Source organism: Schistocerca piceifrons, chromosome 1 (assembly GCF_021461385.2).
Source record: "Schistocerca piceifrons isolate TAMUIC-IGC-003096 chromosome 1, iqSchPice1.1, whole genome shotgun sequence".
Lineage (NCBI taxonomy): Eukaryota > Metazoa > Arthropoda > Insecta > Orthoptera > Acrididae > Schistocerca > Schistocerca piceifrons.
Genome location: NC_060138.1, coordinates 150,218,762 through 150,507,119, shown reverse-complemented (window position 1 = coordinate 150,507,119; position 288,358 = coordinate 150,218,762). Strand labels below are relative to the sequence as shown.

At 40.8% G+C, this 288,358-nt stretch overlaps 2 protein-coding genes and 1 long non-coding RNA gene across 5 annotated transcripts; 2 read left to right on the top strand and 1 right to left on the bottom strand.

Annotated features, from left to right (window-relative positions):
• Positions 1 to 135,118: 135,118 nt before the first annotated feature.
• On the bottom strand, positions 135,119 to 136,949 carry LOC124792810 (inhibitor of growth protein 1). The gene has a single exon (XM_047257970.1). The coding sequence runs from the start codon at positions 136,859 to 136,861 to the stop codon at positions 135,908 to 135,910; it is 954 nt and encodes a 317-aa protein (XP_047113926.1). The 5' UTR covers positions 136,862 to 136,949; the 3' UTR covers positions 135,119 to 135,907.
• Positions 136,950 to 139,820: 2,871 nt separating this feature from the next.
• Positions 139,821 to 266,589, top strand: LOC124789396 (set1/Ash2 histone methyltransferase complex subunit ASH2-like). 3 transcript variants are annotated; one of them, XM_047256735.1, is made up of 11 exons: positions 139,821 to 139,936; positions 204,927 to 205,130; positions 205,214 to 205,392; positions 210,113 to 210,285; positions 214,336 to 214,513; positions 218,660 to 218,865; positions 226,526 to 226,703; positions 226,791 to 226,935; positions 235,038 to 235,173; positions 252,178 to 252,429; positions 264,257 to 266,589. In XM_047256735.1, the coding sequence occupies exons 1-11, from the start codon at positions 139,914 to 139,916 to the stop codon at positions 264,359 to 264,361; spliced, it is 1,779 nt and encodes a 592-aa protein (XP_047112691.1). In that variant the 5' UTR covers positions 139,821 to 139,913; the 3' UTR covers positions 264,362 to 266,589. The 3 variants fall into 3 exon arrangements, with proteins under 3 accessions (XP_047112691.1, XP_047112700.1, XP_047112708.1); XM_047256744.1 differs by lacking the exon at positions 139,821 to 139,936 and adding an exon at positions 140,000 to 140,326; XM_047256752.1 differs by lacking the exon at positions 139,821 to 139,936 and adding an exon at positions 140,442 to 140,535.
• Positions 266,590 to 283,669: 17,080 nt separating this feature from the next.
• Positions 283,670 to 285,347, top strand: LOC124711138. Its single transcript, XR_007005429.1, has 2 exons — positions 283,670 to 284,128; positions 285,153 to 285,347. It is a non-coding gene; the product is annotated as an uncharacterized LOC124711138 (long non-coding RNA).
• The last annotated feature ends 3,011 nt before the right edge of the window (positions 285,348 to 288,358 follow it).

Sequence of the window (288,358 nt, the reverse complement as noted above, 5' to 3'; positions counted from 1 at the left end):
GATTACCCACGAATATAAGGAATATTTTTTACATAAATGATAAGGACTTAGACTCGTTTATGACCACTCTTGATCACATTGATTTAATTGAGGCGGAAGATCAAAGGTCAAGAGAAATGTTCCATCAAATAAGACCGATTGAAGCAAATCCGAGGTACACCAGGAACGGAAATGGCAATAATAGTAACAGTAATAATAATCACGACCAACCATCTTATCCGTGAAGACTTAGAAATGGATTAAATGGAAACAACAATTATTATTATAATGGAAATTTCAGTAACAGTGCCTTGAGGGGCAGTTTCAGGAACAACAGAAATTTTAATCGATTTAATCTTATGTATGGAAATGCAAGACCTACCAACAGCCGCAGAATAATAACAATAACTACACGAACCAATCGAGGCAATACCGACCAAATTCACCTCAACAGACAGAATGGAGTCACGACTCACCACAACAACCGATCACTACTGAAATAATTGACGATACAAATAGCAATCGTAATACAAATCAGTCAAGCTAATCGTGACCGCACCGTGACCTGGAGGAGCGGTCAGGGGATCTGTTAGGGGCGAGTCAGTAAATGTGCAAATGTTACGATATAATGACGGTGAGCTATTAACTGAAGAGTTGACGAAAGATTTAACATTGTGTCAGAACGAAAGATCGAGTGTTTCTGTATCGGAGGTATTTGTCGAAATAGAGGAGAATCCAACGAATGTAATACTAGACACCGCCGCTTCCGCCAATGTCATCTCAGGCGATCTTTTTAGGAGAATTGTTAAGAAGAGGAAGATACCAATTTTACCGGTACAAAACTATAAAATCATCGCAGCTGTAGCAGCACGCTCTCCCAATGCCAAATTACAAACCCAATTTGAGATGAAGATGGGAAATGTAGCAATAAGATGGACATTCCTTGTAGTAGAGAAGTTGTTAGTGGATTGTATTCTTGGTATTGTGAGTATGCAGGAGTACGATTGTAAGATTGATTAAATTTAGAATAAATGGAGGAGAGCTAGCACTGGACTTAAATACACTCCTGGAAATGGAAAAAAGAACACATTGACACCGGTGTGTCAGACCCACCATACTTGCTCCGGACACTGCGAGAGGGCTGTACAAGCAATGATCACACGCACGGCACAGCGGACACACCAGGAACCGAGGTGTTGGCCGTCGAATGGCGCTAACTGCGCAGCATTTGTGCACCGCCGCCGTCAGTGTCAGCCAGTTTGCCGTGGCATACGGAGCTCCATCGCAGTCTTTAACACTGGTAGCATGCCGCGACAGCGTGGACGTGAACCGTATGTGCAGTTGACGGGCTTTGAGCGAGGGCGTATAGTGGGCATGCGGGAGGCCGGGTGGACGCACCGCCGAATTGCTCAACACGTGGGGCGTGAGGTCTCCACAGTACATCGATGTTGTCGCCAGTGGTCGGCGGAAGGTGCACGTGCCCGTCGACCTGGGACCGGACCGCAGCGACGCACGGATGCACGCCAAGACCGTAGGATCCTACGCAGTGCCGTAGGGGACCGCACCGCCACTTCCCAGCAAATTAGGGACACTGTTGCTCCTGGGGTATCGGCGAGGACCATTCGCAACCGTCTCCATGAAGCTGGGCTACGGTCCCGCACACCGTTAGGCCGTCTTCCGCTCACGCCCCAACATCGTGCAGCCCGCCTCCAGTGGTGTCGCAACAGGCGTGAATGGAGGGACGAATGGAGACGTGTCGTCTTCAGCGATGAGAGTCGCTTCTGCCTTGGTGCCAATGATGGTCGTATGCGTGTTTGGCGCCGTGCAGGTGAGCGCCACAATCAGGACTGCATACGACCGAGGCACACAGGGCCAACACCCGGCATCATGGTGTGGGGAGCGATCTCCTACACTGGCCGTACACCACTGGTGATCGTCGAGGGGACACTGAATAGTGCACGGTACATCCAAACCGTCATCGAACCCATCGTTCTACCATTCCTAGACCGGCAAGGGAACTTGCTGTTCCAACAGGACAATGCACGTCCGCATGTATCCCGTGCCACCCAACGTGCTCTAGAAGGTGTAAGTCAACTACCCTGGCCAGCAAGATCTCCGGATCTGTCCCCCATTGAGCATGTTTGGGACTGGATGAAGCGTCGTCTCACGCGGTCTGCACGTCCAGCACGAACGCTGGTCCAACTGAGGCGCCAGGTGGAAATGGCATGGCAAGCCGTTCCACAGGACTACATCCAGCATCTCTACGATCGTCTCCATGGGAGAATAGCAGCCCGCATTGCTGCGAAAGGTGGATATACACTGTACTAGTGCCGACATTGTGCATGCTCTGTTGCCTGTGTCTATGTGCCTGTGGTTCTGTCAGTGTGATCATGTGATGTATCTGAACCCAGGAATGTGTCAATAAAGTTTCCCCTTCCTGGGACAATGAATTCACGGTGTTCTTATTTCAATTTCCAGGAGTGTAGATAGGAGACGGTGCATAAGAAGTATTGTCGCGGTGCCACCATTCAATTAATTGATACTACAAACGGTCGTTGGAAGGATTTTTCAAATAATTCGATGCAGAATGAAGACTTTAATCAAACAGCAATACTTGAAGCCAGTGAATCAAATCAGCTTACCGTAGAACAAAGGCAGCTGCCTCATCATCTGTTAGCAGTTTATGAAGAGATTTTTGATGAGAAACCGGGAATTATCAGAGGGTATATTTGCCACCTACAAGTAAAGCCACATCAAACTTACTGTCACGCGAACTATTCGATCCCCTGGCGATTAAAACAATCTGTTCAAAAGGAGATAAATAGAATGCTAAAATGAGACCTGATTCAGCCATCAACGAGTCCATATTTTTCCCCGTTGTTAGTCGTTCCAAAACTTGGAGGCAACGTAAGATTAGTTCTTGATGCGAGAGAGATCAATAAAATAATAGTACCTGTAAGAACCCATCCGGAAAATATTGATGGGTTAATTCAAAATTTTCAAGATGTTTCGTACTTGACTATCTGTCGGAATTTGAGCAAATATTTAATAATCTGCCACATTCCTCTACTACCTTCACTCCAACAGAGCTAATGTTTAAGCAGGCTGAAACGAATTTCTGGATAAACGACTTGCCAAAGCATGAAGATCAAAAAGTAGCGTGGGAGGAAAAGATTCGACTAGCACTTGTCAGTTTGACTGAAAAGGCAGCACAACAGAAGTTGTCATATAATCAAAGGATACTCCGGATTCAGACTTTCATCTCGGAGAAAAGGTTTTATTGAGGCGACACTTGCATTCCTCGAAACTGAGAAAGAACACCAAGAAATGGAATCTTATATATACCGGACCATATGTTATTGTCAGTATACCAAATCCGGGATTATACTTGTTGGCCTATCCCGGTTCAAATGGGGTAAATGGTTTATTCCCGCATAATGATATCAAGAAATTTTTTGAAGGATCTTAGAACTTCGACACCGGACTTAAAGAAGAATCAAGAATCGATTTTTATTATTATTTGAGTGAATATATATATATATATATATATATATATATATATATATATATATATGTGTGTGTGTGTGTGTGTGTGTGTGTGTGTGTGTGTGTGTGGTTGATAGGTTAAGAGACAGTGAGTTTACTCCTGTGATGATTTAGCGTAATCTTTAGAATAGGTATCAGACTGTAGCATTTGCTAGTGTGTGTACGCATTGACTATAAGTAACAGCCATAAGGAGTGTTAATGTGTAGTAAAAGTGCACCTATATTCTCTCAAGACATAACAATCGTATGAACATGTCGTGTGAAACTTTAAACGTAGTAATTATGTATGGAAGTACGTGGAAGGCAGGACGCGCGCTGTTCGCGGTATAAACAAGTGAAGTGTGAAGTGAAACTACAGTCGATAATATCACCGCTACGAACGGTCGCGCGAGAGAAAATTTATTATATTTAAAAGTTCTCATTATGCATTTTTTTCAGTTGAATTAATTTAAGAGTTTTAATTGAACTTTTTAAGAGTTGGGTTTCTTGTGTTTTCATATTATTGACATGATTGTTGAAAATATGATTTCCATTAATGTTCATGAGAAATGACAAAGATTCTGAGAGTGGATGCTGAGCTAAATGAGCATACATCACCATTAATGCTGTTTAATTGCAGGTGGATCTGCAGATCAAATAACGATAGTAACAAAGATTAAAACTTTTCAGCGATTTGTACTGTAAGAATATAATTTTATGTGTATTCGATATCACATGCCTGTATTTTAAAATTTTCCTCGTGTATGAACTTGAATTTTATCCATAATTTCGTACTTGAAAACAAAATTCGGACAGATTCGGTGCCTTACTTCCAACTGAACTATATCAAATCGAAGATTAGAGTAAGAAAATTTTTGAGAGGAATACATTCAGTATGTGCTACAGTAAAATTAAATTGACACAGTTTGGACGATCTGCAGTTGTGATTCTGAACAACTTCAAAATGGAGGACGACAATAAAATTCGCGATTTTCAGGACTGATGAGTATTCCAGTCTAGTACAGATGGAAGAATAAATGAATCAATTCCGACTTTGAATTCAACGATGAAATATGGACTTCAATGCCTTAATCCACTCTCCTCCATGGATTTATTCAGTCAGAACCTTTTCTCATTCCACTTTTAACTTGTTCCATGTTCACGTCCCTGACCATCTGTTCCTGAGACCGTCTTGCTGTTTCTACGGCACATTACCAGCTTCTGTCCTGTACCGCTACTCATCGCCTGTCCTCCGTACCGCCTGCACCAAATGCTGTACGTCGCCTACCCGCTGTCCGTACCCAGTGTTCGTGTTTCAATGGCTCCACTACGAGATCTCCGCCTGCACCGTCGAAAGAAGAAATTTAATTTTTTTTTTTGAAACACTGTTGTAAAGATTTTTTTTTTAGCTATGAGGCACTTTTCTATTTACCTCATCTATCAAGTTTTTATGCATTTCAAAATCACTTTGTTTAGGCTTTCCTACCGTCTTTAATACCTGAGCTGGAGTCTATTCTTCCGGGTTTTCCAGGGTTTCCCTGTGAAGGCCAGCTCCAAAATGGGTAGACCTTTCGCGCGAACGTACTGATTTATATCTTCCCTGGTTATGTATGCGGGATGCGGATATACCCCGGTACATGTAAAAGTCACAGCCTAGGTATTCTGGTAACATACAGTCTTAACATGTTACCCATACACTCTATGATAAATTTCTAAAAAACTAATCTTCAAAATATTTCTCTTTTGAATAAACGAGCCAACAAAATTTACGGTTAGCTCGCAAAGTGTATTATCATTAACTTTGCTCGCTGCGAATGGCAATTGTAATATCTCTTTATATTCTACTAATTATCCCTGCACAATTCTATGAATGAATTACGTTTCCTACTTGACCATCTATATACTCGCAGAATCGATGCGCAAAGTAGTACAGTACTTTTACTATTCCATGAGCGCATAATTACTCTTTGTAATATTCTCTCTGGTGTGTGTTGAGAGGACTTCTAGGATTTTCTCCTTGCCGAATAGCCGCATTGAATAATTGTAATTTTGCTATCGAGATTACTGGAAGAAAGAGAATATATACTGAGCATTTACATAAAAGGATTGCAGATCGCTTCGAATCATCGAGACTGCGGACAACGAGAGTCATCGTCCGATTCTGATTAAACAAGTAAAGCTTAATTATAACTTTCTTGAGCGACTGTGATGACTGTGATATGGCTGCTTATGAATGAGATCATTAATAAAATACTAATAACTAAATTTTCTCCTCACCAGCAACCAGTATAAACACAATATTAATTAAAATTATATGGCATACGTTACATACCGAAGGCTCGTACCAATCCCATGTGCAGCTCATGGAACATCTACATCCAGGTGACTTAGTATGCAGACGAAAATTTGTGAGTGTTTGGCTGTACAAACAGACGTCGTGCAATACGCCTTACTTACAGATGAGGCTACATTTACATGCAGTGGTATCATGAATACCCACAATTCTCATACATGGGCGATCGACAACCCACATTACAGCAGGAAATAAAGATTCCAAGTTAGGTTCTCAGTAAACGTTCGGCGTGGTATGATTGATGTGGTAGTGTCTGTGTTCCTGCCAAGTCGCATGCCAGCCGCAGCATATAAACCTCTCCTGAGAGAAGGCCTACCTGCACTTTTGCAAGACGTGACATTACAGCAACGACGACAAATGTACCTGCGACATGATGGATCACTGCTTCGCTGTGGCAGACAAGCACCCTAATATCTGAATAACGCATTTACTCAACGGTGAATTGGCCGTGGCGGATGCATTAACTGACCTGCCAGATCATCCGACCTAACACAATTAGACTGCTGTTTATGGGGCTGGTTAAAGGAGGATGTGTGCTCGTGAAGATATTGTCGTTCGCATTAAAGCCTGCTGAGATGATAGTCGATGTGCAGCACAACACACCCTCCAAAGCACTGACAAGCACATTGAGATGGGTGGGGAAGCTTTTGAACACCTCTTGTGGGATGGATCAATCATCTATCCCACCATTATTCTGTCCAGCACAGCGCCTGGACAGTATTCCGGTAAGTAATATTCACCTTTGTCTTCATAATCTTTCATGGATGTGTGTAGTCTTCAACCCGCTCCAGTTCCAGAACGACAGAAAATGTGACACATGTTCACAGAACTTTTCCGGTTTGTTTTCTTATGTAGATTCACCTCACAAATTATGTGACATTCCTCCTGAATCACCATGTACATTAAGAAATGCATAGAGCCTCTATCGCTTCCTTGGAGAATTCAAGATATAACTTCGGTTTCAGTAGATGTCTCGCCGTCGCTTACTTTAAACTGTGACCTTTCTGACAAGACAGCACGAATATACTCGCATAACTGCGACAATAATCCATAGACATGTAAATTCAATAGAAGACGCTTGTGAATGACGACAGCCTTCAGAAAATCTGTAAATATGGAATCTAGTTGAGATTCTCTGTCGATAGCACTCATTATTTTATGTTACTAACGACTTCCAGACGGATCTGCTGTGTCTCGAGGAGGGTCGTGTTTGGGACCTGTAGACCACTGGGCTGAACCCGTGCCGAACGCCACTATGAAAAAGTTTGCGATAAGTAGCCCCCAAAAATAAGATTTTGGACCAATTTTCGAATAAAAAGTCCATGAAACACCATTTAAAACTCGTCATTTAACCGTAATTTACAATTTAGGAAACTTAACGTAACGAGTTGAAATCATTAAGGATTTCAGCTTAATTTATTAAGGTCTGAATGAACAACCATATTCTTTTTAAAAAAAAAGAACGGTAAAAGGTATTAGATTCATATTCATCTAAATATCGGTGTTTCAATTTTAAAAATAATGAAGTGTAGCTAAAAGCATACAAGGTCGTTAACCAAACGCAAGATAACAAAAGGAATGTACCATTTACTAAAATTTTTCCTATGTTTAATTTTAATACAACACTTTCCCCAAACATCAGCCTTGTAAAAAAATTTCAAATAATTTTATTGGCTACACTTCACATTAATGATGCTACTTATAATATTTCCATATCTTAGTTTTCTTAATATATCACTTTTCATAATAAGTGAAGCCAAAATGTTGAGCCTTTCTTCTAACATTGAATTTCAACGCCTGTTTTTGATCAAGTTCAGTTCTGAAACCTGTCTTTCCCATTGCTGTTCGTGAACCCAGGTGACAGATATATTCTTAGAGTGACCTCAATATCACGATATCACCTTTATCGTTTTATTGATCCTGGTTTGAGTGAAACGTGGTATGGAAGAAGTCGGTTTTTCGCTAAATCGAACGCATTTCAATCTGACAAAACTCCGTTAATTACTAGGAACTCTAACCTTTCTGACAAGAAAGCGGTTTAGCCATCTCACGTGTCATACGTTTAACTCGGTGCCACACTGAATTTCACGAAGGGAGTGTATGTTTTGAGATGTGTAGACTGACTTAATTCACGTCATCTGCCCACTGCAAAATTCAGCCGATTAAGTCCACGCGCAACACTTAAATACACGTACTTTACGATTATAAGGCGCCCCGGACTACAATACTGTCGCGTTTCTTTTTATTTAAAACTACCTGTGCCCGGAGGTATTACCCGTCGTTAAACAGTCATTTATGAACAACTGTTAATGCCGAAACTCGCTATCCACACCATAATAAGTTATGCCTCGGAGGTTTTAGGGCGTGAGCCAATTGCAGCCCAGAAAACCGATCGGCATCGGAAAAAAAAGGAAACACCAAATTTTGAGACAATGGGAGAAGCTGACACAGTACATGTCGCTCACAGCACACTCGTATAGTTACGGAAAAAAATTTAGCGCGACCGCGTAGCCAATTATAAACTGTGCCAGGAAAGTAAGTAAAATCCCGATTATATCACAATCCAATACATTACCAAAACATTCTACATGATGCGAAATGTTTTCATATGCATACATTACAGAGCTTAGTGATAATTTTATCCTGCAGGAATATTTCTGCTGTGATAGATTTATGCACATACTTATTTCATTTATCAAAACAGTTAAAAACTAATCTCTACGCCAGATTTAATGCATTCATTTAATAGTTAACTATCATGGATGACTTTTTAGTCACGTTACCCATCCCACGGGAACCATAGTCTCGTTAACCATCCCTAAGGAACAGTGATTTTTTTTGTCGGAATAAAAGGTTAAATATGTGTTAATTCAGGGTGTAGGCATCTCCATTCGAAAGTTCGTCCAAATCCATCCATCCACTTCGGTGTGAAGCACTAAACGAACAAACTAACTCGATGAAGAAAGCAAGTTCTAGTTCGGTACAGCGCATATTTTGTACGATTTGTGCGTGCAACAACATCATCTGTCCTCACGTACGTGCTTTGTTATCAGCCGATACGTTTGCATATCATAATCAAATCCAGCTTCACTAAAGAGCTACCACGTTCTACAGGTGAAGGCGTACAACATTTAAATGGCACTGTCGTGTATCTTCAAGCGTCTCAGAAGCGTTAAGGTTTTCGTGGTGCAGGCTGGAGACTATATAGCCTTCGGTAAAAGGAGCCCTTTTTACAGCTACATCTATGTCTGTGTCTACACTGAAGAGCCAAAGAAACTGGTGCGCCTGCCTAATATCGTGTAGGCTCTCTGCAAGCACGCAGAAGAGCCGCAACACAACGCCGCATGGACTCGACTTATGTCTGAAGTAGTATTGAAGGGAACTGACACCAAGAGTACGAGATGGTGGAGATCCCTTCTGAACAGCCGTTGTAAGGCATCCCAGATATGCTCAATAATGTTCACGTCTGGAGAGTTTGGTGGCCAGCAGAAGTGTTTAAACTCAAAAGAGTGCTCCTGGAGCCTTCCTGTAGCAATTCTGGAAGTGTGGGGTGTCGCATCGCCCTGCTGCAATTGCCCAAGTTCTTTGGAATGCACAATGGACACGAATGGATGCAGGTGATCAGACAGGACGCTTACGTACGTGTCACCTGTCAGAGTCGAATCTAGAGTTATCGTGGGTCCCATATCATTCCAACTGCACTTGCCCCACACCATTAGTGAGCCTCCACCAGATTTTCATGAGCTTGTGTCCATATCTGTAGACATCCATCAGCTCGATGCAATTTGAAACGAGACTCGTCCGACCAGCAACATGTTTCCAGTCATCAACAGTCCAATGTCGTTGCTGACGGGCGCAGGCGAGGCGTAAAGCTTTGTGTCGTGGAGTCATCAAGGATATACGAGTGGGCCTCCGGCTCCGAAAGCCCATATCGATGATGTTTCGTTGAGTGGTTCGCACGCTGACACTTATTGATCGTCTAGAACTGAAATTTGCAGCAATTTGCGAGAGGGTGCACTTCTGTCATGTTGAACGATTGTCTTTATTCGTTTTAGACCCCATTCTTGCAGGATCTTTTTGCATCGATGTCGGAGATTTGACGTTTTACCGGTTTCCTGATATTCACGGTACGCTCGTGAAATGGTCGTAAGAAAAATCCCCGTTTCATCGCTACCTTAGAGACGTTGTGTCCCATCGCTCGTGACCCGACTATGATATCACGTTCAAACTCACTTAAATCTTGATAAGCTGCCATTGTATCAGCAGTGTGCGATTTAACAACTGCGTCAGACACTTGTTGTCTTATATAGGCGTTGCCGACTGCATCGCTGTAATTTGAATATGCATGCCTATTCCAGTTTCTTTGGCGCCCCAGTGTATAAACCGCAAGCCAGATTATGGTGTGCGCTGGAACGGACTTCGCCTGTCGCTTCCCCTCTTACCTGTTCCAGTTGCGAATGATTAGCAAGAAGACCGACTGATGGTATGCCTCCCTGTCTTTAAGCGAGATATAAATAGAAGGAAGCGCTGTTCAAATGGTTCAAATGGCTCTGAGCACTATGGGACTCAACTGCTGAGGTCATTAGTCCCCTAGAACTTAGAACTAGTTAAACCTAACTAACCTAAGGACATCACACACACCCATGCCCGAGGCAGGATTCGAACCTGCGACCGTAGCGGTCTTTCGGTTCCAGACTGCAGCGCCTTTAACAAGGAAGCGCTGTATTCGTTGACTCTTCTCCGAATGTTCGGCACAATGCTTATCTTGTAGCATACGTTACTGGAGTGGATGGGTCATCTCCGTGTCGCCTTCACGTTTACTAAACGCATCCGTGACGAAATGCAATGCTGCTCTCTGCGGCTTCTCTATTTCCTCTAGTAATCGTATCTGAAATGGATCCCAGACAGGCGATGTATGAAACAGCATCGTTGCAGGAGGTCTCGTGGAACTTCTGACGTTATGATTTACATACATGCTGATCAAAGGCTTCCGGGCACCCCTTTGTGTTGCAGAACTGACCACCAGATGTGACGAGAGGTGAGAGTTTTGTATCAGCAGAAACAGTAACAGCAGAAAAAGACCTTCAGGAGACTTCGAACGTGGCCTTGTCATTGGTTGTCGCCTGAATAATAAATTCATCAGGGGCATTTCAACACTTGTAAAGCTGCCCCAGTTGACTATTGACAGCGTAAAGTGAAAACTCGAAGTAAAAATCACAGATAAACCAAGAAAATGCAGAACTCATATAATGACGCACACATCCCGTCGAGCATTGTGGAGGAAGGCTGTAAAAATCGTATGAAATCAGCGGAAAGAATCACCCCTGGTATCCAAAGTGCTACCAGCTATCTAGAAAGAACAGTGACTGCGCTTAGGCAGTTAAAAAGACTGGGGTGCGATGATCGAGCAGCTCGTCATAAGCTACACATTTGGAAGTCAGTGCTAAGCGACTCTGGAGGAGGTGTGAAAAGCGACGTCACTGGACAGTAGACTACTGGAAACGAGTGATTTGGAGAGACTGACCACGCTACACACTGTGCCAATCCGATGGAAATAGTTGGATTTGGCGAATTCCTAGATAGCGTTAGCGTGCGCCATTTGTGGTGCCAACAGTGAAATACGGGGGAGGTGGTGACAGGTATGGAGGCGTTTTACGTAGTTAGGGTGTGCTGCCTTTATTGCGCTTAAGAAAACGCTTAACGCATTTCGCAGCATTGTGTACTGCATACAGCAGAACAAGAGTTCGGAGGCTGTAATATTACTGGGTTTCGGATGCTCTGCATATAAAACATTTGTCATGAAAGAGAAGAACAGCCATCGAGCTGTAGTTGGTAAAATGCTACGCATTACAGCACAAATATTAGGAAAAGAAATATTTTTGTCATGTGCGTCTATACAAAGACGCGAGTCCAGCATTAACTACTTCAAATAAACACTATGACCCGCCGAGCGCAGATATTCAAATAATTGCCGCAACGCTCGATCCTAATAAGATACGAAGCATATGAATTATAACAATTTTGTTTTTTGTTATGAATAGTCCTAGAGACTTGGTTACCTTTTACGTGTTAAGAAGTGCAGTGTAGCGTTGCTACAAGCTTTATATAATATTTGTGTAAATTTTCGAACGAACGCTTCGATAAACAGTGCTACGCCATGAAATATTCACGCGCACTCAAGGATAATTAATTTTGAGAAAATATTGGACTTATAAGAAAGGACATTGTCGTAGGACTCAATGTGCTTAAGAAGTGCAAAATGTAAGTTTTATATTCCATGGTTATTTATTCATGCTTAGTGGTATAGATTATTTTAGAATATACTGATGTGTTATAATGAAATCCCTTTTTTTATTCTTTTCTTTGAGTAACGTCAGTGTTTTTCCTTAGTATGCAAACTATGTTACAGGACAGCTCTTTACAGCGGTATCTTGGTTGTTTTCGGGAGGCTACTAATATACACTCCTGGAAATGGAAAAAAGAACACATTGACACCGGTGTGTCAGACCCACCATACTTGCTCCGGACACTGCGAGAGGGCTGTACAAGCAATGATCACACGCACGGCACAGCGGACACACAAGGAACCGCGGTGTTGGCCGTCGAATGGCGCTAGCTGCGCAGCATTTGTGCACCGCCGCCGTCAGTGTCAACCAGTTTGCCGTGGCATACGGAGCTCCATCGCAGTCTTTAACACTGGTAGCATGCCGCGACAGCGTGGACGTGAACCGTATGTGCAGTTGACGGACTTTGAGCGAGGGCGTATAGTGGGCATGCGGGAGGCCGGGTGGACGTACCGCTGAATTGCTCAACACGTGGGGCGTGAGGTCTCCACAGTACATCGATGTTGTCGCCAGTGGTCGGCGGAAGGTGCACGTGCCCGTCGACCTGGGACTGGACCGCAGCGACGCACGGATGCACGCCAAGACCGTAGGATCCTACGCAGTGCCGTAGGGGACCGCACCGCCACTTCCCAGCAAATTAGGGACACTGTTGCTCCTGGGGTATCGGCGAGGACCATTCGCAACCGTCTCCATGAAGCTGGGCTACGGTCCCGCACACCGTTAGGCCGTCTTCCGCTCACGCCCCAACATCGTGCAGCCCGCCTCCAGTGGTGTCGCGACAGGCGTGAATGGAGGGACGAATGGAGACGTGTCGTCTTCAGCGATGAGAGTCGCTTCTGCCTTGGTGCCAATGATGGTCGTATGCGTGTTTGGCGCCGTGCAGGTGAGCGCCACAATCAGGACTGCATACGACCGAGGCACACAGGGCCAACACCCGGCATCATGGTGTGGGGAGCGATCTCCTACACTGGCCGTACACCACTGGTGATCGTCGAGGGGACACTGAATAGTGCACGGTACATCCAAACCGTCATCGAACCCATCGTTCTACCATTCCTAGACCGGCAAGGGAACTTGCTGTTCCAACAGGACAATGCACGTCCGCATGTATCCCGTGCCACCCAACGTGCTCTAGAAGGTGTAAGTCAACTACCCTGGCCAGCAAGATCTCCGGATCTGTCCCCCATTGAGCATGTTTGGGACTGGATGAAGCGTCGTCTCACGCGGTCTGCACGTCCAGCACGAACGCTGGTCCAACTGAGGCGCCAGGTGGAAATGGCATGGCAAGCCGTTCCACAGGACTACATCCAGCATCTCTACGATCGTCTCCATGGGAAAATAGCAGCCCGCATTGCTGCGAAAGGTGGATATACACTGTACTAGTGCCGACATTGTGCATGCTCTGTTGCCTGTGTCTATGTGCCTGTGGTTCTGTCAGTGTGATCATGTGATGTATCTGACCCCAGGAATGTGTCAATAAAGTTTCCCCTTCCTGGGACAATGAATTCACGGTGTTCTTATTTCAATTTCCAGGGGTGTATTTAATCGCAGATTTGATAACCATTACCATAACCCACTTTCCTTCATCCATTTCCCTTTCAGCATTCAGTTAGGTCGCTTAGGCATTTGTATCGAAAACTCAGATTGCGTGAAGGCAATCCGGGTTAAAGGTCAGGTTCAAACCACTTTCGCGCAATCAAACACTATTCCTCCTGGACACAATCGAGAACCGATGCAACGCAGTTCATAAAATCTACTCTCTCTCTCTCTCCAACCTGCACCTAAATCGGTAAAGAAATTATCGTGAGTGCCTAACTAGTATAATATCTAGTATAACACAATAGATATGTCACTCACGGTAATTTCTTTACCGATTTTGATATATATTAGAATGCGATGATTATACCAACGTGACAATGCATCCTGTGATAAAACTCCGTTTGTAAGGCAATGATTTAATGATAATAACAGGCCCGAAAAGGACTGACCCGCCCAGGGTGCCGACGTGACCCCAATGGAACACATCTGGGACGAGTTAGAACGTTGACATCACTCCAGCACCCCAGCATTTCGGCTCCTAAGGAAGTATGGCCTACCGTTACCTCCATACATGTTCTGACACCTCACTGGAAGTGTTCCCAGCAGAGTTCAAGCCATCGTGAAGGCAAAGGGTGAACAGTCCCCATGTTAACGTTCACTAATATGTGTCCGGATACTTTTGATCAGGTACTGTTTTGCGAGAAGTAATGGCCCTGTAACTCTCCCTTGTTGGACACCCGAAATAACTTTTGCATAACTACGGTTCCGTATTTTTGGTATAGTGCATAAACGACGTGGTAAATGGTAGGATTAAGAATGGTATAGGTAGCACTCATAGGGGAAAAAATGAATGTGTAAAAGAGAAACTGGTAGTCAATGACTTATCTTGTTTTTCTCACATAATTATAACAGCACATCATTTAGTGTTAGTTCATTGTGTAATTTATACACTTACAGAATAAAATTGCGTTTTTATAAGTAATAAAAATTACTTGATCGCCTAATTTCTGCGCTTTTATGTAACGAAGACAAATACTTTTGATGCAAGTACGTTATATATGCACAAACATAAAAAATATATGTAATTATTGTTATTTTGTATTCAATAGAACGTTCTTTGACATCATCAAAGGCAACAGGTCCCTTTTATTATTGATAAAGCGATAGTTGCTTACAGGTAATAAAACCATGTTTTATACAAAAACGACGAAGCATTTACGCGATGTTTCTACATCTACATTGATACTCTGCAAATCACATGTAAGTGCCTGGCAGAGGGTTCACCGAACCACCTTCACAATTCTCTATTATTCCAATCTCGCATAGCGCGTGGAAAGAATGAACACCTATATGTTTCTGTACGACCTCTGATTTCCCTTATTTTATAGTGGTGATCGTTCCTCCCTATGTAGATCGGTGTCAACAAACTATTTTCGCATTCGGAGGAGAAATTTTGTGATTGGAATTTGGTGAGAAGATTCCGTCGCAACGAAAAACGCCTTTCTTTTAATGATTTCCAGCCCAAATTCTGTATCACTTCTGTGACACTCTCTCCCATATTTCGCAATAATACAAAACGTGCTGCAGCCTTTGGTTAGCCTTCCCCACAACATTTTCTGTGTGTTCTTTCCAATTTAAGTTGTTCGTAACTGTAATACCTTGGTATTTACTTGAATTTACGGCTTTTAGATTAGACTGATTTATCGTGTAACCGAAGTTTTAACGAGTTCCTTTTAGCACTCAAATGGATGACCTCACGCTTCTCGTTATTTAGGGTCAACTGCCACTTTTCGCACCATTTAGATATTTTTTCGAAATCATTTTGCAGTTTATTTTGATCTTCTGATGACTTTCTTAGTCGATAAAAGACAGCGTCATCTGCAAACAACGGAAGACGGCTGCTCAGGTTGTCTCCCAAATCGTTTATATAGATAAGGAACGGCAAACGGCCTATAGCACTACCTTGAGGAAAGCCTCAAATCACTTCTGTTTTACTCGATGACTTTCCTTCAATTACTACGAACTGTGACCTCTCTGATAGGAAGTTGCAAACCCAGTCACATAGCTGAGACGATATTCCATAAGCACGCAATTTTACTGCGAGCCGCTTATCTGGTGCAGTGTCAAAAGCCTTCCGGAAATCAAGGAATGCGGAATCGATCTGAAATCCCTTGCCAATAGCACTCAGCACTTCATGTGAATAAAGAGCTGGTTGTGTTTCACAGGATTCTTTCTAAACCCATGTCGACTGTGTGTCAATAGTCCATTTTCTTCGAGGTAATTCATAATGTTCGAACACAATATAGGTTTTAAAATCCTGCTGCATATCGACGTTAACGATATGGGCCTGTAATTTAGTGGATTACTCCTACTACCCTTCTCGAATATTGGTGTGACCTGTGCATCTTTCCTGCCTTTGGGTACTGACCTTTCGCTGAGAAAACAGTTGTATATGATCGTTAAGCTAATGCATCAGCATATTCCGAAAGGAACCTAATTGGTATACAGTCTAGCCCAGAAGACTTGCTTTTATTAAGTGATTTAAGTTGCTTCACTACTCCGAGGATACTTACTTCTACGTTACTCATGTTGGCAGCTGTTTTCGATTCGAATTCTGGAATATTTACTTCGTCTTCTTTTTTGAAGGCATTTCAGAAGGCTGTGTTTAGTAACTCTGCTTTGGCAGCACTGTCTTCGATAGTATCTTCATTGCTATCGCGCAGAGAAGGCATTGATTGTTTCTTGCCGCTAACATACTTCACATACGACTAGAATCTCGTAGGATTTTCTGCCAGGTTTCGACACAAAGTTTCGTTGTGGAAACTGCAATAGGCGTCTCGCGTTGAACTCCGCGCTAAATTTCGAGCTTCTATAAAAGATCGCCAATCTTGGGGATTTTGCGTCTGTTTAAATTTGGCATGTTTGTTTCGTTGTTTCTGAAACAGTGTTCTGACTCGTGTTGATATATTGTTTCGCAGGTTTTTTTATTTTGTCTATTTTTGAGCAAACTGCGTTTTCTAGCTAAATATGCGATAAATCTGTACCCTTTTCTTTCATTTTTATTAAAGCATTCCTCTGTTTCACATTAAAAAGCAACAATTTTCGACTACAACCTGAACTAAACATTCAGTTTTGCTATAAATATTGTTTATTTTTAAGTTACACTGCTTGAATATTGCTCACCAGTGTGGGATCCGTACCAGATAGGGTTGATAGAAGAGATAGAGGAGATCCAACGGAGAGCAGCAGGATCATTTAGTAATCGCGAAAGCTTTACGGAGATGATAGATAAACTCCAGTGGAAGACTCTGCAGGAGAGACGCTCAGTAGCTCGGTACGGGCTTTTGTTGAAGTTTCGAGAACATACCTTCACCGAGGAGTCGAGCAGTATATTGCACCCTCCTACGTATATCTCGCGAAGAGACAATGAGAATAAAATCAGGGAGATTAGAGCCCACACAGAGGCATACCGACAATCTTTCTCTCCACGATCAACACGAGACTGGAACAGAAGGGAGAACCGATAGAGGTACTCAAAGTACCTCCGCCACACACCGTCAGGTGGCTTGCGGAGTATGGATGTAGATGTAGATACACACAGAAAAAAAATGTTCTGCGGGTTGTACAGCCCTTTATATATACTAGGTTTCTAAACGGTTCCGATTTCTAGAGGAATCAGGTAAGACACTGGTGGCATACATACAGAAAGCGACCCTTATGAGGTAACGCCCGACAGGTGTGCAACACACCTAATGTACAGGTAACGCGGTTGTGACCTTAACTGACCAAAACTACTAGGAAAACTATCGTAGTCTACCCTTACTTAAGTAGTGTTATAACTCTGGCTAGAATACAGTCCAGGACACGAAGTTAAACAGAAATAAGGTGGCAGTAAAGGTCGCAGTACCTCACAAAAAGTTTCAAGGACGGTCGCGGGTTATGACGGGGGCCATAATTTCGTGGCACTCGAGGTGTGTGATCGATGAACGACACGTTCGCGTGCAGGCGTTCCCCTGGGGCCGGCGCATTATTTTGCTGTTAGTCGGACGACGGGGGCCTAATGTTCCGGGGTGCACGTAGGCGCACGTGAGTGGGGTCGATCACGTGGAAGGCCCAGTGCGGTGGCTTAGGGAGAAAGGCCGGTGCGTGCGGGGACTGCCGAGAGCGCGCGCCAGCTGTGCGCGGGTCAGGCCGCCGTTGCCGTGGCAACCGACGCCAGTGCGGCCGCGCCGTGTGTAGCGCCGGCGGAGCCGACCCGCCGCGCCGCGCCGCGCTGCGCCGGTCGATGCAGCGGTGGCGCGAGACGCGCTGTCTGGGCTGCAGTGCTCGCGCTCGAGCCGCTACCACAACACCGGCACGCTAGGGGGCGCCCCGCTGGAGCCGCCGCGGTAAAATACGCGCTGCTTTCAGCGCACTGAAACCTGAGATACCTCGGTAGTCAGAGGAACTAACAGTTTCACGTCTTCAGTCCTGGCGCTAAAATAAATAAAGAAAAATGTTTTCATGGTTTCTTGTGTCGTTGTTCCACATTCTGCCGGCCACTGTGCCCGAGCGGCTCTAGGCGCCGCAGTCTGGAACCGCGCGACCGCTACGATCGCAGGTTCGAATCCTGCCTCGGGCATGGATGTGTGTGATGTCCTTAGGTTAGTTAGGTTTAAGTACACTACTAGCCATTAAAATAGCTACACCAAGAAGAAATGCAGATGATAAACGGATGTTTATTGGACAAATATATTATACTAGATTGACATGTTATTACATTTTCACGCAATTTGCATGCATAGACCCTGAGAAATCAGTACTCAGAACAACCACCTCTGGCCGTAATATCTGCCTTGATGCGCCTGGACATTGAGTCAAACAGAGCTTAGATGGCGTGTACAGGTACAGCTGCCCATGCAGCTTCAACACGATACCACAGTTTATCAAGAGTAGTGACTGGCGTATTGTGAAGAGCCAGTTGCTAGGCCACCATTGACCAGACGTTTTCAGTTGGTGAGAGATCTGGAGAATGTGCTGGCCACTGCAGCAGTCGAACATTTTCTGTATCCAGAAAGGCCCGTACAGGACCTACAACATACGGTCGTGTATTATCCTGCTGAAATGTAGGGTTTCGCAGGGATCGAATGAAGGGTAGAGCCAAGGGTCGTAACACATCTGAAATGTAACGTCCACTGTTCAAAGTGCCGTCAATGCGAACAAGAGGTGACCGAGACTTGTAACCAATGGCACTCCATACCATCACGCCTTGTGATACGCTAGTATGGCGATGACGAATACACCCTTCCAATGTGCGTTCACCGCGATGTCGGCAAACACGGATGCGACCATCATGATGCTGTAAACAGAACCTGGATTCATCCGAAAAAATGACGTTTTGCCATTCGTGCACCCAGGTTCGTCGTTGAGTACACCATCGCAGGCGCTCCTGTCTGTGATGCAGCGTCAAGGGTAACCGCAGCCATGGTCTCCGAGCTGATAGCCCATGCTGCTGCAAACGTCGTTGAAATGTTCGTGCAGATGGTTATTGTCTTGCAAACGTCCCCGTCTGTTGACTCGGGGATCGAGACGTTGCTGCACGATCCGTTACAGCCATGCGGATAAGACGCTTGTCATCTCTACTGATAGTGATACGAGGCCGTTGGGATCCAGCACGGCGTTCCGTATTACCCACCTGAACCCACCGATTCCATATTCTGCTAACAGTCATTGGATCTAGACCAACGCGAGCAGTAATGTCGCGGTACGATAAACCGCAATCGCGATAGGCTACAATCCGACCTTTATCAAAGTCGGAAACGTGATGGTACGTATTTCTCCTCCTTACACGAGGCATCACAACAACGTTTCACCAGGCAACGCCGGTCAACTGCTGTTTGTGTATGAGAAATCGGTGGGAAACTTTCCTCATGTCAGCACGTTGTAGGTGTCGCCACCGGCGCCAACCTTGTGTGAATGCTCTGAAAAGCTTATCATTGCATATCACAGAATCTTCTTCCTGTCGGTTAAATTTCGCGACTGTAGAGCGTCATCTTCGTGGTGTAGCAATTTTAAAGGCCAATAGTGTAGTTCTAAGTTCTAGGGGACTGTCCCATAGTGCTTAGAGCCATTTGAACCATTTAACTTACATTCTAAATTACATTTTTTGATTTCTATTTTTTTTCTAAGGGGTGTTTATACACACCTACGGGAAACAAAATCGTAACACTAAAAATTAAGTTAGAGTAATGAATTTTCCGAAATACATTTGTCTAGGTAACATATTTAAGTGATTAATGTTCCAAGATCATGGGCTAATGCAAGCGCGAGGTAAATCATTGCAGATGTGAAATGCTGGTATGCTAATAACCGATGTAACCGCCATTATGTTGAATGCAAGCGTGCATGCATTGTGTTGCACAGCTTACGGATTTCAGTTTAAGGGCTGGGGTTGCGTGCCTGTTGAACTTGGTCGATCAACGCAGGGACGATTACTACTGTTTGTGGATAATGCTGGAGTTGTCGTCCAATTATGTCCCATGCGTGCTCGATTGGAAATGGATCTGTAGATCGAGCAGTCCAAGGCAACATGTCGAAACTCTTCAGAGCATGTTGTGTTACAACAGCGGTATGTGGGAGAGCATTATCCTTTTGCAAAACATGCTCTAGAATGCTGTTCATGAATGGTGGCCAACACATCGAATTACGAGAATGACGTACGAATCTGTGGTCAGGGTGCGTGGGATAACCTCGAGAGTGCTCCTGTTGTCATACGAAATAGCACACCAGACCACAACTCCAGGTGTAGATCCAGTGTGTCTAGGCCGCGAACAGGTTGGCTGCAGGCCCTCCACTGGCCGCCTCCTAATCAATACGTCGCCATCAATGCCACTGAGGCAGAGCCAGCTTTCATCATAAAACAGAACAGACTTCCATCCTGTCCTCCAATGAGCTTGACGGAGCTGAAATTGCAAATGGTGGTGGTTTGGGGCTAGAGTAATGCACGGTACAGGGCGTCTATCTCCTAGCTGTCCTTGAACAAACCGATTTGTAACAATTGTATCACTGGTCCCAGCTGCTGCTCAGATTACTGATTAGGTTCGAATCCTGCCTCGGGCATGGATGTCCTTAGGTTAGTTAGGTTTAAGTAGTTCTAGGGGACTGATGACCTCAGAAGTTAAGTCCCATAGTGCTCAGAGCCATTTGAACCATTTTGCAGAACGGTGTGCTCTAAATCAACACTGTGCAGTGATTAGTAAGTTGCGAGACTCAAGCAACAATACTAGCTGGACATAAATCACACGTTCCATCACCTTTCCAACACAGAAATGGGGCGATAACTAGAAGGAAGGTGTATGTCATTACTGGGCTTAGGTATGGGTATGACAGCGTCGGGGAAACGCGCCCTGTGCCCAGATACGATTGTATGTAAGAAGGAGAAAGTGCTTGCCCACAAGAGAAAGGATCTGCAACATCTGAATGTAAACATCGTCTGGCCCTGGGGCGGAGGGCTGGGGTGAAGTGAGAGCATGATCTAGCTCCGTCATAGTGAAGGCGACATTTTTTCACGAGTCTGAGAAGAGAAGGGCATCGCCTGAGCCTCATCCTTCCAATGGAGGAAGGCAGGGTGATAGTGGGAGGTGCTCGGAATATCCGCAAGAAAGAGACCCAAGATGCTGAAGATTGCAATAGGGTTCACTGTGACTTCATCTGCTACGGTCAGGCCAGAAATTGGGCGATGGATCTTGGTCCCAGAGAGCCGTCCGAGGTTCACCCACAAGATGGAAGAGGGAGTGGAACTGCTAAAAGATCTAGTAAATGAGATCCAGCTGGCTTTTTTGCTATCCCAAAGAACTCGACTACACTGTGCACGCATCTGTTTATAGTGAATGCAGTTTGCCGCCATCGTAAGGTGTCGATTAAAAATGCGGAAAGCATGTCTCCGTGCGCGCACTGCATCGCGGCATGCCTCACTCCACCAAGGGACCGGAACACGACGCAGTAAAGATGAAGTGCGAGGAATGGAACGTTCTACGTCCTTAAGGATAACGTTCATAAGATATTCTATCTGGACATCACAATTGAGGAAAAGTTGTTTGTCGAAGATCGCCAAGGAGTGGTAAAGTCTCAAGTCGGCCTTAGAAAGCTGCCTTTTGGGTGCGCACGTAGGTGGGGTAGGAGTCAGCAAACTGATAGCGTATGTGAAGTAGTCGCTCAAGTACGTGTGAGAGAGAACGCACCACTCGAGACGATGGGCGAGCTGGGCAATAAAGAAGGAGAAGTCCAAATGGGAATAGGTGTGCGTGGAGTGTGAGAGGAACGTGGGTGCTCCTGTGTTACAATCAGATGAGGTGAAGGTGATTGAGAAGGTCAGCCAAGATGGCACCTCTCTGACAGGTTCTGGGGGAGCCCCAAAGAGGAGCGTGTGCATTAAAGTCACCGAGGTGCAGAAAGATGTGAGGCAGTTTCCCAATCAAATGGCTCTGAGCACTATGGGACTTAACATCTGTGGTCATCAGTCCCCTAGAACTTAGAACTAATTAAACCTAACTAACCTAAGGACATCACACACATCCATGCCCGAGGCAGGATTCGAACCTGCGACCGTAGCGGTCGTGCAGTTCCAGACTGAAGCGCCTAGAACCGCTCGGCCACACCGGCCGGCTTTCCTAAACAGCTGGAGGTGGTCCGCCCTGGTGACACCGGGTGATAGAAGCATGTAAACCATACAAAGTATAAAGGTGAAGTGAGGAACGACTGCAACAGCTTGAAGCCAGGTAGTGAGGGAGATGGTTTGACTATGAACGGTAGTCAAGGAAATGCTTTGACTATGAACATCATCCAGATGAGCATCACGACTCCCCCATGAGAGGGGGGGAGGGGGGAGGTCAAAGCGGACTGGAAAGAAATACGAGATCTCAAAGCGGTCGTGAGGACGCAATTTGTTTCCTGAGGGTAGAGAACAAGTGGACGCTGCGATTCCAAGAGCAGCCATACGCCTCCTTTGTGGGATCCACGAATGTTTCACTGAAGGAGAGTCAAGGTGAGGAAAGGTGAGGAGAGAAAAAAATGAAAGGGATAAGGAAAAAATGAATTGGTGTCACTGCAGTGGTTGCTGAATGCCAGCCTTAAAACACTCACTGTTACAGAGTGCAGAGGCTGGGGGATCCTGCTCCATGAGATCGACAGAGGAATGAGTTTTCTCCTTCTGTCGGTCTGTGAAGTCCGGGACAGAAAAACGGTTGGCAGGTCGCACCGACAACACGGAGGTTGGCCAGCTGAGCGTATCACGTGGCGACACCGTTGTAGAGGCTCTCCGAGATGGCGAAGGAGCACATCGTTTTCCTTTGTTTGATTTCTTGGAGCCTTTCCAGTTGGCAGAGGAAGACTCAGATGTTTGTTGGTTGGAGTGACGTAAGAAGTCTTTGTGGGAGTATCCCTTCTGTCTTTTCCAGCATACCAGTTGTGTAGCAGGTGACTTTGCCCCTTGAGGCGAAAGTTTGGTGGCTTGTTGCACTCCTGGAGGAGTAGATGGGGATGCCACTGTGACACAGGGTGATTTTATAATCATGGTGCTGCATTTGAGGATCTCATGTCTTCATGGCCATGTCCTCCATGGAGCTATATGTAGCAAGAATAGTACTGTAAATGTCGGATGGTAGACACAGGGTTTCCAACTAGCCAACAACTTGCGAGCGACTGGTTAAGTCATGTTTTCCTTCATCTGGATCTCCTGGATGACCCGCTGATCGATATACACTGCCATTGATACAATGGGGAAAAGGAGACACACAATCGCCCTCGTGAGCATCCCTACCACAGTTTACACATTGGGCAGGATGTCGACAGGTTGTAGTGATGACACTGGCAGCGTTGCATCGGGTTCGGAATGTATGGTCAGACTGTGATAACTTCAATAGCCTGTTTTGACCTTTGACGGAAGCACTACTCTATCAAACATGAGAAAAACAGTGTGTGCAGGCACTAAGGATCCATCTACTTTCTTCGTCACCTGATGCATTACAACGACTTCCTCATCAGAGGGGTAGGTTTGCATTTCCGGCTCAGTCAGACCATCGAGCAGCCTAGTATAAATATCACAATGGGATGAATTCAGCGTTTGATGAGCCTCGACAGAACTGGTTATGCATTGAGGAGCAAAGTTGCCAGCAGTTGTGCTTGAAAATCAGATGTAGTCTCCAAAGGCAAAGTGCAATTGCCTAAACGAGAGCAGGATTTCACAGGGCCGGAAATTGCATCAATACCTTACCGAAAAATGGCGGGATGTACCATAAGAACGGTCTTTAGTTTATGAAACCACGGGCAACCATAGAGCAGCTTGGAGTGTCTTTGAATCGTGAGCTTCATTCTTTTTACGTTTAGTAGACGTTGACTGTGAGGAAGATGATTGGTTCATTGTAAGAGAGTCCCACATGATTGTCAGTGTCTCTGATGGCGCGCTCCTTCCAAGTGAGGACCGCCCTCAGAGGAGGGGGGGGGGGGGGGGGGGTGCAGCCGCCTTAGGTGACTGTTCACGCCTCACGTTACACCTCCCGAACGTGTGACGGAGGGACAAATCGGCGATTTGGGAAGGTAGCAGCTCAAGCAATCGCTCCTCCCTGGTCCTGGCCTGTACCAGGAAGTACGTGCGAACCCTATCTGTAGACCCGGGCCGGCCGAAGTGGCCGTGCGGTTAAAGGCGCTGCAGTCTGGAACCGCAAGACCGCTACGGTCGCAGGTTCGAATCCTGCCTCGGGCATGGATGTTTGTGATGTCCTTAGGTTAGTTAGGTTTAACTTGTTCTAAGTTCTAGGGGACTAATGACCTCAGCAGTTGAGTCCCATAGTGCTCAGAGCCATTTGAGCCATTTGTAGACCCGGGGCTGGGAATTACGAGTTACCCAGTTACCTGTTACGCGTCAGACGCGTAGACCCGCCTTCATGAGGGCACAGGGAAGAAAAAAAAGAGGAACCTCAAACGCCGAAGCGGAGGAAGGATAGGAGAAGGTGAACGAAGAAAGAGTAAAGGAACGAAAAACAGTGAAGAAACTGTTCTGACGTCGGTTACTGAAAATGCAGAACACAGTCCCAAAAAATACCAGACTTGTTCCCCAGGGGAGGGGAAACAGAACAGAAAGAGGATAGACATGGAGCACGGAAGGGAAAAGATGCTGCAAAGGCTGGGGCCGTATGGTAGCCAAGAACGAACTCGCCAACGAGCGGCGAGCCCCATGGAGGGATCAGTTAACACGAGCAGCTGCCGCGATACATCAAGATGTAGGATGTGGCACGAAACAGATTTCAGATAGAACATTCGTCGTGTTACAAGAGGTAGCCGCAATGAACAGTCGTAAATAAAAGTCAAAGATATACATTTCTGTACCTTATTTACCTTTTCCACAATTCACAATACAAAGTTACTTTTGTATAATTTATAAACACCCTGTTTTAAGGTATTCATACGTGTACTTCAGATCTTAACCATTAGAAGCACAAATATTTTACAGCACATTGAAATTTTTTGTTCGTGAAATTTTAAAAAGCAGTCGGTTTTAAGTACACACAAATACATACTTCATTTCTTGTATACCATTCTTGTGCATGAAGTACACCCTTCACAGCTACATCTGGAGGCATTCTTCGCCATTCTGCTGAGTCATATCTTCAAAATTCGTAACTTGCACTGCAAGTGGAGTGTGGTGCTAGGTAGCGGCAAATACTAAACCTACTCAGCCTACAAAAACGTGTGATACAGTCTTGAGTCGGTAAAAACCGTTTATTCATTTTACGTCGTTTATTATCGAAGTCCATATATGTGTACCCACGGACTGAAGAGGTTAATACATTCAACAAATACAGGGTGTATAAAAGTCTTCCATATTCTTATAGAAGAGGATACTGGTCAAAACTAAAAAAACTACTTACATATACCGATGTGCCAAAACATTATGACCGCTGTTTAATAGCGTGTTGGTCCACGTTTCGAAAGCAATACGGAAGTGATTCTGCGTGGCATAGATTCAACAAATCTTACGTAGGTTTGTGGAGCTATGTGACACCAGGTGTTGTCTACGTATAAGTCATGCAATTCACGTAAATTTCGAGCAGGAGGTTTGTGAGCACAGACCTGACACCACATAATATCACACATGTGTTCTGTAACGTTCAGATCAAGCAAAGTTGGTGGCCAAGACATCAGTGTTATTTAGTTAGTATACTCGTCAAACCACTGTAGCACGATTCTGGTGGCGTGACACGACTAAAATTGTCAGTCTAGCTTAGGCGACAGAAGACTTTCGTTAATAAGTGAAGTGTTGGCAGAAGAGCCAACACGGTGTTGCTAGAGGAGGCCGAAATGCACGCGTTTAATTACACGCTGACTGGCGTGAGGTCTGGAACAGTTAAGGGAATTAATAGTAGCAAATAAAGTACGTAGTTGATATAATACTTAACTTTAATCCACAATTGGTGTACATCGCTCTTGACGGTACATATTATAATCCCAATATCAAATGCTATGGCGCCTTGCTAGGTCGTAGCAAATGACGTAGCTGAAGGCTATGCTAACTATCGTCTCGGCAAATGAGAGCGAAGTTGTCAGTGATCCATCTCTGGCTAAGTCGGCTGTACAACTGGGCCGAGTGCTAGGAAGTCTCTCTAGACCTGCCGTGTGGTGGCGCTCGGTCTGCAATCACTGACAGTGGCGACACGCGGGTCCGACGTATACTACCGGACCGCGGCCGATTTAAAGGCTACCATCTAGCAAGTGTGGTGTCTGGCGGTGACACCACAATAAGTGTAGACTTGGTTGCTATCTTAGAGATCGAACCGCGTTACCTCTATGTTTGTTGCATACCAATCGGGCATAACCTCCTTTCGATCGCCGTGTTTGCGTTTGTGATAAATCTCTTACTAAGTAGCCCTATAAACAAGCACCAGTGACCCGTTTAGGAACTGAGTAAGGACATATAAAGGTTCACATAACTTATGAAAGAGTTTTGTTCTACATTGTTGTGCTCCTATCTGTTACTTAAAAAACTGTGTAGGAAAAAGTGTAAATATTGACACCCTCTTTTGTTTTTTGACTTAACAGTGCCGTAAACGCGGGCTACTTGAGCCCAGATTTCGAAACTTCTCACATTATATTTAAAAATGGACACAGCAGATTGTTTTCATGGACATACTCACATTATATTATTCAACTATCGTTTATTATGAATACTTTAACATGCAGTACGCATTGTTTGTGACGTAGTAAATATTTTTATTTTTCTATTTTACTTGGGCTCAAGTTAACCTTACGGTTGGGTTACTTGAACCCAGACTGTAATTCTCATAGATACTACCATTTGAAGGCAGTTTGGGTCCGAGTAGGTAGATGGTTATTTGAATAACATAATTTCTGAACATCCAATGAACTTCCAAACGTTTATTTTAAAGACAAATATTAATCTTGAACATTAATTTTAAACAACACTTTTTAGATATTGTACAAACAATAGAATGTAGGGATATAACGATGTTTAGAGTCCAGTTAAAGAAAACAAACTTCTTTTTATTAATTTTGGGGGTTCAATTGTCATTACCACATCTTCAAATTTATACAACAAGACATCCTTATTTTTGGGCCACCTCCAGGCTTTTAGTGTAGGATCCATGCAGTCGACTCTAACGCCTTCTGCTTCTATAGCGAGGATAACTCCTGGGTATTCCTTCTCATTCCATTTTACCAGAACAAACTTGCCTATTTTCAGGTCATCTTTCGTTGCAGGCGCCGGTGATGGTATTGATTTGCCTTTGGTTTGGCAAGAAGTCATAGACAAGTGTCCTATATGTTCCTCATCACTATTGTGGAGGCTGCTGTCGCTGTCACCTCCTGATCTCAAACTGAATGCATCATCTTCTTCTGAGGTGGAGATTTCCAATTTTTGTTTTCTTTTTCGTATGGTGGTCTTGGTTGATTTTGAAGATGCTTTCATTTTTGGACTTTTCTCCTGGTGTTGGGTGTTTTTATGGAGGCAGAAATCAGACACACTTACACTCTGTCCAGGGGGCCCTTGGAGTTTTTTCCTCTTAGTAGAGCGAGGTGTAACAAACTCGACCCTCGTCTCTTGAAGTCGTTGAAGAAATGCATCCCCAATCATAGACAAGTCTACATTTGCCTTGGATTTGTCTTGATTTGGCAAACGGCGTATGATCTGATTTTCATCTAGAGGCTTCCTTGAAACCTGCCTTTAGGTTGCTGTTAATGTTTGGACCAATTTCTTCTAAAACAGTTCGCAACAGCATTGGGAACTGACCCTTTGGAAGCACACCGATTCTTTTACTTGTATCTGATTGCTTCCAACGGTCAAGAACATCCTTCCACCTAGTTTTGGGAGGCCTTAAATATGCCACATCCAGTGGCTGAGTGAGGTGGGAAGAATTAGGTGGAAAACAAACAAAGTGCACATTGTTTTCTTCACAGAGCTGAATCACATTGAGACTGAGGTGTGAAGTAAGATTGTCACCAATTACAACCTTCTTACCTTTTTGTTTCTTAAGAATTGGAAGCAGATGACTGGTAAACCAGTCCTCAAAAATTGCTAGATCGATCCACCCATGCTTACTGCGGTTATATCTAGCCCCAGGTGGGCCACCTTCCGACCAAGTTGACCACAGATTTTCGGCCTTATATATGATATAAGGTGGAATGGACTGTCCAGCTGCATTGCCACAAAACATTGCACTTATGCTGGATTTTGTTGTGTTCATAATCCGCTCGGGGTATTTAGTACCCCTTCGGCAAATTACTTTTTTCCTACCCGAATCATCACTCATATTGGTTTCGCCATAGTTGTAGTCATTTTCAGGGGGTGTGTCCTTGAGCAGTTTTCCCACATTTTGAATGTATTCAGCGATGATCTTTACATCGACAGCTGCTATTGTTCTTTTTATGTTAGCTGCAAATCGAACTGAAAGACTGGGATGCCTATGCAGGAAGAACTTAACCCAATCTCTTCCAGGCAAGTTATTCTTAAGACAACGAATGGTACGTCCCTGTGGACCTAAGTAAACTTTTATGACAAATCTAAAATCAAGTTCGTCACAAGGAAACCCAAAGTCACACAGCATGTGGAGGTGGGTAACAAACGTAAGCTCCTCTTCATCCGTAAAAACTCTCAGGTGCCCCGGTGTCCCTGGATGTTGATTTTTTAGTTTCCTCTTGATAGTGGCTCTGCAGATATTATAAAAACTCTCTGCTTCTCGCTGTGTCATCCTCCTACTCCTTACAGCTTCGAGGCATTCTTCCAACTTTTCTGGAGTAAAGTCAGCGTATGTCCAGTTTCCAGGTAGTCTTATATATTTATAAGGCATTGCGTCAGATAATCCTGAAAGAAAATAACCACAAAATTAGGATTTCCAGTGTGGAACCTTAATTGTTCTGGGTAACTTGAGCTCAAACTTATTAATACAATGAACAGCAAGAAATGTGGTTAGGGGTTACTTGAGCCCATGGGTGCAAGTAACACGTATTTGCAGGTAACGTATACCAGTTGCACTTAACCACATATTGTACAATTAATGAGTTACTCAGGACATGAACTGCCCTCGGTTGGCTTTGATGATAAACTAAATATGAAATATATACACTTACCTCCAGTTTAGGCTATTCCTGATATCTCTACAGACTAAAGTTTGCAGAGTGAAATAAACAACAAACACGTGTCTAGGTAGCATAGCCAGTGCTGCTACTAGTAGTGACTTCCCAAACCTCCTAGACCTACACTAAGGTCTGCTTAGTGCTGGCTACCAGCGAAGCAGTAAACTACGTCGTTATACTGATGTTAAGAGTGCGCAGAGAACCAAACAACATTTTTCTGTTTTGGGCTCAAGTTAGCCTCCAGGGCTCAAGTAGCCCGCGTTTACGGTACCTCATTTTGTAAAAATTCTAGATTTTATACCTTCATTAACAACCATAACAAGTTTAAGAACTGGTGAGAGGCCAAACAATGATTAGTATCCACAAAAAGGTGCAAGAAATCTTTTGAAATATTTTAATGGAATGGTAGACTAGTCTACAATAAGCAGGTTTGGTACATTTATGCATGAAATCTGAAACTATTTACAGCAATCGCAAAATTACATAGCTGCTGCAGCGTCAGCACAATCTAAGTGTGCCTACATTTAGCACATAACACATTTAATCCACACCTCTCCTCTCTTGAGAGAACTTTTCATCACAAAAGATGCAACTTGCATCGCTTGTATCTGGGGTATCCCAAACGTTCACTACAAGGTCATTATCGCTACCCACAAGGTGAGGGCTGCAGGAGCCTGAAGAGTCTGATTATGAATAAGACAGTTTTGTGGAACAAATTTTCTTTTTTTGAAGACCTTGCGATTTTGCACCTCTGTCGGCAGGGCAGTCTCTAACCCCAGAGAAACTCAAGAACCTCTTGTCAAGCGACATTGTCAACTGATCTTTGTATGGCGTTGCAGTGACGTAGCAGGCGGTTGCTGCTTTTCGTCCTTGTATTGTGGTTCTCTTCTTAATGTTTTAGAAGGAGATATGTCGAATGGTGAAACCGCATTTGTTGAAGTCCCTTGAGAAATTCCCAGTGTTTCAGTGGTTTCATCAACTGGCAAGCTAGAGCTTGATGTGACTGTACATCAGGATAACTCGAAGAAGAAGCGGATGATGTCGATGGTCCAGAGATAGCAAGGAGAGGAGCTTGTGATTCAGAAACATTAGGTCTGTGTTCCACTGTGGAGCAAGTTTTTCCTGTAGCCAACTCAGCAGCTACGAAATCAGCGTCGGTGAAGATGTAACGGTTGATAGGGTATAGCCCAGTTACTTTGAATCCGTTTATTGCTATCTCAGCTGATTGGGCATGAAGGTAGGTTTGGCCTAAACCTCCACAATGTCGTAAGGTGTGAGACGACGCCCATTGCGACGCAACAAAACGCTCACTGCCTCGGAGTCGTACGTGTTCAGAGGTCCCATGAACGTCTTATCTAGTTAGTGGCTGCAGTTTGTGGGTGGAATGTGGAGGAAGTAAGATGATAGTCACGTGGTGTTCTTGGTGAGTCAGTCACATCTGGTTTACGAACGTGTCTATAATGACCATCCAAGATGAGGAGAACAGGCCTTTGTTCAGTCGTAGATGTTTTCTCAATGAAGTGAACGAACTATTTGGCGAACAAATTGTTTTGAACCCGTCCTGAAGGATGTGGTCTACCAACTGCAGCAGGGGGCAGCCTCTCATTAGAGCTTGGGACATGTTGGTTCTAGGGAAATTTATCACTGGCGGGACATAATGTCCCGAAACGCTCATGCATGTGATAATTGTCATTGTAGCCCCTCTTTCTGCAGACGTTAGAGCTGCAATTTGTTTCTTTCAGGCCTGTCTTGTCCAAGTTATACACTCGGTCTGCTGGATATGAGTGTTTTTTGAAAGGATCTGTCAATAAATCAAAGAAAACCATCACATTCTCTTTATTGAAGCCTAAGTTCAACAACGTTTGCGAATTGACAGCTGATCCTTGTGTCTCTCAAGAAAAAGATCAGCCCAAGCTCGTCCTTGCCTCTGAGCAAGTAAAAATGCCATTTTTCTCAGATGTACCAAAGTGCACCCAAAGAATTTTTGCTCCATCTCAAGGAGATAAGAAACTAGCTGTTTTTCGAGGTCTGGATTTAAAAGTCGGTTTCCTTCCAAGCTTTGTCTCTTGAACCGCTTGCTCAGGGATTTTATCAAGTTTAAGAAATCTCTCCAAAGTGGTACGAGGCATCCGAATGCCCTTGCAGCATCTTTCACAGAAGCCTCCTTTGCTTTCACAGCTGCTATGGCACAGCTGCTATGGCACAGCTGCTATGGCGCGTACTATCTGAGATTTATCCCACTGATGCCTCTGGTGCTTACATTCATAGCACTTCTTCGTTCTCGGCGTTTTGCAAGGACGAACAAAAGCAATAGGGTCTATTATCGCAATTTAAAAATTCTATTTGTTTCTTTGTTGCAGTGCGAGTTGTACGCATGAACTTTAAACAAAATTTGACTAACCATATCCTCATTAAATTATTTAAATATTTTACATTGTTTAAGATAAGAGATGGTGTAGACACGTCGGTGGGGTAGGAGTCAGCAAACGGATAGCACACAGGAAATGGGAGCTCGAGTATGCGTCAGAGAGAACAGACCACTCGAGGCGGTGGGCAGGCTGGGCAGTGCAGATGGATAGGTCCAAATGGGAATAGATGTGCGTGGAGTCTGAAAGGGATGTGGGTGTCCCTGTTAAAGCAAAACAGTTAAGTTGATTGAGTAGGTCAGCAAGAGAGCACCTCTCTGGCAGGTTCTCGGAAACATCAAAGGGGATGGTGTGCATTATAGTTACTGAGGAGCAGAAAGGGGTAGGTAGCTGCCCAATAAACTTGATGAAATCCGCCCTGGTGACACCAGATGATGGAGGTATGTAAACAGTGCAAAGTGAAAAGGTGAAGTGAGGAAGCAAAATGCAGACTGCAACAGCTTGGAGCCAGGTAGTCAGGGAGACGGTCTGACTATGAATGGTAGTCAGGGAAATGGTCTGACTACGAACATCATCCTTGATGAGCAGCACAAGTATCCCATGAGATGGAATGCCATGCTTGGGGGCAACGTCAAAACGGACTGGGAAGAAATGCGAGAGCTCAAAGTGGTCATGAGGACACAATTTTGTTTCTTGAAGGCAGAGATCAAGTCGACGTTGCGATTCTAAGAGCAGCCATAAACCCTCTTTCTTGGATAGCAGACCGTGGACGTTCCATTAGAGAAGAACCATGACGAGGAAAAAAATCTACATCTACGGGATTACTCTACTATTCACGATAAAGTGCCTGGAAGAGGGTTCAATAAACCACCTTCAAGCTGTCTCTCTACCGTTTCACTGTCGAGGGCGCACGGAAAAAACGAGCACTTAATTTTTTCTGCTCGAGCCCTGATGTCTCTTATATTATCGTGATGATTATTTCTTCCAATGTCGGTGGGTGCCAACAGAGGATTTTCACAATCGGAGGAGAAAACTGGTGATTAAAATTTCGTGAGACGATCCCGCCGCAACGAAAAGCGCCTTTGTTTTAATGATTGCCACTCCATTCACGTATCATGTCTGTGGCACCATCTCCCCTATTTCGCGCTAGTACAAAACGAGTCGCCCTTCTTTGAACTTTTTCGATGAAAATGAAGTAGTGTCACGTCGGTGGCTGCCGAGTGTCTGTCTTTGAAGACTCGCTGCTACAGGCCACAGCGGCAGAAGGATCCTTCCCTATGAGGTCGACGGAAGCATCGGCATTCTTCTTCTGTCGGCCTGTGGAGTCCAGGGCAGAAAAATGGTGGTGGTGCACACCAGCGACATGGAGGTTGGCTGGGCGACAGTATCGCGTGGCGACACCACAGAATAGATCAAGTCTGTAAAGGAGAAGACCCTTTGCCTTTGACTTCTTGGTGCCTTTCCAGTTGGTAGAGGAAGACTCGGATGTTGGTTGGCTGGAAGGATGTCGGACGTCTTCACTGAAGTATTCTGTCCTTCTCGGACTGCTGGTTGTGTACCTGGCGACTTAGCCCCATGAGACGAAAGCTTGGTGGCGTGTTGCGCTGCTGGATTAGCAGAAAGGGACGCTACCATGGCTCCGGGAGATTTCACAACCGTGGTGTTGAATTTGAGTCATATGTCTGCAAGGTTATGTCCTTCGTGGAGTGAGCTGTAGCAAGAACAGTAGGTGCCACATGGTAGGACGCAGGGTTTCCAACTAGCCAACAACTTGTGAACGACTGGTTAAGGCAGTTTTACCTTCACCCAGATCTCCTGGACAGCCCGCTCATCGAGATACACGGGACAATCGCGGGAGACGGCGGCATGGTGGCCATTGCAGTTAATGCATTGGGGAGATGGAGGTGGACAATCGCCCTTATGAGCATCCCTACCACAGGTTACACATTGGCTGGGTGGCGACAGGACTCTAGAGTTTGGATGCAATGATGACACCGGTAGCAGCGCATTGGGTTCAGAATATATGATCTGACTGTGATGACTTCATTACCTGCTCTGAATTTTGGCAGAAGAACCACTCTATGAAAAGTGAGAAAGAGGGAGTGTGCGGGCACGAAGGAGGCATCTAATTTTCTCATCACCTAATGGACCGCAATAATACCCTGATCAGAGAGGTACATTTGGGTTTCTGCCTCAGTCAGACCATCGAGCAGCCTAGTGTAAATAGCACCACAGGAAGAAATCAGCATTGAATGGGCCTCCACACGAACACGATAGCCATGGAGAAATGAAGCTGCTAGCAGTTGTTGTGCTTGAGAATCAGAAGTAGTCTATAAAAGCAAATTGCCATTGTGTAAACGAAAGCAGGATTTCACAGAGCCAGCAATTGCATCAACACCTTTCCAATTAATAAAGGGACTTACCATAGTGAATGACAGACTGTCTTCGGTACATTAATCCATGAGGAATGATGCTGCAACTGGGAGGGTGTTCGAATCGTGAGCTTTATTCTGTTTACGTTTCATACCCATTGACTTTGTAGACGACTGGCTCATTGCGAAAAAATTCCCCATGATTGCCAGTGTCTCCAATGACATGTTTCTTCCAAATGGGGCCTCCCTTCAGAAGGGGGGACATCCGCCTTAGGTGATGGTTCACACCTTACATCACACCTCCCAAGCACCTGACAGAGGGACCAATCGGTAATTTGGGAACGTAGCAGCTCAGGCAATCACCCCTCCCTGGGCCTCACCTGTAGACGTGAGTATGTGTAAACACTACCTGTCGATCTGGGGCTGGGAATTACGCGTTACCCAGTCACTTGTTACGCCTCAGACACTTGGGACAGCCTTCAGGAGTACACAGGAAGGAAGAAGATAAAGAGGAACCTCAAACACCGAAGCAGAGGAAGGATAGGATAAAGTGAACGAAGAAAGAAAAAAAGAATGAATAACAGTGGAGAGGATTATGATATTGACTACCGAAAATGCAGAATGTATTTCTAGAAACAGGCCATTTATGTTCCACAAGGGAGGGGAAAAACAATAGCAAGAGGATAGGCATGCAGCATGGAAGAGAAAAGATAGTCCAAAGGCTGAGGCCCCATGTGGCGAAGCACAAACCCACTGAAGAGCAGCGAACCCACTGGGGGAAATACATATGTGTATGACAGTTTGTTTAGACACTGATTTGAACGTGAGAGAGGCTCTGAGATCATGTAATGTGCCATCAAGCTAAAAAAATTGCTGGACATATATCTTTCTCTTTGGAGTTTAAATGTTTTAGCAGCAAAATAGTGGAAGTTTTTTTTCCCAGTCTTACGCATGGTGGATGTGTATAGGGGGTGCATAGTCTGATCATTTGTAATTGGTTGTGGTGCACTTCGTTGGAGGTCGCAAAATAATGTAATGCGAATTGTATCCTGCAGCTGAACATAAAACTGTATCGATTTTTCTCATAAACTAAAAGAAAATGGACCTAGCCTATTTTCGTAGAAAGAGAACATTTATTATTGTCGCCATTTGTTTTCCGTTTTAAAAGAATCTTGATTATAAGAGATGCACTTCCATTAAATACTATTGTTCTCCATTGCTGAACTGCGATTGCTTGTGGTGGGGCAGTTTGGAGGATGGTCCAGTGCATGTCAGCTGGCTGATGCAATTGCGCACGACCAGGGGGCTGGCATGTGGGGGGTGGGGCTGTGTCGTAAACAAGTTGCACTTGGGGTGGCCCTCCATTTATCTCTATTGTTTAGTTGACTGTACATGCTTTTGTGTTAGCGAAGGACTTGCTACAAGAAGGAGGAAGGGTGGTAGACTGTACAAAAACTGTGAAGCGCTCTACAGTCGCAGTTGACCATTTGAAAAACTTATGTCCCCTGTAGATGTAGGGAGGGTGGGAGGAAGGCGTATGGAGGGATAAGGGGAGGTAATAGGGCTTCTAATATTCGGCAGTTTGTGATCATACATCAAGCAGAATGCAAGTTCAACCATCGCCCTCTCAGCAATCTTTTAGGACGACGATTTTCCCCAGTACATGTGTTGCATTGTGACCCATTCATTACGAGTTCTGTTTTTTTCCGATGTGTAATTAAAACAGTGATGCTTATTGTATCAGTTATGCTAGCGTGTATTGGCGTCGATTACCTGCAGGGTGATTGTTGAACAGGCGTCTGTAACGAACTCTGTATCAAACAGCAATAGATACAGTCCTGAGCTGTATGCTTACACTGGCATCTTGTCAGTTGAATATATTTCCCACCAAAAAGAATAAAGATAGTACCTTACATCCCAGCCTTTTTCACCACCAGCTTGTAGGTGAAAGGTAGAGTTTGAGTGCATCTGTTACTAGTTTTGAGTGGTACTGTGAAATTTTTTCCACCAGGATAACACCAGTTGCACAGCGTCGTCAATTTTTTAGCTGTACTGCGATTTCAGGCAGTCCTTGTGTAGCACTACGCATATAGTTATGTAATTAGGACCGATCTGTATGATTAATTACGTAATTAGGACCAATCTTTACACCAGTTTCCCAATCAACCTTCCTCTCCTGCATCTGGGCAGTTTCCCTGTGCTGGAGGTCGCACTTGGGGTTTCCATCCAGAAGAACCGAGTCCCAGGAAGAGCACCGCCATTTTTAATTTCTCACTAAGTCCTGGCGGGGGCGGGGGGGGGGGGGGGGGGGGGGGGGGCGTCAGCATAGCCCTGCAACTCACAAATTGAGATGTACTGTGGGTCGACAACAAAAATGCATAATCCGCGCTTTGCAGGGAGAAAACTGGAAGCCATGGGAGATGGCCCATGCTAAGGCCCGTCAAATGGCGCCCTGTAGCCGCCACTCAGCAGATGCTATAGAGTGGGAGCAGTACCAGATGTAAAAGTCGTCGACATACAATGCTGGGGTAACCACAGGCCTAATGGACGTTACAGTCCCATTGATGGCTATGAGAAAGAGTGTAACACTTAACCAACACGAACCCAGAAGAGCCACTGGGATAAAAAACTCCCAGATAGAAATCGGAAGGCGACTGAAAAAGCATCAGTCATGGAAGTTGATTAAAATGTGCGCTCCAAGCTGTCGTATGCCTTATGTAGATCAAATAAGACCGTGACAAGGTACTGACAGTTAGAAAAAGCATGTCGGATTGATGTTTACAGTCTGAGCGAATGGTCACTTGGAGATCATCCTTCGCAGAAGTCACTGATACAGAGGCAAAAGGTCCCAAAATTCGACTACCCAATGTAATGGGAAGCTAACCATCCTTTCAAGCAGTTTACAAAGTATGATCGTCAGACTAACTGAGCGTTAGTTGTCGAGAGACGTCGGGTTTTTCCAGGGCTTAAGTTCTGGGATAAATATACTGTCTCGCCATTGTGGCAGTAAAGCACCCGGGAGCCAAATGTGGCTGAAGACCCTGAGTAGATGTTGCCTCTGGATAAAATCCAAGTGTTGGATCATCTGGTTGTGGCTGGAATCCAGGCCTGGGGCCGTGTCATGTGAAGACGTAAGAGCCTGCAAGAATTCTCATTCAGTGAAGGGCTCATTATAGGGTTCAGTGTGGTGCGGGTGAAACAGTTTGTTCAACTCAGCGTTTCTGCCAGAGAAAGGTAGCGGGATAGGAACAGGACGCCGATACCATTGCAAACTGTGTCGCGAGGCGTTCTGCAAGGACCAATGGATCAGTATACAGAGCACCTTGGAGGATAAGACCTTTGACAGTTGACTGTCGCTGGCAGCCCAGAAGGTTACAGAGCTTGGACCAAACCTGCGAGGAAGAGTCATATATCCCCAGGTAGGAAACATAGCGCTCCCAGCATTCCTTTTTACTCTTATTGATATCAGTCTCTTGACACACTTATCAGCAGATATTTTTCTTCTGGAACCTTCTTCCATAACCAGTAGCACAAAAACGCTTCGCCCCTTGCAGTTCCATTGCTCCAACTCTACAGTTTTTGAAGCAATTATAACTGGGGAGAGTCGGCATAGTTGTGCCTCACGAGATCTACAGCGAACGTATTTTCCAAGAATGAAAATGAAGGTTTAAGTACCTTCAAATAACTAAATTTGCCGTTTATTTCTTTAGCAAGGTCAGACATTGTGCATAAATAATCTTCTGTTTCCACTTTAACTTCTCGAAGGGTTTCTGTAATTTTCATCAGACATTTGAAATGAGCGAATCTCTTAGTTTCAAGGCTCTTTTTAAAGCACTCTCAATTTGTTACGAAGCTAATCGTACTCTTCACTGAATCTTCTTCCAGAAATTGTTTGATTGGATTCAGTAACTGGAAAACTTTGCGTACACCATTTCTTCTTAATAGCCATCTCACTAAGCAGCGCCGTGAAACATCAGAAATTCGCCATGGTTAATTTCTTCTTTTAAAGATTAGATCTCTCGGTGAGTTTTTGTGTTTGAGCAGATGTAACTAACAACTTTTAGAACTACTCGCATACCATGTTGGTACTGAAAATAAACTAAGTGGTCAATAGTCAAGGGAACTGTTGTACCGTTTAAAGATGAGCGACTGTAGACACGATATCTGATCGGTCTGTTACAAAGAGCACGGAGTATAAATATCTATGCAGCGAGCGTTCGGATGTGCAGAATAAGAATTCTGTCCGGAGCATCTGCTGCAGTTCAAGTAAAGTGATTTTAGGACGTCACATTTTAGTCCGTATAGCTATTGGCGTATTGTGGGTGTTGTTATTTCGCTGCTAGAAATAGATCACTTTCATAAGTGCAGTGAAACTATGTATGCACGTTTTACAGATATCTTAACACTTTGATAGCAGCAACTGAAGCTTGCTTCAAGATGTGAAGAGCAATGGTATTATACTTTGTCGCCACAGTGTCGTAACTCAGATTCCGCTTTATTCACTTTTTTCGGTAACGTGGTAAGAAGTGACAGCCAACAATACAAGGTGATTCAAAAAGAATACCACAACTTTAGGAATTTAAAACTCTGCAACGACAAAAGGCAGAGCTAAGCACTATCTGTCGGCGAATTAAGGGAGCTATAAAGTTTCATCTAGTTGTACATTTGTTCGCTTGAGGCGCTGTTGACTAGGCGTCAGCGTCAGTTGATGCTAAGATGGCGACCGCTCAACAGAAAGCTTTTTGTGTTATTGAGTACGGCAGAAGTGAATCGACAACAGTTGTTCAGCGTGCATTTCGAACGAAGTATGGTGTTAAACCTCCTGATAGGTGGTGCATTAAACGTTGGTATAAACAGTTTACAGAGAACGGGTGTTTGTGCAAAGGGAAAAATTCTGGACTGCCGAGAACGAGTGATGAAAATGTAGCACGCATCCAGCAAGCGTTTGTGTCTGGAGGGGGCCATATTGAACATCTCTGAACTTGTTTTTGAGTGAAAAAAAACCTTTTTAAATACTCTTTGTAATGATGTATAACAGAAGGTTATATTATGTTTCTTTCATTAAATACACATTCTTAAAGTTGTGGTATTCTTTTTGAATCACCCTCTATATTTTAGGTTTTCTATTGCACTTATTCATATTCTCGGATCTCTGTTCTAATTAATTACGTTGTAATGTCACTGTAGACGGCGCCAAAGTGTCACTAAAAAACGCATTTGGTACCATGAAATTAATACAGGAAACACGGTAAACGATTCGCGCTACCTGCTTGTCAATTGTTAATTTCAAATTTTTTTTATTCGACCTTTTTTTTATAGAAAATTAAAATATCTATGACATTCCTTCGCCATCTCATCAGGAAATAAAACCATACACTATGCTAAAAAAATAAAGAATACGAAACTAATGCTCGAATTTTCGAGTAATAAAAGAAGTGACAACCAACAATGTATTTTTTGCGTTTTCTATTGCACTGCTTCGTATTGTCGAATCTGTACTCAGTTACGTTACAATGAACTGTCTCTTGCAGAAGTAGTTAGATACATACAAAAATTTGACAACTGCATAAATTTGAGGAAATTAATCAGGCTCTCGTGTATAAGTTTCATCTCCATATGTATACACTGGCGCAGTTTACTTAAACACACTTGCATTTCTTCTAGCACTTGTCTCGTAAACACATGGCCATAAAATCGCAGAAATTATTCCTATAATACAAGACTTTGTAATAGTGAATCTCTTTTTCAACATATAAGTGCTCATATTAATATGGCATTTACAAGTGTACACTAGTTGTACGTACCTACGAAAAGTAACTGGTCCTCCTTCCGCATGCTTCTCTTTACATCCGTAGCAAAGACAATACTGCACCATGGCAGTTACTGCAACTCAAGCGTTGGATAAAGGGGGGGGGGGGGGCGGGGGGAGGCTGAGCCATGGTGCGCCTTTCTGGCACACCAGCTCTTTAGCACGACTACCGATTACCCAACTGTACTACGATTTTTGCCCCTGTTGTGATCTGGCGGCGGGTATTTGCGGTGGGGAGTTGGTCGTGGGACTCGCTACGAGGCGCTAGGACGTGCTTGAGGGGACGAAGGAGCAAAACACGCGGTCTCGGCCAGCAGCGGCGCGGCCTGTCTACCTTGCAGGACGGTCGCGAGTTTGTGTGCACCGGCCTGATGTCAACTCCGGGCGCTGCTCGTCGCCTTGCTTTGGTACCTGTTTTCTCGGACAAGACCATTTCCTCGAGACTATCTCGGACAACGCTTTCCATCGGAGGTGTAAGTGGTTTTGGTGCCTTCGTTTCGTGGAACAATTTGCGTTGTAGCGACTGTTCTAAGCACTTCAGTCTGGAACCGCGCTGCTGCTTCGGTCGCAGGTTCGAATCCTGCCTCGGGCATGGATGTGTGTGATGTCCTTAGGTTAGTTAGGTTTAACTAGTTCTAAGTCTAGGGGACTGATGACCTCAGATGTTAAGTCCCATAGTGCTTAGAGCCATTTGAACCATTTATTTCCCAAAATAGGTGAGACTCTGAGCACAAAACACACATTTCATTACTGTTGTAACTTATTTGTTCTATAATATTTTTAAAAAAATAGCTTGCATGTGGGCACTGTAAAACTTTCAAGTAAAGCACTATTTGTTGATGACTAAATCGTTGTACCTGACTTTGCAAACAAAGGATCATAAAATTAAATATTTTAACATCTGAATTCTCTGTATTACTTTTTAAAACATACAGATCTTGTTTATTGACACTACTGAAATAATCCACAATTAATAGATGAGCATAGTTCGATCTTAATACAATGCATTAAATTCGCCAAAATAAAAAAGAATTGACTCCATAACACTTATAGGCGCTGCTGCTGATCCAACATAAGCTTATACTGTATTGCACTTCTCAACTAGAATTACTGAAGTAAGCAATGTTATTCCCATGACACAGGCACTGAAAACATCTTATGCAGACACAGTCATTTCAGATAGCTCACCATTCATCTGTACATTTTCCCAAGTTTGGAATACTTTTAGCATAGCAGTATGATTAGGTTGCCTCTCACCAGCAAATGTTTTTTTGTTGATTCATCAAATGGTGATTGTCTACACCAGTAACAAAAACCTCTAGGAAGATGGAGTTGTTGCAACATGTTTCCCAAATAGCATACTAAGTGGTTCAAATGGCTCTGAGCACTATGGGACTTAACTGCTGAGGTCATCAGTCCCCTAGAATTTAGAACTACTTAAACCTAAATAACCTAAGGACATCACACACATCAATGCCCGAGGCAGGATTCGAACCTGCGGCTGTAGCGCCTAGAACCGCTCGGCCACTCCGAATACTGAACAGTAATAATACACATTCACACAGATATGAAACAAGGGTTTATTTTCTTTCAGCTACCCTCTTTCAAAGTCACCAGGCACCATATAGTGGCTTGCGTTTATAAGTAGATGTAAATGTAGAAAGTCAGATACTATGAAGACTGTGATAGGGCATTAACTTCATGTTGCAGTACAAACATACTGCTGACAATTCTAAATGATGCTGACACACAATGGATCGTACCAACGACGAATTAGCATACTAATCAGTAAATGGTGAATGACATTAACCCTATCATTGTGACTATCAGTGCAACTGGTTCTCAGTGTGACTGCTCTCCAATGTGACTGTTATCCAATGTGACCATTTTTGAGTGTTATTTCGCAGTGTGGCCGTTTTACAATGTAACCGTTTTGTCGAAATACGTTCCAAGAAGTAAAACGCTTAGTCAAGTTCATGACATCACGTGTTTCGTTCAGTCATGTCATCACAAGCTACACCCCATTCCATTAGGACCAAAACAGCCAGTCTCTGTCACCAGATGTTTGAGATAATGGTAGTCACAGTGATTGGGGTGATGGTACTCGCCAGGTAAACTGACCTTCATAATCCACAATAGGTTCCATCACGCTTTCTGGTAGTCATTTGGGTAATGGCAGTCACCTCGTCTAGTGACCCCCATTGTCCCCCAATAGTACCAACCATGTGTCTGGAGTAAAGATAATCACCATGATTGGGATAATGGCGGTCACCATCTACAGTTATGTGTACTATTTCATCAAAGCGTCATGTAGTTTCCACTGTGTGACAGCACGATTTAGCATTGTCAGCAGAAGATGCAAGGCTGTCCCGAGAACATTTTTCCACTCACCTTCCCTCCCTCCCCCTTTTCCCTCATACAGTTTTACCCATGTTAGTTTTTGCTACTATCTGCGATATGCAATTTATACATATTTTGCACTTGTGTGATCTTGGCGCACCTCTCAGCTTGGTGTCCCATATGACTGCTGCTATATGTGATAAATGCTGTACAGAAATCTCACAGTTATGGTTCCTCTGGCATCCTTCTCAGCTTAGCGTACCAAGCGCAGCTTGTGTTGCTTGAGCCTCAAACTAACCCTGAGTAAATGACAAACGCTTTATACTGTGAAATTAAGTTAATACCCCAGCATGGGATTACTATAATGTTGAAAGTGGTTAGCTGAAAGCATAGAAACCAATAAAATTTGTATTACTACTGCAATGTGCACAATATGTGTCAATAGCTTCATCTTCCTAGCTGTTTGTGTTACTGGTATGGATAGTCACAATCTGCTATATCAAAGAAAAAAAATTGCGGATAGTAGACAATCTAGAAGGCAATCTAATCATACTGCTATGATAAATGCGTTCCAAGCCTGGGAAATTGTGCAGATAAATGGTGAGCTACCAGAAAATACTTTACGCGAGCGTGAGATATTGTCAATGCCAACATCATTAGAACAACATTGTTTACTTTAGTAGGTCTCGTTGACAATGCACTCTAAGATGTATGTTAGATCGGTAGTAGTGCCCGTGTGTATATTTCGATGTTACAGAATCAATTCTTATGTACTAATTTCGATGAATACAGTGCGTGATAGTAAAATATAACGATGCTCAGCTACTAACTTACAACTTACTTCAGTAGTGCCAATAAGCAAGCTTCGCATGTTTTCAAAAATCAAACACAACTGAAATACGGAAATATTTAATTTGTAAGTCCATCGTGCTTGAAAAGTGTGATACAACAATCGAAATTTAATCACAGCAAGTGCTGCTTAACCTATTAAGTTTATCAAATGTACCAATATACGAGACATGTATTTTTTAAATTTTGTGGAACAAATAAGTTATGGTAGTGTCAAATGTGTTTTGTGCTTGAAGTCTTACCTATTTTGGGAAATAATTTTATTTTGGGGCAACCAACCAGAGATCTGTAATGATATTCGTTATCACAAGTAACGAGTGTACGTGTGTGTTTGTGTGTATGTACTTGTGCGTGTGCGTGTGCGTGCGCGTAACATTGTGATACTTGACATACATTGCATTTTTTGTAACGTTATGCGTAAGAAGACGTGCTAATCGGTCGCCTACAATTGACGAGTGGTGATGTGAATTCGTTTGCGAAGATGTGTGGCACCAGGGCCTTGAGCTTGTCGCGGCGGGGTAGGGCCAGCGGTCACTGCAGTCTCGCCTCCTCCGTGCCCGGACCACCTTACTCCCAAAAACGGCTGTACCCGCATCCCCAGCTGACTTTCGTCCCGTCACAGTATGCTCGGTGCTGGCGAGGACCTTCCATAAGATTCTGGCGCCACGCTTGATGCGTCTGTGTGCTGGGGACGAACGTCCCTTCGGGTGGGATGCTGGAAAACACTTTCATCTTGGACCAGGCTCTCGTCGACGCAGTCCGCTCCTGCCGTTCTGTCTTCCATGCGTCTCTCGACGTGTCTATTAAGGCGTTCGACTCGCTAGACCATGCTGCCTACGCTCCGTGCTGAAAGCGCATGACCTCCCGAGCGCTACCAAGGCACCAAGATTAAACTACTGAAGACAACAGAGTGTATAAAATTTAATAAGAAACGTAAAGCAAACGATGTAACTCCTAATTATATCAATTTCAAAATAAAGACGACATCTACGGCATCAATGCGAGCTAAAAAGGTATGTCAAAAATTGTGGCTTAAAGAACAGATTAGAGACAGCTTTAAACGTAATAAGTGGCTTGGTGTAAAGTTATATTTAGCCCATTTGCAGTTAGTAAAAGTTAACTCCCCATTACAATTTTACCACGTGATGCGACTAGTGAACGATAACACTCATTATGTCAGTAAACAGATCAGGATAACGCATTCTAAGAAAATACTAAATTTAGTTACAAAACAACATGGGGATAATCGTCTAAGGTCTACGAAAAAATTTCATAGTAATTTTAAATTTTTAAAAGAGTTGAAAATTTAACAGGTATCGTTTTTACCGAGAAAGAGTTAGGTGTTTTAAACAAAGGATTGAAGTTTAACGTTAAAAGTAAGCTCCCAGGAAGTGCTATCAAGAATCGGATAGCAAATACTAAAGTAGCGTTAGATATAGCAAAACTCCCAGTAGATGAACCAAATTTAATTACATGTAAAATCGCCAACATTATACAGAACCAAATACGTAATCAGGATCATTTTAGCCATTCAGAACGTGAAGACCAGTTAACTATTAGGAGTATTAGCGAAAAACTTAGGACACAAAAGCCGATAAAACGAATACAGTCATTATTATGGATGAATCTTGCTATAATGACAAATTTTTACAGTTTTTTGCTAACAATGCAAATACCAAGATAGATACAAAAAATGGTTCAAATGGCTCTGAGCACTATGGGACTTAACTTCTGAGGTCCTCAGTCCCCTAGAACTTAGAACTAGTTAAACCTAACTAACCTAAGGACATCACACACTTCCATTCCCGAGGCAGGATTCGAACCTGCGACCGTAGCGGTCGCGCGGTTCCAGACTGTAGCGCCTAGAACCGCTCGGCCACCCCTGCCGGCAAGATAGATACAGATCTCACTGAAATATTCAACGATAATTTATAGAAAAGCTTAATTTCTGTAACTACCTTTTTACCGGTGCTCAAATAAAGGAATGTATTAACATGAATCCTAGCGCTCCTAAATTGAGGGCCCAACCTAAAGTGCATAAACATCTGATCCCGATCCGTCCAGTTTGTAACTGTATCGATAGCCCAGCCTACAAGGTTAGCAAATAATTCGATGTCTTGCTTAAAGAATTTTATACATTCGAAAAACGGTACACTGTATGCAACTCATACGAAGTTGCACATGACATTAAGTATGTGCCCATACCAGAGGACGGGATATTTGTATTACTTGACATCACAAATATGTACACAAATGTCCCAGTTAAGGAGATGATAGAAATAATAAGGAATAATTTAATTAAAAATAAAAAATTGACTATGGGCGAGATTTGCGATCTTGTTGACTTACTGGAGTTAGTCACTTCCCAGAATTACTCCACATTCCAGGGCTCCATTTATAAACAACTGTTTGGTGGGAACTAGCTGACATCTTCATAAACACATTAGAGACACGTTTTTTCGCTAATTATGAACAGACAACCAAGAAAATTCGGCACTTTAAACGTTATGTGGATGACACTTTAGTACTTCGTGAGGGATCTGTTACCGACATAGATATAATGCATGACCAACTTAGGTTAAGTAACCTTCCGCTAGACGATGACGAAATAAACAAGGAGCTAGATATCTTGCAGGAAATAGCGATTCAGAGAGGAAATGGTTACAGAACTATTTGAACGGAAAGTTAGAAAAGGCAGGGCAGGTATAAAAGATAAAATCACACTTCAAAGAGATGATGTTAACTATAAAAAACTAAGTTTGCCAAATTACCATATTTAGGAGTAGTGTCAGATAAAACTGCACAGGTGTTTAGGAAAACCATCGTAGGGATCAGCTTTCACACAGACAATACATTAAGTAAAAAGATCAGGCATGGAACAGGTAGAACAAACCAGTTTGCAAGATCAGGGGTTTACAGAATGGAATGTGGCTCATACACAAAGTGTTATATTGGCCAAACTGGGCGGGCATTTAACGACAGGTTTAAAGAACACATCAGGCAGACAGAGAGACATACCTCTGCCTTTAGCAAACATTTAATTGAGAATAAACAAATGGTAAACAACGTAGATTCATCCCTTAAAATACTGCATACTGTGCCTAAAAGCAGAATTTTGCTACGTGCACAGGCAGTATATTTAGTAAACGTATTTTCGCGCCAACAGACTTAGCTCTACATGTTGTCAGTGCACCTGAGGTTTTATTTGTGATAGATTATTAGAACGATGGTAACATTGACAATGCAGCACATATTTAACAACATTTTACGATGTACGTCGTACTCATCGGATCTTGTGGGACTCTCGCAGTCAAAAGGCTGCATTTTGAGTCAGTCTTATATTCTGACAGAATGTAAGTTATGTACATTTCTCAACAATTTTTATAATTACGCTACCATCTTACTTAAATGTTTGTTTAAATATGTATATACAGCCTGTGCTTCATTTTTGTATTTTTTGTGTCACTTGAAAATGGCCCTAAGGCCGAAATTGCATTCGTAATAATAAATATTTCATAGTCAATGACGACTATGATGTCTCTTAAGTAATTCCAACACTTTACAGCATTCTATGATCCAAGTCCCAGATCGACGGGGTTATAGGCAATTTGTGTGGGGGCTCCGACCATAAGAGTTTGTGGCAGTTGCTGGCATGAGTATCGGTAACAGAAGTTAGGTATGGGGAAGATGGAACTTCAAGAAAGAATAAGGCTACACAAAGGCTTGCTAAGTTCGAGTCTGCAGGCGCCAGTGACAATGAGATTTCGACGGCGTGTGAGCAGCAGCGGCGTTAACGGCAGCTCAGGCCACGGGCAGCAACTATGAGTTCATCAGCATCAACACAGGAGTACAGCAGAAGCGCCCAGGTTGACACAGTTAATCTGTGTGAACCCGCAGAGTTACTGTCAGTGATGGAGCTCCCAACAATTAAGCAATTACCCACCATCTGCAGCTCAGATAATGTTAGTAGGTCAGTTAGTCCAAAATCTGAACGTAGTGATACTGATAGGGACGGTGGGCTGATAGTCCAAAATCAGGGAGTGGAAGCAAGCTTCCAGACAATATATTGTCACAATTAATGAAAATTTTGCTAGAAATGCAGTCTAATATGGGGGCGTTGAGTACAGAGCTAAGTTCTGTAATAACAATGCTAGGGAGAAAAATTGAGAACATAGAGACACGTGTAGCGGAAAATGTAAAATCTGAGGTGTACAAAATTAAATCTGATATAGAAGGGATGACTGGTTCAAAGCTATAAGTTATAAGGGCAGATGTGGGCAAAATTCCTAAGGAGGTTGGCCTGGTTAACACCAGAGTCGATAGAGCGGAAAAAAAATTGGGGGACAAGTTGGAGAAGATGCATGGTGACCTGGGTGGTGATGTTAAGAACTGTATGCTGAGGCAAAAGGCACTTGAAGTGACCACTATGTCTATCAACAATCTGTCCGGTAGAGTGTGAAAGGGAGGTGGTGAAAAATTGACAACAATCGGAAGCAGAGATTTATAACGTAGTTGTGGAACAGAACAGCAGCTCGACGATGTACGGGAAGAATTGAATTTCTTACAAGGGAACCTCCCCATCGCACCCCCCTCAGATTTAGTTATAAGTTGGCACAGTGGATAGGCCTTGATAAACTGAACACAGATCAATTGAGAAAACAGGAAGAAGTTGTGTGGAACTGTGAAAAAATAAGCAAAATATACAAACTGGGCCAAATAGGCAACATCATGGTCGATGTGAGCTCAGGAGCGCTGTGGTCCCGTGGTAGCGTGAGCGGCTGCTGAACGAGAGAGCCTTGGATCTAATCTTCCCCCGAGTGAAAATTTTACTTTCTTTATTTTTGCATAGTTATTATCTGTCTGTTCGTTCATTGACGTCGCTGTTCACTATAATAAGTTTAGTGTCTGTGTTTTGCGACCGCATCGCAAAACCGTGCGATTAGTAGACGAAAGGACGTGCTTCTCCAATGGGAACCGAAAACATTTGATCGCACGGTCATAGGTCAACCGATTCCTCCACAGGAAAACACATCTGATATATTCTATACGACACTGGTGACGACATGTGCGTCACATGACAGGAATATGTTGTCGACCAACCTAACTTGTACACTTGGCGAATGGGTAAAAAGATTCTTCTACCTTGCCCCATTTAGGTTTTCTTGTGGATGTGATAATCACTCCCAAAAAAGTGATGAAAACATAAGAGTTTGTCACATAAACTGAAAATAAAAAATTAAACTTTTCACTCGATGTACGATTTGAACCAAGGACCTTTCGTTCCGCAGCTGCTCAAGTTACCACGAGACCACGGCGCTCCTGCAGTCTTACTGTCCATGATGTTGCCTATCTTCCCATGAACTACTCAGTTTGTACATTTTGCTTATTTTTTCACAGTTCCACACAACTTCTTCCTGTTTTCTCAATTGATCTGTTTTCAGTTTTTCAAGGCCTATCCATTGTGCCAACTTATAACTAAATCTGAGGGGGGTGCGATGGAGAGGTTCCCTTATTAGCAGCGAATCAGGTTACTATTTTGATAGGTGTTCTATGGGTTAATTAAGGAACGAAAAAGTGTTTTGAAAACGTTGGAAATACCATCCAATTGATTTTCTTGCTCCGTATAGAGATGGTTTTATGAGAGGAATGTTGGAAGAGAGAAAAATTAATTTCAATGAAAGACGTTTTGAGGACAGTACAGTCACAGCAAATTTAATCAGTGCTTCATTTACTAGTTATCAAGAGTTTGAGCCTTGTTTCCTGAACGAATTATAGAGTGAAGTGAAACAAACAAGTTCAGAATGAGATCCTTAACGGACCAAGTTTCAATTACGGAAGTGGGTCGATGCGGGATTTTTGAGTGCGTGAATTGTCTATGTGTACATGGTCCACTGGGAGTGTTAACAGAGATTGTGACGCTCAAGAGACGATTGCTGGAATTTTTAGAATGGGATATTGTCCACAGTCCGACAAATTTCATTGACGGGTTTTTGGATTCTATTGAGAAATTTGAATAGGTGCTGAAATTCAAGCCAAATAATTGGAACAGAGGACGGGGGAAACGGGTAGAACAGGAACAATAATAAACAATAATAATATCCACAATAATCAGAATTATCACCAAACTGGCTATCACCTCAGTGGTAACTACAATTTTCAAAGAGGACATCGAAGTGGCAGTTCTCATAACGGAAATGAAAACCAGGAATGAAGATCTGAAGAGCAGGAACCTCACGAAATGCACTGCCAGAATAGGAGGTCTGAAAATTAGTTATCGCCTCATCTCAAGTCCGGAGATGGCAAACTAAACCGGCACCGAAAAGTGAAATGTCACATTTTCGACTGCGGCTTAACCAAAATCAAACATGAGAAAGAACTGGGCCGGTGTTTTTAAGTACTCATCATTCACCGTTTGACAACAGTTATTACTATTAGAAGGAACACTACGTATACTAAGAGAAACAATTTCTGAGATTAGCAACGATTACATTAAACAGCAATTAAAAAAGGAACCAGCAGTTTGGATACCAGCAACAGTTTTAAAATGAAACAGAGCCTTTTATCAAATTATAGCTCTTTATAGACAAGTCCATAAACTGGAAACCTTTCATGTCAAATTATGACCAAATGTTATCATTTAAAGCACAAACTGTACATATTTTAACAAAGGGCAGAACTGTAAAAGATGCAATTAATCTTAATACAATCTTCCGTTACCTTCGACAAGAACATTAGAAATGCGCCACACAGCGATGACTCAACATTTAAAAAACCATGAAACTAACCCGCAACGGCCTGAATTTTAGAATTAAAAAATAACAAATACGAAATATCAGGACTAGGTGCTGCCTCTATATCTCTCGCGAGAACCCAATTCCGGCGCGGTAGCTAACCTTGGAATTCAATGAGTGAAGAAACAAATTTAATATTTGGCTCTGCGGCCTTTCCTTGTTCCCTGTCTTTTTAAATTTTTAATCAAGGAACTCCACCCCGCGAAAGGACCGGTCACAGTTAACAACATGCGGGCAGAGTGTTCGGCAGAGATACAGGGTGTTTCAAAAATGACCGGTATATTTGAAACGGCAATAAAAACTAAACGAGCAGCGATAGAAATACACCGTTTGTTGCAATATGCTTGGGACAACAGTACATTTACAGGAGGACAAACTTTCGAAATTACAGTAGTTACAATTTTCAACAACAGATGGCCCTGCAAGTGATGTGAAAGATATAGAAGACAACGCAGTCTGTGGGTGCGCCATTCTGTACGTCGTCTTTCTGCTGTAAGCGTGTGCTGTTCACAACGTGCAAGTGTGCTGTAGACAACATGGTTTATTCCTTAGAACAGAGGATTTTTCTGGTGTTGGAATTCCACCGCCTAGAACACAGTGTTGTTGCAACAAGACGAAGTTTTCAACGGAGGTTTAATGTAACCAAAGGACCGAAAAGCGATACAATAAAGGATCTGTTTGAAAAATTTCAACGTACTGGGAACGTGACGGATGAACGTGCTGGAAAGGTAGGGCGACCGCATACGGCAACCACAGAGGGCAACGCGCAGCTAGTGCAGCAGGTGATCCAACAGCGGCCTCGAGTTTCCGTTCGCCGTGTTGCAGCTGTGGTCCAAATGACGCCAACGTCCACGTATCGTCTCATGCGCCAGAGTTTACACCTCTATCCATACAAAATTCAAACGCGGCAACCCCTCAGCGCCGCTACCATTGCTGCACGAGAGACATTCGCTAACGATATAGTGCACAGGATTGATGACGGCGATATGCATGTGGGCAGCATTTGGTTTACTGACGAAGCTTATTTTTACCTGGACAGCTTCGTCAATAAACAGAACTGGTGCATATGGGGAACCGAAAAGCCCCATGTTGCAGTCCCATCGTCCCTGCATCCTCAAAAAGTACTGGTCTGGGCCGCCATTTCTTCCAAAGGAATCATTGGCCCATTTTTCAGATCCGAAACGATTACTGCATCACGCTATCTGGACATTCTTCGTGAATTTGTGGCGGTACAAACTGCCTTAGACGACACTGCGAACACCTCGTGGTTTATGCAAGATGGTGCCCGGCCACATCGCACGGCCGACGTCTTTAATTTCCTGAATGAATATTTCGATGATCGTGTGATTGCTTTGGGCTATCCGAAACATACAGGAGGCGGCGTGGATTGGCCTCCCTATTCGCCAGACATGAACCCCTGTGACTTCTTTCTGTGGGGACACTTGAAAGACCAGGTGTACCGCCAGAATCCAGAAACAATTGAACAGCTGAAGCAGTACATCTCATCTGCATGTGAAGCCATTCCGCCAGACACGTTGTCAAAGGTTTCGGGTAATTTCATTCAGAGACTACGCCATATTATTGCTACGCATGGTGGATATGTGGAAAATATCGTACTATAGAGTTTCCCAGACTGCAGCGCCATCTGTTGTTGAAAATTGTAACTACTGTAATTTCGAAAGTTTGTCTGCCTGAAAATGTACTGTTGTCCCAAGCATATTGCAACAAACGGTATATTTCTATCGCTGCTCGTTTAGTTTTTATTGCCGTTTCAAATATACTGGTCATTTTTTAAACACCCTGTAAATACCGAGGGTTTATCCACGCAATGCAGATTATAAACTTTTCCTCTTACAAGATTTGACTGGCAACACCGAACAATAAATAGAACGCATTAGGGCGATGACCTGAAAAAATAAGGAAGAACTAAAAACAATCTGTTTGCATCAAGGCACCATGCCTACGAAATACAGTCAACTGTCGCCAAATCAAGTGCGAGGTCCCCAGAGCCAGCGCTGTTACAGCTCTCGACCACCATTGCACGATCAACATTGAGGCAGTTACGGCGCTCAGCGGGAAGGCATATTGAATAAACATTATAGTACACAAGCACAGTGGGTATCACAAAAGATGGTAGAATAGAAAAATTATACGAGAAGAACTGGCAAGCATGGGCCTCTCAACAGGACGAGACATTAGATAATGATGGTATGGAGCTGGAGAATTTACTTTGCGAAAAGGAAGTGAATGACAGAATGAATGTGTGTTTGTTGAAAGACGGGACGAAAGTCAGCCGTTTTTGGGAGTAAGGTGGTCCGGGCACGGAGGAGGCGAGACTGCAAATGCCGCTGTGGCCCTCCCCCGCCGCGACACGCTCAAGGCCCTGGTGCCACGCATCTTCGCAAACCAATTCACATCACAACGTGTCATTTCTAGGCCTCCAAAGAAATGTCTGATAATGCACATTTGGAGCACAGCATTATGTGGCATTGTGACATGTACTGTGGGAAAACAGGAACAGAAGAGAATCGATGCATTTGAGGTGTGATGCTACGGAAGAATGTTGAAAATTAGATGGACTGATAAGGTAAGGAATGAGCACGTTCTCCAGAGAACCGGCGAGGAAAAGAATATACGGAAGACACTAACAAGAAAGAAACAGGATGGTAGGACCTGTTAAGAAATAAGGAAATAATTTTCCATGGTTCTACAGAAAGCCTTAGAGGGAAGAAACTGTAGGGAAGACAGAATGGTTCAAATGGCTCTGAGCACTATGGGACTTCTGAGGTCATCAGTCCCCTAGAACTTAGAACTACTTAAACCTAACTAACCGCAGGACATCACACACATCCATGCCCGAGTCAGGATTCGAACCTGTGACTGTAGCAGTCGCGCGGTTCCGGACTGAAGCGCCTAGAACCGCTCGACCACCACGGCCGGCAGGGAAGACATAGATTGGAATACATCCACCAAATAATTGAGAACCTAAGTTGTAGGTGCTGCTCAGAGATGAAGACGTTGGCACAGGAGAGGAATTCATGGCAGATCGCATCAAACCAGTCTTCTGACTGATCACTCATAAAGATTGGGGGGGGCGGGGGGGGGGGGGGGGAGGGGGAGGTGGTTAAGTGTTGCGCAGACCCCACGAAGCCATGAACCCAAGTTGCCAACAAGGCACTGTGCGAGGTCGTGGTGGCGGCTCCGTAACAGTTTGGACTGCGTTTTCGTGGAATGGACTGGTTCCTGGCTATTTTCGGCTACTTGGAGACCATTTTCAGCCATTCATGGACTTCATCTTCCCGAATAACGAGGCAATTTTCATGGATGACAACGTGCTATGTTATTGGGCCACAGTTGTTTGTGATTCATTTGAAGAACATTCTGGACAAAACGAGACAGTGATTTGGCCACCCAGGTCGCCCGCCAGGAATCCCGTCGAACTTTTAATGGACATAATCGAAAAGTCAGTTTGTGCACAAAATGCTGCACCGGCAACATTTTCGCAATTATGGAGGGGTATGGTAGCTCAATATTTCTGCAGGGGACTTCCAACGACATGTTGATTCCATGCCACGTTGAGTTGCTGTACTACACCGGGCAAAAAGAGGTCCGGCACGATATTACGAGGCATCACATGACTTTTGTCACCTCTACATCTACATTTATACCCCGCAAGCCACCCAACGGCGTGTGGCGGAGGGCACTTTACGTTCCACTGTCATTACCTCCCTTTCCTGCTCCAGTCGCGTATTGTTCGCGGGAAGAACGACTGCAGGAAAGCCTCCGTGCACACTCGAATCTCTCTAATTTTACGTTCGTGATCTCCTCGGGAGGTATAAGTATGGGGAAGCAATATATTCGATACCTCATCCAGAAACGTACCCTCTCGAAACCTGGACAGCAAGCCACACCGCGATCCAGAGCGCCTCTCTGGCAGAGTCTGCCACTTGAGTTTGGTTAACATCTCCGTAATGCTATCACGCTTACCAAATAACCCTGTGACGGAACGCGCCGCTCTTCTTTGGATCTTCTTTACCTCCTCCGTCAACCCGACCTGGTACGGTCCCACACTGATGAGTAATACTCAAGTATAGGTCGAACGAGAGTTTTGTAAGCCAACTCCTTTGTTGATGGACTACATTTTCTAAGGACTCTCCCAATGAATCTCAACCAGGCACCCGCCTTACCAACAATTAGTTTTATATGATCATTCCACTTCAAATCGTTCCCAGATATTTTACAGACGTAACTGCTACCAGTGTTTTTTCCGCTATCATATAATCGTACAGTAAGGGATCCTTCTTTCTGTGTATTCGCAATACATTACATTTGTCTACGTTAAGGGTCAGTTGCCACTCCCTGCACCAAGTGCCTATCCGCTGCATATCTTCCTGCATTTCGCTGCAATTTTCTAATGCTGTAACTTCTCTGTATACTACAGCACCATCCGCGAAAAGCCGCATGGAACTTCCGACACTATCTACCAGGTCTCTCTGTGTAAAGGCAAGCTAAGTAATTGCAAATTTAAATAAATTTGTGGAGCATCTTTTCGGGATGAAATACTTTGTGATGCCATTGGCCAAATTGTAACAGGCAACAGAATTTGAGCAGAAGTTTTAAAGCATCGCAGTAACTGTCTGAGCGACGTCCTGCAAGTGACTGGAGCTCAGAAAGTACTGTAGTCTCTAAGTGTTCTACAAAGGAACACAAGCCGCGAACAATTCATGTTGCTCAGCCCCCGCCCCTAACACAAACAATACACAGAGCGTCAAAGCCAGCACACCAGTCTGCACGCACCAAAGTCATTTGCTACAGTTTGGTAACACACAACTGAAAAAGTTATTTTTTTCCGCCAATTCTCAATGACGAAACTGTTGTAAAATCAGACACACTCAGCAGCTGTGCTTACGGAAGAACAGCAAAGTGAATTCAGTTCCACGTAGCCATCAACTGCAGAAAATGGAAATAAACATAATTTCGTATTCCGAATTCGAGGGCACTCCTAGCAGAATTCAGGCAAAACGAAAGGGAAATCTCACGCGATGCAAATAAAAAGCGAAAAGCAAAACTCCGACACTGAAATGTCACATCAGCTCTCCCCAAACAGACTAAAATCACATCGAGCACTTTACCAAGAGGCGACGCGACGCACAGATTCACAGGAAAAACCGCAAATTGTTCATTACTTTGAAAATTCTGAATCGAAATGTGCAGTACCAGTTAAATACTAGTGCTTCAGTTAAATCACTTAATCAGCAAACAAACGAATAATTAGGACGCCCAGGCCTTCATAAATCAAATCTATACCTTACACATACTGGTGGAAGAAATTCTGTTCTTGGGACATCTACGCTAAGAGCAAAATACAAAAATATGGCTAATGCAGTGATATTCACCATAGTTCAGTCCAGCACTAGTCCAAACCATTTTTGGAAGGGTGCATTCGATGTTCGGTCTGGGAATTCAAGTTAATTTACACGCAGACAGATACTTCACACGAAAGCAATAAACAGATATGTGACAGAAATTAAGATTTGTTCAATTACATACGATGTTACGAAAAGTATTTCAAAGTGCACCTTACGCTTATATATATCACACCCAGTGCTTCATTTGTGTAAAAAAAAAAGTTCTTTTTTTTCTTTACGTCAGAGGTACCGCTATGGCGTATTGGGTACTGGGGTTCACTGTCACAAATCAAGCATTGGTCAAACCTAAATTTTACAGAACACATCTGATACCGCACATTTTTCGAAATGAAGTAGCTACTCAGCTGAAACGACTGGTACAAACTGGCGCCCTGAAATATATTCCAACAAGCCTCTTGTAATAACTACGCAATCAAATGGGAAAATTATACTCTGTGTAAATCCCAGAACCACTGTAAATGGTAAAACAATGATGGATTCATTCCCACCACCACGAGCTGAGGAATTTATGGACAGATTAGTAGGAGGAAGATTTTTCTCGAAAACAGATTTAGCGGGTGGTTAGGTGAAACTTCCTCCTGACGACAAAACAAGGAAATTTCTGGTAATTAGTACACATTAAGGCTTTTATCCCTTCAGAATCTCCTCAGCTCCAGCTTTGTTTCGACGTTTTCCTTAGAACGAATTACGACTAAGGTTCCGTCATGTTCGTATTATTTGCAGGTGCAATGGTTGTCGAAAAGACACTGGAAGAACATCTCAGTAACATGGAGTGCCTTTTTCAGTTCTTAAAAGATACAGAAATTAAATGCAATCTGATAAAATGCCCAATCTTTAACACGGAAATTGAATATTTCGGAAATACTATTGATTCAAAGCGCTTTTCGCACTACTAGATTTATACAGACTATCCGAAGACCACCTTTTCCTAAAACTATTCAGAAATTAAAAGCAGTTCTTGGGAACGTTAATTATTATGTAAGATGTATCCCAAAAGCAGTTCAAACTGCAGCACCACTGCATCGCCTCAAGCATCAAATGTTCTTTTCAAATGGACTCCAGAATGCAACAATCATTTCAGCAATTAAAGTGTAAGTAGGCTGTTAAGGTTTTTATATTGGCAACGCCACGTAGCGCTCTGTATGAAAATCACTGGCTGTGCTGTGTGCAGTCTGAGGCTGGTTTGCATTGTTGTTTGCTATTGTAGTGTTGGGCAGTTGGCTGTTGACAGCGCGTAGCGTTGCGCAGTTGGAGGTGAGCCGCCAACAGTGGTGGATGTGGGGAGAGAAATGGCGGAATTTTGAGAGCGGATGATCTGGACGTGTGTCCATCAGAGACAGTAAATTTGTAAGACTGGATGTCATGAACTGCTATGTATATTATGACTGTTGAACACTATTAAGGTAAATACATTGTTTGTTCTCTATCAAAATCTTTCATTTGCTAACTATGCCTATCAGTAGTTAGTGCCTTCAGTAGTTTGAATCTTTTATTTAGCTAGCAGTAGTGGCGCTCGCTGTATTGCAGCAGTTCCAGTAACGAAGATATTTGTGAGGTAAGTGATTTGTGAAAGGTATAGGTTAATGTTAGTCAGGGTCATTCTTTTGTAGGGATTATTGAAAGTCAGATTGCGTTGCGCTAAAAATATTGTTTGTCAGTTTAGTGATGATCAGAATCAGTAAAGAGAGAAATGTCTAAGTACGTTCAGTTTTGCTCAGCTGTTTGAAAATCAAAAAATGTAAGGGGTTGACCAGTACAGTAATTCATAAATTTTTCTATGGGGACGTTTCAAAAGGATGCCTTGCATAGTCAAACTTATCTTACACACTTAGAGCTGAATACACCACTAGTAGCACTGCCAAATAACATGGCTCGATGGAACTTGGACCATGCATAGAAAGATCTGCAACAATATAATACAGAAGGTAAGTGACAGAAATACACAATGAAACGAACAGAAATGACAGTGTTTATTCAAAGACAATAATTACGCTGAAGGCACAACCACTCATAATGATCCACTGGACATAGCAAAAGGCGTTAATATATACACTGCAACGTACTCCCGTTTGGTCACAAGGCTAGTAAGACGTTCTTGAGATAGAGCGTTCCATACATCCACCAGCGCGCCGCGCGGTATGAGGCGTCTTGCACCGTCCACGCGGCTCCCCCCCCCCCCCCCCCCCCTCGGAGGTCCGAGTCCTTCCTCGGGCATGGGTATGTGTGTTGTTCTTAGCGTAAGTTACTTTAGGTTGGATTAACCCTTTCGCTCACGAATTATTTTTTTCCCGAACTTTGCTGTCCAGTTCTTCGAATTAAATTATGATTTTTCAGATGTATAAAATATTCCGAGGTGTCCACCCAAGGGGGGATACAACACGTCCCCAAATGAGGACGTTGTGTTCAATTGGGTGCAGTATAAGTCGAAAAGTCAAAGTATTTTATTTCACCAAAATACATAAATTACACAAAGCTTACTTACATACATAAACTATGTTTTTACACCTGTGAAGAATGATAATCAAAGAAAAATGTTTTTCTATCCAACATAAGTGCTTGTTACATTTTACACAATAAAATGTGGTTTTGCCTTTGCAACCGGTTTCTTGCACCTGTCAAATGATTTTTTGTCACTGACCAGTGGAAGATGCCCAACGTTGTCGAAAGAAACATCAGCTTCTGGACGAACTTCCGCATTGGCTCGTTTTGAAGTTCTTGGAGATGGCATTGGACTCACAAGTGAGACGCTTCCTTCTCCTGGCAGCTGGATTATCTATTTTTGTCAGTAGTTTGGCCACACATGCCCTAAAGTGAAGCAAATAAAGGGTCTTATTTTTAGGAACACCTAATTCTGATGCATTTTTCTTGTATTCAATCCATGCATTTAGCGTGCACTTTCGCGATCTGATGAATGTGCGATAAATTGTGATCAGAAAATCCATCTTGTCGGCCCCTCCCATACGTTGAGGTGGGCACACGGCTGTATAGATTTTTTCAGCATCTAAGTGATGGAATATGTTTAAAGTTGCAAAACTGGCTATAAATCGTCGAAAATAGCTGTCGAAAATCGTGTTCGGTTTCAACAGCAGCTAACTGCTGTCTTTGGATGCAAAGCCCGCTAAATGCCCAATTGGCATGGCTGCCGCCCTGCCAGGTCCGGATGCAAAGCACGAGTATTTCGTGATTATCTCAGCGTCACTTATCATGCAGTTAGCGGGCTTTGCGTCTAGGCTACTCAGCTTACAATATACCGTATGATATAAAACGTCTAACATTACCTCTATCATTGTCCTATTGTTCAAAATTATCGCCAGGGTCATCGGATAGATCGTCTATTTCAGATGAATTAAGGAGCTCTGTAATTTCTTCTTCTGTAAGTGGCCTTCGTCTATCTTGGACTCGGGGGATTGTAAAATCATCGTAAGATGACTAAAAAGACAGCAAAATAATGTCCTAAATTTCTGTGTTATTACAACCTTTCAGTCACAATGTCCTCATTTGAAGACATGTATAAAGTTATAAATATGTCACTTTCAGGAGGGGTGGCATGGGGGGGGGGGGGGGGGGGCTATGGGAGCTATAGCCACTCCCCACCATGGAGTATCATATTACACTGGATAAAATGACTTCAGATATCAACGAATATATTACTTCAACAGATTCAATCCTTTTTTTATAATTATGTAGCAATATGGGTTGCAATGTATTTCAAACACGTTTTAACAAAAGAATAAGAGCGGTAAATAGCTTACTACCTAAACCAATAAATATCATTTAACTTAAAATGGTCGTCTTATTATTTATTAATGTACACTGGATATACAGGGTTATTACAAATGATTGGTGCGATTTCACAGCTCTACAATAACTTTATTATTTGATATATTTTCACAATGCTTTGCACACACATACAGAAACTCAAAAAGTTTTTTTAGGCATTCACAAATGTACGATATGTGCCCCTTTAGTGATTCGGCAGACATCAAGCCGATAATCAAGTTCCTCCCACACTCGACGCAGCATGTCCCCATCAATGAGTTCGAAAGCATCGTTGATGCGAGCTCGTAGTTCTGGCACGTTTCTTGGTAGAGGACGTTTAAACACTGAATCTTTCACATAACCCCACAGAAAGAAATCGCATGGGGTTAAGTCGGGAGAGCGTGGAGGCCATGACATGAATTGCTGATCCTGATCTCCACCACGACCGATCCATCGGTTTTCCAATCTCCTGTATAAGAAATGCCGAATATCGTGATGGAAGTGCGGTGGAGCACCATCCTGTTGAAAGATGAAGTCGGTGCAGTCGGTCTCCAGTTGTGGCATGAGCCAATTTTCCAGCATGTCCAGATACACGTGTCCTGTAACGTTTTTTTCGCAGAAGACAAAGGGGCCGTCAACTTCAAACCGTGAGATTGCACAAAACACGTTAACTTTTGGTGAATTGCGAATTTGCTGCATGAATGCGTGAGGATTCTCTACCGCCCAGATTCGCACATTGTGTCTGTTCACTTCACCATTAAGAAAAAACGTTGCTTCATCACTGAAAACAGGTTTCGCACTGAACGCATTCTCTTCCATGAGCTGTTGCAACCGCGCCGAAAATTCATAGCGTTTGACTTTGTCATCGGGTGTCATGGCTTGCAGTAATTGTAAACGGTAAGGCTTTTGCTTTAGCCTTTTCCGTAAGATTTTCCAAACCGTCGGCTGTGGTACGTTTAGCTCCCTGCTTGCTTTATTCGTCGACTTCCGCGGGCTATGCGTGAAACTTGCCCGCACGCGTTCAACCGTTTCTTCGCTCACTGCAGGCCGACCCGTTGATTTCCCCTTACAGAGGCATCCAGAAGCTTTAAACTGCGCATACCATCGCCGAATGGAGTTAGCAGTTGGTGGATCTTTGTTGAACTTCGTCCTGAAGTGTCGTTGCACTGTTATGACTGACTGATGTGAGTGCATTTCAAGCACGACATATGCTTTCTCGGCTCCTGTCGCCATTTTGTCTCACTGCTCACTCGAGCGCTCTGGCAGCAGAAACCTGAAGTGCGGCTTCAGCCAAACAAAACTTTATGAGTTTTTCTACGTATCTGTGGTGTGTCGTGACCATATGTCAATGAATCGAGCTACAGTGAATTTATGAAATCGCTTCAATCATTTGTAATAGCCCTGTATATAAATGTAAGAGTACTACTAACAATAATCATGAAAGCTAAATATGTCGGGTATGTCTACCAACACTTAAATTGCTGACCCCAGACAAAAAAATCGAAATCGCCGGACATCTGGGTCAAATCGCACTATTTTCCCAGGCACACACATTCTGTAGACACGTTTCTAAATGGCTCTGAGCACTATGGGACTCAACTGCTGTGGTCACAAGTCCCCTATAACTTAGAACTACTTAAACCTAACTAACCTAAGGACATCACACACATCCATGCCCGAGGCAGGATTCGAACCTGCGATCGTAGCAGTCGTGCGGTTCCAGACTGTAGCGCCTTTAACCGCTCGGCCACTCCGGCCAGCAGACACGTTTCTACCCTGAACTCCAAAACAGTTACCAAAAACAACTTTAAGCAACACCAAATTTTGCCAATTTGTCGGTAGAGGATCCCAACTCTTTTTGTTAGGCGATATTCCATTCCCTCAAACAAACACTCCTCTCCCCCCCCCACCCCCCCTTGACCGACTTCTAGAACCGCCCCTGGTCACTTACGTTCTGAAAGACACCTGTAGTTTTCACCTTCAAGAATGCGCCTTTCTACGCAGAAATAATTTTTTTTACCTAAACTCAGAAGATATTAACCGGCTGATGGGAGGTGCAAAGATTACTGGGAAGCACCCCTGTGACTGTGCAAATTCAGTTTTGTCGGATTGACAGGAGGCGTCGACGCTGTTTTCAAATAAACTCTCTGCTTGTGACAATATGAGGAAAACAATCACAAATGGTAAAATTTAACGAATTTTAATATGCTAAACATTTATTTAGTATGTCCTTATATGAGGACGTCATGACCGAAAGGGTTAAGCAGTGCGTAAGCTTAGGGACCGACGACCTCAGCAGTTTGGTTCCATAAGACCTTACCATAAATTTCCAAATTTTTTCCACCAGCACTGTTGCCAACTGCTGGACGGTCAGTGGTGCATGTGGAATTGCTGCAGTCACAAGCGCCGACTCCATGCGGCCTGAGGGGGCCCGAGCCCCTCAAAAATTTGTTTGGGTGGGCAGAGACCCCCAAATAATTTAAGAAAATTATTATTTATATTATGCTTTGTAAAATCACAAAATTGTGTTGGAATTTTTTATTTTTCTTGTTTGACGATAAATAATTTTTAAAATATTGAGTAGTGAGTTAAAACAAATAATTATTACGGTAGTAAGCAGGTTAACTGAAAACGAGTGGTGTGACTCTTGATAGTGTCACGGTGCTGCGGGCACACTTAGAATTGGTCCCGGTGCGCGAACCTTCGGGTAAAGTCTGGCGCCGGTGAGTTAGCGCTGCGGCCGCGGCGACATCAAAAAGGCTGGAACCCTCCGCCTCGCGTCTCTTCGAGACATTACGACGCCGCGGCTATATAAAGCCCACCCTGCTGTCACAGTCATTCAGTGTGGATAGTTCCGTTCAGTGCATGCTGCACACGTGTTTAGTGTTCCGACTTCAGTGTCTACTGGACTATTTTATATTACTATATTTTATTCATTTACTTTAGTCTCTTACTGTATTGTGAATTAAGTTTGCAATGAATAAATTTGTTACCAAAAAGGCGCGCTTGGAAGTTGTTGATACTGCAAGTCAACCTCCAACAATTACTGGTTTGTAAATTACTTTGTCGTCTTCAGGCGAGAACCGTTCACAGCCGAAATCTTGACAATCCGGTAAGGAAAGATCATTTCAGAAGTCTTGGTTGATCAAATATACATGGCTAGAAGCATCTACGGAAAAAGTTTTTTGCTAAACCTGCAAAGAGGCAGATGTTAAAAATCTATTACAATTTTCTTCAAAAAAAGAAGATGCATTTACTTCCGTACGGTTTTCTAACTGGAAAAAGGCTTTGGAAAAATTCCATCTTCATGAAAATACCTTTACTCATAAAGAAGGTGTTCTGAAACTAAATTCTATCACTAACAGAAGTGTGGCCTCCCAATTGAATGAACAGTTAGATTGTGATATGAAGAAAGGCCGTTTAGCTCATGAGACAACTTTTACTATCCCGCAATTTCTATGCCGACAAGGACTAGCAATTAGAGGGCACGAAGATGTAAGCTCAAATTTTTTTTCAAGTGTTCGAACTCCGAAAGAATGACATACCTGAGCTTAAATATTGGTTAGTGCGTTAGGGGTATAAGTTGACGTTCCACGATTTCAAAACGAGATCATTGATCTACTAAGAAAGTCTGTGTAGAGAAAGGTATTGGCTTCAATCAAGAAGACTGAACATTTTTCTATTATGGTTGGTGAAACAAGTGATTCTTCGATTCAAACAACTGCCATTTTGTATTCGTGCTGTCCATGATTCCTTTAGCATCAACGAAGACTTTATTGGCTTATACGTGACCCCCCAACACTGAATCACAAACTCTGTTTAGCATTTTAAAAGACTTTTTGCTCGTCTTGATTTTTCAATGATAGTGCTATGATGGTGCCTCGAATATGAGAGGTATGATCAAAGGACTAAAAAAAGTTTTAGGTACACAACCAAAAGCACGTCATGTGCACTACACTGCTCATAGTTTAGACCTGGCAGTTGTAGACAGTCTACCCCATCTTATGTCTATGAGGCATATTATGGCTTTAGCCAAGAACTTAATAAACACCGTAAGTCAATCCAACAAAAGGATGGGACTTTTCAGAAGCATACGCTGTGAGAGCGCCAACGACCAAGCTGGTCTATGACCCCTTTGCCCGACTCGATGGACTATGCGAGCTTCTACCATCTTGTGTTTTGTGGCGGTGTTCGTAGCAACAAGCAATTCGCTGTAGAAACGGCTTACGAAGTCACCGCCACACTTTTAATAGCGGGCCGACCGGTCCGCTGGAACAGTGAACAGAAAGATGAAAACCCAAACACTCTGATTAAATAAAAGTCGGTACTTATCTTTATTAAACGAAGATACAGAACACAGTAGTGAACTCGGTGTCTACAGAAATCTGTCTAGTTCGAGTCGGAGCGGCTAGGTCAGCGTCGGCTGACGACAAACAATAACTCTGCTGCGATGAACGCACAACTGACTAGCAAGTACACAATTCGGTGGCGAGTATACAACTGAGCGGCGAGTACAGAACTGTCCTAGCGCTCGCGACTCCAGCGCTTAAGAAGCCAGAAGCCAGCGGTGGCGCGCGCAGACTTGCGGCGATTTCCTGTATCGCTGGCGCTGCTTATGCGGACGGCGTCCGGACTTTGATGCTGCCAACCTTTTGGCAGCGGGCTCGGTTGGCATTACTGGTTTGGATATAACACTCCTCCCCCCCAAATCGCCGCACCGTCGTTGAATAATGACGTGGCGAGCGTCGACGGCGGGGGAGGGGTCTGGCCGCAGGCGTAGCAGAAGAGACCGGGGCGGAGACTGTTGTCGGTGGCAGTCCCCGGTCCGCACCCCAGCATTGGCCGCGCGGGGCCTCGGGAAACACCGACTGAAAACCGAGGTCAGGGTGCACGCCTGTGACCACGGGCGCAGCTTCCGGTACTGGACGCGACGGGGCGTCGGGACCCACGAAGAGAGGCAGCGTCTCCTGACGCTGCGTCGACGGCTGCTGAGTGGGCGCCGGACAAGGTGCTGCGGTGTCAGACTCCTTGGGGGGTGCCCAAGGAAAGCGGCTGCAGGACAGGCTGCACAGCCACCGCTTGGGAAGGCGGCCCGGCTGAGGGATCGACGTCCATCAGCTCCGAAGGCAGTGGCGACTGAAGAGGGACCGCAGGCGCTGGAGCGACCACCTGGGGCGCTCCCGGATGAAGCTGCGCGGGAGGCATCAACGGGACGGGATGTCGGCGTGGTAGCGGCGACGGCTGCTGCTGCTGCCCTGGGGGCGGCAGCAAAGTCGGAAGGCGCGGCTGGAACCCGCCACGGACCAAATCTGTGGACAAAGAACGAGCGGCAGAATCCGGGCGGCCAGCGCGGCGCAACTGGTTCTGATGCCTCCTGTGCACCCCAGTAGCACCTTGAACAGTATAAAAACCGCGACCCTGGACACTTATCACGGTACCACGTTCCCAACGACGGCGACCGTGATATACTCTGAAAAAAAAACGGCGTCGTTGCGCTGAAAATGCGTGCGATGCTCAGAAGCGGCGGGTCGATCCGGGGGGTGCAACAACCGTAGTGGGGTGCGATGACGACGGCCGTGGAGAAGCTCCGCAGGCGAAGGGCCGTCGCGTGGCGTGGTCCGGTACGACGACAGGAACGTGATGAGGGCCTGCTGACGAGAGCGCGTAGCACGAAGGCGGTCCATATGATCCTTGAATGTGCGTACAAAACGTTCCGCTGCACCATTCGATTGAGGGTGGAACGGCGGAGTAAGAACATGGCGAATGCCATTGGCAGAACAAAAACTTTCAAATTCAGCAGAGGTAAATTGTGGACCATTGTCAGACACTAAAACTTCTGGAAGACCCTCAATACAAAAAATTGAAGTCAACGCCTGTATAGTTTGTGCAGACGTTGTAGACTGCATGGGCACAACAAACGGAAAATTACTAAATGCATCTATCACGATGAGCCAACGAGAATTCCAATATGGACCAGCGAAATCAATATGTACTCGCTGCCAGGGACCGGCAGGGCGTGCCCACTCAAAATAGCGTTGAGGCGGAGCAGCTTGGTGTTCGGCACACGTCGAACAATCGGTAGACATCTGCGTAATCTGCATATCAATGCCGATCCATGTACAATGACGGCGGGCAAGCTGCTTGGTGCGGACCACTCCCCAATGACCTTGATGCAACAAGTCGAGGACCTTGGATTGGAGCACTTGGGGAACCACTACACGAAGCTGGTCATTCTCGGTGCGTAACAGCAAAACGCCGTGCGAAACAGACAACAGATGACGTCGCGGATAATAGCGACGAACCACAGGATCCGATATGTCCTTTGCCTTGGACGGCCAACCACGTTGAACAAAACGTAATAGTAAACTCAGATGAGGATCCGTAGCTGTCTCACGTGCCACCTGACGATAATCAATCGGAAAATCCCGGAGGGATTGATGCTCATCGGCGTCAATCTGATGGCAAGAGTCGTCAGAGGAATTGAAGACATCATCCGCAGCAATCGGCAATCTAGAAAGCGCGTCAGCGTTTGCATGCTGAGCTGTAGGGCGATACAGTATCTCATACTGGTATTGTGATAACAAAAGAGCCCAACGTTGTAGTCTCTGAGCTGTCCGCTGAGGAACTGGTTTAGACGGATGAAACAGTGACGTCAGGGGCTTGTGATCTGTGACTAAATAGAATGGTCTATCATAGAGGTAGTGATGGAATTTTGTGACACCGAACACAATAGCCAACGCTTCCTTGTCCAATTGGCTATAATTACACTGAGCTTTGTTTAGCAATTTAGATGCGAACGCAATAGGACGTTCGGTGTTACCGACTCGGTGAGGCAACACAGCACCGAGGCCGAAAGAAGAGGTGTCACAAGCTAACACCAGAGGCTTGTTAGGGTCGTAATGGACCAGACAACGATCATTCAATAAAGCCTCTTTAAGCTGCTGAAAGGCTGATTGGCAATCAGCTGACCACACAAACGGAACATTCTTATGGCGGAGACGATTCAACGGTGCAGCAATCTGTGATGCATTAGGTATAAACCTGATATAATATGTCAATTTGCCAAGAACTGCTTGCAATTCCTGCAGATTGCGAGGGGCGGGCAAATCACGAATAGCTGCTAAATGTGACTGGGAGGGATGAATGCCTTGAGCATTAATAACATGTCCCAGATACTCCAACTCCGTAAGGAAAAATGAACATTTATCGATGTTGCAACGTAGGCCCGCCTGAGACAACACTTTAAACAAACACTCCAAATTACGGAAATGTTCAGCAGGCGTCCGACCGGACACAACAATATCGTCTAAATAGTTGCAACACGATGGCACATTAGCCAGAAGTTGTGACAAAAAATGCTGAAAAACAGCTGGAGCTGACGCACAACCAAAAGGCAAACGCAGAAAACGGAACAACCCCAACGACGTGTTTATGACAAAAGACTGTTGTGACTGCTCGTCGAGGGGCAATTGCAAATATGCTTCACGGAGATCAATTTTGGAAAAGAAACGAGCGTCCCCTAACTTATCCATCAGCTCGTCCGGTCTAGGCAAAGGAAAAGAATCAATGACAGTCTGAGGATTAACTGTCGACTTAAAATCAGCACACAAACGTAACTTGCCAGACGGTTTCTTTATAATAACTAAGGGAAAAGCCCACTGGCTCGCTGAAACGGGTTGAATAACACCGTTGTTTTGCCAACGACGAAGTTCATCTTCTACAGGTGCCCGGAGGGCGTGAGGCACTGGACGAGCACGACAAAATCGAGGCTGAGCATTATCTTTTAACGTAATATGAGCGGCAAAGTTCGCAGCACAACCTAGTTCGTCTTTAAATATGTCACTGTATTGTTTACACAAATCGGTTATGCTGTCTTGAGGAACAACAACAGAATTAATTTGCAACACATTGTCTTGGATAGACAGGCCAAACAAGTCAAAACAGTCTAATCCGAAAATGTTTACACTGTCTGGAGCGCGGAGCACTGTGAATGAAACTGTTTTTGTATTGCCACGGAATGTGGCTGGCACGCTACATACACCTAACACAGGAATTTGTTCTCCACTATAAGTAGCCAAAGAATGTTTTGCCACTGAAAGTTTAGGGCGGCCGATAGCCACATACGTAGCACTATTTATGAGAGTCACAGACGCACCAGTGTCTAATTGAAAATTGAAGGTCTTATCCTGGATGCGTAGCTTCACAAATAGTTTATTACTCTGTCTCTGGATAGGTGCAGTGGAGGCGGAAGACACAAAATCAGCGCGTTTAGCGCGTGTTCGCTGCTTACGACAACTCGTGGGTTGGGCGGGTGGAACAACAACTCCCGCTTCACTTGCAGTCTGTACATTACTTTTTACAGCGTTTGAATTACGCCTGGGTCGCATAGCAGAGGGCTGGGTGGGTGGCTTATTGCGAACAAGTTTACTACCCACACGAACCGTGGAAGAGTCTTTAAACGCGACCTTCTGGGCGGGCTGGCTTTGAAGAACATGAATATCCATGGGCTGGGCAGCACTAGAATTGTTCTTGCGTTTACGCAAACAAACAGTCTGGATGTGTCCTTTCCTTTGACAAAAGTGACAAACCGCGTTTCTTAACAGGCAACGTTCACGAGGATGAGCAAGAACACACTTAGGGCAAGACTTAACTCTATCATTTTGCACACGCGGCTGACGAATGTGTTTAACATGACGCGGCCGGCTAGTGTTTACAGTCTGACTCTGCCGGTGGGCCGCGGGCATGACAGAACTTGCTTAGCACAGGCAATTTGAGAAATACATGGCTGATCTAACTCACACTCAGCATAGTCAAAAGTATCTTGGGCTTCAATGATGTTCATCACAGTCTCTAATGACGGATCAGGCAACTTTAAGATAGCAGCACGAATACGAGAATCTGCAATGTTTTGAGTAATAGCGTCTCGTAACATGACATCACTGTAGGAAGCTCCACACACACACAATTAAATCGGCACTGACGGGTGAGGCCCCGTAAATCTGTTAACCACTGTTTATTAGATTGATGTGGCAGTTTCTTTAATCTGAAGAAGTTGAATCTGGCTGCTGCCACATGAACTCGCGACTCGAAATACTCAGCAAGCTTGTTAACAACAACGTCATAGTCTAAAGCTTCTGGCTGGGATTCAGGGAACAACTTACAAAGTAGTCGATAGATTTCCACGCCTGCAGTGGAAATTAAATAAAGCTGCCGCTCAGTACCTGTGATTTTGTAGACTGTCATGTGCGCCTGCAACTGCACGAAATATTCTCGCCATTCTTCTCTGGATGCATCAAAAGCACGGAAATGTGGTGCTGCCTGTGCTTGTTCCTTTTGTGTTGGAGGATTAGCCGCTTGTTTGGCGATTGCTTCCACCAGACTTTGTATTTGCTGACTCTGTAACAAGATCAACTGTTGTAATTCGGCAGACATAGTGAACACAAATTAAACCAGCCCCCAAAATTTTATCGCTATAATTAGTATAACCAGAAACAAGTTGAACCAGCCCTGCACACGAGTTCGGAAGTCCTCGTCGCCAGTTTTGTGGCGGTGTTCGTAGCAACAAGCAATTCGCTGCAGAAACGGCTTACGAAGTCACCGCCACACTTTTAATAGCGGGCCGACTGGTCCGCTGGAACAGTGAACAGAAAGATGAAAACCCAAACACTCTGATTAAATAAAAGTCGGTACTTATCTTTATTAAACGAAGATACAGAACACAGTAGTGAACTCGGTGTCTACAGAAATCTGTCTAGTTCGAGTCGGAGCGGCTAGGTCAGCGTCGGCTGACGACAAACAATAACTCTGCTGCGATGAACACACAACTGACTAGCAAGTACACAATTCGGTGGCGAGTATACAACTGAGCGGCGAGTACAGAACTGTCCTAGCGCTCGCGACTCCAGCGCTTAAGAAGCCAGAAGCCAGCGGTGGCGTGCGCAGACTTGCGGCGATTTCCTGTATCGCTGGCGCTGCTTATGCGGACGGCGTCCGGACTTTGATGCTGCCAACCTTTTGGCAGCGGGCTCGGTTGGCATTACTGGCTAGGATATAACATTGAGGATATTGAAAAACTTTGAAGAACTTCTAAAGTTTTTGAAACATTTTCTGCAGAGGACAAAACGTCTTTATTGCCATGCAGTGAACGAAGTAGTGGATGTCAATGAAAAAATTCAACACCCTCATCTAAGTGTTCCTGATCTGGAAAAAATATATGAGGGCTCAATTTGTATATTTAACGGAAGGCGTGATAGTTTTGAGCACTTTTGGGGATCGTGTTTAAAAGAAAAACCATCACAAGTTGATGATCCTTCGCTTCCTCGGAATCGAAGTATACCGAAGGTGTATGAAAACATCGAAGCCAGCTCACTGTACACTTTCAAAACCCCAAAGGAATACAACAAAGCTGTTTACATTGAAGTTTGTGAAACGGTGCAATCTTGCACTACTGAGCAGTTTGCTTTAACTGGACTCACACAGGGCATTGCAGTTGAACAAGAGTGCTTGTTTTTAGGAAACAGAGGTGAAACAAATTTGGAAAAATCAACTGAGTTTTTCAGAAATGACCTAGACATTGAGGGACAGCACTTACACTTGAAAATGTTAGCCGATATAAAAAAAACTCGTCTTAAAAAACATGCGTGATGTAAGAAAGTACATTACACAAGAGCTTGCAGTTGGAGAAATTTTATGTGAAGTAGTGAAGTGCATTGAGCTTCTCCAAGTAGTTCCAATCACGACAGAAACAGCAGAACGGTCATTTAGCGCCCTTAGACGTCTAAAGCCATACCTCCGATCAACAATGGGACATAAGCGATTGAACAGCTTGGCTGTTCTTCATGCTCACCGAGATGTTTTGGATGAACTGGATATCCGACCAGTCATCAACGACTTCATATTCAGTAATCCTGTCAGACGGTCAACATTTGCACCTTTCTAAGGACACTCTAGCCCTAGTAATGGCATTTAGAACAATATTAAAAATCTTTATAAAATAGAGAATTAAATACATTCATGACGTTAAATTTTCAGTTTCGAAATATTAGTACTACTTTAGTACTGTATTACTATAGTACTGTATTAGTTATTTTCAAATACTTAAATATTTTTGGGGTGTAAGACCACTATTTACGTACTTTTTGACTGAAAGTATTAGGCATACTGCATTAACTTTATTAACTGTATTAAAGCATTAACTTTTGAGATATTGTTTTTATTTAATGAACCCTGAGCCTCGTTCCAAGTAAGCTTAAATTAGCTATTTCACTTATTAATGGAAGTGCTATTACTGTGCGAGAGCATTATTTATGTTTTATTCTTTTAATGATAGATTTGGACTTATTTAAATAAAATTTCAGCATTTTCAGAGCTATATATTCAATCTTCTGTAATAGTCTATAAGCATGATTATTACTGTAAATTAAATTAGCTTTTTACGAGAATACCATGCATGTTTATGTTTTGTTTCTTTTTTCAAAGCCAAAAAATGTATCAGGTTTGTCCAGTTTCCCAGAGTATAGAGTTATTGAGAGTCCAGTTCTCGGGGTTCTAATGTTGATCACATGACTCTAAAATGCTTAAACAAACTTTGAAACTCACTATTTTTCATCTAAAATTTAGAAAATTTGCTGGGGCAAGACCCCCAGTATGCCGCCCCCTCCCCCCCAAATATTTTTTGTAAGTCGGCGTCCATGGCTGCAATACATCTATCTACTGCATCCAACATGTGCTTGGTGCGATTTAACTCTGTGGAACGAGCAGACCAGCCCAATTAGCCGGCATGTTCGACAATTCTGGATGTAACCTCATATGGCGACGGGTAGGAACACGTAATGCACCCAGAAACATTGTCAAACACAATCCTTTTGGTGGTCCAGGTGTTATAATGTGGGGAAACATAATGTTGTGTGTGTTCAAGTGTGTGTGAAATCTTATGGGACTTAACTGCTAAGGTCATCAGTCCCTAAGCTTACACACTACTTAACCTAAATTATCCTAAGGACAAATACACACACCCATGCCCGAGGGAGGACTCGAACCTCCGCCGGGACCAGCTGCACAGTCCCTGACTGCAGCGCCAAGACCGCTCGGCTAATCCCGCGCGGCCATAATGTTGCGTGGGCATCTGATCCCCAAAGATTTGGACATATGACACTTATCCGTAAACGTTATTGTGACACTTTTCTCTTTTACCATATGTGTTTCTTCAGGGGTGCATTTGGCGCTGACTACATTTTTATCGATGACAGTGCATTACCACACTGAACAGTGGAGGTGGAAGAGCTCTTGGAATGAGAGAATGTTCGACAAATGAACTGGCCTGCTCATACTCCCGACTGACATCACATTGAGCACATGTGGGGTGTATTGGAGAGACATACTGCGGCATGTATACATGCACCAACTACCACCCAGAAGTTGTTAAATGTGCTGGTAGAGGAACGGAATGCCCTCTCAAAATGGAGCATATTAAAGGGCACGCATTGCCATTCATAGTGATCACACACTCTATTAAGAATTATGTCCTGTCTTTTGTAATGTCTAGGGAACCATCATTAACCGCAGTGACTGCAGTGTATTTTTATCTTTGAATAAAAGATTAATTTCTGTTCACCTGATTGTGTATGTCTTTCAGTTGCTTTCTTTGCTATACAGCAGCAGTTATTTCTATGTGTGGTCCAAGTTTCATCAAGCTGTGATACTTGGCAATGACACATTATAAAAAAGTTACTTTTGAGCTTAAGTTTTACATACTAGTGTATTTACTGTCCCTCTTCAAATCATGCAAACGCAACACTACATCTCTCTTACGATTTAGCAATGATCCAGAAGCATCTTGTCATCAACTGCATCAGACTGAATTATAAGCCCTCCAAGCCCATTGATCATTGGCGCATTGTTCAAGCAATAGCACTATGTTTGCTCAAATATTACATTCGGAATGGTTGGCATCATAACAAGAACTCAATCTCATATTCAGTGGTTCAATGACACTCTCCACAACGCAACACTGTTTCTCCCAAAAATAATTTAATTTTGTTACACACATTGAACAAACAAATTAGTGTCCTTATTCCTGCAGCTTTATAATCTTATACTTTACGTCTTTAGAGGACACTGGAGAATGGTCAAAAGAACTAGTGCACCCACATAGCATCTTGTAGACGGGGGGGCGGGGGGGGGGGGGGGGGGGCAAACAAACTGAACTGACGATTTCGCACTGCCGCATTTGAACTTTTCAATTGCACATGATCACATGGTAACTGACATCATCTTCAAGAGATTTTGCTGGGCCCTTTCGGAATACAAGTTGGGAAACATCGCCACTTTCAGTAAGTATCCTTTTGTTAACCCAAGACTTCTACAAGTACCACTAACACTATCAGTCCAGAAGCTTCTGTTTTCGGTAGCGAAAGATTGTTTCATGTCAATGGTTCAGACAATGGTTTTCAGCTATCATCCGTGGAATTTCAGAGATTATATCTGAAAATCAGAAAACCTACACTGTCTAACTGCAAAGGTGAGAAGATCGATACAAGCAAAAAATCTCTATTATTATTCCTTAGATGGGGGGACTGGGGAAGCAGAACCACCCTCAGTAATCGCACAACCCCAGTTTTATAAGTAATTGTTGGCAGTATGAGTACACATACCAGTGCTGAGCTCCTATGGCCTACCACGAACAAATTCCTGTCGTTGGCATCCGTGTTTCTTGACAGGTGTTTAGTTTGAAAGGAATGGTCGGTTTCAATGTTTTTGAGCCGGTATTTTGTTGAAATAAATGACTCTATGTGCTATTCTTGTCTTGGGGCCTTTGTCCCACTCCAACGCGGGGTCAGCTTTGTTATTACACATTTGGCAGTGTTAGTTGCAGAGGGTGGCCGGATGCCCTTCCCGACGCCACCCCGAACCCCCCGGGGTGGAATTAGTGTACCCCAGCTGTCTGCATCTAGTGTAAGTCATGAAATAGTGCGAACATTTTCAAATGTCTGTGAATCGTGTAACTGAGGCGGACCTTGGGGACCAGCCCGGTATGCACCTAGCGGGATGTGGAAAACCGTCTAAAAACCACATCTAGGCTGACCAGCATACCGGCCCTCATTGTTAATCTGCCGGGCGGATTCGATCCAGGACCGGTGCACCTACCCGAGTTCAGGAAGCAGCGCATTAGCGCTCTCGGCTACCCCGGCGGGTCAAATGTCTCTATGTGCTATTTGTCCTTTTAATTAATCATGTTAACTTTTTACGTAATCTATAGCTTTTTAGCTATGATTTCGAGCCTCTAAACCAATTGTTTGAAGAGCGCTTATGCTTTAAATTGACATTGTTAGCAATATTGTACAACTGGGCCTACGACGCCATGGTGGGGTGTAAGGAAAGTGTTTTAACATGACCGAAACTTGTTCTAATTTTTAGATGGTTCATGCAAAAAAGTTACAGAAAAGCTTAATGAAGCACTGCGTCAGCTTTCAGAGAGCAGATCTGTCAAAAGTGTTTCAAATCAATTTGGCATTCCCAGGATGACTCTGCAAGACCAACTTGTAAATAATTACGGGAGTAGCCCTTCTAAGAAATAAATATAGTGTTTAACAAAGAACAAGAAAAACAGTTAGATGCAAGAGTTCTTAATCTAGCTAATGTCTTTAATGGACTAGTGTTGATTGAATTTAGGGGAGCAGCACACCATCTTTCAGAGAAGCTTAAAATTAAGCACAATTTTAACAGAGAAATGGAATTGGCAAATGAAAACTGGGGAACAGCATTCTGCAAAAGCAACACTATTACCTTGAGAAAGCTGTCACAGACAAGTATTGGACGAATAGTAGGGTTCAACATGGACAGAGCTAATGTAACTTCTGTGATTGGCCAGTTTAAGTTTCCAGTTAATTTACAATGTGGATGAGACAGGTATCTCAACTGTTCAAAAACTTGTACAGGTTCCAGATTCGAAGGGCCAAAAACAAGTTTGGGGTGCAATAAGTTGGGAGAGAAAGAAACATAACTGTGATTTGATGCATCACATTCTCACGTTCAATCGATGATAATCTATTCCAGGAAGAGTATGACACCTCTTCTGGGGTCCTAGTCTGTATCTTTCCGCCATTTTGCCGAACGGTTCGGTACGCGAATGCATTGAATGGTCTTGTTTTGGAAGGAGAGCCCCTAAGCACATCGGAAGCGATGCCAAAAGGTTCCAGCTAAACGAAACGCTGTTTTCAATTCTCCTTGTGCCAACCAATCAAAAGCAATCTGCCTTAGATTCGCGCATGCGCACTGCAGCACCACGAACCCGAAAAGGCTAGCAGCCGACACAGGCACGCTATTCTTCATAGTACCAAGAAGCGTGGTTATAGTACGTAAAGCTGTTCAAATTACGCTGACCACGAACTTCTATGAACGCACGATAACGATAGAATATTGACTGTGTTCTGGAAACTGTCATAAATGTCATTTTATTCTCATTCACATCGACGTCTTGTTTTGGATTTTACGTTTCGGAATATGAGTTAGGAATGGTGTGAAGTACCTCATTGTACAAATACATGTATAGAAACAACCTAAAAATTCGTTTTTTGTTTTTGTTTTCCGTCGTTCCTTAGTTGCTTCAAAGTTCAGGGAGGTACATTCCCCTATGCAACTAATTGAAAGCAGTTTGTTTAAATAAAAGAAGCGAAACGTTTATGACAATAAATAAACTGCCCTCAATTAATTGCATACACGGAACACATCTCCACGAACCCGAAAAATTGTTTAAGAGAGTGCCAAATAATTAGAATATGTATAGAATGTGGCTGTAACTCGCTCCTAGAGATCCCAATGATGAAGCAGCATACTTCCCTGCATGACACATCTACTATTTTGTTCATAAAAACAAAATTTTAAAAAACGCTTTTTCGAGAGCGTGTGGCGAGTGCAGCTCTAGAAGTTTTTGTAGTTTATTACATGCATCTGATATCAAAATGTTTCATATGTGGTAGTACAGTCTAAAAATAATGTGACAGGAATATTTCATCTCTGTCTACTGTTGTTCCGGATTCGATCGCAGATAGATACGTACTCGTGGCAAGCTAAAGTATAAAGACGATTGGTGCTAGTTTCATTTGCAGTAATTTAAGTTATGCTCTTGGATTCCTGTGTGACCACACACTCGGAAATCGGTACGTATTCTAACAAGAAAAAGTATAAATGTCACCATCAGTTGTTTCATGCATAACAATTTCATCTTTCATTTCTTAAACAAATGGAAGTCACGAAATCGAAGATACTCATTACTTAGAAAGCGCCCTCTTACACGTAAACAACAACCAATATATCCGAAAAATGCCTAACTTTGCGATTAATGCAGTCTCAGAATGTGTTACAAACACGAGTGGTATGCGAACCTACGATCTTTGACATGGCAGTTCGTTGCGTTACCCACTGTGCTACCATAACTCGCTTACCTGCAGTGCTTTAATCCACATAATTCCATTCCCTACTTTCGTTGAAACTGAATGAAACCTTCCAGGACAATCTGGACAAAATTTTGCAAAAGCTTTGAACAAAATTTCACCTGTTCCGAAGACTGTAAAACAGCAAATGGAAAGAAACTTCTTTTGTAAAGGACATTTGATGGTACTCACAGGAATGCCAATGAAAAGACTCCTTAAAGATGCCAAGATGAAGGAGAAAGTTGTAATAAAAAATATTGAAAGGGGAAAAAATGAACAAGAAGAAAATAAAAGAATTAAAACAAAACAAATGCAAAAAGAAAAAAAAGACATGCACACACCTAATCAGTTCTCAATCTCCACCATCTGATGGTTATCCTAATGGAGATTTGTATGATGGTAAGAAATATATCTTCAATATTCTTGATGACAATATTGAAATATGCCTAGTTTTTGCAGACTTAGGACTGAGTGAAATCTCTCTCTCTCTCTTTCTTTTCTTAGCACTCCTCAGTCTTCTGACTGGTTTGACATGGACCATCACGAGTTCCTCTCCTGTGTCAACCTTTTCATCTCAGAGCATTTCTTGCAACCTAAAATTTCAGTTATTTGCTGGATGTATTCCAATCTCTGTCTTCCCGTCTGTCTTCCCCTGCTGTTCTTACTCTCTACAGTTACCTCTAGTAGCATGGGAGTTATTCCCTGAGATCTTAGCAGATGTCCTTCCATCCTGTCCCTTCTTCTTGCCAGTGTTTTCCATACATTCCTTTCCTCACCAATACTGCAGAGAACTTCCACATTTCTTAACTTATCAGTCCACCTAATTTTCAACATCCTTCTGTAGCACCACATTTCAGATGCTTTGATTCTCTTCCGTTCCAGTTTTCCCATAGTCCATGTTTCACTACCACACAATTCTGCACTCCAAATGTACATTGTCAGAAACTTCTTCCACCATTTGAGGCCAATGTTTTATTCTATTAGACTTCCCTTGCCCAGGCATCCCCTTTTTGCCAGTGCTAGTCTGCTTTTTATGTCCTCCTTGTTCCATCTGTCATGGGTTACTTTGCTGGCCAGCTGGCAGAATTCCTTGACTTCATCTACTTTGTGATCCCCAATTCTGATGTAAAGTTTCTCGTTGTTCTCATTACTTTCTTCTTTCTTTGATTTATTCTCGGTCCATATTTTGTACCTATTAGAGTGTTCATTCCATTCAACAGCTCCCATAATTCTTCTTTGCTTTCACTGAGAATAGCAGTGTCATCAGTCAATCTTATTATTGATATTCTTTTACCTTGAATTTTAACCCCACACTTTAAGCTTTTTCTCTCATTGCTTCTTCGATTATAGTTTGAACACTACAGGTGAAAAGACTGTCTTACAAACTTTTTAATCTGAGCACTTTGTTCTTTATCTCTCACTCTTATGGTTCCCTTTTGGTTCCTGTACATATTATATATTAAACACCTTATCCCTACAGCTTACCCAACTTTTCTCAGAATTTCAAACATCTTGCACCATTTTACATAGTCAAATGCTTTTTTTCAGATCGACAGATCCTATGAACATGTCTTGATTTTTCTTCAGTCTCACTTCCATTATCAACTGCAGTCAGAGCCACCTCTGTGGAGCCTTTGTCATTCCTAAATACAAACTTGTCGTCATATAATAGATCCTAAATTCTCTTTTTCATTCTTTTGTATATTATTCTTGTCAGCAACTTGGATGCATGAGTTCTTAAACTGATTGTGCGATAATTCTTGCACTTGTCAGCTCTTGCTATCTTTAGAACTGTGTGGATAATGTTTTTCTGAAAGTCTAGTGGTATATCGCCAATCACATACATTCTACATACGAATGTAAATAGTTGCTTTGTTGCCATTTCTCCCAGTGATTGTAGAAATTCCAATGAAATGTTATCTATCCCTTCTGCCTTCTGTGATATTATGTCATCCAAAGCAGTTTTAAATTCTGATTGTAATAGAGAATCCCGTCTCGTTTCTTCTTCTATCGCGTCATCAGACAAGTCCCCCCCCCCCCCCCCCCCCCCCCGTTTTTCAAAAGCAATCAGTGTACTCTTTTCATCTGTCCACACTCTTCTTCGCATTTAACAATGGAATTCCTATTGCACTTTTAATGTTACCGCCCTTACTTTCAATTTCATTGAAGGTTGTTTTGACTTTTCTATATGCTGAGTCAGTCCTCCTTTTTCGATTTCTTCACATTTTTCATGCCGCCATTTCACCTTAGTTTCGCTGCATTGCTTATCTGGTTCATTGCTAAGTGACTTGTACCTGTGTATTTTTTAATTTCCCTGAACAGTTTTGTACTTCCTTCTTTCATTGATCAGCTGAAGTATTTCTTCTGTTACCCATGGTTCCCTTGCAGTTACCTTTCTTATACCTATATTCCTCATTTCAACATCTGTGATTGCCCTTTTTTAGAGATGTCCATTCCTCTTCAGCTGAACAGCCAGTGGCGCTAATGATTATTGCAATATGTATAACCTCAGAGATCTTCAAGCCTCTCTCTTCACTTTTTGTATTCCCATACCCCACTACATTGCACATTGTTCCCTCCTGGACTAGTGTTTTAAACTTCATCCTACTTCTCATCATTACTTCTTTTTGTGAATAATGTGAGATTTTGTGAGGAAAGACTTCATATGCTCGTAAATGAGTGCAAGGGTATTGTCTGGTGTGGTGTTGGTGTTTTGGGTTTTCCTGCATTTATCAACAAGTGTGATTCCCTTAAGCAGCAATTCACAGATTCGAAACACGTGCAAATTCGTCACTGCACGTACATTCAGGAAAGCTGTCTTGCAAACCAGTTTCCTTTCACTTCCAAGCATTACACTGTAAAGAAACATTGCATCCCTACAGTTTTCACAACATTCTGGAACAGATTTTCAAGGACGCCTCTACTGTACTTCCTTTGCTTCCATAAGGCACTGTAGATGTAAGTCCTGGGCATCTTTGGTAGGAAGATAAAGAAATTTTGCCAAAATATTATTAAGCCAAATTACATCACTGGAGTTCATAACATTTCATTCTGCATCTGAAAGAAAATTAATAATATGAGATTAGTACTGCTGGTAATATTGATATTCATATCTATACAGTTTCCTAGTTGTTTCAAGAAAGATTGATATTTACCTGCAAGATTCTCTAACTGCTTGATATTTACCTGCAAGATTCTCTGACTGCTTTCCATGGAACATAATCTCCTGTGTAATTTCAAAAAACGCAGTCCTTTGGTACAAGCTGTCTTTACCTTATTTCTATCACAATCTGAACTACTCTTCTTCCTTTTTGGAGTCTCAGTAATACAATCAACAGCCACTCAATGAACGTTAACAGTGACTGTTAGTGCCACAACACAGGAAGTGGATAATTTTATCAACAATGTAGTGTTGGAGGAAAACAGATTCTGCGTGGGAATGAGCAGCATTGTTGAAATGAAATAAGTCAGTTACTTATTTCGTTTCAACAACAAACAGCATAAAGTGCACCACCTTTTCCACCATTTGTAGGGGCACGACACATTTCATTTCAACAGCAAATGATAGGCTATACTCTTAAATGTACTATGCAGTCAAAAAACTGAAATTGAAAATTTTGACTTATTTGGTTTCAACAATTTGCAATTTATTTGTTTTTGCAACACTGGATATGGTGTATATGAAATGATTACATTTGTGGTTCAATAGGACATGAGGTTCTTAGCTAGCAAGTACCAAGTTATATTAGTAGGTGGTGTAGCCTCCATGGGCAGCAATGCAGGTTCTGACTCTGGCATTTAGGCAATTATGCAGATGGCAAATACTGTCCTAGGAAATGTTATGCCACACTTGCTCAACCTGTTCACATAATTCTGTAACAGTTGTTGGTTGATGAGTCACATAAGTCACTTTTCGTCCCATCATATCCCACGCATGCTCGATTGGAGGCAAATCCAGAGATCATGCTGTCCAGGGAAATTGTTGCACATCTTGCAGAGCACTGTGCTATTGAAACAACACATCATCTTTCTTACAAAAGTGAACGAGAGTTGTAGTTTATCACACCCCAGACCATAAGGCCTGGTACATGGCCAGTGTGTCTTGGATGAATGCACTTCACGAGACGCACTCACCAGGTCTATGTTGTATATGCAAATGACCATCACTTGTGTGCAGTTACAATCTGCTTTCATCGCTGAAGACCATAGCACATCATTCCATCTTCCAAGTGATCCTCTGACGGCATCAGCCGCATCATGCATGTTGTTGCTCTGGTGTGAGTGGAAGATGGGCTAGAGATGTGCATGCCCATAGTCCCACTGCTAACAACCAGTTTGCAATAGTTCGTGTTAACACGTCAGGGCTCACAAACCCTCTTATCTGTGCTGTGGTTTCTGGACAATCTTCCACTACTGCCGTTACAATACGATGATCCTAGTGGGTGTCAGTGCTGTGTGGACCTCCAGAACTTCATCTACAGGGGTGAGAATATTCACATGACTACTGATACTAGCATTGTTGCACAACTGACACAGCACATCCAATTGTGTGGCAGTTCTCCAAAAGGCCATCCCACCACTTGGAAGGTCATAATTTTCCCCCTTTCAAACACATTCAATAGGCTGTAGGAAGCACCGTGACATAGTTGCCTGCTTGCTTCACATGTCTGCACCAACTGAGTCGTTTGGCTGTGAGCATTCCTTAATAAAGGACAGACACTGATGGTGTACTGGTAACTATGCCACTATGCTATCTGTTGGCTGACGACGTTAAAACCATTATCAGTACATCTAGCATCCCAAAAATTGCGTATACTGTCTTTGGATCAAAGTCGATGTCAACTTTCCAAGTGTACTGTTTTTTTTTTTTTTTTTTTTTTTTCTCCAGTAGTTTGTATTTGTGATTTTACCAACTGCCTGAATCAAGTCAAAGCTATATTCAGGTTTTACATTGACAAGTATCATTAAGCCTTTTTACTGTCACCTAAAAAAGGATAACTGTAATTTATATCATTTATAATATCTATTAACTAATACTCTTTCAGTGTGTACCTTTTTCTTTACTTTCTGAGGTATGCCTGGTATCCAGGGCAATGCTACCACTGTGTATACTTTTACAATATATTTTTTAACTACAAATCTTAGAAAGATGTATGGCTAAAAATTTTATAAAAATCTAGTATTAGTTGGTGAAGCTAAGAATTGATCTGTAAGAAGATGGCACACTTTCAATAAGGTAAGAAAATCAATTTTCCCCTAACGTGGCATCATTACCCCAGTCTCCCCTACTTATCGTACTATGCCTACTGGAGACAAGTCCTCTGCAGAATTATTGCATGATCATCCTCATCGCACTTTAATGCATGTACTACATCCTCAGAATGCTACTTTAGAGGTAAATGTCACAAACTGATAAAGTCTTTTATTGATTAACTTTGATTTTCTGAATACATTGCTCCTGCTGTAGATTTCCTTTTTTCGAAGATGCTGCCCAAAAATTACTCCATTGTCAATGCCAATGTCCAGTTGCATGGGTTATTACATTTCTGGTTTTGGAAGCTATAACATTTGCTCCCAAACCTTAGACTGCAATTGAGAAAGGAAATGTTAGCTGAAGTATGACATAACAGGAGGGGTTAGGTGCAAAGACATTTTCATTTACTAACATTTCCTTGAGATAAGTAATGCAGATTTTTATTGACAATTATAGCAGCAATCCTCAAGAGTAAGCTGCCATACCCAATATTCAGTTTCATTTCATTATCTATATCCTTTGGCGACTTTAGTATTATGCATTGTAGATGAAGCACTTCGTACATTTTCGGCTCACACTACAAAGTGCACTGAGTGACATATTTCGGGCTGAATGTAGTAGTTGAGTTGAGAGAGTGGAGTGAGCATGCCGCTGTAGAGTGGCAGCGTTATATGGTTGCAGGCAGACAGCCACACATTTAAGGTCTTTCTTGGGCACCATGAATTCAATTATTTTAATTAATTGGATTAGTAGTTTATTTCATGCATGAGTGTGATTCATATAAAGTATTTTATGTACCAGGTGGTTTTAATTAAAGTGCAGCTACTCACAGAGGTCCTGTGGATTAAAATTATTGAATTGCAGTGAAACTTGGTAGATATTTGTTGCTTTAATGTGGAACTGCCTTATGATGAAAAACAGATCAGTTCCAATTTTGGCCTTCAGGAGAAAATCTGGCACTGGGAATGCAAGGAAGACTTATAGAAATGATTCCATGTGTAATGGATTCGGAACAGGAGGTCAAACAACTGAGACAGGCATAGTGTTGATTTTATTATTAACCACTGCTTACACTGTTTGTTCAATATGAGCACTGGAGACTTCAGCAAGATGCTGCATTCATAAAATGAATTGATCAATGCCTGCAACTGCTCATATGGAATCTGAGCAATTTGCTCTTGTGTAATGGTCTTCAGATCAGGTAGAGATTGAACTTGTCCCTGGTAAACGCATTCTTTTAGATATCCCAAGAACCAAACGTCACATGGATTCAGATCTGGTGATGATGTAGGTCATGCATCTGGAAACCTCTGGAGATGAAATGAAATGCCGTGTGGCTGAGGCATTTGTCGGATAGACCAATCGCCTGGTGCAAGTCTTTTTAGTTGATTACAGTTCGGTGACTTGTGTGTCGATGAGGATGAGATGATGATGATGAAGACAACATAAAACCCAGTCCTCGAACAGAGAAAGTCTCTGATCCAGCTGGGAATCGAACCTGGGTCCCTCACACAGAATTCTGCTGCGCTGACCACTCAGCTATGGAGGTAAACTCCTCCACAGATTTTGGAAGTTTGCATTAAGCAGATCTTTCACTGGACGAATTACATGAGGTGTTGCCCCATCTTGCATCTGAGGTTTTGCTCTTTCAAAGCAGAAATCACATGCTGTGCAAGGAGGTCTCGATGACATGCACGCATCACGCTACAACTGACCTTTCTGGGTGTATTCTCCTCAAAGAAGAAAAGAATGAGAATAAAGGTACTTGAGAGTCCACTTCACACAGTCACTTATGGCGAGTGCAATGGCTCTTCATGAATAACACAGTTTAAAAGTACATCAAATTTGGCAGTTCTGTGTGTTCACTGCACCCTGCAGTGTAAAATGTGGCTCGTTGGTCGATAGATATTGCCTGGTCACATGTCATCAACTTCAATCCAGGTCAGAAACTGAAGAGCAAAATTCAGAATGTTGATCATGGGGTTTCAGTTGCTGATATGGGTACCAGTGTAAAATAGACCAAACAACTTTCCATACTGTTGAGCATGGGACTGACGTTTCTTGTGGCTGCACAAGCACTAGAACTACCTCAGCCACATGCTGTATGATCAGGTACAGCAACAGCAAATCATCAGTAACTATCACCTGGATACTAACTTCCACCAGGATAGGACACCTACCTCTTCCGAGTCCCACCTCAAGCTCATCCATGTTTTCAAATTTCATTATCATCTTCTTTAAACTATTTAATGTAATCAGGCCTCTCCTCAGACCTTTCAGTAGCCTATAATCTCTTTCTCCTTGATAGCCAGACTGTTATGGATTGTCAAACAACAGCGATTACATCATACTGTCATGCAAACAGTGTAGAGTGTCATTATTCCACCAGGTGGCCACAACTGGGACTAATTTGTTTTCCTGTATAACTTTGGTACTGTATTAACACATTAGCACATCTACCAAGTTTTGCTGGCATATGATAATTATAGCTCACTATGGACTTCCATGAGTAGCTGCAATCTATTTATAACCAACCAACACATCGTATACAGGGGGTTTCAAAAAGGATTTTACAACTTCAAAAATTCATATAAATTAACTCGTATTACCTACAGAGGTGATTGTAGTGTTAACTTTTAGGGAAATATATCACGTTTTGTCACACATAGTTTGCTAGTGTGGAATCGCATTGTATGGAGCGCTAGCAGCAGTTGCGTTACAGATGGCTGCCTTCACTGGACCACAGTGTGCTAGCTGTGTGATTTGCTTTGAAGAATCAGAGTCATCGACAACAGTTCAGCGTCATTTCCATACAAAGTATGCTAAAGACCCTCCCAGTAGGCCTAGAGTTTATGAGTGGCATAAATGTTTTATAGAAACAGGGTGCTCAGTAAGACATGGGAAATCATCAGGTTGTCCAAGCACATCTGATGACGTCATTGAGCGAGTGAGATAACGTTTTGTCAACAACCGTATGAAATCACCCCTGTGTGCATCTCGTGAACTGCAAATCCCACATACAACTGTTGGGTGTGAGATGAGGAACCATTTGCATTTGAAACCATGCAGATTGACGGTCGTACAGGCAAAGATAAAATTGCTCACAAGAACTTCTGTGTTGATATGTTAAATTCGATTACATGAGGATGAACACTTCTTGGACAAAATTATCTTTTCTGATGAGTTGACTTTTCAAGGTGGCAAGGGGTAAGGTGGCAAGTGGCAAGATTAACACATATAACTGTGGGATTTGGGGCAGTGAAAATCCACATCAAACACTGAAAAATGTTTGTGATAGCCCTGAACTGAATGTTTTTTGTGTGTTGAGCAAGAACAATGTGTACAGCCCCCCTTCTTTTTCCATGATAGAACTATCAACAGGATAGTGTTTCTGGATATGTTATAACAACTTTTGGTACCACAGATCAATGAGGATGACCAAGAATGAAATGTTTACTTCAAGCAAGATGGTGCATCACCCTACTAACTGGCTGACATCCAGGATTTTCTCAGTGACTGATTTCGAGGTCAATGGATTGGTTGTGATCTGCCAATTGCATGGTCCCCACGTTCTCCATACCTGACACCACTCAATTTTTTTTTATGGGGATTCATCAAGGATATCGTATTTGTACCTACTGTGCCAGCTTCTCTACCCAAATTTAGAGCAAGAATTTATGCCACCACTGAGCAAGTTACACCTGCAATGCTACAGTGAGTTTGGAGAGAAACTGACTTCTGATGGAATGTGTGCAGGATAACCAACAAAAGCCACATACAACATCTTTAGTTTAAGGGGAAAAATATTGATGTGTTTCCCAACAAAATAACACAAATCCCATGCCTATGCCTTCTTTCAATACATTAATATGATTTTTTAAAGTTGTAAAGCCCTTTTTGAAACACCCTGTACGTTAAGAACTGTGTTACATCTGATATTGTAGTATAGCATTCACTGGTATTTTACAGACTTTACAGCTTTGTCTGCTACATTGTATGTATATTAAAAAAAGCTGTTAGCATTCTCTGTGGAATCTAGATTTTCATTCTGTAGCATTGATAGCCTTAGACCACTTACATCAATAAACAGGAAGCCATGACCTAAATATGCTGCTTCTGTGCAAGGACATTTATAGAAGAAACCAGGTGGGTGGACAATCAGAAAATGTGTGTTCCACTTTGATGTGGCAGAATACAACTATGCCCCTTGCATGTACAAATGTGGAAGGTGCACATTATCCGTAATAATACAAAGGAGGAAATACACAGGATGCAGGTTGCACTGAACATTGACTCTTGTTTCAGAACAGTACTCCCTGTCGTATTGTACCACCACAGGGTCACCCAAAGGTGCAAAGCCCATGGAAGTCAACATCTGACTGCCTGTACCGCAGTCATCTACTCAGCAGCCATCGCAGCTGCTGCCGCAGCATTCAGCTCTCCCATCAGTGACACCCTGCAGGGAGACTGAGTTACTGGCATCACTGTCAGCATCATCATCATCTGCAGCAGCAGCAGCATCAATGTTGCAGTCTCCTGCGATTGTGAGTGTGTATCCTATTTCCAGTTCTTCGGTAACTGTTTCTGAAAATTCAGAAGGCAAATGTCACAACTTGGGTTGGACAGCACCTGTAACAAAGCATGTGGATCCCTTACAGCTATTATGTTTCTCTTCCCCACAAAATTAGTAATAATTTTTTTCCAAATTGTGGTATCTTAAATATGCTCATCTATATGCCATGTGAAAAGTACCTAAAATCTTGAATATTAACCCACAGCAAAATCAACTTAATTTTACTGTCTATTATATATCGTTGGTTATCGGGAGTAACTGAGCCAGCTAGTTTGCCTGAAGACATTAGTAATTTCAAATTTCTTCATCATCGTTCATATATAAATATATACTTGATAACTGACTTCCTCAAGAAGTAAGTGAAAAAGGCATATATGTAACTATAGCATTATACAGCTACTGTCAGAAATATGTTAGCATCTTATGCACTCATTTACTTTCGGAGTAATTAACATCCTTGATTTAAAAAATTGTTACTGAAATTGAGTGCCACATTTAGGCAAACTAGCCAGCATTATTCAATGTAAATTATTTCTTTTCAGCAGAAGCTCTTACTCGAACAAATATTCTTCCATTATTCACTTACTCAGAAATGTAAATTTGTAATTGTAATTTTTGAAAGTTTAGCAAACAACAATAGCTAAAGTCAGGTGTAATTATTCTAAATACACTACTGGCCATTAAAATTACTAGACCAAGAAGAAATGCAGATGATAAACGGGTATTCATTGGACAAATATATTATACTAGAACTGACATGTGATTACATTTTCATGCAATTTGGTTGCATAGATCCTGAGAAATTCGTACCCAGAACCACCACCTCTGGCTGTAATAATGGCCTTGATACGCCTGGGCATTGAGTCAAACAGAGCTTGGATGGCGTGTACAGGTACAGCTGCCCATGCAGCTTCAACATGATACCACAGTTCATCAACAGTAGTGACTGGCGTATTGTGACGAGCCAGTTGCTCGGCCACCATTGACCAGACATTTTCAATTGGTGAGAGATCTGGAGAATGTGCTGGCCAGGGCAGCAGTCAAACATTTTCTGTATCCAGAAAGGCCCGTACAGGACCTGCAACATGCGGTTGTGCATTATCCTGCTGAAATGTGGGGTTTTGCAGGGATCGAATGAAGGATAGAGCCACGGGCCGTAACACATCTGAAATGTAATGTTCATTGTTCAAAGTGCCGTCAATGCACAGAAGAGGTGACCGAGACGTGTAACCAATAGCACCCCATACCATCACACCGGGTGATACATCAGTGTGGCGATGACGAATACACGCTTCCAATGTGCGTTCACCGCAATGTTGCCAAACACGGATGCAACCATCATGCTGCTGTAAACAGAAACTGCATTCATCCGAAAAAATGACGTTTTGCCATTCATGCACCCAGGTTCGTCATTGAGTACACCATCGCAGGCGCTCCTGTCTGTGATGCAGCATCAAGGGCAACCGCAGTCATGGTCTCCGAAGCTTAAAGTCCATGCTGCTGCAAACGTTGTCGAACTGTTTGCGCAGATGGTTGTTCTCTTGCAAACATCCCCATCTGTTGACTCAGGGATCGAGACGTGGCTCCACAATCCATTACAGCTGTGCGGATAAGATGCCTGTCATCTTGACTGCTAGTGATACGAGGCCGTTGGGATCCAGCATGGCATTCCATATTACCCTCCTGAATGCACCGACTCCATATTCTGGTAACAGTCATTGGATCTCGACCGATGCGAGCAGCAATGTCGCGATACGATAAACCGCAATCGCGATAGGCTACAATCCGACCTTTATCAAAGTCGGAAGCGTGATAGTATGCATTTCTCCTCCTTACACGAGGCATCACCACAACGATATGCCGCAATCACAGTGTAGCCACTTTTATTGTTTCGAGGTGATCAGTCTTAAGTGTTATGCTGCCATCCTCTCATCTTATGGAACTTGTTATCAACTGCCATGTTACATTATATGAATTCAAAGGCATTCCACATATATACATACATGGCAGCATAGTGCTATGTGGTAAGCTTGGGAGAGTCATGTTCACCACCAATATGTATGGGTAGTACAAGGATTTCACCACCTGTGTGCATTTTATGAACTGGGTTTTCATTAAGATTTGTATACATGTAGAGTGCCTTTTATGCTTTGATTTCATGTAATGTAGCATATCAGTTTTATAACATGTTCCCTTCAAATTAATGATATGAATATAATAGAGGGAAACATTCCACGTGGGAAAAATATATCTAAAAAGAAAGATGATGAAACTTACCAAACAAAAGCGCTGGCAGGTCGATAGACACACAAACAAACACAAACATACACACAAAATTCTAGCTTTCGCAACCAATGGTTGCCTCGTCAGGAAAGAGGGAAGGAGAAGGAAAGACAAAAGGATATGGGTTTTAAGGGAGAGGGTAAGGAGTCATTCCAATCCCGGGAGCGGAAAGACTTACCTTAGGGGGAAAAAAGGACAGGTATACACTCGCACACACACACATATCCATCCACACATACACAGACACAAGCTGTCTGCTTGTGTCTGTGTATGTGTGGATGGATATGTGTGTGTGTGTGTGCGAGTGTATACCTGTCCTTTTTTCCCCCTAAGGTAAGTCTTTCCGCTCCCGGGATTGGAATGACTCCTTACCCTCTCCCTTAAAACCCATATCCTTTTGTCTTTCCTTCTCCTTCCCTCTTTCCTGACGAGGCAACCATTGGTTGCGAAAGCTAGAATTTTGTGTGTATGTTTGTGTTTGTTTGTGTGTCTATCGACCTGCCAGCGCTTTTGTTTGGTAAGTTTCATCATCTTTCTTTTTATAACATGTTCCATAAGATTAGATGATGGCAGCATAAGACTGTAGAAATTTCGTCTTGGAACAATAAACATGTCTACACTGTGAGTGTGGTGTACAAAATGTGTTCTTCATTTCCAAGCATACAGAGTGCCCCACAACACAGCAGGTGCACTTTACTATACAGGGTGTATCAAAAAGAATCATCTGATTTTTGCAGTTGTATATTTCTGAAACTAATAAATTTCATACCTTTTCATTGGTGTTCAATATGCTCTTCTTGAGAGCAAGGCATATGTCAATGTGGTATTTAAAGCGTCCCCACACTGCAGCAAGCATGTCCTCCATAGCTGCTGTTATGCGATGTCTCAGTTCACTAATTTTTGTTGGTAACAGAGGCACATAAACAGTGTCTTTTATAAACGGCCACAAGAAATAATAACATACAGTCAGATCTGGTGGCGTTAGAGGCCAGTAATGTAAGGCTGAATTATTTGATCCAGTGCAGCTGATCCATCTTCAGTAATCCTTTCATTTAAAAATTCCCGCACTTCTGGATGCCAGTGCGGCAGTGCCCCATCCTGGCAGTAAATGAAGATATTCAAATCAGTCTCCAACTGTGGGAAAAGAAATTTCTCAAGCATATCGAGATATATGCTTCCTGTAACAGTGTTACTGGCAAAGAAAAATGGACCATACACCTTTTTTGTGAAACTGCACAAATCACATTAAATTTTGAAGACTCTCTCTCATGTTGTACAACTTCATGTGGTTGTTCCATACCCCATATTCTAACACTGGGACAGTTCACCTTTCCATTTAAATGGAATGTTGTCTCGTCACTAAACACTAAGTGTGGAAGAAAACTGTCATCCTCCGTCTTGCCAAGAACAAAATTACAGAACTCCAAATGTTGCTGTTTGTCACCTTCACGAAGAGCTTGCTGTAGCTGAATTTTGTATGGTAGCATGTGTAAATGTCAATGCAACAGATGCCAGATGGACATTGGTGGCATGTTGAGCTGTCGAGCAGCACAGTAAATGGATTTCTGTGGAGTCCTTGTAAAACTATCGTGGATGCATTCGAAGTCTGTGTCAGACATTCATGGATGGCCCAGCTATTTGCCTTTACACAGATAATCTGTTTCTCGGAATTGTTCATGCCATCGTCTAATGCACTAGTATGAAAGTCACACAGAACAGTTATTACTGACCCGCACTGTGCAAAACATAGAACATAAAACGCTTTCTGTTGTCCTGACATGAACTGAAATGGGCACACACTGCTGCTACCTCGCAGGAAGCATGTAAAACTCAAGAGTTTGCTCTTTCCAACAGTACGTTGTTCATTCAAATATCTCAAATAACATAATAGTTATGATTTTTTAAAATCAGATGATTCTTTTTGATACACCCTGTATAAGACACATGCTGGAAGCCAATTTAGTCTATCTGTGGAAGATTATGAAATGAGCAAGATCTATATAAAAAAATAAAGGATATGTATCACAGAAGATTTAGTATAAGCCACAAGTAAGAAAGTCTTTCAGAATTTATCACAAGTTCATGTCCAGGAGTTTACTTAATAATCCAGTGACTGTTTGAAATGATTAACTGGACATTGACTGTGTAATTATTATTATTATTATTATTATGAACTGTGCCAAATTTCAATAATGCTCACTGTGAAAATAGGGTGAGATTGTGAACTGTTGTTTCACACAGTGCACACTGTTTTCATATTGGTTTAACTGTCAGATTTCAAGGCCAGTTATCTGAGGACTTTAATCAATGACTGTGTTTATTACATGTTTGCCACACATGAACTTTTGTGAATAAATAAATATGCCAGTGTTAGTTTACTGCACTAGAACAATCACATTATAGAACACCAGTTGAGTGATATGTAACTAGCAGTTACCTGTGCATAAATTATAATAGAGGAGACTCTATCTGCCCATAAACATTAGTTCATTCAGCAATCAAAGTGCAATTGAAGTGATTGAACTGCGAATTTCTGGTGTGGACAACATGAATGCTACATAGTATATTGTCCCTGTCACCAACTTTTCAGCCAGAATCGATGAAGACACAGCTACTGAGGGCATATTTGTACATCAATGGTTATGCAACAAACCATCTGCCGTAGTCACCCATCTACCTCCATCACTTTCACCACAGAACATGCCTTTCCTCGCATTATTGCCCCTGTCTCTTGGCACAAGCACACAAGTGGCACTACACATTCATATTCAGATAGAGGTTGCAGGTGATGGACACACTCTCAACAGAGAAAATTATATCCCTCTGTGCCTCTTTATAAGTCAGTACGCACACAGATTCAGGAGAATACAGGCTGAACCTTGTAAGCCTGCCATTGATGCCTCTGCCACAATCATCAGTTACTAGAAGCAACTACTCACAACCCAGGACAGTATTTAGTGTGACAAAATGTCGTAAATCCAACGGAAGATGTAATTTTTTTTTCTTTGCTAGCCTTGGCTGCATGTAAGTATGTCTTTGTCTTTCCACTACAAATGTCTACTTTGTAACTGCTGTGTACAACTGCAGACATAACACAACTGAAAATTACAACCTTCTCCCTAAAGGCTTCATAAACAATTGCAACTTTCAAAACAATACTGACAGTGTGTGAATCTAATGTTCAGAAACTGGGTTCTTGATACTACTACATATTTCACACTGCTTCATAGCAATTTTTAATTACAGCAAATGTGTAATATTCACTGACTTATACTAAATATATTTCTTTTCCGATGACTTTGACTTCTAAATTTGCCATAACTGTCCCTGAAGAACAATCAATGTAATGCTGGTAATTAACAAATGAAGACAATGGTAGTCAAACATACATGAAAATACAATACACACAATTATCTCAGGCTAACAGCTGCATCAGGCAGTCAAAAATCCAAGAGCTTTCAATAAAGTTTTCCTTAACCATGCCAAGTGATGACTGTCGCCATTCGACAATGACTAAGGAATAAGCAGTCAAAACCTCATGGATCTTAAACCAATTCATGTGGCTGGAAGCCTAAAAGGATTTCATCACTACATACCACCATGAAATCATGTATTCTTAGACCACAATATGCAAATAAATAAATATAACTTTTGAATTAGTTTCATTTGGATTATCACCTAGCATAGCCCTGTTAAGCAGTTTTGTCATGGACAGTGTAATTGGTAAGCAAGTTATTAGAGACATGAATCAATATGAGTTACCTTTACTGCTGGGTCATTGCAACCTCCTTGCCTCATGGCTCACATCCCTGCAATAGACCTAGAAGCAAAGATCTGTACCATGCATCCTTCCACCATCACCCATTCCAGTCTGATGACAGGAATCACCTATCCCATCAAAGGCAGGGCTACCTGTGAATGCAGTAATGTGACCTATAAACTAAGCTGCAACCACTGTGGGGCCTTCTACATGAGAGTGGCAATCAACAAGATATCTGTTCACATGAATGTATGACTGGCCACTGACAAACTGTGGGCAAGAGACAGTTGGACCACCCAGTTGCTGAACACACTGCCCAACACAATGTGTTTCACTTAATGGCTGCTTCATCCTGGTGTGTGTGTTTTCTACTTTAGAAGATGTCCTTTTGGCTGGATTCTCAAATGTACAGAGTCTTTTTGTTGTGCCTCTCTGTAACTTAACATCTTCTCTACACAGTGTTGTTCAGAGTTGAACATTATAGAAGAGAAGACATTTCAACTACAGATTTACTGTCTAGAGTGTTGTCATATAATTGGATGGCTTGCTATCTACATTCTTATTCCCCAAAACAATTTAAGCCGTGCGGCGGAGAGTATTTTGTGTACCACTGTAACATACTCTCTTTCCTGTAGCAGTCGAGGAAAAAATAGCATTCTTTTCAAGTTGCAAATAAGTTAGATACATACTATGTATGATGGAATCTTATCAGGGTCATAAAGGTATTTTGTGAATACCCATCAATAAAATCTTGGTGAAGCTCAAAAATAATTATGTCACTATGGGCCAAATAACCATCACAGATTACTACTGTAAATCAGTTCCCCTTGGAAAATAGCCCAGAAAGTAAACAAAACTGGTGCAGTCAGTGAAGCAGTGTTAGAATTTCCCATGAATTATTAAGAGTAGCATATAAATGGAGAGATACTGCATAAAGAGCCTTCCAATAGCATAGTTATTGGGAAATATGACGAAACAGACTGATATGTGTCTTTTTTTTTCATTTCACATTTTAGATACCATCTTGAAATTAAGCCACCAGGAATTCTTCATCACAACAAACAAAAAGCAACAGGTAGACAGAATGTGCAGTTGCTTTTCACTCTTATAAAATCCATCTGACAGTATCATGTAAACTATCTTTGAATTGCTCTTGAAAACAGGGATGCTAAGAATGGCTCAACATAAAATATGATACCGACACTAAACAATCTAGACACAGAGCTTGAGGCTGACATTGTAAACTGTTTACTTTATTGAACAAGAGTTACAGCAAGAATATAGGAAGTAGCAAATATTATCGCACTCTCACAGCTAAATATCAAAAAAATATGCATCGGCACCATAGGCTGATAGTGGTTGGGTGGGCAAAAGGAAACAGGAAAACAAAGATGAGAGGGGTGTGTTCTGAAGATTGATGAAATTCATGGAAGGTGTGAAACTTCGAAGCAAGCAACAAATAGACACTTTGTTTTTCACAAATTTATTAACTGTTGTGTATGTGAAACTGTAACCTTACTAGCTGACTCCTTAACTTGTATCCATGTTTTTACCCCCTTTCATTTATTGTTTACTTAATTTCTTTCAATTCTTCTTGTAAACGAATTAGACAGGGCAACCAATTTTAAATATTGTCATCTAATGAGCATGTCCAATTGAGACACTATTTGAGTGAAAAGTAGCACCTCCAGGGTCAGGGAAGCTGACAAACAGCCATGTGAGCATTGTGCTGACCCCAAGCCCTCAGCACTGCATCTGTATACAGAGATGCCTTTGGAAGAGGATGTCACACAAACTGGCTAGCAATGAACAAAGAGCTGGTCTGTTCTAAATAATGAGCACGTATGAGGGGCGTTCAATACGTAACGCAACATATTTTTTTCTGAAAGCAGGTTGGTTTCATTCTGGATTCCAATACAACATATTATTCCCCAATCTTTTGGCTACAAAACCCTATTTTTCAACATATTCTCTTTTCAATGTGATGGCCTTACTGCACTTTACTGGGAGGGTCTGTATGTCCACATGGTACCACTCTACTGGTTGATGACAAACCCACTGTCTTGCAGCATCAATAACCTCCCCATCATTCTCATATTGATTCCCAATGAATGCATCCTGCATTGGGCCAAACAAATGAAAGTTGGAAGGTGGGTGATATGTGCTGTAGGTTGGATGAGGAAGAAGAGTTCAATAGTTTTGTGAGCTCCTCTCAGGTGCACAGACTTGTGTGAGGCCTTGCATTGCCATGTAGACAGAGAAGCTTATTTGCTTTTTAATGGCAATGAACATACTGAACTTGTTTCTTTTATTTCCTGAGAGTAGCACAATGCACATCAGAGTTGATCATTTCACCACAAGAGAGAGTTGATCATTTCGCCACGAGAGGGGACATCAAACAGAATAACCTCTTGACAGAAGAAGACTATCACCGTGACTTTACTGGCTGACGATACAGTTTTGGACTTTTTCTTTGGAGGAGAGGTGGTTCTACTCAATGGATTGCAGTTTTCTTTGCGGTTTGAAGTGATGAGGCCATGTTTCATCCACTGTGATGATGTTAAAAAAAATTGTCACAATCAGCCCTGTAACACACAAGCAATTCCACACAGATGGCCTTTTGTTGCTCTTTATGGTATTCTGTAAAGCAGTGAGGAACCCAGTGGGAACACACCACTGAGTACCCCAACAGGTGGACGAGTGTGTCGACACTACCAACAGAGACATCCAGTTGTGTAGCAAGGTGTTGATTGTGATTGGTTGATCACCGTCAACAAGAGCCCGTACATGTTCCAACATTACGAGTCATAGCCAGCGAGCAGAAGATGGGACGGGTTCGTGTGACCTTGTTGTGATGACAGATGACTCACCCAACAACTCTCTGTCCGTTTGTTCACTGCCAGGCATCTGTAGACATTATGCAAACACCTATGAGTATCAGCCATGCTTTGGTTTTCTGACAAAAGAAACTCAGTGACAGCTCTGTGCTTGGAACTCACGTATGTTATGAATGCCAATTTCAAGGCTACGTATAGTGCTGCCACTTATCAGAATTTCATGAAACTATAGGGGCTAAAGTGGTGATACTCCATAAAGCCCACAACAAATTTCACATTTTTCCATCAAAAATTGGCATTACTTGTTGAAACCCCCTTGTATTACATGAGCAAAATATTATCAAATGATCTTTCACCAAATCTAAAGAAATTCTGATCATATGTAAAGGCCGACAGTGGTACCAAACTTTGTGTCCCGTCACTTGAGAGGCAGTAGCAAAACAAAGGCTGAAAAGTTTAACTCTGTTTTCAAATGTTTTTTTACAAAGAAAAACCCAAGAGAATCGCCCCAATTTAATCATCATACCACTGAAAATATGAGTGAAATAAGTGTTAGTGTCAGTCATGCTGATAAACAGCTGAACTCATTAAAACTGAACAAAGCTTCCAGACCTGATGGAATCCCTATCAGATTCCGTACTGAATTTGCAGCTGTGTTAGCCCCTCTGTTAACTAATTTATCGTGTAGATCCTTCGAACAAAAAACTGTGTCCAGGAGTTGGATGAAAGCACAGGTCACATCTGTTTACAAGAACAGTAGTAGAAGTGATCCACAAAGCTACCATCCAATATCCTTGACACTGGTTTGTTGTAGAATTAAGAACATATTTTGAGCTCAAATGTAATGATATATTAAGAACAAAATTACCCCATCCATGCCAATCAGCATGGATTCCGAAAACATCAATCATATGAAGCCCAACTCACACTTTTCTCATCTGACATACTGATAGCTTTAGTTCAATGCCACCAGGTAGATGCAGTATTTCTTGATTTCCAAAAAACATTTGACTCAGTACCACACCTACACATATTAGTATGATCTTATGGGGGATCAACCAAAATTTGTGACTCAACTGAGAATTTTTTAATAGAGAGGATGCAGCATGTTATCTTAGATGGAGAGTCATTGTCATACATACACCGCTGTCCAAAATTAGAGCAACAAACAGAAGTTTTGCAAGGTTGCACTTACTTTGCCACAAAACAGTATAAACAAGTGATAGTAAAGTAGAAACAATTGAAAGAATAAGAAATGCAACATGCAAAACGATAGACAAAAATGTTCTTCATTTTTTCAAACTTAACGAATTCGCATACACATTCAGACAACTGGTTAATGTGCTCAGTTTGGGGTGTTGTACATCCTCTGGTACCAATACAGGCCTGATAACAATAGGGCATGCTGTGAATGATGTCGTCAGTCTCATGTTGAGGCAATAACACCAATTGTTTCTGCAGAGCTGCTCATCAAGTCTTGGAGAGTGGTTGCTGGATGCTGATGTGATGCAAGCCATCTCCCTAGTGCATACCAGACAGACTCTATGGGATTTAAATAAAAAAAGCTAGCAGGCCACACAATGCATGCAGTACCTTCCATTTCCAAGAAAACATCCATCATCCATGCTCTATGAAGTAAAGCATTACCATCCATCAATATGATGTCTGGGCCCACAGCACCTCGCAACAACCACAGATGAGGTCCCATGATCTCGTCACGATACCTGACAGCAGTTAAACTTTGCCGAGTCACCCATAACATTTCATGAATAGGGGTTTGAGTGGTAAACATAACCCCTGCCCACACCATTAGGGATCCTCCTCAATATCGGTCACTTTCCACAATGTTTGGGTCCTGAAATCATGTTCCACATCCCCTCCAAATACAAATCCATTGAGAACTACCCTCCAGGCTAAATCAGGACTGATCTGTGAAAACAGCATTGGCCCAATGTTAGACCGTCCAAGTGGCATGTTGATGACCCCACTCCAGACGTTTCCTCTGCGAAGACGCATCAGAGATAGACACACAGGTCTCCAACAATAAAGGCCACTGTGACTGTGAACATGGGACTACCCGGCAAACACTACCTCGTTTCATAGGTGCCCTGATGTCATCATTGGCATGGTTGTCCATTGACTGGAATGCCATCTTCCACACAGAATACGATAGTATGGACATCTGGTTTGTATGACTATATCATGTTCCTTTAATTTTGGACACCTGTGTAGAAGTAACTTCAGGTGTGTCCCTTGCACACAATATTAATAGCAATTTCAGACTTTTTGAACATGATGCAATTATCTATAATGAAGTGCTATCTGAAAGGAACTGCATAAATGTTCAATCAGATCTTATAAGATTTCAAAGTGATGCAGAGATTGGCAACTTGTTTCAAATGTTCAGAAATGTAGAATTGTGCTCTTTACAAAATGAGTGACAGTTGAAATTGGCCAACTCCTACAAGTACCTGGGCATAATACACAGTAGAGATATTAAATAGAATGATCATATAGGCTCAGTCATATGTGAAACATGTGGTATATCTCAGTTTTTTGGTAATTTACTGGGGAAATACAATCAGTCTACAATGGAGATTGCTTACAAATCACTCATGTGATCTGTTCTAGAGTACTGCTCAATCCATTACATATGGAAATATTTCCATATGTTTCTCTTGCATTTAAACTGCTACATTTTGCACCTGGTGATCAAAGTTGGAACTAACTTTTTTTCCAGTGTAAATTGATTCTGTATTAACCACATTAGAATATCTATCAACTTTCAGTGCCATACAAAAATTACAGCCCTACTGGACCACTGTGAGTAGCTGCACTTTAATTATAACCACCTGGTATTTGTCCTAATACATTTAACTGAGAAACAACTAACAGAAAACAATTAGAACCAAAAATGAATACATACATGACAATAAGCTCAACACAATGTTGCAGTTGTATACAATCTGTAGCATAAAGAACAAAGTTATGTGAAGACTTAAAATATGTTTAAACTTAACAAGAGTTCAAAACATGGTTATGCTTTCTCATCCACCTTACTTTTAATTTATGTCTCATAAACATAACTAAAAAAATCTGTGAAATGATGGTTTTTAAAAAATATATCTATTCACACTCTTGTTCATGGAGAATCACGTCACACTGTCTCATATGAAGATGCAAGCTATATTACATTAAAACTAGTCAAAATGGGATAAAGTAATGAAACTCAGAAGAACAGTATATTTAAAAGTTGGTGGAAACAATGCAGATGTACAACTAAAAAACACTACTACTAAAGGCTGTACATCCTTTGGATGCTAGACATCAGAACATGGACAGAAAAACTATAGTGCTGATTAGTACCAATAGTGCAGTGAATTGGTTACTGAAAAACGGAGGTGGTGGTGGGAAATAGGGGTGGAGGTGGGGGGAGGCACGACACGGTCATCACTGGAAATGGAATCCCTTAGAGAAACATTACACCAGTTTAAATGCAAACCCAAATTTTATAAAAGCAATTACAGTGGTAGGAACTTGTTATGACAATGGAGAGAACAGGAAATTTTTCTGACAATGGAGAGATAACAGGAACTTTTTATGACAATTGAGAGAGAACATAGTGATGGAACAACTGACTGCTTTTAACAACTGACTGATCAGTCAATTGCCTTTCTGGTCAGTAATTTTTTTTTAATGAAAAAACCAAATGAAACCAATCTTTATGGCTAATTCAGCAATATGAACATTTTCCCACTTATCCTCTGGGTTTGAGAGGTTTCACGTAATGCGAGACAGCTGACTGACAGAAGTCTCTGACTCAGATCTGTTATGAGACTGTTTTCCTCAGTCTCCGAGTTAGAGTGACTACATTCTTCTTCGGTCGTTTTGATTGTACATAAACTGCAACTAGGGTTGCCAAATTTTTGAGACAAATAATGCATCTTATTTCAAGGACAAGAGGGTAAGACATATATATCTAAAAATATAAATCTGTTTGGGAAAATGTCATTTCGTGTGCTTCACATTAATCCTTTATTCACCAATGTTCCTCTCAAGAAACATCAAAATGTCACACTGTTTTCTGCAACGTTTGAAATTTTGGCCTTGATCAGTGCTAGAAAGCAACACATAAGCTCTCATATACAGCAATATGCTGTAGTCTCTGGTGAAACTAACATAGTGTACATCTCTAGCATGCATCTTCCAACATTATGTAACCAACACTTTCATTCAATTTTGTGGCTCTGTTCTTTACTGTGCAACAAAAACTGCTTATAAACAGAAAGAGGAAGTCTTGAAGGTGAGCTGTTATACAAATGTGTTAGCGAATTCTTGCCGGGGACATTGCAAACAGACTTATATTTCCTGGGAAGAGAAAGCATGGTTTTGAGTGTTGGATGGACAACAAGACAAGAAGGAGAAGTAAACAGCAGCTCCTGTGCCAGTGTATGCCCTCAGGGACATAAAATGTGGAAAATATGGAATTGTTCTGTGCTTTGTAGCAAAACAGAATTCTTTTAAAACATTTCACATCCAATAGTGTAAAATACATTCAGTTTTTACAACCACAGGAGCAACATTGTTTTACTTTTATTGTAGCACCCACACGCTTTTTGTGGACAATGATACTTACAGGTTGTTGTTGTTGTGTTCTTCAGTCCTGAGACTGGTTTGATGCAGTTCCCCATGTTACTCTATCCTGTGCAAGCTTCTTCATCTCCCAGTACCTTCCTGCAACCTACATCCTTCTGAATCTGTTTAGTGTATTCATCTCTTGCATACTATATTTTGAAACATTGCACATAAAATTGATCATATTACCATAGATATCTAATTAGAGTAACTTAATAGTTTTTCTTCACAATATTTCTGTGTGTTCCAAATGAAGGGTTACAGAATACTTAGCAGACCATTACTGGATGTTGTAGAAGCTGTAAAAGTGAACAATTGTGCTTAGAACCATTTCAAATGAGCACGTTATCCCTACCCCCTCCTCCCCCAGCGATTTATGTGCTTGCTGTGCAAGACAGAGCACAGCCAGCCTCCTTTTGTTGGGAGAGCAGGCAAACTCAGAAGGTAATGAGAGCCTGCTGCTATAAAAATAGCGCATGGCTGCAGCCAGTGAACAATATGTGCAACCTCTCCACTGCTTCTACTACCCTGGGTTGCAGCACAGGTGACATTAAGATGTCACTCCCAGCAGTTCGGAGGGGTGTGAACATTGTGTCAGACTGTTTACAGTAATGGCTATATACAGACTAAACTAGAAATTGAAATACCAATAAATGAATGTGAATAGTATAAGGGCCGCAGTCAAATGAAAGCAAGATAGACTATATAACAAACATAGTGTGGATGTTGGTGATGCAGTTAGGGTGTGTGTGTGTGTGTGTGTGTGTGTGTGTGTGTGTGTGTGTGTGTGTGTGTGTGTGTGTGTGTGTGTGTGTGTGTGTGTGTGTGTGTACAGAAGTGCCCTCTATTGGGAATCAGGAAAAAAATGAGCACACTTTCACCAAAGTGCCATTCATCTGTTAGATGTGTTTGACAGGTCCTGTATGTGTTCGACTCCACTATGAAAACAGGGAAAGAGGAACAGCGAGGTGCAATGCAATTTTTGACTGTGTAAGGAGTGTCAGAACAATCTGCTAGGACAACTCATCATGTCATTATCCCCTCCTGTCGCTGCTGTCAGAAATGACCAATGGAAAATGACATTTGGCTCAAGTTGGGCATCGGTCATGGTACCACTCATGCCATCATGACAGAGTATGTGAAGTTCCGAAAAATCTATGCTCAGTGGGTTACGCACAGCATGAAGGAGGAGCAGAAGTTGAACAGAATGTTGTCATCTCTAGCACCTGGAACTGTATCACAATGAAGAATATTGTTTCCTGCCCCATACTCTCACAGGAAGTGAAACGTAGTGCCAGTCCCCAACAATCAGTCTTTTCTTCTCATCCCATTCAGTAAGTCACCCCTGACCCGGATTTCTTTTCTGAACTATATCCCTTTCCCTAAAACTCTCCAGTCCTTCCCTTTTTGTCTCCCTTCCCCTTCAACTCTTCTGCCAGGAGGAGGCACTACTGGCTCCAGAAGCTTGTAAAAGTTAAACCTTTTTGTGTGTGTGTTCTCCTGCCACTGTTTTTTATCTATCCATTTACATGACATTGTCAATAACTGATTATTTTTTGTTGTTATATTAAAACATTATGTTCATAATGTCTAAGTTAATGAATATTGTTATAGAAACCATGTTACATTCAAAGCACATTTGATGGAATTGGACCAGACAAGAGTTGTTTTACAAGTTATTGTACTGGCAACAGTATGTCAAAAGCAACAGAAATCTTTCTTCTTTAAATTGTCTTCTCTCATAAGTTTCACATAAGAATACGCTGTAATTTACTCAGTTTGGTGTTAGAACTAATAAAATTTTGATGGGATAATGTAATGATGTGGGAAATTTGTTTTATATTTGTTTTCAGGGGAAATGTTGTACTCATATGCAATTTAGGAGGGGTGTAATCATAACTAGGTCATTAATGTGTCTGTTGGGATCAACCCATAGTAGCTGGATCCCAATTATTTTCAAACAGTTCCCAAATTTTGGAACATCTCGTGGTCACCTGCTCATTAAGCAGTGTCCTACAAGACATCTGATGGCAAAAGATTTCAAGCTCATGCAACAGGTCCGTACATCTATTCTTGCATGGATGAGGACAAAACTGGTGCACTATATTCACTTTCAAGAAGGTGGGCAGTGAAGTTAGAGTTTCCTAGCGCATTTTTTTCCAATCTAATGCGGCATATTCACTAAGCCTGGTTTCCAGCCATCTGTCAGTTTGTCCCACATAACAAGCATCGTAGTCAGGACATTCCAATCTGTTGATGCTTGAGCTATGGAAAAAGATTTCTTTTTTTCAATACCATTTATCTTTTTTATTCCACCCAAGTTTTGTGAAGTAGAAAATATCGCATTTAGTTTTTGTTTTCTAAAAATTGATGTCACCCTGTCACTTATTTTGTCACAGTACAGTAAACAAATGTACTTATTGTTGCCATCAACTACATTGAAACTATTTTATTTCTTCCTTTGGTTCACAATATTTTTATTCATGTTGTCAATGTAATTGTGCAGGATATATATTAGCAATATATTTTATTGTAGTCAGCTCAGTTTCGTGGCCTGTACTTGAAAATCGAATTTTTAACAGATTTACAGTGATATTACAGTATGCTTTTTACTGCAGACTGGAGTGATTTGAGGTGTACAGCTTGATACAGGCAGTACAAATGCTTTTTCTGTAAATCACAAATGCACATTTGTCAGTTAAAATAAAGATGTTGAAATTTAAAAAAGTTAATTGATCTATTTGACTCCATCTCACATGTGAATTCGATTTTACCATGTGGGTCACTGAACTTGTTGACAATTGTTTTACACCTTTGTCATTGCCTCTAATTAATAGCAAAGCACCATCAACATATCTGAAATAGTACAAGGTGCTTTTTTCCCAACATTTGAGGCTTCAATGAAACAAATTGGTTACACATGTATCATTCAAAGTATTTTCCATCATTGGCCACTACTTTCTCCCTTATTTCGGGCAGTGTACGAATCCCGTGTCAAAACAATTGTTCATGTTTTGAAGCAATACACAAATTGATCCAATATGTGACTTCTTCATGAGATCGGAAGACTTGGTCAGCCAGGCCATGCGCCACTGATCTAAACAGGTGATAGTCAGAGGGAACAATGTCTGGAGAATATGGCGGGTAGGGTAGGACTTCCCATTTTAATGTCCCCAAGTACATTTTGACGTCTTTTGCAACATAGGATTGAGTGGTGTCGTGCTGCAAAATCACTTTATTGTGCCTCTCACTGTATTGTCTTTTAATGCTCTGCTCAAACGCATTTGTGTTCCATAATGAGCAACTATGATTGTTTCACTTGGTTTTAACATCTCATAGTATATGAAGCCGAGCTGGTCCCACTAAATGCAGAGCATGACCTTGGAGCCGTGAATATTCGGTTTGGCCATCAACGTGGAAGCATGCCCAGGACATCCCCATGTTTTTTTGCATTTAGGGTTATTGTAATGAACCCATTTTTCATCCCCAGTCACAATGCGATGCAGAAATCCCTTGCATTTTTGCCTCTGAAGCAACTGTTCACAAACACACAAACGCCATTCAACGTCTCTTGGTTTCAGCTCACACAGGACCCAAGTTCCTTGTTTCTGAATCATGCCCGTAGCCTTTTCAAATGGCTTGCTGCCTCACTCGCACTAGTCATGCCAATTCTTCTTGAGTTTGATGCGAGTCTTCACTCAGCAATGTCTTCAATTCTGCATCTTCTTGAAGCGTTGAAACCACTCACGACACGTTCTTTCACTAATACCCAGCTAGCACTCAAGCTTATTTCAAGGTGGATATTGAGTTTAGGTTCAGTTGAAAATTCAAGATTGAAAAATCAACCTGTTACACAGTTTACATCAAGCTGTAAAAATTTAACTTGAATTAAAATAATTTTCCCAAGCTTGAAATAAACTGTAATTTCCCTGGAAGGCTGTACAGCAGATGCGCATGCAGCATAGCTTCCATAGATGACCACGGGAAGCGCCACAAGCGTTTATAAGCCTTGCACTGACTCTGCTCGGTTTACGGCCATTTTACCTTTGTGACACGCGTTAATGACTGTTGACCGTTGTGAAGTTTGTTTTATACTGGAAAATAGTTCGGTAAGTGTGTGGCGTCTCGTGCCTTACTGCTACACCAGGTCTGAAGAGGATATATAGTGTATTACAGGTATGTTGGTGCATTTTTCTCTAGTGGTACATTAATATTACAAATGTTAAATACTATTACGTAACACAAAGAAATATCATATTCTTTTACGTAGAAAAATTGAGACTGGATGAAAGTGAAATGGATTACCAGCTAAGAATACATATTACAAGTTGTTCAGCAAAAAGAGATCATTTTAAACTAGCTCTCTAGTACGTGGCACCAATAAATTAAAACTTAATGTTATTTTTAAAATCTCGCCTTTTTATATATATCGCCCTATTACATTTGTTTACTTGTAAGTACTCGCGTGTGTCACACCGTGAATGAATAATCGTGAAGTGCTTTAAGTTTCTTTGTGAATACAAATAGTAATGACATGGTGAATGGGGAAAAGTACATAAAGAACCAGTCACTACATAGGTGTCAGTCTTTTATATTTACGTAGCTTTGACTGCTCTTCAATTGCGGTAATATGAAATTTCTTCCCGTTAGTATGACACTCTTGCACAAAGTAAACATGCTCGAAAAATTCACGTCAGAGAAGTCTTAAAGTTGGGGCAACAGTAAAATCAGAGTTGCAGTCTGTTATTACACCATCAGTCTTGAGAGATTTTGTTGAAGCTGTTAATTCTTTCTGTGGTGATGGACACAAAATTTCTTGTGACTCATGCTTGGCAAAAGTTAAGCATATTCATAATAAGCGTAACATTACTTTTCATATTTAGGTTGATCAGTTTCAGCTTTTTACATTTGTTATGTTTAGGTGTGGCTAACGTTTTCTTTTACCTGTTACAGGATGATTATACCAGCAGAAGTCAGCGAAATTTGATCCTGCTCTGGTCTGTGTGCTGGGGCCGAAGAGGCATCAGAATAATTAAATTTTGAAATAAAACAATTTTAAACACTTTGAAAATAAAAAATTTTAAACATAAATGTCTTGATAATTTTTTCATACCATTTCCATTCTGATATTTATTTAATTAATTAGGTTCAATAAATTCAGATCAATAATTACATAGCTTAAAACAAGCTGTAAATACCAGGCTGTATTCCACGTGTGTAGCTACAGCTGGAGCCAAACTTGATAAGTCAAGCTTGAAATATAGCTTGAACTCTGCCAACTTTGATGTTTGTTTCAAGCTTGAATCCAACTAACAGGCCTGAATATTCCAGCTTTGATCAAGCTTATATACTTGAACTTTACATCTGGAAACAAGTTTGAAACCGGCTTACTGTGCTATTTGGGTAGCGTCCTTACCATACATACTTGAGAGCATTTAATGAGACTCAGCCGCTGTTTCCTTCATATTGTAACAAAACAGTAACATCTCCCGCAAATGACGAGAACTAGGCTCGTAAACTGACATTTTCTATCAAGAACAACTTTATGATGCAGAAATAAATTTACTTATGTTCGAATGAGTTTATGTTGACCGAGGTCCAAGCTAACTGCCCGATGTCTGTGATCTGTTTCTTTCGACCGCTACTTACCATCATCGCCACCTATCGGCAAATGGCGGAAACAAAGTTGTGCACCTTGTATATTGATCTGTTTGATCCATATGGCTTGTCCTGAAAATATTTCACGGTTCAAAACAAATTATACAATAATGAAATCAGTGAGTACATAATGCTGCTTGCATTAATTTTTGAGTATAGTTACTTTCTATTCAATGGTGATATATTTTTTACAATAATATGGTTTAAGTATGGGTAGCTCGATTTTATCAACCATTTTGTTTTCTTTTCACAACGTTCTAGGCATGACAAGTAGACTAATATAATACTTCACATACACTGATGACACTTTGCTGTTAATAAGAGGTAATGACAAAGATGTTAAAACAATTGTCAGTAAGTTCAATGGTCTACACATTAAAATCAGATTCACAAGTGAAAGGAAGGTAAACAGATAAATTAACTTATTCACTTTTAATTTACTATTTTAAATGGGAAACATACATCTGGAATTTACTGAAAACCATCTGTCACAACTGCATCACAAATTACATCTAAAACCACCCCATTCAGCACAATAAAGCATACTTTAACTTTGCATCAATTGTTGTTGTTGTTGTCTTCAGTCCTGAGACTGGTTTGATGCAGCTCTCCACGTTACTCGATCCTGTCCAAGCTTCTTCATCTCCCAGTACCTACTGCCACCTACATCCTTCTGAATCTGCTTAGTGTATTCATCTCTTGGTCTCCCTCTACGATTTTTACCCTCCAATGCTAAATTTGTGATTCCTTGATGTCTCAGAACATGTCCTACAACCGGTCCCTTCTTCTTCTCAAGTTGTGCCACAAACTCCTCTTCTCCCCAATTCTATTCAATACCTCCTCATTAGTTATGTGATCTACCCACCTAATCTTCAGCATTCTTCTGTAGCACCACATTTCAAAAGCTTCTATTCTCTTCTTGTCCAAACTATTTATTGTCCATGTTTCACTTCCATACATGGCTACACTCCATACAAATACTTTCAGAAACGACTTTCTGACACTTAAATCTATACTCAATGTTAACAAATTTCTCTTCTTCAGAAACGCTTTCCTTGTCATTGCCAGTCTACATTTTATATCCTCTCTACTTCAACCATCATCAGTTATTTTGCTCCCCAAATAGCAAAACTCCTTTACTACTTTAAGTGTCTCATTTCCTAATCTAATTCCCTCAGCATCACCCGACTTAATTCAACTACATTCCATTATCCTCGTTTTGCTTTTGTTGATGTTCATCTTATATCCTCGTTTCAAGATGCTATCCATTCCATTCAACTGCTCTTCCAAGTCCTTTGCTGTCTCTAACAGAATTACAATGTCATCTACGAACCTCAAAGTTTTTATTTCTCCTCCATGGATTTTAATACCTACTCCAAATTTTTCTTTTGTTTCCTTTACTGCTTGCTCAATATACAGATTGAATAACATCAGGGAGAGGCTACAACCCTGTCTCATTCCCTTCCCAACCACTGCTTCCCTTTCATGCCCCTCAACTCTTATAACTGCCATCTGGTTTCTGTACAAATTGTAAATAGCCTTTCGCTCCCGGTGTTTTAGCCCTGCCACCTTTAGAATTTGATAGTATTCCAGTCAACATTGCCAAAAGCTTTCTCTAAGTCTACAAATGCTAGAAATGTAGGTTTGCCTTTCCTTAATCTTTCTTCTAAGATAAGTCGTAGGGTCAGTATTGCCTCACATGTTCCAACATTTCTGCGGAATCCAAACTGATCTTCGCCGAGGTCGGCTTCTACCAGTTTTTCCATTCATCTGTAAAGAATTCGCGTTAGTATTTTGCAGCCGTGACATATTAAACTGATAGTTCGGTAATTTTCACATTTGTCAACACCTGCTTTCTTTGGGATTGGAATTATTATATTCTTCTTAAAGTCTGAGGGTATTTCGCCTGTTTCATGCATCTTGCTCACCAGATGGTAGAGTTTTGTCAGGACTGGCTCTCCCAAGGCCGTCAGTAGTTCCAATGGAATGTTGTCTACTCCCGGGGCCTTGTTTTGACTCATGTGTTTCAGTGCTCTGTCAAACTCTTCACGCAGTATCGTATCTCCCATTTCATCTTCATCTACATCCTCTTCCATTTCCATAATATTGTCCTCAAGTACATCGCCATTGTATAGACCCTCTATATACTCCTTCCATCTTTCTGCTTTCCCTTCTTTGCTTAGAACTGGGTTTCCATCTGAGCTCTTGATATTCATACAAGTGGCTCTCTTTTCTCCAAAGGTCTCTTTAATTTTCCTGTAGGCAGTATCTATCTTACCCCTAGTGAGATAAGCCTCTACATCCTTACATTTGTCCCCTAGCCATCCCTGCTTAGCCATTTTGCACTTCCTGTCGATCTCATTTTTGAGATGTTTGTATTCCTTTTTCCCTGCCTCATTTACTGCATTTTTATATTTTCTCCTTTCATCAATTAAATTCAATATTTCTTCTGTTACCCAAGGATTTCTACTAGCCCTCGTCATTTTACCTACTTGATCCCCTGCTGCCTTCACTACTTCATCCCTCAGAGCTACCCATTCTTCTTCTACTGTATTTCTTTCCCCCACCCTCAGAGCTACCCATTCTTCTTCTACTGTATTTCTTTCCCCCATTCCTGTCAATTGTTCCCTAATGCTCTCCCTGAAACTCTGTACAACCTCTGGTTTAGTCAGTTTATCCAGGTCCCATCCCATCTCCTTAAATTCCCACCTTTTTGCAGTTTCTTCAGTTTTAATCTACAGTTCATAACCAATAGATTGTGGTCAGAGTCCACATCTGCCACTGGAAATGTATTACAATTTAAAACCTGATTCCTAAAACTCTGTCTTACCATTATATAATCTATCTGATACCTTCTAGTATCTCCAGGATTCTTCCATATATACAACCTTCTTTTATGATTCTTGAACCAAGTGTTAGCTATGATTAAGTTATGCTCTGTGCAAAATTCTATCAGACGGCTTCCTCTTTCATTTGTCCCCCCCCAATCCATATTCACCCACTATGTTTCCTTCAGTCCCTTTTCCTACTCTCGAATTCCAGTCACCCATGACTATTAAATTTTCATCCCCCTTCACTACCCGAATAATTTCTTTTATCTCATCATATATTTCATCAATTTCTTCATCATCTGCAGGGCTAGTTGGCATATAAACTTGTACTACTGTAGTAGGCATGGGCTCTTTCAATTCTCCCCTCCCAATCCATATTCACCCACTATGTTTCCTTCAGTCCCTTTTACTACTCTCGAATTCCAGTCACCCATGACTATTAAATTTTCATCCCCCTTCACTACCTGAATAATTTCTTTTATCTCATCATATTTTCATCAATTTCTTCATCATCTGCAGAGCTAGTTGGCATATAAACTTGTACTACTGTAGTAGGCATGGGCTTCGTGTCTATCTTGACCACAATAATGCGTTCACTATGCTGTTGGTAGTAGCTTACCTGCACTCCTATTTTTTTTATTCATTATTAAACCTACTCCTGCATTACCCCTATTTGATTATGTATTTATGACCCTGTATTCACCTGACCAAAAGTCTTGTTCCTCCTGCCACCGAACTTCACTAATTCCCACTATATCAAACTTCAACCTTTCCATTTCCCTTTTTAAATTTTCTAGCCTACCTGCCCGATTAAGGGATCTGACATTCCACACTCCGATCCGTAGAACGCCAGTTTTCTTTCTCCTGATAACGACATCCTCCTGAGTAGTCCCCACCCGGAGATCCGAATGGGGGACTATTTTACCTCCGGAATATTTTACCCAAGAGGACGCCATCATCATTTAACCATACAGTAAAGCTGCATGCCCTCGGGAAAAATTACGGCTGCAGTTTCCCCTTGCTTTCAGCCGTTCGCAGTACCAGCACAGCAAGGCCGTTTTGGTTAGTGTTGCAAGGCCAGATCAGTCAATCATCCAGACTGTTGCCCCTGCAACTACTGAAAAGGCTGCTACCCCTCTTCAGGAACCACACGTTTGTCGGGCCTCTCAACAGATACCCCTCCGTTGTGGTTGCACCTACGGTACGGCTCTCTGTATCGCTGAGGCACGCAAGCCTCCCCACCAATGGCAAGGTCCATGGTTCATGGGGGTAGGTTGCATCAATCAGTTGTTAAAAATTTCCTCACAAGTACAAGGCATGAAGCTGAGCTGAATAAAGTAAAACATATTGCTAACGACCTGCATAATTACATCGGCAACATGCATAGCAAAAAATGAACTGAATGGCCTGACTGCGATGCTTGTTATGTGAGACAAACAGGTAGGTGGCAGGAAACCATGTTTAGTGAACATCTCACATTAGATCAGAAAAACCCAACTTTGTAGCCCATCTTCTTGAAAATACGCAGGATACGCTAGTTTTGTCATCACAGATGAGGAAGTGCCATTCATGCAAGAAGAGGAGAGGTATGGACCTGTTGGACGAGTCTGAAAGCTTTTGCCATCAGACATCATCTCACAGGACACTGCCTAACGAACAGGTGGCCACGAGAAATTCCAAAATCTGGGCACTGTTTAAAAATAATTGGGATTCGGCTACTATGGGCTGATCCCAATAGAAACATTAACAACCTAGTTACAATTGCACTCCTCCTATATTGCATACAAGTACAAAATTTCTGGAGACAAATGTAATGTATTTCCAACATTATTACAAGATGTAGTCAAAAGTTTATTAGTTTCAACACCAAACTGCTTAAATTACCATGTATTTTTATGTGAAACTTATGAGAGAGGATGTTTTAAAGCAGTAAAATTTCTGGTACAATGCTGCTGGTACAATAATTTTTAATATCACTCTTGTGTGGTGCAATTCCTTGAACTGTGGAACTGTGCTTTGCATGTAACATGGTTTTATTTTTTTAACTGAGGTATTTTGAACATGATGTTCAGTTGTAAAGTGTGCAGCAATAACCAATGTCACAGGATAATTCACACAATTATCACCATTTATATCTGTAAAAAATTAGTCACTGTTTTTAGTTGCAACCACCTGATTTTTTTTTATGTAACAAGCTTTTTATGAAATATAAAATAATAAATAAAATGATTAAACACATGAATTATAAAATGAAGGTAATACACCGTGGACATGCATCATACATGTAAAGAGGGCACTGTAGACTGGTATGATGTACACTGAAGCCAGCTGTATTGTAACAGTAAACAGCGGTCTTAGTAGAAACTCTGCCTTTGACATGTGACATGAATAGTCCGGTTGGGACTGTGTGCATGTTTCACTGTTTTTTAATGTTTTAACTTACACTTTTATGTTTTTATGACCGAGTCACATTTAAAGCTTACGTAAGTGTACACATGGAGTGTTAGGAAATTCCTGTTACAAACTTCTGGGACTTGTAGAGGGGACTGAGAAGATAATATTTTGAATTGGAACCCATGTATAGAAACAAACCATTTCCATGCTACAATGCTACATTCGAAAACATGCTGGTAATGCAACCACTTTTATAAGCAATTTATTAGGTGTGGTCCTACATCACTTGTTCTACGGTTCCACCCATTCATAACCAAAGAAACAAAAAGGAAACTTAATCAGTTTTCACAAACACTGTTGCTCTGTTGCTTACAGTATGGCTTCTTCCAATTCCGGTGTGCCGAGTCTCCTTGGAACACCACAGTCATGCCTGCTGACGATGAAGTTACCTCTTTCTTGAAGCCATTGCATAATTGTGGCAAAAGGGTATGTGATGGAATCGGATGTTGCGGAAAACAATCTTGATAAACGCAATGAGCAGCTCTTCCATTACTGTGAGCTTCGTCATACAGAAGAATTATGTCCATGTATTCTGCAAATGTGTACTCTATTATGTAGCTCTAACACTCACAGTCACACAAATGAAGCTCTAACCAGGTCAGATAAGTAGGACAGATGTCAAATGACATCAGCCGATCAGATGTAAGCACCCCCCCCCCCCTCCCCAACATAATTACATTGCTGTATACTTACCAAGCAAGCATGATTTCAAATGGCTGTAGCACAGAAACACTATGTTTCCAGACTTGGGTTCCAATTCAAAATATTGTCTACTCAGTTCCCTCTAGCAGTCCTAGAAGTTTGTAATGGGAATTTATGAACATTCTGTATAATAAGGCAAGCATGTTTTCTTACTGTAACTGGTTCTTAATATGTCCTTTAGTACCGAAGATGACCACACAGCGGCCAAATGTGAATATACAGTAAACATTATTTGTGACTGATTGATGTACCCTTTACTACTTGAAATAAATGCAGTTTATGGGCACAACTGCTTTCCCGTGGAATCAAACCTGACAATGTACAGAAATAATTAGATATTTACTTCTGTTTCGAAAGGAAGAATTTTCACTGGCCCAAACAAAAGGAGACATACAAAAGGTAAATGTAATTTCACATTATTTACAGCACATATCAGCCTGTCCATGAGTGACAGACGGGAAATTTGGAGTTAGGGAAATCAAAATAAAATGTTTATTTTTTATTTAAGTCCTTGGTTTCTTCCTGGAATCCAGAATTTCATTAGTTGGTAAACAAGATTAATGGGCACTTTTAGTAATTACCATTATTTTTGCCTGCAATGCAAAGAAATAATGGTGTGATGGACAAGACAAAAATTGAGCCTCAGATGTTGCAGACTGTAGAACACTGCATTATATCTGTGATTTAGATATACATTTAAATATAAATGTAGCTTTCAGATGACCTTGAATCTCCAAGAATCGTACATAGCATACATTAATGTAGGATCATTAATAAATTGAAGTTTTTGAAGCAGTAAGTGTTACATGATAGACAGGACAGGTAATGTGATGGAATGAATATGGGCACTGACTGGTCCTCCAAAATCATATCCAACACTTTTTGAGACAAATAACACTAAATAAAATGACAGTCGTAACAGAAATACACTGAGGTGACAAAAGTCATGGAATAGCAAATGCACATATACAGATGGCGCTAGTATCATGTACACAAGGTGTAAAAGGGCAATGCATTGGCAGAGCTGCCATTTGCACTCAGATGATTCATGTGAATAGCTTTCCAATGTGATTATAGCCACAAAATAGGAATTAACAGATTCTGAACGCAGAATGGTAGTTGGAGCTAGATGCTTGGGACATTTGTTTCAGAAAATGTTAGGGAATTCAATATTCTGACATCCACAGTGTCAAGAGTGTGCCGAAAATATCAAATTTAAGGCATTACCTCTCACCACAGACAACAGAGTGGCTGATGACCTTCATTTAATGACCAATAGCAATGGCATAGTTGTCAGAGCTAACAGACACCAGCAACATGTCAAATAACAGCAGAAATCAATGTGGGATGTACAACAAACATGTCCATTACACCACTGCAATGAAATTTGGTGTTAATGAGTTATGGCAACAGCCGGCTAGTGTGGCCGTGTGGTTCTAGGTGCTTCAGTCTGGAACCGCGTGATCGCTACGGTCGCAGGTTCGAATCCTGCCTCGGGCATGGATGTGTGTGATGTCCTTAGGTTAGTTAGGTTTAAGTAGTTCTAAGTTCTAGGGGACTGATGACCACAGATGTTAAGTCCCATAGTGCTCAGAGCCATTTGAACCATTTTGAAGTTATGGCAACAGACAACCAATGCAAGTACCATTGTTAACAGAACATCACCTTCAGTGCCTCTCCTTGGTTTGGGACCATATCGTTTGGACCTTAGATGACTGGAAAACTGTGGCCTGGTCAAACGAGTCACAATTTCAGTTGGTAAGAGCTGATGGTAGGGTTCGAGTGTGGCACAGACCACACAAGGCAAGAATGGACTGGGTCCTCTCGTCCAACTGAACCAACCATTGACAGCCATTCGAGGACTTCATGTTCCCAAACAATGATGGAATTTTTATGGATGACAATGAGCCATTTCACGAGGCATCAATAGTTCATGACTGGTTTGAAGAACATTCTGGACAGTTCAAGTGAATTGTTTGGTCACTCAGATTGCCTAACATTAATCTCATTGAACATTTATGGGATATAATTGAGAGAGCAGTTTGTGCACAAAATCCTGCACTGGCAATTATGAATGGTTGTAGAGGCAGCGTGGCTCCATATTTCTGCAGGGGCCTTCCAACAACTTGTTCAGTCCATGCCACATCAAGTTACTATACTACGTCTGGAGAAAGAGGGTCAACATGATTTTGAAAGGTATCCCATGATTTTTGTCATCTCCGTGAAAGAATAGAAAAACAGTTCATGGACTAAATTATACAACAGAACAACAAAATTTGTTTTAAAAGTCATTGAACCCTCCTACTATTTACTACAACAGGAGGATAAATAATTTTCAAGACTTCATCTTGGTTACAGCATATCCGATTGACCTATAGACTGAATCAGTTTATAATGGCCTGGTACACAAGGCTCTACTGTCAATGATACTTCAAATTTATTTGGAGAAATCACTCTAATCATTTTACCAAGATGATGTGTTCCTTTTGTATCTCACAGCAACCCATTTCCCAGGTGCATCTGTTTATCTTTTTTGCAAGCAGTTAATGATCCATGTCATGTGGTCTGAAAAAGTGGCTGGAATGAATTACAGGTGCATCTGCCACCATCAGCCACCAGTTAGAAAAAATCTGTTCATTTCAGAGTACTGATTCGGTACTTATGAAAAGAACCAAGATACTTTTTATTTCTTCTCTTACATAATCAAAGAATTCCTGTGGATTATACACTATGTACAACAGATGAGCCTTCACACACCAATTTCATCAAATGCCATGGGATGTTGCAAAAAAGGACCAGTGGAGCCCTACCCCAATGTCATATTTTGAATAATATAAGGAGCTCATCATAAATTTACTTTTAAACTGGGCTGCTCCTCTAACAAAGAAACAAAGACTGATTTTAGTGTAGGCAGTGTTTCTTTTAGCTCCTGTGTCATACTGTGCAAGAAGGTCGAGACTGCATAGTTGTCATGCACGATCACTAACTATTGCAAAGGCTGGCTTTTTGTTTCTGATCTTCCACTGCTTCTCCTTCACACATTCTTGTCAACATCTTGAGGGAGAAACTGATGAAGATCACAGACATTATCACAAGCATCACAGTCTCCTAACATTGAGTTCTTTCTCCATGTCAGAAAACAAGAGGAAGTAAATCTTTTCCCTACTAGGGAAGTTCATGTACACATTATTTACAGCCTGCAGCAGGTAATTAAAGTTAACATGATATTAGCAAACACAAACATTATGACGAGTATAGGAAACAGGCAGAACATACTTGGGTAAAGCCAGTAAAAGAGACTTCTGTACGACAATCCCAGTTTCTTGTTTAAAGACCTCACAAGCCTCTTTAACGATAAGTATCACATAACTCTTCTGGTGAAACTCGCACTTCCATGTTTAAAAGTTATTTACAGACTTCACCTCTTGCTTTCCTGCTCATTGCACGCTAATATTATTTTGATGACAGAAATGCTTTATTTATTCAGTGATCTTGGGCTTGCTCTGTTTCATTTCTTTGACAGTTGGCTCAGCAAACAGTTTATTTGCTAATTCTGGCATTTGATTTTGGACGACTTTTTTCAGAATTACTCTCTATTTTGTAGACTCATTGGCAACCCTGACTGTATCTTTTTTACTGCAATCTGCAGGCTTTGATGACACTTATACAATCTAAACTTGAAGTGGGTGAGGTACCATTTCTAGTGGAATTTTCTTATTTTTCTTCTGGTATTTCTGATTTCTTATTCTTTCTTTCTTTCTCCCTTTTCACTTTCAAAGCTATCTTGTTCTTTAATAGAGAAGATTTTTCTTAATTCTTGCTGATTTCTTTCTTTCTTTATAAATACTCTCTTTGCCTGACCTCAACTGGTTTCAGACGATCAAAAGACCGCTATATCACCTTGTCCTCCATTTCCTTCACTTACATAAGGTCAATTATAGCATTGTTAAAAAACAATCAAGCTTAATAATTAACTTATAAGTCAGAAACCTACTAAACATTTTGGCTAATGTTTTACACATCATTGTGCATTAACACAATAAATGAAGAGCGAAAAATTAAAAATGTAATGTTGAATTAAGCTTAATGCAATTTGGACACTCCAGAAAACATTCCTCAATGTTAGCAATGGAGAAAGGATGTGTGAAGCGTTGATGCTCAAGACTCAGGTTTTAATTTAATTATATCATATAAATTGTCCCATCTGCCACAATTACTATGTCCCATCCATCACAATCTTTTTGCATATATAAACAATTAGAATCAAAATATAATTTACGTAGTTCAGTAGTTACTGAGCATGACTAAGTGAGATTAAAGTGTTACTTTACTATCCAAAAAATTAAGATTACAAACAAAATGAATACGCAATTTTAGTGACGGACTGGACAGATTCCACTGCAGAAGAGAATGTTATGCAAAAAGGACTTAGAAATACTTGCCAATTTTCAGATTTTTATAGAGGCTCAATAGAAAAACTGATCTACTGAAAGGAAGCCCAACAATGAACTCTTTTCAATAAACTCACTGCCAACTTGACAACCTTTTTCTAACACTATCATCCATGAGTGTAATTTCACTACATTAATGGTAATAAAAAAAGTTGCAGAATGTTCCTATCCTCCACACATAATTTCAGTGCCTTCTGATTTCATTCAAACTGCTCCTAGCCATGGCTTTCAATTTTCAAATTTCACTCATAAACTCACTGACTCATGAAATTCCCAACATTATGAACACAATGGATTGGTCTTTTTCTAAGGGCAAAGAAATCGGTGGAAGTCAGATGACTTCAGACTTGTACACAATGTTTCTGCCCATTTACAGCCTTAGTTACTAAACAATACAACACCCTCTAACATAGTAGTATGTGGGATACCTCTGCTTAATCTAAATTGATTCCTACCGGTTGTGGCACGTATCAAGGCTCAGTTCTTGTGCCACTGTTGTTTTGTTTTTTATAAATGATCTATGATTGTGTGCAAGTCTACCTATTTGTTGCTGATACCATCATCTTCATGTGAGGATAATCTGATGACTGTTTTGAGGAGTCCCTAAACAACGAACTCTCTGAAGTGATTAATTGGTTAAGTACAAATGATCTTTCACTAAATTCAGGTAGATCAATTTTATTTTATTCAATTCTACCAAAAAAAAAAGTAAAATGAAAGAACAGACACTTCTAAATTTCTTTGAAGTGCATACTGATATCAAAAGGAACTGGTCCTGTCCGCAGCTCGTGGTCGTGCGGTAGCATTCTCGCTTCCCACGCCCAGGTTCGATTCCTGGCAGGGTCAGGGATTTTCTCTGCCTCGTGATGACTCGGTGTTGTGTGCTGTCCTTAGGTTACTTAGGTTTAAGTAGTTCTAAGTTCTAGGGGACTGATGACCATAGATGTTAAGTCCCATAGTGCTCAGAGCCATTTGAACTGGTCCTCTCATATCCAACACAACCTAAAAAGACTGAGCTCAGCTACATATGCGATCATACTGATCTCTGACATTGGAGACTTAACAAGTATTAAGTCCATTGTGTTATGGAACCGTCATCTGAGGAAATCCTGCCTTGACAAATAAGATTTTTGGGCCCCAGAAAAGGCTACTAGAATTATGTGTAGAGTACTCCCTGATCCCTCTACCCTCCCTCCCAACAAAACTTCAAGCTGTAACTTTTCCAGCAAGCTTCAAATAATGACCAGTACATCCAAGTACATATATTCACTTACATGTTTTGTAATCAAGAGCTCGGCCCAGTACAGCGATAATAGAAACTGTCATAGCTATGACACAAGAAAATATTCATTGTTAAGGACCGGACACTGGTGCAATGAAGTGCCAAATGGTCTGGCACCAAAATTTTTAACTCCCACAACTGATAAGATGTTTAAGAAACAATAAATCTCTATTTAAAGCTAAATTAAAGAAATATTTTTTACATATATCCATTTACCCATTAGAAAAAAGGGAACTTGTATTTAAAAAGACTTAAATAATTGCCTATGATAAATTATTCAACTATAATATATGAAAAGCTTCCTTTCTTATCTGAGGGTTGCATTTCATAGATATGCAATAAACTTTTTTTTTGGGAAACTACTATAAATATTTATCTTGTAAAAATCTTGTTAATGTGGTTCATCAGGTAAGGTCAGGAATGGTAATTGGAAATGATTTTCAGAAGTTTTCACTTTGATTTGAAGTAATTACTAGCTTGCTACATTCACGACTTAGTTTTGTAGTTTTAAGACATAGTAGGCCTGAAACACAAACTGTGCTCTTGGATTCCTTAATCTGTTGATTCTAATTGACAACTTTATGAGTTTACATTTACACCATTAGGTCAGGGGCAAATGGAAACTGCTATATGAAAGTGTGGATTGGTTACTGATTTGCTAGCTGAGGTAACTCTAGACCAACTTTGTTCCAAGAAATGAACATTTTCCTGAATGATTATAACAGTGTTTACAATTACTCTAGCCAACATGCATTAAAAGTTCCAAAATAAGCAATTGTTGAAAAGAATTTATCAAGTAACATGAAAAATGAGGCAGTAAGTAACATATTCCTTGTTAGCACACATAAACAGAACATACAAACACAAAAATATATGGCTAAGCTTTTCTCCCCGTTTGGGTTTAACAGGGCCAAACATGAATTTTTGTCAAGTGGTTGTGGTCTTATCATGTAAATGATGCAGTAAGCACACTAAATCAATGTTGTGTCATCTGAAACAACAGAGGCCAAAACAGTTGCCAATTCTATACATGATCCATTAAAAGAAAATATTTTCTGGCTTTCCCTCTTCCCCAAGAGCTCTTAGCTTAATTGGGTCACTGTCAATCCCCAGATGCATCACAACTGTTAGCAAAGCATGATTTCTCATTGTCTTTTGTCTTTCATGTTTAACACAAATTATTCCGTTCACTGCAGAAGGTATAAACTACAAATGGATCTCTAGCATTCTTTTGGGACTTTTGAAGGTGTTTGGGTTTCTTCAAAGAAATACAGATATTATGTTTTGTAAAGGCACATACCTATCCTCACAAGGATGGCCATTTTAAAACGGAGTCTTCGATGAATTCTGTTTAACATATTTTAAACCAATGACCCACGTTTTTCTTTGTCACATTCCGTTTCTGCGTGAGCAAATAAACAGTTGGCCACTGTAGCTTCAATATATAGAAGAAGAGTTTGAAAATGCCCAACGCCTAATTTATCCTGTGTTACACTCTCACCTAAAGAAGAAAGTATAATAAAATTGTACAGAAACTGTATAAATGGGCAGATTTAACTTCCTTTTATTCTTTAATTATGGACCCTCAGAAAAATGTTACTTCCAACCCGTAATTCAGTGGTTTGTGACACATTTTGGAACACCATAACCTGCTTCCTCCCCCCATGAACCATGGACCTTGCCGTTGGTGGGGAGGCTTGCGTGCCTCAGCGATACAGATAGCCGTACCGTAGGTGTAACCACAACAGAGGAGTATCTGTTGAGAGGCCAGACAAACGTGTGGTTCCTCAAGAGGGGCAGCAGCCTTTTCAGTAGTTGCAGGGCCAACAGTCTGGATGATTGACTGATCTGGCCTTGTAACAATAACCAAAACGGCCTTGCTGTGTTGGTACTGCGAACGGCTGAAAGCAAGGGGAAACTACGGCCGTAATTTTTCCCGAGGGCATACAGCTTTACTGTATGATTAAATGATGATGCCGTCCTCTTGGATAAAATATTCCGGAGGTAAAATAGTCCCCCATTCGGATCTCCGGGTGGGGACTACTCAAGAGGATGTCGTTATCAGGAGAAAGAAAACTGGCGTTCTACGGATCGGAGTGTGGAATGTCAGATCACTTAATCGAGCAGGTAGGCTAGAAAATTTACAAAGAGAAATGGATAAGTTAAAGTTAGATATAGTGGGAATTAGTGAAGTTCGGTGGCAGGAGGAACAAGACTTCTGGTCAGGTGACTACAGGGTTATAAACACAAAATCAAATAGGGGTAATGCAGGAGTAGGTTTAATAATGAATAGGAAAATAGGAATGCGGGTAAGCTACTACAAACAGCATAGTGAACGCATTATTGTGGCCAAGATAGACACGAAGCCCGCAACTACTACAGTAGTACAAGTTTATATGCAAACTAGCTCTGCAGATGACGAAGAAATTGAAGAAATGTATGATGAAATAAAAGAAATTAATCAGATAGTGAAGGGTGACAAAAATTTAATAGTCATGGGTGACTGGAAATCGATAGTAGGAAAAGGGAGAGAAGGAAACGTAGTAGGTGAATATGGATTGGGGCTAAGAAATGAAAGAGGAAGCCGCCTGGTAGAATTTTGCACGGAGCACAACTTAATCATAGCTAACACTTGGTTTAAGAATCATGAAAGAAGGTTGTATACATGGAAGAACCCTGGAGATACTAAAATGTATCAGATAGATTACATAATGGTAAGACAGGATTTAGGAACCTGGTTTTAAACTGTAATACATTTCCAGGGGCAGATGTGGACTCTGACCACAGTCTATTGGTTATGACCTGTAGATTAAAACTAAAGAAACTGCAAAAAGATGGGAATTTAAGGAGATGGGACCTGGATAAACTGAAAGAACCAGAGGTTGTACAGAGTTTCAGGGAGAGCATTAGGGAACAATTGACAGGAATGGGGGAAAGAAATACAGTAGAACAAGAATGGGTAGCTTTGAGGGATGAAGTAGTGAAGGCAGCAGAGGATCAAGTAGGTAAAAAGACGAGGACTAGTAGAAATCCTTGGGTAACAGAAGAAATATTGAATTTAATTGATGAAAGGAGAATATATAAAAATGCAGTAAATGAAGCAGGGAAAAAGGAATACAAACGTCTCAAAAATGAGATCGACAGGAAATGCAAAATGGCTAAGCATGGCTGGCTAGAGGACAAATGTAAGGATGTAGAGGCTTATCTCACTAGGGGTAAGATAGATACTGCCTACAGGAAAATTAAAGAGACCTTTGGAGATAAGAGAACCACTTGTATGAATATCAAGAGCTCTGATGGAAACCCAGTTCTAAGCAAAGAAGGGGAAGCAGAAAGGTGGAAGGAGTATATAGAGGGTTTATACAACGGCGATGTACTTGAGGACAATATTATGGAAATGGAAGAGGATGTAGATGAAGATGAAATGGGAGATACGATACTGCGTGAAGAGTTTGACAGAGCACTGAAACACATGAGTCGAAACAAGGCCCCCGGAGTAGACAACATTCCATTGGAACTACTGACGGCCTTGGGAGAGCCAGTCCTGACAAAACTCTACCATCTGGTGAGCAAGATGTATGAAACAGGCGAAATACCCTCAGACTTTAAGAAGAATATAATAATTCCAATCCCAAAGAAAGCAGGTGTTGACAGATGTGAAAATTACCGAACAATCAGTTTAATAAGCCAGAGCTGCAAAATACTAACACGAATTCTTTACAGACGAATGGAAAAACTGGTAGAAGCCGACCTTGGGGAAGATCAGTTTGGATTCCGTAGAAATACTGGAACACGTGAGGCAATACTGACCTTACGACTTATCTTAGAAGAAAGATTAAGGAAAGGCAAACCTACGTTTCTAGTATTTGTAGACTTAGAGAAAGCTTTTGACAATGTTGACTGGAATACTCTCTTTCAAATTCTGAAGGTGACAGGAGTAAAATGCAGGGAGCGAAAGGCTATTTACAATTTGTACAGAAACCAGATGGTAGTTATAAGAGTCGAGGGACACGAAAGGGAAGCAGTGGTTGGGAAGGGAGTGAGACAGGGTTGTAGCCTCTCCTCGGTGTTATTCAATCTGTATATTGAGCAAGCAGTAAAGGAAACAAAAGAAAAATTCAGAGTAGGTATTAAAATCCATGGAGGAGAAATAAAAACTTTGAGGTTCGCTGATGAGATTGTAATTCTGTCGGAGACAGCAAATGACTTGGAAGAGCAGTTGAATGGAATGGATAGCATCTTGAAAGGAGGATATAAGATGAACATCAACAAAAGCAAAACGAGGATAATGGAATGTAGTCGAATTAAATGTAGTCGAATTAAGTCGGGTGATGCTGAGGGAATTAGATTAGGAAATGAGACACTTAAAGTAGTAAAGGAGTTTTGCTATTTGGGGAGCAAAATAACTGATGATGGTCGAAGTAGAGAGGATATAAAATGTAGACTGGCAATGGCAAGGAAAGCGTTTTTGAAGAAGAGAAATTTGTTAACATTGAGTATAGATTTAAGTGTCAGAAAGTCGTTTCTGAAAGTATTTGTATGGAGTGTGGCCATGTATGGAAGTGAAACATGGACGAGAAATAGTTTGGACAAGAAGAGAATAGAAGCTTTCGAAATGTGGTGCTACAGAAGAATGTTGAAGGTTAGATGGGTAGATCACGTAACTAATGAGGAAGTATTGAATAGGATTGGGGAGAAGAGAAGTTTGTGGCACAGCTTGACCAGAAGAAGGGATCGGTTGGTAGGACATGTTCTGAGGCATCAAGTGATCACAAATTTAGTATTGGAGGGCAGCGTGGAGGGTAAAAATCGTAGAGGGAGACCAAGAGATGAATACACTAAGCAGATTCAGAAGGATGTAGGTTGCAGTAGGTACTGGGAGATGAAGAAGCTTGCACGGGATAGAGTGGCAAGGAGAGCTGCATCAAACCAGTCTCAGGACTGAAGACCACAACAACAACAACAATCCTGCTTTTTGCTTCCCTAAATGTTTTAACTTTAGTTATTACATCATCCACAGCCCTTGACACATGAGTCACAGTGTAACTACAATATGAACATTTTAATGTAAGTTCTTTGCATTTTTCAAAACCTGATATGGAATATCACCAACCTATACACTTGCAACATCCATGCAGTATCTGTTCCCAATTAACCTTCTTTGTAATTTTTTAGAGGGAAATGTAAACACACGATAGTTCTTATTTAGCCCGATATTAAGTAATTTCATTATTATAACCTCAGTTAGGAATGAAAAATAACTTAATAAACCATAAACATGTTCAACTTATTAACAAATAAAGGAAAAAATACAATTTTCTTTCTTCCAAAATTAAAGCTAATGAACAGCTAGACACAACATAAGAAGCTCAACAACTAACAAATTTTGACAATAAAAAAGAGAGGGGAATGATGCCAAACTAAAAAACAACAGCTGAAAACAATCCTACCTACAATTACACCAAATATCAATCCAGCAAGATTTTATACATTTTATCTCCAATTGCCCCCAGTTTACAAATACCTCACCTCACCTTAATTCCTTGCCGATACCAAAACATATTTTTGCTCTTTTCCAAATTATAACATATAATCAAAGGAACATGCCACTATAAGAACATTACCTAGTTTTTTTAAATTTTGTATTAACGAAGTAAAATAATGTAAAATATTATCTTTTTGAAATATGTCTGCTTGTGTCTGTATGTGTGGATGGATATGTGCGTGTGTGCGAGTGTATACCTGTCCTTTTTTCCCCCTAAGGTAAGTCTTTCCGCTCTCGGGATTGGAATGACTCCTTACCCTCTCCCTTAAAACCCACTTCCTTCCGTCTTCCCCTCTCCTTCCCTCTTTCCTGATGAGGCAACAGTTTGTTGCGAGAGTTTGAATTTTGTGTGTGTGTTTGTGTGTCTATCGACCTGCCAGCGCTTTCGTTCGGTAAGTCACCTCATCTTTGTTTTTATATATAATATTATCTTTTTGTAACATTTAAAGAAGGCTAAAGGTACATGTACTGTATCTAGTGTTCTTTTTAATTTTTTAATAAGTATAATAATGTGAAACATGGTTGTTTTATAAACATAGAAGAGAAAACATGTTAATATTTAGTAATAAGCTAAAAAAGAGTAAATGGTGACCCTGCAGCAACAAATTGACCTATGAGTTAAAGTGGATCACCCATGACATAAAAATTTCCATTGTAAAGAAACGCAGCTGCACAAAGAATTGAAATGTAATAAAGATACTGATTTCATTGAAGAAGCTACCCTCTATAATACTCTATTTCAAATAGTTGTCAAGGCTACTTTCAAGGAAACACTATTGCATGTCCAACTCAAATGACAAAGTGCTTCAATGAATAATTTATAAATGTGGCAAAGTTTGAAATCGATGTTACTGATTATCACGACCACATAAATCCCTTTGGGCTTGATGAAAACTCTGAACACCTAAAAAAATTTCTAAGGATGTAGAAAATGCACTCCTAGCATTAAAAAGCAACAGTTTGGAATGGAGCACTCACTAAAGTTAGTAGTGCATAGCATAATGGCAAACCCACTAGTCCAAATAATAAACCAATGTTTTGAAGAGGGCTACTTCTCAAAGGTACTGAAATATGCCCAAGTAAAACCACTTTCAAAAAAAAAGAGATAATTATCCCACTATCTCAATTCTCCCAGTCACATGTAAAATATCTGAAAAGTTTCTGTTGGCCAAATCCAAAACTTCATTTCAAAATATTATATTATTCTAAACAAACAATTTGGTTTTCAACAAGAGATGCAGTGTACAGCTTCAGTGAGGACATAAGAACATCATTACAAGTCCAATAATGTGACAGGAATTTTCTGTGACCTCACAAAGGCATTTGATTCTGTAAACCAAGCACTGCTTATTTACAAACTTTAAACAGTGCAGCATTTGAGATAGAGCACTACACTGTCATAAATCCACTTATCGAACAGAAAGCGAAGCATAACATTTCTGTAAGTGGGTCAAATTATTATTTGACCAGGTAGGGAATTTGGGGAGGGGGGGCAGACATATCTCAGGGTTTCCACAAGGCTCCATACTAAGCCCAATGTTGTTTCTCTTTTATGTCAATGACTTACGATTAAATACCAGCTCCCCACCATTTCTGATTGCAGATGATACTTCTGTGTTAGTTGTAAATAAGGATTCATAAAAAAATTCACAAATCTTTGATCAGAACACTCAGTACCTTCAAAACTTGGTTTCAGCTGAACAGGTTCAATCTAAACATATAAAAGACTTATACAACCCCACTCAAAATCAACAAGTGAAAATGTGAGCAGATTAAGATTATCCGTAATTGTGTAGATATAGCAGACACTGAGTTGGTCAAATTATTAGAATTAAATATGGATAAAAATTTGAGTTGGCAGGCATGCACTGGGTATCTAGCAAACAGATTGAGCAGCTTTGCATTTGCAGTACACATACTGTCAACTACAACTTACAGCCACGCACAAAATGTCGAATATAAAAACTACTCTGAACCCATTATTGGGTGTGGAATCATTTTTTGTGGTAACTGACAAACATAGTGTAGATACTAAAAATACAAAAAAAATTGAAATATGTGTACCATAAATCATCAAGAACTGTGTTTTCCACTATTTAGTAAACTTAAACTATTAACTCTGCTGTCCCTTTATAGATGCACGAGATTATTATCTTCTTGCATACCAAGCATAGATTATTTGAGGGAAACCATTTTCTTCACTGAGATGATACATGAAACAAAGAGAATTTTATGCTTCCCACCCACTGCCTCAAACTGCATGCTCAAGGCCCTCAACACACGGAAATGAAAATTTATAATGAATTAAAAGGAAACAAGTAAATACAGATTTAGATCTACTTGAAAGAAAGCTATATGAGGCACTGACACTGAAATATTGCTATGCAGTAAATGAATTCATTCAGGACAAACTGGAAATTTGAGGTGGATACAATGCATGACGTATCCCAAGAAATATCATTTTATTGTTTTATATGTTTTAGTATTACTATTTATTAGTGTAAAAATCACTGTAACTGTACTGCAAATTTTCAACATGGATTGCAAATGTATGTCATGAGATGAATAAATCATAATTCTGCAATATCTTTGTATCTGACTCATTCCACAGCTTACATGATGTGCTAACAATTTGAGATCATTGGAACATTAAATTAATAAATAAAATAAATAAGGTGCTTGTGGGCAAGACGAAAATCTGGTATGGCTTAAAGTTCTTGTACATCACGCAGAAAAAAATAATACACCCGATTATAATCATGAATTTATGTTTACTTGTCATACATCACATGGACTAGTGTGTTGACCATGACATAACTTGGAGAAAAATTGCTAATAATCTCTCTGCTGAATGGAAAAATGTGTGATTTACAGTCCATCATTCACATGACCCGTAGTAGCACCTGTTAACAAAAATAAATATTTTATTGAAATGTAGCTTGATTTTGTATTGACCAAGAATGTCTACTGGCGAGACACAAATTCTCACTGTCACTATTTTCCTTCCTATAGCCTAATAGTTTAAATTGCTTTTACTGCGCCGAAACATCATGAATACTTATTTTAACAGAAATTAATAATGTTGCTCTACAATGTTTGACTTAGTTTAATCAACCCATCGTGTACAAGAACATTTTATCAAATAACTCAATTTTTGCACACTATGCACACATGCATCTACAGAACTGCCATTGCTGTACGACCTCGTGATTGGTACCAGTTTTGTTGTCTTGTGTATGAATCCACCGCATTGTAACACCACCCAGCAAGTAAAGCTTCCTGCGTAACAGGCTGCCTCTCATGGACACTTTCTCAGTGCACTCCACGTTAATAGACTGCAGTGAGCACCTCTCATGGTAGTTGTTACTGAATAGTTTTTGAATGTGCAGCCTCATAACTTTCATATAATCCTTTCTAGTTAGTTAAGAAGATTATAAAATCTTTTACTATACACGCATAAACATCCAAACAAAAAATGAGTTTTTGTTTTTGTGGAGTCCCTTATATTTCCACAAAAAAAGGCTAGTATGATGAAAACACTATGATGAGCTAATGTTTTTATATACTTCCCACTCCGTTGGTTAGAGACTCCACCTCAAGTGTGAAATCAGAGGCAGATCACAAATTAATTGTTGATAGGACTAGTGCAGATGAAAGAACTAGACTATGTAACGGAACTGCCATAGCATTCACTTGAGGAATTAAGGGGAAACTAACGCAACCCTTCAGTCAAAATAACTTTGTCACATTTAAGTTTGCTTCATCCATGTATATTTCCGTTGTCATTTAACCCACTGTTTTCATCAGCACCTAAATAATTCCTTTTATGGTTTCAATTTTTTTGTGTGTAAGGTTTAATTTGATTTTTGGTCACTTAGAATGAATCACAGGATTGTCATACAGCTTCTAATATAAAAAGTGCATCAAGAATATCATTATTTAATAAGTGTAACTGCAAGTTTGCTCAGTGGCCTATTAATTTTAAATACTAGACTGTCAAGTAGAAACACAATGGTTAGACCTAAATGAGGAAAATTCCAAAGGAAGTTTAAAATGTCTTCCATTGCTACAAACTCACAATTTGTTTTCTTCACGTATTTGCTTAAATGAAGTCCACAAATGCAAATAGATGATATACACAGCAAATGCCCAACAGATGAACTTACCAAATTACACACACTGCAAATATTGATACTAACCCGATGTGATAACTTTTTAAACTTTGAAGTGCATGAAAATTTACCAACCCTCAGAAATGATTACCAAAAACTTGGTGCAATTGTCAAAAAAATTCCTATAATGCCTTTCCTATGGGTGGCTTTTTTTTCTCAACTAACAGCAAAAAGCACAAAAATCTTTTACGTCTATACCCCAATATTCTGGTTCATGGGAAATAAACTGCAAAAAATAAACTAATCAAAATTATACGTTATTAATAAAACTGCCTTGTATTTAATGTGATAAAAGCAGAAACACTAGTCAAAAATTTATGACTAGCTAACAGAATAATAATAAAATTGTACCATTTAGCCATCTTCACCAATACACTAACCGCTTCTCTCCAAAACAACAAAATTCTGCATGCATTAAATAATGAAATTGCACCAGTTTATATTTTCTGTGATCTGTCTAACACATTTGACTTTGTGGACCAATATCCTTCTAAATACAGTTATGTTTTATGCAACTGATGGTGCAGTCAACCAATGGATAATGTCAGATCTAACTAAAAGAATTCAGAAAGTTGTTCTTAGTAATCCAACCAATGCAGGAAGAGTAATATACAGTGAAACAAAAACAACATTTCAGATGATTTTTGAAGAAATCATTTCTTATAGAACAAAATGTTTGTAACTTTTTAGAAGAACAATTCAATACCCACATTATGGACTGAAACAAAAATAATTTAACAGCTAGTTGAGCTTGCAGTTTTAAAAGGATGCTGCAAATGTGTCACTGTGTACAACGTATAATACACAGCAAAACTGTTATGATTTTTTACATTGTTAATACATGGATGACTGAAGTCATACATCAAACATAAATGGACATGTTAAATACAATTATAAACATTAAGATACAATAGGTTTTGCTCACTAAATATCTTTCTTCAATAGCCTCTTTTTCTCAGATGTTGAAGTCACGAAACTGCACATGGCTGTTACAGCATTTGGCTCGCATAATCCGCATCACTTCAAGCAGGGGGGGGGGGGGGGGGGGGTTACCTTCATAGTCTGTGACGTTATTGAATTTAGTGTATGTTAAAATTCAGGAGTAAGTAAGAAACACACTGCGAACACCATTCTTAAGATGTGAATTTCAGAAAAAGATTTAAAATGCTGTATCTTTATAACAGTTCTAGATACTATGTCAGAGATAATTGCTTTATGATTACAATGGTATCCTCCGTTTGGACATCTGTCAAAGTTCTTTTACTGTCACCTTTTGAATTTTTTTTATAATTTACAGATTTTTTTTTCCAAAAAATGCCAATCTAGATTGTTGATTAGTACCATGTAGTACTATATTCTCTGTAAAGGAGAGCTTCCAGTTTTAAGTTGGACTGGTTATATTTTAATAAATCATTTTTTTAACTTTCAAGGGCAATGTATGTCTTCACTGAAGTTGTTTCTTACTGATTTCATTGTTACAATGATTATTTCTATTGTCTTTGTTGCAATTATTTCTTATCATTTTGTTTGTTGCAGTTATTTCTTTTCACTTTCATGTTGCATACATTTCTTACACTTTGTTGTAGTTTCTTGTCAGATTCTTTGTCGTGGTTCTTCACTGCAGGTTTCGGTATTGTAGTTGTTTAGTGCTAATTTGTTTACTGAAGAGGCTTCTAAGAAATCTGAGACCATCCAGTGAGTTCTGTGTTTTCGTGAGGAATTTGCCATTGACACAGTTGCAGTGTGTTTTGTGAAGAGGACTGTTTGAAATATCATCTGACTGGGGCTGCGCAGGAGAGTGAAGTGTGCTGCCTATTTGCATATCCGTAAAAGAGTGATTCATAAGACAAACAAAAATAAAACAGACTTTGTCCACATTGTGAATAAGTGTTCTCATTTGTGGACTCTGTTTCAAAGTGAAGATGTTTCCAGTGATGACTTTTTGTGTTCAACGTTTTGACAGAACAACAACAGTGATAGTATCTAAACAAGGCGAAGCCTTCCATGGCGCAGATTTTGCATCAACAGAGGAAGAATTAAATACCCTGAATCAGTCAACTACAGAGGTAGGTGTTAGTCCTGTTAAGAAACCGTGGTCAATGAAGTCCAGTCATAAGCTCTATGTATCAAGAAAGCACAGAGAAATTACTAAAGCTATGGATGAATATACTACAGCAAAACTGACCACACTCTTCAAAGCAGAAATTCCATCTTCAGAGGAAACTGAACCAAAGCACTCTTGCACATTTTGCGAGAAATTTTTCACAAACATCAATTCAGCTGTTGAATATTATGCACCCTACAGTGAAAAGGTGCAGGTTTTAACTATTATTCCAGAGACATTTTCAAAGGAAACAATTTTGAACCACATTCAACCAGTATCAAAGTACATGGTAGACAAATCAAGAAATGTGAGGTCTGTAAAAAGAGTCTTTGGAAGATCAGATCCCTATTACGGTCATCCTGTAGAAGCAGCTCGCGTTCAAATAGTGCAGTCATTTTATCTGGAAGATAAATGGAACTGCTCTCACAAGAGTGCCAACAAAAAAGACTCTATAACTGTAACAGTTGAAGGTAAAAAAGTTGTGAAAGTGAAGAGGTACATGACGCGCAGTATTAAAGAAACTTTTGCAATTTATAAGAGCAATTATACAACTTCACATATTGGAAGGTCAAAATTTAATGCACTACGACCTAAGTGGGTAGTTCCACACCCACCTAGAGATGTCTGCTTATATGTGTACTGTGTAAATTTTGAACTTTGTGTGGTAACTTTGAAGAATTTACTGGAGCGTGTGACATATGAGACCCTGGTTGGGCATGTGAAGTCATTAGTAGGCTGTCCCATAAAGTGAGACACTTGTTTGTTTCACGAATGTGGTGACTGCCCTGGAAAGGGAGCATTGTCTTTACAAACACTTGGCCTGGAAGACGTAGCAGATAACTATGCAGAAATTACATATGGGGCATGGGAGTAAAATAAACTAATTAAGAAAACTGTTGCCTTTGAAGGTTTCACTGATGTACTTGGTAAATGGTCAGTGAAAGTAGTAACACACCAGCATCTGAAGAAATTGCAACAACAACACATCGCAGAAGTGAAAGGGTGTGTACAGACTGAAGAACTATTTTTAGTGTTTCACTGTGATTTTGCTGAGAACTGGTCTGCAATTCTCCCACAAGAAGTACAAGGGTATCATTGGAGTAAGGACCAGGTTTCAATTATTACAGGAGTGACATATTTTCAAAACAAGACCACTAGTGTTGCAGTTAACAGGACATGACTCAGCACATGCTTTGCTAGCAAGGCACAAAATTCTTCAACTGCAAACAGGGGCAGAGATCATCATCATTATTTTTGATAGTGCTCCTAGTTATTTTAAAAATCAATACCAGCTGTTTGAAATGAGCAAGTTGCTTGTGCCAACTAACTAGGTATACATTACTACTGGTCACGGGGAGGGTCCTTGTGATGGTGCAGGAGGCCTGCTGAAGCACCATGCTACAAAACGTAATCTTTCTGGACGAAATACAGCTGCAATTCAGAATTCTGAGGATTTTAGGAGAGTCATGAAATCTTACACATCGCCCTCATTCTTTTGACCAAAGAGGAAATCGAAGAATTCTGTGAGCAGAAGAAAGAAGAATGGTCCAAACAAACCACCTGTGAAAGGAATTCAGAAGACACATTTTTGGACTCAAAGTGAGGGAAAACCTATATCGCACACACTCTAAATAGCAAAGAAGAAGAAATTTCATTTGTTCGGCCAACACCTCAGAAACAGTAGGATAACATTCAGATTCACAACCTGAGAAGGGGTGTGTGTGTGTGTGTGTGTGTGTGTGTGTGTGTGTGTGTGTGTGTGTGTGTGTGTCTGGTGGAAGATTATAGACACCAGTTATGAGTTAAACAAAATTGTAGTGAACTTTATGCTACCATATGGATCAGCTGCTAGATATAGGTTTCCAGCTGAAAGACAGAAACACCACCATCAGTGTTCACTTCTTGTTCACAATGTTTTGAAGATCGTAAATCCTCCAGTTCCTATTGGTTCAACAGGAAGGCATCACCCAATATCAAAGGAAGATACTGAAGCAGTAGAACACATTTTTAGTTCACTGACTAGCTAATGCCAATATAAAACAGAGTGCACAGAAGTTGTATAAATTGAAACCTCTAAGTCTTTGGACCTTCCACATACATTTTGAAACCATTTAAGACACTTGAAAAATGAGTCTCTTACTCATCTTTCAAAACTAAAATTATGTTAAATAAGGTTAGGTTTTGATTTTTATGGGCCTGTTACGTGATAATGTGGTAATAAAACAAGTTTTATGTATGGCAAAAATTTCATTGTTTATAAAACCTGTTCAACCTAAAAGTGGAAGCTCTCCTTTTCAGGGAATTCAGAACTATATGAAAAATTTCATTGTTTACAAAACCTGTTCAACCTAAAAGTGGAAGCTCTCTTTTTCAGAGAACGTAGAACTATACGGTACTAACCAATGGGGACGATATCAAAATTTTATGGATTGGCATTTTTGAAGAAAATTTTTTTTTCCATAAATCATAAAAAATGTTCACAACACTACAGCAAAATAACTTTGACAGATAAGTCCAAATGGACGATTTCTTTGTAATCATAAAGCAATTCTCTTTCAAAAAAACACAAAATATCTGGAACTGTTCCAGAGATACCTCATGTTAAAATTTTTCCAAAATTAGCATCGTCAAACTGGTATGTGCAGTGTCATCTTTGGAGGGCTGTATCTCTGAGTAGAAATTTTTTTTGAGAAAACAAAAAAATGTGTGTTTCTTACTTAGTACTTCATTTTAATGTATGCTAAATTCAACATACCTGAATTGATATGGACTATGCCTGCTTATTATTTCACAAAGTGTTTGAAAGTGATCTACTGTGTTATGCACACCATCAAAATTACGATGTGGTATGAAACTGCAGACACAAGGAAATCTGACTCATTAGAGATAATGACCCTTGACATTAGGAAGATAAATTCCACATTTTCGAAACCCAGAAATTACATCTGTGTGTCACTGCCTCAAGAAAACTTTCCCTAACACACTTTGCAAACTGATACACTGTCATAGGCTTGAATGTCTCCGCATTCAAGAGTCTACAATGTCTCACTATGTACAGTACACAAGAGTTTCACTGTGTAAACAAACACATCCACTACATTGTTAACATTCATAATCTACATGTCTACCACATCCAAACTGTACAGTTGATCACGAGAAGAAAATTACTCTTATCTTTATGTATTGTGGGATATTTAACTTCTACATATATATGTTAATTGTAATTTCTGACTCTCAAAAAGATACAATAATATATGAGGAAGGATACAACTGACCAGATTTTCTGTCATTACAGTCAAAGAGGTCTTTGATACAGGACAACATATAGTGATATCAACATGAACAAATAATATTATTATGAAGAGCTGAAATGGACTGTTTCACTGTGTACCACATTTCACTGTGTACTACTATTCCCTAATCATCAGGGAATCCTCTGACGGGAGAAATCACATAAGCAGTTCCCAAACTTCAAATGCCACTGTTCCTCACATAAGTAAATGGTCTTTCATCTAATTACAGAAAGCAGAATTAGTTCTTTTTGAAGATGACACTAATATTATTATCAAACCAGACATACATACAGCAACAAAATAAATAGTAGACAATGTTCTTAAAAGTATAACTGATTGGTTTTCTGGAATGATCTGACTGTTTCAAAATGAAAGAACGTATACAGTTCTGTACATCTAGAGTTGTCCATACTGATGAGAATTTAAATTGGAAAAAGCTCATTTTGGAACTCCTGTAACAACTTAGTTCAGCCATATTTTCACTTACATTTATTGCAAATCTTGGGGAGAGAGAAATCAATAAGCTGACATATTTTGCATTGCTCATTCCTACAATGTCATATGGAATAATGTTCTGGGGTAATTTATCTTAAGTCTTCATTGGTCAAAAACGTGCAGTAAGAATAATATGTGTTCGGCCACGATCTCTCGTAGACGTCTAGTTAAGGAGTTAGATCTTCTGACCAATTCTTCACAGTAAATTTATTCTCTCATGGAGTTTGTTGTAAAAAGGCCACTTCAGTTCAAAAGGAAGTATGACATACCAGTACAATAACAATACCAGAAGGGAAAATTGACACTCATTAAGGTTGTCTTTTGCACAACACACGTTGCACAGTGCTGTAACAAAAATTTTTATTCCCATGAGTAACAGAAATTTTTGCCCCCATGATATAAAATGTGACAGATACAAAGTAAGTTTTGAAAAGAAACTGAAAAAGTTTCTCCCTGACAACTCCTTCCACTCAGCACAAAAAATGTCTATTACTGTAAAGAGTGAAAGATGGTGGGTACAAATAACTAACTCACACCTGTGTCTCTTAATAATAAATAAATAAAAGACTCAAATGCCCAGCATGTAGCCATATTTACAAACTAACCTGCAATGTGAAAGTAAAATTACTTCTTTCACACCATTACAGGTAAAAGTTACAAATTGGAGACCCCCCCCCCCCTTAGGTTTTTCAACATGCCTCAAACTTGAACATTAGTCTGTGGTACCTGTTAATTTGGTAAAACTACCTTTATTATGCTTTCACATTCATTGGCTTTGCCAGCTCATGAAGTCTCCTCATAAAGAAACCTAGACCTCAGGCTGTGCTACAGATCAGTGTGTCACCACAACCAAGACTTCAGAGGGGGATCCATATTTTAACCTCATTTACGATTTATCATGTAAATGAAACTAATCATTTCACAGGCTCAGTCACAGCTCAACATAAAAGGAAAAGTCTTATTTAAATCAATGGTCCCACTCAGACTATCAAACTGAGTGCATTCTCCCAAAATGTTTTACTGACCATGTCTTGTCTCTAACTTTCAGCCACTCCTCGCCCACTATGAGGCATGACCCAGCTATCCAACAATAATAGAGAATGTAGAGGGGTTTTACATGTAGTATACAACTGGTATTGTACAGGAAGTCTTGGCTGATATATCCCTCAGTTCATTATTCTCGATACCCACGCGGCCTGGTACTCACCAAAATTTCATCCCCATGCCTTGACGATGTAGGAAAAAAGGTGCAAACTCCAATGGACTGAACTTTTCTCTCAGATGGATAAAATAAATTTACCAATACACCTACGCGCAACATCACCACAACAGTAAAATACACTGCACTGAATTTGATACTACAATGTCACTATCAATCAAAACATATTAAAGCCTTATTAGGAATATCATGTTACCAATGATTGCTAGGAAGTCAATTCTGCAGCACTTTAGAACAACTCCAGTGTGCAGTATCTTTTTTATCCAATTAGTGAGGCTGTCCCCATACTGACACCAAAAATAGCATTACTTAACCTGAACATTTCAAATCTCTTATTTTCCTTTTGTCTTTATCCTGTGTCTATACTGGGTCAGCAAGGTTATATCATAATTGGCATTGTTAATGTTAGAGGGAGGCCGGGCACCATTCCTGTCACCACTCCTTCACCAGCTGGGGACTGAATTGATGTACACCAAGTGTGTGTGTGTGTGATGTGTTATCCATCCAAAAGTGTGCCAACATTTGAGGTTTTCCAACTGTGTAACTGTTGCAGGACATGGGTACCAGCTCAGTGCTCACCTAGACATATGTGAGAAAACAACTAAAAAACCACATCCAGGCTGGCCAGTAAAGTGGCCCTCATCATCAGCTGAGAGGCGGATTAGATCTAGGCTTGGTGCACATGCCAGAGTCCTGGGAGACTTGCTTCCATATGCAGCTATTCAAGCAGGTTGGATATAAGAATAAAATCAAGTTATTTTTACCTGAACACAGGCTGTAAACTGCTCAAAAATACTGCAGTAGGGAAGTTACGAACATCCTGTTGTTCAAAATTCCATGGAGCGATATTAACATTTCTGAGTGAAACTGAGCAACAATAGTTACTAACAGGTTCTGTAGGATGGAACACTTTGTCTCACATTGACCTACACTATATTCCTATTGCTAGGTAGAAGTCTCAAATTAAACTACTGTAATGGAAGTCAAACTTTTTGCAACACAATGTATTCTTGGACTAAACACTGAAACCTATGTTCTTGCAAAATAATGTGTGACACTGTATGGTTGACATTCCTAAATTTCCCTCACACACTTTTACACTTCGTAGTGAAAAAGAAGGGCTGCAGCAACTAGCAGCCAGGTTTCAACTGTGTAGCACAAAAGGCTGCTGGCTGCATCAAACCTACAAGACATAAAACAATCGTCATCGACAGAGATGAGGCAACATCTGTTCTTTGTCATAGACACAAATACAAACTGGGGTTATGTGACTGATTGTGAAACATATGACTGCTGCAATAGAAACACCAGCATCTAAAATATGTTCCCCTCTCTCATTACTTCTGGGGATACAAGGTACACTAATTTCATGAAACTCTGATATTTTTAGACTATACAGTATATGTATTTCTTTTTTTTTCTTTTTTTTTTCCTTCAAAATATATCCCTTGCTCACCACTGTTATTGAAATGTAATGATGACCCTCAGCGGAGAAAGCAAATGTAGTAACTAACAATTTCACAGTAAATAGCTACTCCACCTTCACAGAATATGTGGGAGAAAAACATATTATCTAAAATAGTTATTATTATTATAGCAAAGATATGGGTGGCCCACTGTAAACTTGAGGTCTTATAAAAGTGTTTTTCACTTTGTGCCCATTACAAAACCTGAATTCACAAAATTAATTTTGAAACACTTTGCAAAACATGTACTACAGACCCTTTTCTGAATGAATCTTAAAATAATTGTTATTCTCCCTTTTACTCCATGTTAAAATGTACATCCACACAAAGTAAACTTCCCAGAACAACAAATGCAGAGAATAAATGTCAAATGTGTGGAAGATAATAATTCATACTTTGATTCCCTAACATTAGCATATACAAGACACCAATGTATTTCATACAATGACACCTCTCAAACATCATCTTCACATCCACAACTCCCACACATCTTTTAGTCATGGGCCTATATAACTTTACCGCAAATGCTGGTCACCATACAACAACACAAAATTTAACAGTGGATAAAGTTTTCATTTTGAATCAGTTAAAAGCATGATACAGTTGTTCACCGATAAATTTATTTAACATATAAAAAGTTGCATATAAACTATTAGGCGCAAATGAGAACACAAACAGCATTTTTTGCTTGGGGGAAAATACTGATAGTCATCATTTCTCAATCTATTTATTTTTATGTACGGCAGGAACTACAGAGTTCAGCTTTTAATAATATAAGCTTTGTACAAAGTGAACTCTGTATTTACCTTTAATTTACTGCACTTTTTCACAAAGAAGGAAAAAAATAGGCATAGTTTCATGTTTACATGCAAATAAAACTTTAATCCCAGTGTGGGAAAAATAAATAAATAAACAGATTTTAAATATAATTCTGATTCAGACCATTTAAACAAACATGTCACACAACAGAAGAATGTTTGCTATTGAGAATGTTTGTACGGCTGCACAAAGGATCACTGCTATGGCCACAAATTATTGTTACCTAAGCATCTTTGTGTACCAGATGTGAGAAAACGTTAGTGTACAGAACAAGGCAATAAGTAAAAATCTTGTCTGTAATGTTCTTCACAATGAGAAAATATATTCAGAAGTGTGTACAGTACATGTTTGACAGTACCGTAATAAAAACAGACGCTTACTTTTGTATGCACATGAACCTGTTAAACTCTCAACCAAAAACGGCAAAAGCAATGAAGAGATTTTAGTACTATCTTCTACACCAGTATATATACAGACTGACTGAATAATTCCACAGTACAGTACTAAAAAGAAAAAAAAAACACACAAACGCTGTGATTCACTGCACAGAGTGCATGCCACCCATTCATTACGCTTTTTCTTCTTTCTCTTTATTGTATCGTTCAAGCTCTTTTAGAAATTGTGCTTTCGGCTTCATTACATTCGGTCTATCACCACGACATTTGGGGCAAAACCATTTACCTTTGGGCTTTGTAGCAAGAGCAACACAAGAGAAATGAAACCACTCTATCGGACAGAGGTCATTATCACAGAGGATCATCTCACCATACGATATTTGGTCACACAAACAATATGTTGGTTCATCGGGGTCGATGGCCAGTTCATCATCTTGGGGCGGGGTATCTTCACGCTGTTGTTGTACTTGCTGTTGGGACTGTCGCGATTTACGTTTTTTCTTTTTGCTTGTACTGTTACCTTTTTTACTGTTGCAAGTTGCGTTGCTAGACGTATTTCCACCACCCGTACTGCTTCGCGTTGCTGCAGGTTCCGGGACAGAAACTTCTGATGTGTTAACAATATCCAAACCTGTGACACTTTCAGTTAACGTACGTCTAGCGCGTTTAGACTGTCGTTCCCCAGTCCCTGTACTTGTGCTACCACCGCCTGCCACACTGCTGGAACTACCATGATGATTGTGAGTTTCGCGATTAGGCTCATGATTTTCCTGATCTTTCCGAAAATCTAGATTTCTATAGTCCAGATCTAACTGTCGAGATTTATTTTCAATTAGATCTTGTATTTGTTGGACTATCTGTAATTTTTCATCGCCCACTTCCTGAGCAGCAATTAAGGACTGTTGTATCCTAAGCAAATTACGCCGCCTGGCACTGGAATCTCCTTCCGAACGCGAGGATTCCTGATGTTGTTCCACTTCTTTCAAATAAGCCTGATACGTTACATCCAGCTCTCTCATACGAGAAATCAGCCTCTGTAAATCGTCCGGAAGGTTTTCCACACAATCGAGGTAATTCTCTACGTAAGTAGCGGAGTATAATGCTTCAACAGCAGCTTGATTCAACATACTTACTAAACTAACTACCACTAACACCGCTGTCTTAATACGACACAACCATTGACTGCCATCAATGACAACAACCACATTCAAGAACAAGAATAGACTGTACCAAAGATCCCACTGTAAAGATGGCACCAAATCCTGAACAGTAAACGAAATGTCGTAAATGTTTACGTCGTAGATACTAGAAATACATGTATATTACGTTTGTGATTTGACAAAATAACGCACATATGACACAACATTTTCTTATACTCACTACTATGAATTAAAAATAATTTTATTGTGAAAAAATGAGAAAAGCCTCTTGTTATATCGTTGGCTCTCTCTGTCATAATTTCTGAAAAGTCAAAGTAATACCGCAAAATAGCAACAAAGTACGGTGAGCGGGAGAATTGAATGTAGGTCGAGTTATTACAGTTTGCATTTCGATATGTAAATGTTTTAAAAGAGAAAGCATGCCTATTGGTCGCTTTTAAAGATATTAAAAGATACGTTTTCACTGTATAAAACATTATCAATTCATAGCAACAAGCTATAAGTATAGACTTCTACATTTACACTCCGCAAACCACTTTGAGGCACGTGGTGAAGGGTTCCTCCCATTGCACTCTAACGAAAACCGAGATAAAAAGGACTAAGAAATGTACCGCTGTCCTATTACGAGTATTAAGACAACGGCTGCTCAACGGAGCCAACATTCACTTGAATTCGTATAGGACCAATGTCAACATGTCTGGCGTACAGATCGCGGTCATTGAGCATGAATAATTACATTTACCCATTACAAAACAAAAAAAGGAAATCACACAAAAAATTCTATAGCTATATCACTTCACACATACTGAAATCACCAAGTTTTAAATATGGTATAAGCTATCATATGCTATAAATAAAATTCTACCGGCTTGATTTTATTTATCATTTTTGGGACAGGTATGACGGACGTAAGTTATTAGACCACTATAATCGTGAATCCTCTGGGCAATTCCATAGCTTTTGTCGTAGGTAAATGACAGATTTTGAGCCGCTTCTTCAAACGATTGAACCCAAAATAAAAAAAAAAGAGAGAGACGTTTTGGATGGAGGCTATACCTGCTGAAGTTTTTTTGGCAGTGGCACTTCTACTTCTTGCTGCAGGAAACAGTTTCAAAAGCTTGATTTTGCTGTTCAAAATATTCACTCAAGTGAACGAACGAGCGAAATAAATGACTTCTACGCCGAAGCTACGATGATGGAAAGCAATCACAGTTCACGCCAATGTGTGGTTAGCGTATCGATATTGCCTCAAGGTTCTTCAACGTCGAAATACCGACAAGCGACGGATTCGCGCCTAGATTGGGGCCAACATTGCTTCCATTACTATTTCATCGATCCACATATTCGGTCAGCTCTGTTGTCTCCGTTGTGTGGATTCGGCCTAAGTATAAGCGATTTATACAGGAAGTTACTAAACTCTACTTTAAAGTAGTCCGTCATCTTGGCGAAATACTTGGTGTTCAATAGGAAAACAAAGCACTACGCCGTGAAGTATGTCAATTTATGTGAGAATTTACCGTCATTTCGTTTAAGTGTAAGTTACATAACGCCAATAAAAATAATCAAATACCAGCGCTGCAGAGTGTTTTTTGTGAAATTTTGTACTATATAACACAATATACCCTCTGCTATGCGTCTCCCGCTGGTTTGCAAAGTATAGATGTAAATATTAATAACGATGATGTCGAAAAAGAAAATACTGGATAGAGGGAAGTGACGGTTTACCTTATATGCACAAGGCACAGACGAAAGAGTGATTTCACTAACCGGTATTATAGTTATGAATTACTGTACCTACACAATAACTGTTTTTAACACAAATTTGCAATTCTCCACAAATAAGTACTTATTTTAGAGAAATTTAGAAATAAGAAATTTATGTTATTGAAAGAGACATTTATGTCAAATTTGGACACCAAAGGGCAAAATTAACAGACAAACAATATATGCCACAACAGTAACTTAATTAACTCTGTCAGTGAGTGGTAGCTGTGAGGTCTTAGGCGTCTTATCACGGTTAGCACGGCTCCCACTGTCGGAGGCTCGAGTCCTACCTCGGGCATGGGTGATTGTGTTGTCTTAAGCGTAAGTTGGTTTAAGTAATGCGTAAGCCTAAGGACCGATGGCCACAGAAGTTTGGTCCCATAGTCCTTACCACAAATTTCTGATTAACTCTGGTGGACAGCAAATAGTTAGCAATAAGACTTAAAAAAAAAATGTCTGATGGGTATTGCGTGGTTGGTCGTACAGGACTGTTTATTCAACTAGAACATCAAGATTTTTATTTTAGCTCTATAATAATATTAGATGTCTAATTCTTTAATAATATGTGCGCCTTACAGCTCTATAAATATGCTTTTCCATTTTGTGCCTAAACGCATTTTGTTCGTGGACTAATATCTACACTTACTGCCTATCTACTTAAGGGAAACGATAGTAGAGAAATTACGGAAATCACGAATGAGAAGTCGGAATTTTGATCTTCCCCTCCACTTCTACTATTTACTGACATAAGTCCAGAGATACGATGGTGCGCACAGCCCACTCACCGAGTGCGTTGCGTTGCATCAGGTGACGCACCAGGTAAAACAAAGGACTACTAGCATTCCAGAGGAACGGGATTCAAATCCCCATTTGCCCATCCACATTTTCCAAGTTTCTTTTTTTTTTAAGGACAGAATATCCATCTTTTATAACCACTCGGCGACGTGAAGCTAAACCCTAATTTTGGTACCTGTCGAATACGTTGCGTTCTTAGGATTCACTCCTCACTTCTTCGTAGCCTACATGGCGCAAAACATTTCAATTACTGTTATCGGCGCTTACTTCTTTCCGATCGTGAGAACATTTCATTTCGCGTATGGTTCTTCATTTGTTTTCTAACTGTATGCCAATACTATGTATTGACAATTTGACTACATTGATTTCGTCGTAATCGAAGAACTGAATAAAACATTGAACAATAAAATTTGTTAACATCATCTCTGGCGCACTGAAGTGTGTCTATTTTGCTTTGGAAATGGAAGACGTAAACAAGGCTGCGTGAGTATCAAATAAGAATTTCGCTGGTTTGCTAAGGTCATTGTAGTCAGTGCTGAGTGCTAATAGATGTTGAATTGTTGCGAATGTTGAAAATGTGATAAGTACTGCATTTTATGAATGGCAGTCACAGTGTCCAAATTGCGACTGCTCGCAATGGAAATGATTTTTAATAAAAGGAACACTGCTTGCCTTACGTATTGTGAGGTGTAAATTACATGTACCTCATCAACAACAAATAAAACTTGACCTTTAAAAACTGATCCCAGACGTTTAGTTCGTCGCATTATATTCCACCTAACCAGTATCATATTGTGATGCAACACGAATTAGCCTCCGAACTTTTCAGTGACATTTTTACGCCCAGAATAAATCGTACTGCAGGACACGTCGGTAAAACCATTTAAACATCTCAGTTTTTATGCTTTTTAGAGGTGCTTTCAGTAATTTTTAGGCGTGGTACGACACGTTTTAGTATGATATAATCAAAACAAACAAATCGTTACAAGGAGCTTACCGATGTCATTTCCACAGTCTGTATCGTTACGAGAAAACTTAACGTGACTTTACTGAGAAATCGGTCGTACGGTTATTTCACCTCAGTAAGTTAAAAGTTTGGAGCGGCGCTAGTTAAGCTTCTTTATTCTCAGCCATATTGACACGTTAGAAATAAGCACCGTCATTTCTTATGAACTATACCAAATTTATGCTATTTATTTTTATAATATCTGAAGAGAATTACGCATTTTTACTTTATTTTTATTTTATCCATATTCTAAACCTATGCAGTAGATGTTATATAGTGAGCATACACACGTGAATACGTACATGTATAATGTGTAAGCTATTGTATGTTTTTACTGCTTAATCTATTATATGTATATTGTCTAGATGTAATCAAAATGACGTGTCCTATATTACAAGAACATACCTATAGGAAAGGAAGTTTACTGGACAAACAAAAGTCACGGTGACAAGTACATGCAGAATTTAATTATAAAAAATTTCGTAAATAACATTTGTTTATTTGCCCTTGGACTCATTTTTGTACAACATACACACATTTAAATCAAAACACACAGTTGGCATGGTTGAAGATGTTGTAGAAATGAAACGTTTTTACATGTGCGTGGTTTCATGTTCCACGGATGATTCGCACAAGAAATCATAATGATGTAGCCCTACAATGATTCATTTTACATTTAAATAGCAAATTAATTTGTTAATGTGGCTGTATGCAGACTTTTTTAACATAAAGTGTGAGTTAGTAATTCTATCCTTCACCTTTATGCATTATAATAACAGTAATTTTTTCTGTGGAGTAGGAGGAATTGTCAGGGAGAAACTGTTTCAATTTGTTTCAAATTTTACTTTGCTGTTGTTAGACATGTTATATCATGGGAGTAAAATTTTTTGTTACAGCATTGTGCACCCAATGTTGTGCAAAATACAACCTTAATGAGGAGTACTGAATGTCATTTTTTTCATATGGTGTTGTAATTCTACTGGTATATCATTGTTGCCTTTTAATTGCCGTACATTATTTACTGCAAACTTCATGCAGAAATAAATATTCTGAGAAGTAGTAGTCAGAAGGCCTAACTCTTTAAACAGATGTCTACAAGATGACCATGTGAGAGCACCATGTATTATTCTTACAGCATGTTCCTGAACAATGAAGACTCTCTTAAAGATAATTACCTCAGAACATAATTCCATTTGACATTATTGAATGAACATACTCAAAGTACGTCAACTTACTGCTTTGTCTTTCCCCAGGATTTACAGTGATTATAAGTGAAAATGTGGATGAATGTTGTTGTTTTAGGAATTTCAGAGCGTGTTTTTTCCAGTTTAAATCCTCATCAATCTGGATACCTCCAAATTTTAAGTTTTCACTCTATGTATTATTTCCTCAGCATTTGTTAGTGTTATCATTGGTGTAGTGCTTACAGATATGCAGAAGTGAATATGTTGTCTCTTTCTGAAATTGAGAGTGAGACCATTTGCACAAAACCAGTCAATTATACTTTTAATAACACTGTTTTCCATTCCTTCTGTTGCTGTATGTATGTTTGGATTGATTACAATACTAGTGTCGCCCACAAAAAGAACATTTTCTGCTTATTGTATATTAGGAGAAAGATCATTTACACGTGCAAGGAACAGTGATGGACCTAAGATTGAGCGTTTGGGAACCTCATACATGATTTCTCCTGAGTCACAAGAATATCCCTCATTACATTGGTTGAATTACTAAGTACAACTTTCTGCATATTTTAGTTAAGTATGATGTTATCTGTTGGATGGTTACACCTACGGTTGCATAAAACATCAATTTATCTAGGAGATTATTGTGATTTGCAGAATAAAATTCCTTAGATAGAACATAGAAAAGATATTATTGTTGCTCAGGTGGGATGCTACTCTAGAATACATCACCCTCTCGAAAATTTTCGAAAATGATGTCACTAGTGAAACAGTTCGGTAGTTATTGACATCTCTTCTGTCATCTTCTTCTTCTTTTTTTTTCCCCATGCAATACTTTAATCTCTCTTGTGATACATGGTTTTTTACACCGCTGTTCAATGTCCTTTTTGATTAGCTGTATGTCAGCCTTTGGTTCACTACAAATTTCATCCCAGGTCGTCTCTTGTAACCTGTTCTTAAAAAAAAAAATCTGTTCTGGAGTCTAATTATTTTAACTGATTTCCTCGAGGAGTATCTATACTGTAAGGCACTATCTTATTTACTCTAACTAATTGTGCATCATGATCAGAAAGAGTATTTGTCAGTTGGTATACAGCTATTTGAGTTTCATCAAAGAAAACATTATCAATAAGAGTCCTGCTGTCTATATCTACCAGTGTTCAAAAGTTAATTGCTGATATCAAATTATAGGATCCAAGCAAGGTTCCCAGATTGTTTTTCCTATCAGAATACCATAGAAAGTGTATGCTGCAAGCAGCACAGACTGTTAACTGCTGGTTGCTGTCTGACAGATAGGACAGTGAGGACTCTGTATTCCTCATAAAAAGCTCAAAATTTTCCAGTGATGATCTGTGTGTAGTTACAATTAAAAGTGAACAATTTTTCAGTATTAATTATCAAGCACATACCTCTATGGCTGATCACTACACAATCTACTTGCCTTGATGTTTTTGAATTTGTGTTCTCTCTTAATATAGGTAACAATTCCTTCTTTTCCCATTGAATAAGTTCTGCTTGAGAAAGATGCTAGAGTGTAACCTTTCAAACAGTGGAAAATACAGGTTGGATTGTAGTAATACTATGAAAAGAAAACTTTCTACTTGCCATATAGTGGAGATGGTGAGTTGGAGATAGGCACAACAAAAAGTCTGTCAGAAAGTGAGCTTTCGGCCAACTAGGAATTCATCATAAATAGACAACATACACACACATACTCACACAAATGCAACACATGCACATGGCCACAGTCTCTGGCTATAGAAGCTAGACACTGTAATCTTTTATATTCAGCTGTTCTAACACTCTGGTTACATGATGCTCTGATATGCACAGGACCTCTATCTTTTCAGAGCTCTAAATTTTCCAAAAAGCCAAGAAGCCCCTTGTCTAACTATGATCTATCGTAGAGTCCTCGAACAATAAACTTTGTCCAGTTCTTGCAAAACTCACTGGTCACACCCGTCTACAAAAGGGGTAGTAGAAAGAATCCACAAAACTGCAATCCAGTATCCTTGACAGTGATTTGCTGTAGAATCTTAGAACATATTCTGAGCTCAAACATAATGAGATAGCTTGAACAGAATGATCTCTTCAATGTCAATCAGCACGGATTTTGAAAATATCGATCATGTGAAAACCTACTCGTACTTTTCTCACATGACATACTGAAGGCTTTGGATCAAGGCAACTAGGTAGATGCAGTGTGTCTTGATTCTTGAAAAGAATTTGACTCAGTACCACACCAGTGCTTATTGTCAAAAGTATGATAATATGGATTATCAAGTGAAATATATGACTGGACTGAGGACTTTTTTGTAGGGAGGGTACAGCATGTTGTCTTGGATGGAGAGTCATTGTCAGATGTAGCAATAACTTCAGGTGTGTCCCAGTGAAGAGTGTTGGGACCCTCACCATTCATGTTGTATATTAATGACCTTGCAAACAATATTTATAGTACCCTCAGACGATGCAGATATCTATAATGAAGTACTATCTGAAAGAAGTTGATAAGATTTCACAGTGGTGCAGAGATTGGCAGCTTGATTTAAATGTTCAGATATGTAAGATTGTGCACTTTACAACATGAGAAAAATGTAGTACTATATCCTATGACTATAATATCAATGAGTCAGTGTTGGAATCAGCCAGCTCATACAAATATCTGGGTATAACACTTTGAATGGATATGAAATGGAATGATCACATAAATTCAGTCATGGGTACGGTGGGTGGTAGACTTCAGTTTATTGGTAGAATACTAGGGAAGTGCATCAGTCTACAAAAGAGATTGCTTGCAAATCACTCATGTGACTGATTCTAGAATATTGCTCAAGTGTGTGGGACCCATAACAAATAGAACTAACAGGGTATATGGAACGTACACAGGAAGAACAACATGAATGGCAACAGGTTTCTCTGATCCATGGGAGAGTGTCTCAGAGATACTGAAGGAACTGAATTGGAAGACACTTGAAGATAGATGTAAACTATCCTGAGAAAATCAATTAACAAAGTTTCAAGAACCGGTTTTAAATGATGACTCTAGGAATATACTACAGTCCCCTATTTATTGCTGACATAGGGATTGTGAGGATAAGATTAGAATAATTACTGCACACATAGGGGCATACAGTTAGTTATTCTTCCCGCACTCCATATGTGAATGGAATAGGTAGACACCCTAATAAATGGTACAGTGGGACGTACCCTGTGCCATGCGCCTCATGGTGGTTTGCAGAGTACACATGTAGATGTAGAAGCTGTTCTGCCTTATTACTGAGTTCTCTAATATTTTGATGAAATAAGCGAACCTTACTTTTCTGTGTATTCTTAAGCATTTTGTGGGGCACTTGGGTCATTTTAACTTCTTCCACAACATCGTGCCTAAATCCTGATTCTAATATAAAGAAAGAACCCCACATACACCAGTAACCATAGAGATCTTATTTTGTTTTATGTGCTCCCCCCTCCACCCCCCCCTTTTTCTACAAGAGCCTACCTATCTTTCCTTCCCCTCTCGTATTCGGGCATAGTTCGTGTCTCGTATACCCCATCTCCCAATTGTAGTGACAGGCATTGCAGTCATATAAGATTTCATTTCAGCCAGCAGCAGCCTGTTCAACTCAGTATTCACATAGCTCACAGCAGTGTTAATCTAGGCCTGGGATTGGTACTGTAAGAGCTCCACAAAATTCACACTACTACTCCTGTTTCATCCAGGTCACTCCAAATGCTGTAATTTCTGTCTCTAACTGGACAGTTCCCTGCTATACTCACTGTAATAACCTGCCCCTCTTTGTCAAAATCTTTACACAAATTAAGTATGTTCTCTATCACCTGGCCAAGACTAGCACTTGCCTTCACAATACTTGTGACTTGGTACCCTGTTCCTAAGTTGTTCTTCACCATCTTGAGATGTGGCTGTCCACATAGCACACTCATCACATTCCTTGTTAACAAATTGGAATTATGAAGGAAAGAAATACTCAGGTAGAATCATTTAGGGTTTGCAAATCAATTATTTTCTCCTGTTGTCAATTGGTGTGTTGTGTTTCATTTGACTCTAAAAGGTCCAAGTAAAATTAATGTAAAACATGAGAGGAAGTAGCAGAGAATATTTCAGTCTGGCCTACAGCTCTGCCGTGGCTACTATATATCAGCAAGACTGTTCTCTTTTACTCCCTTTTGGTACTGAACGGCATTTAGTTTCTTTGCTAGAAGTCTGCTGCACTGTACTGTGATCTGCAGCTGGATAAAGCTCTTCTTCTCCTGCTTCAGGGAGCAAATCAGGCTTGTTAGGTATTGCGAGCTCAAATGTGGGTGAAGAAGTTAAATAACTATCCCCCTTTTGCCCATTACTTGCTATCTTTACTGAGTTCTCACAATCTTTTTACTTCTTCAGTCTGTCTGGTTGAGATTTTGCATAATGTAATTCAGCCTGAAGGGCACAGATCTTTGCCTGCTATTCAACTATTCTCTTTTCTTTAATGCACAGCCTACAGTTCCATGGGAGAGCCTTGTTGAGTTCCCCATTCAATTCCCTGTTACAGACACCCCAGTGGACTTCTAATTCACAATCTACACATACCACTCCCTGGTTGACTATTCTACAGCAACACCCACATTTAACATCCATTGCAACACAGATTAAACACTTAAAAATAGAGTTAAATTACTTAACACATTTTACACTACACAAAGTGTCATTATTTGCAAGCCGCAAAAACTAGGCCTACAGTTAGTGTTTCCATTGTATGATGTAATGTAATAGTTATTTATTTCTGTTTTAAATAAGAACTCAGCACTCACTTTTATAGTAGGGTTTATTTCTTTTACAACATTCATTCCACCAATTTATTTCATATGTAAGACAATTAACCAAAAACAAAAGTGCTGTGTCATTGATAGATACACAAACATCCCTCACCTCACACAACAGCACTCCACCCACCTACCTCACCCCAGTACACTCACCGTGGGGCAGGAAAGAGCTGGCAGTTGACTGAGCACAGTGGAGGGAGACAGACATATGCATGTGAGTGAATGTGTGTGTCTTTGTGTGCATGTTTTTCCTACAAGCTTGAAAATGGAAGTGCATTCTGAAAGTTGGCCAAGCTCTGTGCCTTTTGTTTGTGTACCTATTGACAAGCACTTCTATTTCAGTGAGTCAGCTCTTTTATTCCTAAATAATTCATTGTTCTCAACCAGTACTTTCCATACATTATGATTTCATATTGATTTACACACATACGGATAAAAAATTCAGATCCAATGTAAAAATAACGATCAGGCAAGAAGGTTGTCAGATTCCTGTTAAAGACAGAAAGAGGCTTCATATTTGTGATTTATAACACAGGGAGTTGCAAAGTTGAAAGACTTGTTTAAACGATGAGATTTTTGAGAGAGTTGTACACATCCTTTAACTTGGAGTTTCATTATCTGTCTTGTACCATGATCATGGAAATTCACATTTTTGCTGAATTTTGCACTGATAGTTTTTACAAACTTACACATTTCTAATGCACTGATGGGGCAAAAGTCATGGGACACTTCCTAATATCTTGTTGGACCTCATTTTACATGGCATAGTATGGCAACTAGCTGTAGCATGGACTCAAAAAGTCGATGGAAGTCCCCTGCAGAAATACTGAGCCATGCTGTCTATAGCCATCTATAATTGCGAAAATGTTGCCACTGACCTCTTGATTATGTCCTGTACTGTCATACATATTCAATGACATTCATGTCGGGTGATCTGGGCGGACAAATCATTCACTTGAATTGTCCAGAATGTTATTCAAACCAGTTGCGAACAGTTGTGGCCTGGGGACATGGTACATTGTCATACATAAAAATGCCACTGTTGTTTGGGAACATGCTCCAACAAACATTCCGTGTTCAAAGTGTGCTAATTCCCGTTGTGTGGCCACAATCATGTGGGAAACCTTTTCACTTGAATCACCTGAGTATAAATGACAACTGTGCCAATGCACTGCCCTTGTGTATGTGATACTGCTGCCATATGTATATCTGCATATAGCTATACTATGACATGTCACCTTAGTGTATGTAGAGGCTACCAAAAGGTAACATGAATGCTTTTTGGTACAAAGGTCTGTACTGTCAGTTGGTTTTGTATTGTTCATAACTCTCATCTTACTCTTCCAAATGAGGAGAATATCTAACCTATATGGGGAGTTTCCCCGGAATATGATACCATACTGTGTTACTCTATGAAGCTGTGCATAGTGAACAGTCTCTTGGCGTGTGCAGCACACAAGGATGCATAAGGCATAGCACACTTTATTCAGTTATTTTAAGTTATCTGTGGTCCATAGGACTAAAAATCTTGTTTCTAACATAGGATGTTTCACAGCCACACGTGTTCATACAAGAAATAAACTTCGTAGTACTCAGATGAAAGGTCGGGAAGCTGGTTTTCTTTGTGCTGACTGTCAGGTTATTTCTTTCAAATTAATCATTCAACTTACATATACTCTCAGTTATGGTCTCTTGGAGCCTAAGGCCATTTCTAATGCCAAGGATGGTAACTGATACCATCTGCAAATAATGTACTGCTAGTGGCACTGAAGTTGAACGGTAAGTTGTTTACGTACAAAAGGAACAGAATTGGTCCAAGTATTGAACTTTGGGGCATGTCTTATGCCATAGCTCAATAATCAGAGCAGTGACTTCAGATTGTATTCTTGGTCTTTGTGTTTCATTATTACTGTTTTCTGTTTGCCAGGTAAGAGCTGAATCAGTTCACAGGGATGCCTCTGATGCCATAGGACTGCAGTTTGTCTAGTATAATTTTGTTGCCTATGAAATCAAATGCCTTCGACAAATCTAGGAAGAGCCCAACTACTTATATGTAGCAGTTGTCATGGATTTATTCTTCTTGAAACCATGCTGAGCAACATAGAGAATTTTGTTCTTTACACAAAATTAATTACTCTGTGATTAACTAATCTCTACAGAAGTATACCAAACATGAATAAAATTATATGGGTGTGTAATTTTCCACATTATTTTTTACCTTTCTTAAAGACTGGGATAACTTTTACAATCAGGCAATGCGCCTGTCACAAAGATATACTGTACACAATAGAGTGGGGCAGCTATTGTGTTTGGCTAAATGGCTCTGAGCACTATGGGACTTAACATCTATGGTCATCAGTCCCCTAGAACTTAGAACTACTTAAACCTAACTAATCTAAGGACATCACACAACACCCAGTCATCACGAGGCAGAGAAAATCCCTGACCCCGCCAGGAATCGAACCCAGGAACCTGGGCGTGGGAAGCGAGAACACTACCGCACGACCACGAGCTGCGGACAGCTATTGTGTTTATGTAGTTCTTAATGATAAAATGTGAGACGTCATTGATTTCAAATAGTGTTTGCTCTTAAGGTTTGTCTTAATATAATTTCACCAACAGTGGTTTCCCAGAAGAACGTGGAGGCTATAGAAATTTTTATTTTATTTTGTGTATTGTCTGTGGGTTTTTTAATACTTTGTGGTAGTTTCTTTACAGTACTTCCACAGTAGTTGTTGGATATATTTGCAATTCCTTGTGGATTAGTGACTCTGGAGTTGCTGCAAATCACAGTTGTGTTTCAATAGGCCTTTGCTTTGTTTTTATCCTTGTTGTTGTTGTCACTGCATTCTCTTTGTTTGAGAAGTTGTCATTAGCTATTCTCTTGGTTTATGCTATAACTTTTTAACGAAGTTTGACAAATTCCTTAACATATTTACCTTTGGGGGGGAGTGATTGTTATTTTTTTAAGCACTTCAGCAATCTCCCAACCTTTTGCAGGAAATCTTTGTCAGTTGTTATCTGTGCCTTCCTTTTAGATTCTTTTGATTTAACATGTTTCAGATTGAGAGTAAAAGCAATATTGAAGTACAAGAGAAGTTTATTTAAGGAGGACTCCATTTTTATGTCTGTATAATCAGCTTCTTATATTTCGTACCATTTCTCTGATGCTAGGAAATTGTTGAAGGTTTTCATATATTTGCTGTAGTAATGTCTTACTTCAGCTATGTGTCTTTTGTTGCAGCTTGAAAGGAGGACATTTGCAATGTACAGGACTCGGGCGCAGAGGTCACTGTAGCCTGTACCCACATGTTATATAGGCTGATGGAAACAGTTTGTAAATGTCTTATCTAGAGTTGTTTTGGTATGGTTTTTTGCATCTTTAGGAGAAGGTCATAGTAGCTTTCAGACAGAGTGAGCCTGTGAGATACAATGTAGATTCTCCCACCTGACCTGAAGTTTAAAAATCAACATTAAAGTTCCCATGAAAAATTAGTGCACATCCTTTTTTTTCTTTTTTTTGGGAGAAGTTTTCTTAGGAGTATTGAAAGATTTTGAGAAAGATATTTACATTACCCATTGGGTAACAATAAAAACAAGCCATAATTATATTTGTGTCAAAAATTCTGATGGCACATAGCTCAAATCCTTATTTTTTATTTAGGTAAGCAAACTGGTCAAAATTTTTATATTTTACAGATTTTTTTACGTAAATATGTCAACACCTCCACCTCCTCACTTTTCCTGCAATGAGGGGATGCTAGTGTATAGTTAGGTATGTTATTTAAGCAAATTTGGTCTGATTTCAGGCAGTGTTCTGTAATGCATAGAACATTTACATATTTCAAGTCTAATCAGTGTCTGCAAGTGTATTTGTGGTTGACTGCTCATTCTCACAGTATACAGTAGAGTTATTTCTTTACTTTTGGGCAGGAGTATTGGGATTTGTTGTATGCCTTCTGCAACACTGCTACACACAAATAATTAGAACAAGTATGTAATCATTTGTTTATTGCAACACTCGCTCAGACGTGCATCCAGTTCATATAAAACATTAATGAATTTATCCAGGCTGAAACTTAAGTTCCATAATGGACAGCCACTCACAGAAATAAAAAAAACTGTCCAGTTGTGGTGGTCTCAAACGTTGTCAGCAGTAGACTCCAGGCCAGTTGCTAATGTGAGCTAATGTGAGTTTCAGCCTGTGTAGCTCACTGGGTCGTGAATTATAAAGCCACATGGCTTGATGATGATGATGATGATGAGTCCCATACTTCTTTTACAGAGCGTAGGGGAGCGACTCGGGAGAACCGCGCCGCCTTACTAGGCAAGGTCCTAGTGGAGGTGGTTTGCCATTGCCTTCCTCCGACCGTAATGGGGATGAATGATAATGATGAAGACGACACAATAACACCCAGTCATCTCGAGGCAGGAAAAATTCCTGACCCCGCCGGGAATCGAACCCGGGACCCCGTGCTCGGGAAGCGAGAACGCTACTGCGAGACCACGAGGGGCGGACCCACATGGCTTACTGTACTGAATCTGCACAATAGACTAGTGCTGCAGGCAATAACATGTTCTCCGGTCATTGTCTCTGCAAACGGGGTGATGCCACTGTTGTGCGTAATTGGCGCACGTGACGGGATGAGGCTAAATAGAGCAGTCTCCAGTGGTGTCATCTGGGAACAACCACTGAAATCCTCACTGTTCTTGGCATTTTCTTGATATGTACATGCTGACATGCTGCTACGTCAGAGGGGTGGACTACCTGGCAGGGGTAACAATGTGGGATGCAACACTTCTCCCTTTCCTCCCCCCCCCTCCCCTCCCGCCAAAAATAGAGACTCTAATCCTCTTCTGTGGTGCGGTGGATGAAGTACACCTCCGTCCTGGCCTCTGTGCTGACTCTGCTGGGGTCTGTGTCCAGTCACCCAGGTGACAAGTGGTAATTGGCGTCGGTAGGCTCCTGCAGTACTGGAGCTCCATATTCCCCTTCCAGAGCAGATGCATTGCCCACACCTAGAACCAAAACTTGACTATACTCTTGGAAGGAAGACATTTATCAACATGCAGTCATAGTTGATCAAGATGTTTCCACTGTGTCTTCATCTGCCATCAATATGGTGTATGTGGTGTTGCCCAATGACAAACCATTGTCCTCAGCCACCGTTCCTTCTTTCCTACAACTGTACTTCTGAATATGAGGCCTAGGCATTGACCTCACCCTGCCGATGGCTGTTGTCCTATCTTCAGGTGATGGTGTTGCCCTGTTGGGTACCCTGAGAGACAGAAAGGTCCTCTTCATTTGACTGTATAACATCTCCTCTGGAGATGCATGCTAGTGGGTTGAACTGCTGTAAGAAGAAATAAAGAAACAATAGTAAAGTGTCCTCCAATCAGTAGTCAGCACTGAGTTTCTTCATTTGCTCCATCCAAATGAAGCGTTTAGGGATCCCGTTCGGCTCTGATTGGAACAGCAAGCTGCAGAGGTGCTCTATCCCATGGGTCATGCGTAATGATTGCTGTAGGGAGACCCTCTGTGGTGAAAATCTTTTCCATAGTGTGGACTTTTGAGATGTCCCAATAATGTACATTCTGACTATATAGGGATAGCTGGTGTAGGTGTTCACAAGAATGAGTCATTTTATGCTCACAAAGAGTCTGATGTAACGGAGGTGGAACTGACTCCAAGGCTCTGTTACCTCAGGCCAAGACAAAGAAGAGTACAGTGGTGCACTGACCACATTCTCATTGTGACCTGGATGTGTTTGCCAAGATCTTGAAATGTGAAACGCAGCTGCTGGAAAAGATCAGTCCATGAGGTTAGCCATGGTATGTGATTTTGTTACTTGATGCAGGGCATTCACTTTTTATACTTGACACTCATCAAATTATGTTCTTTGATTTGAATTTTCTGCTCGCTATAATTTGTTAGCTCACCATGACAGTTTTATAACTGTGGAGCACCAACAAAAGTACCGTCAAACTGGTTTTGTCGTTATTTTGATTGTAACTTTTGTATATATTGTTAGATTAAATTTATTTTTATGGAAGTGGTATGGTATATGAGTAACAAATAAAATATTCCAGAACCAGAATGTGTATGTGTAGGTATATTTATCTAAGGCAGTTAAATAAAGTGTCCGAAGTCACCCCATGGATTGGGGTGATTTGCACCCATTCTTCTCCTGGCAAATTATTATGAAATTTCTTCTCTTTTCAGCCAGATTTATCAAGGTAGCCTTTAAGTAAATATCTAATATCCAATTTAGTGAAGGGAATCCCCAATCCTGTGAATATCACGAACAGCTTTATCTAAAAGTTCCGGGTCATAATTATACCATACTGTAGCACTTCTCCTGCTCTTATACGTTCTTGGCATTGTCTGAAATCCCCAATGTGCAGCCTTCAAGATACCTCGCTTCAACATTTCTTCTTCTTCTTCTTTATTTAGCACTGGCTGCCCTCCCATTTATTTAGGATGTGCTTTCTGCAATTTATTTTGTAGGATTGATTTAGGTATACCATACAAATCTCATGCTTTTCTGTACGATAATTTACCACTGTGAATATCATGAACAGCTTTATCTAAAAGTTTCGGGTCATAATTACACCGTCCTGTAGCACCTCTCCTGCTCTTATATGTTCTTGGCATTGTCCAAAATCACTCCACACAGTACACAGTTTTACAAAAACCGTCATTATTTTATAACCTTCGACAAGAAACTTGACAAACTTGTACAGAAGTTGTCTCAATGCTGTTAGCTACTGAGCCCATCGACAATTGTGGTTACAGTAACATCCCACTCGGCGCAACAATCGAAAGTTTCCACTTTATGATAATGCATGGATTTTTAACACTGAGACTGTTCATCAATTATTCACCTAGGGAAACAATTGATGCAAAATAAAAGTTGTGGAAATAGATATATGCAATCTTGCGCTTAAAATAACTGGCGCACGGATGTTAAAATAAGTAACTCTTTGTTTCTATGCAGTGGCAAAGAACAAATAAGCCATACTGTCCGAATTCGCCCCTTTGTCCAAAATCACCCCGTTTGGCGGTACCTGTAACACTGTTTATGGTAGTCGTTGAGGAGCCAGTGTCAAATTAAAATTGAATGCTGTGTTGATTTAGCTCAACATCTCCAAATATTACTTTATCACCTTGAGAAAGATTACTGTAAACCTTATTTTCAAAATCATCAACATTAGATGCAAACTTATCCACCATACATTCAGTGTCACCTAATCAAGCACTGTACTTGGCAGTGCAGTATTGCTTCTGTAAACAAACCCTTCCATTATGACCTTGTTTCTAATAGTATAAGCATTTCATGTTTTTGTTAAGCTCTGAACAGAAGATTTAACTGTAGAAGACTGATGTCAAGTGGATCTTGATCTGCCCCCATTTTGAGGAGCGGAACTATTCCGAGACCTATAGTAGGTTTTATCAACCCTTGACCTTTCTGACTGAAAGGTGTGTCGCTACAGCGAAATTCTGTCTGAAAACCCTATATTCCTTTGTGTTTGAGAACCTGTTCAATTTGCTTAATCTTTTTACAGACTTTAATAACCAATAAACACTCTGCTAAAGTGGGATTATTTAAGCTAATAAGATCATTATGCAATCCTGTGTGTGAAGCATGAATGATAAGGATATCTCTAACTGCTGTATTGGCATATGGAAGATTGCAGTGCTGGTTTACACACTTGAATTTACAACTCTGAGTGAGACCTTGCAACATGGCAATCCATTCTTTGAATCAGACATGGGTGATCTTTGGTGACCTGCAGGCCTGAGTCACACCCTTACTTAAACATGCGGGCCGCTTCGTCGCGTGACATTATAGCAATGTTTATGGGGTAATGCATAAATTTGAATGGCACCCCTGTACCAACAAGCCACACCAACAAATTTCAATATTGGCAATGTAAACACAATTTGTTGCACCATCAAGAACATATAACAACAAATTATTGTTCTCAGCCAGCTCAAAAGTGTAATGAGATGAGGCACCACCAACAGTTCCAACGAGAGAAATGACCAACAAGAATGTTTCAACAAGAAAATTTCAGCAAGAGACATCTCCAATTAGAATGTTTCCACAAGAAAATTTACAAATTCCAGAGCATAGAATGGTTATTAAGTCTGCCGAGACCCCTGTCCATCATGAAGTCAACATCGCAAAGCAGCAAAACATAGAAATAGCTGATTGGAACACCAACTACAAGCACTTTTTTTGTAATGCTGGATAGTGTGTTTATTAAACCATTCATTAAGTCCTAGCTGTTGTGAGATCATTTGTTCCTGCTGTTATTATCACAACATTGGAATCAGATATTGTACTGCAGCTGCTGCACACTTTCTGTAAAATATCCGTAGTTTCTGTTTGCTGTTATACACATCCTACAAATGACATATTCATTACCTACACCCAGACATGCACAGTTTAAATGAAATGACATCAGTACTTTAAGATCATTTTCAGAATACCTTTTGAATTTCTCTATTGAATAAAATGCCTTATATCCAATTCACTTTTGTGTATGGTTTCTCAACACACAGCGTGATACACCCCATGTTTCTGCTGGCACCCTGTTAAAATAACTTTAAACCCAAGATGTTTATCTGTCTTGTGGTGTTTTAAGTCACAGTGGGGATATCAATTTGCTGTTTTGCGTTGCATCATGTTGATGAATTCAGTGACCCAGTTTATGGTTGTTTTGTTTTTCCTTTATATGTAGCTTTTGGTATTTTTAGTCTTTTGAACTATGCTCTGCAAGACTCATTTATTACCTTTGACTCCACAGATGCATCTGATTGCAACTTTTTACAAAGTAAGATTTTTTTCTTCTATGAGAAAACTCTGTATGTTAAATAGTTGGTTAGTTGATTGAAAAAAGTAATTATATACATTGAGTAACAGGTAGGTACTAATGCATGACCTAAGTTTACTTAATAAAAGTGTTAAGCATGCCAACTTTGTACATCTTTATTTGGTGTGAGTTTTCTATCCTAATTTTGAGTCAGGATGAACCCCAAGAAGCTTAGTAGAAGCTCAGACATTCCCATCATCTCTAATACTTGAGCTGAAGATAATATTTATAGTTTTTGTATGATTAGAATGCAGGTCATTGATTCGCAAGCAATATGTTGGCCTCACTGAGATAGCCTTTACATTGATCATTTATTGCTGCTAAGTTTTTTTTTGTGTTTTTTTTTTTTTTTTTTTTTTTTTGTTTTTTTAAACTCTAACAAATATGGTGTCATTCTATGACTCTTGTCCATTGGCAGTTACATTTTCACAAACATATAAAGGTAATGTGGGACTGTTGTCCTACCTAATTTACTAAACTGAATGTCATGTAGTGGGGTGCAGCATGATAGGAGCTGTATAAAAAACAGTTTCACATGCATTTAGAAATAACAATACTTCTATTTGAGCACTGAACTGCTACACAAAAAGAACATGAATTAGTCTCAAAAATTAACGGTCCTTGGAGAAAGTCACTGGCTAAATTTTATAACGCTAAATATAGGAGCGCATGGTAAGAGTAGGGGTCACTTCATAAAGTTGCTACTTTGACTCAAGGTATCCACCAGTGAAACACTGAATTTCTTCTGGCATGAGATGCAGGATGAATGTCTCTTGTGAGAAATATTGATGGCAAGATCAAGAACAAAAGCAACACACCTATCACACACACTTTAACAGCGGTGACGGGCAGACTCAGACAGTACCCATGTGTGTACGAAACGCATGCCGGGAATGTTTTCGATGCAAACTTTCAGCTACTCACTGGGCTCCATAATGAGCGTGGAGATGGTGTGGCACTCGAGAACCTTTAAACTTAATGGCAAGTGTATCAATATCAAGCGCCTTGCCACGTGATGTGTCCATGACGATGCGGGTGTGGGACTGAACCACTGCTGACACCACGAAGAGAAGAGCTGGACTGTGTGAAGCTAGACTGGTGGATGCCTTACCAGAACTGAAGCTACCTTCTTTGAACCGTAGCCACTGACTGTAGTATCCAGGTATCTGGTCCCATGGCAGAATCAACAGTTTGTGGCGGAAGTCAGCGTGTGAAAAATAACCTCCATGCCTTAACAGCCGGCTGTAGTGATCTAGGATTGCTTGGGATGCTGGGACTGATGTGCAACTAAGGGCTGCCACACAGTCCCTACCCCGTCCCCCTATGCCCCCCTCCTGAGAGCAGAGTGCAGGTGATGAGTGAGGTGGCAGTGATGAAAGCTGGTATCAATGAATTGGTGTCTTGTAGTCTTCCAGTGGTGAGGCAGTGGCCGGTGGTGTCAATGCTGCAGGTGCTGGTCATGCGATGGAGGTGAATGCTGGATGTTGGAGCACCACATGTGAGGTGGGCAGGGTGACTGGCTTTCAGGAGTACTGGCTGACTGTTTGGTAGCGAGTTCCAGTGTGGTGCATGTGACAAACGTGAGCGATGAATAAGTTGGTGGCACAAAGGGCGGGGTTACACCAAACATGTTTGGCTTGGGGCTGTGTCCAGTGCCGTGCACACAGCTGTGAGCAGGCACTGGGCACGTTTGCGCCACTGCGGGACAACAGAGACAGGGTTGCGTTGGCATTGCCAGGTGGCTGTGAATACAGGCTAACAGCTAGTTGGCCATGTTTGACAGCTGAAAATGCACATGCTGGGTACTGCAAGCATATGATCCCAGTGTCTCCAGTGTGAGGGCAAGTGATGGTAGATATGCACTGAGCATGTGAAATAATACTGATGTGGGAGAGGTGGGGGTGGCGATGCAGCATCGGTGGCGCAATCAGATGCTAACGGTGGCAGAGGTGGAGTTGTTGCATCAGGTGTAGGCTACAGGGTAGATGGAGGAGCAGGCATATAAGTGTATTTGGCATTGTGGATACTGATGCCTGCATTGTCAATGGCTGGTGGGTCAGAGGTGGCACCAGTGTTGCAAGGTTGGTTTTCTGCAGTGTCCCTGGCCATGTTGTGATAGATGGATGTCTCGGTGGCATCAGTGGCAGAGGCTCTTGACTTGATGTATGAGACAAGGCTGGCATCATCATGGGCCTGCACCTGTGGGGCATTGACAAACATGACATTTCGGTTGAGTTGTGACGGATCGGGCAGTATATAGCCGGGCTTCAGCCTATGAATGTAAATGCTGGTAGGGTTGCTGTGGAGATGCACAGTAAATGTCTTGGAGTCCTACTTCAGGACCGGTTGGTGATTGGAGTAGTGTGGGCAAAGCGGGAGCTGGTGAGCATTGATGTGCAGCATAATGTGGGCTTATGAGGCAAGGTCACTGTGAATGAATGTCATGCATATGCAGTGGCAGTAGGGAGGGGTGAACAGCAGACTTACAAACCAGTGATGAATTCAGGCAGGACGTCATCTGTGGGCAGGTCGGCATGCTCAAGGAAGCCACCCAACATGGGGGAGCGGCTGGCTGTAAACAAGGTCAGTGGCTGACTGGGAAGGCAGTGATGGGCACACATATGTTGCAGCTGACTTTGGCATGCTGGCAGGCAAGGAAGATGCGGGGCCAGGTTCTGCAGCCCTCTGAATACCTGGCCACACAAAATGCTGCATCACCAGAGTGGTGGACGTGCACATGCTAGTGTGTGCCAGGCTGCTCATATGTGGCTTTACGAAAGGCAGCGGGATGAATGGGTGCAGTGAGCCAGTGGACACATTTCACTAGATACTGCTGTTTGAGCTGGAACCTGATGTATGTTGAAGGTGGAATCCAGCAGTGGCATCCATGCGAAGGCAAGGGAGTTCTGGGTCATGCTCCTGAGTGATGCTAAGTACATTGTAGTTCAGGGAAGAGGAAATGGGACAGGTGCAGCTGAGGCAGTCAACAACGATGACGATGTTGTGAATTCCGGTGATGTGACATGTGTCAGTAGTAAACATCAGCTGCCGGAATTAATGTGAGGAGCACTGGTCAGAGTGTTTTGTGATGGCAAAAGTGTGATATGCTTGTGGTTGGTGAAGACCATGGAGTGATGGGCTTCCACCAATGGCCGAAAGTATTTGATTGCTGTGTTGATGATGAGGAGCTGTCTGTTATTTTAACTCAGGCATTGTTGAGCGGCAGAGAGTTTGCTGGAGAAGAAAGAGAGCAGCTGCAGGTTTTGCTGGCATGTTGCTGCAGGAAAGTGCCAATGGCCGCATGGCTGGGGTCAACCATGATGGCAAGCAGGGTGGTCAGTGGGGATGGGCAAGCACAGTAACATCTGCCAAGTCACACTTTGCAGCAGAGAATCTGTCTTCCATTTGTGATGTACACAGCACTGGCTTGTTGCGCTTGGTTCTGGCGCCATAAAGGCAATGGTGAGTGCCTCCTGTGTAGCAGTGGCACTCCTCAGATGGCGGCAGAAAAAGCTTAACATGCTGAAGAGGTGGCTGAAATCCTTGAGTGTCTCTGAGCATGGGAATTCAAAAATAGCTTGCAATTTGTGAGGCTGGGGATGTGAACTGGCAGTGGAGGTGACGTGGACCAGGAATACCACTTCACTGGCACTGAGAACACACTTTGCTATGTTGATAATGATGCCAGTGTCCTGAAGGCGTTCAAAAATATTGATGAGGTGCTCGTGGTGTTCCTCAGGTATTGCAGAAGAAACGAATATGTCCCCCAAGTAGGCAAAACAGCAGGGCAGGTGCTACAAGATGTCGTCCAAGAAAAGCTGCCACATTTGGGCCACAGTATGTAGGCCGAAGATCATGAAGGCACTGTCATACAAGCCAAACGGCACGATGATGGCAGTCTTTTGGATACCCTTGGCTGTGACTGGAATATGGGTGAAAGTCTTGGCACAGCTGTTTTGTGCTGAAAATTGTAGCCCCCAGACAACACGTTGTAGCTGCATAGGAGTGGCGCCAGTTACAGGTCAGAGATGGTATGGCCATTTAGCTTCTGGTAATTGCCACATGGGCGCCAGGAGCCATTCTTCTCCTTGGTAAGGTGAGGGATGGACACCCATGAGCCCTTTGAAGGATGCAGCATGCTGGCGGCAAGCAGCTCGTCACACTCGGCCTTGGCGATACTGAGTGTGGCACAGCAAGCGTCATGGATGAAAAGGCACTGGTAGACTGAGGAACAGCCAAGCACGACTAATCCTAATGGCTGCTTGCATTTGGGTGCCAAGGGCAAGGTTCCCTGCTGTTTGCAGTATCCAGGTTGAAGCGCTCATGGGACCAGCAGCGGCCAGCCGTGTCATGTTAGGTATCAGCAGGCTAGTTAGAGCAGCGGTGGGGGCAGTAGCTGTCATTGCGCTGGCAAGTGGTGCTGTGTGGAGTGCAGCAGTTGGAACTGAGGCAGTCCACAGTTGGCGGCAGCGTTGCCATGCCGTCTCAGGGGCAGGCAAGCATGTCTTATACTCCTGGCTGCTGGGCACTGTACTGTGGGCCAATGAAGGGGAGGGGCGGGAAGTGCCAGTGACATCATTAATAGTGTGCCGAGCGGTTGGAGTGAGCTCATAGTGAGGAGGGTGGCATGAAGGTCAGCTGATTGTGGCAGGTGGGGGTGGAGCTGGGACACAGCAGCGTCAATGGTAGACGGGGCGGCCAGCATCTCATGCACCCTTTTAGTGAGGCTTGTGGTGTCCATGAGGGAGACATCAGCATGTGACATCCCAGGTGTCAGTATTGGGGCCAGGAGGCAAGCCAACCAGATGTTGTATAGTAAACCACCGGAGACTGTGTATGTCTTTATCGGGCTTTGGAGATGAGCAGGAGTTGCAAGAGTTGCCGGTCCTTGCAGTGCTTGAGGGAAAGGAGGACCCAGAAGCACTGCATCTCAGATGATGAGTTGGGTCACAAGGTGGCACCAGAGTGTCTTGTAGCAGGTGGATTGACGTCAGATCTCTATTGCATATGGCTGATCATGATAGCAAACTTGGTGTCATCCTGGGTGACGTTGCAGCCAGCAAAGGTGGTGGCCACAGAGGAAAACCACAGGCGCTGGTCTTGAGGATTGAAGTGTGGTAAGCGAACTGCGGTACGAGCGGATGGAATGATGGCAGCAGGTTGGGGGATCAGACGTCAATGTATCACGGTTCACAGGTCCAGCGGCAGTGGTAGCAGATGCCTAGGCTGTTCGAGTGTTGGTGGGGTGTCTGGCTCTGAGATTTGGGGCACTGGCAGTCATGTCACTACGAGTTGTGGGTGTTGCAGCGTTCCAGCTCCTCAAAGCACATGGTCATGGAGGAAATGATGCCTAGTGCAATAGTGTCTGTAGCATGTTAATGAAGTTGACAGTGGAATGGACACGTGTGGGGAAGTGACTGTGCACCTAATGGGATGAGGTGCCAGATTTGCAAATTGAGTCATCAGATTTTATCCCCTGGTCATCAGTGTGGAGATGTTTTCCTATCTAATGCACTACACAGAGTACAGTGTAGTGGAGTTCAGCAGATAGGAGCTGTATAAAGGTCAGTTCTACCCGTGTCTGGAAAAAATGACACTTTTATTTAAACACTGAATTTCTACACAAAAGGAACATGAATTAGTATTACAAATTAACAGTTCTTGAATAAAGTCACTTGCTAAATTTTACAGCACTAAATAAAGGAGTGCACAGTAAGAGTAGTAGTCACTGCAAAAAGTCGCTACCTTGACACAGAGTCTCCACCAGTACAACACTAAATTTCTATCAGTGTGAGGTGCTGGGTTGATTGTCTCTCACATGAAATATTGACCACAAGATCAAGAATAAAGGTCACACAGCTATCACACTTGCATTAAGAACAGTGACGGGCTGACTTGGACAGTACCCTTGTGGGCACAAAATGCAAGCCAGTTGGAATGTTTGTGAGGTGAACTTGCAGTTACTCACCAGGCTCCGTAACAGGTGTGGGGACGGTGCGGTATGAGAATATCTTTAAACTCAATGGCAAGTGTCTTGATATCAAACAAGGTATGAGCTGCCACATGCTATGTCCTTCACGACACAGACACAGGACGGAACCAATGCTGAGACCACAAGGAAAAGAGCCGGGCTGGGTGAAGCTTGGCTGGTGCAAGCCTCATCAGAACCTTTGAACTGGTAGCCAGTGAACATAGTATTTAGGATTCTGTAGTATGGCAAAATTGACAAACAGACAGCTCTAGCAATCTAGGAATGTATGGGACTGCAGGGTTGATTTGGCAGCTAAGGGCTGCCACAGCAGAATTGAAAATGTATTTCTGTCCAAGGGCATAATATTTACCAAGTATGCTGTACAAATATATAGAATTTACAAATTGTGCATAATCATATTAAGTACAGGGGAAAAAATCACCAGCAGTAATCCACCACAACATTCACAGTCAAGACACATACATGCATCAGATGAATTTTTTTCATTACTTACCTGAAAAAAATCTTAAACAATTATGATAAAAACCTCTGTAACACTACCCTTGTTGTTGTTGTGGTGGTCTTCAGTCCTGAGATTGGCTTGATGCAGCTCTCCATGCTACTCTATCCTGTGCAAGCTTCTTCATCTCCCAGTACCTACTGCAACCTACATCCTTCTCAATCTATTTAGTGTATTCATCTCTTGGTCTCCCTCTATGATTTTTACCCTCCACGCTGCCCTCCAATACTAAATTGGTGATCCCTTGATGCCTGGGAACATGCCCTACCAACCGATCCCTTCTTCTAGTCAAGTTGTGCCGCAAACTTCTCTTCTCCCCAATCCTATTCAATACCTCCTCATTAGTTATGTAATCTATGCATCTAATCTTCAGCATTCTTCTGTAGCACCACATTTCAAAAGCTTCTATTCTCTTCTTGTCCAAACTATTTATCATCCATGTTTTACTTCCATACATGGCTACACTCCATACAAATACTTTCAGAAACGAATTCCTGACACTTAAATCTATATTCGATGTTAACAAATTTCTCTTCTTCAGAAACACTTTCTTGCCATTGCCAGTCTACATTTTATATCGTCTCTAATTCGACCATCATCAGTTATTTTGTTTCCCAAATAGCAAAACTCCTTTACTACTTTAAGTGTCTCATTTCCTAATCTACACTCCTGGAAATTGAAATAAGAACACCGTGAATTCATTGTCCCAGGAAGGGGAAACTTGATTGACACATTCCTGGGGTCAGATACATCACACGATCACAGTGACAGAACCACAGGCACATAGACACAGGCAACAGAGCATGCACAATGTCGGCACTAGTACTGTGTATATCCACCTTTCGCAGCAATGCAGGCTGCTATTCTCCCATGGAGACGATCGTAGAGATGCTGGATGTAGTCCTGTGGAATGGCTTGCCATGCCATTTCCACCTGGCGCCTCAGGTGGACCAGTGTTCGTGCTGGACGTGCAGACCGCGTGAGACGACGCTTCATCCAGTCCCAAACATGCTTAATGGGGGACAGATCCGGAGATCTTGCTGGCCAGGGTAGTTGACTTACACCTTCTAGAGCACGTTGGGTGGCACGGGATACATGCGGATGTGCATTGTCCTGTTGGAACAGCAAGTTCCCTTGTCGGTCTAGGAATGGTAGAACGATGGGTTCGATGACGGTTTGGATGTACCGTGCACTATTCAGTGTCCCCTCGACGATCACCAGTGGTGTACGGCCAGTGTAGGAGATCGCTCCCCACACCATGATGCCGGGTGTTGGCCCTGTGTGCCTCGGTCGTATGCAGTCCTGATTGTGGCGCTCACCTGCACGGCGCCAAACACGCATACGACCATCATTGGCACCAAAGCAGAAGCGACTCTCATCGCTGAAGACGACACGTCTCCATTCGTCCCTCCATTCACGCCTGTCGCGACACCACTGGAGGCAGGCTGCACGATGTTGGGGCGTGAGCGGAAGACGGCCTAACGGTGTGCGGGACCATAGCCCAGCTTCATGGAGACGGTTGCGAATGGTCCTCGCCGATACCCCAGGAGCAACAGTGTCCCTAATTTGCTGGGAAGTGGCGGTGCGGTCCCCTACGGCACTGCGTAGGATCCTACGGTCTTGGCGTGCATCCGTGCGTCGCTGCGGTCCGGTCCAAGGTCGACTGGCACGTGCACCTTCCGCCGACCATTGGCGACAACATCGATGTACTGTGAAGACCTCACGCCCCACGTGTTCAGCAATTCGGCAGTACGTCCACCCGGCCTCCCGCATGCCCACTATACGCCATCGCTAAAAGTCCGTCAACTGCACATACAGTTCACGTCCTCGCTGTCGCGGCATGCTACCAGTGTTAAAGACTGCGATGGAGCTCCGTATGCCACGGCAAACTGGCTGACACTGACGGCGGCGGTGCACAAATGCTGCGCAGCTAGCGCCATTCAACGGCCAACACCGCGGTTCCTGGTGTGTCCGCTGTGCCGTGCGTGTGATCATTGCTTGTACAGCCCTCTCGCAGTGTCCGGAGCAAGTATGGTGGGTCTGACACACTGGTGTCAATGTGTTCTTTTTTCCATTTCCAGGAGTGTAATTCCCTCAGCATCTCCCGACTTAATTCGACTATATTCCATTATCCCCGTTTTGCTTTTGTTGATGTTCATCTTATATCCTCCTTTCAAGACACTATGCATTCCGTTCTACTGCTCTTCCAAGTCCTTTGCTGTCTCTGACAGAATTTCATTGTCATCGGCAAACCACAAAGTTTTTATTTCTTCTCCATAGATTTTAATACCTACTCCAAATTTTTCTTTTGTTTCCTTCACTGCTTGCTCAATATACAGATTGAATAACACCGAGGAGAGGCTACAACCCTGTCTCACTCCCTTCCCAACCACTGCTTCCCTTTTGTGTCCCTCGACTCTTATAACTACCATCTGGTTTCTGTACAAATTGTAAATAGCCTTTCGCTCCCTGCATTTTACTCCTGTCACCTTCAGAATTTGAAAGAGAGTATTCCAGTCAACATTGTCAAAAGCTTTCTCCAAGTCTACAAATTCTAGAAACATAGGTTTGCCTTTCCTTAATCTATCTTCTAAGATAAGTCATAAGGTCAGTATTGCCTCACGTGTTCCAATATTTCTTCGGAATCCAAACTGATCTTCCCTGAGGTCGGCTTCTACTACTTTTTCCATTCGTCTGTAAAGAATTCACATTAGTATTTTGCAGCTGTGACTTATTAAACTGATAGTTCGGTAATTTTCGCATCTGTCAGCACCTGCTTTCTTTGGGATTGGAATTATTATATTCTTCTTGAAGTCTGAGGGTATTTCGCCTGACCCATATATCTTGCTCACCAGATGGTAGAGTTTAGTCAGGACTGGCTCTCCCAAGGCTGTCAGTAGTTCTAATGGAATGTTGTCTACTCCCGGTGCCTTGTTTCGACTCATGTGTTTCAGTGCTCTGTCAAACTCTTCATGCAGTATCATATCTCACATTTCATCTTCATCTACATCCTCTTCCATTTCCATAATATTGTCCTCAAGTACATCGCCGTTGTATAGACCCTCTATATACTCCTTCCACCTTTCTACTTTCCCTTCTTTGCTTAGAACTGGGTTTCCATCTGAGCTCTTGATATTCATACAAGTGGTTCTCTTCTCTCCAAAGGTCTCTTTAATTTTCCTGTAGACAGTATCTATCCTACCTCTGGTGAGATAAGCCCCTATATCCTGACATTTGTCCTTTAGCCATCCGTGCTTAGCCATTTTGCACATCCTGTCGATCTCATTTTTGAGACGTTTGTATTCCTTTTTGCCTGCTTCATTTACTGCATTTTTATATTTTCTCCTTTCATCAATTAAGTTCAATATTTCTTCTGTTACCCAAGGATATCTACTAGCCCTCATCTTTTTATCTACTTTATCCTCTGCTGCCTTCACTACTTCATCCCTCAAAGCTACCCATTCTTCTTCTACTGTATTTCTTCCCCCCATTCCTGTCAATTGTTCCCTTATGCTCTCCCCGAAACTCTGTACAACCTCTGGTTCTTTCAATTTATCCAGGTCCCATGTCCTTAAATTCCCACCTGTTTGCAGTTTCTTCAGTTTTAATCTACAGTTCATAACCAATAGATTGTGGTCAGAGTCCACATCTGTCCCTGGAAATGCCTTACAATTTGAAACCTGGTTCCTAAATCTCTGTCTTACCATTATATAATCTATCTGAAACCTGTCAGTATCTCCAGGCTTCTTCCATGTATACAACCTTCTTTTATGATTCTTGAACCAAGTGTTAGCTATGATTAAGTTGTGCTCTGTGCAAAATTCTACGAGGCGGCTTCCTCTTACATTTCTTCCCCTCAATCCATATTCACCTACTACATTTCCTTCTCTCCCTTTTCCTACTACCAAAATGCAGTCATCCATGACTATTAAATTTTCGTCTCTCTTCACTATCTGAATAATTTCTTTTATGTCATCATACATTTCTTCAATTTCTTCATCGTCTGCTAGTTGGCACATAAATTTGTACTACTGTGGTAGGCGTGGGCTTCATGTCTATCTTGGCCACAATAATGCATTCACTATGCTGTTTGTAGTAGCTTACCCACACTCCTATTTTTGTATTCATTATTAAACCTACTCCTGCATTACCCCTATTTGATTTTGTATTTATAACCCTATATTCACCTGACCAAAAGTCTTGTTCCTCCTGCCACCGAACTTCACTAATTCCCACTATATCTAAATTTAACCTTTCCATTTCCCTTTGTAAATTTTCTAACCTACCTGCTCGATTAAGGGATCTGACATTCCGCACTCCGATCCGTAGAACTCCAGTTTTCTTTCTCCTGATAATGACGTCCTCCTGAGTAGTCCCCGCCCAGAGATCCGAATGGGAGACTATTTTAGCTCCAGAATATTTTACACAAGAGGATGCCATCGTCATTTAACCATATAGTAAAGCTGCATGCCCTCGGGAAAAATTTTGGCTGTAGTTTCCCCTTGCTTTCAGCCGTTCGCAATACCAGCACAGCAAGGCTGTTTTGGTTAGTGTTACAAGGCCAGATCAGTCAATCATCCAGACTGTTGCCCCTGCAACTACTGAAAAGGCCGCTGCCCCTCTTCAGGAACCGTACGTTTGTCTGGCCTCTCGACGGATACCCCTCCGTTTTGGTGGCACCTATGGTACGGCCATCTGTATCGCTGAGGCACGCAAGTCTCCCCTTCAATGGCAAGGTCCACGGTTCATGGGGAAGGGGACAGCACCCTTATGGAAACAAATTCTTCTCATGCTTACATCAAAGAAAACTATTTTGTAATATGTTGACCATCATAGTGGATTTCTTGATATTCACTAACACCAGATACACAAACAGAAATTAAAAATTGTTTCAGTTTATTTAAAAATCATGTATTTTCTCTAATTGTAAGCTCTTCAGACAATAGGTAGCTTGATGAACAGAATTCTACTAACATTTACAGGATCTTTGTCGATTAGTTTTATGCATTTGCTGCAAAAATCTTAATCATTTCTTTTCCATGTATTATAGACATGCACATCATGCCTGATAATGCTTTGAAATTTATTTTCAGAAACCTAACTGGTTGACATATAAAATGAGGGTATTGTCAGTACACTAAGTTCTTTGAATTTATCCCTGCAGGACTGTCTTGAAGAGTAGCTATTACACATTTAATGCCCTTCCTTCTGAAATAAAGATACTCTGTGTGTGAATATTTGTAGCACCAGCTCACAACACAGTAAAGTGAAAGTGTAGGCAGAGCCACCCAGAATTCATTTTTGATAATATGTCTTCGTTTACTATAGTGGACATTTTCTTATCAGAAATACATTATAGTTTATTTTGAAGGGAATGTTTGAGGGAATGTTTTCTATATGTGGTCTCCATGTCGTATATAGATGTACAGTGACACCTAGGTTCTTGTAACCATTTATTTTCTTTAGAAATGAATTGTCTAGCCTGAGATTAATTTTGGTTGGAACTACTTATACAATGTCATAATGCTACTAGTAAACATGTTATTCCCACTCTGGTATACTGCCAGACACAGCCATGTCAGAAGAGAAGTTCATGGTGAAGAATCAGAATGATCCACAGCATGAGTTTTGCATACATCGGGCAGTGCTTGTGGAATAGTAACTTCCCTAGTTCAGCAATGCAGAGTCTGGAGTCAGTTGCATACTAACCTTTAGCCCAGGTTCTTCTTTATTAGGCTTATGCTCACTTGCAGTCTGTGTTGTGATTTTTTTCACACGGTCACACTTCATTAACTCCTTGTTTGTTCTTGACCATGCTTTCGACTGTTTTTTCACTAGGTAGGTTGACTCTTGGTGTTTATCATGGGCTCATTTTGAGCATTATCCTGAATGCAATCATTTTGCTACAAGAGATATAACAGTTGAGGATAAGTATTTTCTCTCGCGTGTATGTTTGTTATCATGTGTGACCATTGTGGAACTGTGCTAGAGGCAACAAATCCAGCTGCAGGAGGACAACTGAAACATCATCATCAACAACAACAGGACACAGTGCTGCCAGGAGCATGAGCACGGGTGACACAGCCACAACTGCCAACCCCACCTGCAGGTTTGATGAGACAATAGAAAGATAAAAAATTATTTATGTCATTTTAAGCTTTACTGCCAGATTAGGAGCTTCACCTAGCTGGAAGATAAGAGCGCTTTGTTGCTATTGAGTAACAGTGGTTTGTATGACGTAGTACAGTAACTGTGGCCCCTTGCACACCTTGAAAAGTTGAATTTTCAGAGTTGTGTCAATTACTAAGGCACTGCTGTGGTCAGCAGCTGCACGTGGTGGCTACCCACTTACAGTTTAATCAAATCAGAACCGTCCAGGTGAGTCATTGTAGCATGGTTGACAGAATTGCAGGGGTTACCACATAGACATTTTGAGTGTGAACACTGTAGCACTTCCTATTTGGGCTCCCTAATTCATGATTTGTGGTGTGGCTGGTGCCAGATGGGGCTGTACATAGTAAAGTGTTAGTTCACTCATATCTAACCTTAAATGATGTAACTTAACTACTGTGGCATAAAATTCGTTTTCAGATGATTGGTAGGTGGCAAAACTTCACAAGCCACAGCAGTGTGATGAGTCCCCATTGGGAGATATTCTGACTCCAGTGACCACTTTGTCTAGGTGGGCTGGCAGGCTTAGCACTCAAATGGGTATTCCGAAGTTTTATCACAGGTCTGCTACAAAGGTGTGCACAGCACCAGACAACTCTTGGTCTCAGTTGTGTGAGTCTTCCACTTAGTTCACAGTGGGCACAGAGCACCATTCTTGTCCCCACGGCCGAAGCAGTCGTATCGAGATTGCTGGTCATTATGCAAGAGGAGAGAATTCCTGTGTTTCTCTGCAGCTTGTTGCACCTGTCTTACACCAGGAGAGCTAGCAACTGTTTGTGGGAAACACCACAGGATAACATCCCCGTGTTTGCAGTCAAGTCTACAAGCACCTCAGCAGGCCCACAGCTACAGCTTATTATGATGAAACTTCCTGGCAGATTAAAATTGTGTGCCGGACCAAGACTCGAACTCGGTCCCGAGTTTGAGGCTCGGTCCGGCACACAGTTTTAATCTGCCAGGAAGTTTCATATCAGCGCCCACTCCACTGCAGAGTGAAAATCTCATTCCAGCTTATTATGATAAAACTTCATACAGTGTTATGAAATGGTAAGTTGTCACTCACCATATAGTGGAGATTCTGAGTTGCAGATAGGCCAGCAGGGCTTTCATCAAAAATAGATCTCTCTCTCTCTCTCTCTCTCTCTCTCTCTCTCTCTCTCTCACACACACACACACACACACACACACACACACACGCGTACACAAATGCAACTCACACACTCATGACTGCAGTCTGTGGCAACAGTTGCCAGAGGCTGCGGTCATGTGTATGTGAGTTACGTTTATTTGTGTGTGTGTGTGTGTGTGTGTGTGTGTGTGTGTGTGTGGGTGGGTGGAAAAGGGCACAGGTCATCCCCGTTTTCAAGAAGGGATGTCGAACAGATGTGCAGAACTATAGACCTATATCTCTAATGTTGATCAGTTGTAGAATTTTGGAACACATATTATGTTCGAGTATAATGACTTTTCTGGAGACCAGAAATCTACTCTGTAGGAATCAGCATGGGTTTCCCACCCGGGGGCTCCACAACTCTTTTGTGGATATGTGCGTAGCGAGCACGGGACCCCGAGCTAATGTGGCCCTTCTTCCTTTCCGGACTGCATACCTTACTTTTCCGCATCCTTCCCTATCCCCCATCTTCGCCCCCCCTCCCCTCACCTCTGGCTCTTTCCTTCCCTTTCTCCCCCTCTGGGAGTATGGTTTGTGCCTACGTCCGGAGACGGATGCTCGTAAATGTAACGCATTCTTCGCCTTCTCTGCTTGTATGTCTTCATCCATCCTTTGTCCTTCTCTTTTCCTTACCTCTTCTCTTTACCCTTTTCTCCGCTGTGGCGTTTGAGACCTCTCTTCTTTCCTTTCCCTTTCTTTGTTTTTCCCTTTCTCTTTCTTCCTCCCTGTGCGTGTCTGAAGGCCGACCCACGCATTTTTGTGCGTAATTCCCCGCCTCGGGTAGACAGGTAGGACACATACGTACCCCCTGGTAACGGCCAGGCCCAGGGAGGGGTGATTACCCGAGCTGATACCTTCCGAAACTGCCGATTGGTCCCTCCGTCCGTTTGTCGGGAGGTGTGACCTGAGGTGTGAACAATCACCTAAGGCGGGAGTGCCCTCAGAGAGGGCCCCCACAAGGGAGGAGCGCACCATCGGAGATGCCGGTAATCATGGGGGATTCTTCCGCAATGGTTTCCTCACCTTCCACTATGTCTGCTCACAAGCGTAAGTTCACTGAGTCTCAGCCACAGACAGTTCTTCCATCGTTGCCACAGTTCCTTGTTGTTTCTCGGTCTGACGAAGGCCACGACTTCTCCACGGTCAACCCTTTCATTATTCAGAAAGGTGTCGACGCAATTGCAGGTCCTGTAAAGTCTTGTTCCAGACTACGGAATGGCACCTTGTTGTTAGAAACAGTCAGTGCCCTCCAGGCACAAAAATTGCTGCGTACTTCACTGCTACACACCTTTCCTGTCCGGGTTGAAGCGCACCGCACTTTAAATTCCTCGCGTGGAGTCATTTATACACGCTCCCTCGATGGATTGTCTGACGAAGAAATTCAGCACTACCTGTCTGACCAGGGCGTAACGGCTGTTCATAGAGTTATGAAAAGGGTTGACACGAACATCATTCCAACCCGCACTGTCTTCTTGACATTTGACAAAGTTCAACTCCCATCGAAAATCAAAGCAGGCTATGAGATAAAGATAATTCCCGTTTGCCCTTACGTCCCAAACCCTACGCGTTGCTATCAGTGTCAGCGGTTCAATCACACCAGCCAGTCCTGTTCCAATCTGGCCAAATGTGTTACATGTGGCAAGGATGCCCGTGAGGATGCTTGTCCACCTCCATCCCCTCGCTGCATCAACTGTATGGGTGACCACGCTGCTTCCTCTCGAGATTTCCCCGTTTTTAAAGACAAAAAGCTCATCCAGGAAATCAGAGTCAAGGAAAAGGTGTCGACCTTTGCTGCTCGAAAATTATTCCCCAGTCGACAGCCCACTGTGCCTCAGACAGGAAAATACAGCACTGTCCTTGCTTCTCCTCGGCCAACAAAGGAGGCGGCCACACAGACTTGCGACCTCACCTTTAGTGCCACGGTCGTCAGATCGGCCAGCGCAAAGATCGCCCGTTCAACCTCACCACTTTCGCCTGCCCACTCTATGGCTCACCCTTCATCGGGTTCTGCTAAATCTCGAGCCCAAAAGTCAGACACCAAGATTTCGAAAAAAGAGCATACTCGTGAAGATTTTTTACATACCCCAACTTCACAACCATCAGTTCCTCCTCCATGTAAACATCATATTTCCAAGAAGGCTACTAAAAAACCCAGTTCATCTCCTTCTCCGCCAAGGCGTGTCCCATCTACAGCACCACCTGGCGGGAATCGCCCTCGGCCGTCTTCTGTGTCGCCGAGGCGCACTGCTGGCGGCCGATCAACTGGCCAATTGCTGGTGGCAGGAGCTGCTCCAGAACAACCTATGGATCAGGATCTTCTGCCTTCGGCTGAATGCCATTCCATGCTGTTGTCGCAAGCTCTGAGCAGTCGATGAGTTGACAGCAACCTTGGTCACATTCCTCCATTTTCTGTTCACCCTATGTCCATTATCCACTGGAATATCCATGGCATTCGAGCCAATCGGGATGAATTGTTGATCCTCTTACGATCCTACTCGCCGGTCATCTTCTGTCTTCAGGAAACAAAGCTGCGTCCCCATGACCGCTTTGTTCTCCCCCATTTTCAGCCCGTCCCATTTGATCTCCCTTCTGTTGAAGGCACTCCAGCCCATGGAGGACTCATGATTCTTCTCCATGATACTCTCCATTATCACCCAATCCACTTAAACACTTCCTTCCAAGCTGTCACTGTCCATCTTTCCCTTTCTGGATATACCTTTTCTCTTTGTACTGTATACATTCCATCGTCCACACCAATGGCACAAGCTGATCTCCTTCATCTTCTTGGTCAGCTTCCACCCCCCTATTTGCTGGTTGGGGACTTCAATGCCCACCGCCCGCTTTGGGGATCTCCACATCCTTGTCCACGTGGCTCACTATTGCTAGACATCTTCCACCAAGCGGATCTAGTTTGCCTCAACACTGGGGTCCCTACGTTTTTGTCTGCCTCCACGACAAATTTCTCTCACTTGGACCTTTCGCTCGGTACTGTTCCGCTAGCTCGGCGCTTCGAATGGTTCACCCTTGACGTTACACACTCGAGTGACCACTTTCCATGTGTCCTTAGACTGCAGCCTCAACAGCCATATATGCGCCCGCGACGCAGGAAGTTTGCTCAAGCCGATTGGACACTTTTTTCGTCTCTAGCGACATTCGATGACCGTCCCTTTCCCACCGTCGACGATGAGGTCACACATATTACCGACGTTATTCTTACAGCTGCGGAACGTTCAATACCATGCACCTCCGAATTGCCCCGGCGCCCCCCAGTTCCTTGGTGGAACGAGGCGTGCCGTGACGCAATACGTGAGCGGCGACGTGCTCTTCGCGTTTTCCGCCACCATCCTTCTTTGGCCAACTGTATCCGCTATAAGCAGTTCCGTGCGCGATGCCATCGCGTCATCTGCGATATCACGAAGGCAAGCTGGAAATTCTTTATTAGCTCATTTAACACCTTCACTGCCTCCTCGGAAGTTTGGAGTCGGCTTCGACGGTTATCAGGCGCGCCTAGTTTCTCCCCGGTCTCAGGGCTCACTGTCGCGCATGATACATTAGTGGACCCCGTCGCAATTTCTAACTCATTGGGTTAGCACTTTGCTGAGATTTTGAGCTCTTCAAATTACTCGCCAGCGTTTCTCCTGAAGAAACGTGCAGCGGAAGTGCGACCTCTTGTTTTCTCCTCTCAAAATCGCAAAAGCTACAATACTGTTTTCTCCATGCGGGAACTCCAACATGCACTCTCTTCTTCTCGCTCCTCTGCCCCAGGACCGGATGGTATCCACGTCCAAATGTTGCTGCATTTACAAACCCATAGTCTGCGTTACCTCCTTCACCTTTATAATCGAATTTGGACGTGGTAACGCAGACGATGGCGGGAAGCTATCATCATTCCTGTTCCGAAACCTGGAAAGGACAAACATCTCCCCTCTAGCTGTCGCCCCATTTCTCTCACGAGTAGTGTATGTAAGGTTTTGGAGCGTATGGTGAATTGCCGTTTAGCTTGGTGGCTGGAGTCCCGAAGTCTTTTAACACCTGCCCAATGCAGATTCCGAAAGCATCGTTCTGCAGTTGACCATCTTGTTGCTCTCTCCACTTATATCATGAACAATTTTCTCCGGAAATGCCAAGCAGTAGCAATATTTTTTGATCTGGAGAGAGCATACGATACCTGTTGGAGGACAGGCATCCTCTGCACACTGTTCTCTTGGGGCTTTCGAGGTCGGCTGCCCCTTTTTCTTCGCGAATTTATGGCAGAGCGCACATTTAGAGTGCGGGTGAACACTACTCTCTCCCGTACTTACTCCCAAGAAAACGGGGTACCCCAGGGCTCCGTGCTGAGTGTTGTACTGTTTGCCATTGCCATAAATCCAATTATGGTTTGTCTCCTTCCTGATATCTCGGGCTCCCTCTTTGTGGATGATTTTGCAATCTACTACAGTTCTCAACGGACCAGCCTTCTTGAACGACGTCTTCAAGGATGTCTCGATCGCCTCCACTCTTGGAGCATCGAAACCGGCTTCCGTTTTTCTCCCAGTAAGACCGTTTGTGTTAATTTTTGGTGACATAAGGAGTTTGTTCCACCCTCCTTACATCTAGGACCTGTCAACCTTCCGTTTCCGGACGTCGCTAAATTCTTGGGTCTTATGTTTGACAGAAAACTGTTCCGGTCCTCCCACGTTTCCTATCTTTCGGCTCGCTGTCTGCGATCCCTCAACACCCTCCGTGTCCTGAATGGTACCTCCTGGAGAGCGGACCGTGTGGTCCTTCTCCACCTCTATCGCGCCTTAGTGTGCTCGAAATTGGACTATGGAAGCATAGTTTACTCCTCTGCTTGGCCGTCTATTCTTCGGCGTCTCGACTCTATCCACCACCGTGGATTACGTTTAGTGTCTGGAGCTTTTTACACCAGCCCTGTGGAAAGCCTTTATGCTGAGACTGCTGAACCTCCGCTGTCCAATTGGCGAGCAGTCCTTCTGAGTCGTTATGCTAGCCATCTGTCTTCCATGCCTGCTAATCCAGCCCATGACATTTTTTTCGACGCCTCCTTTGATGTAGGGTATGCAGGCCGCCCCTCCTCCCTACTACCACCGGGAGTCCGCTTCCGTCAACTGCTCCATTCTCTTTCCTTCCGCTTTCCTAAAACCTTCTTGACAACTTGGGGTACAGCACCACCTTGGCTCCATCCCGGACCTTTGTCAGTTTCCCAAGGATGGTACCCCTTCACTTGTTTATCGTCGGGCATTTTCTGCTCTATGTGCACAAATGACGGAAGCCACATTTATTTACACTGAGGGGTCAAAAACATCGTTTGGTGTAGGGAGTGCCTATATTGTTGGCGACACCCCAAATCAATTTCGGCTTCCCGACCAGTGTTCGGTGTATACTGCGGAGCTTTACGCTGTTCTCCAGGCTGTCCACTACATCGGCCGCCATCAGCAGATACAGTATGTTATCTGCTCAGATTCTCTCAGCTCTCTCCTCAGTCTCCAAGCTCTTTACCCTGTCCACCCTCTGGTCCACCGGATTCAGGACTGTCTGCGCTTGCTCCACCTGGGGGTCGTCTCGGTGGCGTTCCTCTGGCTCCCGGGACACGTTGGTATATGTGGAAATGAGGCGGCCGATATAGCGGCCAAGGCTGCAGTCTCTCTTCTTCGGCCAGCTATTCAATCGATTCCCTTCGCCGATCTACGGAGCGTTTTATGTCGTCGTGTTGTTCTTTTATGGCACGCATATTGGTCGACACTTCCCCATAATAAATTGCGGGATGTGAAAGCTCTTCCTTGTGCTTGGACCTCTTCCTCCCAAACGCGTCGTCGGGAGGAGGTAATTTTAACTCGACTCCGGATAGGGCACTGTCTTTTTAGCCATCGACATCTTTTAAGCGGCGATCCTCCCCCACTCTGTCCCCACTGCTCTCAGCTGTGGACGGTAAGACACCTTTTAATTGAGTGCCCCTATTTTACTCCGTTACGCCCCCGTCTACAGCTGGGGGACAACCAACCCCTTTCTGTAGTGGAATTTTAAGCTTTCCTTCTGCTTTTAGTTTCTCCGATTTTTTTGAGTTTCGTTCCCATTGCTGCTGGTTTCCATCTTCGTTTTTTACTGTTTCCTAAGTAACAGACCGGGCGCTAATGACCATAGCAGTTTTGCGCCCTAAAACAAAACAAAAAAAAAAAAAAAAAAAAGTATGGGTTTCGAAAAAGACGGTCGTGTGAAACCCAGCTCACGCTATTTGTCCACGAGACTCAGAGGGCCATAGACACGGGTTCACAGGTAGATGCCATGTTTCTTGACTTCCGCAAGGCATTCAATACAGTTCCCCACAGACGTTTAATGACAAAGTAAGAGCATATGGACTATCAGACCAGTTGTGTGATTGGATTGAAGAGTTCCTAGATAACAGAACGCAGCATGTCATTCTCAATGGAGAGAAGTCTTCCGAAGTAAGAGTGATTTCAGGTGTGCCACAGGGGAGTGTTGTAGGACCGTTGCTGTTCACAATATACATAAATGACCTTGTGGATGACATCGGAAGTTCACTGAGGCTTTTTGCGGATGATGCTGTAGTATATCGAGAGGTTGTAACAATGGGAAATTGTACTGAAATGCAGGAGGATCTGCAGCGAATTGACGCATGGTGCAGGGAATGGCAATTGAATCTCAATGTAGACAAGTGTAATGTGCTGCGAATACATAGAAAGAAAGATCCCTTATCATTTAGCTACAATATAGCAGGTCAGCAACTGGAAGCAGTTAATTCCATAAATTATCTGGGAGTACGCATTAGGAGTGATTTAAAATGGAATGATCATATAAAGTTGATCGTCGGTAAAGCAGATGCCAGACTGAGTTTCATTGGAAGAATCCTAAGGAAATGCAATCCAAAAACAAAGGAAGTAGGTTACAGTACGCTTGTTCGCCCACTGCTTGAATACTGCTCAGCAGTATGGGATCCGTGCCAGGTAGGATTGATAGGAGAGATAGAGAAGATCCAACGGAGAGCAGCGCGCTTCGTTACAGGATCATTTAGTAATCACGAAAGCGTTACGGAGATGATAGATAAACTCCAGTGGAAGAATCTGCAGGAGAGATGCTCAGTAGCTCGGTACGGGCTTTTGTTGAAGTTTCGAGAACATACCTTCACCGAAGAGTCAAGCAGTATATTGCTCCCTCCTACGTACATCTCGCGAAGAGACCATGAGTATAAAATCAGAGATTAGAGCCCACACAGAGGCATACCGACAATCCTCCTTTCCATGAACAATACGAGACTGGAATAGAAGGGAGAACCGATAGAGGTACTCAAGGTACCCTCCGCCACACACCATCAGGTGGTTTGCGCAGTATGGATGTAGATGTAGATGTGTGTGTGTGTGTGTGTGTGTGTGTGTGTGTGTGTGTGTGTGTGTGTGTGTTTGTCTGTTTTTGATGAAGGCCTTGCTGGCTTAAAGCTTATTGTGACAGGTCTTGTTTAGTGCCTATCTGTGACTCAGCATTTGCCCTGTACGGTGAGTGGCAACTTTCCATCTCATAATATTGTTACAGTCCATCCTGGACATTCCATTGTTTGATAAAACTTCATAGATAGCTAGGTGTTGTACTGAGTTTCAGTTAGATGGAATGGCTGTGGCCAGTCTAATCTATTTGGATACTTAGATAGCCTGCCCCTGCCCACCACACCCTCCTTACAGCACATCAAGCAGTACTTTATAGCAGGCAGAGGGTTCCCTTGTGGGGACAACTACTTCTTGCAGCCAAATCCAAAACTGTAGAATGGCAGCTCACGCTTTTGGTTGTCAATACACAGTTGGCAGAAAATATTTTCAGGCTTGATGCTTTCACTATTTTGCGGTTTGAGATGGTTGATAAAATTAGACTGCTCTCTCAGATAGTACCATTTCAGAACTTGGAGGTATTGCTGCAATTGACTGATTGACTATTTATTAATAAAAAGGCATTTCTGAAGCCACCTGTTTTGAGGTCCACATTACACTGACTGTCAGTGGTTCCTAAGTTCTGTTGAGCCTGCCTCATGTCCTTTGTTATGCGAGATGAAGTGAAGGCTGAACTTTACAGATGGCAGAATCTTAGGACGGTGTCACCGTTTACCAGTGGACGACACCGATGGTCACAATACTGAAACCCAAAGACAGTGTTAGACTTTGTGGTAATTTCAAGAACTTGATTGACTTACAAAGTGAAATAGATGTTTATCTCATACCATGACCTGATAGTTGTTGACTAAATTGGCCGGGGTCAGTGTTTTGCCAAAATTGACCTCAGAGATACATACTTGCTGTTGCCATTGGACACCGAGCCTCAGTGGATTTTAGTACTGAATTCTCCTTTTGGCATGTAGCACTTTAAAACAGTTGCTGCTTGGAGTATACCAACATTTTCTTGAGCAACTCATTAAAGACATTCTATGCCGTGTCAACTGTTTGGAAGACATAAGGATTACTGGCTCCATGAGAGAGCAGCATTTGCAAAATTTGCCATCTGTTGAGTCAACTTTGTAATAAATGAGTTAAGTTTGAGTTGTTGGAGGCATGTCAGTCACCATTCCAGAAAATGAGGCAGTATCTCTGCTCGACTCTGCTTTTAGCTGTATTCATCTCCAGTAAGACTTTGACTCTGGCTGCAGATGGGTCCCCATATGACGTTGGTGCTGTTCTGTCGCAGAGAAATCTCAGTGGTTTGGAGCAGCCTGCTGTGTTTGTCTCAAAGCCTCTGTTGTCAACACAAGGAAATTATTCGCAGATTGAGGAGGAGAAGGCACTCGTGCTCATGTATGGCTAAAAGCTCCATGTGCTCTTCCATGGCACTAAGTTTCACCTCCTTACAGATATAAGCAACTCATCTCTCTGTTTGGTCCTCAGTCCAAGCTCCTGGTTAGAACAGCACAGTGTTTACAGTTTTAGCCCTTGCTTCTGAGTAATTATTCTTATGATATTCACTGCCAAATGGTTAAGGAAAGTAGTAATTTTTACCACAGGTTTTTCTGTTGCTATAATAGAAATTTTGTTATGTGTTGTTGCGAATTAGTAATTTTTTAGCTCAACAGAATTAAAAGATAATTAGGAGGCTTAGTTTAAAATTAGTTGTTCACTCTCCCACAGTACATAGCACCAGGCAAAATGCAGCCGCACTGTGTATGTGTTTTTGAACGCTGGATGAGTTGGTTGACGTTCGTAAGCAGCAGAAAATCACCCTGACTGCTGTCAAATGACTGGCAGCTCCTACAAATTGGTCTGTTGGAAGAACTCCTGAGAGTTTTGTACCTGTGGTGCCTGTACCAGATGTACCTCAAGTACTAACCTCTCCTATTTGTCCTCTCTCCTCTGTAGACAGTATGGGATCTGATTGCAGACAATGTTGAGAAGACCAGTCTTGCGCATAGAATTTCACTGTTGTACCCGGAACTGATTGTGGCCCTTTGGTTCTGAGTTGAGTGGAAGGACTGAGCTACTGTGACAAGCTAGGCTGTGACTTCCTGGACTTGTGCCATAGTGTTGACAGCTGTATGGTCCCCCTAAGTAGGTCAGGTGTGAACTACACATCAGAGGCTGCTACCTAGGTAGCTGACTATGTGGGTTGCACACAACGGATATTTAAGATTAGGCAACTCTCCATCCAATCCAAATAACGATAGCTGTAGGAAACCCAGAAGTATCTGTGTAAGATCAAAAGAAATGTGCCCCACAGTTGTGAATATTAAAATCCTAATGGTTAGCTGCCAAAGCATTCACAGCAAAGTGCCATAGTTAAAAGTGCTCCTGAAAAGCAGTGAAGATCACATAATACTAGTTACAGAAAGCTGGTTGAAGTCTGAAATTGTTAGTAGTGAGATTTTTGGGGAAAATTTTAATGTGTATCAGAGGGATAGGCTAATGGGAAATGGAGGTGGCGTGTTTATCACAGTAGACAAGAAACTCAAACCCACTGAGACAGAAATTGAAGCTTGCTGAAGATCTAGGTGTCCTGCACAAGGTGGACGGGGACGAGGAAGGACTCAGGGTGTTATACTGATTCCCCAAATCAACAAGATCGAGGTGTTGTTTTTCATTGAAAATGAAACTGAGCCAGTGGAGCTCACTTCACCTATGTTGGATAAACCTGTTTTGTCACGAGGAGGCAAACACAAAAGGGTAGGGGTCTAGTACTCATCAGCAGTTCAAACATAGGGTGAATGATGGTACCCCTTTGAGAAATGGTAGCAAGTGGCAGGAAAGGATGCCAGGTGCACTTGGTGTGTATGCCTGGGGACCTCATTCAACATGTTGAAGATGCTATTCTGGGTACCATTGAGGGAACAGGATGCAATGAACTGTAGACTGTGGCAGATGCTGGAACAAAGTGGTGTCTGAGATTGTTTGGACAAGAGTCAGTATCAGCAGTGGGCATAAAATGGTAATTCGGATCCATCTATCACCCACCAGACCCTTCTCCTGATGTGACCAAAACTTTAGATAAAAGTGCTTTTTGCTTGTTAATATGTTCCTCAGTCATACTGTAATCATCATTGTAGACTTTAATCATCTAGCAATCAATTGTGAAAATTACAGTTTTGTTAGTGGTGGACATGATAAGAAATCCTACAAAACATTACTATACACATTCTCCAAAAACTTCCTAGAACAGATAGATAGTAATCCCACCCATGATGGAAATTATTGGACTAATGGCAACAAATGGACCTGACCTCTGGGAGGATGTCTACATCAAAACTGGTACCACCATGTGTATTGCAACAATGATTTCCAAAGTACAAAGGACAACTAAAACAAGCAGAAAGATATACATGTTCAGTAAACTAGATAACAAGTCAACAGTGTCTTATATCAGTGAGGAACCTGAAACTTTCAGCACAGGGTGGGAGGTTTATAATGAGAGGGAACGTCCATGGTATACAATCACTCTAAAGAAACTTCTATAGAAAAAGATATTACTGCACAACAGGTGTAAACAAAGCATAGGGCTATCGATAGACAGATCGTGAATGAAACATGTTTGGCTGTCAAGAGAGCAATGTGTGATGCATAACAGAATATTGTCAAATGATATTTCACAAAATTCAGTGAATTTCTTTTCATATAGAAAGGCTGTTAGTAGCTCCACAGTTAGTGTCTAGTCTCTAGCGAATGAGACAGGAACTGAAATTGAGGGTAGCGGAGCAAAAGCTGAAATACTTAACTCCATTTTCAAAAATACCTTTACAATGGAAAACCCAGGAGACTTGCCTAATTTAATCCTATTACCACTGAAAAGATAATGAAATACGTATTAGTCTCAGTGGTGTTTGTCAGTGGTGTTGAGGAACATCTGAAATCGTTAAAAACTCAACAAATCTCCAGGCTCCACTGGAATCCCTATCTGAATTTATAATGAATTTGCAGCTGAGTTAGTCCCTCTTCTAACTATGATCTATTGTAGATCCCTCAAACAAAAAATAATGTCCAATAGTTGGGAGAAAGTGCAGGTCATTACTGTCTACAAGAAGGATAGTAGAAGTGATCCATAAAACTACCCTCCAATATCGTTGACATCTATTTGTTGTAGAATCTTAGAACATATTCTAAGCTAAAACATATTCTGAGCTCAAACATAATGAGGTATCTTGAACAGAATGACCTCCTCCATGGCAACAACCATGGATTCCAAAAACATCCATCATGTGAAACCCAACTAACACTTTTGTCACATGACATACTGATAGCTTTGGATAAAGGCAGTCTGGTAGATGCAGTATTTCTTGATTTCTGAAAATCATTTGACGCAGTACCACACCTATGTTTATTGTGAAGAGTGTGATCATATGTGGTATCAAGTGAAATTTGTGACTGGATTAAGAACTTGTTGGTAGGGAGGACCCAGCATATTGTCTTGGATGGAAACTCATTGTCAGATGTAGAAGTAACTTTTGGCGTGCCCCAAGGATGTGTGTTGCGACCCTTGCTATTAATGTTGTATATTAATGAACTTGCAGGCAATATTAATAACAACATCAGGCTTTTTGCAGGTGATGCAGTTATCTGTAATGAAGTACTATCTGAAAGAAGCTGCCTAAAAATTCAGTCAGATCTCAATAAGATTTCAAAGCAGTGCAAAGATTGGTAACTTGCTTTAAATGTTCGGAAATGTAAAACTGTGCACTTCACAAAATGAAAAAAACGTGGTGTCCTATAATATCAGTGACTCACAGTTGGAATTGTACAGCAAATACAAATACCTGAGTGTAACACGTCATAGGGATATGAAATGGAATGATCACATAGGTTCAGTCATGGCTAAAGCAAGTGGTAGACTTGGTTTATTGGTAAGATACTGGGGAAGTACAATTAGTCTATTAAGGAGATTGCTTACAAATCGCTCATGTGACTGATTCAAGGATATTGCTCAAGTGTGTGGGACCCATACCAAATAGAACTAACAGGAGTTATGGAACATATACAGAGAAGGACAGCATGAATGGTCACAGGTTTCTCTGATCTGTGGGAGAGTGTCACAGAGATACTGAAGGAACTGAACTGGAAGACAATTGCAGATAGACATAGACTATCCAGAGAAGTCTACCAACAAAATTTCAAGAACCAGCTTTAAATGATGACTTTAGTAATATACTACAATCCCCTATATATATGCTCACAAAGGGATCATGAGGACGAGATTAGAATAATTACAGCATACACAGAGGCATTCAATCAATCATTATTCCCACAGTCTATATGTGAATAGAGCCATAAAACAGTAATAACTGACGGAATGGGATGAGCGCTCTGCAGTGCACTTGACAGTATAGATATTATGTAGATGTACATACCAACCTGTCTTCCAGCATCCCAATGTTGACTTTGACATGCAGGAAGCGACTTGTTATGCGCTGTACCAGAATCTTCAGGGTACCCTAAACAGATTTCCGTTGTTTGTGTAGGAAGTCACATAGCTACGAGTGAGGCACTTTTCCTACACAGAGTGTTTCCGCTGTGGAGTCAGATCCAGTGCTGTCAGATGTATTTCAAACTTCATGATAGGCTCTATGTTCTCAATAGTGTCCTACCGCTAGCTACAGAAGACCAGAATTGCTCCATTATTATTCTACCATTGTTTTGACAATGCATTCTGCAGATGTTGCATTTATCTCATTGGGTGGTGTCCCAAATGATAGTGCTGGTATGGGGACACATCAATGGCCAGTAATTAATTTTGCCACAGAGCATGCAATGTGAACCTGTTCAGCTATGCCACAAAAATTTTTGTCACAGTCCACACCAGAACACACATGATCCTGGGTGCATTCTGATTTTGCTGGTCCTTTTTATGGGCCATGTGGCTATTAATGTGGCCTGGGTAATTTCCCAAATGTTGCTAACTTGTCATTTACAATGATGCATGCCACAATTCATGAATTAGCTACCATTTTTTGCTTTTGAGGGTGTGCCCACACCCTTGTCTCGGACAATGGTTGCCAGTTAAATAGACGTCCCTAAAGAGAAGGATGTTGTGCCCAGTTGTTTGGCATTTCATCAAGCCACGCCAATCAGTAGGCGCAGTCTATTCAAGGCACTGTAAAGCCATCAGGCTCACAGTCTCTCTTTAGCATACTGAGCTCGACACCACATGCCCCTAGCCTAAAGGCCATGCCACAATATCAGTGGTGTTCCACTGTCTAAGTATGCATGTTTGGTTGGACACCACCCAGTGGTTAGCACACTGGATTCGTATTCAGTTGAATGATGGTTCAAACCCTTTTTTGTTCCATCTGTAATGGAACTCATTGCCAACAGGATGTTGAACACTAATCTCCTCCTCTCCAGTGCGCGGACACCAGAGTAGGTGCAAAGCTTCGTGTGAAGGGGAGACAATTTTATATTGTTACAGTGGGTCATCAGCAGTGCCTGATTTGCTGTGCTAACTAGCAACACTGTCTCACACTGAGTGACGGGATCCTCAACTCGCTCGTACAGGCAACATCTGTGCAAGTGGGAGGGACCAACCAGCCCCAATTCAAGCTCCAAGTGGCACCTGCCAGTGTTCTCAACACCTGCGTGCTTATCATGACATATTAGGTTGCTGCATAAGTTCGTAACATTTTCCATAAGTTTAATACACACAACAGATACACGTAATGAAGACTTTGGTCATCAACAATATATTCTCCTTCACTATTTACAACAGTCTCCCAATGCTGGAGTAACTTTTTGATTCCGTGACTCTAGATATTATGTGGTTTTGAGGTGAAGAACTCATCGAGCCATGTTTCGGAGCACATTTTCATCCAGAAAGGAAGTTTCTTTAAGGTTGTTTGATATAGAGTGTGAAAATTTGAAACTCTGAGTATGCCAGATTAGGTGAATATGGTGGATGCACAATGAATTTCCAACCCAACTCTTGTATAGTGATTTTTGTCAGTCTAGCAGAACACAGAATGGCATTATTTTGGAGCAGTATCACTTCACAGTCTTCCTGGTTGTTGTTCTTGGATTAAGTCTGGAAGATTTCTTTGTTGTTGTTGAAAATAAATGTCAGCAATGATTTTTACATCTCTGGGAAACAATTTGAAGCACACCATGTCATCACTGCTCCACCAGATGTGTAACATATCTTCTGTGGATGCTTGCAGGTGTTTGTACGGGGAGTTCATGCCTTGTCTGGAATCAACCATTCCTTTCTTTTCCCTATTTTCACATAAAGATATATTTTTTATCACCAGTGACAATACAGGATAGGAATGGTTGGTGTTGTTCATAAGCCAATTGATGATGAGCAAGCAGAGATGCACATATGCCTATTTTGACTTAGAGCATGCGGTACCTGTACTCCCTAATTTTTGAACCTTCCTCACTGTGTGCAATTGTTGCATTATGGTGAAATGATCACAGTTCATCACATGTGTTGGTTCTTGAGCACACTGACATGGATCATAGTGGATTAATGCATTTTAATGATCCTCATCAAACACAAAGATCTTTCTGAATGTGAAGAGTCACTAATACCAAAACAATCCTCCTTAATATGAGAAAACCATTATCTTGCAGTGCTCTGTCCAGTAGATTATCTTCATACATGGTGCAAATGTTGCTGGCTGCCTCTGCTGTTGTCACTCCTCTAATGAACTCAAACAGAAGAATATGTCAGAAATGTCCCAATTTCTCCATTTGGCATTCCATTTTCTACCATCCACAACTCCACTCACTATCTCCAAATGGCAATATGTAAACTCAGATAATAACAGTGACTACAAATAAAAAATGGCAACCAATAAATAAACCCATAGCAACCAGAAAACAAACATGCAAAACAAAATGCTACAGACCTGTGCACCAACCGAATATTTTGCTCTCTCACTCTGTGAAATCAACCACCCCAAAGAACTGTTCATCAGAAAGGCATCTATTGGTAATGGAGTTCATCCTTCCACCACTGCAGCAGCCAGCAGATGTTGCTCCCCAATCATCATTGGTCCTTGACCACCAGCCTCGGGAGGAACATCAGCTCATCATCACCCAAATGTTGCCCTTGATGTGCTGGAAGAGAGGGCCTTGGGGGATCCCCTGGTGGAGATCCCTTTCATCACTCATCCCTTGACTCAGCAACTCTTGCACAGGCCTGGACAATTTTGTCCGTACATGTGTCTTGAAAGAGGGGAGATGCAGTTCTGTCAGATGGGAAGTTGTACATTTGGCAATGTGTGTGAAATCATAACTTTCCTGGTTTAGCCATGCACTGTCCAGAGTCAGTCGCATGCTAGCCTTTAGCCCAGATTCTTGTTTACTAGGGTTGTGGTTGCATTCATTCCTGTTGCATTTCAGCAATTCCTTGTTTGTTCCTGACCAAACTTTCGGACCATCTTTTCACTGGTAAAGTTGACTCGCAGTGCTTACCATGGGCATCAGGTACTGTGAGCCTCTGAATTCATTCTGAACAGTGTCCTGAATGTAGCCATCTTGCTACACGAGATATAACACCCAGTGAAATAGTTAGCTAACTGCATTTTATGTATTGTGTTACATTTTTGCTCTCAGTTCTTCCACCAGTGTGCCAGTTGCTACTTAGATGTATCACCAGCCTATATAATTATCTTGTCTCCTGGTAGCCCAGGCATGTTATACAAAATGAATAGTAATGGGCCCAACATTGACCTCTACTTCACACATCATTCTTAACGTCTTGAAAGTCAAAGGAAATGTTAATAAGTCTGTGTTTTGTGGTGACACTCTCCACCATATTAAAAAAAAAAAAATCTTCTCTCCTTATCCCACAGCACTGAAATTTCTCTAACGGGATATTGTGAGATACACTACAAAAAATTTCAGAAAGCTGTAAGAAAAGTCAACAGACTTTATTCTTCTGTTTTTGTGCCCTTATCACATGTGTTACCAAATCTGCTGTTGCTGTCGTAGTTGACCTGTCCCTTCTAAATCAGTGCTTCCTGTTGCATAATTTGTTGTTTCTGTCAGTGAAATTCATGATCTTATTTTTATGGCATATCTCTATGGCTTATGATAAAACAGATGTAGTAATGACTGATCAGTAATTAAAAGGACTGTTATTCTCATATCCCTTATTTATGGGAATTGCCTTACTCTATTTCAGACATTATAGAAATATTCCCTATTTCACTGTCAGATTTATTAATATGTTCATTGGCTGTACCACATATTGGGCACAGTTTTGTAAGTATCTTGGTGTGTATACTACGTAACACTTCTGAATTTTTTGTTTTGTTTGTACATTGTTATTGGTGCTATTTCTTTTTCACTTGCTGGAAACAAGAATAAACGATTAGTCACTACTAAAGTGGCGAAGTGGTGTTTCTGGGCTCTTTTTTGTGGTAGTTTGCTTTATTACCCTAATCTTTATTAAATATCTTGCTAACTCCATGTTGTATTCCTTCTTTTCTGTTATTATGTTTTCAGATGCTGTCCAAGGTGAACATTGTCTTTCAGCATTTGTATGTGGCCAGGCAGTCTCTGTTGTGTTTGTGTGATAAATTCTCATACACCAATTTTAATTCTTTTCTCACCAACAAAAATCCTTTTTGGTTCTCTTTTTGTCCCTTTGATTAATTGTTGTGTAATACACTGGATAGAAAATTTCTACCCAGTAATTAAGAACAGAATAGAAAGAACCCACTTCTTCACCTATAGACTCTACTCTCAGCCCTGTACGCTTACTCCCAGTTCTGTGGTTTTAGCACGTCATTCAGTACATTTAACTGTTTTATTTGACAAAGTTCTACAGCTATCTTATCCTTACCTTTGTCATGGCCTGATATTTCAATTATTTGTCTGTAATTGCCCAAAACTGTTGTATGTATGATGTAAACTGTGAGAGGTTACATGATCTATTCGTTTTTCTGATTTACTATGGCATATGGTAGGGCAGTTTATTTCTAATTTAAGATTACAGATGCTAATCAGACCACATAGGCTCATTGTATAATAACTGTCCTTAAGGATATTTATAACTTACTGCACTATCCTGTAAGTGAATTCACTGAATGCTTCATCTAACATAACATTTAATTCCACATTGAAACTCTACAGTTGACTACTAGGAGATCTGTATATTTGTATAAAACTTTTTTTCTGTACTGGAGTTGCCATGGTAAACATATCAGAAAGGCTATGATGTGCTGCTATCTTTTATTTATTTATGTATACAAGGTGTATCTTTTCACCACTGGAAATGTCACAATTAATGAAATGTTCTGGGCTGTTGTGCCATGGTCGAATGGATTTCACATTTAAATCCAACATTTCATCCCCATTTGCGGAGGTTCGTCCCCATTTGTGGAGGACATTTCAAGGGGGTCGTAGCTTCTTTGAGTGTGTAATTCACACCCTGACTCATTATTGGCTGCAGAAAAATTTCATTCACATGTGCTTCTGTGCAGCCCGGAGCATTTTATTAATTGTGATAACTAAATTTCATTTACAGATTTTGAGAGCAATTTCCTTACACAAAAACAAGAAAAATATGTCTAATAAACATGGACTCTAAAATGCATAACTTAAGAACTATGAACACTTGTTCATTTGAAACTGCAGAACACATCACTTCTACTGCAAGCTCTTTGCTTTCCACATTTTGGGAGGAGGTGGTGCGGACAAAAACAAATAGATAATGTCCACTAAACATGGGGTCTAAAATGCAAGCCTTAAGAACTATTAGCACTTGTTCATCTTTGCTACTGTGAAGTACATCTCTGCTGTTGATTAAGTGATCATAGCTCTTAAGGTAAGCATTTTAAAGCCCATGTGTACTGGACTTTTTTTTTTTCTTGTTTTGGTGTATGGAACCCGTCTTCAGAGTCTGTAAACAGAATTAAGTTACACCCTGTATTTGGGGTGATTCCGTGATGATGTTACAAACTTTCAGGGATGGAGAAGGGTAAATGTATCAATATGAGTTAAGAGACCCTGATCCAAAAGAGACTGAGTTGAAGTTACAAGTGAAAATCATTCTGATAATCTGACTGTGGAATGCATGTACTAGTACTGTTGTTAATAAAACTGTAGGATAGGCAATTTTCAGAGGTGGTAGTATGGGCAGAAAAAAAAAGTCTAGTAAACTTGGGCTCTAAACTGCTTGCCTTAAGAACTATGCAGCCATGCACCAGTAGTCTAGAGGTACTGTCTTTGACTAGTAATCAAAATGTTCTTGGTCCCACATTTGAATGACACCACTGCTTAAATATTTCATCAGCAATTGTGGCTGAAGATTTCTGGCAAAAGAATTCACTCTCACTCAACCAGCGGCCTTGTCAGAGATGGCAGAGAAGTAGAACGAGGTTCAGGGCACTCTCTTACTCTTGGAGTGGAAAACTGCCCCTAAAAAGTGGAAGAATCAGCAATCGTCAAAGGCTGAGGATGCTGAAGGCACTGGAAACCCATTGTATTAAAGACATAATATGTATCCATAGGATGTGTGGCCCGCATTTAAAAAAATTTAATGATGATCTCCCCATTCGCAAACGATTCTGGATTAGTCCCACATTTGGATCTCCAGGGGGGGGGGGGGGGGGAGGGGGCTGCAAAGGGGGAAGTGACCATGAGAAAAAGACTGAACAACAAACGAAGGTATAACTTTCCGTGAGTCAGAGCATGGAGTGTGAGAAGTTTGAACATGGTAGGAAAGCTAGGAACTCTTAAAAAGGGAAATGCTGAGGTTCAATCTTGATATAATTGGGGTCAGTGAAGTGAAATGGAAAGATGACAAGGATTTCTGGTCAGATGAATATCAACAGCAGCAGAGAATCATGTAATGGAAGCAGGATTCATTATGAATTGAAAGGTAGGGCAGAGAGTGATTTACTGTTGACAGTTCAGTGATAGGGTTGTTTTCATCAGAAACAACAGCAAACCAACAATGACAACAGTAGTACAAGTATATACATGCTGAAGAGAAGACAAAGATATAGACAAAGTATATAAGGATATCGATTGAGTAATTCAGTACGTGGAGGGGGATGAAAAGCTAATAGTTATGGGGGCTGGAAAGTGGTTGTAGTGAAACAGTTAGAAGAAAGGGTTATTTGGAATATGGGCTTGGTACTAGGAATAAGAGTGGAGAAAAAACTAATTGAATTCTACAATAAATTTCAGCTAGTTATACTAAATACAAGAGGAGGAGCTATACTTGGGAAAGGCCACGAGATATGGGATATTTCAGTTAAATTACATCATGGTCAGACAAAGATTCCAGAAACAGATATTGGATTGTAAGGCTTCCCCAGGAGCAGATATAGACTCAGATCACAGTTTAGTAATGATGAAGAGTAGGCTGAAATTCAAGCAACTAATCCAGAAGAACCAATGCATAAAAAACTGGGATACAGCGATACAAAGGATTGAAGAGGTATGGCTGAAGTTCTCTGAGGCTGTAGATACTGTGATAATGAAGAGCTCAGTCAGCAGTTCTGTTGAGAGGAATGGACATCTCTCAAAAACAATCACAAGTTGGAAGGAAAAACATAGGTACAAGTCAGGCAACTGTGAGAAAACTGTGGGTAACAGAAAAAAATACTTCAGTTGACCGACAAGAGAAGGACGCACAAAAATGTTCAGGGAAGTTCAGGAATACAGAGATACAAATAACTCAGGGATGAAATAAACAGGAAGTGCAGAGAGGGTAAGGCAAAATGGGTGCATGAAAAATGTGAAGGAATTGAAAAATAAATGGTTGTCAGAAGGACTGACTCAGCTTGTAGAAAACTCAAAGCACCCATCAGTGAAGTTAAAAGCAAGTATGGTGACACTAAGAGTGCAATGGGGATTCCACTGTTAAATTTAGAAGAGGGAGCAGATTGGTGGGCGGTGTACACTTAAGGTGTCTATGAGGGGGAGGCCTTCTCTGATGAAATCATAGAAGAAGAAGTGGGAGTTGATAGGGAAGAGGTAAGGGATTCAGTATTAGAAACATAATTGAAAAGTGCTTTGGAAGACTTAAGAGCAAATAAGGCAGAAGGGATAGATGACGTTTCATCAGAATGTCTAAAATCATTGAGGGAAATGGTAAGAATGGCAAAGAAAATTGAGGATCTATTAGATGATGATCAGTTTGAGTTCAGGAAAGGTAAAGGCACCAAATAGGCAGTTATGACATTCCAGATGATAATGAAAAAACTAGTAGAAGCCGACCTAGGGGAAGATCAGTTTGGATTCCATAGAAATATTGGAACACGTGAGGCAATACTGACCCTATGACTTATCTTAGAAGCTAGATTAAGGAAAGGCAAACCTACGTTTCTAGCATTTGTAGACTTAGAGAAAGCTTTTGACAATGTTGACTGGAATACTCTCTTTCAAATTCTGAAGGTGGCAGGGGTAAAATACAGGGAGTGAAAGGCTATTTACAATTTGTACAGAAACCAAATGGCAGTTATAAGAGTTGAGGGGCATGAAAGGGAAGCAGTGGTTGGGAAGGGAGTGAGACAGGGTTGTAGCCTCTCCCCGATGTTATTCAATCTGTATATTGAGCAAGCAGTGAAGGAAACAAAAGAAAAATTCGGAGTAGGAATTAAAATCCATGGAGAAGAAATAAAAACTTTGAGGTTCGCCGATGACATTGTAATTCTGTCAGAGACAGCAAAGGACTTGGAAGAGCAGTTGAACGGAATGGATAGTGTCTTGAAAGAAGGATATAAGATGAACATCAACAAAAGCAAAACGAGCATAATGGAATGTAGTCGAATTAAGTCAGGTGATGCTGAGGGTATTAGATTAGGAAATGAGAGACTTAAAGTAGTAAAGGAGTTTTGCTATTTGGGGAGCAAAATAACTGATGATGGTCGAAGTAGAGAGGATATAAAATGTAGACTGGCAGTGGCAAGGAAAGCGTTTCTGAAGAAGAGAAATTTGTTAACATCAAGTATAGATTTAAGTGTCTGGAAGTCGTTTCTGAAAGTATTTGTATGAAATGTAGCCATGTATGGAAGTGAAACATGGACGATAAATAGTTTAGACAAGAAGAGAATAGAAGCTTTTGAAATGTGGTGCTACAGAAGAATGCTGAAGATTAGTTGGGTAGATCACATAACTACTGAGGAGGTATTGAATAGAATTGGGGAGTAGAGGAGTTTGTGGCACAACGTGAAAAGAAGAAGTGACCCGTTGGTAGGACATGTTCTGAGGCACCAAGGGATCACCAATTTAGTACTGGAGGGCAGTGTGGAGGGTAAAAATCATAGAGGGAGACCAAGAGATGAATACACCAAGCAGATTCAGAAGGATATAGGTTGCAGTAGGTACTGGGAGATGAAGAAGCTTGCACAGGATAGAGTGGCATGGAGAGGTGCATCAAACCAGTCTCAGGACTGAAGACCACAACAACAACAACAATGGAAGCAAAACTGAAGATAAATCAAACCTATTCAGAGGCTCCTGAAAAAAGTGCTTGACATTGTAAGATGGTGCAAAAGGTCCGAAATTCTGAGAAGAATAGTTGTAAGGTATAGAGAAAGATGGGTAATACACAATATGTATAAGAACCAAGAGGGACCAGTAAGAATGGAAGACCAAGAACGAAGTGCTCAGATTAAAAAGGGTGCAAGGCAGGGACATATTCTTTCACCACTAGTGTTCAGTATATACATCAAAGGAGTAATGACAGAAATAAAGCAAAGGTTCAAGAGAGAGATTAAAATTCAAGGTAGAAGAATATCCATGAAAAGATTTGCTGGTGACATTGCTACCCTGAGCGAAAGTGAAGAAGAATTACAAGATCTGTTGAATGGAGTGAGAGTCTAATGAGTACAGAATATGAACTGATTATAAATCAAAGAAAGATGAAACTAATGAGAAGTAGTAGAAAGGAGAAAAAGATTATACTTGGTGATCACAAATTAGATGTAGTGAAGGAACTGTGCTATCTAGGCAGCAAAATAACCCATGACAGACAGAGCAAGGAGGACATAATAAGCAGACTAGCACAGGCAAAAAAGGCATTCCTTGCTGAGAAGTGTACTAGTATCAAATGTAGGCCTTAATTTGAGGAAGAAATTTCTAAGAATGTGGGTTTGGAGCACACCATTGCATAGTAGTGAAACATGGACTGTGGGAAAACCATAACAGAAAAGAATCAAAGCATTTCAAATGTGGCACTGCAGGAAAATGTTGAAAATTAGGTGGACTGGTATGTTAAGAAATGAGGAGTTTCTCTGCAGAATCGGTGAGTAAAGGAATGTATGGAAAACACTGACAAGAAGAAGGGTCTGGATGATATGACATCTGTTAAAAATATCAGAGAATTATTTCCATGGTACTAGAGGAAGCTGTAGGTGGTAGAAATTATAGAAGAAGACAGAGATTGGAATACATCCAGAAAATAATGAGGACATAGGTTGCAAGTTCTACTCTGAGATGAAATGGTTAGCACAAGTAAATAAATAAATAAATAAATAAATACACTAAAGAGCCAAAGAAACTGGCATACCTGCCTAATATCATGTAGAGCTCCCGCGAGCATGCAGAAGTGCCACAACATGTTGTGGCATGGATTCGACTAATGTCTGAAGTAGTGCTGGAGGGATTTGACACCATAAATCCTGCAGGGCTGTCCATAAATGTGTAAGAGTACGAGGGGGTGGAGATATCTTCTGAACTGTACATTGCAAGACATCCCAGATATGTTCAATAATGTTCGTGTCTGAGGAGTTTGGTGGCCAGTAATGTTGTGTCTGGGAAGTTTGGTGGCCAGTGGAAGTGTTTCAACTCGGAATAGTGTTGCTGACGCCACTCTGTAGCAGTTCTGGACATGTTGGGAGTAACATTGTCCTGCTGGAATTGCCCAGGTCTGTCGGAATGCACAGCGGGCATGAATGGATGCAGGTGATCTGACAGATGTTTACATATGTGCCACCTGTCAGAGTCATATCTACACATATCAGCGGTTCTATATCACTCCATCTGTTCATACCTCACATCGCTACAGAGTCTTCACCAGCTTTAATGGTCCCCTGCTGATATTCAGGGTCCATGGTTTCATGAGGTTGTCCCCATACGCGTACACACCCATCCACTTGATGCTATTTGAAATGACCAGGCAACATGTTTTCAGTCATCAACAGTCCAATGTCAGTGTTGACAGGCCCAGGCGAGGCATAAAGCTTTGTGTCGTGCAGTTGTCAAGGTTTTGGGCCTTCAGCTCCAAAAGCCCATATCGTTGATGTTTCGTTGAATGTTTTGCATGCTGCCACTTGTTGATGGCGCAGCAATCAAATCTACAGTAGTTTGCAGAAGTGTTACACTTCTGTCCCATTGAATGATTCTCTTCAGTCGTCGTTCATCCCATTCTTGCAGGATCTATTTCCAGGTGCAGCAAAGTTGGAGATTTGATGTTTTACTGGATGCCTGATATTCACGGTGCACTCGTAAAATGGTGGTATGAGAAAATCCCCACTTCATTGCTACCTCAGAGATGCTGTGTCCTATCACTCACTGACTATAACACCCCCTTCAAACTCACTTAAATCTTGATAACCTGCCATTGTAGAAGCAATAACTGACCTAACAACTGCACTAGGCACTTTTTGTCTTATATAGGCAATATCGACCACAGTGTCGTATTCTGCCTGTGTACATATCTCTGTATTTGAATACAAGTGCCTATACCAGTTTCTTTGGCACTTCAGTGTATATATATGGTCAGCTCTTGTTCCTATTCAATACTGTGAAACACATCTCTTTTACTTTAGGCTCTTTGATTTCTGTGTTTTTGGGAAGGTAGTATGGACCAAAACAAGAAAAAAATCTCCAGTAAATATGCACTTTAAAAAGCATGCCTTAAGAGTTATGAATACATGTTGGGTCTGATGTGTATGGTATCAGAAATGGAGCCACCTTGAGACCATTCTTAAGCTGCTGAAAAGCCTGTTGACAGGCAGCCGACCACACAAATTTGACGCCCTTCTCACACAGTTGATTGAAGGTATGTGCAATCTGCACCACTTGAAGAATAGACTTGGTATAGTATGTTATTTTACACAGAAATGACAGCACCTGGTTTGTAGCAACCAACATCTTTATGATTGCATCGATTTGGTCAGGCGTGGATATGTGATGCATATTTGCCCCCACTAGGAATTTGCCCCTACATATTTGATGATAGGGAGGAAAAAACTGCACTTCTCCAACTACAGTGTAAACCATTTTTGTGGAATTATTTAAAAAGAGATTCAAAATATATGTGATGTTCCACATGCATCAAGTATGCAACATTAATGTCATCCCAATAATTAACAAAGTAAGGAAGGCCTTGAATCAGTTGTCCCAAGTACTTCTGAAAAATCGTTGGTGCATTTCCAACCACAAATAATAGACGATTGACCTGCTACAAGCAGAACAGCATATTTAAAAATAACAACAAATGTGAAGCATCAATGAACAGCAGTTGGAGATAAGCATCCTTTAAATCTGTCTTCAAAAAATGATGGCCTCCTGATGGTTTAATTAAGAAATCCACTTCACATGACAGTGGATAGGGATGTGTCAGACTGGGGATCTATAGTGAAGTTAAAATCACCCCACATACATAACAAACTGTTTGATGACCTTGGTGGTCATTAAAAAACCAATCATTGACTGGTGGAACTGGGGAGATAATGCCATGGTCCTGAAACTGTGTGAGTTCCCCCTCAACAGCCTCATGCACCACAAATGGAAGCAGACAAGCTGTGAAACATTTTGGCATAGCAGAAGGATTCAGAGAAATCCACCAATACATATCCTCATTGATTAAAGATATGGCAGCACTGGTGTACATGTGGAATTCCACAGATTGGCCAAAGAGCCTAAGTTCAAAGTGAACTTTTGCAGCAGCAAGGAAGCTGCGTGCTATGCAGAGGTAACATTATCGACTGCTGTACCGTCATCATGTCCTGGGTACGTGGTCAGTGGGCTGCTTATTGGCATGCTACCGTGATGTGTCCCTGTTTGCTACAGACCCTAAAGTCCACTGCACGATACAGGCATCTGCTTCTGGATGCCCATTGCCACAGTCAGAATAGTACTGAAGGTGCTTGGACTTGCATGAAATACATTGCAACACTGAGGACGCAGCATGTTTCCAACATACCCAATTATCGTAACAAAAAAAGTCACTCAGTGCTAGGAAGGGGGGGGGGGGGGGGGAGGCAGTAGAATGGTGTATTTAAGTTCTTACAAGACAGTGGCGATCTGGATACCCATAAACCCAGGTGAGACTTTAGAGGCAGAAACACAGGATGGTGGGTTGGAATTATCAGGTGACCACTGCTTGTGACAGCAGCTAACTATGTGAGCAACTTGAACCTCATTTGTAAAGGCATGCTCAACTTAAACTTAGCAATTTTAAGCACAGCACCAAAACTAGGATTAGACGTGGCTAAAGCTTCAGCTCTGACCTCCATGTCAGGGGCAAGGAATAAAGTCCCATTTCAAATCAGTGACTCCACATATATAAAATTGCACTTGAATGTGAGATCTTGCAAGTCAGCAGCCCAAGCTGTGTAAGACTGTTCATGTTGTTTACAACACTGATTAATCTGTAGCCTAACTGCAACAAGATGCATCTGCTGACCATAGTATTTGGTTAATAGAGCTCAGAATTCATTGAAAGACAATTCACTGTGGTTCTTGAGGGGTTAAAATTTCTGCACCACTTTGTGTAAATGACAACTATAAGGTGTGCAATGCACTTTGGTGCCCATCAGAAATGCAATAAGCAAAACAGTACAGTTCAAAATGGCAGAGGTAGACTTTCCTCCCTTCTGAAGGCTCTTGAAGGGAGCTGTGTCTATGAAATCGTGTTATTGATGCTGCTGTGTTACAATCTGCATGAGTGCGTCCTGATGTTGTGTGTGCTGTTGCAATGACATCAGAGGTTTGTACTTCTCCTCTTGAGCTGCAGACTGTTGCTGTTGTGAGTGGAGCTGCTGCTTCCCAAATTCCAGAAACTTAGGATCCATAACACTGGCACTGTGTGTGAATGTGCCACTGTAAACATGATGGGGTAAGACCTAATCACCACTTTTATCTTTTATGTCCACTCCTAATATGAACATGTAATCCATAAACAAAGCCAAATTTGTTGTAAGCTGAACACAGAAGGAATGCCAGTAATGGTAACCAGGTAGTCGAAGCCTACAGCCAGGACAATATCCAGGTAGCACCAAGGCAAAATTTTTAAGTGCTTATGTTCTATACTATTAAAGACTGGCTTGCAGCCACTGGCAAAACCTCATGCTGCTAGCAGCCGGGTCCATGTGACACATCGCTCATGCCTCTGGTGGCACCTATCAGTTGCTAACTGTAACTTGGCAAGTATATTAAAACAAGCATATCTCTTTTTTGTTGTAAATATATACGTGGGGAAGTTGGAAAATAAGTTTCCTTTGTTGACTGTGGTCAGAGTTGTGTGTGAAAGAAAAAAAAAAAGGATGAGACATTAAAGATAAGACATATCTTTATTTTTCTACATAATTTCCAAGTACATTGAGACATTTCTCATACCACTTTATAAGCTTCAAAAAGCATTCCAGGAAAAAATCAAGGCGTTGCGTACAGAAAAATTGTTGAACGGCTTGTTTGACGTCACCACTGCTGCCAAAGCGCCTTCCGCTGAGAGTCTTCTTCGAAGCAGGAAACAGATGGAAGTCACTTGGTGTGAGATCCGGACTGTAAGGCAGGTGGCGTAGGCTCTCCCAACCAAGAATTGCCACATGGTTTTGTGTTGCCGTCACCGTGTGTAGTCTCGCATTGTCATCTAACAGCAAAACTCCAGATCTGAGAAGGCCAGGCTGCTTTTTCTGAATCACCTCTTTTAGTTTCGACAGAGTGGCACAGTACTGTACAGCATTGATGGTTGCATCCTCCAGAAATTCCAGCAGCAAAACTCCTTTGGCGTCCCAGAAAACGGTGAGTAGCACTTTACCTGCAGACGGAGGGCTTTTGAACTTCTTTTGGACAGGTGATGACGGATGTTTCCACTCCATGGATGCGGCCTTTGATTTGGGTGTGTAATGGTGGACCCACATTTCATCCCCTGTCACAATCCGAAGCAGAAGGTCATTGCTAGATGGTAACGCACAAGCTGTTCCAGGCTGAATGCCATGCGTTGTTCCATGTGTGTTGGGGTCAGTTGGTGGGGCACCTATCGTGCTGACACCTTCCTGTATTGAAGAATGTCATGGATGATCTTGTGAGCTTGCTCATGTCCAATTCCAAGTTCTACCGCTACTCCATCGATAGCGGTACGCCATTTCGCTTTAGTCATGTCATCCACCTTCCTGACATGTGCATCTGTAGTGGCCGTATGTGTCCATCCAGGTCTCGGTATGTCCTGTACTTGGTGATGTCCATCGCTGAATTGCTGGCACCATCTCCACACCATTTTCCTCAACATCACACCTGACCCAGACGCCTCAACAAGGTGGTTATGAATTTCTGTGCCTGATACTCCAAGTGCCCATTCATAGCGGATAACAGCTTTCACTTCTACCTTTGACCACAACTCCGCTCCAGGAAAAGACTGAGTGGCTGGCCTCTGCTTTGCGCAGGCACTGCGACAGCGCCATCTGCTTAATCGCGGTCGACCTCTACCCAATGGTGTATCGGTGCATGTTCACCTGCTGTATCATCTTTTGCCCGTATCACACAACTCTGCCCACAGTTGACAAGGGAAACTTATTTTCCAACTCCCTTTCCTATATTGTATATTCTTGTTTTATGATGTGCTCTATGTCCTTGAGAATCTCCTCACTAGAGATCTGTGAGCTAAAAGTAAATTTAATCTAATCTGGACTTTCTTCTTTTTCCTTTCACCTTTATTCCCTATTGCTACTTCTTTCTGTTCATATGTATGCTTTTTTTCTTATTCTAATACTGCCTCAGCTTATCTTCTGTATTATGAAAATGATAAGATTTCTGCTCACTGTAAACAGGACATGTTAAGTCAGAGAGAAGACCAGTGACTGGCAGAGTTTGCAGTATCTAGTAGGGGTGGGAGAGGAGTGGGGAATGGGGAGAAAAATGTAGAGGAGCAGGGAAGGGAAAAAGAATGGTTGGTTGCATTTGCAGAGAACTGTGCACAGTAAGGGTGAGGGGATGTGAGTTGGGTGGAGGTAATAGGATGGAGGGGGCAGAACCTATTGGGTGGAAGGTGTGGAAACAGTATATTATCACAGGTTGAGGCCAGTATGATTTCAGGAGTGGAGAATGTGCTGTAATAACACCTATCTGCACAATTTAAAAAAAAAAAGCTGGTGGTAGAGGGGGAGGGGGTGGGGCTCTAGATCCAGCATAAACTCCTGCATAAAGCCTTAGGCCCTTCCCAGAACCTCTCCCCTGAATCCATTTTCCTCCTCATCCCTATGATACCCCACCTTCTATATGTTTCCCAAAATCCACAAATTCAACAATCCTGGATGCCCCATTGTTGGTGGTTATTTTGTTCCTGCTAAAAGAATTTCAGCTGTCATTGACCAACACCTCCAACCTATTGCCTGAAATTTAACCTCCCACACCAAAGATACAAACCACCTCCTTCACCGACTTTCCACCATCCCCATCTCTTTACCTCCTGGATCCTGTTCGTCACTGTTGACCCCACTACCCTACACATGGACAGTTCTCATGCCCTTGGCATTGCTGCTGTTGAACAGTATCTCTCTGTGTCCTTCAAACTCCAAACCCACCACCTCTTTTCTCATACACCTTACTAACTATATCCTAACACACAATTACTACTTCTTTGAAGGGCAGGTATACAAACAAATCTGAGGCACCACCAAGGACACCCGCATGGCACTCTCCTATGCCAGTCTGTTTAGGGGCTATATAAAGGAAGCCTTCCTAGCCTCCCTAAACCCCCAAACCCCTGGTCTGTTTTTGGGTTCACTGATGATATCTTCCTGATGTGGACTCAGGGCCAGGACATCCTATCCTCATTCCTTCACAACTTCATCACCTCTCTCCCATCTACTTCACTTGGTTTGCCTTCCTGGATGTTAACTCCCCCTCTCTGATGGATGCATCCATACCTTTCTGTCCACTTTAAACCCACCAACCTCTAACAGTACCGGCATTTTGACAGCTGCCATCCCAGCGACAGCAAAAAGTCCCATCATACATTGTATCTGTAGTGATGGGAGCTCCCTTGCCCAGCATGCTGAAGGTCTCACAAAGGCCTTCATGGATAGGCACTCCCCCTCCCTCCCCCCCAAGACCTAATTGACAAACAGACTTCCCATACCATATCCCTACACCCCTCCCTCCCCAGTCCTCCCACCACCACCACCACCACCACCACCAAGAACCAACTACAGAGGAGCAACCCCTTTGTCATCCTTTACCAACCTGGACTGGAACAGCTGAACCACATCCTTCACAAGGGCTTTAGTTATCTATCATCATGCCTTGAAATTAGGGAAGTTGTACCAAAGATCCTTCCCACCTCTCCTAAAATGGTGTTTCATTGCCCATCCAACCCCCACAATATAGTATCCCATCACTTTGCAACTCCCAGTCCCATTTCCACTCCAAATCACAACCATTTGCCATAGGGATCATATCCCTGTGGAAGATCCAGGGCCTGCCCAGTCCACTCATCTAGCACCTGCTATTCCAGTCCTGTCACAGGCTTATCCTACTTGATCAGAGGCCAGGCCACCAGTGAAAACAACCATGTTGTATACCAGTTCTGCTGAAATCATTGCTCGGCTTTGGATATTGGTACAGCTGCCAACCAGCTGTCCACCAGGATGAATGGCCACTGCCAGACTGTGGCCGAGAGCAAAGTGAACCACTCCATGGCACAACAAGCAGTTGAACAAATCATACTTGATGTCAGTGGCAGCTTCACAATCCAGGCCTCATGGATCCTACCCACTATCACCATGTTTTCTGCACTGCACAGTTGGGAGGGTTATCCTTATAACACATTCTCTGCTCCCAAAATCATCGCGTCTTCAATTTATGGTAACTGACTGCCTCCACACCTTCCACCTAACAATTTTTGGCCCCTCTGCCTATCACCTCCTCCCAGTTCACATCACCTCTGTTGTGCTGTGCTTTCATAAAGCGTGGTCGCTGCACGTAAGACACGGCCACCGCCTACTTGAACACCATGTGTGAACTCTCCAGTGGCAGCAGTGCAGCATGCTTCAAAGTGATCACAGTGGGGGACTGCAAGATAGGCAGCAGTCGTACCTTTGGAGTCAATCAGGATGCAGCCCCACATGATTAAGACACATTGTCATGGCCCAGAAAGGGAGTCGTATGGTGGGCCTCCTGGAGTATGGAGCAAGTCTCCTCTCAGTCGTGACTATGTTACTGTGATAGTGTTTACCAGAGATGAAATTTGGCTACAGACATCAACACGAGTGATTACGCTTGATTTCAGAATAAATTTTCTAAGTTGTAATTAATTACGACTTTCAATTTGGCTGTTTGTACCTGGGACACAATACCATCACCTTCATTGTGCGCTGCTCTCTGCCAGTGCACCCACTGGTCTTTCTCCTTTTCTGATCTCCTTTCCACTCCTCATTCCCTGTCCACTCCTCCATCCCCCACAGTCTCCCAGTACTGCACCTGGCAGCTCTGTCCTGCTACCTCTACTCCGTCCATGCTCTGCCAGGCAGTGCTGATTCCTTTTTCCTCATCCATAACCTGCTGCCCTTCCCCCTCAATGACCCAGTTTGGATTGTTGTCCCTGTCAGTTGCGCTCCGGGTGGAGTGATCAGAGATGGTGGTTTTGTCTGTCTCTCTGTGTGTGTGTGTGTGTGTGTGTGTGTGTGTGTGTGTGTGTGTGTGTGAAGAAGGCTATGGCTGAAAGCTCATGTGTAACAGTCTTTTCATTGTGCATGTCTGCATCGCATCATGTCATCTGTACAGTTAGTAGTAATCTACCCTTTTCATAATATTGTCACGTAGAAGAAGGTGTAATTAGCTGAATGCCTAACACTAATTTCACTTAACAAAGGTTTATCCAGCACTTGCACATACAGGAGCGTGGAGCGAACTGCCTCCGACCAGAACACATACGGTATATATACAGTTATAGAACATTCCAGTACAACGATTCTTGATGTTTGTGGATACTTCTAGAATGTACTTGAAACAAATATAGAAATGAAAATTGTACAGTCCAGGTGAGAAATTAAAATTTTACAGTTCAGGTGAGTTTTGAACTCGTGACCCTCAATGCAACAGTCTGCTATCATAACCACTACACTACAGTGACTGTGCTACTCTGCTGCTTCTGTGACATTGCTCCCTCCGTAAGAGAACAGCATCTCGGTGTACATCCTCGTAGTTCGGGAACGAGTCATCGGTCCTGTGTGCTCCAACTCCCGATGACTAATGTTCGCCCTGGCGGTGATCTTCTTAGAACTTTCCTTGCCGCTACACTCTTCATCACCTTTCTGCTTGTTGCCTGTCACTGGAGCTTCAAATTTACCCTGGGTTGCAGGATCATTATAGGGCTTCATTCGAAGGACATGGACCATATCTCTGATCTTTCGTCGTCTAGTGTCAGGGTCGAAATCTGCAACTTCATAAGTAACATTAGGCAACTGTCTTACAACCTTATAAGGTCCAAAGTAGTGCCTGAGGAGATTCTCAGAGAGACCAACCTTCCAAACATGAGTGAAGATCCAGACGAGGTCACCAGGCTGGTAGACAACAGGACGGTGGCTCGCGTCATATCTTCGGCGACCGTATTCTTGAGCCCGCAGTGTGTGGAGTCGAGCTAACTGCCGAGCTTCCTCAGCTCTGGTTATGAGAGGGATAGTGCACAGATGATTTAATTCATATGTAACTGAAAGAAGGCAGAAGGTTGAAATTAACAGTCCTCTAACTGTGGAGGTATTAAGAATGGTATCCCACAGGGTTCAGTCTTGGACCCCTTACTGTTGTAATACATATCAATGACTTGCCACTCTATATTCATATGGTGCAAAGTTAGTTAATTTTTGCTGATGATACAAGTATAGTAACCAGACACAACAAACAAGAATCAGCTGAGGAAATTGTAAATAATGTCTTTCAGAAAATTATTAGGTGCTTCTCTGTAAATGGATTCGTGGATTCTCACTAAATTTTGAGAAAATACAGCATATACAATTCTGTACAGTAAATGGCATAACACTATTGACAAATATAGACTATGAACTGAAGTCTGTTGCTAAGGCAGAATATTCAAAATTTCTGCATGTGTGTTGATGAGGAACTGAATTGGAAGAAACACATCAATGATCTGCTGCTAGGTCCAGCTACTTATGCTGTTAGGGTTATTGCAAATTTTGGTGCTAAACATATCAATAAATTAGCCTACTATGCCTATTTTCATTCACTGCTTTCATACAACATCATATTTTGGGGTAATTCATCATTAAGAGGAAAAGTATTCATTGCACATAAGCATGTAATCAGAATAATAGCTGGAGGCCACCCATGATCACCTTGCAGACATTTATTTAAGGAACTCGAGATATTCACACTATCTTTGCAATACATGTATTCACTTATGAAATTTGTTACTAATAATCCACCCCACTTCAAAAATAACAGCAAAATGCATAGCTACAACTCTAGAAGAAAGATGATCTTCACTATTCTGGGTTAAATCTGACTTTGGCACAGAAAGGGCTGAATTATGTGCCACAAAAATCTTTGGTCATTTCTGACATAGAGCCAACCTACATTTAAAAGCAAATTTGTTAAAAGAATTTGTGAATGATGAATCCTTCTATTCAACAGATGAATTTTTAGATATGAAAAAGTAACTGTAAAAAAAAAAAAAAAAAAAAAAAAAAACCCTAACTATTTTGTATAAAGAAAACTCATATTAAAGTGACACATTCCACATCATTACAAAACATCATATTCATGATCTATGGAACATATGTTTATGTATGCATGTAAGTATGAATGAATGAAAATTTGTATTTGGCTTCTCTTTTAGAAGTAAAACAAAATACTCATCGTACTGTTTTTGGAAATTCAGCCCCTAAGGGGGTGAAATATATGATGAAATTTATAATGAAAATATTCAATTGTGAAAGCGTTTTAAAGCTAAATTTATGAAAATTGGTAGTTGGCTTCTTGGTTAGAAATTAAAAAAAAAAAAACATTTGTTTCGTTGTTTCAACCCCTAAGAGGCTAAATAAGGACTAGACTGATTCACTGACTCATCATCATTCAGCCCAAACAGCTAAGTGGGTGAAACCGGAGATGAAAGATTTTTTTAAAAATGTTGCTACTAAGATAGTTTTGAAGCTGTAACTATGACAATTGGTGTTTGGTTTCTCAGTCAGAAAAAAAAAGTTTCAGCATTTTTGTAAATTCAACCACGAAGAGGGGTAAAAAAATATTGGGCAAAAGTTTTTAAAAAAATAAATCATTGTTAAAGGACTACTAAAGCATTTTTAAAGCTATATATATGAAAATTGGTATTTGACTTCTCTGTTAGAAATAGAATAATACACATTTCAGTGTTTTTGGAAATTGAACCCTGTAAGGAAGCAAAATAAAGCCTGAAAAGTTTCATGAAATCATTTCATTATGAACACATTTTCAAAGCTAAATTTGTGAAAATTTGTATTTTGCTCCTCTGTTAGAAGTAAAAAAAAATTAAAAAAATACTTGTTTCTTTGTTTTTGGAAATTCAGCCCCTAAGGGCATGTATTAGGGGATGAAAATATTTAAGAAAATATTTCCTTATATTAAAAAAATTTTATAGCTAAATCTGTGAAAACTGGTATTTTACTGCTCGTTTAGATATAATGCATATGTGTTAGGGAATGAAAGTTTCTATGGAAATATCAACAAAAGAATGCAAAAGGTGTGATTAACAAAAACCTTAGACTCCAGCCACTAGAATCACTTTTTGGTCAGGCGTGCATTCCGAAAAGACCATGCTTATATGGCCTTAATTGGTGTGGAATGTTCAGAAGTTTCTGCAATTTGTGAACAAGATAAAAATTCAATTAAGGAAACAAAATGGAAGGAGAGACAGGTTGAGGAAGATTAGAAAAGAAGAGGCAGTTCACTAAATTCCATTTTGAAAGGGACACATATGCTGTGAAATCTCCCTTCATCATCTTCACATGGGAGTGACTAATCTGGCTCTCCTGTTTAATCTCCCCTGATTTCATTTCTCCCTTAAGTAGGAATGAACAGTTCCAAAAGCTAGGAGAGTTTTTCCTAATTTTGTGTGTGTTTATTGACAGTACTGGTTCTTCACCACTGTACTGACACCCATTGTCTGCTTGTAATTTCACTATTTACCAAAGAGATCATGGTATAAGTTTTCATTTACATACCTGCCACGTATTGTATATATTAACTAAGAAGTGTCATTTGTGGCTGCAAGTTCTGACTTCTGCTTGTGGCTGCTAGTTCCAGCCATATGCAGTTTCCAAAGACTACTCGAATAAACAAAAGCTTTGACATTAATTAGTGATTAAACTGTTGGCCAAACAGAAAAACAATTTCATTCAAATTTACGTTGCACAAGGTTTCCCTAAATCATCCTTCAGCACAGTCATGACATATTGTTGTTTACACCTGTATTCAACATGAAATCTATTACATTGACAATATATTAATAACCTAAATGCAGTCATGTAATTCATACACTGTACATTGCGTTCTGTATCTTCAGGAAAGTGGTTCCATCATCTTCTCATCCATTTAGAAAGATATGAGCTCTTGCCCTTTTAGTGTACTAATGGTACTAAAGAAATGAGACTGCTCACATTACTAATTAATTATTTCTTATATCCTAATAAAGGAACTATTTCTTACGTCCTCCTAGTGTGCCGTTGTTTTGACATTGCAGTGTATCCATGCATTAAGACAAGTTTCATCACAATCTAGGTGGCAGTGAACAAGTAGTTTACTTTGTACATGTTCATGTGATTCATCAGAAGGCAAAAACAACAGGGCTTCTGTGCAGCCTAATGGAAAATGATGCACATAGATTTTTTGAGTCATGGAAGTAGTGAATGCAGGTGTGTGTGTGTGTGTGTGTGTGTGACAGACAAACAGTCATTTATTAATATGTCACAACAAGAAATTTCTTAGTAATGTGAGCTGTCCTTTTTTTATTGGGACAGTATAGTATTATTTCCATTATGTGTAACTTTGCAAATGAGGTGAATGGTTTTGATGTAAGTTTCCTGGAACTGTTGTCTCCTAGCTACAAATTTCTATTGTTACTAGCTAAAGTTGTTCCATAGTCAAATATTTTGTTTTCAAACTTGTAGTGAATCAAATAAAGAAGAAAGCACTAACGCTAAGGAGAATGGTCCTCCCCAAGAGGAAATGGCACAGAAAAATAAACAGATGACTGTGGGAACTGGGGACAGTGATGCTGCACGAACAACAATATTGAAACCTGTAGGGGAGGGGAAGAATGGAAATAAAACAGCCTCCAAGCAGCGGCCAGAGAGGAAAGGTTGTTGTTACTGGTAGGTCACTGGATCAAATAGAACATGTGGAACTTTTAAAACGTTTCAAAACATTGTTATGTTTCTTTTGTCTTTCTGTAAAGTGGCAAGGAGCGTAACCTAAACATTGTAGAACTGCTGTGTGCCAGCTGCTTACATTGGTACCACGAGTCATGTATAGGTCTTCAGCTTGGAAAGCTTGTGCCTTTCATGATGAACTACGTATTTGTGTGCAAAAACTGTTCTCCTACAGGACTGGAAAGTTTCAAGAAAAACCAGGCTGGTAAGTTGCATGCAGTTTTTGTGTGTGTGTCTATTTAAAATGTAAATTAGGCCTTAACATTAAAATACATAACTGTTCTAATACTTATTGGAGTCATTTGAATTATTTTTAGTCTAGCATTAAATACATTTTATTGGAATAATTACTAATTTCTCTTTCTAGAAACCTCAAAACTTAATTGTGGTAATATTTTGCAAATTATTTTCAAAACTGTTAGCCATAAATTTCAGCTTAATATTTTTTAACCTTCGTGCACTGGGATAACAGAATAATGCTTAAAGCATTTGGAAAAGTTGTCCTAACTTTGAAATTATGCTTGTTTTGGTTATTAATAGATGTTTCATCATTTCTTGCAGATTATGTTTTTTAGTTGCTGTAATAGTTACACAGCTAATTTGTTATTAATTTTCATGTCCTGGAGGCCTTATTTTAACCATTTTGATTTTGTGAAACTTATCAGGCATGTAACATGCATCTCTAAGTGTCCATTGATGTTGTGGTGCTCACATGTTCATCCCTCTACATGTTTGATTGAAATTTGTGTAGTCATACTTTTTTCTTCACACTGATTACTGTTGTCATTGTTAAAATTAATGTGTTTTTATGTTCAAAGATGTGTAATTACCTTTGATAAGGATTCATTACCAAATGATAGTTCTGCTCCAATAACTCATAAAATCTTTGTTCTTGTGCTGTACTATTTCTTAATATAATGAACAACTTCTTTAGAAACCTAAACTTGGCAGTGCTGCACAGAAAACTTAAAGAGATTGAATGGTTAAATGCTTTTTCATTGTGGAGTAATGATAGTGGATCCAGAAATTGGTATGTTGCACATCTGATGGAATTGTCTTGCTGGTATCGTGCTTCAGCAACTAAGTTCAACTTGCTTTTCATTTTGTTGATAATCATTCACCATAAAATAACATACATGGGATGTGGGTAAAACATTTGTTTTAGAAAATATTATTGTGAAAAATTTGGCACTGCTAAGAACAAAATATTTTCCAGAAATTTCCTTGGGAGATTTCATTTTTTTCTTAAATGCAATTGTATCCAATTTTTGATATTGTCCAAGTTCAAGATCCAGCAAATGACAGGTCTGACTATTTGAAATTCATGTTGTTGTTGTTATGGTCTTCAGTCTAATTAGTGGTTCGCTGCAGCTTTACATGTTACAGTACCCTGTGCAAGCCTCACCATCTCCGAATAGCTACTGCAACCTACGTCCATTTGAATCTGCTTACAGCATTTATCTTGTGCTCGCCCTCTACAACTCTTACAAGTTTAACCCTCCACCTACACTTCCCTCCAGTACTAAATTGATGCATCCGTGATGCCCCAGATTGTGTCCTATAATCTGATCCCTTATGCGTCAAATTTCGTTCCTCCTCAATTCTACTCAGTACTTCCACATTTTCTACATGATCTACCCATCTAATCTACAGAATTCTTCTGTAGCACCACATTTCAAAGACCTCTTTTCTATTCTTGCCTGAACTTCTTATCATCCATGTTTCACTTCCATACAAAGCTACACTCCAGACAAATATCTGTAGAAAAGACCTTCTAACAGTTAAATTTATGTTGCTACTAACAAATTTCTCTTCTTCAAAAATACTTTTCTTACCATTGCCAGTCTACATTTTATATCCTCTCCACTTTAGCTGTCATCAGTTATTTTACTGCTGAAATAGCAGAACTCGTCTATTACTTTTAGTTTCTCATTTCCTAATCTAATTTCCTCACAATAACTTGATTTAATTTCATTACATTCCATTACTTTTGTTTTGCTCTTCTTGATGTTCATCTTATATCGTCTTTTCAAGACACTGTCAGTTCCATTCAACTGATCTTCTAAATCCTTTGCTGTCTTTGACACAATTACATTGTCCTTGGAAACCTCAAAGTTTTTATTACTTCTCTCTGAACACAAATTCCTTCTCCAATGCTTTCTTTGATTTCTTTTACTACTCACTTGATTTACAGATTTAATAACATTGGGAATAGGCTACAATCCTGTGTCACTTATTTTTTACTATATTTGATGGTAGTATCTGTTCCCGAAAGAACAGTTACCATAGATGACCATGCAGCTTTGCTAGAAATGAAATGATAATTAAATGGACACCCTAGTTGCAAACAGGCGTTAATGTACATTAATCTACCACGAGTAATGAGTATGATGGGCAAACATCTATTAGGCGCACTACGAATGTAGTGGTGTGGACATGTTGGGAATGTGGGTCTCACGGGGAGCGTGCAAGGGATAAGTCCCTGCAGGTGCACTATCCTCTGTGCCCGAATGTGAGTCTCACGGGGAGCGTGCAAGGGATAAGTCCCTGCAGGTGCACTATCCTCTGTGCCCTCGGTGGCTCAGATGGATAGAGCGTCTGCCATGTAAGTAGGAGATCCCAGGTTCGAGTCCCAGTCAGGGCACACATTTTCAACATATCCCCAATGAAGTACATCAACGCCTGTTTGCAGCTAGAGTGTCCATTTAATTATCACTTATTTTTGAATCACTGTTTCTCTTTGATGCCCTTCTAATCTTAAAATTGTCATTTGGTTTCTATTCAAACTGTGTATATTATTTCATTATCTGTATTTTACCCTTACTGCCTTCAGAATTTCAAAATATTCCCGGTAATATTGCCAAAAAAATTTTTATATAAAAACAAAGATGAGGTGACTTACCGAACAAAAGCGCTGGCAGGTCGATAGACACACAAACAAACACAAACATACACACAAAATTCAAGCTTTCGCAACAAACTGTTGCCTCATCAGGAAAGAGGGAAGGAGAGGGGAAGACGAAAGGAAGTGGGTTTTAAGGGAGAGGGTAAGGAGTCATTCCAATCCCGGGAGTGGAAAGACTTACCTTAGGGGGAAAAAAGGACAGGTATACACTCGCACACACGCACATATCCATCTACACATACAGACACAAGCAGAAATATATCTGCTTGTGTCTGTATGTGTGGATGGATATGTGCGTGTGTGCGAGTGTATACCTGTCCTTTTTTCCCCCTAAGGTAAGTCTTTCCGCTCCCGGGATTGGAATGACTCCTTACCCTCTCCCTTAAAACCCACTTCCTTTCGTCTTCCCCTCTCCTTCCCTCTTTCCTGATGAGGCAACAGTTTGTTGCGAAAGCTTGAATTTTGTGTGTATGTTTGTGTGTCTATCGACCTGCCAGCACTTTCGTTCGGTAAGTCACCTCATCTTTGTTTTTATATATAATTTTTCCCACTTGGAATGTTTCCTTCTATTATATTGATATCAAAAAAAATTTTAAGTTTACAAATGCTGTAAATATAAGTTTTCCTTTCTTTAACTTACCTTTTAAAGTGTGTTATGAGGTCAATATCACCACATGAGTTCCTACCTTTTTCTGGAATCCAAACTGATTGTCCTTGAGAGCAGCTTCTGCTAGTTTGTTTCCATTCATCTGTGAATAATTCATTTCAATATTTTGCATCCATGACTTACTGAACTTATAGGTAATATTTACAGCTGTCAGCATCTACCTTTATTGAAATTGTAATTATTACATTCTTCTTGAAGTCTGAGGTTGTTTCCCATGTCTCATACATCTTTCACACCAGGTGGAATAATTATGTCATGGGTGGCTTTTCCAAGGATATTAGTAGTTCTGAGGTAATATTGCCTAGTTCATGGGCATTCGTTTGAATTAAATCTTTCAGTCTACTGTCAAATTCTTCTTGAAGTACCATATACCCATCTACTTCCTCTTCCCTTTCTGTAATATTGCATTCAAGTTCATTTCCCTTGTGTATCCCCTCTTTACATTCTTTGTACCTTCCAGCGTCCCCTTCTTTGCTTAGCACAGGTTTTTCAGTTGAGCTCTTGATATTCATACAGTAACTTCTCTTTTCTCAAAAGGCCACTTTAATTTTCCTATCGGCAGTCTCCATCTTTCCTCGTGTCATACATGTTTCTGCAGTCTTGTGTTTGTTCTCTAGCCATTTCTGCATAGCCGTTTTGCACTTTCTCGCCAGTCTCATTTTTAGATATCTGTATTTACTTTACCTGCTTCATTTTCTGTATTTTTATATTTTCTCCTTTCATCAATTAAATTCAATATCTTCTTTAATATCCAAGGATTTCTACTAGGCCTTGTCTTTTTACTTGTCTGATCCTTTGCTGCCTTCACTGTTTCATCTCTTAAAGCTATCCATTCAGCTTCTACTATATTCTTTCCTCCTGTTTCAGTCAATTGCTGCCTAATGCACCCTTTGAAACTCTTAACAACCACTGGTTCTTGCAAGTTATCAATGTCTCTTCTCCTTGATACCCTATATTTTTTTGCAATTAATTATGGTCAAATTCCACATCTGCCCTTGGAAATGTCTTCAGTTTAAAATGTATATGTTTGCAGCCTTATTTCATGGTTCTTAACCCAACTGTTACCAATGGATGAATTATGCTTTGTGCAAAATTCTACAAAGCAGCATTGTCTCTCAATCCTTTCCTCTTACCCACATTCTCATATGATTTTTCTCTAACACAGCACATTGATATCAGATTGTAATAAGTATTTTATGAACATATAACTGGGACATTCCACATCAGTGAAGGTTGCACTGAATACTGGAATTAATAGTGCATGAGTGTATGATGTGTGTGTGTGTAATCTTATATTTCTAATTTTCTACTGTAATTACTTGTACTTGCCACTTAAACAAATCTTTATTACAGCATTTACACAGATGTGTGTAACTGCCTTAGGAAACTTAAAACATGCAAGTGCAAAAGAGGGCACACCCAGGACAATGTTTTCTAAAGATAAAGAAATTGTTCCATTTATTGATCTTCATTGGGAAGGCATGACAACAATGCCACGCCGTGTTACTCAGTCATGGCATTCAACGGTAAGTTTATTATATTCTATGTATGACAAAACACTGAAAAATTATAAAACACTGTGTAATTCTGTTCTATGGCTCAGACACGGTAAACTATTAATTAAGTGGTGCCTTTTTTACCATCTCATTGCCTTGTTTATCAATATTATATTCGTCATTGCAATAGACCTGTGAACTATCTCATCCAAACATTTGTCACAGAACTTTTTTTAAATGTAATGTGAAGATCGCAATAAAGCTTTTATTTATTTATTTATTTATTTTTTATGTGAACATATCATCACCAAGTATGAAAGTCAATTTATGAGTACAAATTGTAGGGCTGCCCTTGGAATTTGTAATTGAAAACCTGTCTACTTTGAGCTCATAATATGTAATAAAATATGGTTTGTTCATTGCAAATAATTAGAGCAAGCATAATATTGCTCACAGTTATTCTGATACTTTTCTCTTTCAGAGTTGCAATTTTCTTGATGCCAGAAAAAAGGATTAGTGGTGAAAATTACAGTTATGAGAACTGTCTTCAATAATTTCAGCAGTTGTAGCAGTAGACATTGAAACAGTTTTTGTTTTATTTTCATTGCCCCTCTTCAGTTCTTGTTTTCATTTCACACAGATTGTGGGAATGAGCATAGAAGGAAACATCGACAGTTAGTAAGGCCGATGATGAATCACAGTGCTAGGAAAAATGTAGAGGGAGAATGCAAATCTAGTAGTAGATGGTAAGCTGCTAACCACAGTTAGAAAAATAAGTAAAGCATGAGTATTAATGAGTAGAGACTTCAACAGTAATTAAAGAGGTTGAGAAAGGGGAAGGACGCTTTGCAGAAATGAAAACATAATGTGCAGAATTAATAAATTATCGATTAGATAACACACAAATAAAAAAGCTGGAAATGTCTTAGAATGAAAGTTAATGTGCACAGACTACATTGGAAACTACTGATGTAAGAGAACAGACTATGAGAAGTGAAAAATGTGCCTTCTGTTTGAGAGACTACTGTAGCTTTAATCAAATGTCAACAAGTTTCAGAACCTTTCTTCTAATGTCTTTTTCAACATTGGTGCTTATTATATAGGTATGGCGTCTCCTCTTTCAGACATGCATACCCAAAAGAATGGACACCATACCTATGTCGTACACGCATGTGGTGGCGATCAATCTTTCAGTGCAGGTCCTCAGTAGTATCTGACCAATGGTAATACTGTATGGTTGGAAGGGAAGGGGGATAATGGACAGGGGACACTACTCTGTAATGGGTGGTGTATGAAGACTTGGCAATATTATGAAAAGGAAAGACTGCTACTCACCATATAATGGAGATGTTGAGTCACAGACAGGCACAACAAAAAGATTACTAAACAAATAAGCTTTCGGCCAGAAGACCGTGGTGGAGAGAGGGCAGGGCAGTTAGATGCAGTCAGGAAGTAAGATGGCAAGGGGGAGGGGGGGGGTTGTGAAAAGACTGTGGGTGCACTTGTGGAATAGGTGTCTGAGGAGTGGGGATTGGGAAAGGGGATAGGTTAGTGAAGAAGAGTGACTAATGGAGGTTGAGGCCAGGAGGGTTACAGGAACATAGGACATGGTGCAGGGAGAGTACCCACCTGCGCAATTCAGAAAAGCTGGTCTTAATAGGAAGAATCCAGATGGCACAGGCTGTGAAGCAATCATTAAAATGAAGAATGTTGTGTTGGGCTGCGTGCTTAGTAATTGGGTGTTCCAACTGTTTCTTGGCCACAGTTTGTCAGTGGCCACTGATGTGGAAAGACAGCATGTTGGTTCTCATGTCCACGTAGAATGAAGCACAATGGTTGCAGCTTGGCTTACAGATCACATGACTAGTTTCACAGGTAGCCCTGTGTTAGAAGTATGAGACAGGTCTTGCATCTAGATTTATTACAGGGATATGAACCTTGAGGCAAGGGATTGGGAGCATGGGTTGTGTAGGGATGGACAAGGATATTGTGTAGGTTCAGTGGGCGGCAGAATACCACTGTGTGATGGTTGGGGAGGATAGTAGGTAGGACATTCCTCATTTAAGGGCATGATGAGATGAGTCAAAACCCAGATGGAGAAAGTGAGCCAGTGGCTCCTGTGGATATTGTGTCACACGGGAGTGCCCCTCTGTGGCCGGACAGTGGGACTTTTGGAGGTGGAGAGTGACTGGAGAGATAAGGCCCAGGAGATTTGTTTATGCACAAGGCTGGGAGGGTAATTACAGTCTGTGAAGGCCTCAGTGAGAGCCTTGGCATATTTTGAGCAGGACTTCTTGTCACTATAGGTGGGATAGCCATGGGTGACTATTCTGTATGGGAGGGAGTCTGGGGTTTGTAATGGATGGCAGCTTTCAAACTGGAGGTATTGTTAATGGTTGGTAGGTTTGATACTGACAGAGGTAGCCATGTTTGATGTGGAGGCCAGCATCAAGAAAGGTGGCTAGTTGGGTTGAGGAGGACCAGATGAAGCAAATATAGGAGAAGATGTTAAGGATCTGGACAGACGTAGATAGGGTGTCCTCATCCACAATCCAGATCATGAAGATGTTATCATCAGTGAATCTGAACCAGGTGAGGGATAAGGGATTCTGAGCAGTTAGGTAGGATTCCTCTATATGGTCCATGAATAGGTTGGTGTAGGAAGGTGCCATGCAGGTGCCCATTGCCGTACTCTGGATTTGTTTGAAAATGATGCCTTCGAAGGAGAAGAAATTGTGATTGAGGATGTAGTTGGTTATGGTGATTAGGAAGGAGGTTGTAGATTTGTAATACAGTTTGTAATACATAGTGCATTTGGAATGGCAGTGTTGAATATCAGCTAGGCCATCAGCATTTGGGATGTTACTGTAAAGAGAGGTGACATTAATAGTGATGAGCAGGGCACTGCGTGGTAAAGGAACAGGAACTTTGGAGAGTCATTGGAGGAAATTTGTTAGCATCTTTTGTAAAGGAGGGTAAGTTGTGGACAATAGGCTGAAGGTGTAGGTCTAAAGAGTAGAGATTCTCTCATTGGGGGTACTGCAACCAGCCACAATGGGAACTCCCCCTGCAGTATGTCTTATGTTCCTATAACCCTCCTGGGTTCAACCTTCAACAATCTACAGTACCTCCATTGAAACAGCTTTCACCCCTTCCACACTAAACGGTTGCTCCCATATAACCTGGCTACCCATGGACAGTATATCCTTTCACCACCCCAAGAACCAACTGCAAAGAAGCATGTGCACCTCAGGAACCAATATAATCCCAGGCCAGAGCAAGTGAACCATGCCCTTTTCCAGGAGTTACGTGCATGGAACTTATCCTAGCAACACATCCTCCGTTTCCATAGTCCTTCTGGCTTCAATCTCGGCTAACCCATCGCAACCACAACATTTACTCAATAGCCATCCTTTTCCTTGTTCTGTTGCCTCCTCCCAGTCCACACAACCACATAATTGCCATCATGTGCTGCATGAACCCACTGGCTATTGTGCCTGTGTGTCGCATTCATATCCCATGCACCTGCTACCCCTCTCTCCCATATTCATATCTTCAGTTCTGTTGCCTCCATCCAAGCCAATCACCTACCACTTCCTCCTGGTCCCCACCTTTTTTTCTCCCTTCACCCACCTCACACCAACTGACACAACTGCTCATCTCAGTCTACCCAATCTGGGAATTACATGTTCAACAACTGACTGGCATAATGTAGCTGTACAGAGTGTGTGTGTGTGTGTGTGTGTGTGTGTGTGTGTGTGTGTGTGTGTGTGTGTGTGTGTAGTGTAAAGTCTCTTAGTGGTAAATTTCTTTTAATTTTTATGAAGTGCTATGCCATCTAAGTATATAAGAGGATTGCTGTTGTGTGAGCATAACACTAACAACAATAGCAGCATTATTACATAGCTATCTAGGCTGAGAGTCAATAAATATTGCAGTCTTTCTATATTTATAGGTCTACTTGTAATTTTTGACTTGGTATCCATCGTATGCTTTTATCTTTAGAATACTGTGTGTACAGTCAATTAGCCAAGCTCTGATATGGTCATTTTCTTAGCTTCATGTTTTTGCCTGTTTCAGATCCATCGTGCCTTAATGAAAGATACAGGAACATTATTTGTATGTGATGACACTGGGAAGACTGATGCCCATCCATTATATGGTCTTCAAGGCCTTGAACTAGTTGACATAAGGCCAAATTATGAGGCAATGATTCGTGGAGGTCATTTGAAAATTACAGACATGGGAGTTCAACATGGTATTATCTTTTTGGTTAACTAGTTGCTAATTATAGAATTTTGATATGGTACATTGTGAAATGGAAAATAGAACACTTCTCAGTATGATAATCTCAAAGTTTAGTTTGTTTTGGATACAAAACTGCAGAAGTTAGTGAAACATTCTTCTTCATTGGTGTACCACGTCATCATTTATTACTTATCTTTCAGATAGATCTTTCTGTGTTGAGTGCAATAAAATAAAGATAATCTAAAAGTCTTTGTCTGCATTCTCTGTGGCCAAACCATCTATTAGGAAAGTTCTCACTTTTTGATGTTATAAAAGTATAACCTGGTGCAAAATCTTATCAATATGAATTGGTTAGTTTGGCCATTAGCTACCTACAGTTCCTAAAAATACATTCCATCTTCCGAGACGATGAGGTATTTTATGTTTCTGACAAGAGAAAAATGAGAAAATTATCCATCCATTTTGGATTCTGTAACATATTTCGATTCAATGTAATTTTTCTTGTATCCACAATGTGAAGATAGATGATTGGTCTTGAACATCCTATCTGTACATTTAAGTTGACCTTACTGATTTATTTCAGATACTTTCTTAAGATTTTCAGCGTACTAAATTCCTAGCGTGTTAAGAAAGTCCATTTTTATGTTGTCAAGCATGTTTCACAGTCTCTTTTGAGATGATTTACTAAGATGTGTTTGCTCAGTTGGTTCACAGTACCAGACTTGAAGTATAAAGGAGCATTCCCACTTGATATTCAACCAACATCATTTGGCATGAAATCTTTTAATTATTTGATGTCTATGTTCATTCAGAATAGATATCCAGTCACTTATTTGAATAGTTTATTAATTATTTGCTTGATTTATCATGCTAGATCTGCCATGGTGTTAAATAATTAACCACAGTACTGTACAGCTTAGCAAAATGATTTATATTTATCATTTACATTTTATTGTGATTACTTTTCATGCTCATAGAGCAAAATATTCTCAATACAATTCTCTTGTGTCTAATGACTTACTGGGATAAAATAAGAATAAACATTGACCTTGTGTAAGCTACAGTGCAGAACTTTTTGTACATACCATATCCGAATATAGACAGTGTATACGTAAGAGGAAGAGTACCAGTTAGAATTAACAAACAGGTTTAAAGTTCTGGAGGATGAAGAAACTGTAAATTTAAGTATGAGAAATGATGTTTTCACAAACATTATACTGGAAACATTGAAATACATTGCAGAAGCAAAGAAGCACATACAAATCAAAATTTCAGAGCACACAAGACAGTAGAACAATGTAAAAGAATCGAAAGTAAGTGGAACAGAAATATGGAGTTAACTGATCCAAAGAAAACTATTCACTAAAGTTTACAAGAGGATGACAGAAAGTATAATTAGAGAATTACAAGGGAGACAATGCAGAACAACCAGAGTCATAAGAAATTGAAAGAGGCACTTATCCTTGGTAGACACCAAAGCGTATCAGTCTGGATGCCAGTTGACTGTTGCAGCAAAGTGGGAGACCATACTGAAGATGTCTGAAGCTTTCTGCAGAAATCTGTTAAGTGCACCTAAGGAAATGAACACTTAGGCCGCATGTTTCTTGAAGTTTTCCCAGCAGGCTGAGAAATGATGGAATACTTAGGCAGTGTACTATGAGAATGATTACATTACAGAAGAACTGTCCGAAGAAGTAGGGAAAGCACTTAGGCACATTAAATACTTCCACAGTTATTCACATGTTTGCATATGAGAATGATACCAGATAGTTGGAACAACATTGTATTTGTTGTAATTCACAAGAAAGTGTGCAAGGACAATGTGAAGAACTATAGGCCCATCAATCTTGTGTCAATAATGCGCAATTTGTTTTTACAAATCGTCCAGAAAACACTTTAGTGTTTAACCAGGGAAAAGAACGAGCTTGCTTTAGAATTGGGTGAAGCACAATGGGCCATCTACAGGTGGTCAAGAAAGTTATAAAAAGAAGCAGTGTATATCAGTTACCACTCCGTGTAGTGTGTATTGACCATGATAAAGCATTTGACTCTATCACAATACAATCTATGCTAATAGAACCTGAGAACTGAGGAATAAAAACTACTTACATCAATTTGTTTAAGGATATATATACAACAAGGCTACAGCTTCCATTTGATTGTGTCATGTGAGTGAAAACTTCAGACTTGTGGCAGGAGTTAATCAGTGGGATTCCATTTTACCAAAATATTTTCTGCAGCCATGGAAAAGGTCTTCACATCATTCAACTGGGTTAAAGAAAGGATTGCTTTCATTTTGTTGTGACATTGTTTTGTTTCCTTTAAATCCAGAGAAGTTTCAGCAAAAGATGGAAGAACTTAAAAGAGCAAATATGATACAGGCTTGAGGAATAATTACAGTAATATGAAAATAATGGAGCTCATTCAGGAAAATGAATATTGTATTCAGAAGTAAAATCCCAATGTGCCTTAAACAGATGGTCTGTGCTTTGAGCTGAAGGTCAATAGTCAGTGTATACTACCAGTACCAATTTGTGAATGTGTAAAATGGACTTTTAGTGCTCATATTGTTTAAAATTTGAGGCTTGTGAATCAATCAATGGAAAGATATACATTGGGATGAGAAGAAGTGACAGAAACACAAGAAATGGATAAGAGAAAAGACGGAAGTCATGCGTGATTGTTAGATATAAAACTTAAATGGAGATGTGCTGATCATACAGGATGTAACATAATGATGTTTTAAAAAATTTTCAAGATTGTAGAGGATGAAACTGTGTGTGTTTTGATATTAGGAACCTACAGTCACAGAAGTGAAATGAAGTTTTCTCATTCACCACTGGCCTATTGAAAATCCATGCACGACCTGTATGAGAAGTTACAAGATGAGATTGTCAGTGAACATTTGGGGTGGAATTCTTGGAGATCACTTTATTGGACCTCATATCTTACCAGATTATTTGAATAGTGCTTGGTATATGAACTTTCTGGACAAGGCATTGCATGAACTTCTACAGGACTTTCCGTTGCAACTGCACATTAGTTTGTGGTTTCAGAATAGTGGTGCTCCAGTGCACATCATCAGGCCACAGCATAACTCATGGAAAACTTCAATCAGATAGCAATGAGGAGGAGATTTCTAGTCCCTTGGACTATGCACTCCCCTAACCTCACCCCTCTTGACATTTTCCTCTGGTGTTATTTAAAGTCTTTTGTGTACTCAAAGCCAGGAGGAACACTACCTGAGCTTATTGAACACATCTTTACAGTGTTTGATGCCATTGGAGGGAGCATGGAATCTTACAAAGAATCAGTGAAAGCATTGTTCATTGTTGCACATTATGTAATGAAGTTGATTATCATCACAGTGAACATGTACTTTACAGTAATGAAGCCATAGATTCCCTACTATCAATAAATGTTTTCCAGATTACAGTAGGTTCCTTTTATTAAAACGTTCAAAATATCATTCTCTACAATCTCCCAAATTTTCAAAATGTCATTCTGTTACACCCTGTATAGGGAGACAAATAGATGGGACATGGATGGAGAAGATCCTGTCTAGGATTTTCCATGATAAGAAAAGCCTGCCTAATGGAAGATGGATTCACAACATAAAGAAAAAAGCAGGACAGAATTGTATGTGAAAAGCTGAAGATGGTAACAATATGGAGGAGTCTGGAAGAAGCCTATATCCAGCAGTGGATGTTAAATGGCTGATGGTGGCAATGATGTTATTACATAAATGTTTAGGACTGAAACTCAATACAGCATCCATCAAATGTATTGGACATTAAAAAATTGAATTTAAATAATGCATTTAAAAAGGGTTTGTGGAATATATCATTGGAGTTGTCTAAGAAATCCAAATTGAAACTTAAAGTGATCCTGGATGAGCAGTTTCATTATTCACTGTAGTTTTACTCATAACTGATTCTAAGAATGTGTGTGCCTGTTTAAAGAATTAAAAATTTGTTGTAATATTTGTAAATGGATCATACGGCATCTGTTATTTTTTCCGTAAATTTGTTCACAGCTACTAATAAAATGTGCTTATCAGTGTAACTATGCATAGCTCTCATAATCCTTTGACATGCTGTACTCTCTCTGCATGAGTGATATTATTTATGATTTCTGTCTTTTGTCACATGTGTAGTACAACCATCAAGTACCGTAAAAGGTCGAAGTACAAAAAGGAAGATAGCATCTGATCAGGGAGGTGGTGGTAGACAGAGGGGTCGAGTAACTGAAGCAACTGCACCAAAATTGTCAGCCCATGGCTATCCTTTGGAACATCCATTCAATAAGGATGGGTATCGTTATTTCCTTGCAGAGCCTGATCCACATGCTCCATTTAGGCAGGTGAGTATGTCACATTGCTATTTTGCAAGAGAAGATTCATAACTGGTGTTTATAGTTAAGAGCTGGTGGTGTTGGTGTGGATTTATATAAGGATTATAATTACTCAGAAGTATTAGGCAATGGCAATGGGAAATTACCATCTTGATATAGCATTTGCTGTCATTTCCAAGCTTTTATAACTCTTCACAAGGGTTGTGCTTCCTCACTAGAATGTGAACACAATGAATAATATCCATTAAATATCTTTTGTTTGCGTTTAGGTCTTGCTATTCTGTCTGAGATTCCTTAAATTTTTGTAGTATTTTTTTCTTTAGTTTTTGCCTGTTGCAGGCCTCATTGTTTCAATATTGCCTTTGTTTCAACTTTAACTAGCACCCAATACCTTACTGTGGGCCTTCTTTCTTTCTTCAGTTCAGGTTTTCTTCAGTTTTAACCTTTGAATTTGTTTGGAAATGCTGGTGTGTATGAAGCCTCTTCTTGAACAGATCACAACTCTATATATCTTCATTTGTCATCACTGCTACTTGAAGATCCAACTCAACCAAGCAGTTGTCTTGTGTGTCTGTAGAAAGCGATCTTCCTGTTTCATATGGTGTCCATCACCTTTTACACATGTGAGTAGAATTTGTTGCTATGCTCCCTTCTAAACTCACTATTCTCTCTTATTAGGCCCAAGATCTTCCTTAAGATAATTCTTTCCTTGGCATCTAACTTCTCATTCAAATCTTTCCTGTTCATCATGAGGCACTTTTTCGTGTACAGTGCCTCTGGTCAGAAGCCTGCACATTGGTGTTTGAGCTTGATGTTAAACGACACTGTTTGCTGTGGCACCTCTAGCCAGCTGACTTGGCACTTCCATCTTGTTGACCGTAAACATGAGGACTTCTTTCTCAGTGGTATTGTTTACTATCCAGTCTCCTAGGTGGCCAGATGTTTGTAATCTGTATTTAGCTTTCTGGATGCCATCTTTGTGTTAATTATAAATTACATTTTCCTTCAAAGTAGATCTGGAGGCCCAACTTGGCTGCCAGGGTTTCAACTTCATTGATATTTATAATCATTATGCTAGGGAATGAGGAAAGAGTGCAAGATGATCTGGAAAAGCTAATAAGTGAGTTCTCAGATCTAAACTCATGCAGCCCATTGTGTTTCCATTTTGACCTTTTTATTGTATGTATCTTTGGTCTACTCACAAATAATTTTCTCCAGCATACAGTTGTAAAGATGAGAGCTTGTCTCCTTGCCTAACACTCTTCCTGACCCTGAATCTTTTCTTCAAATTTCACTTTGGTGAAAGTGTCACCTCTTGTATGTTGTCAAAGTGAATGAAATGGCACAGCAGGCAGATTTGGTGCCATTCTTATGAAGTGATTGTATCAGGACAGTTATTGTGTTTCCGAAATCTCTTGGATGATGTCCAGTAGGTTTTTCTCACCTGGTGCTGTGTTTGCGCCTTAGGAACTGAGTGATCTGCCTGTAAGCTCTTTTGTGGGTAGAAGTGAATCGGTATTGAACTGCATGGGCTCTTCAAAAGCAAATTTTGACAATTAAAAGGGACTTAATATATATTGAAAGAATCAGATACTGCCCTCATTGTTGTAAGCCAGTTTTTGTTTGGGAGCTCTGAAGTACATACTTGAAGAGATATATTTACTGAGGTTATGTGTGAAGATTCTGGAGAAATTCCTTGTGTTGTTTTTTCCTGAATTCATGCTCAATCTGTGTCCTGTTGGTTTTTGTAGGAAGTACTCTTTACCCCGTGAACAAATCACTGTTCCTCCAAATTTTTTGCAGTAAGAAAGTCTTTCCATCTATCATTAGCCTTCTGTGAGTTCCATCTTTGCCAGATTAGTGGCTTCATGGGTTCTTTGAGACACTCCCTGTTCTCTTCATAAAGAAACAGTAATTTACTAGTAAACTTCTGGTTGTTTTTTTTCTGTCTCCTAACATTTATTATCATGACTCTTCTGACATAAGATGATATGGACCTTTTATCTGTCATAAGAAATGGTTCAGAGTGTCTGTAATATTGTTTTTATTTTTGTTATCTATGCTAAAAGCTACACTTGAATTTTCTCCTTGGTCTGTTTCTTTATAATAAAACCTATGCTCTTATTTCAATTCTTTCCTAGAATTCTGTTTATTATCTCTAAATAGGAAGTAGTAGAAAGTCTATATTATTATTGTTTATTTATGACGTTGTATTTTACTTAATTTGTTCATAAATCATTTGATACACTGAAGATTAAGTGTTATGTAGAACAAGTCAAATGCAACATTAGGCATTGATATACTGAGTAGGTGCAAGAAATAAATAGAAGGTGAGTACATAACTCTGGCAGATTAAATAATGAATGCAGCTGATGAATAATTAAGCAAAAAGACATAGTCTAGGAGAAATCCTTGACTAACATATGAGATATTAAATTTAGTTGATGAAAGGACAACATGTATAAATGCAGCAACTAAAGTAGGCAGAAGTGAATATAAACATTTAAAAAATGAGATTGACAGAAAGTGCAAAATGACAAAGCTGGAATGGCTCATAGATAAATACAAAACTGTAGAAGCATGACTATGTGAAAGATAGAGGACACTCTTGGAGGAAATAAGTTGCTGTATGAGCATCAAGAGTTTGTTGACTCATTCCACTTCCCAGAGGTTCTCTTCCTCACGGGAGCTATGAAACATAATGAATGAATGAATGAAGTGAAATAATACTTCTATAGGACATAATTTTGAAAAATATTCGTATCATTCTGTGTTAATAAACTAACAGCAAAGTGTAAACTATGTCTACATATACGAGGGCTATCCACAAAGTACATTATGTTTTGGAATTAAAAATAAATAAAGTATTGGAAATTTTTTTTATTATATACAGATGAAAGCCACACTTAAATACTACTTTTCTACATAGTTGCCATTTAAATTAAGGCACTTATCGTAGCGATGGACGAGCTTGGAAATTACTTCGTCGTAAAATTCGGCCGCCTGCGCCTTCAACCACGTGGTTACCTCTTTTGGAACAGAAAAGGTGTGATTTTTGCGGATTTCCTGGAAAGAGGCACTACAATAAACTCTCAAAGGTATTGCCAAACTCTGCACAACCTCAGAAGAGCAATACAAAACAAGCGCAGGGGAAAGTTGGGCTCAAAGATCTTGCTGATTGACGACAACACCCGGGCCCACACGGCAAATGCCACTCGTGAAGTTCTCGAATCTTTTTAGTGGGAGTTGTTTTCTCATCCGCCGTACAGTCCCGACCTGGCACCGAGCGACTTCTGCTTATTCCCAGCAATGAAGAAGTGGTTGGCTATGCAGCGTTTTGATGACGACGCACAGCTTCTAGAAGAGATAACCACGTGGTTGAAGGCGCAGGCGGCCGAATTTTACGACGAAGGAATTTCCAAGCTCGTCCATCGCTACGATAAGTGCCTTAATTTAAATGGCAACTATGTAGAAAAGTAGTATTTAAGTGTGGCTTTCATCTGTATGTAATAAAAAAAAAATTCCAATATTTTATTTATTTTTAATTCCAAAACGTAATGTACTTTGTGGATAGCCCTCGTAGTAATATTATTCACACTTTCCATACAGAAACATTATACTGTCAGTTCATTTCTACAAAATATGTCCACATCTATTTTACAGTATCAAATTTTTATTATGTTCTACAGTGCCCCAATTTGCTTAAGCATAATTTACCAAAATATAAATTTTATATTTATGTTGCAAGCTACTGTGTAGCTCTGTACTGCAAAAGCATTTTGCAGCAGATAATTTTAGAAAGATACTTCAAATTTTAGAATGTTCTATTTTTTAACTTCAACGCTGTGGCAATTTAGTACATGGAGTTCTCAAGTTTCCTTTAGTAACTGGAAGTTGACCACTTGCATCTAAACTATTTATTTTCATGAATAATATGAATCTGTGAATATACAAACAGGTCAGTGATATAATTTGCAGTTTTCTAATCAAAAGTGTGCAAGAGGTTTCTGAACTAGTACTTAATTTACAATATATATGTTCTACATAGTTATTTGATCATAGATGTTTGTGGATCCTTATTCTAATGATATTCTTCAATAAAATTCTTCAGGGTATCAGACCGCATCGTCATAATTTAAAATGCGCCAACGTTTCGGCCAGCGTTGCAGCTAGCCTTCATCAGGGCCTTACGTTAACTGCTAAATGAACACACTTGATTCCTTAAATAGCTGCACGTGACTCTGCATCTCTTCAAAAAAGCAAGGTCATTCAGCAGTTTACATCTTTTTAAACGCAGTGCTTCTAACTTCTTGATGTTTCCGTGGATTTCCTGCCCATACAGGTTGGTTAAATGTAAGCGTAGGCTTCCGCGGCCGTTGTCTTCTTCAATAAAATTCTTCAGGGTATCAGACCGCATCGTCATAATTTAAAATGCGCCAACGTTTCGGCCAGCGTTGCTGCTAGCCTTCATCAGGGCCTTACGTTAACTGCTAAATGAACACACTTGATTCCTTAAATAGCTGCACGTGACTCTGCATCTCTTCAAAAAAGCAAGGTCATTCAGCAGTTTACATCTTTTTAAACGCAGTGCTTCTAACTTCTTGATGTTTCCGTGGATTTCCTGCCCATACAGGTTGGTTAAATGTAAGCGTAGGCTTCCGCGGCCGTTGTCTTCTTCAATAAAATTCTTCAGGGTATCAGACCGCATCGTCATAATTTAAAATGCGCCAACGTTTCGGCCAGCGTTGCAGCTAGCCTTCATCAGGGCCTTACGTTAACTGCTAAATGAACACACTTGATTCCTTAAATAGCTGCACGTGACTCTGCATCTCTTCAAAAAAGCAAGGTCATTCAGCAGTTTACATCTTTTTAAACGCAGTGCTTCTAACTTCTTGATGTTTCCGTGGATTTCCTGCCCATACAGGTTGGTTAAATGTAAGCGTAGGCTTCCGCGGCCGTTGTCTTCTTCAATAAAATTCTTCAGGGTATCAGACCGCATCGTCATAATTTAAAATGCGCCAACGTTTCGGCCAGCGTTGCAGCTAGCCTTCATCAGGGCCTTACGTTAACTGCTAAATGAACACACTTGATTCCTTAAATAGCTGCACGTGACTCTGCATCTCTTCAAAAAAGCAAGGTCATTCAGCAGTTTACATCTTTTTAAACGCAGTGCTTCTAACTTCTTGATGTTTCCGTGGATTTCCTGCCCATACAGGTTGGTTAAATGTAAGCGTAGGCTTCCGCGGCCGTTGTCTTCTTCAATAAAATTCTTCAGGGTATCAGACCTGTATGGGCAGGAAATCCACGGAAACATCAAGAAGTTAGAAGCACTGCGTTTAAAAAGATGTAAACTGCTGAATGACCTTGCTTTTTTGAAGAGATGCAGAGTCACGTGCAGCTATTTAAGGAATCAAGTGTGTTCATTTAGCAGTTAACGTAAGGCCCTGATGAAGGCTAGCTGCAACGCTGGCCGAAACGTTGGCGCATTTTAAATTATGACGATGCGGTCTGATACCCTGAAGAATTTTATTGAAGAAGACAACGGCCGCGGAAGCCTACGCTTACATTTAACCAACCTGTATGGGCAGGAAATCCACGGAAACATCAAGAAGTTAGAAGCACTGCGTTTAAAAAGATGTAAACTGCTGAATGACCTTGCTTTTTTGAAGAGATGCAGAGTCACGTGCAGCTATTTAAGGAATCAAGTGTGTTCATTTAGCAGTTAACGTAAGGCCCTGATGAAGGCTAGCTGCAACGCTGGCCGAAACGTTGGCGCATTTTAAATTATGACGATGCGGTCTGATACCCTGAAGAATTTTATTGAAGAAGACAACGGCCGCGGAAGCCTACGCTTACATTTAACCAACCTGTATGGGCAGGAAATCCACGGAAACATCAAGAAGTTAGAAGCACTGCGTTTAAAAAGATGTAAACTGCTGAATGACCTTGCTTTTTTGAAGAGATGCAGAGTCACGTGCAGCTATTTAAGGAATCAAGTGTGTTCATTTAGCAGTTAACGTAAGGCCCTGATGAAGGCTAGCTGCAACGCTGGCCGAAATGTTGGCGCATTTTAAATTATGACGATGCGGTCTGATACCCTGAAGAATTTTATTGAAGAAGACAACGGCCGCGGAAGCCTACGCTTACATTTAACCAACCTGTATGGGCAGGAAATCCACGGAAACATCAAGAAGTTAGAAGCACTGCGTTTAAAAAGATGTAAACTGCTGAATGACCTTGCTTTTTTGAAGAGATGCAGAGTCACGTGCAGCTATTTAAGGAATCAAGTGTGTTCATTTAGCAGTTAACGTAAGGCCCTGATGAAGGCTAGCTGCAACGCTGGCCGAAACGTTGGCGCATTTTAAATTATGACGATGCGGTCTGATACCCTGAAGAATTTTATTGAAGAAGACAACGGCCGCGGAAGCCTACGCTTACATCTAATGATATTATTAGCAATCAACTTCTCAAGGATGTTATGAAATAAGTCTGCAATTGATACTAGTAGGTAGTTATTGTTATTATGTGTAATTTATGTTATACTTATTCTTCAGTACTGAAATTTTGTTGGAGGCAGAGTGTGTACCGAATTTATTTAACTATGTATCATATCAGAGTAGTGCAGAATGAAAGTGTAAACCTGTGCACACTAGGAAATATTAGAATAATAATTTGTCATTTTGTCTGTGTAATTTGTATTTGTGGTTTCTTTTTCATAGTTTAGCAACTAGCTGAGAGTTTGAGCTAGGTATAATAAAACTAACAAGAAAAAGTAATGTAACTGAATAGACAGAAAATCTACTCACCAAGCCATGGCAGGAAGAAACACAAATGTTAAGGAAATGTGCAAGCTTTTAGAGCCAGTGAAGGGGAAGGAAGACAGGTGAAGGAAAAAGACTAACAAGGTGTAGGATGGGGAGAGTTACAGAAAAGTTGCCTAGGATTTTGGTTCAGGGGACACTTACTTGGCAGTATGAGAGGGAAAGACTGATCATTGAGGACTGCACCAGATGAGATTTTTAGCTCTCAGCTATAAGCTCTCAGAGCCTCAGACCTCATCTACTGCAGTCCTTCTCATCTGGTCCCATAAGTCTCTCATGACCCAAGATTTTGGATGATTTTTGCACAATTCTCCCCATTTCCCAAACCTTGCCGATCCTTTTCCTTCATCCCTCTTCCTTCCTCTTCATACCTTCTGATAGAAAAAGGAGCCACTGGCTCCGAAAGATTACACATTTTCTTAACTCTGATATGTGTTTTCTCCTGCAACTGTTTGCTGAATAGATTTTTTATTAACAAGAAAAATGAATGTTCCTGAAACACAAATTTAGTATTATGATTATTGTTTTCCACATAAATAGTTTCTAGTTCCTAATGAATATCTTGTATCGCTCTTTCTCACAACTTTTTCGACTCCAAAACAATTTGTTTGTTTTAATTATTTCACATATAAATATGTTAAAATGTGCCTATCGCAAGTTATCATGGACTTGTGGTGCTGCAACTGAATGGCTATGTAATACTTGTCAACATACTAAAATCACTACCGGTACTCCATCTGTTATCACTGAAATTATGATGCAACACTCTCCCCTTATCTTTTATGCATATCAACTTAAATCTATAGTATACATAATTAAGAGAAATGTGGATCTCTTTGTTATAACAGGAATTTGATGAGAGCCCTGACTGGGCAGGTAGACCAATACCTGGCTGGTTGTACCGCAGGCTGTGTCCAAGTACAGTCTTACTTGCACTTCATGATCGTGCTCCACAGTTGCATATTTCTGAAGACAGACTTTCTGTCACTGGTGAGAAGGGATACTCCATGGTTCGTGCCACTCACTGTGAGTTGTTGAGACAATTTACACATTAATTACATTTCTTTTTGACTATATTTGGTAAGATATTCCTTTCATTTTCTGTGATTGAAGCGGTGAGTCGTGGCACATGGTACTGGGAAGCCACTGTGGAGGAAATGCCTGATGGCTCAGCAACACGTCTGGGGTGGGGACAGGAGTATGGAAATCTGCAAGCACCTTTAGGTTATGACAAATTTGGATATTCCTGGCGGTCAAGGTATGTAGTTAATTTTGATCTGTCCCAGAAAGATTTTCTGCTAATTTTGTTGGAAAGTTCTCATAGAATGTAAACCATAAAATTTAGATTTTCTGCTAAGATGTCTTTTATTGTGCAATCTTAATTATTATGCACTGGAGAGTTACTATGGTAATACTTTACAAGCTGTTTTTGTTTTTATGTTTACAAGTAGTAAGCACTTTGTACTGATCTCTGATACCATATTCTATTTTTACCTGATGCCTTTTTATTCATAGTTTTATGACAGTTCATTGAGAGGGAGTGAGTGAGTGAGTGTGTGTGTGTGTGTGTGTGTGTGTGTGTGTGTGAGAGAGAGAGAGAGAGAGAGAGAGAGAGAGAGAGAGAGAGAGAGAGAGAATTTCATCATATTTCTACCTGGTGCCTATTTATTCATAGTTTTATGACAGTTCATTTACATCTTTAGTTTGTTTTATTATTCTCCTTCTTCATTGCCTTATTTCTCTTTTCCTGCATTTAAGGTATTTTACAGACATGCAATAGTAATAGCACAATCAAGCAAGCCTAAAACTATTGTAAATAAACCGTACTGTCTGCTGATCCATTTATTTCAGTGAATTATATTCTCATCACATAATTAAGTTCACATAAGTGTTTATCAGGGAACAGAAGGTGCTTGCAAGCAGTCTAATGTTTTTGATTGCTAAGAGTGTGTGAAGTGTGTGTGTAAACTCCCCACTTCTCTTACACAAGTTGACTTACTTGGGAACGTGCAGCCGATCTTCTCTGGATAGCTGGCTTCTGGAATCCCTACAAACTTCTTCTCTGAAGAATGATGCTAATCACAGGAGCCTTTAAGACTCTCTCTCTCTTTCTGAAATAATGAGGTACGCGAAGAATACTTTTCAACAACTATTGATATATTTGAACTTCCCCAAAGAACAAAATTCACACTTCTCACATAAACAATTGACTTCTAGTGAGTCAGCCGTGTTGTCTCACATTAGGAACAATTAAGTTAGATTTACAACAGAGTTGGCTTCATAACCACGAGTCTATTATACAGGAATCATATACATGTCTTGCCTGTAGCAAGTTCAAGTTAAAAGTTACTAAAAATCTTTTTTCACTCAAATGTTCATTAGTCGCTAACAATAGTCACAGTTACAAAACACGACAGAATAACACAGAAGTTCCTTGGTGCTGCTGTGTGCTTTCATTACGACTTCCATGGACCAACCGACAAGTACTTGTTGGTGCTGTTCGACCGCCTTGTCTACCGTCTCCATACAACAAACTTCAAACCTGCACAAACAGACAGGTGACGCGCATTACATAGGGTTCCTTTCTTCCACTCATATCTAAAATATCATGTGTTAGAGATGGTGGAAGGCTGAGTGATTCTAGAATTTGTGCGGAAATTCTCGAAACACTGCAGCAGAAACTTCAACTTGAGTTTGAAATATTTTGGTGTACCTCTGACAGCTTTTAACTTTTATGGGAGCCTAATGGAAACGAATGTTGCAAATTTCTTCATAGTTTCTCGAATAGTAGTTAAAGATGCGTTTACAGCATGATGATTATTCCTCCAACTTGTGCTCACTGAATGGACACTGCTGTTCCTTTTTAACAAGTTGCTGTCCTGTGAGGAAGTAGATGTGATTTAAGGACTTCCAACTTATTAAATAGAAGCTTACATTGTGTGATGACATTTCAGTGCTTATGATACTGAGTCAAATTTACGAAGACCTGAGATCACCTATCAGTATCATGTTGCTACCCACTTTGATATGGGTATATGCACAGATTTGGTTGCAACTTCTTCTGGCAGAAAGGTTGAAGGGGAAGGATGAGGGGTGAAGGGAAAGGACTAGAGAAGTTTAGGAAAAGGGGTAGATTTTGGAAAAGTCAGCAAGAACTGCAGGTCAGGGGAGACTTATCAGATGGGATGAGAGGGGAAAACTGATTGTTGGGGACTGCACCAGACAAGATTTGAAAACCAGGTTGTCAAATCTCATCCGGTGCAGTCTGCGACAAGGCCCCAGAAGTAGACAATATTCCATTAGAACTACTGATAGCCATGGGAGAGCCAGCCCTGACAAAACTCTACCACCTGGTTAGCAAGATGTATGAGACGAGCAGAATACCCTCAGACTTCTAGAAGAATATAATAATTCCAATCACAAAGAAAGCAGGTGTTAACAGGTGTGAAAATTACTGAACTATCAGTATAATAAGTCACAACTGCAAAATACTAACACAAATTCTTTACAGATAAATGGAAAAACTGTTAGAAGCCAACCTTGGGGAAGATCAATTTGGATTCCATAGAAAAGTCGGAACACGTGAGGCAATACTGACCCTGCGACTTATCTTAGAATATAGATTAAGGAAAGGCAAATCTACGTTTCTAGCATTTGTAAATGTAGAGAAAGCTTTTGTCAGTGTTGACTGGAATACTCTCTTTCAAATTCTGAAGGTGGCAGGGGTAAAATACAGGGAGCAAAAGGCTATTTACAATTTGTACAGAAACCAGATGACAGTTATAAGAGTCGAGGGGCATGAAAGGGAAGCAGTTGTTGGAAGGGAGTGAGACAGGGTTCTGAGGTTTGCCGATGACACTGTAATTCCGTCAGAGACAAAAAAGGACCTGGAAGAGCAGTTGAATGGATTGGACAGTGTCTTGAAAGGAGGATATAAGATGAACATCAACAAAAGCAAAATGAGGATACTGGAATGTAGTCAAATTAAATCATGTGATGCTGAGGGAATTAGATTAGGAAATGAGACACTGAAAGTAGTAGATGAGTTTTGCTATTTTGGGGAGCAAAATAACTGATGAGGGTCAAAATAGAGAGGATATAAAATGTAGGCTGGCTGTGGCAAGGAAAGCATTTCTGAAGAAGAGAAATTTGTTAACATCGAGTATAGATTTAAGTATCAGGAAATCTTTTCTGAAAGTATTTGTGTGAAGTGTAGCCATGAATGGAAGTGAAACCTGGATGATAAATAGTTTAGACGAGAAGAGAGTAGAAGCTTTTGGATTGCAGTGCTACAGAAGAATGCTGAAGATTAGATGGGTAGAGCACGAAATGAATGAGGAAGTGCTGAATAGAATTGGGGAGAAGAGGAATTTGTGGCACAATTTGACTAGAAGAAGGGATCAGTTGGTAGGCCACTTTCTGAGGCATCAAGGGATCACTAATTTAGTATTGGAGAGCAGCATGGAGGATAAAAATAGTAGAGGGAGACCAAGAGATGAATACTCTAAGCAGATTCAGAAGGATGTAGGTTGCAGTATTACTTGGAGATGAAGAAGCTTGCACAGAATAGAGTAGCATGGAGAGCTGCATCAAACCAGTCTCTGGACTGAAGTCCACAACAACAACAACAACAACAACAGAAAACAGTTAATTAATAAGCAGTCAACCCTGAATATTCAACAGGGCACACATATAGCATTGTTAAATACAAAAAAATTTGTTCACCAGCATTCCAGTCAACACTATGCAGGACACGATTGTTCATAACTTGATAAATTATAGTGGATGTCCTGCAGATGAGATTGATGACATCCTCAAGCTCCTCAGTACTGTACTCAGCTAAAAGTATTGTACTGACATTCAGAAGCATGGCCTGGCCATGGGCTTCCCATTGTAATATTATGTTTCTAATATATTTTGACTGTGCCTGAAAGTGATATTGGTACGCTGGTCCCACCTATGGTAGTAAAATTGTACTATGGTGCAGATCTGTTGATGACCTGTTTCTACTGTACAATGGTTCTCAGGTGGAATGCTATGATTTTATTGATAAATTAATGCCATACATGAAAAGGTGCAATTTACCATAGAGCACAATGAGAGAGTATGGCTACCTTACTCAAATTTAAAAATTTCTGTACAGGATACACGGATTGAGTATGACATTTTTAGAAAGGTTGCAAAGACAGATACTGCTATACACTACCATTCTGATCACCCCCTTGCGTACAAGATGGCAACTTTAGGTCAATGTTGTATCGCCTTCACAGTGTAGCCTTGTTGAAGGAGGCACATTATCAAGAATTTCAGTATATTTTACAAATTGCACATGTAATGGATAAGACTCCAATGATACAATGGATATTAACAATGGTACTGTGTAAAAAAGAAATCACTAGGAATATACAGAGGTCAAATGGTAATGAAATCACACTACAGAGGGTGGACGAAGGGGAAGACGAGTGCCCGAGTTACCATAAGATACCATACTTTGGCACAATTTCACAAAAAGTAGGCAAAAAAATTAAGGACAAAAAGATGAAGTCAGCATTTCTTATCCCAAGGAATCTTGGTCAAAAACCTGTAAATACAGAAAGGTAGCCTGTGAAAAGTACGATGCTACTGGTTTATATTGCACTAGTTGCAAAAATTTCCCGGCTTGATATGCGGGGCAGTGGAACACCAGAATCTGAGGAATTCAAAGTCTACTTTAAGTAGCCACTTACATGATTCTGGCTATCCCATAGCAGGCTAATAATTTAAAAGTCCTACACAGAGAAGTAAAGGGCCGGACCTTAAACATTCTGGAAGGGACTGAAATTATGCAGAATGCCCCTAACACACCTTTAACAATCACATGGTGTTAACACATTACAATATACAGTTGAACTCGATTGCTTTTCAAGGACATAATGTCATAGTTATTTGACTGCTTGGTTAGTGATCCTGGCCTTGTTGTTGTATGCTCGTGTTTCTTGTCTATTTGCTTTTAATGATTTTTACACTGAAATATTTTATAGTTTATATAATTATGCTGTGCAATGGGTGCTCAATCATTCCCATGATATTTTGATTTGTGCCAAAATACTTGTAACTTTCATTGTTTCCTGCATGGTGATACTAACGCCCTCTGTGACATGCGTGAGGACACTGACTATCAGTATAGCCCAGTACGGCAAGGCAGATGGAGGGTTGCTGACCACCACTTCCTTATATGAAGTGACTTTTCTTAACCATTGGTTTTCAACTTTGAAAGCTGCTAGCTGTTTTCTCTTGTTTTCTTATTTTGCTATTTTTGTTGTAAGTAAATGTGCATTAAACATGCCAGTTTTTCAGCTGGTCAGTTTGAACTATGACATCCTGCTTATTGCAGGTAGCAGTATTTAATTTTGAGAAGTTTGAGTCCCTCTCCTTCAGTGCTTAATTGTTTTACTGACATCTGTACAACTGAAGATGTGATATGAAATCACGAATTTGGTTGTGTTCCTGTAAAGATTCGTATACAGCTAAAAGGAGTTCATTTCAGAAACTGATTAATGTTTGTAGATCATGGTTTAATAGAATTGATAGCCTCCCAAAGTTCTCCAGAGATTATCCAAAAATATGTTTTCATCTTTTTCATTTTTTTAAATTTTTAATAAAAGTTGAAAACAATATAAAACTAGTATTTGCCCCATTTAGAACACCTCTTATGTATTTTAATGGGTTCCAACAACATTATGAAATATATTACTACACAAACAATCACAGCTTTTTAAATAACAGTCAGCCATGGACAGAATAAGATTTGACAATAGTGAAGAGGATAAAAAGCTAAAAATGTTTGTAGACCTCAGAAACATATAATCAGTTCCTGTCATTGCTCCATATTACTAGACACATTTATTTTTTTCCCTCTGTCATATGGCAGCTTTCCACTTATGCAGAATTGTTATTTAATTTGCTCCCATATTTTAATATTCCATGTTACTGATATTTTCTCTTTTCTGCTGTCTTTCACCAGTGATTTTTATTCATACAGTCTCATCTAAATCCTACAGTACCTATTCTGCTCTGGTTTTTGCCATTACATTTCCGATTTCAACACTGTTTGCTGCAGATGCGATAAATGAGTTTATTGAAAAAATTACTTCATCACTAGATAGGAAAGCTAAGGTCGCAGGAATATTCTGTGTTCTTACAAAAGCATTTGACTCTGTAAATCATGATCTGATGCTTTTCAAACTCAACAGGTATGGAACAACGGATATGGCTTTGAAATGGTTTGAATCATACCTCTTGGAGAGGAAACAAAGGCCAGTAATAACTTCAAATTGAACAGATTACTTCTCAGAGTGTAAAACTGTATCACAAGGTGTGCGTTGGACCCATTTTATTCATGTTCTATGCATGACTGGCCTCTTGATGTAAATATTCATTTAATTTTGTTTGCAGATGATACTTTTGCACTAATTGAAAATGAAAATTTTGACAATATACCCCAGAGATTCACAAATACGTTAAGTAGCTTGGAAACACGGTTCAGTCTAAATGGCTTAAGGCTAAACATTTCAAAAACCCACATGATGAGTTTTAAAACCAAACAGTTAAAAACTGGAGAAATCTGTATCACTCACAACAATCAAAAAATGGAAGAACTTTACTCAGTCAGGTTCCTGGGTATAAACTTAGATAGAACTTTGAGTTGGAAATCTCATATAGAATATCTAGCGAATAAATTAAACAGCCTTGCATTTGCAATGGAAATTTTAGCCTGTGCCACTGATGTGGTCACCAGGAAAATAAATAACAATAGCTACTTTGAATCTGTTATTCAATATGGCATAATTTTTTGGAGAAACTCGGGAAACGTTACACGGATTTTAAAGTTGCATAAAAGAATCATTCGCAACATGTGCTCTGCACAGCTGAGGGTATCATGTCAATCATTATTTAAAGACCTAAAAATATTAACTGTACCCTCTTTATACATCTTTGAGGTGGTTCTTTTCCTATGCAGCAGAGGTGATCTTTAAAAAAAAAATCATTTTGAACCCTCATACAACGAAAGACATCTTTATGCTCACCCCACATCACTTAAAACTGTGTGCTCAGGCTGCTCAGTATATAACCATGAAAATTCACAACACAATAAAAGGGTGTGACATAATGAATAGTTACATGATTTTCTAATCGAACGATGTCACTACTCAGTGGAAGATTTCATGAAGGATGAAGTGATGCTTTGAGCTGGATTCCTGAAATGGAATAAAAATTTATGATAGTTATAGTAAATGTAAGTATTATAAGTTTGACAAATTTTAAATAAGTAAATTCTCCACAAAGTATTATTGCAAGTGTGACAAATTTTCAATTAAGCAATTGTAACCTTGACATGTCTCCTGTACATTAGACATATGTTCTGAAATTGTACACATTATGAGATGAATAAAACACATTTCACATTTTCTGTATGCCTACTTAATTAGAAATTTTCATAAGACTTCACAGGATCTGTCTTTTATTCTCAGTTTCTTGCACACTCTGTGGAAACATACGCAGCAGAGAAAGTAGTCTGTAAAATACAGATCTTCTCCACCTGCAGAGGCAGGACAGGTGTACTTGTTCTTGTGAGGAGTCACCCAGTAACTGCAACATGTAAAAGAAGTGTACAACGTATATAAGACACACCCTAGCACAATGTGCTGTTTACTTGCATTGAATTGTATTGCTGTTGACGTAGGTGTGTCATGTTAGATGTGTTAAATGGACGGTGACTGGGAGGAAATGAACGACAAGAAGCAACAGCCTGTCCAAGGGGCACTCCTGTTTGGGCATTGCATTTCACATTTTACCTGTATGTCTTTCATTCTTAGGGAAGGTGGCATTTATGCTCTATTTCAACTGTTGTCATTATTTAAGTGAGATTTGTCAGATCTTCTATCCAAATAGCTAAGCGGGAGATTTAGGTGTTCAATTGTTGCTGGTTCATAATGTTTTTCTGTAAAGCATTCAGCCAGTCAATTATGTCTGATGTATATCTCAGTCTTTTGTTTACTTTTGTTACCATCCATGTTTATTCAACAATAGCACTATCAGTTTTGAAGTTCAGAAGACTCTGCATGAGTGAACTGGATGTAACAGTGGAAGTAGGAGAGGGAGTTCGTCACTTTTGTTGAAAGTGATTCTCAATTATTACTATATATATAGTTTTTAATTATTTCAACTACATTTATTTCAATGTTTTTAACATAGGCCCCAATACAGTCCTTCTCATTGGTGTGTATAATATGTAATGTGTGTGTTACAATTAAAACGATAAATTGAAACACTTTTGGTGTATTAGCAATGCCTTATTTAAGTTTTTGCAAATCTTGACAGGAAGGGTACACGATTTCATGAGTGTCGTGGTAAACACTACAGTCCTGCTTATGGAGAAGGTGATGTGCTTGGATTCATGATTGTTTTACCCGACTCAAATGAAGTAAATCATTTACCTCAGCCCTACAAAGATAGAGTGAGTAACAGAAATTCTTTTGTATTGAAAAATTAATGTTTTCTACATATGGTACCTCGTTCATGAGACATATGGTACCTTTTTCATGAGTAACATCTAATGAAAAATTGATTTTATCAATAAAAGAATGTTACGTTCAACTTTGTGATTGATAATAAAAAACCTGAAGATGTAGGATCACGTCATTAGCAAGTGATAACATTACTGTGACAGCTCTAGCAATTCATGTTTAATTTTGTAGATTTAGTTTTTAATCTTTATATTTGTTATGGATCATTTCAGATTGTCATAATGTTTGGCTTACCACAGTGTGATACAGTTACAATCTTAAAGCGATTAACCCTCAGCATGGCATATGTAGGCCAAGTAATGCTACATTTCTGTATACCATACCATTTTTGTTTAGCATGTGTAGCATTCATCATGTTACTTTTTAGGGCAAAAGAAGGAAGAGGAATGTTCAGCAGCTCATTCCATTCCTATGGAGTTTTTACCATTTGTCATTTTGGAAATTGCAATCACTGTTCTTCAGTGTAGTGAAACAGTTCCCACGGATGAGTCACAATACCTTTACTGTATTGGAAATAATTTCTTCTGGGCTAGAAATCTGTTCAAATGACTTGGCATTTTTTTGTTCACTTAAATCACTGCAGGAAATATCAGGACAAGTCTTCAGATAATTTTGTTAAAAGTCATTTTCAGATCAAGATAAATGTGTTCTCTCCAATGACATTGTTTTTAATTATGTGTAATATTAATACCATGTTTGTTGTTAGTGAACTGTGATCTTCATTGATTTGTCAATACCTTATATAATTCTGATTAAGCTGAGTGGCGTTTGCAGTGTCTTCATAAAATACACTAAATAATAATTGTCTGGTTCGCATGAAAGGATTGAAAGTGTCTTTCTAGCACAAATTTTTTGTACTAAACCAATCTCGGCTTAAATTTACGATAACAGTTTGATAATGTTAATAATTGAAAAGAACAAAAAGAGTTAGAACAAGAGAAAGTATCAAAGCTTGCTAGATTTGTCCCCCCTAAACTCACAGAATTGCTTCATCTTTCAAAACTCCTTATCAAACAGTGTTTCCAAGTATCTTAAGCAAATAGGTACATTCGTAATCATATGCCTTCAGCTGTGTCTTAGTAGAAAATTGTAATTTTCTGACAGAAAATAAATAGAAATAAAAGAAGGATACAATATGTAAAATCTGTGTGTAAATATGAAGAACTCTTATTTTTTCCATAATTGACAATGCTGATATACAAAGTGCAAATGAAAAACTAAACATTTAATCTAAACATTTAGTCAATGATTAATTTCTAATATTAATGTTGATGGCCTGTATTGTGAATTGTGGTTTATTTGTCTCATAACATATATAATCTAAATAATTTAGTTCAAGTACAGGAGACACATCAAACTGTGGTAAAATTTCACCATAAACAAAGAGCTGCTAATGTTAACAAACAGCATCACAATAATAATAATACGGTATTGTTATACACACATGCAATAAAACTAACACTTAATTACCCCTTGCTCAAATTATCATTTCATCCTCTATGAATTCTTCTGTTGAATTGTAGCATTTCTCTCACAGAATCTTGTTTTTAAAATTTCTGGCTTCATATTAAATATATTTTTGCCCGTTAACTAATTGTATATTGTCATTCTCATATCTGCGGAGTCCGTGCTTTTAATTTCAACCAGTGTGTGGTTAGCATAAAATTATTTTTATTTCTTGTGTTATATGTTTGGTTGAAATTATTCTCCTCAAATAATTTTTGTTTGCTATGTAGGAAGATTATAATTTCATAAATGTATATGGAGGGAATGGTTAGGATATATAGTTTCTGAAATAATGGGTGACAAGACTTGTTTACTGTGTAGTATACCAAGCAAAGTGGCGCAGTGATTAGCACACTGGATGATTGTTCAGTCCAGCATCCAGCCATCCTCATTTAGGTTTTCCGTGATTTCCCTAAATTGCTTCAGGCAAATGCCAGGATGTTTCCTTTGAAAGGGCATGGCCGGCTTCCTTCCTGGATCTGACGATACCAGTGATTTCACAGTTTGGTCGCCTCCCCCCAAATCAACCTGACCCAACCCTGTGTAGTATACATGTATCAGATAGTTTTCTTTTGCAGTTTCAGTATTTGAAATGCACTACTTGAACGTCCCCAGAATATTATCCTGTATCTAATGGCAGATTCAAATAACTATGATAAGCAATTTTACATATACTCAAGTCAGTGGAATTTGCTAGTATTTGCATTACAAATGCAAAACTGCTTAGTTTATTTGATAGGAAGTCAATATGTGTATTCCAGCTTAAGTTCTTGTGTACATTTCGTCCCAGGAATTTGACCATGTCAACTTCTTTCATAGTTTGGTTGTTATATTGTATTTTAAGTTCCTTATTTGTATGAAATGCAATTAAAGCTAAAGGAAGAGGAAGTTGATTTTGCAGAAAAATATATACAATACAAAAATGAAACAGATGTGAAGAGCTGCTTGAAAAGAGATTATCAGACAAAGAATTGGTAAAGAGCAAAAAATTAATGTAGATTATTAAAAGACAGATAGAAAGCAGTGGTAGTAGTCAAAGTAGAGGAGTCCGCAAAACAAAAAAGAAGTGATTGTAAACCAGCGACTGTTGTAAGAACCTATTATTAACTTTTCAGTATGAAATTTATCAGTAAATGGAACTGTTCATAGATCCTGACTGGGAACATGTCTGCAGTTAATCTGTCGGTAATGGACAGAATGACAAAACTGTTCAAAAATAATATAAAAGCCTGCATCAAGTACTGCACAGAAAAGAACCCATACATAATTGTTTCAGTAACTACTTCTAAAACACAGAAGGTGAACTAAGTAAACACTAAACAGGAAAGAAAGAGAGAAGACTGGAATCTGCATTAGTTTCACTACTTCTACACTGCTGAGATAAAATAACTTTGTAATGATAGACATCACTGGAAGGGGGAAGTTTTGTGGCGGTGTTCGTAGCGACAAACAATTCGCGGTAGAAACGGCTTACGAAGTCACCGCCACACTTTTAATAGCGGGCCGACCGGTCCGCTGGAACAGTGAACAGAAAGATGAAAACCCAAACACTCTGATTAAATAAAAGTCGGTACTTATCTTTATTGACGAAGATACAGAAACACAATAGTGAACTCCGTGTCTACAGAAATCTGTCTAGTTCGAGTCGGAGCGGCTAGGTCAGCGTCGGCTGACAACAAACAACAACTCTGCTGCGATGAACACACAACTGACTAGCAAGTACACAATTCGGTAGCGAGTATACAACTGAGCGGCGAATACAGAACTGTCCTAGCGCTCGCGACTCCAGCACTTAAGAAGCCAGAAGCCAGCGGTGGCGCGCGCAGACTTGCGGCGATTTCCTGTCTCGCTGGCGCTGCTTATGCGGACGGCGTCCGGACTTTGATGCTGCCAACCTTTTGGCAGCGGGCTCGGGTGGCATTACTGGCTAGGATATAACACTCCTCCCCCCCAAATCGCCGCACCGTCATTGAATAATGACGTGGCGAGCGTCGACGGCGGGGGAGGGGTCTGGCCGCAGGCGTAGCAGAAGAGACCGGGGTGGAGACTGTTGTCGGTGGCAGTCCCCGGTCCCCACCCCAGCATTGGCTGCGCGGGGCCTCGGGAAACACCGACTGAAAACCGAGGTCAGGGTGCACGCCTGTGACCACGGGCACAGCTTCTGGTACTGGACGCGACGGGGCGTCGGGACCCACGAAGAGAGGCAGCGTCTCCTGACGCTGCGTCGACGGCTGCTGAGTGGGCGCCGGACAAGACGCTGCGGTGTCAGACTCCTTGGGGGTGCCCAAGGAAAGCGGCTGCAGGACAGGCTGCACAGCCACCGCTTGGGAAGGCGGCCCGACTGAGGGGTCGACGTCCATCAGCTCCGAAGGCGGTGGCGACTGAAGAGGGACCGCAGGCGCCGGAGCGACCACCTGGGGCGCTCCCGGATGAAGCTGCGCGGGAGGCATCAACGGGACGGGCTGTCGGCGTGGAAGCGGCGACGGCTGCTGCTGCTGCTGCTGCCCTGGGGGCGGCAGCGAAGTCGGAAGGCGCGGCTGGAACCCGCCGCGGACCAAATCTGTGGACAAAGAACGAGCGGCAGAATCCGGGCGGCCAGCACGACGCAACTGGTTCTGATGCCTCCTGTGCACCCCAGTAGCACCTTGAACAGTATAAAAACCGCGACCCTGGACACTTATCACGATACCACGTTCCCAACGACGGCGACCGTGATAAACTCTGAAAAAAAAGGCGTCGTTGCGCTGAAAACGCGTGCGATGCTCGGAAGCGGCGGGTCGATCTGGGGGGTGCAACAACCGTAGTAGGGTGCGATGACGACGGCCATGGAGAAGCTTCGCAGGCGAAGGGCCGTCGCGTGGCGTGGTCCGGTACGACGACAGGAACGTGATGAGGGCCTGCTGACGAGAGTGCGTAGCATGGAGGCGGTCCATATGATCCTTGAATGTGCGTACAAAACGTTCCACTGCACCATTCGATTGAGGGTGGAACGGCGGAGTAAGAACATGGCGAATGCCATTGGCAGAACAAAAACTTTCAAATTCAGCAGAGGTAAATTGTGGACCATTGTCAGACACTAAAACTTCTGGAAGACCCTCAATACAAAAAATTGAAGTCAACGCCTGTATAGTTTGTGCAGACGTTGTAGACTGCATGGGCACAACAAACGGAAAATTACTAAATGCATCTATCACGATGAGCCAACGAGAATTCCAATATGGACCAGCGAAATCAATATGTACTCGCTGCCAGGGACTGGCAGGGCGTGCCCACTCAAAATAGCGTTGAGGCGGAGCAGCTTGGTGTTCGGCACACGTCGAACAATCTGTAGACATTTGCGTAATCTGCTTATCAATGCCAATCCATGTACAATGACGGCGGGCAAGCTGCTTGGTGCGTACCACTCCCCAATGACCTTGATGCAACAAGTCGAGGACCTTGGATTGGAGCACTTGGGGAACCACTACACGAAGCTGGTCATTCTCGGTGCGTAACAGCAAAACTCCGTGCGAAACAGACAACAGATGACGTTGCGGATAATAGCAACGAACCACAGGATCCGATATGTCCTTTGCCTTGGACGGCCAACCACGTTGAACAAAACGTAATAGTAAACTCAGATGAGGATCCGTAGCTGTCTCACGTGCCACCTGATGATAATCAATCGGAAAATCCCGGAGGGATTGATGCTCATTGGCGTCAATCTGATGGCAAGAGTCTTCAGAGGAATCGAGGACATCATCCGCAGCAATCGGCAATCGAGAAAGCGCGTCAGCGTTTGCATGCTGAGCTGTAGGGCGATACAGTATCTCATACTGGTATTGTGATAACAAAAGAGCCCAACGTTGTAGTCTCTCAGCTGTCCGCTGAGGAACTGGTTTAGACGGATGAAACAGTGACGTCAGGGGCTTGTGATCTGTCACTAAGTAGAATGGTCTACCATAGAGGTAGTGATGGAATTTTGTGACACCGAACACAATAGCCAACGCTTCCTTGTCCAATTGGTTATAATTACACTGAGCTTTGTTTAGCAATTTAGATGCGAACGCAATAGGACGTTCGGTGTTACCGACGCGGTGAGACAACACAGCACCGAGGCCGTAAGAAGAGGCATCACAAGCTAATACCAGAGGCTTGTTAGGGTCGTAATGGACCAGACCATGATCATTCAATAAAGCCTCTTTAAGCTGCTGAAAGGCTGATTGGCAATCAGCTGACCACACAAACGGAACATTCTTACGGCGGAGACGATGCAACGGTGCAGCAATCTGTGATGCATTAGGTATAAACCTAATATAATACGTCAATTTGCCAAGAACTGCTTGCAATTCATGCAGATTGCGAGGGGCGGGCAAATCACGAATAGCTGCTAAATGTGACTGGGAGGGATGAATGCCTTGAGCATTAATAACATGTCCCAGATACTCCATCTCTGTAAGGAAAAATGAACATTTATCGATGTTGCAACATAGGCCTGCCTGAGACAACACTTTAAACAAACACTCCAAATTACGGAAATGTTCAGCAGGCGTCCGACCGGACACAACAATATCGTCTAAATAGTTGCAACACGATGGCACATTCGCCAGAAGTTGTGACAAAAAACGCTGAAAAACAGCTGGAGCTGACGCACAACCAAAAGGCAAACGCAGAAAACGGAACAACCCCAACGACGTGTTTATGACAAAATACTGTTGTGATTGCTCGTCGAGGGGCAATTGCAAATATGCTTCACGGAGATCAATTTTGGAAAAGAAACGAGCTTCCCCTAACTTATCCATCAGCTCGTCCGGTCTAGGCAAAGGAAAAGAATCAATGACAGTCTGAGGATTAACTGTCGACTTAAAATCAGCACACAAACGTAACTTGCCAGACGGTTTCTTTATAATAACTAAGGGAGAAGCCCACTGGCTCGCTGAAACGGGTTGAATAACACCGTTGTTTTGCCAACGACGAAGTTCATCTTCTACAGGTGCCCGGAGGGCGTGAGGCACTGGACGAGCACGACAAAATCGAGGCTGAGCATTATCTTTTAACGTAATATGAGCGGCAAAGTTCGCAGCACAACCTAGTTCGTCCTTAAATATGTCACTGTATCGTTTACACACATCGGTTATGCTATCTTGAGGAACAACAACAGAATTAATTTGCAACACATTGTCTTGGATAGACAGGCCAAACAAGTCAAAACAGTCTAATCCGAAAATGTTTACACTGTCTGGAGCGCGGAGCACTGTGAATGAAACTGTTTTTGTATTGCCACGAAATGTGGCTGGCATGCTACATACACCTAACACAGGAATTTGTTCTCCACTATAAGTAGCCAAAGAATGTTTTGCCGCTGAAAGTTTAGGGCGGCCGATAGCCGCATACGTAGCACTATTTATGAGAGTCACAGACGCACCAGTGTCTGAAAATTGAAGGTCTTATCCTGGATGCGTAGTTTCACAAATAGTTTATTACACTGTCTCTGGATCGGTGCAGTGGAGGCGGAAGACACAAAATCAGCGCGTTTAGCGCGTGTTCGCTGCTTACGACAACTCGTGGGTTGGGCGGGTTGAACAACAACTCCTGCTTCACTTGCAGTCTGTACATTACTTTTTACAGCGTTTGAATTACGCCTGGGTCGCATGGCAGAGGGCTGGGTGGGTGGCTTATTGCGAACAAGTTTATTACCCACACGAACCGTGGAAGAGTCTTTAAACGCGACCTTCTGGGCGGGCTGGCTTTGAAGAACATGAATATCCATGGGCTGGGCAGCACTAGAATTGTTCTTGCGTTTACGCAAACAAACAGTCTGGATGTGTCCTTTCCTTTGACAAAAGTGACAAACCGCGGTTCTTAACGGACAACGTTCACGAGGATGAGCAAGAACACACTTAGGGCAAGACTTAACTCTATCATTTTGCACACGCGGCTGATGAATGTGTTTAACATGACGCGGCCGGCTAGTGTTTACAGTCTGACTCTGCCGGTGGGCCGCGGGCGTGACAGAACTTGCTTAGCACAGGCAATTTGAGAAATACATGGCTGATCTAACTCACACTCAGCATAGTCAAAAGTATCTTGGGCTTCAATGATGTTCATCACAGTCTCTAATGACGGATCAGGCAACTTTAAGATAGCAGCACGAATACGAGAATCTGCAATGTTTTGAGTAATAGCGTCTCGTAACATGACATCACTGTAGGAAGCTCCACACACACACAATTAAATCGGCACTGACGGGTGAGGCCCCGTAAATCTGTTAACCGCTGTTTATTAGATTGATGTGGCAGTTTCTTTAATCTGAAGAACTTGAATCTGGCTGCTGCCACATGAACTCGCGACTCGAAATACTCAGCAAGCTTGTTAACAACAACGTCATAGTCTAAAGCTTCTGGCTTGGATTCCGGGAACAACTTACAATGTAGTCGATAGACTTCCACGCCTGCAGTGGAAATTAAATAAAGCAGCCGCTCAGTACCTGTGATTTTGTAGACTGTCATGTGTGCCTGCAACTGCGCGAAATATTCTCGCCATTCTTCTCTTGATGCATCAAAAGCACGGAAATGTGGTGCTGCCTGTGCTTGTTCCTTTTGTGTTGGAGGATTAGCCGCTTGTTTGGCGATTGCTTCCACCAGACTTTGTATTTGCTGACTCTGTAACAAGATCAACTGTTGTAATTCGGCAGACATAGTGAACACAAATTAAACCAGCCCCCAAAATTTTATCTCTATAATTAGTATAACAAGAACAAGTTGAACTAGCCCTGCACATGAGTTCGGAAGACCTCGTCGCCAATTTTGTGGCGGTGTTCGTAGCGACAAACAATTCGCGGTAGAAACGGCTTACGAAGTCACCGCCACACTTTTAACAGCGGGCCGACCGGTCCGCTGGAACAGTGAACAGAAAGATGAAAACCCAAACACTCTGATTAAATAAAAGTCGGTACTTATCTTTATTGACGAAGATACAGAAACACAATAGTGAACTCCGTGTCTACAGAAATCTGTCTAGTTCGAGTCGGAGCGGCTAGGTCAGCGTCGGCTGACGACAAACAACAACTCTGCTGCGATGAACACACAACTGACTAGCAAGTACACAATTCGGTGGCGAGTATACAACTGAGCGGCGAATACAGAACTGTCCTAGCGCTCGCGACTCCAGCGCTTAAGAAGCCAGAAGCCAGCGGTGGCGCGCGCAGACTTGCGGCGATTTCCTGTCTCGCTGGCGCTGCTTATGCGGACGGCATCCGCACTTTGATGCTGCCAACCTTTTGGCAGCGGGCTCGGGTGGCATTACTGGCTAGGATATAACAAGAAGCATAGCTGGACTGGAAGGGGGAAGCATAGCTGGCTAGTACATAGCATTCTACATGGTCATGCAGTTGATAGAAATCACTTCATCTTTGGCTCTCCCCTGTCTAAACTTGAGTACTTGCCACGCCTAGCAAATATCTGCACTTGCCTACAAAACAGGTAACTCATAAATCCTAGAAAAAGCTGCAGTTGGCTGATACCTGGACCTGTCACATTAACTGCTGAGCTATCAATCACAGTCCACAGCTCGTGGTCGTGCGGTAGCGTTCTCGCTTCCTGCGCCCGGGTTCCCGGGTTCGATTCCCGGCGGGGTTAGGGATTTTCTCTGCCTCGTGATGACTGGGTGTTGTGTGATGTCCTTAGGTTAGTTAGGTTTAAGTCGTTCTAAGTTCTAGGGGACTGATGACCATAGATGTTAAGTCCCATAGTGCTCAGAGCCATTTGAACCATTTGAACTATAAATCACATAATTAATTTAATTGAAATATACTACCAGGTGTCCCACTTAAGAGTCATCAGATGCTTTTTCTCTCAATTTTCCAAAGCTCTTCTCAATGTTTTCTTTTGTGATGTGTCAGTTCAATCAATTGAAATGTAGAATGTGTATTCAGTTTTCATACAATGTCCAGTGTCAATGTGAAACAGCATTCTGATTGTTATTACAAATCAAACGTTGGCCAGAATGTAATTTTATATAACTGATTAATAGATAGATCTTAGACTAATGTAGTGCTATATTTTGTTCAAGGATATTTATTTATTGTAACAGCCAATGGTGAATTATAATAACTGTTTCCAGCAGTAACTGAGTGCAGCTGCTCTGTCAAGCTACACTGTCTTCACAATCAACCCTCCATGCTGCCTCAGTGTTGTCTTTACACTGCTGTATTGCACCATTGATGCTGGTTATGGAATGAAACATGACATAAGTAGTTTTTGTTTGAAATGATTAATAATTTTCGATTTATTTCTATTGCAAAAGAACATTGCACTGGAACATTTTTTACAAAGCACACAAAAGTATGCGGAAAAGCACAGTAAAAATAGATAAGTTAATGCTCTGTTGCGTGTACAGTAAAGTCAGGGTTTCAGAAATAAAATTGTGTTTCATTTATGCTCAATGTTTATTTTACCTACAAATTTAATTACATGTTGCAGAGTTTTGGGAAAATCAGTTATACAGACATAATGTGGTCACTATCCCCAAACTAATTATATACTGGATAGTTATAATTAAATTGCATTTACTCACATCTGTGCAGCATCTTGTCCACATCTCCTGTGCTCATGTTGAACAAATTGTAAAAGGGGTAATTAATAATAAAATCAACGTTATGACTTTCTCACGTGTTTCGCCTTGTCAGCTCATGTCCCTTCCACGATCCATTACATATGGAAACATTTCTGTGTTTCTTTTTTCATTTACAGTGCCGTGCCAGGTCTACACAAGGTGACCAAAATTGGAACTAATTTCTTTTTTTTTTCCAGCGCAAATCAGTTCCACATTGAAGCATTAGAATATCTGCCAAGTTTCACTACCATACAATAATTACAGCCCACAGTGTGCCTCCATGAGTTGCTACACTTTAATTGTAACCACCCAGTACTTTTTCATACATAGCTGCCTGAGCAATCATTTCTATTCTAGAAATTTCAAATATAATGTAGTGCACTTTTTCCTTCAAAATTGGTATAGATGAAAGGTCAAACTATTTTTTTACTAAGCAGACAACAGTTACGATACACCATCAGCTACATCATTAATAACCATTTTCTGTACTGTGGCATTTATAAAGATCAGTTTTAGTTTAATTTTGTATAAGACTCTGAAGCTTTTCAGTCTTGACATTTATCATTAATAGTGAAATTTCTGTGCTGTTTTCCTTTAACGGATATACACTGATTGGCTTACACATTTTGACTTCCAGCTTGTTGTCCACCTACGGAACACAATACAGCAGCAATTCTATGTGGTATGAATTTTACGAGTCCTTGGTTGGTTCTTGGAGTTATATGGCAGCAGATGTGTACCCACAGATCATGCAGATCCTATGAATTATGGGCTGGTGACTGAATGTGAAGGTAGCCCCCGTCAGTGCTCCAGACGTGTTCCTCTAGTTCAATGCAGTCATAATTGGTGGCCAAGACATCTATATTAGTTCCTTAATTGCTCCTCAGGCCACTTTAGCACTATTCTGGCCCTGTGACATGGACACATATCTCCTGCTGGGAAGCACCTTCACCAGTGCGGGAGATATCAAGCATGAATGAATGCAGATGATCCACAATATCTTCACACAGTCCACAGATGTCATGGTTTCTTGGATTACTATCACTTGTATGATGGAAACCCAGTTGATGTCTTCCATAACATAAGACTGCTCCTACAGTTCTGTGAATATTGTGAGCCGCAGCTTGCCAGGATGATGATGTATCCAGACAGGGACACTGACCTGATGTAATGAGAAATGCAATTCATCTAGCTTGGTGATACATTCTCATCGCTCCATCTCAATGATTCTGTGCTTGCTTCAGTCATAATTGACAATGTTTGTGGGTCATCATGAGAACACGGAGGGTTTGTCTGCTGTGGAGCCCTCAACGTGACACTCAAACAGTGTGCTCCAAAACACTTGTGCCTGTGCTAGCATTGTACTCTATCATCAGACCTTCCAGAGGTTGCTATCTAACTTTACAGAGCAGAGAGAGAGAGTGATTGACTTGGTGTGGCAAGTGAGTCTACTGCATATTATTCCTGTAATAAGATTTGCCTATTATGAGTGATTGTTTTTGTTTACAAGTTGCTGCCAGAGTGGTGCATGTTATGACTGTTTTTGTTTACATGTCGGTGTCACAGTGGTGCATACTGTAATAGTTGAAAAATTGGAAATTTGTGGAAAGGTCTTATGGGGCCAAACTGTTGAGGTCATCAGTCCCTAAGCTTACACACTACTTAAACTAACTTACGCTGTGGACAACACACACACCCATGCCCGAGGGAGGACTCAAACCTCTGATGGGGGGAGACGCGCGGACCGTGACAATATGCCTCAGACCGTGCGGCTGCAAGAGTTGCTTGCTGTGCAGTTTGCTATCTGAATGATGAAACTGAGATTGTGAGGGACTTAACTTCTTATAAATAGTAACAGAATTAGGGAACTAGCAATAACCAGAGCAAAATTCATAGTGTACATTTTTAATAAAGGTCGTATGATAAATTCACCACACTACTGAGAACTGCAGGAAGAGGAAAATTGTCATTCAAACATTTCAAAACATCAATAATTATTTGCTTGACAAAATATATACATACAGGGTGTTACAAAAAGGTACGGCCAAACTTTCAGGAAACATTCCTCACACACAAAGAAAGAAAATATGTTATGTGGACATGTGCCCGGAAACGCTTACATTCCATGTTAGAGCTCATTTTATTAGTTCTCTTCAAATCACATTAATCATGGAATGGAAACACACAGCAACAGAACGTACCAGCGTGACTTCAAACACTTTGTTACAGGAAATGTTCAAAATGTCCTCCGTTAGCGAGGATACATGCATCCACCCTCTGCCGCATGGAATCCCTGATGCGCTGATGCAGCCCTGGAGAATGGCGTATTGTATCACAGCCGTCCACAATACGAGCACGAAGAGTCTCCACATTTGGTACTGGGGTTGCGTAGGCAAGAGCTTTCAAATGCCCCCATAAATGAAAGTCAAGAGGGTTGAGGTCAGGCGAGCGTGGAGGCCATGGAATTGGTCCGCCTCTACAAATCCATCGCTCACCGAATCTGTTGTTGAGAAGCGTACAAACACTTTGACTCAAATGTGCAGGAGCTCCATCGTGCATGAACCACATGTTGTGTCGTACTTGTAAAGGCACATGTTCTAGCAGCACAGGTAGAGTATCCCGTATGAAATCATGATAACATGCTCCATTGAGCGTAGGTGGAAGAACATGGGGCCCAATCAAGACATCAACAACAATGCCTGCCCAAACATTCACAGAAAATCTGTGTTGATGATGTGATTGCACAATTGCGTGCGGATTCTCGTCAGCCCACACATGCTGATTGTGAAAATTTACAATTTGATCACGTTGGAATGAAGCCTTATCGGTAAAGAGAACATTTGCACTGAAATGATGATTGACACATTGTTGGATGAACCATTCGTAGAAGTGTACCCGTGGAGGCCAATCAGCTGCTGATAGTGCCTGCACACGCTGTACATGGTACGGAAACAACTGGTTCTCCCATAGCACTCTCCATACAGTGACGTGGTCAACGTTACCTTGTACAGCAGCAACTCCTCTGATGCTGACATTAGGGTTATCGGCAACTGCACGAAGAATTGCCTCGTCCATTGCAGGTGTCCTCGTCGTTCTAGGTCTTCCCCAGTCGCGAGTCATAGGCTGGAATGTTCCGTGCTCCCTAAGACGCCGATCAATTGCTTCGAACGTCTTCCTGTTGAGACACCTTCGTTCTGGAAATCTGTCTCGATACAAACATACCGCACCACGGCTATTGCCCCTTGCTAATCCATACATCACATGGGCATCTGCCAACTCCACATTTGTAAACATTACACTGACTGCAAAACCATGTTCGTGATGAACACTAACCTGTTGATGCTACGTACTGATGTGCTTGATGCTAGTACTGTAGAGCAATGAGTCGCATGTCAACACAAGCACCAAAGTTAACATTACCTTCCTTCAATTGGGCCAACTGGTGGTGAATCAAGGAAGTACAGCACATACTGACGAAATTAAAATGAGCTCTAACATGGAAATTAAGCGTTTCCGGACACATGTCCATATAACATCTTTTCTTTATTTGTGTGTGAGAAATGTTTCCTGAAAGTTTGGCTGTACCTTTTTGTAGCACCCTGTATAAACACATCAAACTGTATTTAAAAACCACTACACTGCACGTTTTTACTTTATCCTTTTGTGCCATGTTTTCTTATGAAGGGCCAATTAATATCCAACATCTTTTTTCTCCTTGAGTAGTGCTGATTTTTTACTGCTGGAACTATTTATATATTTTTTAAAAAAAAAAAGAAAAAAAAGAAAAAAAACCATTTTCATCGGTTTATGTTCTTTCTTATGTACAATGTAGGTCTTTTCTTTGCCCAGATATTGCAAAACCTAATGCAGGAAAAATATAAATTTTTCATGTGATCTTTGCAGTGTCTCGTGAAAACAAAACAAACAATTAAATGAAGATTAAAAAGGAGTAAAACTGCAAAATCAATTACTATAACATGAAACAATGTAAAGTCCAGGTTGAAATATTAAAAATATTATGAAAAGGATAGATTTGCTACCCAACGGAAAGATGACATGTTAAGTTGCAGGTGGGCACAACATAAAGGCTGTTATAGACTTAGCTTTGGACTGAAGCCTTCGTCAAAAAAGAAAAGAAGACACACACACACATTTACACAAGCAAGCACAAGTTGTGTATACATGACTGAGCAGTCTTTTCATTGTGCCTGTCTGCAACTCAACATGTCATCTTTACTGTAACATGAGTGATTGAAATGAGAATTGGTTAACATCTTATGTTAGGAGATGATGCCACCTTCACCTGTTTAACACTCGGGATGTTAGAAGAATACACTCAGCATAATCAATTGATTGTTGACATCACAGACCTACTCATGACAGGATTGGCAGCTGATTTACTTGCTGTCATATGGTGGGCACCCACCATAAGTAGTCAGTTTTGACAAGAAGCCCACTTGTGCAAAACAGATTTTACACTGCAGTGTCTAGAATCAGAATTTCACCTCTCAACCTCGGCTTTTCATATTGTAGTGCTGCAGTAGGTTACTGGTGACAAAAATGGCACTTGTATTATCAGCACTGATTATAGGCAAAGGGGGCAAAAGATGCTACTTAAAATATGACATAATGTTGCAACAGAGAAGTATGTTGTGATTTCTTTTATTAAAACATTTTTATTCACCAACAAAATTGCACAGGTACTCCATAGAATTATGTTTAAGTTGTCATTAGCAACTATCCTTAGATCATATTAGTGCCTTCAAAGTAATATTGTTTGCTGGAGAACATCCAACATTAAAATGTGATGTGAAAAAGGAGGTGCATTACACTTTCTCCCCAAGATTATAATCATAACAGATATTTATTACCAACAACTCAGACATAGTTACTTGCTTTGGTTTCATTGTTTTATTAGAAGAACCACTTTTAACATTATCACATATGCATTAAACATTTTATTACATAAAATAAATAAAGATATGAATGCATAATGAATAGGGAATGAAGATGGTAATGGTCAGAATGGAGGAAAAGCAACTGATAAAATTGCATCAAGTACATTGCAGCCTAAAGTCTACCCCACATGTTGTATTTTGAAAGCAGTTACATGCTACTTGCTTATGGTATGATTTCACATTCCTTGTAGTTTCACAGTCTTGCAGTAAGACAGTTTTGAAGCTGATTTAATGATTCTCTCAACTCCATTCTATGCAACTTCATCAAAAATGTTAGCAGTTACACGTCTGATGAAATATACATGATATTTAAAAAAAAATGTCAAATATTTTGAGAGGTGGTAGTACTCATCAAAACAAGGAAAATCAATCCAATAAACATGGGTCCAGAAATGCGTGCTTTCCAAGATAAACATGTGTTTATAGGAAGAGCTGTGCGACAATTGGTTGCAGATATTAGCACAGTCATTGCATTTGTGCTTTATCAAATGTGTCAGCAGGGTATTATAATGTTTACTCACATTACTCTTCGTACCATTAGGTGGTCTGAAGTCAGTTGTGTGGTTTGAGTCTTATTGTAGCCTACATTAGTTTTCACCGTGTTTGTGTGCCTTATTGTACAATACTGTCAACCTTCTTTCAAATGTGAATTCACTTATTTGTTTACTGTTATTGTGTTGTTTGTACATACAAATGGTGTAGTGCATTTACATTTTCTCTCTTCCACCACTTATTAGCAATGGTAGCTTACTAACTGACAAGTGAAATCGCAGACATGATGTTCTGCTATGTTTTAGTAAACAAATGTAGCCTATGAGCCCAAATCCTCTGTGCTGAAAAATTTCCACAGTGCAGAGTACCCTCTGACAAGCTGTTTGGCAGACTTTTCCAGTTTCTGAAGGACACAGGTACCCTTGCATCTCGAAAGACTGACGGTGGAAGGCCCTGCTCACTCCTCACACCAGACATGGAGGACCATGTGCTACATTCATTGAAAGAAACCCCAGGGAGCATTGTGTATTGATTAGAAGCAGCTGCAGCCGCAGAAGGCATGTCTCAGTATCTTATTTGGGAACAGTTTCTGTACCCCATGTCATATAAAGTGCATTAAGGCTGTAAGGTCAAAGGATCATTAATATATTGCCCACCGTGCAGGAGGCTGTGCCATTCCAGCAACGAATACAAATGTGATTCATGGATGATGGTGCACCAGCACACGTTCACCATCATAATGTGTGCGAATATCTGTAAGGGGGGGGGGGGGGGGGGATGCACACCTTGGCCTACTTCTTCCCCAGACCTCAATCCTGTAGACTTTTGGTTATGGGGACACTTGAAAAAATTGGTCTACCCCATGCCAGTCAGTAACGTGCGGATACTACAGGGCCACATCTTCACTGCATGCCAGCAGGTACAACAGCTGCGTATACTTCAAAGGCTGCATCATTCCTTGTGCCGGAAGGCAGAGGGATGCATTATCATGAATGGATGCCATGTTGAACACCTCCTGTAAACACGTGTTTATTGCAGAAATTATGCGTTTCTGGACCCATGTTTATTGGACTTATTTTTCTTGTTTCAATTAGTATTACCACCTCTCAAAGTATTTAACACTCTTTTTGAACACCCTGTGTATGTGGAAGAGAATATATTACTGTTCAATTTATTTATATCTGCTATTAATCTTAAATAACTACATTTATTACATGGAGGAAGTGCTACAGGTTTTTGCATCTGGCCCATGTATGATTTGTGCCTCTTGAGGTACAAATCAATAAACAAGATTTATAAGACCACATGAATTATGTTGTTGACAAAAAGTGTATGTGAAATTAGGTTAAGACTAGTTACATTACAAATACCTTCCTTTCTTTACAGCCTCTAGTGAAATTCAAGAGCCACCTCTACTATGAAGAAAAAGATACAGTTAATGAAAAACTGAAGCAGCTTAAAATTATTCCTGGAAGTAAGCTGATCTTTTACAAAAATGGTGTCTCACAGGGTGTTGCTTTTACAGATATATATGGTGGTTCATATTATCCATCACTTTCACTGCATAAAAGTTCTACCGTTTCTGTAAATTTTGGACCAAATTTTAAATTTCCACCAAATGACTTTCCATTCAGACCAGTAAGTATAAGAATTATACCTTTCCTTTTCTGTGAGTGATGCAAATACACAGTTTTCTATTGCTTCATCATTTTTGCCATACTGTTCTTGTTCCCCAATAGTATATGTTTCTCTATTGGTCTGATAAAGTTTCATATACTGTACCACGCAAGTGTCTGTTGTTAGTGTGCTTATTGATCACAGTTTCTTCCCAGGTAGACACAAAAAGGTGTTTAAATTTATTTCGTATTTATTTATTTTGTGATTTTATGATAACAAACTGAAGTGAACATTTTTGTGGATGGAAGCTCAAATGTGCAAGCCAGATCATGAATAAAAACACTAAAAAAACTTGTACGTGGCAAGAAAGGTACATTAATAATTCAAGTTAATTTGGGAAAGCCTGTTTTGTTTGTGTTAAGTTTGTAATGTATGTTTCATCTTTGGTCAAAAAACACTCAGATATCCTAATAATGGTATCATAAGAAATTTGTAATAATAGTAATATTATGACTGTAAAAATGTTAATTTCCATAATAATAATAATAAAATAATAATGCTAGGGCTGTATAAAATGTTACTTTCAAATTACTTGTAATGAGTAGGGAATTGAGAAGGTGATGGCCATGGATTGTTACTCAGAACCAGTCTAGCATTCATCTGTAATGATTTAGGAAAACCAAGGACAATCCAAATCAGGATGACTGGGTTGGGTAACAGTTCTGAGTCTCATTATACTATCAGTATTTCCGTAATTCCAATTCAACCAAGTTAAATGGATATTCAGTATTCCTATTGAGAACAAGAGTAGTTTCTCAAGAGGAAACACGCACTCTGTAAAAACATGTGAGTTGTCATGAACTTACTTTAATTCTTATAGACTTTGAAATTGTACACTACTGGTTAAAGCACATGTTTCTGAACTGTAAAAGAGAATATGCTCCATACTTGTGGACCTATTTTCATTTTGTGTTCATGAATGTATTCAGCTGTTCCTTTCAAACACTCCCATGTGAAGGCTTCCTTCTGGGAAACCTCTTTTCTTCTATATGGGAGTTCCTTGCAGGAGTTTAACTCAATTGGAACATCAGTGTGAAAATTCATAGCTTACTAAATGGTTTCTGACACAAGATTCATAAATTAACTACACATATGGTCTAAATGCACATTATTTAGTTTCCTACCTGAATCACTAAGTGCTATACTTGTTTACTTACTTCCACCATGCTAGATGGCAACATGGCAGCAACTTGAAATGATTTAACAAAATTGTAAAATACTACTGAAGTTGCATGGAAGTTTGTGTATATTAATTGATGGTTCGAAACTTGTAATAAGACAAACTTTTGTGCCACTTTGACAGTTTTTACAATTTTGTTGCATTGTGCTTGTATCTTCAGCAAATAAAAAAGCTTTGAGCTTTCTGGTACATTCAGTGATAAGTCATTGATATACACAGAAGTTGTTTTCAGAAGATTGCAATGTGTAACTGAAATGAACTTTCCACCACAGATTATTGTCATGACCATACGCTAGTGATTAAAAGTATAAAACTGTTCATGATCCCTGGCTCTAAGAATTAAGTATGATGTGAAGCAGGCTGTTCACTGATCTGCTCATGTGAGCTGGTTCATGCTCGTGCCTCAGCTGTGAGCAAATGGTAGGCTCCCAGCAACTGATAGTGGAGAAGGGGGAGGAGAATGTGGAATCAGAACAAGATAGCTTCTCAAGAGATATGGTTGTCAGCGAGTCTAATTCTACAGCTGCTAACTTTATGTTGTACTGAGATTTACTTCACAGTTAAGTAATTTGCTTCATGGCACATTTATTTTCTGAGATTGTAGTATCGATGAGAAATTACAGTGAAGTGAAACTTACATCTCTTAATATTCTGATGAAACGAAAAATATCATATAGCTAAGTACAAAACATGGTTTTCTAATGACTGATACCACTTTATAATGACTACTGTTTTTGGACAAAATTTAAATTGATATTAGCTGGTACTGTGTGACCATTTATCCAGACATTAAGTATAAAGTAACAGGATATAAATGAATATTACTGATTTTGCTTTTAACAAAAGCCACAATATCTGATACTGCCTTCTGAGCACTGCTAATTCAGAGACAAATTTTTAAGTATGGTAATGTTTGCTAGTAAGGTTCTCTGAGTACATTTCATTCTCTTCGTTGTGGAAAAAAGTTGCTCACACATGTATGTAGGTCCAAACATCATCATAATTGTAGTCACAAACTTGTAAAGTCATGGAAACTTTTGTTGAGGAACATTTTTAAAAAAGTCTGCATGATTAATTTTGTTATGAAACTTGTCGCACCACTGCTTGTCATAGTGTAGGTCTATAAATTCCAACTGCATCTCAGTTTCCACATTATTAACATCAATTGAAAACAGAAGTAACATCAATTGAAAACAGAAGTTCTCATTTAACTTCTCAAAATCCTTTAAATAAATCTCAGATTTGCTGAGAAGATCAATGAACATATTTCAATACTCTGCTCCTATCATTAAAGGTGACAGCTTGGAGGAATGAGCAGTGTTTCTATTTCCCAGCTGTCTGTTCTACAAAGAGAGAATCATCTTGAACCTCTTATTGCAGTCTGAACGTGAAAATAGTTTAGGCCTTTATTTCTCTGCTCTGACATGATGAATATTGCTTCAATCCCATGGCTTAACAGTGCTTTCTTTAATTTTTGCATCATTGCTTGTCAATCTTGGCCTTCTAAGTGTTCATAATCTTTTGTGTGGAAGGTGTTGTAATGTTACTGTAAACTGAAATTTTTTGGACATTAAACATTTCAAACATGATCGTATCCCATAAACATCTAGGTCTCCTGTACTGACATGTTGTAAACTGATGTTGGTATGTCTGACCTTTACTTTAAAGTTACTTTCCCAGCCATCATGATGCTTTTCATCTATTAAAAAGAACTACTCACTACTTTAAACACTTGCCTGTAATTCTATGTGCTCATATCTAAGGCTATGCTGCACCTGACAAATGGCCATTCCTCTGAAGACAGCACAGTGTTTGCATTTCCTCTGCACTTCATAATTATGTCTGACTATCCCATTTTACTGCAAATGCAACTTTCTAGCAATTGAGCTACCGTGAACAGTTGTTTGCCCAACAACTTCTTGAACAGCCCTGATGTGGAGCTCCCATTTGCTGGAATCAGAGAATCCAAACTTAGTTGACTGATATTAGAGGAATGCACAAATTCACTAAGCATCAGCTATGGTGGCTGCAGGAGTCAATACTACATTCTGCACACAGAATGGTGCTCTTAACCATTCTTCATGGTGTTGGATATTCACTCAGCATCCCACTCAATGTTGCATGTTGCCTGAGTGCAGTCACCATCAAAGGATCTAACACAGTTATGGCCATCATTGTGGGACACATCCAAATACACTGATGATGGAATTCATTTACTCATGCAGTCTGCATGCTGTTCCTCCACTGTCTGAATTATTTATTGTGCTGTGCCACACATTGTTTGAATTTTTACTGAATTTTACTAATTCTTTCTGGGTACTGCAATATTTAAAAAAGCTTTAGTATTTGTCAGGAAAAGAAGTGATTTAAGAGCAAAAACCTGAAAAACACTTCTTTGGTTACCTTTACTGTACCAACTTATAAAATTCATTTTTGTCATGTGAAATACAAAGTGATTTTCTGCCTCCTACCACATAAATAACAGTAAAACTAACTGTTGGGTTTTCCCCAACCCATATTGTTGTAACCTGTTAGGTTGTATGCCATGTTTGCACAATTAAAAGTCTTTATTAACTCACATAAGAAATTCAGCCTCCTTTTCATTACCCTTATCCCCTGACAGTTAAATTCTCAGTTTCATTCATGCAGTATATTATTTCTTCAGATATCTTCATATATTATTTTCTCTGTCATCTCTTACCTATACTGTGGATATGTAATCTAGTGTAATGATTGCTGGTGCTCTGGCTTTCTTCTGTATCTTAACCTGTAATAGAAAAAAAATCTATTTCACAATGTCTTCACTGTGGTCTTCATTACAAAGACTGGTTTGATGCAGCACACCGTGCTAATCTATCATCTGTAAGCATCTTCATCTCTGCATAACTATCACAACATACTTCCACTTAAATCTGCTTACTGTAGCTAAACCTTGTTTTTCTCTCTACCTCACACTTCAGTCTGCAACAGATGAGTGGCTGCTATTCTCTTATTTTACCAATAGTCCATCCAGGAATTTCTATTATTGCTGTACTTGTACTACTCCTGCTATTTTTACCACTAACTCTTCCGTCCATTACGAAACTGAATACTTCTTTACACCTGAGGATTTGTCGTATCAGTTTATCACTTCTTTTAATCAACTGCTCTTGTAAATTTCCTTTCTTCCCAGTTTGATTCGGTACTTCGTCATTAGTTATTTGATCAATCTGTCGTATCTTCAGCAGTCTTCTGTAGCACTACATTTCAGAGACTTGTATTCTCTTCTTGTTTGCACCATTTAGATTCCCTGTTTCACTTCCTTATTTCAGTTCCTTACAAGTTTACCTGCTCCACAGCCAAATGTTTAACATTGCTGCCTTTGGTGTAGAAGGTATGAGCCCTGGTACCTCCTCATATTTTTCTGAGGTTCTTAGGCATGGAACAGGACCTATCAGACTCGTGAAACCAAATGAGGAACTGTTTGAATAAAGAAGCAGTGGCACCACCAAGATTCATCTGCTGGCAATAACGGCTGAAGGGATGGTGACATACTGATGACAAGTCCCATGATCATAAACTGCTTCATGTACACCTTCTAGGCAGCAGTGAGCAACTCAGAACACGCCTAATCTGTGAGTGGTGATTACATTTACAAATCTGCACACTTCAGAAACAATTTGCTTCTATTGCCAGCCTGCATTTTATATGCTCTCTGTTTTGGCCATCATCAATTGTTTTACTGTCCAAATGACAAAACTTGTCCACTGATTTTAGTGTATAATATCCTATTCTAATTCCTTCAACATCAGCTGATTTCATTTGACTACATTTCATTTCCCTTGTTTTGCTTTTATTGAGGTTCATCTTTCTAAACATTATACATTTGCTCATCTAGTCTTCCAGGTCATTTGCCATCTCTGAAAGAATTACAATGTTATTAACAAACATTAAACTTTTATTTCTTCTCCTCGAACATCAACACTTTTTCCAAATTTCTGTTTGGTTACTTTTACTGCCTGCTCAATGTACAGACTGAATAAAATGGTGGATAGGTTACAAACCTATATCACTCCCTTTTCAACTATTGCCTCACGTGTTCCTACATTTCTGTCTAACCCAAACTAATCTTCCTTGAGATACCAGTCTTTCTGTTTTTCTATGGACAATTGATGTTATTATTTTGCAACCACAACTTATTAAACTGGTGGTTTAGTAACAGTCATACCTGCCTTCTTCTTCTTGTTCTTCTCCTTCTTTTTTCGAATGGGCCAGCTAAGGACCACGATATTCAACTTTTCAGCTTGGAGAGGGACTTGATGTTTGCCCAGTAATCCCACATTAGCTGGCTATGTTTCTCCTTTTTCTCCTTTGTCCAAAGGGCGCCAGTCTTTTTACTGGGTGATCTGTCCTGAAAGCTCTTTTCTTTTAGTATGCTTCTGAGAAGTACTCAGTTTCTAATGTCACTTTCAGTTAAGATCAGTTCCTGGATGTCTTTCTTGACTTCTATCAGCCATGGTGTCTTCCAGCTCTTCCAGTAGTTGAGAGGTCATTTGGTTAGTCTTGTTTGGTCCATCCTTGTGATATGTCCATAGAAAGTGAGATGTCTCTTCCTGGCTACACCTGTGATTTTCTCGGTATGATATATAGCTCCCGGTTTGATTGTCTTCTGTACTCACCATCTGTTTTGACTGATTCCAGAATTTTTCTCAGGATCTTCCTCTCCTGAATCTCTAGTTTATCTGTCAAGCCTTTCCTGTTCAGATTCAAGCATTCTGAGGCATATAGGGCTTCAGGGTGGATAACTGTTTGGTAGTGTTTTAGTCTGCAATTGTGAGATAGGTATTTCTTATTATAGATGTTCTTGGTTAATCAATATGCTAATTGTAACTTATTAATCTGGGTTGTTAGTACTGTTCCTTTTGATAGATGATGTTCCAACAATTCTCCTAGATACCTGAATCTGTTACCTTTCTCAATTTGACCTTGTTTCAGCTGTAGTTCAGTGGGAGTATCATTGATGTTGGTGAGGTATTTTGTCTTTTCTAGTGACAATTGAAGTCTTGCCTTGACAGCCTGGTGGTTGAGCATATTGAGCTGCTACTTACACTGAGCTTGCTATAAGTGCCAGATCTTCTGTGAAAGCTAAACATTCTACTACTAGTCCTTTTCATTTGCGTCCCAGGTAAACATTGCTCAGTATATTTTGTACTTCCATTTCTTTTCACCACTCTCTGATCATGTTATTCAGTGCACAGTTGAAGAGAAGAGGTGAAAGTCCATCTCCCTGTCTAACGCCTGTCTTTATGTCAAAGGTTTCTGAAAGTGTTCCCCTAAACTTTACTCATGATCTAGTGTTACTCGGGTTCTTTAGGATAAGGCTGTGGGTTTTCTGGCCCAGGCCTGTTTCCTGCAAAATTCTCATAAGAGTATGTCTGTTGATTAAATCATATGCTTTATTGAAGTCAATGAAGAAACTATGTACTGTTTATTTTGCTAGTTTAATTTGACTTAATACTGACTTCAAATTAAGGATCTGTTCAGCACAAGAACGTCCTTTTCTAAAACCACCGTGATAATCTTCAAGTTTTGGGTCCATTTGGGGTTTGGCTCTGTTCAATAATGTCTTAAGTAATATTTTATAGGTGACTGGTATCAATGAGATCCCTCTATAATTGTTGATGTCAGTCAAATCACCCTTCCTGTGTAAGCAATGGATCATAGCAGATGTCCAGTCATCTGGTAACTTCTCAGTGTCCCAAATGTTCTGTAGAATCTCGGTCAACTTGTTGATTGCTTTGTCTCCAGCCTGCTCCCACAGTTGTGCAACTATAGCATCTTCACCTGGTGCTTTGCTATTCTTCAAAGACTGAATGATGTTTTTCACTTCTTCTTCTGTTGGAGGGTGAGAGTTTGGTTGTGTGGGACTGTCTTAATAGATAAAGGAGGTTTTAGGGGACTCACAGTTGATGAGATTCTCAAAATATTTGGCCAATATGCGGCAGTTGTCTTTGTCATTATAGGCTATGTTTCCACCTGGTTCTTTGAAGTATAAGCTGGGTGGGGCATAGCTTCTAAGGTTTCTCTTGAAAGTTTGGTAAAAGTTTCTAGTATTATTCTTCTTGAAATCTTCATCTAATTGAGTCATTGATCCTGAATGTACTGACGTTTAACTTACCTGATGATTTTGCCAGTTAGCCAGCACAGTTCTATGAACTTCATCTTATTTGTTTCAGACTTCTGTGAGCTCCATCTTAGCCAAGCTGCTTGTCTCTTTGCAATCACTTGGTCTCAGGTTCTTGTCCAGCACTCATGTTTCTTTTGCTTCTTTAGTGGAGCGACTTCTGTTGTGGCTTTTACTAATTTGTCCCTTAGTTGGTCCCACTTGTTGCATTCATGATCGCCGGCCGGTGTGGCCGTGCGGTTAAAGACGCTTCAGTCTGGAACCGCGTGACCGCTACGGTCGCAGGTTCGAATCCTGCCTCGGGCATGGATGTGTGTGATGTCCTTAGGTTAGTTAGGTTTAAGTAGTTCTAAGTTCTAGGGGACTGATGACCACAGCAGTTAAGTCCCATAGTGCTCAGAGCCATTTGAACCATTTTTTGCATTCATGATCTAGTGCTTGCATTCACTCTGTAAGCATATTGCACGTTTTCAGTTTTTCAAAGTCAAACTTGGTAAGATTGGGAGTTTGAGACTTTCTTGTATTCCTAGGGGACTTCTCTACAGGACATCCTTGAAATGGCCATATGATCTATTTGAACCTCTCCTAGGAGTTTATTGGGTGAAGTCCATGTATTCTGTTTTCTTGGTAGATGCTTAAAGGCCATTGATTTCATTACTTATGTTAAATGCTTTACAGTGTCTCACAAGTCGTTCTCCATTTCTGTTAGTGCACATGTGAGCTGGCTATTTCCCCACTATATATTTATACTTCCGCTGCTCTTTCCTTAACTGGGCGTTAGAATCACCCAGTAATATGACTGTATTCCGCTCTGGAATCTTGCCGATAGTGTCCTCGAGTTCTTCCCAAAATTGCTCTGTGCCTTCAGGGTTTCTCTTGTTGTCCTGGTTAATAGGTATATGTACATTCACAATGGTGTAAACCTTATTGGAGCAACGAAATGTTAATAGGGACACTCGACTGTTAGGTGAATGGAAGTTGATAACTGAATCAAGTATTTTGTTACTGACAATGAATCCAGTTCCCAAGTGAGGGATGTTCTTCATCTTCCTTCATCCCACTTTGCCCTTGAAGATTCGATAACCCTGAGATTACAAGGCATGTTCATCTGTATACCTGGTCTCTTGTGCCGCTGTGATAGGAATCTTGTGTTGTGTCAGAGTGTCTGTCAGATGCTTCAGCTTGCCCATCTTGAGCAAGGAGTTGACATCCAGCATGGCGAAGTAGTTGCATTATTTATGCCATATCTTGTTTCTAAAGGTTTCAGGATGCTCCAACCCATCCTTGTAACATGTTGGTATGGGCTCCCCGGAATCCAAAGGCCCACTAATGCTGTCAAAGGCGACGGTGGATTGACTACTGCATGGGGTAATTATAATCATAGGTCTGTCCTCCATGCTTTCGTTGAAAATGCTGTTGGGTGGATTAGGATTGTTACGACCTAATCATGTTACTACCGAGGTTGTAAGCTCCAATAGGTTTACTCCCTTAGATTAGTTGCCTTCCAAAGCTATGGAGAACAACATTCCTCTTGTTGTTCTTCCGCCTTCCTTGCCGTTGAGAATGTATCAACCATCTTCATCTGCCTTGGAAGCCATTGACCAGTTTTCACCTGTACCCTAAGCAGGGGCCCTTACAGGGTGCTAACAGCTGGGCCAACTGAACCCCAGTTTTTTTATGAGGTGTTACTCCTTCCGCTCCTCCTTCCTCAATGCTTGTAAGACGAGGCCCCGGGCTTGTGACTGGTATAGCGGAGTTACCTGACTTCTATTGAATTAAAATTACTACATTCTTCTTGAAATAAGAACATATTTTGCCTGTCTCATATATCTTGCATACCAGGTGAAGTACTTTTGGTATGGCACAGCCTCCCAAAGAATCAATCAATAATTCTGAGGGAATGTAATCTATGACAGGTGCCTTGTGTTCACTTGGGTTTTTCAATATTCTGTCAGATCATCCTCACGGTATCATGTCTCCCATCTCATCCCTATGCACTTCCTCTTGTCTTTCCATAATATTAATGTTTCTAACGTATAGCTCTTTTATCAGTTCATTCCACCATTTGACTTTCCCGTATTTTTACATAGTGTACTGACTTGCCATCTATGCTGTTGATATTCATGCAACTGATGTGCTTTTTCCAAAGGTTTCTATAATTTACCTAAATGCATCCTCTGTCTCTCCCATTGCCATGCATGCATCTACAGCTTTGCATTTCTCTTCTAACTATTCTAGATTTATCATTCTACATTCTGATTTATACTTTCTGTTTTCATCAGTAAAATTCAATATCTCATATGTTATTCAAGAATCACTTCTGAGACTTTTTTTCCCCCTTTTGATCCAATACTGTTTTCACTGTTTCAGCTCTCAAAGTTTCCCATTTGTCTTCTATTGTATTCATTTCCCCTACTTCAGTCAATCATTTCCTAGTGCTTGCCTCTCAAGACTGCTTTAAACTCTCAACATCCTCTGGTTCTTCCAGTTGAGCCAGATCCCATCTCTTTAAATTCATGTCTTTTTGCAATTTCTTCAGTCATTATCTGCAGTTCATAATCAATAAATTAAGGTCAACATTCCCATTTTTCCCTGGACATGTTTTGTATTTTGAAATGTGGTTTCCAGATCTCTGTCTTTCCTCTATGTGATCAGTCTGAAACCTTCCTGGTGTCTCTAAGTCTCTTCCACCTATACACCATTCTTTCATGGTACTTAAACCAAGTGTTTGCAATGACTGAATTGTGTTGTGTCTAAAATTCTACAAAGCAGCTTCCCTTTTCAGTCCTTCTACTATATTCTCTTCTCTTCCTTTTCCTTCCCTTTCCTGCTCATGAACTTCATATCCCCATGATAATTAAATTCTCATCAGCCTTAACAAACTATATAATTTCTTTTATCTCATCATAAATGCTTTTAGTATCTTCATCTTTAACTGTATTCAACTTTTGTCCTACATTTACTGTAACTAACTAGTCTCTCTTTTATCTTCATGGATACTGCTTTGGACGGCTTTTAATAAAACAAATAGTATGTTTGATATGTGCCTCAATCAAGTTCTTCTAAAAAGAAATCCTTGTGAAATTGAAATCATGTACCTCCAATAAAGCAGTGTGTTCATGGAATATAATACTATAATATTAGCTTTGTTTCCCTTTTCTCTTTTTATGGTTACTAAAATTGCTAGTAAATAGTTAACACTGACAAGCAAACCTTGCAGTGATATTCATTCACTATTAAGCTACCATGGCTTCCTGACATACACATGAGCCAGAAATTGCTTGATGTGTGTTCTGATGGTCGTACTTTTTGATGAGTTGGTTAATTATTACTTGACATTGCTATGACAATAGCCACACAAGATTAGTAGCAAGGTTTTCAGAAAATTTTTCTGTTGAATGGATGTTAATTAATATTCTTAACTTACGTGGCAATGAGGTGATCATACCTAGATCTGTGGTGAACCATAATACAAAGAGTCAAATACACTCATTTTATGTTCTTTTCATTTTTAAATTTGCTCCAGTCAGTCTCTCATATTTCAGTCATCATTGTCACAATTTATCATGAGGATGTTAATGTTTAATTTTATTTGAATCTCCCATTGTTGGCTTATAATCTTCCTTGGTAACTCTCTAAGCAGCACCTTTCTGATGGCGTCAACAATGGTAGCTGCAGTACTCGTATCTTCTAAAAGTCTTTCAGTACTGGAGCTTCCAAACTTTTTTTTAATATAATGTAATTCAATAGATAAAAAAAATCTACTCACCAAGCAGTGGCAGAAGAAAACATATACAAAGGTTAAAGACATATGCATGTTTTGGAACTAGCAGCTTCTTCTTTTGGCAGAGAGGTTAAAAAGCAAAGAAGAGGGATGAAGGAAAAGGACTGGCAAGGTTTAGGAAATTGGGAGAATTCAGAACAGTTGCCTAGAAACCTGGATCAAGGGAGACTTACTGTACGAGAAGAAAAGGAAATTGATGATACCAAGTTTTAGTACTGTTCACATTGGCATGCAGTGGTATTTCATGAGGTACAAATGCTACAATTTGATTTTCATGGTGTGAGACATACAAATTTGTTTCTTGCTGTTGAAGCCCACATTCAAATTTGTTTATCTTTGTGTAATACATGTGTGTGTATATTAATGACAATACTGAAGAATTGAGAAAAGGAGAAAGAGGTCCAGACAATACTGAATAAAAAAAATACAGAAAAGAAAGAGCTATTACACAGTTGATTAGTAATTCACTTGTTGAATTATGTTGATGTAAGCTATTTCTATTATTGTCAAAAAATTCTTGGAGTATGTCATTGTCCCCCTATCTCTTTCTCCATTACCTCTCTCTTTGAGTAACAGTACAATTTCCCAAGACATTAAACATTGTGTTTTTGTACATAATTTCTTTTAATACTAATAGATAATTTTGTCTTTCTTTTTGAAGATGTCTGAGAAAGCAGAGGAAGCCATTTGTGAACAAGCTTTAGCAGACATCCTGTACTTAACGGAAAATGAGGGGCGACTCCGTCTTGACATTTATGGATCGTAACTGCTACATGTTATTGGAGTTGTTGTCAACTTTATGATACTTTCAAGAGCTTTTTTTGGCAAAGTTGTAAAATATAATTTTGCTGATTGCCAAAGTGATATATATTTGTGATGTTAGTTTTGCTGTGAATACTATGTCAGTAAAATTATATACATAAGATACTTGAAACTATATTCTGTGATGATATTTATATTTTTTCTGTTCTGGTGTCAATGGAGCATCATGTCCATTGATCAGAGTGTAAAGCACCATTTTAATTCCAGTGCATGAAGTTAGTGACTCACTGCATTTCACTTTGTAAAATGACTGTACGTTTTAACATTAGGAACAACCTGGAACAAAATGTGATAGCTGTGAGGGCTGCTGTACTTTAATGTTGTGCCTTAAATTTGTTGATTCTGTGAAACAATGGTTATTTACAGATATATATATGTATATAATATGGGAATTTATATATTTCCAGAAAAAATTGCATTTATCTCCAATATAATCATTGTAAATAAATGATTGTAAGCCATTTTCGGATGGTAGTGTATTTTTGTATAGAGATTTGAAAATACAGCTTGTGAATACCTTCTGTAATCAATGATTTAATTTAATGTGTAAAGCTTTTGAGAATCTTCTGGAACAGCTTACAGATCAAGCTTCTTGACTGTGTATTTTATATGCAGTGTGAGCTTACTGCATACACTGCCAGTACTAAGATTTTACTGTCTTTGGTAAAGTTGATGTTGAGAGAGGACCCATTCTATTAAATGTACTTCTGTTGAATACTTAAGAAAGGAGTTCATTTCACCATGTAATTCTATTTTTTCCAACGTTGGATTCACTTGTAGCTAGGTAGTTGCAGCATACATATTTCATACAATGTGCTTAATTAAAAGAAAGAAGGAACAAACATGGAAAATATTATTCTGGCTTTTTGTTTAATTTACTGCTTTCTCCACATTATTTTGACCTGTATGGATGTGAAATAGAATTTTACTTTTTGTAAAGTTTGATTCGGATATTATCGCATTAGAATGAATATTCACTCTGCAGAGAAGTGTGTGCCAATTTGGAACTTCCTGACAAATCCGTGTGCCAGATTGGGACTCAAACCTGGTACCTTTGCCTTTCACGGGCAAGTGCTCTACCTACTGACCTATCCAGCATGACTCACAAATTGCCCTCACTGTTTTACTTACACCAGTTTCTCATCTCTTACTTCCCAAACTTCACACAGTTCCCTGGCATACCTGGCAGGGCTAGCACTTTGAAGAAAGGGTATTGCAGTCCGGCACACAGTTTTAATCTGCCAGGAAGTTTCATTATCATAGTATTTTTCTAAAGCATAATTTTAAGTGTAGATAAAAAGCTGTATATATGTATTTAAGTTTCATCAGAATGTTTCAGTGTGTCAAGGATTGTAAGACAGGGTCATGTATTAAGGGCACAACTCTTTTTAGTAAGTATCTAGGTTATACCATAAGGAGAACAGTGAGAGAGTGTCATATCTCAGTTAATGGAAGAATAATACAGTGCTACTCTAAAGGGAAGCCTCCAAATTTACTTTGGAGAGTAAAAATAGTTAACCTGTTTTGAGGACTTAACATATGTGGGAGCCAAATTTATGATAATTTAGTGTGGATCTCAATATTGTTCACCAGTCAGCTTAAGAATCTGTCAACTGATAGTGACACCTGAAATGAGGAAAAGCATAAAAGCAGTACTGTCCTATGGTTTATTCCCAAAAATACGTTTACCAAGATATAGTAGAATAGGGCATTATCAAAAACTACTATATTTGATTAATTGATACTAGTGTTTTTCAAGTATTTCTACATTTGCAACAAGTGGACTGTCAAGTCATACAACAAAAACATTATTGCTATTTTCAAGTTGTGGAATTAAATTATAATGCTGAGTGTATCCTGATTTGTAAAAAGAACAAGAATAAGAATGATGGTTGGTAATCAAAGAAGTGAACGTCATCTGTCATCCCATTTGCTTTAATGAAAATCTTCTGTTTCTTGGGCCATATATTATGAGGAACTGGAAAGAATCTGGATCAATTCATTATGCATCAAGTTTTGTAGCAAAAGATTGCAAGAAGAACTGCTGTGAGGTATTTATTTGAGGCCATAATTTGATGGACCTGTGTCTACATGTTATTCCAATTACAGCAAAATACTTCTTTGTGTGATGTTGTCTAACTAGAAGTTCAACCCAAACACAAAATTATGCCACTAGAGGGATTGAAATAAAATATGTAAGTAACATAAAAATGTATCTTTTGAACAAAGCATTCTACTCCATTCTGTTGTCTTTTTTACTGCCCCTTTTTTGTCTTTTTGTTGTGTTATTGTGGTTTTGTCTTCTTTGTACTTTACAACTTCTCAGCATTTTGTAATTGGCTGCATATGTCATTAGTAATACTAACTACTCAGGCATTTAAATCATGTCTCTGATGCTCTGTTATTTCTGTTCTATTATAAACTCATTGTTATGTTTTTCCTGACATGTGGCCTTAAATGGTAGTTCTCCTTTCATGTTGTCTTGTACAAGTTTTAATACTTCTGTTATTTCTTTGATTTCTTCTTCAAGCAGCAATTGTTAACAGTAACTCCACTAATTAGTATAAAAACGAAATTGTTTAGGCTTCTTGGAGTGCTTCATGATGTGCTGCTCATTAGTAGTGTTCTCTGAATACTTGGCTAAAAGTTGTTCATTTGTTTCTGTCATGTTTTCCAGTGCAAGGAGCTATCGTTGTTAAAAACTGGGATTTCAAAGGCAAGATTATATTAGTTACACCATGCACAAAGGCATTTAAGCAATCATTCATCAAATGATCCATATGTGAATGGAACTGGAGAAAGCCCAGTAACTGATACAACAGGATTTACTCTCCGTCAAGCACTACACAGTGGTTTGCAGAATATGGATGTAAATACAGAAGATTCATCTTCCATTACTGGTGGTAAACTAATATTTTCAGATTCATCAGCAAAAACATAATGTTAACATAACAAGGAAGTTTATGTGGTTACGTTAACTTTTACACCTGTTTTCATCCCTAAGGCACCAGGAAGAATAAATATGAATGAATTTATATCCCAAGTACACAACAATATAAAAATTATTTGGATTACAGAACTGTACATGATCTCTAACTTTGTGGAAGCAGTATGGTGTGAAACCGGGAAGTGCAGCGATCAGAGCCTCTTAGTGACATGTTATGTGCCAAAGGGAGCCTGATTATGTTACGAGTACTTTCCATACCTTGCAGTTTGTTTATGAATCCACAAAGAATCAATGTTAGTTGCTGATGGACCATGCTGAACAAGTTTCTGACTGACATTATTCTAGACATCTTTAATGGGTGACATGTCAGGCAAATATATGAGCAAGGAGAGCAATGAAGCTACTTGAAACATAGGACCATACCATGGGCTCTTAAACCTCCCAGGTGTAGCAGGTTCTAACCATATTATTCTCAGTTTGTAAGAGATCACCTCTTGTATCCAATGGTTCCCCAAACACTTATTGTTAGTCCATTATGTTGTTCAGACATGAAAGATGCAGAATCATGAAAGCAGCTGAATGTAAATGGAAGAAGTTAAAGAGTATTGTAAAGGGTTCGTAAAGTGGGTCCCAGGAAAGTTGTGAAGGATGGGAAAGAGCTGCTGTGGATCAAAAATAGTGCTCAAAAGCTGTGACCAAAAGCAATGAGGGCATCATCTTAAATTTAAACATAACCAAAGCATTACAGATAAACAAAAACTGAATGAAGCCAAAATCAGTGTCAGGGGAGCAGTGCGTGAAGCATTCACTGAATTCAAAAATAAAATTCTATCTACCCATCTCCCAAAGTAAGTCCCAAGAAGTTTCTATCTTGTACTGAATCAGTGAATGGATCAAAGAATCTGACCAGTCGCAGTGACCATACTGGGACCAAAGCAGAGCACAATAGAGAGAAGGTCAAAATCTTTTTTTAAAATTATTTCACAGATTAGGACCATAATGTAGTTCCTCCTTTCAGTTGTTGCATAAACATCAGAGTGACAGATATTGAAACAAGAAGTGTTAAGATAGGAAATCAACTAAATTCGCAAAAGGGGAAAGACAAATGGACCCGATGGCCAAACTCAGAAGCAAGCAGATAACAGCACACAAGTTTGCCAAGTCCATGACTACTGCAAAGCAATGATGCAACTCTGCGCAGTTGTCTTTTGATCAAAATATAAGCATATAGTGTGTACCTGGATTCAAGAGTTCCTAACAAATAGGACATAGCATGTCATCACTAACAGAGAGAAGTCTTATGATGTAATAATAGTTTCAGGCATCACACTGTAATACGACAATTACTGTTCACAATTTGCCACATACTCTGCATTTCCAGCAGTTATTTTGATTTAACATTTACGATATCTGGACGGTACTGGGACTTGCTTATTTATCAAGTATTTTAATTTAAAACAACAAAAACTTGAGGTAGGACTATCAACAACGTAGTAAAAGACAGATAGCTGCTTGCCATAAAGAAGACACATTTCAAGTTTCGGATAGGCACAATTAAAAGAATAAAAAATAAAAAGGCATTCTGGCCTGAGGTGCTGGAGTTGACACTTGTGTGTGTGTGTGTGTGTGTGTGTGTGTGTGTGTGAGTGAGGTGCAATTGTTTGTGTGTGAATGGTGTGTGTTTCTCTTTGACTCATGAAGGCTGTGACCAAAAGCTTTATGTAAGTGTCTTTTAATTGTGCCTGTCTGCAACTTGATGTATCTTCTTTATGGTAAGTATTGTAATTTGGTAGATTTTTCTGTGTATGTGTAAGATCACTCTCTGCTGAGACAGGTGGCTCAGTGCCATGCATACTTCATGTTTGCTCAATAAATGTGTTTTCAGAGTAAAGTATTAGTTCTTGATGACAATCCCATTCTTGTAACTAATACACGACTTCATGATGGTTTGCTGGAAATAGTTTAGCAATTATATACAACTGCTCGCTCATGATAAGATCTGTACCTAAGGAGTGGAAAATTGCTCAGGTCACACCAATACCCAAAAAGGGAAGTAGGAGTAATCCACTAAATTACAGGACCATATCACTAACACTGATTTACAGTAGGGTTTTGGAACATATACTGTATTGAACATTATGAAGTACCCTGAAGAAAACGATTTATTGACACGTAGCCAGCATGGATACAGAAAGTATCGTTCTTGCGAAACGCTACTAGCTCTTTATGCTCGTGAAGTAATGAGTGCTATTGACAGGGGATGTCAAATTTATTCCATATTTTTGGATTTCCAGAAGGCTTTTGACAATGTTCCTCACAAGCGTCTTATAACCAAACTGTGTGCCTATGGAATATTGCCTCAGTTATGCGACTGGATTTGTGATTTCCTGTCAGAAAAGTCACAGATCGTTGTAATAGATGGAAAGTCACCGTGTAAAACAGAAGTAATATCCAGTGTTCCCCAAGGAAGTGCTATAGGCCTTCTACTGTTCCTGATCTACAGTAACAACATAGGAGACAATCAGAGTAGCTGTCTTAGATTGTTTGCAGGTGATGCTGTCATTTACCATCTTGTAAAGTCATCAGATGACCAAACCAAATTGCAAAATGATTTAGATAAGGTATATGTATGGCACGAAAAGTGGCAGTTGACCCTGAATAAAGAAAAGTGTGAAGTTATTCACATGAGTACTAAAAGAAATTTGCTAAATTTCGATTATGTGATAAGTTACACAAAACTGAAGGCTGTAAATTCAATAAATACTTTGGGATTACAATTACAAATAACCTAAATTGGAATGATTACATAGATAATGTTGTGGGTAGAGCAAACCAAAGACTGTGATTCATTGGGAGAACACTTAGAAGGTGCAACAGGTCTACTAAAGAGACTGCTTACACCACGCTTGTCCACCCTATTCTGGAGTATTGCTGTGTGGTGTGGGATCCGCATCAGATGGGACTGACAGATGACATCGAAAAAGTACAACAAAGGGCAGCTCGTTTTGTATTATTGCGAAATAAGGAAGATAGTGCCACAGAGATGATATGTGAATTGGAGTGGCAATCATTAAAACAAAGGCGTTTTTTGTTGTGATGGGATTTTCTCATGAAATTTCAATCACCAGTTTTCTCTTCCAATTGCGAAAACATTCTGTTGGCACCCACCTACATAGGGAGAAATGATCATCATGATAAAATAAGATAAATCAGGGCTCATACAGAAAAATTTAAGTGCTTGTTTTTCCCACGTGCCGTTCGAGAGTGGAACGATAGAGACACAGCTTGAAAGTGGTTCACTGAACCCTCTGCCAGGCACTTTATTGTGAATAGGAAAGTAATCACCTAGATGGAGATGGAGATGAGATACCAGGAAACTTGGATATTGACACCAATGTGGCTCCAATAAAGCTATACAAAAGCCATTGCTTTCACAGGCAGGAGCCCAAGTACAAACAACACATTCCTTCAATAATCTGCATCGTTAAGTTGCCAACAATGTGTGTCAGAAGAACATCAGGCAAACAGCAGTGTTTTCAGGAGATGCTGTTCAGGCTTAGTGCAAATTACTAAAGCAATTTGACTATGTCATGAAATACGACAGGTGGAATACATAGTGTACCTTGTGTCTTTCCAATATCTACTTTTATTTGGACATTACAGCCCAGCAATGGAGTGAAAACAATGAGGAAAGGTGCAAAAGCTGGAACAAATTCTGGCATAAATTAAGAAAACATCTGATGACAACAAGTAGCAGTTTCATATAACTTAAGTGTAGAGCCCAGCATCATTGGGAGATGACACAGTCATATATTCAAAGTGTAATGTCACTGGGTTACACAGTGCACTTGCATAAATATCATACCAATGGCAGTCTTGAGCAACCACGAGGATCTCCTATCACTAACATAGCAAATAGTTAGAGAAGAAATACAAGAGTTTATGATTGTTCATGTTGAACCCAGACAACCAAAGTAGTAACAGTGGATGTTGAATCCAGCCAGGAGGGAGACTAATGAGGAAGAACTGTGAAACTCCAGATATGAACCACAACCATCACACAACATCCAAAGTTCTTGAAAGATAAAACTGACTTCCTCAACAAATCAATCATCTCACAGAAAAATGGACATTTGGAGGATGGAAGGCACTAATTTAGGATTCACTGGGCATATTGTGTGCTGCCATAAATAAAGGAGAAGAGTGCAAAATGAGTTTTCATTCTGTGGAGGATGTGAGTAGATTTGAAACTTTCTGACTGATTAAAACTGTGTGCTGGCCTGGGACTTGAATGAGGTACCAACATCATACGTTTGGACCCTAATCCGGCATACAGATTTCATCTGCCAGGAAGTTTCAAGAAGAGAAGTATTTGACAACTATTATGCCGCAAGATGTGATACAAAACAAACATTCTGTGTATGCTAGGGAAATGCAGATGATTACTGCTGATCTGGAGGATGAAGGGTGCCACCTTTAACTGATCAATATCGTTCTCCAAGATGCTGCTATTGTTCACCTTTGCCATTTAGAGGTCCAGTAACTCATCTAGGCACTACAAGTAGGAAAAGTAAAGAAGGCATCCATCTATGGAAGTGAGGCCACCAGAGATGAATATCCACCATAAATGATAGTTGCCAAGATTTCGGGAAATTACTTTGAAGACCAACCTATCCAGGCACTTGTCAAATTTGGCGTATCGTTTCCTGTGATATCAGACGCTTACTATCAGCAACTGAAGTAGTATGTAAGTAACAGTTTATTAATACAGTAGTTAAAGAACGTGGTTCAATATTATATAGGTTCTGGTTGATACAACTGAAAGGGCTCCTCCTGATATGGTGTGAGTGAGGTGAAGCCATGATGTTTACCTTGACGATGTCGTGATGTAGAGTGTGACAGTACTCCATCATGACAGTAACTCCTAGGTAGAGGCTCATGTAGAAGAATACCAGTTCTGAAGGCATGGAATCCAGTGAAGTCCACGATCAGAGGAGCCGAAAGATCCGAGGGTGATAGCTGGTGGAGCATTGCGGATGCTGCAATATATCTTCCATGGGTGCATGTGGAACTAACAAGACAGAGGAAAGCCAGTGTCAGAGAAGGTGAAGGTTCCAACAATGATGACTAGTGGATTGGTGATACGAGCTGGTGTGGGCTCCAATCGATGGATCATTAGGTGCGATAGGCATGGAGCATAAGCGTAAATGTTAGATTGTGCGCCCTACTTGTGGCTGAGCAGCATCTTTAATAGGCAGCAAGTGGATGGATGTGCATGTGGCGCTTGGTAAGCTCTTGACCCACAGATGTAACATAGTGCTACAATTGCAATGCTATTGTCATTGATGTGTGTGCTCTTTGTGAGCAATATTGATGCCTCTGGTGGTGCCTTCTGGAGGTTGACTTGTCAGCAGGCATGCTTGTATTTGTCAGCTATATTGTTGCCAAACATACAGTGCACTTGCATTGTTCAGTACAAATACTGAGTCTTGTGGACGAACACCAGGACCAAGACTATCCACTGGTCAGAGGTGATTTGCCAGACACAGAACTGACCAACATATGGCTGAGTATATGGCAGTTACAAGGGCATGCTTAAAGCTTTTTAAATGAAACAATTGTTGTAACATTCTATATCTTCATTCTTCATGTCTACATATCTGCAACCCTTGGCTTCTACAGGTCTCTGAATTGTAGCCTACAACATGACACAGAGTAAAGTAACTATATCAGTGTGTGAGAAACAGCATGCTGTAATTGAATTTTGAATTCAAGGACTTTGTCCATATATGGTGCACCAACACCTTTAGCATGACAATCAAGCCAGTGCATTAGGTTCACTGTCATTGATCATCATCCATACAGTCCTGACTTGGTCCCATCCGATTTTCATCTGTTCCCAAAACTGAAAGAACATGTTTGAGGGGTTCAATTTGATACTGAGGAATTGGTGCAAGCAAAAGTGAGGTTGTGACTCCATCAAAGAAGTCAAACATTCTACAATGAGGGTAGCAAGAAACTGGTCTCTCATTGGGAGAAATGTGTTCATCACTGGGGCAACTTCTTTTCAGCACACCCTCATTTGTTCCCAGATATTTTGGTGATGGTTGCAAACAGAAAACACATCCAGCCAACAGGAATCGGTGTTGTGAGAATAACTTTCAGTGAGAGACTGCAAGCCTTAAAAATTGATGTTTTTATATAATATTATCCTTGGACAGAACATTGTATAAAGGAATTACGAGTTAGTGAAATGGAAATGGTTTCTCTTTATCCCAGCTCATTTATGTGATGTTTCCTGGGTGGTAGACTGCATGTAATATATAGTGAGTTCTCAAGTACCACATAAGTGACACTTTATTAACATAGCACAGAATAAAAATAAAATTTCTGGTAGATACAATGGAAGAGTTCCTCCTGGTTTATGTACATGGCAAAGCCAAGAGACCATCATGACCTGGGTCATGAAAATGTCATGATGTAGCTCATGACAATAATCTGTCAAAGCGGGTATGGCCAGCATGAAAGGTCATAGTGTAAGCATATACTGCTTGATATCAATCGTGTCTTAAGTAGGCCACAGATGGAAGGATATCACTCAGTGAACACGTGACTTACAGATGCACCATAAGCCCTGCAATTGCAGAACTGCTGTCTGTCATGTGTACATTGCTTGTGGTTGAGGCTGGCACATCTGGTGGTGGCACCTGCTGGAGCTTGCATGTTAACAGGTGTATTGTCAGAATTCTGGAAATGTCGTCCAAGCTGTGGCTAAGCCATGTCTCCACAATTTCCTTTCTTCCAGGAGTTGTAGTCTTGCAAGGTTTGCAGGAGAGTTGTGAAGTTTGGAAGGTAGGAGACAAGGTACTAAAGGAAGTAAAGCTGTGAGGACAGGTCGTGAGTCATGATTGAGTGGCTCCATCAGTAGAGAACTTGCCCAAAAGTCTCAGTCTGGCAAACAGTTTTAATCTGCCAGGAAGTTTCAGGTGTGTTACTGTCTGTCAGCAGTAAAGTTTCAAAACTAGTGACGTTCAGCACATACTGTTTTTGGTGGAGGACAGCGTTGGAGGCGACTACCCACTCACTGTAGGTGTTGTGCCAGAGACAGAACTGATCAGCAGATGACCAAATATATGGCATCTCCTCCCCCTTAAGGAAAAAGATGGTGAAGTCATCTTCATATTGGCAGCAGATTCTACACCCCTTCCCCTGTGGTGGGAGACTGGTGCTGATGATGAGTGCAATGTCAACAATGAAGAGCGGTTTCGATGGGCATCCACAAGGAAGCTGTGCCTACCACCATGCTGCATGTGATGTCCAAGGGAGTTGAGACCTCTTGGTAGCGTTGACCCTGTCCCTGGAATGGGGGTGCTGAGGTTATAACAGTTGCTGCAGAGGGTGTTTGCAGTCTTGGTTTGTTTGTGAAGGAATTTGGTGAGAGGCTTCAAATGAGAATATATGCCGGTTCTTGGTTACGGTGATGACGATAAGAATTGCTGTGGCACTCTCATGATGAAGGTTAGCTGTGGTTGTATCTTCTTGGTGAAGGCAGGATGCAGGGGTCAGTGTCAGATGCAGGTGACAGGAGGAGCGATGGTGCTGGCAAGGGAAACAGAATGTGCAGAGATTTGAGCCTGGTTGGTAGGAGCAGAGAACATGCGTGAGGAGCATGCAAGTGGCCCTGTGGTGATGAATGTGCTGGGAGGCACTGAGGTCATGCCTGGGAAGCCTGAAAGCAGGCCTGAGGTGACAGTCACACCATTAACTTGAAGGTCGTACATGAAGAAGAAGAGACTACACGTGCTGGAAGGCATAAACTGTGGTCATTGAGTTTGTGTGGAAGGAGCAAGATAGTGGGCCTTTTGCATGGATGCACTGTGGCACTGAGGTCATGTGTTAGGAGCACAATAGTGCAGGAGCCAGTAGGAAGTCTCAAAACAATGGGGGCCAGTAGGGAAGTATGAAGTACGAGAAGGTGATCGACAGATGTGGCGTGTACATGTGCATAGAGGAAGGCCAGTAGGGAGGCCCTAGATGGTTGTTGCCATAGCATGTGTAGGAGCAGGCAGGGAGAGGTGGAGCAACAGAGGAAGTGAAGAAACCATCACATAGTCACAAGTCACTCTGTCTTGATGTGGGCACAAAATGCTGTGCCAACCTTGTGAGGAAGACTGGTCATGGCTGCATCTCCTTCATGAAAGCATGATGCATAGAAACAGTGTTGGGTGCAACTAAAGGAAGGTGGCATCTGGGCAGGACAAGGCGGCATGTGGATCCGGTTGCTGTGATGCCAGTTGATGGCCACTGGGAATGATGATGGAATGCTCATTGCCAAGTAATGTGTTGCGCCATTCTCATACAAGAGGCCGGTCATTGCTTCATCTCTGTGCCAAAAGTGAGGTGAAGCAGGAGCAGCATCAGGTGTGGCCAGGGGGCTTGTGGCTAAGCACAGATGTTCCTGGTGCTGGGTGGAGAAGGCATTCCAAGGTTGTATCTTTTTAGAGAATGGGCAGAGTGAGGGGGCTGCACTGGTTGCGGCTGGAAGGAATGTAGATGTGAACCTCATTGCCAATTGATGTGTGTCTCCCTTGTATAAGAAGCTAGCCATGGTTGTAGCTTCCTGGTGAATGTGTAGGACAGCAGAAACAGCCAGTAAATAAGGTCCAGTGCAGTGAAAAAGGAGCTGTACTCTTGTTGACAGTTGGTGTGCCCTGGGCTGTGTTCCCCTTGAGAGGAATGCCAGACATGACTGTATATTCCTGATGAAGGTATGTACTAGCACAACAACACAGGTACAATGGCAGATGAGTCCTGTTGCTGTAGTGTGTACACTTTATCCTCATGGCCAACCGATTTCAGGAGCAAAGACACCCTCAGGATGAGGCCGGCCATGGGTGCAATGTGAGGAGCAGCAGAAGTTATGTTGGGCATGGTTGGAAGAGGGTGGCAGCCGGACAGTGGGTGAGACTAAATGCTACCAGGATGTTAAGTTATCCTCATTGTCAGATGATGTGTCCTGATTGTAGGCTGCATCCATATCTAAGTGGCACATTATTAACACAGCACAGAATGTAATATAGTTTATGACAGGTACAGCTGAAAGAGATCCTCCTGATCTAGTATGAACTTGACAGAGCCAAGAATTTGTTGTGACTCAAGTCATAACAATTTCATGACATAGGTCATGACAAAAGTCCATTGAGTCAGAGAAGCTCTGACTGAAGAGCCACTGGGAGTGTTAAGACTGGAGCGGGAGTGTATGCTGCTTGATAGTGGTTGAGCCACAGCTTAAGTAGGCCACAGGCAGAAGGATGTCCCATATTCATCAGTGAACACATGATTTGCAGATAGAGCATAGTCCCTGCGATTGGAGCACTGCTTGTGATCAAGGCACCTTTGTTAATGTCTTCAGTGGTCAGCATGTCAGCAGGCATGTTATTGTCTGTCAGTAGTAGTGTTTCCAAAACACACAGTGCACTAGTGACACTTGGCACGTACTGTCTCCGGTGGAGGAGTGCGTGGAACACTGGAGCAGACTACCTACTGGTTGTAGGTGTGCTGGAGGCAGAAGTGGCCAGCGTATATTGAGGCATATGGCGTGCCGGGCAACCATAGGATGACAACTGCCTACCACAGGCAGACAAATGGCCTCCTAACAAGATGCTGGCAGATATGCATTCAATTTTTGTAAAATACATAACTTAAAACTGCAAGATAATTATTCTCTGCTATTGCAACTGTGAAAACAACTGTAGCATAAAGAAATCATTAGGAAAGCATGTCTTTTGCATTGTGTGTAAATAAACCGGGCACTAAAGAAAGAAATAAAAAGTTTTACTTAAGTTACTACATTGTAGACAAAAACAAATTATCATGTGATGCCATTAAAAGCTGCAAACAGAGCCCCTCATAGGATCTCTCATTAATAGTATGAACTCATTCTAAAGGAACTGTAGCATTCACTTCTTTGGTGACTAAACAGAAAAATGATTTGCAATTATAGTTAGGGTTTCATTTTGAGTGGGTTTCCAACAGAAATAAAAAGTGATGGTGATAAAATGATTATACTGGGATTTTCAAATTAAGTCAAAATAGTTTACTGGAGCACTCAAATCTTTTTCTTGTGTGCAGTAGCTTTTCACAGTAGTTTCAAGTGTTTCACTGTGATATTCACTGATAAGCTAAAACATTACGACCACTGCCCACCGCCACACTGGATGCCACCTGATGGTGTTGCCGGCACATGATACATTAACAAAAGTATGTAAGCAGAGCAGACATGAATAGGGGATCACCCTAGCGAAGGTATGGGGAAATCCATCGAGATAAGCAACTTTGACAATGGGCAGATTATTATTATCCAGAGCCTGAAAACGAATATCTCAAAAGCGGGTAAGCTGGTTGAATGTTCACGTGCTACTGTTGTGAGCACTTATGGAAAATGATTGGACATCCACGACTCTTCACAGAAAGTGGGGTTTGGAGGCTTGTGTGCTCTGTAAAGTAGGATACATGGTGATCTGTGGCATCTCTCCAAAAGTGTACAATGCTGGTGCACACACAAGTGTTTTGGAGCAAACCGTCCATCGTACATTGTTGAACATGGAGCTCTGCAGCAGACCGCCCCTACATGTTCATATGTTGACCCAAAAATATCATGAGTTATGATTGCAGTGGGCATGGGACCATTGGGATTTGACCATTGATCAATGGAAATGTGTCAGCTCTTCAGGTGAATCTCATGTTTGCTACACTAAGTCGATGGTTGTCTCTACAAATGCTGTCATCGAGATGAACAGTGGCTCAAAATGTGCAGTGCACTATGGATGCAGGCTGGTGGGAGCAGTATTATGCTATGGGGGACATTTTCCAGTTCTTGCATGGGACATTTGGTAGTAATTGAAGACACACTGACAGATGCGAACCACCTTCATCCCTTCATGCTTCATGTGTTCCCTGATGGCAATGTCATCATTCAGAAGTATAATTGTCCTTTCATGGAGCCACAACCGTGCTAAAGTTGTTTGAGGAGCATTATAGTGAACTCACATTGATGTCTTGGTGACCAAATTCACCTGATGTAAATCCTATGGAACCCATTTGGGTCGCTATTGGGCACAATCACCATGTAAGCATACCAGTGGACCATTATTTACACAAATTACATGATCTGTGTGTAGCCATTGAATGTCACATGCCTCCACAAACCTACCAACAAATTGTCAGGTCCCTGATACACATAATCAGTGATTTATTTCGTTCCAAAGACGAGCAAACAAGCTGTTACACAGGTGGTCATAATGTTTTGGCTCATCAGTGTAGTGCTTCTTGTGTATATTATTGCAAATCTTTTTTTTCATATTTTTACTATCAGAATTCTGTGAACTTAGTTATTCTCAAAAAGGAAAACATATGTACACAGACAGCCCCTGTGTCAGAAGGTGACAATGGTAGTCACAGAGAGATAGAGAGAGAGAGAGAGAGTGTGTGTGTGTGTGTGTGGTTTACATGCTTGCTTTCTGTCATTATATATGTGTAGTGACATGTTCCATGACCAAGCTGCTTGGGCTGTTATGCTTCAATAAAACCTGAGAAGAATACAATTACAAGAAATCATATAGATTCCAGGTATTTTTCTGAATCATCAGCTTGCTGGCATGTCGATCACAGTGGTTACTTTGGGGTGCTAATACACAATGTCACTGCACCCATCACATTTTCAGATGTCACCTAATTTAGTTTGACAGACTGAGCAGTATGAGGAGGAGGAGGAGGTTCTATATCTACATCTACATCCATACTCTGCAAGCCACCTGATGGTGTGTGGCAGAGGGTACTTTGAGTACGTCTATCGGTTCTCCCTTCTATTCCAGTCTCGTACTGTTTGTGGAAAGAAAGATTGTCGGTATGCCTCTGTGTGGGCTCTAATCTCTCTAATTTTATCCTCATGGCCTCTTCGCGAGATACACATAGAAGGGAGCAATATACTGCTTGACTCCTCGGTGAAGGTATGTTCTCTAAACATCAACAAAAGCCCATACTGAGCGTCTCTCCTGCAGAGTCTTCCACTGGAGTTTATCTATCATCTCCATAACACTTTCGCGATTACCAAATGATCCTGTAATGAAGCGCACTGCTCTCCATTGGATCTTCTCTATCTCTTCTATCAACCCTATCTGGTATGGATCCCACACTGGTGAGCAATATTGAAGCAGTGGGCAAGCAAGTGTACTGTAACCTACTTCCTTTGTTTTCGGATTGCATTTCCTTCGGATTCTTCCAATGAATCTCAGTCTGGCATCTGCTTTACCGACAATGAACTTTATATGATCATTCCATTTTAAATCACTCCTAATGCCTACTCCCAGATAATTTATGGAATTAACTGCTTCCAGTTGCTGACCTGCTATATTGTAGCTAAATGATAAAGGATAAAGTTTAACATCCCGTCGAGAACTAGGTCATTAGAGATAGAGCACAAACTCAGATTATAAAAGGATAGGGAAAGAAGTCAGTCATGCCCTTTCAAAGGAATTTACCTGAAGCAATTTAGGGAAAGCATGGAAAACCTAAATCAGGCTGGACAGTTGCATGTTTGATCCATCGTCCTCCCGAAAGCATGTCCAATGTGCTAACTGGTGTGCCATCTTTCTTGGTAAGTAACAGTCCTACATTGTTAGAAAATTAGACCAGGGATGCGCAGTATTCAAAATGAAGGGTATGAGTTTTCCCTCACATGATTTTCCTAAGGAAGTAGTTGTTGCTGATGCTATATGCAGCATGCAGCAATATAGACCAGCAGTGATACTTGACAGCTCCTCCTGAGTGTCACCCTTACCATTTATCCAGTATAGTGCTCTAAAACAAGCTGAAGCATGTCTCTCATTACTGCCTAAAACTTTTTAATACCAACACTAAAGTTGTGTTAAGTTTAAATGTTTTTGAACGTACCCTCTTACTTAATAACAGCCAGATGTATTAATGATTGCTTCTTATACACGCCATTGGTTCGGGGTGAAGCAAATTCTGTTCATAGGATTTCATAAAAAAAAGAAAAAAAAACATACTTTATTCATCACTATTTGAGAAGTCATATTTTTCATTGCTACCCTTGAACTAAGTAGTAATCTGATTTTCTGCATCCAGCGCATGCAAATAGTCATCAGACCAATGTGTCGTACGCCATTTGTCACAACAGGAAAATCTTACTTTTGTCTACGTTGATCATTAATTAATACATATATAAATTTGAATTCTGTAGTGTTTTTATATCCTGTGATATAGATGATGGACAAGGATAGCATTCTAGTGACTGACATTTAATATCTACAACATCACAAGTCACTGTGCAGTTTGTAGTGGAGAGTTCTCCTGGTACGCTACCATTTCTTATCTTACCTGCTCCATTAATGAAAGATGTGTAGGAAGAACGATTGTCAGAAAACCTCCATATGAACTCTAATTTCTCCGATTTTCTCCTCATGTTCATTTCATGAGACATATATGGGAAAAAGTAATATATTACCTAACTCTTTGTGGCATAAATTGTATCAGAATTTCAACAGTAAACATTCCATTCATTGACAGCACCTCTCTTCTAGAATCTACCACTTGACCTTGTTGAACATGCTTGTAATCTCTCACGGCTATTAAATTCAACTGTAACAAAACATGGATCTTTTCTAGCTCTTCTGCTAATACAACTTGGTAAGAGTCACAGACCGGTGATCAGTTGAGATTCACTCAAGAAAGAAATAGCTTACAAAAGTATTTCTTTCATTGATGATCTTTATTTCCTTAAGATTCTCTCACTGAATCTCAGCCTGACATCTGGTTTTTCTACATTTTGTTTTATGGTCACTCCACATTAGGCTGCTGTGCATAGTTACTACTGGGTATTAGTTACTGTGTGCATTGATTTACTGCCAATAATGGGGCTGTCAAAGGTATAAGCTACAGGCACTCTACACTCAAGTTTTGTAGCCTATATAAACAAAACTGACAAAAAAACTTTTAAAGTATTTTATAATATTTGCTTAAAAAGCTTAACGAGGGATGGTTGTACAGCTAATCATTTTGTGAAGTTGAAGATATTGATGGAATTTGGTGTAGGTGCAGCAAGTTAGAAGGACAAAGAATAGAATTATGTAAATTTGAAGAATAGTATGCTGAGTAATAGTGACTGTGTTGGATGATATGAAGGTATGGATATATCCAGGAAAGAATGAGGAAGAGATAATTTAGAAACAGAATCTGAAACTTAGCTTTTGGAATACGAATATCAGGAGAAGACCTTGATGAGAATAAGGAAAAAGTAGTTCTGTTACATCTGAAAAGATAGGTTAATATCATAAAGTATTTCATGGCTATTTAGAGGGAGTTGGTTTAAGTTTCATTAGGCGAGGATATGGAGAATGTGCTGATGTGTCCCAGCTCTTCATGAGCTTTAGAATGATGATTTGTAAATGATTCCATCTCTAATACCCTTGCCAACCTTCATTCAAGAGGCTTATTGAAACCTAGGCATTCACAGCCACACTTCATACCAGTCTTCGTACGTATACTCCACTGCTCTGCATATTTCACCAAATTCCATGCATTCTAAACGATTTGTTCCAGTTGTTGGAATCATCATGGGTGTGTAAGCATTGTTCATTACACTTAATCTGTTCATACAATTAAATGTTCTGAAATTCTGATATTCCATTTTGCAAGGAATGCTTTAGAGTAAACTTGCGCTGTGCTATCGGGTGAGGTCGTACTTTTCTTTTCTCATGTTACAATTCTGGATAGTAGAATGACTGTTTTCAGAAACCAGCTATTCTAAATTTCATTAAAACATTTTGACTAGCGTCATTCCACAGTCAGATTGGCATTTCTTTGAAGAATGAGTCCAGTTGTTTGTTTGGCAACCAAGGATGCGATTGCTGCATGCAGCAATTGTTAACGCGTAGGACAGTATTTCAAGTTTATGAGTGACAACGGGTAAATATTCAAAACATTTTCATGGAATAATTATTTGATGGGAATGGACTACGGGAATAAATTTTCGCAATTTACAAGAATAAAAAAATTAAAGATAAGTCAATTTACATAAGTTGAGATTTAATTTTTAGTGAGTTTGCAAATGGGCGCATAAAGCTATAATGAATTTCTTCGTTAATTTTTACAAAATGTCATAAATATGAAATCTCATCAAAAATGATGTGCAATACAATAGGCCTCTGCATTTTTGTTATGAGATCATTCAGAAACCACAAGACGAGGAATTGAAAGAGAAAATTTTACATTCTGTATTCTACACGGTAGTAATGCAGACTGTTTACTACGAATATGGGCAGTGAAGGGCATTATCACGTTTACATCAAATGTTCGTGTTCTTAACTGTGGAGAATAGAGTGATTGTTCGCCGCCACTTGTTCACAGAGAGCTTCATTATATACATGAAATACTGTTCATTCCCTGTATTACTCCTCTGTTGGGCGCACTAATTCAGATTTACGGATTCGAAGCAAATCAGCCCACGTTTCTTTTGGCGATGTTTGTAACAATAGCGATATCTTCTGTAAGAAATGAATTGCCGAGGCGCTAAAGTTACGTCCTCATCTTCTCCCCATGGCTGTCTTTTGTTAATAAACCAGCGACACGTGTTTCACATGCGCGGAATATGTGACGTACCGGTACTAGTTTTGTTGTCTTCCTTGTTCCACAGTGATTTTCATGAAGCGCATGTACAGCTTGCATTTCATGAGTTACGTAATTCAGTCACCACGCTCTCAGACCTACCTGTAACAGATAGTGTCAGCATGTTTCGTTCTTTTCGTGAATGCGTCATAAGAAGGGTTTGTCCAGATTGATTGTTATGCCTTTCGTGTAATGCTTCGTAGACAAGTTTTATGCTAATGATGTTTGTGTTCGTTTTATTCAGAACTTATTCATGTTCACAGTTAACGTGAGAAGTCTAGAAAAGTTTATTGTCGTTTTTGTTAGTTTGTGGCTCGCGTACTTCAGTTGCTCGTCATAGCTACCAACGTGATATGAGTTCTCTACGTTTCTGCACTTGCCGTTTATTCGTGCTGACAGGCAGAGCAAATTAACAGTAAAATTTCAGAGTACTTACGTTATCCTAGGGTAACAGTTTGAAAAGCAGTCAGTGTAAAGGCGGTACCACAGATACGGGACAATCGATTTGTTTGTCTTGAACGTTGGCAGCCCTTGTTCGCACCGAAAATACGCCGGACGGCCCGCGCGGCGGCGATTGGCTGGCTGGTGTATTGATCCACGCCTCTCAGAGCCCAGCGGCATTTCGTCGTCTGCGCTCGAGCTGCAAGCAGGTCTTCTGATGGGGATCCTCGCATACCGTTATATTATTCATGTGTACGTACCGAGGTGAATGCCACGAACCCCATGAAGTTTGTCGGTCAACCTAGGTAACCCGACGAACTATTCGGAATGTCGTGTTGCGAAACAACGACCGCGATATCTCCGCAGGAAGAAGATTGCCTCAAGGTTCGAAAGTGGTGGTGTTTTTTGTTGTCCAGTATCTTCACATTCTTAGCAGGACTGCTGGTAGTATTGTTGTGGAGAGCCTTCGCGTTCTTGTGTTGCCGCAAAGAACCAGAATTTTCTCCAAATGACCCGAAACAGAAAGAACAGAAAGCCGCCCGACAGGGCAAGCAGGAGTTCGAAGGGACTTTTATGACAGAAGCGAAAGACTGGGCTGGGGAGCTGATTTCTGGTCAGACTACAACGGGGAGAATTCTGGTAAGTAATCAACTTTTTACTGATAAGAGGTGTCTCTAACTGATTATTAAACTTCCATGACTGAATGTTCACATCTTATTTTGTGCACTAATGACCCAACAAAGGAGTGGTTACCAAGAAGCTTTGATTTTAAAGATACCGGCATGAACAGTGCAGTAATATTGTATCAGTACGGTTTATCTCAGTCATGGCATTCAGCAGCCATGGGAGCATTTTAAATACAGTGTTAAAAGGGCTCTCACTTGATTTTTACTGGCTAACATCAGATGACACATGCAGAAAAATCGTGTTGTAGTGAAATAATGCATGTAGTGAAAGCAACAAATTTTTCATTTCAGATTGATGTTATTTCTGCTTGCTGCACTTCACATAACTAAAACTGTAAATAGGTGCGTGTATGTGTGTGTGTGTGTGTGTGTGTGTGTGTGTGTGTGTGTGTGTGACAATTCTGAGGGAGCCTTCAAAAGCAAAACAAAAATTTTGATTTCTTCTGGAGGAGGTGCGGAATTTACATCTTGTTGTCTGAGCTCTCGTTTCTCTTTGCTACATTTCAGCCTGCGAAACAGGATCGTAAGTAGAACAGTTCTCCTGTTGTTTCTAGAATACTCCATGCCACGACAGACTTTGATGGAAAGTAAATTTTGCTAACAGTTGAAAATAAAGTAAGTAATCCGTAGTGTCGTCTAAATTTACGCCTTTTAAATTTCCATTAACTGGAAGCAAGTAATGCCTGATTGATTAATTGTCTGTCCTACATGCTCTGTGACTAAACCAACGGGAGAGTTATGTAAGACTCAGAAGACTGAGAAGTAGTTTTCATAGTTTCATTTTTTCAGTAGTGTTGTCAGCCTTGAATCACATCAGGATGTTTTCATACAACCTAAATCACAGAGACCGAAAATTAACTCGCTTAAAGAACTAATTAAATATAGGTAACTTAAATTATGAATTTTCTGTTGACGCTAGGTGGATATGAGCATCAGATCTGTTTCATGTTGAGTAAACCCAGTTTACATTGTTCCAGAGAATGACAAAACTCGAAGATTCATATGGTCAATAGACTACTGGCGGAAGTTTATCCGACTGGCGCTCCTCAGAAGCGAAAATTGGAGTTAGATAACGACATCTGAAACGAAAAGAAGTCTATCTGTCCCATGAGGGACGAACAAAAGTCTGGAACAACAACTTAACGGAGAATAAATTTTGATTCTAACTGAAAGTCCTTTAATTATTCACTTTTCTCATTTGTAAATTATCGTATTTCATCCTTAGTTTTGTTTTTCATTTTTTCGTGTCCTATTTTCATACAAACTGAGCTCACTTGAAATTTTTTTCCAGAAATAACTGAAAGCCGATACTTTCCCTGTCGTATAACGATTACATGAAACATAATTGCTAAACTGCTGTGTTCTGCTAATGATTTCAAATTAGTAAAAAGTTTATTTCAGCGCAACAAATTTGGCAAGATGCATTGCTGTACAACCAGTGGTAAGTACGTGAAATTTCCTCTCCTGTGCTGGTTTGTTTCACTTCAGTCGTCTAATTTGCTTCGTCTGTAGTTAGCACTGGACTACTGTCTATCATCATTTGTCAAAAGTGCAGGAATTTTCTTTGTACACGCTGCGTCAGATCTTTAGGAAACGGTCGAATGAAGTGCGTTTCCATTCTGGCGCTCACTGAATCTCTGAAATCGCGCACCGGAAAATACTAGTTTATTTCCGCTTCCGTTTGCTGCTGAGTCTAAGTTGGAATTACAGTCATCCTGTTTCTCTTCCCCCCCCCCCCCCCCCCTCCCTTCCCGTGCCTTTATCAGCGACTTCGTTTCCTCTCGAGAGCTGAAACAGACTCACATGTTCTGTACCTATTATCAGCCTGATTTGTTTCGAAAGATTTAATCAGAAATAGTCTAGAGTTATGAAGGCAAAAGCGAGACTTGCATTTCTGATGCTACTTGGATTTCTGTCATCTAAAGCGTCCCAGGATATGACAAGATATTTGCTTAATGAAAGCTGTGAGTGCTTTTCCTTGCCATTCTCTAATGTTAACGACAATGCGCTCTTTTTGTATCCGGATGAATGCGATGCAAGTTTCTATTATAGGCCACCTAATGAAGCAGTCAAATTTTGTTCTGAGAGTGTAATGTTTTTCAATGAGAAAAATTTCAACCAGGCATTTCTTATTGGCTTATTGGTGATTTTCGATCCATATTGTGGTATAATATACGTCAAATTCGTAAATCTGGGTGATGTAAGTACCCTACTTACCTATATAGTTAACACACAAATTTAAATTCCGATATACTTTTATAGGTCATTTTAGACACGTGAAGTAAGTTTACTTTCGAATGATTCCAACGATTTATAGTTATTAGTATAAAACAGCAGAACATGATGACTATACTCCAGTTATTGTCAAACTGAGAGCAATTTGCCTGCAGTCTTCATTGATAAAGTATCATGGCTACGTAGTTCAGATCCTTATGGCACAGAATGTATTAATTGATGTACGAGGGCGTACTGAAAAGTAAAGCTTCCGAATTTATTTGAAGCCTCTTAAAGCTTTTTAAATAAAACAAATGTTAACATTCTACGTCTTTTTTCTTCATGTTTGCATACTTGAAGCCCTCTGCCGCTATAGGGCTCCAATAGTAACGTGTAACATGGCGGTGTGTAACATAGCTATGTCGGTGAATGAGAAACGGCGTGCTGTAATCGAATTTCGAATTCTAAGAGTTCGTCCGCACTTAGAGCACCATCTCCTTCTGCATAACAATGCCAGACTACACAGAGCCCTGCGACATCTGCAACAAGCCAACGCCTTGGCTTCACTGTCATCGATCATCTTGACAATCCCGACTCTGCGCCACTCGGTTTTCATGTTTGCAAAACTTAAAAGAACATCTTCGAGGACTTCACTTTGATAGCGATGAAACGGTGCAACAATACTTGAGGTTGTGGGCTTGTCAACATTCCTCAGCGACGGTACCAATAAACTGGTCTGTCACTGGGACAAATGTGTTCGACGCCGGGATGACTACGTTCAGAAATAAATACGCAGACATGAAAAATAAAGGTGTAGAATATTAATAATATTTGTATTACATAGAAAGCTATGAGTTTTCACATAAACTATACGGAGGCATTACTTTTCAGCACGCCCTCGTATGTACTTTCACCCGTTCTAGAATGTTCGTTTCAGAATAACGGAACATTTTTTGTGTTGACCTGATGTATGAATAAGTCTTTCTAATGTTTCATTGGAATTATTTAAAACTAAATATAAGAGATGCAAACAATGGTTTGAAAATGATCGCAAGCGTTCGAACCAAGTCACCGTTGCAACTGTGACGGTAAACTAAATAAATACGGAACGAAAATCGCGTAAAATGAAGGTTGCGGTAATTTGATTGACATTTAGATTGACAAGATAGTTAATACGCAACTGGGTAGCAGTTATCTGGATCTTAGGTCCAATTACATTTAGTGCTGATTAAGACGTTGACGACGGGGCCATAGAGAGGGAACAAAATGTTCGCGTAGGAAATAGATATGAAAAGAATCTGTCTTTAGTTTCAAATAGAATTTTCTGTCATCTGCCTACGTTCACAGCGGCAGCGTCAACGATTGCCAGAGGTCGCACTATAAGTTCGGCCGACAGCTAAGTCGTAGTGCGCCCGATCTTCACCAATTTTTGGCGAAATCAAGGAGGTTATAATGTATTTGAACCTTCGTAGCCGGGACGGATATCATGACGCCTCTGTGCAGTGAGCGATTGCCGCATTGCATGCGAATGACCTATATCTGTCTCGAACGTGGCGAGTACTGTAGCCTACACTCCTTCCTCGGTTATTGGAATGATCAGACAGATTTTACGAATATATGAGATGAAGAGGTAAATTTCTATTACGTACTCTAGCTGAGTCTTTGTGACATTGAAAAGGAAAATTACAAACACTCTGCACAACTTCAAATAAAGGCAGCAACACAGACGTGTCACTTAACCTTTAGTGACTGTCATTCAGCGTATGCTTGAAAAATATAAATTTTAAAATAGGATACTCCGTACACCTGAAGCACTGAAAATTGGAAACATATACACTACGTTTGCATCACCTTGCTGGCATAAAAACACCAGCAAGCAGCAACAGTAATTCGGAGACGTCTAATGCCCAAATACCACTATCCAAAAAAGATCCATTTTATGCATCAAAATTGACATACACCGCCTTTC

Coding starts and splice junctions, on each gene's coding strand:
- LOC124792810 (XM_047257970.1), bottom strand. CDS start 136,861: ATGTTGAATCAAGCTGCTGTTGAAGCATTATACTCCGCTACTTACGTA.
- LOC124789396 (XM_047256735.1), top strand. CDS start 139,914: ATGGAAGACGTAAACAAGGCTGC. Junction 205,393..210,112: donor TTTCAAGAAAAACCAGGCTG/GTAAGTTGCATG, acceptor TCTTTATTACAG/CATTTACACAGATGTGTGTA. Junction 235,174..252,177: donor CTCAGCCCTACAAAGATAGA/GTGAGTAACAGA, acceptor CTTTCTTTACAG/CCTCTAGTGAAATTCAAGAG.